Source organism: Melospiza georgiana, chromosome 27 (assembly GCF_028018845.1).
Source record: "Melospiza georgiana isolate bMelGeo1 chromosome 27, bMelGeo1.pri, whole genome shotgun sequence".
NCBI classification, from domain to species: domain Eukaryota; kingdom Metazoa; phylum Chordata; class Aves; order Passeriformes; family Passerellidae; genus Melospiza; species Melospiza georgiana.
Window position 1 is genome coordinate 6,674,477 of NC_080456.1, and position 235,219 is coordinate 6,909,695.

Below are 235,219 nucleotides of genomic sequence, written 5' to 3' on the forward strand. Positions count from 1 at the left end.
GGGGAGTCCTCCATGAGTGCGGGCTTTTGTTTGTCCTGTCAGAAGCAGTAACGTGTTCTCTGTGCACACACAGAGCACATAAATACATATAAATATCCTCTCCCCTGGAAAAGGGAGAGCAGAGGATTGTGCAGCTGGAAATGGGAGATGGAGAGATGCAATGAGGGCTGGAGCTGTTCACTGAGCCTCTGGGATTCGGGATGTGGCTTGCTCCCTCCACAAATGAACTTGAGCATCATGAGGGCACAGAAACTGCCTGCTTCCAGCGAGACTGGGGGTGCTGCTTGTGGTCCTGGATCACTTTTTGGTTCTGAACTCTAAAGCCATTCAGGGGCTCCTGGAAACCATCCTGTTAAAGGAAGGGAGTTCTAAGTGTTGATCTTATGCTCAGAAAAGCATGCAATGAGTGTTTAGCTCACCTGGAATTCTTATTAGTGTCTAAACTTGGATGTGATCCTACTGGAGAAGGAACTGGGTGGAGGTGCAGCCCTGTGCCCCACTCCTGAGGGGACTACCCAGCATGAAGGGTGTCTGGACAGGCTAACATCTCCTTCCCCAGTGCTGCATCCTTCCTGGGGAGAGTCAAAACCAAAGGGAGACAAGAAAAGCTGGATGAAACTGGAACACAATCCCTCACTAGAGTATCCCCTGTTTTGAGAGGCAGAACAAGCCCCCAGAAGTGCTTTGCCGAGGTCCTGGTGTAGATTCTGCTCTATTTAAAGGACTTTTTTCTGGGATGAACTTTACCGAACACACACGCAGCCTCCACAGCACCATAAAGTCGGGGCTGACATTTAATGCCTCGGCACATTTCTTCCCTTGTCCCGTGCAAGACATCAACTATGTCAGGTTAAGAGAAGAGAAAAAGAGGAAAAATAATTACACAGTAAATTAAACAAGGCCACCCCCTCCCACTTATTAGGGCTTCATAAGCTGCTACCTCTGGCTGGAGCTCTCTCGAATAAATACGTACCGAGGGTAACACTGAAAATAGGTCCTGTGCTGATGGTTGGGTCACAGCCTGCTAGAGGGAGACATTTTTATTTAATTACAAGCCCAGCAGCGTGTTGCTGGGGGGGAATACATAAACACAGCGCTCGAAGCCCGGCTGTAAAGTTTGTGCTCCTTCGCTGAGTCACTGTGGCTAAATTCCCCTTTGTGTGGGGGATTTAGGGGAGGAATGTGGGAAGGCTGGCCCAGGCTGCCGCCCTCCTGAATCACTGCTCAGCTCATCCTGCAGCCCTGGCAGGCTCAGGGCCCTAAGCCACTAATTAGCCTCATTGTCTTAGGGCTGCAGCATCCGTAACCTAGCACGGGGAGGGGGGAGGATGGAGGGACAAAGCTCCATGAGCTGCATCTCCTGGCACTTGCGTTCTGTGCGTCACAACCCACCTCCCAACAGCCCCAGAGGGATACTGATCCACTTCTTCCGTGGGATGGCATTGATTCCGTGATGCCCGTGTGCCAGCGAGGTTGGGACTTGGAGCAGTGCTCGTGAGCAGGAAGGGGTTTGTGCACAGAGCATTGGGTGCAGCGGCCTCGCTGGGAGCTGTGCATGTGAGCAGTGTCACACTGGGAGCTGTGGATGTGAGCAGAGTCACACTGGGAGCTGTGCATGTGTGCAGTGTCACACTGGGAGCCGTGGCTGGGAGCAGTGTCACACTGGGAGCTGTGCATGGGTGCAGTGTCACACTGGGAGCTGTGCATGTGTGCAGTGTCACACTGGGAGCCGTGGCTGGGAGCAGTGTCACACTGGGAGCTGTGGATGTGTGCAGTGTCACACTGGGAGCTGTGGATGTGTGCAGTGTCACACTGGGAGCTGTGCATGGGTGCAGTGTCACACTGGGAGCCGTGGCTGGGTGCAGTGTCACACTGGGAGCTGTGGATGAGCAGTGTCACACTGGGAGCTGTGGCTGGGTGCAGTGTCACACTGGGAGCTGTGCATGTGAGCAGTGTCACACTGGGAGCAGTGCATGTGTGCAGTGTCACACTGGGAGCTGTGGCTGGGTGCAGTGTCACACTGGGAGCTGTGCATGTGTGCAGTGTCACACTGGGAGCTGTGGATGTGAGCAGAGTCACACTGGGAGCCGTGGCTGGGAGCAGTGTCACACTGGGAGCAGTGCATGTGTGCAGTGTCACACTGGGAGCTGTGGCTGTGTGCAGTGTCACACTGGGAGCTGTGGCTGGGTGCAGTGTCACACTGGGAGCAGTGCATGTGTGCAGTGTCACACTGGGAGCTGTGGATGAGCAGTGTCACACTGGGAGCAGTGCATGTGTGCAGTGTCACACTGGGAGCCGTGGATGTGTGCAGTGTCACACTGGGAGCTGTGCATGTGTGCAGTGTCACACTGGGAGCTGTGGATGTGTGCAGTGTCACACTGGGAGCCGTGGCTGGGTGCAGTGTCACACTGGGAGCTGTGGATGTGTGCAGTGTCACACTGGGAGCTGTGCATGTGTGCAGTGTCACACTGGGAGCCGTGGCTGGGTGCAGTGTCACACTGGGAGCCGTGGCTGGGTGCAGTGTCACACTGGGAGCTGTGGATGTGTGCAGTGTCACACTGGGAGCTGTGCATGTGTGCAGTGTCACACTGGGAGCCGTGGCTGGGTGCAGTGTCACACTGGGAGCCGTGGCTGGGTGCAGTGTCACACTGGGAGCTGTGGATGTGTGCAGTGTCACACTGGGAGCTGTGCATGTGTGCAGTGTCACACTGGGAGCCGTGGCTGGGTGCAGTGTCACACTGGGAGCCATGGCTGGGTGCAGTGTCACACTGGGAGCTGTGCATGTGTGCAGTGTCACACTGGGAGCTGTGCATGTGTGCAGAGTCACACTGGCTGCCCGCTCACGTGGCAGTGACACGCTGATCCTCGTCGCTGCTGCCGTGCCTCTGTCGCGTGCTCGAGCGTGCCCGGGTGGCATCCCACATCAGCAGGGCCAGGAGGCTGACAGGCGTGTGGGGAAGGGCAGACAGGGTTTCTGCAGTGTGACAGCCCACACATGTCCAGTCAGCTCTGTCTGACCTCTCAGGCTATGTAGTTCTCCTTTCCCACAAGAGCAGGCAGCTCCTGTGCAGCTCCATTGGGCTGGCTACAGCTGACTCCAAAATAACTCACTTTGGGATCAAGTCAGTGTGGAGAGCCCCTATCCCACCACCCCAGGCCACAGCCCCCCATCCAGTTGTGTCCTCGGCGTGGCTCTCAGGTTCCCCTTGTGCAGCAGGCAGGGCACAATGAGGGGCCTGTTCCTGGCCCCTCCACTCCCCGGGCTGCCACAACGCACGCGGGTCCGGTGTCCGCGCTCGGACGGAGCCTGGTGCTCATCGGTGGGGTTCAGGGGAAGCTTAATGCACCGTGGCTGCACACTGAGCAGCTTTCGCGGGGCTTCCGCCCTCCCCCTTGCAAACAGCTTTCTGCATTTAGGCTTTTTTTTTAAATAAAGTCTAACACGTTTAATCATCTTTTCATAAGCTGTCAGCTTGCCGCGCGCCAAAGCAGAGCAGCGCGCTCTGCCCCGGCTCCCGGCAAAGCAAATGTGCCTGGAGAAATCCTGCTCCTGGGAGCGTGCACACAGGGCTCAGGAGCTGTGAACTCTCCTCTGGGTCTGGGGTGAGATCAACAATCAGTTTTTGCAAGTTATGGATTTTTCACTGAATTTGAAACAGATCTTATTTTGCACTGCATCTTTGCTTCAGTGTTTCGTAATTCAGCTCTGCATCAGCAGCGCTGGAAAACTCAATATACTGGAAAACTCCAAATACATCAAAAGCAGAACACAGCTAGTCCTAGGAAAACATGGGAATGTGCCTGTCCCCCACCCTGTAGGTTGCCTGCAGGAGCAGGGGGAACAGGGGGTGGGCACAGCTGAAGTCAGGGCCTAGAAAGCCAGAGAAGTCGGAGCTGTGTCCTTGCGTGCCTGTCTGGGGGGGAATGGGGAGATTATGTGCCTAACAGCACTGAAGGAGTGTGTGTGATGGAAAAGGGCAGTTGCCTGCAGAGAGTGGAAGAAGCTGCTGGTTTGGGCGTAATGGAGAGGAGCTGTTCCTCTTCCCTTTCCATTCATACAGGGGTGGATGATGCTGGGGCACCTTCTGGCTGAAGTTGTCTTCCAGGATGTTTTTTGTGGACTAAGCATCCTGAAAAAGGAATTTCCTTTCTTACTGTAATTGTGGAGACTGCTTGGTTTTACTCTCCGTGCACTAGCTGCCTCTTGGAGAAGCATCCCAAGGCTGTCCTTGCCATCATCCCTTGAAATGCAGGCTGCTGCATTGCCCAGTCCATGTCTTCCCACAGAGCTGGCACTGCTGGCCAGGATATTCCCACTGGGGAAGCAAACATTCACATCTCCCTGTCCAAGTACCTGATAAGGTTGAGGGCTAGAAGTGGATCTGAATGGATCCCTCATTTTCCTGGGGAGGATGCCCATGCTTCACCTGGTCCTCCTCACACAGAAAGCCCTTCCTGAGGAACCAGCGGCTCAGGGGTTTAATGCTGGAGGTTAATAATAATCACACCAGGCAGCACATCATTGCACCGTATCTGGTTGAGAGATTTACAAGTGAAACTCGTGGCGGAGGAAGAAATTGCCTCAATCACTCGGAGTAATGGCACATGGAGAGGCACTTGGGCGTGACTGCTACTTAACACGGAGCCCAGCTTGGCTTCATTTAGCTGCTGGTGCCTTTCTAATAAACACGTTACACTACAAGGTGGGGATTAAGATCAGAAAAGTAAATATATTAGAAACTGATGGGGAGAGATGGGAGGGAAATGGAAGGTACCGGGAGGAGTGACAAGGGATTGACTCCCATGCCAGGACATGGGGAAATGACCCTGAAGGCCATGGCTGTAGCTTTCCAAGCATCTCTGTGGGCCTCACCTGTGGCCTGCAGGTGCTGGGCAGCCCCACGGCCGGGGTATGTGGGGTGTCCCTGCTCAGGGCCACCAAGCTGGTCCCTGCCTTCAGCAAACGGTGGCTGTGGGAAGTTGATGTCTTAAACAATTCAGTAGCTTTTACTATATGTATTAGAGGAGCAACAAAAAGTGCAACGCACCAGTTGACAGGAAGGACTGGGGGGCTAATTTTCAGGATGCTGCCTGGGAATTTAGCCGTGGGATTTCCATTATTGCTAATGGGACTCATGCAGCTTAATTTCATGTGAGCTACACTAAAAACATACCTCTAACTGCCTGCAAAATTTCAGTCTTGAAATCAAGCCTTTTAAAAGTTAGAGAAGGGTAAACAAACACCTGAAACCACAGTGCCTCACTATTTCCCCCTTTCAGCTGTTTGGATTTTAAAGTCTGGAAGAGGGAGGAACTCAAGCAGTTTGAGACAATTAAAAACCCCCATCCTGCAGGCACGCTGGCTGCCTGTGCGGTGCATCCCTGCTCTCTGCCAATTACAGCAGCAGAGTTATAACCCCCGAAAAAATAGGAGTAAGCTGATGCCTTACCCTTAACTATAGTACGGCAAGCACGGCGTTATCACACGCGTCTAATAACCCGCGCAGCGCCGCCGTGCACCGCGAGGCCTCCGTTATTAGGCTGTTCTCGTTAAATGACTGCTATCATCTGGTCCCAAAGTACATTAAATCCCATTATAATTATAAACACACTTCCCCATAACGTTCTCCTTAGATTACATTTGCGCTGCTTTACCCCAAGGGTATCTTTGTACTAATGCCGTCCGCGTTTGTTGTTTTAGCTGAAGACACCGGGCCCTGCGCTGGCTGTGTTGTGCCACGGGTGCGGCAGGGAGGGAGGGAAGGAGGGCGAGCTGTGCGGCTGCCACCCTGCCCCGAGGGTTACAGCGGTCTCCGGGTGCGCTGAGCGTGGGCACCGCCGAGGAGCTGAGCACGTCCTCGCTCGAGGATGCTCAGGGCACGCAGAGCTCGCTCGGCGCGCGGCCCGCTGCTCGCGCCGCTGCCTGGCGCTGCTGTCGGTGTCACGGTGCGGCCGGCGGCTCCCCGTGGGTTTCGCTCCCTTCCCGAAGGCGACAGAGCCCCATGGCCCGTCCTGGGGAGCGGGCACCCGCCACATCCCCACATACGAGCGGTGCCGTCACGGCGTCACTATTTTATCGCGGGGGGGTGGGGGGGAAGAGAAACCAGGTTCGTCGGGGCGACAACGTGCTGGGTGTCACATCATGTCACGAGCTGCCGGTCGGAACCCGCCACCGGACCCCAAAGTGGGCTCCGAGGTTGGTTTTTGCCGTCCCCACCCCCGGGGCCGGGGGTCCGCCCAGGCGCGGCCGGGGGGCGGCTTTGTCTGGCGCGGGCGCGGCGGTGGCGCAGCCGTCGGGGCGGTGGGCGCAGCCCGTCGGGGCGCGCAGCCCCGCTCGCCGCGGGCCCGGTGCCGCTCCCCGGTGCCGCTCCCCGGTGCCGCCGGGCTTCCGGGTGCCGGGCTCCCCGGTGCCGCCGCCTCCGGCTCCTCCATGTTTGTTGTCGGCAGCCGAGCTGTCCAGCCGCTCGCTGCCCGCAAGGTGCGGGGCTGCGCGGGGCGGGGCGGGCCCGGGCGGGGGCGCCCGCACTCAGCGCGGCGCGGGCGGGGGGCGCGGGCGGAGGGCGGGGGGCGGTGGGTGGGGGCGGCCTGACGCGGGCGCGGGGCGGCCCGTGGGCCGGCGCCGCCGTGATTTGCTGCGCGGCGCGGCGAGCGGCGGCGGCGGCGATGAGAGCGGGCAGTGCGAACTGCCGGAGCAGCCGCCGGCCGCCGTGAGTGCGGGCGAGGGGGGGCGGCACCGGGACCCCCGCGCCCCCCGCCCCGGCTCCGCCGCTTCGCCGCGCACCTGATGGGGCCGCGCTGCCGGCGGGACGGGGCGGCCGGGGCTGGAGCCGGGCGGCGGCGGGGGATGCGCACCTTCCTCTCCCTTCCCTCCCTCGCCTTCCCCGGCCGGCGGTAACGGGAACGCGGCTCCGGCAGCTGCGGATCCGCCGAGCAGCGTGGAAACTTTTGGGCGAGTCGCTGCCGGGCTCCGGGCTAACTTCCCTCTCCCTCTCCCTCCCCGCTCACTTCTCCCCACTCCCTTCTACTCCCCGCTCCCTTCTCCTCTCCTTTCTCCCCCCGGCTTTCCTCTCTCCCCCTCCTTTTTTCTCTTTTTTCCCCTTTTCTCTCTCTTTCGTCTCTTCCCTCCCCACTCCCCCTTTCCCGCTCCACTCTTCTCCTCTCCCCCTCCGCCTTTTGTTTTCGCAGATAGTCGGCACACAAAGCTGGTCCCAGATTTGAGCGACGGCGAGACACCCTGATGTGTGAGCCTGGGGCGCGCCATGGATCTGACTAAGATGGGGCTGATCCAGCTGCAGAACCCCTGCCACCCCACCGGGCTGCTGCACAAAGCCAACCAGATGCGCCTGGCGGGGACGCTGTGCGACGTGGTCATCATGGTGGACAGCCAGGAGTTCCACGCGCACCGGACCGTGCTGGCCTGCACCAGCAAGATGTTCGAGATCCTCTTCCACCGCAACAGCCAGCACTACACCCTGGACTTCCTCTCGCCAAAGACGTTCCAGCAGATCCTGGAGTACGCGTACACTGCCACCCTACAAGCCAAGGTCGAGGACCTGGATGACCTGCTCTATGCTGCCGAGATCCTGGAAATTGAGTACCTGGAGGAGCAGTGCCTGAAGATCCTGGAGACTATACAGGCCTCCGAGGACAATGACACCGAGGTCGCCATGGCTGATGGAGGCGCCGCCGCCACCACTGAGGAGGAGGAGGAGAAGAAGTCGAGGTACATCAAGGGCCTCTTCATCTCCAAGCCCACTGGTGAGGAGGGTGGCTATGCTGGCATGGCCAGCCAGAGTCTCCTGGCAGCCACAGTGGAGCAGAGCCCCTCTGCCTCCGCATCCTACTGCTCCCTCTCTTCCATGAGCCCCACCAAGGCGGCGGTGGACAGCTTGATGACCATCGGGCAGTCACTGCTGCAGAGCGCCCTGCCACCCAGTGCCCCCGAGGACTCTCGCTCTGCCACCGCCCGCCGCCCCGCTGGCCTCGCCGAAGTCAAGACTGAAGCAATGCAGGTGGATGAGGCCTCCAGCCACGACAGCCCCCGGACCGCCGAGCCCGGTGCCTCCAGTGGGGAGAAGCCTGACGAGAAGGGCAAGGAAGGGCCTGGCACCCCGACCCGCAGCAGTGTCATCACCAGTGCCCGTGAACTGCACTACACCCGCGAGGAGGGCGCCGAGCCACCCCCCGAGCCTGGCCAGGGGCTGCCGCTGGGGCCGGAGCCGTGCGCCGCTGCCCCGGGAGAGAAGCCCTTGGGCATCTACTCGCTGCTGCCGAACCACAAGACTGAGCCGGTGCTCGGCGTGCCGCCCACTGCGGCGTCCGCCCTGCACGTGCAGCCGGCCCTGGCTGTCTCCATGGACTTCAGCGCCTATGGTGGGCTGCTGCCCCAGGGCTTCATCCAGCGGGAGCTGTTCAGCAAGCTGGGGGAGCTGGCAGCTGGCATGAAGACAGAGAGCAGAGCCCTGGGTGAGCAGTGCAGCGTGTGTGGGGCAGAGCTGCCGGACAACGAGACCCTCGAGCAGCACAGGTGAGTGCGAGGCCGTGCCGTGGCATGCTGCACCGGGCAGCCGGGATCTGCCAGAGGGTTTTGGTTTCTGGCTTAGTGTCAAACGTGCTGGTGCAAAGTTTCCATCATGTACCCCATAACCAGTTTGTGAAGTAGCATTCTCAGAGGGATGGCTGTTGCAGCTCCCCCGGGTCTGTTACCATGCCAGAAGGTTCCTTCCAGTGAGTGCTGGCTGGGGACGGCCCGGATGAGCTGAGGCCATCGGTGTTTCCTGCGAGCATAAACACCACCAGTTTCCCTGGCTGGCATCAACCAAGCAGCTCACAGTTGCTGCCCTTTGAGTTTAGGGATCTGCGTGTGGAGAGAAGCAGTGGGGACAGGCAGCGCTCGCCCACTCTGCTGAGAGCTGTCCCCCCTGTGCCAGTGCCGGGGCACGCCAGCACGGGCAGCGGTGGCAACATGTGGTGATTTGCCAGCCCGGGGGGTTTGTGCCGCTCAGCTTTCCGGTTTATGAAACATTTACACTTCGCAGAAAGTGGCGCGGGGGTCAGGCTGGGTAACGCCGGGGCGAGCGCAGAGGGCTCGGGCTGCCGCAGAGCCGCGGGTCTGTCCCTGCGGGGAAGGTGAAGGGCTGAACCTCCAATGGCTGCAGAAGCGGCTTCGGGCTGCCCTGCCCGGGGTGGGGGTCCGTGCTCACTCCCAGCCCCGCACCCGGGCTTGCTGCGGGCTGCGAGCGGGTGGTGGTTCCTGACACGTGAGCTCAGTGCTCCGCTGTTTACTGCCTCTGCTCGCGGTACAGGGACCGGGGCTTGTTCCCTCATTTGGCTGGGGAAGGGAGCCGCGTTAATTGCCACACCAAAATCGGCGTCACCAGTCAGATCCCATGGCTCTGAACGTGCCGCTCTGGCCACCGCCGTGGCTGCAGCCCCGCGACAGGACAGCAGCGTCCCGCCTAGGGAAGACATCACCGGCGCGCTGCCGTAGCATCTCCCTGCCTCCCCTGGCTGCGCAGCCTGTCAGGTTTTAATGAATCAACAGGTTAATTAGTCCTGATGCGCACAGGGCTCGGGGCCGGTGTCCGTGCCGGCACGTGCCTCCGGCGGGGCAGCCGGTGCCGCTCGCCGCCCGCCAGCGGGTCGGGATAGCGGCTGCCGGAGCGGCGGCTCCCGGTGCGCTCCGCCCGGCGCGCTCCGGGTGCGGGAGCCGGGCTGCGGGGCCGGGATCCTCCGCCCTGCGCGGCCCCGCGGGCGCCGCCGGCATCGCCCCTCGCTCTGCCGCAGGGACCCCTCGGGGCTGCTCGGCTCCGTGCGGGGGCACGGCCGCTCTCGGCTTTGTTCCCCCTCCGGCGAGCGGGAGAGCCGGGCTGGCGCTGGTTACGTCCCCGAAGCCGCCTCGGCCGTGCGGTGATGCAGACCGAACGTCACCGGGAGAGCTGCAGTGAGGGCTCAGGGAGAATTTTAACGTGCCTTTCTGCCACGGTCTCAAGGCTCTCCCTTTCCCCCTCCAAGCCCAGAGCAGCGATTGCTGTGGCCGCGGTGGGGGCGATGCTGGGGCTGTCCAGAAGCTCCTGTGGCCAGCCGTGCATCCGTCCAGAGGGAGGGAGAGCTGCGCGGTCAGGTCCTTCCCCCGGGGTCGAGAGACGAGGGAGCGTGGCCCAGCTGTCCAGCGCGGCAGCCCCTATTTCACAGCGCCTTCCCGGGCTCAGCCTGCTTTGACAGCCGCGGCTGCAGCCGTAGCTGATTTCTCACTCGTTCATGATGTTAACGTGAGCCTGGGCACACGCCATGCTCCGCGGGGCTCGGGGTCTGCCTGGAGCATGCAGCTCAGCGCTGGCCCCAGCCAGTGGAGCCTTAAAGGCAGTTGCTGAAGCCAGCACCAAACTCTGTTTGTCTGTTCTTGCTTTCTGACCGATTACCTGGCGCTGGCAAACTTTGCAGGGTTAGCCAAATCCTTTGAGCCGTGTTTAAACTGATCTGTAAGACCGTCCGTGTTGAAAGGCATTGGGTAACAGTCCAATGAACTCACTCCCCGGCCCCCAAAGTCGAAATCCCAGGCGGTTTGTGTGTAGACAGGGTCTCATGTGGCTTTTTTATAGTGTTTGCTTTCTAATACGTTGTGAGAATTACCATTTGGGGAGGATTTGTGGGATCCTATTGTATTCATGGAGCTGTTAAACAGCATCTGCGCTGGGCTGGGATCTGCAGCTCTGCCGGAGCAGCTCTGGTGGCAGCTGCACCGTGCTGGCTGCGGGCTCCTCTTCTCTCCCTGCCTGGTGGTGAGGGGGCCGGGGGTCTGTGCCCTGTGCTGGGCTCTGGGCAGCATCTCCCCAGCGCTGGAGGGGCAGGATGTGCCGGGGGCAGCGCGCTGTCGCTCGCTGACTCTCGCTGACCTCCTTCTGCCGTGCTCTCGCTGCTGTGGTTTTGCTTTCCGACCCCGATGCGAGGCGGAGGTGCCCGATCAGAGCCGTTCCCAGCTGTGCCGAGCCGGGGGCCAGGACAGGGGGCAGGGGCGGGGGTACCTCTCTGTTCCATGGGCGTTTGGCTGCCAGTGTGACAGCTCCCACGTGCCAAGCCCCAGCAGGTGACACAGCCCGAAGCCACCCAGCGCCAGTGCCGCTCATTCTGCGTGCCGAGCCTGTTTGCAGAGCACAGGCAGCCCATGCATATGGCAGGGCTGTTTGTTTACACACACACATGCCTATAGAAGTGTAAACATATATGTTTATAGTCTTGGAGCCTTCTGAGTGTTGTTCCTGTCTTCATTGGGAATCACGTGCAGGAAAAAGGAGAGCAGAGGGTTGGGTTGGCCTCGGCGAGCACAGGGGGCCGCTGGCTCTGGGTGACAGACAGTGCCCGAGGGACAGTCATCTGCCCTGGCCCAGTGTGGTAACACAAATCCTTGGCCTCGTGGCAGCGTTGCCTGTGCCCTGTCATACCCAGGAGCACTGAGCTGTGACCTTTGGGGGGCCAAGTGGCCACAAGCCTGGGCACTGCCTCTGATCAGGGTTTTCGGGTCCCTGAACCCACTGGCTGCTGCATGATCCATTTTCTTTCTCCCTTACCGAGCTTATGATTTTGACTAATTGAGTGTAGATTGAGTCGTCGAGTCTTTAATTTTTTTTATAAAAGATTTCCTTCTGGGTTCAGCAAAGTTCAAACTTAATCTAATGTTAGTATTGATCGTCACTTCTAATTGCAGACAAAAAAGCCATAGTTCAGTGGCCCTTTTGGGGGCTGTTTTGTGACGGAATACCTCCAAGCTGTAAGGTGAGAGCTGTGCCAGCTGAGCCTGGCATAATTTGTCACCGGGAACTAAACACCTTAAAACTTTAAAAAAATGAAACCATGTCTTTTATAAAGTGATAGCGACTGGGAGGGCTGCCAGTGGGGATGTGATCCCATACGCTTCATTTATGGCACAGCAAGGGCCCCAAGCCAGCGGGGGAGTTCCCACCACGGCGATGCGGCTGCGGGCAGCACATCACTGCGAGAGGGAGATGCTGGGCTGGAGAGAAGAAGTGATGATGGTGATGGTGGGGCAATGCTCCTCGTGGGCTGACTCTGGGTGGAAGGTGCTTGCCCTCATGTCATGTGGGGAGCCTGTACCTTGGGGAAGGCTTCCATTCCAGCTGCCAGGTCTGTTCTGCATTGTGAGGTTCCATGGCTGAGCTGTCAGCTAAAGATGTGTGTGCTCCAATGGGGGGGTTAAGGGCAAGGGTGAGGAGGCTCGCTATACCCCAGTGGCTGCTGGCCAGCCACTGTACCTCAAACTCCAGATTTGTGCCCTCTTTTCCCATTGAAGGACAGAAAAGCAGTGGAACTGCCTGTCTGCTACCAGCAGCACCAGTGTTCAGGGCAGGGATCAATGCTCCCACAGTCTGAAATGCTCCTGCTTGGGAAAACTGCAGCTTCCCATGGGGATCCAGCCTTTGGCTCTTCCTCTGGCAGCCTCACCTCCCCTCTCTCCACCTGGATTAGCTGAGCGTTGTACTGCTAATGCCATTAGGCACGTTGGCACTGCTCGGCATGTCACAGTGAGAAACAGATGCAGTGTACCATTAAAGCAATAAACGTGATAAATCGGATCCCAAGTGCTTTGTGAGATGTTATTAGTGTTAATTTCAGTAGCCGAATACAGTAGTTGTTTTTTATTTCATTTTAAGCATTTGTCAATTTATGTTCCACTGCAATTTAACTTTCAAAAAAAGGAGGAAAAATGGAAAGCAAGCGGGGGAGGGAAGGAAAAGCCAGGGCAGCAGCCCCCCAAACTCTGCCCATGATTACTTCCAGAGTTGGAGGATGACCTGGCAGCTCTTGTTTCTCGCTGATGGGCCTTATTAGCGGCACCTGGCATCATAAGGGGCTAATGGAAACCAGCGTTGCCGGGGCCGGGCCGCGGCGCAGGGCAGCCGGGCGAGGAAGCTCTGATTAGCTTTATGGGCAGGGGGACGTGCCCCGCTCAGGAAATGAATGTTGCAGCTAAGGTCCACGGCGCTGACCCCGAGCGTGTAACCTGTGAGCGCCGGCCGAGACCCCGCGCAGGATGCTTGGGATTTCGGGGGCTCTCTGGTTCTTGTCATGGGCAGAGCGGGAATACAACGTGGTATGTTGCAGCCTTGAACTTTTGATTTATTCAGTGGGTGACTTAACCATTTCCATACTCAGCTCCGAGTGTGGAGGGAGAAAAGCTCCCTTTGGCTTCCGCATAATTCCATCCATTATTCTGCATCAGTTTAGTAATGCATGCACTGCATTTGAAAGCGAAGCTCTGAGGTTCCCATCACAAAACACCTATTTCTGTGTGTTTTTTGTTTGTTTGGTTCCCCCTGCCCGGTGAAACTCTGGTTTCTCCTGGCCATGATGCCTGGTGCTTCTGACACCTTGCAGAGGGACATGCAGGGGTGTGATGGGGTCATTGCCTGCTCTCTGCCTGGTGTGCAGCCCCTTCCCCAGCACCCCTCAGTTGCCAGGGACCAGGACCCCACTGGCTGCAGGGCTGGGACCCCAGTGCTTGAACCTGCCACACTGGGGACACTTGGGGGGCTTTTCCCCAGAGCTGGCTGTTGCTGCACAGCTCGATGAGATTTGCAGAGCATCCTCGTACCGTTGTTGGTTACAGTGCCTTTGCAGCATTGTACAGAGGGCCCCTCAGAGAGCCTGTGCTGGCTCAGGGGTGACTCTGCCCACCCTTTCTTCCTTTCCCTGTGGACCATAGGAGTGGTGCGGAGCAGCCTGGGCTGTTGGTGACGGAGCATTCCTGCAGCCTTCCCTGCTTCTGTGGGATGTTGGCTCTTTAGTTACACCAGTCTGTAAATCTGTTTTCCTTGGATAGAGTAAAATGATCTGCATTTTCCTTTTTGCCTGCAATTAGCAAGATTTTTCTTTTATTCCCCCCTTGCCCCCCTTGACAGCTTCAAGAGAGGCTTTAAATGAGTAATTACTAAATATTTCCCAGCAGCCAAACACGGGGCCATGGCATCTCCTGTTGCAAAAGTGAAAAATATTTCTGTTTGCAGTTAATTTTAGTGGCAGGCAGATCATGTTAACTGGGTGTAATTGCTTCCAGATATGGCAGAGGGTTTTGTGTGTTGGGATGAAGGGTCTGGTAAGTGCTCACTTCCTGTGTAAATTAGCCTATTCCATTCATTCCTCCTCACCCGGCAGTCCTGGCTTGTGTCACTCTGCCGGTGAGGGGTTCTTCTCCCTGGCCTGGCTCAGCACTTTATGGTGGGATCAGTCCTTTGCAGGGCATCGCTCCCTCCTTTGCTGCAAGGGCTCTGCAGCCAGCAACCCGCACAGAGCTTGGCGTGCACCCTGGCCCTGGCAGAGTTTGGTGGTGTGACAGGTACCAGCTGAAACAGGGAGGGTGGCACAAAGGGAATTTCAGACAGGATATCATATGAGCAACAGGGAAAGGTTCTTGCATCGTTTGGAATAAATGCAGACATGGCAGGGGAGTCTGTGTGTGGCCAGACACCTTTGTCACATCGGCCGATGAGTTTCCAGTGCAGTCGTGACATCTACTTTTGTTCCCAGTTGCTCAGAGCTGCTGTGGGGTGTTCAGGAGCATCACCTCTGTGTCTGTTTTGGACAATCTCTATCCGGGCTGAGGCGTGCCTGAAGCCCTTGGTTTCGGTGTGGAACGCGCTGGTTCGCGGTGGCAGCGCTCTGGGTAACTTCTGTGCGGACAGCAGAGCAGCAGGTACCTTTGGAAGAGCACCAGTGCTGTTGGACCACGTCACTCGCAAGAGGTCGATTCCTGTTTTTGGCAAGAGGTCACTGTGCATCTGAAGGAGGGAGCGTTGCCCTAGAATCGGGGTTGCGGGAGCGAGCCTTTGTGGCCCAGGCTTGCGTGCTGGCCAGGGGCCAGGGCCGCCCGGATCATTTTCGCTGTAGTGTTCTTAACTGATTTTAAGTAGATTATGGTTGGATACATGCCCTGCTGTGCTGGTTCAGGTTTCCATCGGCCTTGGTTGTCTCATTGCTGTTTTATTGGCAAGTTGTTTAGCAAACAAGCGGGCGATGCGCGATTGAGGAAAAGCCTCTCCACGTAGGCACATAGCGCAGAGCTCGGCTAGAGCCGGCCGGCCGCCATAAATCAGCGTTAAACGCCGTGCTTTGTTCGGGTGTCAGCGCAGAGATGGGCTCTTATCGGCGTGTATCAGCCGCGCTGATAACCCCGCGCTCGCTCAGCGGAGCGCTGCGTGCCCGCACCGCTGCTGGGCTGCGCGGCACCACGGTGCGCCCTGCTGCAGAGCATGCACCTCCACCCTGCTGCAGCTTGGGCCACAGCAAGGGCCTTGCTGTCACCTTGGTCACCTATGGAGAAGGGAAACAGCATAAAAACAAAGAGAAACTCAAGAAACCGCCGGCCCCAAGCACCAGGCCTTGTCCAGCGCCAGACTTGGGGACGTGTTTCATGGTGGGTTTGGCAGTGCCGGGGAATGGTTGGTTTCGGTGCTGTCAGACATCTTTCCCAACCTCTGTGATTCTCGAACACCGACCCTGCCAGAGTTCAAGGAGCAGTTGGACAATGCTCTCAGGCACATGGTGGGGTTTTGGGAATGTCCTGTGCTGTGCCAGTAGTTGGATGTTGATGATCCTTTTGAGCTCAGGCTATTCTGTGATGCTATGATTTCCACACCAGGTACTGCACCGTTACAACCCACATGTGGTTTTCCACTCCATCATAACTACTGAATGTGCTTTTATGCTCTTGCCACTGAGTCTGGGGATGGTGCTGGACTCCACATGCTTTGCCCTTGGTCACCTTCCCTCATTCTCATCTCGATGGAGTATTTATAGTAAATCATATTAGAAAGGAGTGCTAAGGAGGAAGCATGATTCATCCTGCTTGAAACCACCACTGACATAAATAAAGGCAAAGCACTTACTACGTGTTTTTTATTATGGTATTTAGGGACAGGTTGTACTAATTTTGGTGTGCACAGAGTAAACCCAGGAAGGCTATGACTCCAAGAAATCCAGTTTCACCACAGCACAGGCAGTGTTTTCAAAAAACTCAACCGAAACCCAGGCGGCCTTCTTGAAAGTGCACATGCATGGCAGCACAAGGGTTTTGGGGCAGCTCGTTGCCTTTCAGATTTCACTGGAGGTGTCTTTGGCTGTTCCGCTGGTTTCTCAGGGCTTTGCTGTCCTGCAGGAACAGAGATGTCTGTGAACTCAGGCATCACCTTTACCTGTGAGGGTGATAAGGCTCTGGCACAGCTTCCCAGAGAAGCTGTGGCTGCCTCATCCCTGGAAGTGTCCGAGGCCAGGCTGGACAGGGGTTGGAGCAACCTGGGATAGTGGAAGGTGTCCGTGCCCATGGCAGAGGGTTGAAATGGGATGAGCTTTAAGGTCCCCCCCAATCGAAGCCGTTCTGTTGCCACAGGTCTGGAATAGGATGTGCAAATAGTAGCAGAAAAGGCTCCCTGTTGGGGGGAGGCACAGAGAGGATGTGCAGGGGGTGCTCGGTGCAGAGAGACCCTGCCAGCGGCTCTCGGGCTGTGTGAGTCGGGCTGCCAGCCGCGGCACAGGCAGCGTGGTGACGGATCTTATCGGGGCCGGGCACGGCTGCGGTCACGGCCGGCTGCACGGCGCACGCGAGCGGCCCGTGCGTGGGAGAGATAAGGGCGAGCGTGTGTGCCCGCCTGGCGCTGCACCCACAGCATTGCGTGGCACCGAGCCCCTGGCAGAGCCTCACTGACCCTGCACCCACAGCACCGAGCCCCTGGCAGTGCCTCACTGACCCCGCACCCACAGCATCGCACGGCACCGAGCCCCTGGCAGCGCCCGCTGCTCAGCCCCGCTGCAGTGCCGCCGGCCCCACGGCACCAGGGAGGGTCCTGGGTGGTCGGGGCATGGCACAGAGCCGCCACCCCTCGCACTTGGGCCCCTTTCTGCGAAACGGCCCCGTGCTCAGAACCGAAACCCTCCGTGTCTCCCGCCCACCTCCCCCCCTACGGGGTGCTCTGCTGTTTGTACCAGGAACGAGGTGATTTCCTCTTCTCTTTCTTCCTTCCCCCTGTTCGTAGAAAAGATGCCAAGTGCCGAGCGCAGGGCAGGGCACTCCTGCGAGTAAGAGCAGTGACCAGAGGCGCTTGTCACACGTGAAGCCTCTTTGGGCAGCTCTGCCCACACTGCCCCTACCTTCTCTTACACAAGTTGTGTTGGTGGGAACCAGAATGTGCAATGAAACTGGCAGAAAACCTGCTTCCCTGTAGCAGGAATCATCCTAGGAGCATTTTAACTTGGGTGAAAACCTTCCCAGTGGAAGAAAAGTGAAAAGTAATTGATTTTGCTTTCCAGTTTCCTGTCTGCTCCTTGGGTGAGGGATGGGGAAATGCTATCCTGACTTTGCCATGCCTCCCCTAGCCTTTGAGTTCATCATCACCCTGACTGAAGGGCAGCATTTGGTTGGGTTTTTTGGGGGGAATTTGGGATTTGCATTTCTGGGGCTGTGGGGAAGATTGCATGTAGGGCAGGGCTGTAGGAAATGGGTGTTGTGGTGGGAACTGGGCCACTGGCAGCTCCCAGCCTGCAGGGCGCTGAGTCAGCAGTACCTGAGAGTGGGGCAGCACCCGGGCTGCCAGGGGATGCCCCCAGACCTGCCTGTGGGATTCCCCCAGCCCAACCCTGCCCAGGGTCTGGGGAGGGACACTGGCATCTCAGGATGCTGAGGCAAGCGCCTCTATTGATTTCTGGCTTCTCTGACCCTTTAGCTGGAGGCAGCTCTTCCCTCAGCGTTGAACCAAATGTAACTTAGAGTAGTGCAGCAATGTTTATCATCCTTGCCTTGCAGCAGTGAGCACTGTCAATGCATTATTTAGCAGGGTGGGCTCTGTGGCAGGCTGCCCTGGAGCGGGGGCCATGACCAGGCAGCACATGGGTGCTGGGGCCTCTCGTGGGTTGTGTGTTTAGGGTGCAGGCATCGCTGGGAGGAGAGCTTACACTGGACCTTGCACTGGCAGAGAGACCAGTGCAGCTCTGCCTGGCCAGAAGATGGGAAGGGAATGGCAGAAGAGGGGACCGTGGTGCTGGGGGGCTGAGTGAGGGGTCACAGAGATGGGCATCTCCTGAGGATGACACTCAGGATGCTTCTCACTTCTCCCATGGTGCCATTGCCACATGGTGGGGCACCAAAGGCTGGGCCAGTGGCACCGCTGGCAGCTGTGCCACATCCTCCTCTGGCTGGAGGTGGAGAACAGCTCACTCCCTCCTTAGCACCTTTGTTGCCAAGTGAACGAAGCGGCCGTGCACGGCGAGCTGCCTGCCAGCAATCCGTGTGTGTGTGTCGGGGAAGGGCCCTTCCATCGGCACCGGCACCGGCACCGCATGCGGCGCTGCGGCACGCAGCCACGGAGAGTGAGGTGCCAGAGCTGTGCTGCTCGTGGTCCTCCTGCTCTGGGGACTGTGTGCTCCGGGGACTCAGGGACCATGCACTCCAGGGACCCTGTGCTCCAGGGACCCGGGGACCCAGGCACTGTGTGTTCTGGTGACCGTGTGCCCTGGTGACCCTGTGCTCCAGGGACCCTGTGCTCTGGGGACCCTGTGCTCCAGGGACCCTGTGCTCTGGTGCCCATGTGCCCCAGGGACCCAGGGACTGTGTGCCCTGGTGACCCTGTGCTCCAGGGACTGTGTGCTCTGGTGCCCATGTGCCCCGGGGACTCAGGGACCCTGTGCTCTGGGGACCCAGGGACCCAGGCACTGTGTGTTCTGGTGACCGTGTGCTCTGGTGCCCATGTGCTCCAGGACCCAGGGACCGTGGCTCTGCTGCTCCCTGTGCCCCGGGCAGCCCAGCTCTGCCCCAGCAAAGTGCTGATTTACCGTGTGCCCGTGCCGGTCATCCTCCAGGTGCCACCGCTGTCACCTGTTGCACCAAGGGCTGCTGCTGAGGCAGCCCTTCTGCTCCGGTCTGCGGCGAGTGTATTTTCAATTACCTCTGGTCACCTCTCACACGGCGTCTGCCCTGGCTGTCTGGGTCAGACATGAGTTAGCTGCAAGTGTCACCGTGTTAAAGGGAATAACCGTGTCGCCTTGGAAGGGATGGTAACGATGGATGTTAATGCCTGTGGAACGACAGCCTGTGGCAGCACTCATTAAACAAGACTCCGTTTGGATTGCCAGATCCCTTTGATTCTTCCTGCATTATCTTCTGCCTCATCCTGGCTCTGCATCCCGGCATTGGGGTTTTATTATTTTATAGGAGCTGTAATGTTCAGGCTGTGCCATGTGGCAGTGGTCAGTGTGCTCTCCCCACCATCCTCCTCCTCCTCCTCAGGGTGCTCTTCAGCAGTGAACAGAGAACTATTTGTTTGCTGGAGCATGTGGGGGCTTCTGCCTCCAGATGTGTTTTGCAGCCAGAATATCCCATGTTTAGAGGTGTTTGTTGGAAAATCCATAATATTTGTATTAGCAAGTAATGGTTTTGTCATTTTCAGTGTCTGTTGCTGGTTATGTTTCCCTGTGTGTATAAACTTTGCCTTTTCCTTAGTAAATAATGCCAGGGAAATGAGGGTGAAAAGCATCATGACTGTGTGGGCACAGAGATGGGGCTGTCCCTGCCCTGCTGCCTGTCCCAGCCCAGCTCTGGAGTGGCCAGGCATTCCCAAAAGGACGTGCAGAGCAACCTGGACGCAGCCCCAGCTGCTGACACTTCCAGCACAGCACTGAGCTGCCCACGGGGAGGACCAGCTGGGGAGCAGGAATGGTGCTGAGCATCATTTTCACCTGACATATTATTGCTCTTGCCAGAGCAGATTTGAAATCTATTTAACTTTTCAGTGCCCTGTACCCCCTTAAACGTTTCCCCTTTAAACGTTTCCAGTGTGTTCTCGCTGATGGGTTACCTTTTCTTTCCCCTTGGGCTATAATTAGTGTCCTTTACACAAAATTGCCTTAGAATTGGATTTGAAGAAGATAAGAATCAAATTACCAGTATTTATCTTGAAAATTCCAAAAGTTCTACTGAGAGGTACTGTACAAGAAGGATTTTTAAAATATTGTGCCCTGAAAACACCAACCTCCCGTGGATCCCAGGATTCTCCTGAGGGTCACATCTGCAAAATACCTTGGGATGCAGAAGAGGGCAAGGAAGGAGACAGGATGGTTCTGTCCCCACCAAAGCCGTGCTGATGGGCTGGGGAGACAGGCAAAACACCTCCCCAGGCAGGTGGAGGTGCTGAGTCAGGGCAAGGATCTCCCCTCCCAGTGGGTGACTGGATGCAGGGTGGGAGCATTGTCTCAGGCTGGGCTTTGGTTTTGGCTGTCACATCTGGTCCTATCTAGGCTGGAGAGGAGAAGCCTTTGAAATGCCACCCCTCTCCCATTTTTCCAGGCTCCCACCTGGGGTCCCTCCCCACTCTGACAGGCAGCTCTCTGATGGTGAGGCAAGTTGAGCACCAGAAAGGGATGAAGGTAATTTTGGTGGGCTCTGTTTTGACAGAAATTAAGCATCTGAATTTAAACGAAGGAGATGGAGAGCCCAGGCAGCTAAGACTATATTTTCATAGTATAAGCAGTTGCAGAAGAAGATTAATGGCATCTGTGTAAACACTCCATCGCAGCAGCAAGGGGCTGGGTTTTTTTTAATGGTTAGAAAATACTAAGGGTGGCTGGAGGCAGGAGACGCCGTGCTTCCCTTCTGCTCACACCTTCCACCTCCCGGTCCATCCCACAGTAAATATTCCAGCCAGCCTCAGCCCTGCTCTCCCTTCTCGCAGTAAATTACATATTAAAGTAGCCTGGTAACTGAGCACCGGTTGCTGCGCGATAAGCTCGGGGAAATCGATATGTTTGCCATGTGCCTGCTTGTTTATGACACCTGCCTGCCGAGCAGTTGAGCAATGCTCCACGGGCCCGGGCTGCGCTCACGGGAGGGGCTGCAGCAGCACCAAAGCATTTTTTTGCTTCTCAAGTGAGAGATATTGCCCAGAGCTGCCTGGCAGCATCCTCAGGGGGTAAAATAACAGCAGCGATGGTCTTTGGTGATGCAGAGCACGGGGAGGCAGTAGGATCAGAGTGGGGGTCACAGCTTCATCCATTTTTGGGGCTTCTCCCAGCCCCTGCAAAGGTTTCTGCTCTGGTTCCATGTGCCACCTGCATGGGTGGGTGTGGGAGCAGAGCCCAGGCGTTTACACGCTCATTTTGTGCACCCGGCGCAGGGAGGCAGCTGCCCACACACAGAGCCTTGCGGGTGGGGTTGGCATCTCCCGAGCTCTGTGCCACGAGGCAGGGGCTGTGCATTCCCCAGAGTGACACACAGGACGCGTTGGCCGCATCCCAGTGCTCGGGATGTGCCCCAGCCCCTCGGTGTGCCAGCAGCCAGCCCAGCTCCGCTCACGGACAGGGATAGCCCTGGCTGAGAAAACTCTTCCCCTTCTCAGCCCAAGAGTTTGGGTGCTTTGCCCGGGCAAGGGTGGGTGCCTGCTCACGTGCACCAGTGGGGCTTTGGGGTGGGAGCAGGCATTTTTTCTGAAATCCCAACTCAGCAAGCTGCAGTAATTGACCTTTTGACCCAGATATGAAGTTGGAAGATAAAAGATACAGCTTGCAAGTTTTTTATAAAACTGTTGACCTCTCACAAGATTAACTCAGAGATAATAGTAATTATCAACAGTTTATGGTGGATCCAGTCGATGGTGAACATTACCTCCTGCCTAAAACTGAAGGTCGGTGTTTTACTGCAGCAGAGATAACTGCCACGGGTGTCCACACTGCCATCAGCCAGTAAAAATCCCTGTACAGAGGGAACCCCTGAGTGGAGCCTGTGGGTAAACTGACCCATGGGATGGGTCAGTGCAGTGCCCAGGCAGGGCTTGGGGATGCTGAATGCCTCAGGACAGAGCACACAGCCTCCCTGGCACTGTGCTGGCACACCAGGACAGCGGCTCCCGTGGCACACTTGGATCAGCAGAGTGGGCAAGGAGAGGCAGCACCCTGCTCCAGAGACACACGTCCTCTTCCCTAGCTTTTGATTGTGTGCTTTCACTTTTTATGTACAAGAGATTGTCCATTTAATTAACTCGAGAATGCAATTTCAAAACCACTAATGCTTTACACATGACAGCTTTTAAAACACAAGTAGTGTTCCAGTCCTGCGCCACACTCCCTCTGCCTCTTCTGGGTTGTTTTGGAGACAGACATTGCCTCCCAGCAGACCCTGATTCTTGAACAGGATTTGAACTGATTTGGGGTGTTTGATCCTGGCTTTGCCTTGTTGGTGTTCCTGGGCTGGCAGGAGCCTCCATAAGCAACAGCAGCTCTTCCCTCCATGTCCTTGTCTTTCCCTGGGTGTCACCTGTTAATCTCCAGCCATGAACTGTGAGCTGGAGCATCTTTTCTCTGGCACTGGTGAGCAGGCTTCATTTATGTACCTTAAGCCGTGGTTTATCTTTTTTACCTTTTTTTGGTAGAGCTGGTTTCTAATGGATGTGCTTCTGTGCACGCCCTCCCTTTTGACCCCTCACCTGAAACACCCTTCAGCTTTTCCAGGTTCTTTAGTTTTTACCAGGCATATTTAAATGGATGAGGTGTGGGGATGCTGCAGATGCTGCAGAGGCTGGCCAAGTGGATGCAGCATGGTCAGTCCAGACAGCCTATCCAAAATCTGCCCACCCTTGCTGGTGTGAGACCCCAGGGTGCCCTGTCTGTCTGCAGCCCCCACCCGGCACATGGATGGGCCCCAGAGCCAACCCTCTCACTGCTCCATCAAGGGGAGCTGCAGGTGGCTCTGAGGAAACCCCCGGTTTTCCCTCCCTCATGCCTTCCCCCAGCCTGGCACAGGGAAATCCAGTGGGAACCTGCAGGCAAGGCACTGCATTTGTTGTTAAAAACTTGCATGCACCATCCCCCCCCCCCCCCCTTTTTTTTCCTGCCTTTTTTTTGTAGCTTAGAAACCTCTCTTTGTGGCAGAAGGCTGGGAGGGTTTGAATGCCACATCCCGGCGTAGGAGGCTGACTGGGACCATACGGCTTTATCATTCATTAATTCCTGTGCTCATTCATCCCCCTATTTAAAGTTCTCTGTAAAGACGGGAGCTACAGATGGTCTTTTGGTACCCGCTTTAGCCGTCAGCCCTCAGCCCTGACAAAGGGGTACAGAGGGAGCAGCAGAGTGTACAAAATATTTCCAACCATTAGAAATCGAGGTCTCATTCACTGGCAGCTCCTGTTTTGAAAGGGAATTTATGCAAGAGCATCGTAACCCCTGAGCCAGGGCATGGCCAGGAGTGGGGCTGCTCTGAGGGGCATCATCAGCTGCTTTTGCCTGTGGTAATTTGGTGCCAGGTCACTGTTTCCAGCTTTATTTAGGAATGTATTACTGTTACGACACCAACATCACGCTCTGGGTGCGGGAGGCAATGGCCAGAGTGTGCCTGGCAGGGATGCTGTGCCTCAGGGGTGCCAGGGCAGCTCGTGCTGCCTGGTGGTGTGTCCTTGCTGTTTGCTGGCACAGCGGCCACCACGTTCCCAGCACATGGAGGGTTTATGTGTGGTGACAATGGTGTGCTGGGCTGGGGATGCACTGGGGCTGCAGTGCTGGCAGTAGTGACACCCGTGACACCTCTGCCTGCCCACGCCCCAGCCGCCACCCGTGTTTCAAGTCCCACAGGGGATGCTCAGGGCTCCCACTGTCCCCGTGGTTTTGCCCCCAGGAAAGGTTTGCATGAGGGCATAGGGCTGTGGGGATGCTGGCACACAAGAGGGTGGGAGTTGCACCCCTTGACAGAGGAGGAATTGCCAATATCGTAGATATTGTGGAGCTGCTGGGGCACACAGGGGACTGGCTGGCTGCTGCCAAGGGGCCTCCAGACCTGATCCTGGGCACAGCATTCACTGGCATGAGCCATCCTTTCTTCAGAAAAGTTGGGACCAAAAGTTTTCTCATGGAAAAACCAAATTCTGCGATCTCGTTTTTGCACATGCTGTGCTTAAATATTAACACCAATTGAGCAAATTGCCTTTTAACTGCCTTTATTTGCTTTCATTAACGGTATAATTTAAAAGCTCCCGAATTTGCATGGAACCTGTTGTGCATGTTGGGGAGGGGGTGAGGCTGCTCATAAATGAATTAATGGTGAGCAAGGCTCCTCGGGGAGGTCCCAGGGTGCCAGGATGGCTCAGCAACGCCCGGCCGCGGGACGCCGCGTACTTTTGGCCGGGGCCACGGGGAGTGGAGCGTGCTGTCAGTGCTGGCGTCCCGCTCACAGCTTGGCTCGCCAGGAAGGTATTTATTTATTTTTCATCAAAACATGTTGTACACTGAGCAAAACTAATTATGGAGAGCTGAGGCAGCGTCTTCCTGTCGGTGCACTGGCGCTGGACCCGGTGCAGGAGGGTGAAACTGCAGGGAAGGCTGCCCGTGCCGTGCCCCTGCTGCTGTCCCCGGTGCAGGGCCCTGCAGAGCCAGCAGCATCTGCCCACGCAGCTCTGCCATGGGGTGACAGCTCCAGCTCGTCCCTGGGCACAGATGTTGGCGTGGCTTTGGGAGCAGAGCCAGCCCGGACACGGTGGATGCAGCACAGCAGCCCCGCGTGCTGCACCGTGCGGTGCTGACAGCTCTGCTCCGGCTGTGCAAGCTCCTTTGACGCTTCCCATTTCCACAGTCTCTCCCAAAAATACGTGTTCTCCAAGGGGGATTGTGCAGTTGGATGGGCAGCAGTGGCCCCAGTCCCTGAGCTGCCGAGGTGCTTCCCTTGCTGCCACCTCCTCTTCCTTGGGGCTCCCCAAAACCCGGTGCAGTGCAGATTTGTTAATTTGCTGCCTTGACAAGGTGCATAATGTTCACTTCCCAACTTGTAATTGGAAATAATTAGTTCTTTGTCCTCCCTGGGAACTCCTGAGGAGGCGGCACAGACCTGGGCAAAGGCATGGTGCTGGCAGAGGACGGGAGGAGCCCAGTCTGGGGCTGGAGAAGCATCTGGGGAATGCAAGTGGAGCCCGGCATTTCCAGCCTGTCCCAGGGCATCTCTCCTGCCGGAGAAGGACTGTGTAACAGCCCAGCGTTACAGTTTCATTAATCAAAGACACTTCCAGTGCCCCCGTACAGCAACACGGCTGCTGCGCCTGTCCCTCACTGACAGCTCCCTAATTCATCTTCGCAGGGGAGGGGAGAGAAGATGCTGCTGCTCCCACTCGCACTGCCAGTGCTGAGGCCGTCGCCTGTTCTCCCTCCCAGACTTCTGAAACCCAGCCAGCCCAGCATGAGGAATGCTTTGGGAGACTCTCTGGGAGCCCGTGAGCACAGGGCAGGCAGTGTGCTCAGAGCAAAGGCGAGACCCGTGGCTGGGCTCCTGCATGCTTGGGGCTCTCCCATCCCCTCCCCAAGGCAGGTGTCTCTGCCCATCCCCAAAATACAGGCATAAAACCCCGGTGTGTGCCAAACAGTCACATCCCAGGAGCCCAAACCAGCCCTCCAGAAAGGCACGTGACAATGCACAGATCCAGGCGGTGGCAGGTTGGAATTGGGCATCCTTAATTCCAGCTACAAAAACACAGTGTTTTGGAGTTGCTAATAATAAGAAAGTGTTTTCATCAAAGCTTTATTCGTCTGTGTGCTGACATCTGGAGAGCCAAGATAGATATTTTCCTTAAGACTGTATTTCCAAGCCATGAGCTCTTCCCTGGCTGTTAATTAATCCTTTGTAGTTTAGCGACTGATGAAATCATGACTCTATGAAATTTTAATCCTTGCGCTGTATAGGCACAGCCGACATTATCAGAGGACCCCAGGTGTGTGCTTGAAATTAGTTTGTTGAATCTCTTGCATATTTGATTACCTTATAAAACTCCTCAGGATCTAGGCTGCTCATGGGAGCAGCAGCAGCAGCGTTTCCCTGTGGTCTGTGCCCGTTCCCTGGGCAGTTCCCAGGCGGGTGAGCCGGGGCAGGAACCAGGGGGGCACCAGGGAGGGGGCAGCAGCATCGTCAGCATCTCCACAGGGAGGTGAGGGGTGGGAGACACATGTCCCCCTCATGGAACAGAGCAGCCAAGCTGTGGATGGATTCCATCTGGCACCTGGGGGCTGTTCCTGCTCCCTCAAGAAGAGCTCAGTGCAGGGAAGCAGCTCCTGGCCCATCCCAGCTCATCCCTTAGGCAGCTCTGGGGCACCACCCTGTTCCTGATGCATGTCCAGCCTTAGCCCTGTGGTCAGGTCATCAAAGAGAGTGGAAATTAAAACAAAATTCCCTCTACCCTAAAATTCTCCCCCTCATTTAAATTTCTCTGTGCTCCAGCACCCCAATAGCATATCCACTTTCCCCTGTCTCTCTTCTTTTGGCTCTGTGGGGACTTTTGCCATTTCCTGGGGGCTTCAGGAGCTACAGGCTCCCCCTTCCCTGGGGAGCAGCAGGATGATGCTGCCTGGACCATCCCAGGACTGTTGTCTCTGGAAAGCATCAGATGCATGATGCTGAATCCTTTTCCTGTGTCACAGAATCCCAAAATGGTTTGGGTTGGCGGGGCCCTTAAAGCTCATCCAGCTCCAGCCCCCTGCCACGGACAGGGACATCTTCCACCAGCCCAGGCTGCTCAGAGCCAGGTGTCCCAAGCATGCTGAAGGTCGGCAGGAAGGCGTGGCCGAGGCCAGCACTTTGCTGGTGCTCCAATGGCACACGTGCTGCTACGGAAACCAGATGATGAATATATTTTTAAACTTGGAATCTGTGAACCGCTTATTATTTCTGAATTAGGAATCAAAACATCTGCATAATCACGCCGCTGCTGCGGCAGATGTACTCAGCGAGAAGGTCACTTTGCTGTTTTGTGGAGATCTTGTGTGACTCAAGAGCAGCAGCTCCACTGATGCCTCTGACACCCGTGTCACAGATCTCAGATGATTCCAGAGCAGCAGCTCCCGTGCTCTGCTCTGACACCCGTGTCACAGATCTCAGATGATTCCAGAGCAGCAGCTCCCGTGCTCTGCTCTGACACCCATGTCAGGCTGGCTCAGCCCGTGCCCAGCGCAGCCCGGGGCCGAGGCTGCCCAGCGCAGCTCCTCTCGAAGAGCTCAGCGCGTCACTGTCACCAGATGCCCCGAGAATGGGGACAATGGTTTTGGAGGGCCATCAGCGCCTGTTATTCCCAGCAGGGCCGATGCATCGCCACGCGTTAACCCCTTGGTGACGGTGGGGGATCGTGGAACTGTTCACATCAGCCTCCATCATCCCGGGGTGCAGCAGAGATGCGGGGCTGATCCCGGGGCTGGCAGAAGCTGCTGACACCCGGTGCCATCCCTCAGTGCACTTTGAGTGAATTGTGCAGTGGCTGCATTCTGAATCCCCTTCTGAAAGCTGCAGGTCTCAAACCTCTGGACCTGTGGCAGCATCTGTGCCCCCCTGTCCTGCTGTGATGGACAGGGGAAGATTCCCACTGCGGCTGCATCCAAGAGATGCAGCTGATGGTTTCCCATCCGTGCTGTCCCACCTCTGGCAAACCCATGGGCCCTCTTGCCTGGCGGTCTGGGACACACAAAGGGAATGTTCACATGGATAAAGCTCTCTCCTGGGGAGTTCTATTCAGTAACAAATATTGAACACAGATCTGAAACCAGGGCCTTGGAATACATTTTGAAAAAAATCTGTATGCTGCCCTTTTTGCTGTGGGCAGTTTGTCTTGTCTTTTCCCAACATGTGGAGCCGGCAGCATCGTTCCAGTGGGATACTGGAGCAGCGGGTGGGAGATGCTGCTGCACGTGCTTGGCCCAGGCCACCAGCAAATTTTGACAGTCGTTGCCCTTTGGCAGCATTTGCTCACATTTGTTGTGGACAGGCTCTAAAAAAGATTGGAATTGTATGTTGGGTGTTTGTGGCTGGTTCTTGTCAGGTAAGGCAGGATAGCAGGATCCTTTCCTTGGCTTTTTTCAAAGGGGAAGTGTTGGCATCATGTGGAATGATGTCACTCCACAGCATCTGGTTTGAACTCATAAATTAGCTCATGGTAAGTATAAATATTGTACAGGCAGGGAATTTCAGTGCTCTCTATTGATAGCTGTCCCCTCCCCCTGGTTGGTTGTTTGGGGTTTTTTATATTAAATCATTCAGAAATAGTAAAATCTTTATTTCCAGCTTCTGTAAGATTTATTTATTTGTTTGTTTATATTTAGCTGCAGTGGTGGTTTGAGGGCAGGTTTTTGGTTGGGTTTTTTTTCCTTCTTCTTAATTTATTAAAGTGAAAGGAAGGTCTCAGCTCCCTTCCCCCTTCCCTGTGCCCTTAATAGCTCTCCCTGCTATTTTAATCCTCTGGGCTGGGAGCTGAGGGCAGAGCGGTGACTGCAGGAGCCACCAGGACCAGGGCCCGATCCGGTATCATCACCGAGGGTTGTAAACAGCCACATCAGGGGCAAAATCGCCCTCTTGGCAGCTCAGGTGTGGTGCTGGTGTCGGAGGGTGGAGAATGTGGGTTCGCTGCCACTTGGTGCCCGCTGACCTTGGCTTCCTGCTCTGTCCCCACTGGAAATGAGATGTGGCACCACTGCCTTAATCTTGATAAAATAGATCAGGGATGAATCAATTTCATATCGATTTACCTGGGCAAGGGAGATGCCAGGGGAAAGGGGGTGGCAGGGAGGATTTTTGGGGCATGCAAAGTGGCGCTGGTCCCGTTTTGGCTGCCCAGTGTTCAGTGCCTCACGTCTGGCTGGTGGCTGCCCCTCGGGCAGGGCACCGCTGTGATGGCCCAGTGTAAATAAAATCAGAAGGCTCCCATAAAACTCCTTATTGCTGCAGCACAAAGTTAGAACCACTGGAGGTTTGTGCTCCCTGGCACTCGTGTGCAGCAATGAATATTTTATACGAAAGGAAATACTTAGTGTCTGAATCTTTTTATAGCTCTGACACTCCCATGGGTGTGAGTTGCCCGTCGCACCCACACCCTTTGCCAGCCCTGATGGGGCTGAGCCCCTGCGGTGTCCCCCAGCCCCACAGCATCCTCTGGTCCCACTGCCCACAGCATCTGCCAGCCCCACACCCCGCAGGAGCCCTGTCCCATGGCATGGCGTTCCTGGGAGATGCAGGGGAACAAACCAGGGAAATGCACAGGATGGATGGGGGAGATCAGTGGGCTGAGGATCTTGATCTGATGCTTGGGCACTGGGAGACGCAGCGAAACCACTGTGGAAGTCCCAAGTGTGGATTTCTGTAGGGACAGGACTCCGAGCACCGCACTCTCTCGTGTTTCTGCCTGGCTTTAGACTTGTCAGGACTCTGCTGTTTCTCTTGTGTCATGCAGCCTCCCGATTCCCCCACTGCGCTTCGTGTCCAGAACATGGATCAGGCAGGATCCATGGGCAGGGATGTGCAAGCCCTGCAGCCGTGGGTCTCCCGTGCCAGGCTGTTCCAGCCCCACGCTGCTCCAGGCTTTGTCTCGGGGCTCGCTGCTCCAACAGGTCCCGAGTGAGCCTCAGCTGCGCCGGTGCCTTTCCTCGGCAGCGAGGGGCTCTTGCCTTCCCTCGGTAGCCGGCCACCCTGCCAAGCTGTGCCCTGGCCCGGAGATGACAAAGCGCCCTTTAGTTAATTGCAGAACGGATCGCCTGGAGTTAAAAGTTCTGATTTATATGACTATGGCTCTAACTGCTCAATAACATGGGCCCGTAATCTACTTTCATTTCAAACAGAAGGGTGATTTATGGGGCAGCATGCCGCTTTAGCTCAGAAATGAGGTGTTCAACATATGCTCTGTTGACATAAATTTGGAATTTATCGCTCCTGTCAAAACTGCCTGTTGGACAAAGGTGCGCATTAAGGCAATAAATGGCTTGGAATAGTTTTCTGTCAAATTTCCTAACCATTGCATTCACTCTGTTTGAGGGGAAAAATACACACTTAAAAGTAATCAAACAGCCAAGAGCCATGTGTCTTTTTCAGCACAGAGGGAGGGGAGGGGAGGGGAGGGGATCTCCCCTGCTTCCCAAAAGGGGTGGTGGGGAGGGGCTGGGATGCAAGAGTTCCTCAAGTAAAGAGAGCAGAAGGCTGTTTTAGGCAGGGTTTTAGGCAGGCAGAGCAGAGATTCGCTTGTGTGGCAGTGGGACACTCGCAGTGGTCTTTAGGTGCCGGGACTGCGCCCGTGCCCATGCCCAGTGTGCTCCTCCAAACTCCTGCACCCTGCCAGGCCCTGCCAAGCCCCTGCATCCCCGAGCGCTGGTCAGCGGCGTTTGCCACCGAGCCCGGCCTTTTCACACAGAGCACCCTGTGGGGAAAACTCATAATTTTTACACCACGCAGTCTCGCTGGAGTCGCCGTGCCTTTGAAGTGCTTTTTGTGGGGCATTTACAGGCCTTTTTAATTACCGGCAGCTTGCGAGGGGCCAGCCTCTCGCCCGGCTTTTGTTTGCCGGGCTGGGCGGGGAGGGGGGATCGCTGGGCTTGCATTCCGCCTGGAGAGCCCCTCGCCAAAGCCTGGGCTGGGGCTCCTGGGCAGGGCTGGAGCCAGGCCTGGGGCTCTGTGCCACGGGCATCCCTGTTGCCCTGGGCATCCTCATCGCCCTGGGCCACCCTCTGTGCCAGAGCATCCTCGAGTGATACCTCATCACCTGGAGGCTTTGGCTGACTTTGTTTCCATGCACTTCAAGTGGGACATTGTGTAGGAATGAGAGGAACACCTTCTTTTTACAAAAAAGGCACTTTTCCCACTTGCCTCTGCTCTCCATCCAATGGGCACCTTCTTGGCTGATGTGCTTGTAGGGACCTTGCAGGAGAAAGAAGCACAGCTGCAGCCTCATGTCAGAATAATAAAACATGGTTTATCTTTTGGCACGGAGTTTGGGCAGCGCTGGCATGTATTTTAACGCCCTTCACTCCCCCGCCCCCTCTTTCTGGAGGCACAACTTCAGAAGCACATATTGATCTTTCCCCTCAGATCTTAACAGCCCGAGCAGCCGTAATACCTTGCTTACATCTGCCAGGTTTTTGTGCAGTTTTGCAACATCTCCTTAATCCGGCGAGCAGAAATAGAACGTTTCAATCATATTTCGCTACCGGGAAATGGAGCAGATAAAGCTCTTTAAGACCCTGTTGAAAGGGACCGTGCAAGATGGCGAGTGATAAGAACGTCCTAGAAGCAGGCGCTGAGCGGAAAACTTTTGTTGCCACAGAAATTTGTTGATAGAGATATTGCAAGTAAATTACTCTTTGAGCACCCCTGTGCCCCGTTGAAACAATGCAGAGAGGATGTGATTTGGGGATGTGGTAGTGCCCTGGGCAGCGGCAGGTGGATTTCCAGGGCACTGTGACACCAGTGGGGTTGGGGGTCTCCTCATTTCCTTATTTCCCCACTCTGTGCTGGGAAAATGGGAGAAGAGGTTGAGCCAGCCATAGGTTTGGGAGATGCAGAGGAAGGAAGCTTGTCCTTCTGTTTCTCTGTTTCTTGAGAACAACCCCAAACCTCCATGTTTTACTTGAACTAATTAACCAGTTAGACTGTAATTCAGGGAAAAGGTGTTCTGGCCTCAGAAGGGGCAGTGTGGACCCACAGCATGACATGGGTCTTCCTAACAAAGTGGTTTTAGCCCGGTGTTAAGTGCAGGAGCGAGCACAGCCCAAGCCAGGGAGTGTGACAGGCATGTCCCAAATTAAAAATGCAAAATGAGAAGGTTGTCACTTATTGAGCTGCTCGTTGGCAGCGGAGCCCTGTCAGGAGGCTGGTGTTTTATTTATTTTTGCAAGGCGGATAAATCCTTTGGATTGTAAACCTTCTTGGCCTGAATTCGTGCATGACTCCTAATCCTCTGCTATGACACAGTGAATTCAGGACAAGCCTGATTAATAATTACATTATACAGCAAAGTTGAGAGTTGAAACAGCTCCTGCTCCTTCCCTTTCCCCCTCTGCTCTGCAGCATTCACTCACTGCTGGACATCAGGGGTGATGTCCAACTCTTCCCAAGCTGGCGTTCAGTATCCTGCAGGGTGGGATGTGGGGCTGGCAGCCGGGGAACAAGCCCCTGAGCCCCATGGGGCAGGGCTGGTTTGGGGCTCTGGCTCTCTGCAGCAGCGAGGGGTGATCCTGTTGGAGTCAGAGCAGCAGCTGCTTTGCTCCAATAAAACTTACACCTCAGGGGAAGTGCAGCAGGAGCTCGCAGGCACATGGTCCTCGCAAGCCTGCACAGCTGGGGCTGAGCCCTCCCGCGAGAGGGGCCACATCCAGCCCTGGACAGGACCACTCCTGTTTTGTCTTTGGCAGCAAGGCAATAGAAATACTCTCGTCCTGCTGCAGCGCGATGATAGATGGTGGCTGCGAGCAGAGGTCAGCACACAGCTATGGGCTGTGTTACTCCTCAGCACACACAAATACTTCTCTGTTTACAGCATCCGATGTTGAAACTTTGCACGTGCTGCTGCCCCGAGTCCTCCCCGCCACAGCCACAGGTCTGAGCAGCTCAGGGTGACCGAGAGCAGCAGCCCATGCGATTGGGGCTCAGGGGCATTGATCAGCTGGCTATGCAGCACAGAGCCAGGTGGCTTTGCAGAGTCTGTCTGTCACCAGTGGAGGTGGGGAAATAAAGCACCAAGCCCCCATTCCACATGTTCTGGGCACTGTGTCCCTCCGTGCCCCCTTGGCAGCACAGGCTGTTGTGGGCACCGAGCCTCAGGGTGCTCCCCGGTGGGTGGTGGGGGCTGAGCAACGGTTGGTCCCAAAGGGGAGGGGAAATGGGTCTGGGGGGGATGCCAGGGGCAGCAGCAGTGTCTTGGGAAGGAGATGGGATTGGGTTGGTATTTTCAGGCTTGGGCAGTGCTCCTTTAATGCTGCCTCCTCTAAAGATCATTCCGCTTGGTCCAGAGCTTGGTCACCCAGAGGTGGAGCATCAATGTCTTCACAGCAAGGAACGGGCAATAATGCAGAGTCTGGCCACCGTGGCCGAGCCTGGCACCCGTTGCTGTGATCAGTGCCTGTGGGCAAGTGCCCTGGGCAGAAAGGCCCCTCCAGGCAGGATGTGGGGATGCTGAGCCCCCCGCGGGGTGGGAGGCACACTCGGCGTTGTGCAACGCTGCCGGGGCGTAGCTCGCTGTGTACCTGGGGCTGCCAGGAAACGGTGAGTGGCATGTTTCCTGTTTGCGAGCTGGTGGCTCTGTTTGTTGCTTGCGATTTGTGTCATGCCGAATTTGGATGGAAATTGGGATTTGGTTGGAAATACACACAAACAACCTCTTAAAGTGGTTGGGTTTTTTTTTTTGGAGTACAGTGCCTTTTTCAAAAGCACTCAGAGCATGGGGAAGGAGTTTGCCAACACAGATTTTGCCTTAACTCCAGATTTCAGATTTATCGAGTTTATTAAAAGGCTCCAACAATAGCAACAATGACAAACACTGGTGGGGAGAGGGTTGTCTCCTCAGTCCTGGGGAGTCACGTGGGATCCCCCCATCTGTGCCCTCCCTCTCAAGCCAGCTCTGACTCTGGGCAATGTGGGGGCTGCAGGAAGCATCAGGCAGTTTCTGGGTGTTGTTTTGGGTCACTCCCCCCCGTCCCAGGACTCACCCCTCTCTGTTCTCCCCTAGGAAGCTGCACAGTGGGATGAAGACGTACGGATGCGAGCTGTGCGGGAAGCGGTTCCTGGACAGCTTGCGGCTGCGAATGCACTTACTGGCTCACTCAGGTGGGTTGGGAGGGGCTGCTGGGCTGGGCTGGGCACGGGGGTTGCTCTGTCTGTCCCCCCAGGATGCTGTGGCTGCCCAGCTCACACGTCGCCTCTACAGCAGACACGTGCAGCGCCGGCTGCACCCTTCCCCGGGCAGCACGTTGCAAACTTGTTCTCCAGTGCCCAGTAATTTGATTTATTTAAATTTTCTTTTTTGGAGTTTGTTTTCAGTTCCTTAATTGTGGAAATATTTTCCAGACTAAGCAGCTTGGAATAACATACTCTACATGCCACGCAGCTACTCATGGTCAGCTCTGCTTGTAGCGTGAGCATTGTTTCCACCTCGGGCCCCCACCGCAGGTTCGTTAGCAAAACTGCAGAATTAGGCGTTCTCTGACTAATGAATCCAAGTAGCAGGTTCACAGGCTGCAGGGCCTTTAATTAAATAGATAGGGGAGGGCTGGAGCGCTGCACTGGAGGGAAGACTTGTGCTCTGCAAGTCCATGTCAGCTGATGTTCCCCTTGGGGTGCAGTCCTGGCAGAGCTGGGGGTCTGATGTGGGGACCTGGAGACAGCCAGGGACCCCTGGACCCCAACACCATCTGGAGTCCTTGTCCTCCTGCTCCAAGGACAGATCTCTGGGGGGTAGCAGGTACTGTAGTCACAGATCTGCTTGCACGTAGCTTGGCAGTGAAGCTGTATTCCATTTTAAATGCTGTTATACACTTTTATCTGTATATTATTTTATATTTTACCTGTTTTCATTTCTTTTTCCCCACTTCCTCTTTTTCCTGGGGTAGGGGGGCACTTCGTCTGGCCAGTTGCTGCTTTCTGATGTTTGGTCAATAGTCCTGACCCCATTCCCATCCCACTGATTTTTGGGCCAGGACCAGCTCCTCAGGGTGGCTGCAGACAGCAGCAGGTGGCTGGGGTGGTCTCTGGGATGCTGTTGCCCCTGAGTGCTGGAGTTCAGATGCTGTTCCCCCCCAGGCCCGGGGCTGAGGATGCTGCTCCCCCAGCAGTGGCACGCACGGCTTGTGTTTGTTATGGTCGCGCTGGCTCACAGCCTGTCCCTGGCAGGCAGCCAGCTTTGTGGGTACAGTATGTACAGTGAACGCTGAGCCAAGCTTGTCATCACACAGGATTAATTTTTTTTTTTTTTTTTTTTTTGTAAATCCGGCGAGGACTGGGGGGGTGGGGAGAGCTCTGCCTCGAGCTCGCAAACAGCCGCTGCAAATTCCAGCGCTGTTATTTATTAAAGCAGGAGACCTTTGCACCTCTTGCCTCGCCTCCCCCCGCCGCCAGCCCTGGACACGGGGAGGTTATGCTGGAGCAGTGCAGGGCTCGTGTTCAGCTCTGAAGGCAGCTTTGCCTCCACACCAGTGGACCCTGTGTTGAACTGGGAGTTTGCAGTGGGATGGCTTGTGTCCCCTGGCACCCTTCTCCAGCCGCAGTGCCAAAGGGCTTAAGGGGGTTAACATCTGCAGCTTCCCCATCCAGGTGTTGATGGGCTATGGTAAAGGTTCCTACTGAGGACCTGGCTGGGGAGCAGCCCTGGGGGCTGTGGTGCTCTGTGGCAGCCTGGGCTGAGCACACAGTGCTCTTGTGCCACAGCCTTGCAGGTGCAGGGTAAATACTTGGCCCCATGTTGACTCTCAGTATAAAGTGTAAATGTAAAGCCTTTAATGCCATGCAGAGTCTTTCCCTACCTGCTGCCCACACTGCTGGCAGACGAGCTCTCAGAGATCTCCAAGGCTGACAGGGAGAGTTGCCCTTCTCCCAGAAAAGCAAATTGTCAGCAAAGGTGAGGTGAGAGACCCAGCTTGTTGGTTCTGTGGTTCAGAGCACCACTGGTTTGACCAGGGAGACTGATCCCAGCACTGCTGCTCCCTCAGTTGCATCCTCGCCAGAGCTGATGCTCAGTGATGCTCATTCTCAGCCTGCGGTGCTGGTTACTCAGCACCTGCTGTGAGCTGGGTTTGTTCCCCAGGACAGGGAGGAGATGGGGTTTCTGTCTGTCCCCACCAGCAGAAATGGCTGCTGTGGAGATGGCTGTGCTGCCCTTCTCCACTCTGGGCTGGGAACAGTGGGAACAGCCGATAGTGTGCAGGGATGCTCATGGGCAGCATGGGGAACGTACAGGCAGCAGCCCTGCAGACCCCTGCCCTGTTGCCTCACACCCTCCCTCCCCACCCAAATACGCTCCTCCACCATCAGGAGAGGCAGAAGAAAGCCCCGAGGTCCTGTTGGGGGATGGACGAGCTGTCCAGGGAGCAGGGGCTACCGGGGGAGTGGGGTCCAACGTACTGGTAGGGATGGCACCTCAGACAGAAGGGGACGGCACATCCACATCCCACCCTTGCCTCTGTTTGCCAGTGGAAGGAGAGGGGGCTCATCCCGGGCCACCTATCCCCAGCGAGCATCGAGCATCGCCCCGTCCCCAGGCTGGTGGGCTGTGCGGGCTGTGCGGGCTGAGCGCGCTCCGGTCCCCTTGCCCCGGCAGGTGGGCTGTGCGGGCTGTGCGGGGCTGTGCGGGGCTGTGTGAGGAGCGGGGCAGTGCGGGGCTGTGTGAGGAGCGGGGCAGTGCAGGCTGTGCGGGCTGTGCGGGGCTGTGCGGGGCTGTGTGAGGAGCGGGGCAGTGCGGGGCTGTGTGAGGAGCGGGGCAGTGCAGGCTGTGCGGGGCTGTGCGGGCTGTGCGGGGCTGTGCGGGCTGTGCGGGGCTGTGCGGGGCTGTGTGAGGAGCGGGGCAGTGCGGGGACATGCGGGCTGTGCGGGCTGAGCGCGCTCTGGTCCCCTTGCCCCGGCAGGTGGGCTCTGTGGGCTGTGCGGGGCTGTGTGAGGAGCGGGGCAGTGCAGGCTGTGCGGGGCTGTGCGGGCTGTGCGGGGCTGTGCGGGGCTGTGTGAGGAGCGGGGCAGTGCGGGCTCTGCGGGGCTGTGCGGGCTGTGCGGGGCTGTGTGAGGAGCGGGGCAGTGCAGGCTGTGCGGTCTGTGCGGGGCTGTGTGAGGAGCGGGGCAGTGCGGGCTCTGCGGGGCTGTGCGGGCTGTGCGGGCTGTGCGGGGCTGTGTGAGGAGCGGGGCTGTGTGAGGAGCGGGGCAGTGCAGGCTGTGCGGGGCTCTGCGGGGCTGTGCGGGCTGTGCGGGCTGTGCGGGGCTGTGTGAGGAGCGGGGCTGTGTGAGGAGCGGGGCAGTGCAGGCTGTGCGGGGCTCTGCGGGGCTGTGCGGGCTGTGCGGGCTGTGCGGGGCTGTGTGAGGAGCGGGGCTGTGTGAGGAGCGGGGCAGTGCAGGCTGTGCGGGGCTCTGCGGGGCTGTGCGGGCTGTGCGGGCTGTGCGGGGCTGTGTGAGGAGCGGGGCTGTGTGAGGAGCGGGGCAGTGCAGGCTGTGCGGGGCTCTGCGGGGCTGTGCGGGCTGTGCGGGGCTGTGCGGGGCAGTGCAGGCTGTGCGGGGCAGTGCAGGCTGTGCGGGGCTGTGCGGGGCTGTGCGGGCTGCGCGGAGCTCTGCGGGCTGAGCGCGCTCCGGTCCCCGCGCCCCGGCGGGTGGGCTGTGCGGGGCAGTGCGGGCTGTGCGGGCTGTGCGGGGCTGTGCGGGGCAGTGCAGGCTGTGCGGGGCTGTGTGAGGAGCGGGGCTGTGCGGGCTGCGCGGAGCTCTGCGGGCTGAGCGCGCTCCGGTCCCCTTGCCCCGGCCGGTCCCGCGGCGCTCCCCGGGGACGCCTCCGCCCCCCCGGCCCGGCTGGCCGGCGTCCCGCGCTCGGTCCCGGGTGATGTCAGCGGCCTGCCGGCAGGTCTGGATGTTCTGCCAGCGTTCCCGCGTTTATGATCATCCGCAGATGTGCATCCAAGAACACACTGTACCCACAGCAGAAATTAATGCAGGCTTGACTGCCGGCCAAGCCGCGCACACGGGGGAGAGGAAGAAAGAAAACAAAAACTGTTTAATGCTGTTTATAAATTATACACTGGCTGATGAAAAATACATTTCTCTTAGCCCCTACCCCTCCCCTCCCCATCCTCTCTGCCTCAAGAGCCTGAACTGAGACCAGAAAATTATGGTTTGCTTTTTAGCTCCTGTTTTGGCCGGGTTCCTGGACCTGGCCGCTGGGTTGAAGCCAGCTTCTTGCTTCTCCCCGCCCTCACCTGATGAAATACGTTTATTTTTCACCCACCGTCTCTCACCGCTCCCTTGGTTTGGCTGCCCCTTGTTATTGACATTATTGACATTATTGACGTTATTGATGTTATTGAAGGTGGGGTGCAGAGCGCGGTGCCGGGACCCCTCACGCCCACTCAACGCATCCCGTGTCCATCCATCCCTCACGATGTCCATGGCCATCACTGCCCACCTGCTTTCTGCTGGAGGGGGGAAACTTCCCAAACTTCCCCCCAGGCGGTGGTGCTGGAGACCCCCCTCACTTGGGCCGGGAGGCAAAAGGGGCAGGAGCCCCCCCGTCCCTGCCCACCCCTCCCCGCACGCTCGCCAGCCATTTACGCCGCTTTTGTGTTGTTTTTAATACCGCTAATGTTTATCATTTGCCCAACAGGCTTGACAGATTTTGTTTCCTGTCGAGCGGCGGCGGTGGCGGAGCCCCCCCGGTTGCCAAGGAGCCGCCTCCCCGCACCGTCACGGGCTGATTTGGTATTCCGCGCGGCGCCCCGCCGCATTTCTGTATGCAAGACAAAGTGTTTTGATGGAGGACGATTGCAGGAGTGTCTGGAGGCTGTTTGGAGTTTTATGGGCTGTGCAGTACGCGCCGTGCTCGCTCGCCGTGCGGGGCTGCCAGGGATGGGGTCTGTAATTTTTTCCCTGTGGAGAGGATGCTGCTGGAAAGAGTGGCAATGGCAGGGGCAGCAGGAAAGGGGGTTGTGTAAAAACCTGCCAGTTTGGGATCCCAAGTCAATTATCATCATTAATAATTTTATTATTATTTTTTAAATGCAAATGCTCCCTGCTCCAGCAGTCCCTGTGAGGCGCAGGAGTTGGTGGCACTGCCTGGCCGAGCTTGGTGATGGTGTTGCTGCTGACCACCACCTTAGCCGGCCCCAAGCCCCTGCTCCATCCCTCCAGCTGCTTTCCCAAGGCTCCCCAGGGCAGCCCATGCTGCAGCATCCTTCTCAAACGAGTTTGTGGCACTCCAGCTCAAGGTCCCTCCCCACTCGGTGCTGCCCACACCTCACTTTTTCTGATATTAGTTATCACCTTTCCGTGGCACTCTGGGAAGCAGGAGCTGAGGCTGACTCTCCAGGCCTGCTCTGCAGCTCTGTCTTTTTTAAGCCCTTCTTGGATTTCTCTACAGTATTTTTTTAGCACAGAGATTTTCATGACTTGTCTCTTCCACTTGGGTGAAACAGGGGAGAAGGGAAATAACAATAATGATAATAATAATAATAATAATAATGGCAATAATAAAGATCCGAAAGCGGCTTGATGTGGGCAAAAGAAGAAAACAAGAGAATGGGATAGAGAACAGGCTAAATTTAAAATTGTAATTGGCTGACTTCCACAGGCTTGCGGGTGTTTTAATGACTCATAATAACTTCATTTAAAACCAGCTGAGCAGAAAATAGATTGGAGAGGAGCCTCAGGCCATTATGGATTTGTTTTTTTTTTTTTGACAAGCTCTGTTTTCGGCAGCCAGGAAGGCACTCGCAGAGGGCTCGGCTGCTGCGCTCCCCGAGTTGGTGGTCTGCCCAGCAGAGATTGTATAGAAGCTGGGCTGGCTCTCCTCTTTTTTTCCCTTTTTTTTTCACTGATTAAAAATAGATGCCTTGAGGTATTATTTTAGCATCACTGTGGTTTGGTGCTTTTTTCTTTGCACTTCTGATGTGGTAAACGGAACATAAATAAAATTGTTTTTGAAATTACTGAATTAATTAGGTAGTAAAGCAACGGCAGTGCATAAATTTTCTTGCCGATTTTTTTTTAATCCATATTTCCCCCCTCACATCTCCATCTTCTCACCAATTACAGCCTGTTAATAATATGCAATCCCAAATTTTTATTAATCGCTTCTGCTGAGGGAGGGGATGTCACATTCTACTGATGGGGCCATTGTGCCAAGCCAGCAGTGGGGAAGGCTGGATCCTCCCCCACCCCTCTCCTCACCAATTTCCCATCTTCCTCCTCCCTTAGCCATCTTCCTCCTCCTCCAGAGGTGCTAGCAGTCCCTCTTTTTCCTTTATTCCTTCTCTTTTCCTGAGCTAGAGCTCAGCATGCCTCTTCCATAGCCCCACGGAAGTTTCTCCTCCCCAGGAAAGTAAATGATGGGCATTGGGAGGGATTGTTGGGGTGATGGTGGATAACAAGATGAGCTCTGTCATCCAGCCCAGCGAGCTAGGCCTGGCTGGCTGGGAGGGAGCTGCAGCCCCTGCCCATGTCCTGGTCCATGGGGCACCCCACTCCCAAGAGTCACCGTGCAGCCCGGCAGCCTGCTCCCTCACATTTCTTGGAGGGGAAATTAAATAATAGAGGCTCAAAAAGAGCTCCAAGATGATGAAGTCCCGCCTGAGTTCTGTCCCCCCTTGTGGCTTTGGGGCCCTGCAGACCTGGGCAGCTCCAGCCTTGCTTGGGGGGCGCGTGGGGCGGCAGTGGCCGCGCAGGATGGAGCAGCAGCAGCTCCTCGCCCTTTATTAGGCAGGGGCTGTAAATTTGCTTGTGCGGATATAAATGTACGGCAGGGGGCTGGTGCCAGCAGCAGGGCTCGCGCCGAAACACGGCCGATACTTGGCAGCACGCGGAGTCCTGTCCCAGCCCATCGATAAGATCATCTGCAGATATCTGTGCGTTGTAGGCGATACGAGGCGCTGGCTAAATATACCCTGCCCAAACCTGCGCCGATGGTTTCTGTTTAAAGCAGGGAGAAAGGGGGGGGAGAAGAGAGCCGTGCCATGAGCTCCGCTTTCCAACGTGTCCTGCTCCCTTTCATAACAAACAGCAAGCCGTGGTGGTTTTTTTTCTGAGCCCTGTTATAATAAGCTCAGATGTTGGATGACATTTTCCCAGTGACTCACATAGTAAAATTAACCTTGAACTATTTACATATTCAATCGCCGCCCTCCTCCTCCTCCCCCTCCCCGCCGGCGTGTGTACATTACAGGAATTCTGGCTCCGTATCAGTTTTTTGTTTTGCTGATGAGAAAAGAAAAAAAAATTTAAAAAAGAGGAAAAAAAAAAAAACCAACCTCCCCCCGCCTGGAGTACACATCTACTTGAGGGAAAGAACACGCAGTCCTGGCCTTTGGAAATTGGCAGGCGGCGTGCTGTTCCCGCGCTGATAAGAGGTACTGTAAATAAAACTGTACGGCAGCGCCTGCTGTAAATGCCCCGCGTCTGTACTCATTGTTCTGACAGCTCCGGCTTTTTTTGGGTCCGCTGTTTTGGTACACACTGTGCTTCCTTATGTAAGCCAGTGCGCCCGGCTCCTCCCTGCTTTCGCCCTGTTTATTTTCGCCTCGCCAGGAATTTTTCCTCCCCCCATCCGCCCGCCCCCCAGCCAGATGCTGGCTGCCTTTGCCTCCCCGGGCTGTGCCTCCCCCGGCCCCTGTGGCCACGGCTTGCGGAGGGCGCTGGCGCGTCCCTGCTCCCGCTAATCCCGCGTGGAAACGGGGGCAGGCAAAGCAAGCCGTGTGTTGAGCAGGACCGTGCTCGTCTCAGCCCGCGGGTGCAGCGAGCCCCTCGAAGCGCGGAGTGCCCGGAGTGCCCGGAGGGGCACGGCCGGGAGGGCACAGCCACCCGAGGGGCACAGCCCGGAGGGCACAGCCACCCGAGGGGCACAGCCCGGAGGGGCACAGCCCGGGAGGGGCACAGCCACCCGAGGGGCACAGCCCGGGAGGGGCACAGCCCGGGAGGGGCACAGCCCGGGAGTGGCACAGCTCGGAGGGCACAGCCACCCGAGGGGCACAGCCCGGAGGGCACAGCCACCCGAGGGGCACAGCCCGGAGGGGCACAGCTCGGAGGGGCACGGCCCGGGAGGGCACAGCCCGGAGGGGCACAGTCCGGAGTGGCACAGCCCGGGAGGGGCACAGCCCGGAGGGGCACAGCCCAGAGGGGCACAGCCCGGGAGGGCACAGCCCGGAGGGGCACAGTCCGGGAGGGGCACAGCCCAGAGGGGCACAGCCCGGAGGGGCACAGCCCGCAGGGCACAGCCCGGAGGGGCACAGCCCAGAGGGGCACAGCCCGCAGGGCACAGCCCGGGAGGGGCACAGCCCAGAGGGGCACAGCCCGGAGTGGCACAGCCCGGGAGGGGCACAGCCCGGGAGGGGCACAGCCCGGAGGGCACAGCCCGGAGGGGCACAGTCCGGAGGGGCACAGCCCGGGAGTGGCACAGCTCGGAGGGCACAGCCACCCGAGGGGCACAGCCCGGAGGGCACAGCCACCCGAGGGGCACAGCCCGGAGGGGCACAGCTCGGAGGGGCACGGCCCGGGAGGGCACAGCCCGGAGGGGCACAGTCCGGAGTGGCACAGCCCGGGAGGGGCACAGCCCGGAGGGGCACAGCCCAGAGGGGCACAGCCCGGGAGGGCACAGCCCGGAGGGGCACAGTCCGGGAGGGGCACAGCCCAGAGGGGCACAGCCCGGAGGGGCACAGCCCGGAGGGGCACAGACCGGAGGGGCACAGCCCGAAGGGGCACAGCTCGGAGGGGCACAGCCCGAAGGGGCACAGCCCAGAGGGGCACAGCCCAGAGGGGCACAGCCCGAAGGGGCACAGCCCAGAGGGCCACAGCCCGAAGGGGCACAGCCCAGAGGGGCACAGCTCGGGAGGGGCACAGCCCGAAGGGGCACAGCCCGGGAGGGGCACGGCCCGCAGGGCACAGCTCGGAGGGGCACAGCCCGGAGGGGCACAGCCCGAAGGGGCACAGCCTAGAGTGGCACAGCCCGGAGGGGCACAGCCCGGAGGGGCGCGCACCAGCAGCCGCCCTGCCCGGGCAGAACCTGTTGCTGCCGCGGTTGTTGCATCCTCACGGATCGCGGGTCGCCACATCCTCGTGGATCGCGGCGCTGGGGCCGGCGGAGCTTCGAGTGGCGATGGAGAGCCGTGGAGAGCCATCGCCTTGGCAACTGCGGGCTGCGCGCTGCCCGCGCCGAGCGGCGGGCGGAGGGCGGCCCGGCTGCTGCCCTATCGATCCGGCCCCTCGCTTCTCCCCGTCCCGCACCGTCGGGGACACGCTCCGCACTCCCCCTCTCCCTGCGGTGCCTGGAGAGGGCACCCCCGGCAGCGCCCGCGCCCCAGTGCCCCACATCCCTGCTGGCGCGGTCCCCTGGCCGGTGGCAGGTGCGAGGGAGCCGCCCCGGAGCACCCCAAAGTTCGGGTGTGTTTGCCCCTTGGGAGCCGCCAGCGGCCCAGGTGCGCTCGGGTTGTTTTGAATGCAAACTTGACATCGCAGCGAGGGCGGCGGGGAACAACATATGCACAGTAAACAGGCAGACTGTCATATTGATTAACAGATGAGACCTCTATTATCGATCAGCTCTTGGCGAGAAAATTTATCACTTTTAATTTCACCGCTGCCAAATATTTCTGCCTGCGAGCCAGCCGTTACCGAGACAATTTAAAGGCAAAGGAATTCTCTTTTCCATGCATCTTGTGATACCTCTCTCCCTGTCGCCTTCTCTGCCCACCTTTCCCCAGACCCCACCCTGACTGTGGGATGGAGGGCTCGGTGGGGTAGGAAGGAGAGGGCAGAGGCAATGTGGACCCCTGAAAATGGGCAGCACAGCATTCTGCCAGGCAGTGCCCCCACCTTGAGTCCTGCTCTGGAACATTTAGCTCCTCACAACAGATGAATCAAACCTTGAAATGGGGCCGTGGCTTTGTCCCACAATGCTGTTGGATATGGTGTGTCATTAATCTGGTTTCGTCTAGAAGTTACTTATCTGCTGCTGGGCATCCTGGGTTTTTCCTTGCCCAAACCAGCAGCACATTGATTGTAATTTTCTAAGAATTGCCCCAAATCCCACATCTCTTTCCAATAGTCTGAGATGCCTCTGAGCTTCTTGCTCAGTTGTTGCATTCCAGCCACATCCCTCATCAGGTGCATCTTTGGGTACCAGCAACACCAGCCATGATGGGAAGGAACAGGAAACCAATTGCAATTGGATAAGTTGCAGTGCTAATGAAATGCATTGATATTGTAATGATTTTAAAAAATAATAATAATCTTTTCCTGGCAAGCAGCTCTGTATTTTGCTGTGATGTGCAAGGAACAGGAGCACAGGGCTGAATGAGGCACTGCTTTAGCTGGCTGCACAGGGGCCAATGAACACGAAACCCCTCCATGCACAGGAGTGTTAATGGCAGCAGCAGCGTGCAGGTGCACGCTCAGGGTGCGTCCTTTGTCCCTGGAGTAACCCTGCTGTCCCTCTCTCTCCCCAGCGGGTGCCAAGGCCCTGGTCTGCGATCAGTGTGGCGCCCAGTTCTCGAAGGAAGACGCCCTGGAGACGCACCGGCAGACGCACACCGGTACGTGGCCTCCCCTCCCACCTTCACTTAGGTGCAGGCTTTAACATTTGGGCTGCCTTTGTCACCCTTTGCCCAACAGAGAGCTGGACCTTCTGCAGTTCCTGCCTCTGTGCTGCCCAGGCAGCCCCAGCTCCTCTTACACTAAAGCACAGCCTAAGGCACCAGTTGGTGCAGTGCTGTTACAGCACTGCTCAGCATTAACATGGGAAACAATGACAGAACACATGAGGTCGTTTGTCCCCTTTGCAAGCAAAGCTTGTCCCTGTCCAAACACCTCCCAAAAGTTGGTTTCTGCCATGTTTCTGCTCTGGCACTTCCCAACCCTTCAGTGATGCCACCATCAGGAACACAAGGATCTCTTCAGCCTCTTGCAAAAGCTGCCGTGCTTGGGAAAGGTTTGCCTGGGGGAATTCACAGCTGGGCAGACCCAGGTGGAGCCCTTCACCCTCCAAATCCAGACTGGAGCAGGACAGAGCGCCTGCTCCTCCTGTGCTATATTGGGAGCAGTTTAGCTGAGCACAGGCTCATCTTTCAGTGCTGAAAGCCCTGATAGAAATGCCACTGGCAGTGAGTTTGTGCTCGGGGCTGGCACAGAGAACCCGCCCGACTTCACGCTGGGGGTGTGAGGACGGATGCAAAGTGCTGTGTCACCGGCTGTCACCCGGTCATGGAGCTGTGCTGGCCAAACTCCACTCCATAAATCTTAAAGTACTTGCCCTCCCTGTCCATGCCCTTACAGCTGGAGGCTGGGTTTGGCCATTCCAGGTCTGTTTTGAAGCCCTCTATGCGTAGGCTGAGGAGAAGTGCTGTGAAGGGGCAGCCAGCACAGTGAGGGACTGGCTGCATAGGGCTGAGCAACCCAAGCCCAGGCAGGGCGGTCAAAGTGGCCAAGTAAAAACCAAATTGCAGCTAGCTCCCCCTTTCCTTCTATTTCCCAGACCCATTGAGCATCATGGGCTGACAAGTGGGAGCCCAGCCATGGAGCTGAATGATGCCTGCACCCCAAACCATCCTGCAGATGCAGAGCAGTTTGGCTAACAACCCTGACATTCCTGTAGGGATTGAACCTGCTTGGCTGGTGAATCCTTGGGGCTGGATTGTGCCAAAGCTCAAAGAGCAATGGGCAACCAGAGCAGGGGGACACAGTGACCCAAGGGGAGCTTGTCATTATTGCCTCCAGCTGCTTTGAATGATGGTAACACAAAGCCAGGCTGTTGTACATGTGCTGCATCAAGCACTGCTCCTCTCCACAGCAGAAAACTAACACCCCACTTCCTGAGGCAAGGCAAAAAACAAGAATAAATTTAAAAAACAGTTCCTACTTGTAAGCACGGTGCTGGCAGGGCTGTGTGCAGCCCCACAGACACGGGGCCGAGACGCCCTCTCCGGGTGTGCACTGTCCTTGGCCCCCGTCCCGCTGCAATAGGAAAAGCAGCAACTGTTTTGGCTCATCTTCCAGAAGCACAGGCTTGGTGCTGGGGAAGAGAGCATGGAAAATTCCTTACCCTCCTCCTCAAATGTAGAGGAAAAAACAGAATGCCTTGGGATGGCAGCCTGAGTAGCCCCAGGCAGCGCCGCTGGGAGTCGGGATGTGCACACGAGCGGCGCTGGTGCTAACGGGCTTTGGGCTCGTGCCGGCGTTTATAAATATCAGAGGTGACTCGTCTCGAGTTTCCTCCCGTGTGCCAAGGCAGTTAGCGCACGGCAGCCGGTGTCAGTCAGCAGGACAGCACAGATTTACTCCTGACCCAGTTTCACGTGGGCATGAGCGACACCCACTATAGAGCATGTTTGCTTCAGCAAGTAGTTGGATTCTTGATTTGTGGGGTTGGCGTGCCCCCGGCCGCGCCACTAAGGATGGAGCAGGACCCTTCACTCTCCCCTGCCCACATTCCCGGGTGCATTTCTACATCCCATACTCTCATCCTCATATCCCTCGGATCCTCTGTCCTGAGACACCGGTAGCAGAAAAGAATTAATAAAACCAACATGTAACTGAAAATTGAAAAGCTCTATATCTCCCCCCCTTTTCTTCCCCCCTGTTTTTTTCTTTTGCTGGGATGTTGGTAGCGTTTTGATTTAATAGTTGGCCAAACACAAGGGTCTATTTTATTCAGAGTTTACAGGCCTCAGGGCTGTTATTCCTCCAAATTTAATAGCATTGAAATTGCAGGGTTGGCGATAATTTGCCTATCACTTTCTGCTCTCCCATTGATGTTTATTGTCAGCGGGATGGAATCTCAATCCGATTCACTTAGATAACATGTCTGTTAAACATTTAGATAATTGTGCCATCATTAACTTGTCACATTATTTTAGAGATTCAAAACAGTCGTGCAGTATAAGCGGAGGTACAAAGGGAGAAAGATCTGGCTCGTGAGAGCAGGAACCCGGGAGCAGAGGTGGCAGGATGCCCCCGCGCTGTCTCCCATGGCAAGCGTTGCTCAACGACCGCACGGGGATTTTTAAAAATTTTAAAATTATTTTTGCGTTTTATGCCAGTGCTCTCGGTGTTTTTCCATAGAAGAGCATCCCAGCAACCCCATAACTGTCTTGGGTTTGCCAAGGAATGCGTGGGAGCCCGGAGGAGGTGGAGGGGGCATTGCGCCGGAGCTGCACTGTCACACGGGCACGCACCACCCCTGTTCTTGGCAAATGTACATCGAGTCAAATTTATTACATATTTGTCTTATCTCCTCACATTTGCTTTGCTTTCTCTGTCTCAAAATGGTTCCAGCCCAAAACCTTGCAGTGATGCTGCAGATGTATGGCACACTGCTACTTCCAGTGTGGAAATGACAGATTTTGAGCAAGTGGAACATAACACGTGAGTTTGGTGATGGGAGCTATAAATCACACTGAAAAACAAATTCTGTTTGCCTCACACTCAGTGTGGCACCATGATTAATGGTCAGGCCAGGGCTTCACTGGGATGCTGGCATGACTCTGCCAGTGGCTGGGACTTGTCCCAGTGGCCACCAACAGCCATCTGCAATGTCCCTGCTCCAGCAGCAGATTTGGGAGATACTGTTTGTGGCTTGTCCTGCTGCATCCTCTTCCACAGTTGGATCAAAGCAATGGCACAAGCAGCCAGCACAAGCAGCTGGCACGCCTCCTTACCAAAACCAGCCTGACATCTTCCTGGGCTGCCTGTGACTTTCTGTTACTGTTTCACAGGACTCAGGAGGGTTTTCTGAGAGCAACCCAATGAGACTTTGGGGGGAAATACCTCTGGATCGTGCTTTTCTCCATAGCTAGAGATAACGCACTGTAGCATTAAGTATGCTTAGAGGTAATTATCCCCGTGCAGCCCCGGCGGGGGAGGATGTGCTGGCGATGCCATGTGCAGTGGACAGTCGATGCTTCGCACATTTTCTCTTGGTGCAAGAGTGGATTCTGGACGCTCAGGTGCCGGCCTCAGCTCACAGAGGGTCTGGGGGCAGTGGGTCCTAGGGCCGCAGCACAGAGCCCCTTTGTCTGACAGTAATGTCCTGTGACAGCACTTGAAATCTGAGTCCTGGCGCGCATTCCTGCAGCCGGGAATCTCCCTGCCTCCCAAACCACGGCTGCCTTTGCCACTTTGACAGCAAATGGCAGCAAGAGTTCCCTGTGCTCCTTGGTGCACACATGGGGAAATGTGAGGCCAGGCATCGTGCAAGCTGGTGGAGTCACCAAAAGCAGCGAGGAGGTGGGAGCGTGGCGGAGCCATGCAGCCACGATGGCATCGGGGCCAATGGTCTGCCTTTAATTTTCCTGTGCAAATACTATTTAAAGCACGATGAGAAAAGCCCTCTCACTAAGCTATGGAGAAGTCTTTCTTGTCCTTTAATTCTAGATGAAGGGGATTAGTGTGAACATATTTAACCTCTGACCCATGGACAAAAGCATTATCAAATTTAGTTGCCAAGTGGCTCCCCATTTAACCAAACCAGTGCGGTATCACTGCAAGATTTTTCCCTCCCTCCCTTGAAAGCTTTAACATCTATTGTTGCCCCGGAGCACCGGAGGGCCTTGGCTGCCTTCCTTTGCTGGCATACAGGGTGCTGGTCAGAGCCCCATAGGGGAGCACAGCATGACATGGTACTCACTGCTAGAACCCACGAAGGCTTCACAAAGCCAGCCTCCCAAAAAGAAAAGCCTTCTGTAAATGGGGCTGGTTTCTGCATGCCCAACTCAGTGCTGGCCATGTGCTGGCCTGTGGTGTCACAGAGGATGCTTGGCCATCTCTCCAGAGCACAGAGAGGGGTCTCTGTCCCCCTTTGCTCTGGAGCACAAGGGATCAGCTATGGCAAGCTTGAGGATGCTCGGCATTTCCATGCTGGGCTTTATAAAAGAGGGATGAAGCATGGTCTGAGAGGCGGCCGGGGTCTCCTGGTCCAGCAGAGGAATGCCGAGAGGGGCCTCCCGTCAGGAGCCGGTGTCCGTTTACAGTGCATCTCTCATAAACCCGGCGGCGGGGGCGAGGGCAGGGGGACCGGCCCTCCTGGTATGTGATTGATTATCTGGTATTTATGCCATTGAGGACTTTTCAGCGGCTCGGGGTCAGGGGGTCATCTCATGTGTCTTGCTGCAAATCCGCTTCCTTTTGTACAGTGCGGGCTGGGTGAGCAGACACACAAAAACAGCTTTTTCTTTTCCTTGGGAAAAAGGGGAGGGGGGCGGGCTGGTGTCAATGAATTTTTTTTTTCAGCCTTTCCTGAATAGTGTCCTTTTTAATTCCAAAGAACTTTTAATTAAAAGTAGCAGGAAAGTTCATCTCGACAAGGTTTAACTTACCTTAGCAGTTACTTTTGTCCCCCAGGATTCGCGTCTCCCCGCTGTACAAAAACCCCCAACAACTGGGGGCCCGGCCGTGCTCGGTGCCGCTCCACATCTCCCCGGCTTTGCCGATGGGGCCTTTTCATCTTTTCTCTTTTTTTTAATGATGGGGGTGCAGGAATAATAAGCAGATGCTGCGAGTCCCGGCTTTGTGCCTCACGGCAGCCGGTCGCTCCAGTGGCCAGGCTCTGCCAGGCAGCCGCCTCAGCACCAAAAAGGTCATTTTGCTGTTGGGGTGTGAGGCAGGGCTTCGTGGCAGCTCCGTGGGGCTGGAGGGTGCCAGAATGGTGCCACCTTGAGCAGGAGAGATGCACAAGTGGAATGGACTGGCAATGGGCAGGTGGTGCCCTCTGCCAGGTGGGATGATGGCAGTGGTGATGGTGATAGTGGTCTCCATGGAAAGACCCCTTGGTCTCCTCACCAAAACTCTTTTTTTGGGAGATGGAGCAGTTTCAGTTAAACAACAGTTAAGAAGTAGTGGGGGAGAGCTCAGGGTTTTCAGCAGAAAGTCAGATTGTTTTGTCAGCTGATTTCAGTCCAATTTCCAACTGGGAAGAGGAAATCTGGGAAGCTGGTGCCATGATGATGAGTATGTGTGACAGCTTCCATCTGACGCAGTGGCCAGAAATGCCACCATGATTTACCCCAGAGAAACTGGTTCTCAGGAAGGGCAGAGGTGTCCCAATGCACAGCTTCCTTGGGAATAGCAAGGTTGAATCTGGCATTCTCCAGAATGGTGTGAGCTTAGGGGAAAGCAGCACAAAAGGGAGGTGTTGCACATAGATGTTCAGATGCCAGGTTACTGCATTTGGCCAGGTGATGTGCTTTGCCAGGAAAGGGGGCAGTTTTCTGTCGGTGCCTTTAGGGCTGGAACAACTGAGTGATGGTTTTTGCCAAGGATGATCATGAGTCTACCTGAATGGGTTTAATATGTATTGATATATTTTGATAGATATTCAGTACAATAAAAAGGCTGTGGGGTTACCCCTTTGCTGGGAGGATGTGCCTCCAGCTTCAGCCAGAGGCTTTAGGGACTGCAAATGGCTTCAAACAACTGTTTGGCCTGAAAAAATGGAAATTGGGCAGGAGAGCAGAGCGCACCATAGGTGTGAAGTGTCCACAGTGCAATCCCAGGCTAGAAGCATTAAAAGCTCAGGAACTTCCCACCTCCCCCAGCCAGGAGGTGGAAATGCAATAAAAAGGATTGGCCCTTAAAAGCTCCCTCTGCCAGGCTTGCATAGCACTCAGGTTCTTCGGGAAGAAGAGGAAACACTGCTAAGACTCTCTCAGTGTGGGCTGGGGTGATGCTGAACACATCCCTTCCTTCCAAGCCTGGGGACCCCATTCAGGGAGTAGACCAGGGAGCAGAGGCAGCAGTTTCCAGTGCTGGAAGAAGGGGTTAGGCATGCAGCACTCCCGGGTGGCTTGTTCTGGGGACAGGGGTGTGTCTGGACCCGTGCTGTCCCCCAAGAGCATCGCGCTCAGGCCTGGGGCTGCCCGTATCCCTTGGGTTGCACTCCATGGTGCGCTCAGCACCCTGCCCTGGAGATGGGGACACGCTGCTGTCCCCCAGGGCAGCTGGTCCCACACCCTCCCAGAAGCACCTTTCCCGCTGACGGCCCCGTTTGGGCCCGCAGGCAGCGCCCGCGCGGGTCCAGCTGCCGCCGTGATTGACGCAAAGCCAGTCTATAAATAAAGTCTTTCTCTCCTCTCATAAAGACTTTGCGGTTTAGTTTGCTTTCAAGGTCAAGATCAGACCTTTCTAAATAAACACATATCAAAGGATCATTAGCGGAGCAGCACTGTTAAATTGAGATATTAACTTCTGTCAGCCGCGCGTTTCCTTTTTGTTCTGTAACTCGCGACTGCAGCGGGTTTTTATTATTTTGGCCCTAGGCAGTAGCATCTGGCTTCTGTAGAGACTGTAAAAATTAAAAAGCAACACAAATCATTGCGAGAGAAAAGCAGTAAATTCAATGATAAGAATTTAAAATTAAGATGTTTCGGCGCTATTATATTCTGCAAAACATGAAACGAATGAGTTGTGTGCCTGTTGCCATAAAGCCACCGCCGCTAATCGTCGCCGGGCTCCTTCCCTCCCCGCACGTGCCCCATAATGACTGTGCCTGAGCAATGGCAGCAAACACGGTGAGGGAAGGTGGTGATGATGGCAATGGGGACAGTGATGGAGATGGAGGGTGGTGGGGAGGGCACAAGTGGGCATGGGGGAGCAACGGGGCACCAAAAGGGAGGCGAGAGGGGGATGCTCTTGTCCCACCATGCTCAAAGGAAGAGAGAGGTCAAGCTACGAGGGTGTGACTAATGAGCCAGTTCACGAGGATACGGGACCACATTGTCCCCCAGGTCCAGATGGCCCCTGGAATAAATCACCCCCAGCAGGCATGAGCTGCCCATGCCAGAGCTGCAGCTCAGGGCCTGGCACGCATTGCCCAGGCTGCTGCGGGCACCAGCACCCCATACATCCTCCATGTGCATCCTGCCTGGGCTGTGGGGAGAGCAGGAGTGTGGCTGGGTGGGAAGCAGCCCTGTGCATCACTGCAGGAGCAAAAAATGAGGCATTTCTTTGGGGGGGGTTTGTTAATCCCCTGTGCTTGCAAGGTCAATGTTGTACGACTGCTCTGAAACGCCAGTTTTACTCAGTGTTTGTAAAAGGGTAAGCTGGCATGGAGGCAGCAGGCAGTGCCAGAAGCTTGGCCTGGCCTCCTGTTGCAGTGGAGTGTCCACATCCAGCCCAGGAGGAAAACCAGCAGGGGCAGGAGAGCAGGCGGCGTCAGCTGCTTTTTAAGAATTAATTTTCCATAGTCGGTTAAAGTTGGGAAGAAAGCTGTGCTATCTCTAAGTAAATAATAATAATCAAACAAATGCCCCCTTGGGAGAAGTTGCCTTCCATAAAGATGTTAATTAGCACAGAAGCTGAGCTGTGGAGTCCAGAGGCAGGCTTTGAAACTGGGATGATTTGGTGACTCTGGTACAAAATGCACACATTTCCTGTGTTTATCTTATGGGGGTTTTCCCCCCTTTCTCCAGTGAACCATGAAGGTTGTAGGGGCTGTTTGACTCAGCACAGTAATGAATGCCATCACCTCTCAGTAGCACTGGAGTGGGTGGCACCACACAACACGGCTCTGCACATCCCTACATCCAGGCTGGCATCTGCAGGTGTTGTGTCCTAGCAGCAGCATTCAGGGAGGGATCCTTTGCACCTGCCTGTGGGTGCACTTCGGTGCTGCCACCAAAAACACCACTTTGGGTTTCATAATCATCCTGAAAACAGAATCCGAAACTGGGCTGATTTTCTTACCCTGCACATGCATCCACCATCATCCTGGGGCAACATTCCCTGAGTCCTGCAGCCTCAGTGCTGGTGCTACCCAGGCTGAGTTGGCGCCTGCTTTTCAACTCAGTGACAGCAGGATGTGCACCGTGTTCCCAGGGTCCCTTGTGGAAAGCTGAGCTGGGCACCTTCAGCCTGTCCTTCAGGCCAGCTCTGCCTGAGCTTGGGTGCTGGAGCTGTGAGAGGATGCTCCAGGCAATGGGCCCCTTGCCAGCCCTGTTGCCTCTGCCAGCCTTCCTGTGGGCAGGGCTGAAAGGGAGGGCTCTGTGCCGCTCTCTGTCCCCTCAAGGGAGGGCTCTGTGCCACTCTCTGTCCCCTCAAGGGAGGGTTCTGTGCCACTCTCTGTCCCCTCAAGGGAGGGCTCTGTGCCGCTCTCTGTCCCCCTCAAGGGAGGGCTCTGTGCCGCTCTCTGTCCCCTCAAGGGAGGGCTCTGTGCCGCTCTCTGTCCCCTCAAGGGAGGGTTCTGTGCCGCTCTCTGTCCCCTCAAGGGAGGGCTCTGTGCCGCTCTCTGTCCCCTCAAGGGAGGGCTCTGTGCCGCTCTGTGGCCCCCACTGCCAGTGGCACCCTCCTCCCCAGTGCTGCTGTTCCTGCAGCTCCCCTGCAGCAGCAGCCAGCAGTGTTGGCTGGGAGGTAGAGGCTGGTAGAGAGCCTTTGACATGCTGACAAAAACCATCAGATGTCCCTGAAATCTCATCTCAGGAGTGCCAACAGCCTTTGGGCTCCTGCTTTGCGTGGCCAGGATGTTTCAGAGCCGCTCGCCTTTGTTGTAAGGACAGCAGCAGTGTCGGGTCACCTCTGGCACATGAACCGTGTGAGGCATGATGTTAAACATGAGCTGTGAAGGAGGGAGCCTTGTGGAAGACCCTGAATTATCAGGACCTGAGGTGAGGGTTTGGAGGTTTCAGGGTGTATGAGGCAGCAACAGGCTCTGTCAGCATCCTTAGACATGAGCATGCTCATGCCCGTGATGATGCTGGAGCCTTCCCAGTGTGCCCCTCCACAGCCTTTCATTCCGTGCTCCTGATTATTTCGGCAGTGGATGGATCTGCTCATTTTTCAAGTCTGATAACATGGGTCTGAGGGCAGGCAGGGAAAGATGGCAGCGTTATGAAGAGGACTCAGGGAGGCGCAGTTTGGTTTGCACATCTCCATGTTGGTGCCACGAGCCTGGGGACTGCCAGCCCCGTGCTGCCACCCTGCTGGGGCTCAGTGGGGATGATGGCTTCACCAGCACGGTGGCACCACTCCCTTTGTCCCTCCTGCCCTGCTGCCACAGCATCCCCGAGTCACCCCATTCCCAGGCACACAGCAGGTGTGGGCTTGGCACTGCTGCCAGGGGCTCTGGGGGGCCAGCACACGCACACGTGCTCCAGCATGGGGGGAAAAACTTGAAGTCAAATGTCTGAAAGTCAGATCCCTTTTTAGTATGAATTTGCTGTATCTCATTCTAAGCACTAATTCCAATTTAATTGCAAGTGGCCTGAAGCCTCTTCAATAGGAGTAACAAATGGTTTGATTTTGTAAACTTCATCAGACTGCATTTTAAATGCGACACACTAGCCCGGCTCGAATGCCAATGAAGCACTGAAGTAGCTCTCTGTTTACTAATTATCCGTTTTTACTTCAAGCCACGCTGGCTGGCTTGTCTGATTAAATCGGATTTGTGGGATAGAGAACAGCTAGCAGAGTTTTCTCTATAGTAAACGAGATTGAAACTATGGCCCGCCTGGCTGCACACTGTAAATTATATTTCCTTTTAAAGGGGACGTGTCGCCTTTCTCCTGCAGTGCACCTCCCGCATCCATAAACTCCACCAGGGCCCAGTGCGAGGCAGACCCACCCCGCCCTGCTCCCTGAGCCGTGCCACGCCGGTTTTCAGCCGGATTCCTGCTCCGCAGAGGCGGCGGTGGGGGCGGCGCTGCCGCATCCATCCCTCGCTGTGGCTCGGACGGACGGGGCGCGCTGTCACACGGCGCGTCCTGCTCGTCATCACGTCCCTGCCGGCTGCGCTGCTTTGGGACCGAGCTGCTGGAGAACAGGGATGTCCATCTCCGGCCTTGCAGCCGTAGGGTTTTCCCTCCCTCCATCAAGCATCCCCCACTAAAAATCAGTTTTGGGACCACCTTGTATTGAAAAAGACCCTGCGAGATGTGGCCAGCACACTTACCAGGAGAGCGTCTAACACCCAAATCACTCCAGCTTCCACCTCGGAACCCTGTGGCAGTGCTAACAGCTGCCCCACTAGCGGCTTTCAGCTGCTGGCACAGCACTGGCTCTGGCAGGGACACAGAAACTGGGGATGGTGGGCAAAGGTGGCAGCTGAACGCAGCGTGCGGGGCTGTGCCTAAACCTTCCCAGTTGCTAAGACTTCAATTCTGCGAGCTTGACCTACGCCGCCCCTTCCCTCGGTATCTATCTTTGTGCCCAGGGGCTTTTTATATTTTAATTTGCTTTTGAACGTCCTGCAAAATTAATGGCGTGCTCGGGGCCATTGTGCTGTGTACAGTAGAGGGAAGGGCCCTCGGCGCCCGCCGAGAGCCAGCGCGTTTCCCGGGGAATGAATTGCTCGCCCGCCTTCACCCCTTTTAATTGTTGACAGTAAAAAGCGTTTAAATGCTGCTTAATTTGTAATCATCTTCCTGCAAAAAGGGGAGAAACCATTAAAATGTCAGGGAAATGAATAAATCCGTCTCTCACTGATTTGGGGCGGCAGCATTTCTTTATCAGGGGTGATTTTTCTTCCAATGGCTGAGGGCTGGCTCGGGGCTTCTGTGGCCGGAGCCCAGGCATGCACTCACGACAGGACACAGGGCTGAGTCCTGTGGCACCCAGTGTGGCACCCGCTCAAGAGTTTTGCCGTTTTTCCCCACTTCCCACCCTTCCTCCAGAGGTGTGACATAGTTGGCATCTAGCCTAAAGAAAACCAAGCAGCCTGGAGGCCGGCAGTGGGACGGTACCCAGCAGTGGTGCCTGCCGCGCCCCTTGGCTGCTGGAGAAAGTCACCTGCGGAGCCTCAGGGCCGGGAACAAGCCCTGCGTGAGCCCCGTGTCCCACCGCGGGGCTCGGTGCTGGGATGCGGGGCCGCCTCCCAGTGCTCCACCTCTGCGCCCGGCCGGTGTCAGCCTTTGTGTCACGCAGATGCTCTGCTCTCAGAGCTCAACTGGAAACGTGCGCCTTCGCAGGCCATGCCAGTACACGCTGACCTCCCAGTCCGGGGTGTTTATTTACTGATACATTACTTGAAGAAGAAAAGGAAGAGGAGAAATCACCCTGGCCTTTTGCAGGTCTCAGGAAGCAGCACCTGGGGGTTGCCCGGCTCCAGCTCCAGCCCCGTCCCCCATGCGTGCACGAGGCAGCTCGTCCCCATCGCTCTGGCTGCTGGAGTCAGCCCATTTTTATTTTTTTTCAAGCGGGGGCCAATTAGTTTCACAAATGAGGGCCCTGCGGTGCCAGGGAGGATTTGTTACGGCCCCGCGCGCCGGCCCGGCGGCATTGTCCTGCCCTCCGCCCCCACGGGAGCCCATTGTCCCCGGCCCCAGCGGGGGCTGCTGGCGGCAGATTTATCGGGGCCGGCGTCCCGCCGGCCGGGGCCTCCGCTCCGCAGCTGGCCGCGGCGCTGGGGGCTCAGCCCCGGGGACCTTTGACCCGTCCTGCTGTCACTGCCGGGGCCGCCGAGGGCCGCGGGGCCACATACCTCTTGGGATTTGCTGCGCGCTGCCCGTTCGGGGCTGCCTGCCTTTTTTTTTTTTTTTTTTTTTTTTCCTTTTTTTTAAATTTTTTTTTTGTCTTGGGAGCGTTTTGTCCGCAGCTGCGTGGGGGGCACATGAGCCCACAACCCCCCGGGATAAATCCCTGCTGAGGGAGAAAGGCAGCTCCCATGCGGGGCCACCTCTCTTGCTGCTTTAATTCCCATTTCACTGGGGATTTTTTCAGATTTCAGAGCATTTTAGGGTAGCCCAGTGCAAGGCTGAGATTGAGCATCTTCCCAGGCAGCCTCTGCGTCCCCAGCAGGACAGAGCTGACCACGAGGTGCCACCACACCTGGGTGGGTGATGGCACGATGCCAGAGCAGGTGATGTGTGAAGCGGGATGCCCTCCGGGATGCCCGTTGCCCATGGCTCCCAGGCTGGAGGTGTGGGTCTGCCCAGGAGCATCCTTCCCTGTCCCCTGCCTGCGTGCCACTGACAGTGCTGCTGCCCATCGTGTCCCTGCCCCGTGGTGCTGTGGTCCTGGTGGTGTCCCTGGGGTTGGTTTTGGTAGCGTGGCAAGCAGCCCTCTGCCCCTGCTGTTCCTGAAGGCTGCACGGATTTGTTGGTTACCTTGAACATCTTGTGCTGCTAATGAATTGCTAATACAATTTTCTAGCTAATTTTATTTCCATAGTCCTCACATTTTAATGTCTCGAAAAACCGAGCATTTATTTGCTTAATCTTCCTGTGTAATACAATTTGCAGTGACTCACAGTTCTGAACAATCAGCTATGCATAAGCGAAAACAAACTGTTTAAGGCTAGAGGTCTGAGGTGTTTATGGACGGGGTACGAGCACCTGGGTTGGGGTTTTGTCCCTGTTGTGTTGCTGCAGCCAGGTTTGTACCCAAGAGTGGTGGTATGGAGCTTGGATCTGCCTTGGGGCTCGGGGCCAGATGCAGCACAAGGGGTGGGCACGTCCCCCTCTCACCTCCTGCCTTGCTCCCCAGGGCAGCTTCATGGGGCACTTCTTGGGGTCTCCTTTGCCCTGGGCACCACAAGGTCTGAGCTCAGCAGCTCTCAGAGGTGTGTGGGGATGCAGCGATCACCCAACAGCTGCCTTGTGTTTGGGCGTCCCTCGGCATCGCCAGGGCTCCCAGCTGCCTCCAGTGCAATGCGAGAACTTTTCCTCTTCAGCTCTTTCCCTCATTGGGCCAGTGTCAGCAGGGTCGGGGTGGCCAGGGACTCCCAACGGCGCCCAAAGCCCTGCAGCCCTTGGGGTCCCTTCTGCTGCCCGAGCATCCCTGCTGCCGCTGTGGGGGAGTGGGACCCCCCCACAGTGGGGCGGTGGGCCGGGGGTGCCAGGCGGTGCCTAAGCAGGGTCTCTCCTCTCGCACAGGTACAGACATGGCCGTTTTCTGCCTGCTGTGCGGCAAGCGGTTCCAGACGCAGAGCGCCCTGCAGCAGCACATGGAGGTGCACGCCGGGGTGCGCAGCTACATCTGCAGCGAGTGCAACCGCACCTTCCCCAGCCACACCGCGCTCAAGAGGCACCTGCGCTCCCACACAGGTACGGCAGGGGACTCGGGCTGGGCCAGCCGGGACACGCTCCTTCCCCGCGCCTGGAAAGAAAACAGGGGGAAGAGAGGTGGTTTGTGTTTAAAAAGTGTGGAGGTGCCTGAAGTGGCTTGGATTTGAAAAACAAAACAGAAAAAAAAAAAGCTGTGTGTAATAAGTTGATCTGGTCTGAGGTGGCACCCCCCTAAGAGTGACCTTCTTAGGGGGTGTGCGATCATATCCGCCTCATCAGCTTACTGCGGTAGATGCACATAATCAGCTGGTGCTCAGCCCTAATGGGATTAGGGCGACCTGCGCTACGTGTAGCTGGTGCTGCCGTGGCCCCACTGGGGCAGGGCTGGGCTGCAGGATTGCCGAGCGGGAGAGCCCGGCTTGGCCGCCTTACGCCGTGTCCTCAAAGCGCCCGCGCCGTGTCCTCAGCTCCTCCGACAGCATCCCCAGGCAGCTCCGTGGTCCTGGCCACATCGTCAGCGCCGTCATTTGGGGCCAGTCACAAAACACCCCTGAAAGAGCTGGCTCCTGGGGGATGAGCAGGACCGTGCAGGATCACAGTCAGTGCCACGGATCTTCACAGCTGCCTGGGTGAAGCGCTACTCACCCATCCTTTGCCCACACAAGTGCAAGGCTCATGTGCCCTCCTTGACACCACTGTTGTTGCTGACAGGGAACAAAATGTATCCTGAGGAGGGATGCTCCTTTTCTTTCTCTTGTCAGGCAGAGGCCATGCACACAATCTCCAAAAGGGACGTAAAGGTGGCTGCTGGGGGTTGTGCGGGTGGTGTCACAGAGAGTCGCTCTGTGCAGCCTGTGGCTGGCAGCTGCCAGACCCACACGTGGGCTAGGGGTCCCGATGTGGAAATGGGAATCCTGTGTCGATGATAAGCATGTTAATGCTGAGTGCTGGAGCTATTTATAGCCAGTAATCCGGTGACCTGGGCTGCGGGTCGGGCTGCGCGTGTCCCACCCCAACCTCTGCTGCTTTAGTAGCTCCCGGCTGTGAAAAAACACTGGGATCATCGGCGCTTTAGGAGCGTTTAATCATGCCGTGTGGTGCCGTCCTGCACAGCTGCAGGATGCTCCCTCTTGTCCCAGGGCCAGGGTGCTCCAGGGGCTCAGGCTCCCCTGAAAAGTGGGCGGATAGAAATGCTGGCTGCCTCTGACTGAAAAATCTGTCTTTGACTGTAGGATCAAAAGCCAAAGTGGCAGTTTGGAGCTGGGCATGGGAGGGGAAAGTCAACAACGGCCACAGGCACCGCCTGCCTTGCCTTTGGAGCGGGGGCTCTGAGCTGCATCCCGAGCATCCTCCTCCCCCCAGGTGGCCAGGCAGCAGCTGCAGGAGGGGCGAGGGGCCGCAGAGCTGGGCTGCGGCAAATGGGGAGAGAGTAAAATATCATTTTAAAGAGGAAGCGAAAGCACAGGCATGTGAGTATATAACGAGAAGGACAATTTATGCCCAGGCACGAGTGCAGTTTGACACGGGGATAATGAAAAAACGTAGGTCATTGTGGATGACTTAAGCCTTCACAGCTGAAGAAAATGTATGAAATGCGGGGAACATTACACGCTTGGCAGCTCCGCACATCTGCAGCAGGACAAGTGAAATACAGTTCGCCATTCTTTACCATAAACTGTGCTTGTAGGATATGCGGCACAGAGAAATTGTAATTACAGTGACAAGACAAATCAGTAATATTTAAATATTCATGAACAAAGTCTCGGACGATCAATCTATCTTTATTGTCCTTGCCTTCGCGGCTGTAATAAATAAGTAGCTGGAGCCCTCACCTTTCCTTCAAATCATTCTGCCTTCGGTGCCAAACCAGAGTTCATTTATCAGCCGCCTGGTCTAGAGTGTGGGAGATGCCCAGGGCTGGGTCTGTGCTGGTGCTGCTGGGTGAAAAACCTGGAAAATTGGTGGTGGGAGGGTTGCAGCACGCTCCAGTCTCTACCGTGCCTCAGACCCGAGCATCCTCTGTACAGGAGGGTCTGTGCACGGAGGGACCAGCACACTGCACTGGGGAGCCTGGGACGCTCTGTCCTCAGGATGGCTGCCCGGACTAAAAAGGCTTTGGAGCTGGTTTTGGTGTGGCACAGCAGCCACGGCAGCCCTGACCCCGGCGTGTGCTTGCAGGTGACCACCCCTACGAGTGCGAGTTCTGCGGCAGCTGCTTCCGGGACGAGAGCACGCTGAAGGGCCACAAGCGCATCCACACCGGGGAGAAGCCCTACGAGTGCAACGGCTGCGGCAAGAAGTTCAGCCTCAAGCACCAGCTGGAGACCCACTACCGAGTCCACACAGGTACCTGCTGGGGTGTCTGGCAAGGACAGACTGGTGGAAGGGCTGGCATGTGGACCAGGGTGGCAGCCAGGGATAACAAACCCACGATGCGCCGGCATGTCACTATTGTAAACAGGGATCAATAGTCACATTGGTTCTGCTGCTCATTCCGTGGTTATCAGCTGTGCCCACTGCGGCAGCATTGAGCTGGGCAGTTGGTTAGCACTGACACCCTGTATCCCACAGGTGAGAAGCCCTTCGAGTGCAAGCTGTGCCACCAGCGCTCCCGGGACTACTCGGCCATGATCAAACACCTTCGGACCCACAATGGCGCTTCCCCTTACCAGTGCACCATCTGCCTGGAGTACTGCCCCAGCCTCTCCGCCATGCAGAAGCACATGAAGGGCCACAAACCAGAGGAGATCCCCACTGACTGGCGGATAGAGAAGACCTATCTCTACCTCTGCTACGTCTAAGGGAGGAGGCAGAGGGGCAACAGGGCCAAGTGGCAGATGACTGGGCAAAAAAAAATCCCACCAAACCCACAGCATCCATGGCCTTGTTTGTTTTCAGTTCTCATTCGTTTCTTCTCGCCGGAAGGATCCTGCAGCTCATGCCGGACCAAGGGACACACCGGCCCCTTCTCCAGCCCCATCCACACTGCTGTCCCAGCTGCTCATGCGCCTGCTGCCCTTTCACCCTTGCTGCAGGGCAGATTTCACCCTTTGAACCCCCAGCCAGGCCCGCCGTCACCCTTGGCACTGGCCACCGGTGCTGCTGGGAAGACCATGTAGGAAAGAGGCGCTTCCCTGAAAGTGTGTGTACAGCTAGTGCTCTGGGAAGGCTTTCATTCCTGGTGTCCTGTCACTGCATAGACCCTGCCGTGGATGCCCTGCAGAGGCCCTGAGCTCCCATGTGGGCTTGGGCCCCATTCTGGCAGGTTCTCATGCTCCCAGGCTGCAGCATCGCAGGCAGGAGAGCACAGTGCCCTGTGAGCCACAAGTGCTTTGGCAGGAGTGTCCTGGGGGCATCCTGGCCAGAGGAGGGTGTTTGGGACACGGAGCCAGCTGGGAGCCAGGCTGCCTTGAGGTGTTGCCTGGTGTCCAGGTGGGCTCAGGGGCACAGGATGCTGCTGCTCTCCCCATGACCAAAGACGTCTCTATGCATTTCTCCCTCCTTCCCTGCCTTCCCAGGGCAAGGGTGAAGCCCCTCATGGGGAGATGCAGTTGGTTTGGTGATATGCAGTCAGTGCCAGTGGTGGAGCTGTTAGTGTGTGGCATCACTCTGAATGCAGGGATCCTCTTTTCTTCTGCTGATTTGGGGCACCTGGAAGGTGCCAAGTGTGGGGTTTTTTGCCCAGCCCTCAGCCACAGGAGCCCACAAGTAAGGGGTGCCCTGTGGCAGGCGGCTTTGCTCGCCGCTTTTTTTGCTTTTTGTTTGGGTTTTTTTGAACTTTCTTTTGGAATATTTCCGCATTTAGCACATTTTACTTGAAATTACCTCATTTTTTTGTGACCTCATGAGCTTTTATTGATTTGGGAGGGACAGGGGTTGGCATGGCTGGGGTGCACCAGCCACGTGCCCAGCATTGGTGGTGGAGAGGTGGTGGGGCACTGGTGTCCCTGCCAGACTCCTGTTGTGCATTATCCTTACCAAAACTGGTATTTTTTGCCTGGCCCCACGGGGCTGGGGGTGTTGGTTCTGAAGCTACCTCTTGTGTTTGTTTTTGTTGTGTTTCTCCTGCGCAGCCGCGGGCTTGGTGGTTCCATCCCACGGTTCTTTTTTTGTCATTTTGCTGCATTTGGGTGAAAAGGGGGGAAAAGGAGCTGGGGGTGGGGGTGGTGGGACAGTGTCTGGATAGTTTGGAGGGACACTGATGGCCCCTCTGTGTTTGGGGTGCCCTTCCCACCTCTCCTGATGCCAAGCAGGGATAGGGCTGTGGGAGCAGCGTCCTGCCTGGCGCCCCAGTCCGGCTTTGCACGTGCGTGTGCCCCTGCGCGTGGGACAGCTGCTGCTCTGCGCAGGGAGGGCACCGCTGCTGTACAATCCGGGATGTGACTGTGGAGAACGGCTCGTTTCATTGTTGTGCCTAAGAAAAAAACAGGAAAAATATTTAAAAAAAAAAGAAAACAGTTCTTTCACACAGAAAGTTGCTGCAATTTCTGGCGTGTGCATGGCAGGTCCCCGTGGTGTCCTGGCGCTGCCAGACACGGGTGCCATGGTGCCATGGAGCACGTGGCCAAGCTCACGTGGCGTTTTTTTTTGCTTTAACCTCCCCTTCCATCCCACCATCCCTCTCCCTCAGAGACACAGCCCCCACTGCAACAGTGTTGGGGTCAGCATTGGAGTGATGCTGCTGTATCCCGGGCGCACGTCCCCGCACCGTTGGCTGTGGCGCAGCCCCTGCCACCCCTCCATATATATATATGTAAGTATATATATGTGTATCATAGCAGTGAGGACCAAGCGCCGCACGGGGCCCCGTGGTCCCGGGCTCCCTCTCCCCTGGCTTGGTGTCAGTGTCGTGAGCGCCCGCCTGCCCGTCCCGTTGCTCTGTGTTTTCGCTCGTGGTTCGGGTCCGTCGCTGTCCTCGTTCCGTCTACCTCAGCACCTCTCTGAGCCCGGGCGCAGAAGGTGCCCAAGTTCCCCTTTGGTTTTCTCAGAGTATCTATCGGCTCCTATTTTTTGTACGACTTTTCCTGTCTCACCGTTTGCTCCCCTGCGGTTCTGCTTGCGAGTCCTCCTTCTGTCCTCTAGCCACAGTTGCCGTTAGCTAAAAGTTTCCTGAAAAATAAAAATAAAGAAAAAAAAACAAAAAAAACAGTTGTGGTGTCTCCTAGTTGCAGCTCTCCGCATCTGCCTTCGTCCTGTGTAGATTCAGATGCATTTCTTTGTAAGACTTCAGTGTTTCTGACAGAGGAAAAAAAAAAGACAAAAAAAAAAGAAGAATATACTGCTGCAGGTTTTTTTCTCTCCATGTGTCACTAAGTGAAGTTCGTGCCTTCTATAGCAAAGAGAATATTTTTTACATCCTACTAATGGTAGATTTTTTTGTAGTGAACATTTTTTGTATTTTTATTTATAAGTCTCATAAGGAAAATAGCAATGTTCAGTTGTATACCTTGAATCTGCAGTTAGAAAACAAAAGAACAACCAATAAAGTTAATTCCGTTGTCTCAGCCTGCTGTCTCCCATTCCTGTGCCCATCAAGAGGAGGAGGAGGAGGAGAAGGAATAGGAGGAGGTGGAGGAAGGATGCATCCCACCAGCTTGGGGTGAGCCATGGGGGTGCCCACAGTGGTGAGTTTGGGGGTGCCTGCTCTGAGGGGGAAATTGAGGAGGTGCTATCCCTAAACCAACCCCAGTGGGCCAGGGATCTCCCTGGAATGCCAGCGTCCCGTGGGCAGGGAGCATCCACAGCATGCTGCCTGTGCTGCTGCCTGCCCATGCGGCTCACCAGGGAGCAGAGCAAGTTTGCCTCAATGAAAGTGAACTCGTTCATTTAAACCTGCCTGCAGAGCCGTCCGGCCCCCCGCTGCGTTAATTATCCTGTAGTTCCCGACTGATTGCTGTACACTAAGCTTAAGCCCTCCTTTATTTATTTACTGACTACATTACCGGCAGCGCCTGCTCTCCTTTTGTGCCGTGGCAAACCGCGCAGCCCCGCACGCTGCCGCCGGCCCGAGCCAGTGCTGCCAGCTCCCCCCGGCCCTGCCTGTGCCCAACACTGCCGTCTACCTCATGATGCCATCAGACACTGCTGACAGCACAGCTGGAGCCACCAAGGGCAGAGCAGCGCTGAGTTTTCCCAGGGATGGGTGGCATGTGCCAGTGTCCTGCCCCAGCGTTTCCCAGCAGGTTTGAGGCGCCACGTGTCCATTCCAAGGCCCTGATGGTGTTCCTGCCTCCCCCAGTCCCCCCAGCACAGCCTCCCAGGAGGCCTTTGGGCAAGTGGTGGGGAACTTTGGTCCAGGTTAGGGCAAGCAGAGGCGGTCCTGCTGTGAGGAACCTGCGGGCTGCAGCGCCCCATGAGAAGGGAGGCAAAGCCCGGCCTGGCACAAAGGCGTTGTTACAACAACGGGGAAATCGCGGCAGGACCGGGCCTTTGTGTGCACACTCGCACAGCAGCTGGGAGCGATTATGCTGCAACAATGTTCTGTTCCATCAACATTATGTCCTCATTAAACCTTTATTAGGAGATTAGATTCAGATTTATTGATTTTTTTTTTTTTTTAAAGAGGAAAATCCAGGCTTCTCTCAGATGCCTGGAACTTTTTCCCACATGCAGCACTTCCCAAAGTAGCAAGAGGGCAAGGGGAGAATCAATCTTTCCTCCAGGACAGGCAGCCTCTCCTTCCAGGGAAAAGGGCTGCTTCTTGAGGGGGTTAGGTTGGGTGCATGATGGCTTCCTAGCACAGGGAGGACGAGGACCAAAACATTCAATGGGATACAGGGATACAGCAGCACAGATGAGCATCTTGCAGTGCAGCCTTGGGGGACATCAGGGTCATGGTGGGCAGGAGAGAGATGGCAAGGCTGGCTCAGGAGTCTTGCTGCCCAGTACCCTCGTCAAACACATGGGCTGGGTGGCATCGCACACCCGGGTCAATGGCCCCATTGGATTTGTCTGCTGGAGCGTTTGATGTTACACGAAGGCAGCTCATTCCAGAGGGTGTTAATTGCCCGCTGCACTGATCAGGTCTGTAGCACCATCGATCTCGGCAGGATCAATGGGCTGATTTAGTGTCTCACGAACTCTTTAACTGGACACCTCATCAATAGGCAGCCACTTACAGACCATCAGCGCATTAGTGCGGCCGGCGCTGGCAGGAGCCCGCTCCACCCGTCCTCAGCCCCCGTCACTCAGGGGTGAGTTTTCCTGCAGGTGATGGCTCTGAGATGGTGAGTGGGAGTCTTGCTCTGGGGCTGGTGGGTTTGAGGGCAGATGTAGGAGAGCCAGGTGGTGTCAACCCACCTGTCCCCCATCACCGGCATATGCAGGGATGCTCCTAGAACATGGGATGGGCCCTTGTGGTATCTGCGGCGCTTCTCGCCTTGTGTCTGTCCTTGCAGGGACAGATGGCAGCGAGAGCTGGGACCTGCTGCAGCTGTGATGGCAGTGCTGCCCCCGCATCTCGCCCCGTACCGCGTGCTCACGGAGCCAGTCCCGTTGCCATCCGGGTCTGGCCGCGGCCGGACGCGGGGTCTCTCCCACTTTGCTGAAACTGCTGAGCAAAAGCATGGGGGATCTGCTGGGCAGGCATGCCCGGGGGCCGGGGGTACGATATAAAGGCAGCAGCCGGGGTCAGGGGTAGGGCAGCCGAGGGCAGCGGGACCCCTGCGGCGGTGGGGATCCCCCAAAGCAGGGGGGACCCCACCCGATGCCGGGGACCCCGGTCGGGAGGCGGCGGGGCCGGGCGGCGGGGCCGCTGTCCGCGGTGCTGAAGCCGCGGCCGGGGCCGGGCCGGGCCGGAGGCGCTCCCGGGGCCGGCAGGGGAAGAGCGGAGAGAGGTTTGGGCAGGGTCATGGGGTCCTGGGGGCTCCTGCTCAGCTCCGCCTTCCCGCTGCGGAGCTGAGGGACGTGAGGGATGCGCCCGCCTGGGTCGACAGACACTGGCGAGTCCCAGAGCCAGGGAGAACCCACCAGAGTGAGGTCCCCCATCTCCCGCCCTGAGCAACGGGCGCTGCTCAGGCATCCCTCCACACCGACCAGAGGGTGCCCAGCGTGACGCTGTAGGCCAGGACGGCTGCCAGGTACACCCGGAACAGCAGCACATCCAGCACGTAGCCCACTTGCAGCCAGTCGCGGGCGAGGTCGCGGAACTCCTCCCGTTTCTCCAGGAGCTGGCGGATTGCCGTGGTCTCACGCAGGACCTCCTGCAGGGCTGCTGAGCCCTCGGGCCGGCCAGCAAAGGCCAGAGCAGGCCTCGTGGCCCCCCCTGCCCCGCGCTCCCGGGGGTCCTCACAGACATAGGGGGTCGGCTTGGCTGAGGGAGCAAGAGAAGCAAATGTGAAAAATCAGTTTAGACAGGGAACTGGGGGTTGTGAGGGTGAACAAGGCACCCAGTTCACCATACAAAGAATGTTTATGTAGGTGTAGATGGCCACAGAGCACCTAGACTCCTTCAGTTCCCACAGGCCCTCTCTGTGCCACCCTTACCTGTGCTGTCATTGTTCTCCACCTGCCTGGACGTGTCCAAGGTTTGCATCCTGCTTTGGCTGAATTTCTTCCTGTCCCGGATACAGAGCAGGATGGTGGCTCGTTCCAGCAGCAGGTGTTTCAGCCACTCAGGGACGTGGGGCTGCAGGTCTTGCTTGTGTACCAGGCACACAATCAGGATGGTCTCTGTCAGGCTGATGACGAGCAGTGCCATGCACACCACAAAGTAGATGCCTGCAGAGACACCAGTGAGGTGAGTGACCTGCAAAGGATCGTGCACAGAGCCAATCCTCCCTGCTGAAGTCTCAGGGCCCTGTGGTCTCTGCCCACGACTGCCGTGGCAGGTGGACAGGAGAAGCACCCTACCTATCAATGGGGTGCCGACGGCAGTGGCTGGCAACGTGTCGGATACAATAATGAGGAAAACCGAGTAGCCCAGCAGGAGAGTGATCTTGAAAGAGACCCTCTCCCCACTGTGGGGAGGTAGGTAGAAGCCCACAATGTCCATAAGCATCAGGAAGATGCTGGGGAGCAGCAGGCTGACGGTGTAGAAGAGGGGGCGTCTCCGGATCACTACCTGCAGGACAGAGACACAAAAGGCTGTGAAGGGTTGCAATGAGCCTTCAGCTGCTGTGGCTCTTTGCCAAGGAGAGCGAGGATGGTGGGGGGCACTAAGGTGAGCCAGAGGAAGGGCTCACTAGCAGGAGCCTCCCACCTGCAGGCAGGAGCTGCAGCACAGAGCAGAGACAGGGACAGGGCAGGTCCCTTCCCTCGTGCCACATCCCCGAGAAACGCGGTGGCCAAAGGCTCTTACATAGAACTTCATCTCAGCATAGCTGTCACTGCTCTTGACACTGAACTCCTGGAAGTGGCTGAGCACGTAGAGCAGCTCCCACTCGCCCTGGTTCATGAAGACACTCCGGTCGAACTTGACGAGCTCCGGCTGGCGCCACAGCGAGAGGTTGATATCGCGAACTGGGGGGCGGAGGAGAGGCGAGGACTGGGGGTACCCGCCCAGAGCGCGGGCAGCTGCCGGCCCTGCAGCCGCCTGCCCGCCCTGCGCGCTTCCCCGATCCGCTGGGGCCATCTAGAGGGACGAGCCGCCCTGCGCACGGAGCTCCGGAGCCCCCGCCCGCTCCCCGGGACCCGAGCCCGCGGCCGGCACTCACTGTGGTGCAGCCAGCTGGTGAAGGTGAGAGAGCAGTTCTGCACGTCGAAGGGGAAGTTGTAGATGTCCAGGCTGCAGGCTGTCATCACCTGGATGGGTTTGAGGTTCTGCACCTCCCCGTGATGGCTGACGTAAACGTAGGGAACGTGTGGGGACTTTCCAACATCCACGCTGAGGGACATGAAGGACAGAGATGTGGGCTGGAGAGCACTCTGGGCAGGGCTTCCTTCTGCCAAGTGGCAGCTCAGGGGGGAACTGCCCACGAGCCTCCTGTTCTGCTTTTTTGGTCATACCCTTGCAGGCATTTCTGCCTCACATCACCTCACCAGACTGCTGCCCTCTCCCAGCCCGAGAAGCCCCAGAGCCCTCAGGAGGCACTGGGAGCACCTTACATCCCCACGGAGTGGGAAGGACACCACACAGCTCCATGGGAAGGGCCAGCAGCTCTGCAGCTGCCCCGGCATTGTACTGTCTTCACAAAGCCTTTCTCCTGGTATCTGGATCTCACCCCCAGCACAGTGAGGGTAATTACCAATGGTTGTGGTTAGCCAGCATTGGAAATGGCCCAGCTGCAGAGCCAATCCCCATCTGCAGCTCCCGATGTGGGGAGGCTGCCAGCTCTGTGCCAGGAATACAAAGGACAGGATGGTACGTGCCCATGGTGGGTGAGGAGTTCCAGTCCCAGTGCACCTCCCTCGAGACCCTGGCTGCACTCACAACTCATTGATGAGGATGTCGGGCACCCAGATGCTCTCCACAGGGAGGGAGATCTGCGTCAGGTTGTCGAAGTGAGCTGGGTCCCACTTGAGGAACTCATCTGTCCAGTGCTGGGGACAATGGAGAGGGGACTTGGTGGGCGAGGTCCTGCTGCTCTGCCAGCACACAGACCCCAGGCTCGCACCAAGCAAGCTTCCCACCCACGGGAGGCAGGGAGGGAAGAATAATCCTTCAGCTTGCACAACACCCAACAGTACAAACCAGGGAGCATGAAAGCTGAGCCTCGGGGTTCATGTGCTACAGAGGTCTCGCCAGCCCCCAGGATGTTTCCCCTACTGCTCTCCTGCAGGACTGCACACTTCTCTCACAGGAAAACACGGGGGTTTGGGGGTGCTGGACTCCGAGGGGGCCAGCAGGGAAGGGGTGAGGTTTTGTGGCTCCTCACCTGCCTGTACCAGATATAGGTGGTCAGCACCTGGTCCTTCTCATCCTGTGAAGATGGGAACGGTGTCAGAACGGGGACTGACCCTCGGGAGGACGGGCAGAGCACGCTGGCAGGATGCTGCACGCCAGGTACCCTTCCCCTCCCTGCGCAATGGCAGCAGAGCACTCACCACGCTGAGGATGGCATAGACCATGAGGTCGATGGCCACGGTGGTGGTCGTTCGCCAGTCCCGCACAGGCCGGGTGCCCTTCTGGTAGTGCGCCAGGAGGTGGCGGGAGAGGCGGCGCAGGGCGGGCTCGGGGGGCTCCGGCGTCCCGGCCCCGGGCCGGGCACCTGCTGGGCAGAGGGACAAAGGGAGGGAGCGAGGGAGGGAGCGAGGGAGGGAGGGAGGCTGCTCCCCGGGGCGGCGGCTGCCGTCTCCCTGGGGTGTGCCATGGCCTGCGGGGTGCTGCCAGCTGCCTGCCCTCACTTACCCCTTGGGGTTTCCCACCCAACTGTAATAGAGCATCCTGATGGGAAACAAGCCTGGACAGCAGGAGCATCACCTAGTATGGTACTGACATGCTGTGCCGTGCAGGTTGTCAGCGCTGTGACCTTCCCCAGCCCCAGAGGGCACAGCTGCCAGCCCTCACCTCTCTGGACAAGTGCCAGGACAACGCCAGCAGGGAACCACGAGGGACACACTGCCCCGGGAAGGTTTCGTACCATTCCCTCCCTCCAGGGACATTTCTTTGCTCAGCAGGTGGAGACGGTGAAGGTTAGAGATGAAGCAGGATGCTAAATTCATTTATTAGGTATCTTGGTGTTTGCTTCCTGTGAAAACAGTCCCTTCACTGGTGCCAGCAGCATCAAGTGAGGGCAAATTGCCTTCAGCACCATGTCCTCACTGCCAGGTGCCTGGAACGCCACGGCTGGGCCAGGGCAGCAGTGCTGCACTTGTGTAGCCACAGCCCCAGAGTCCAATTCCAGCATAATGGAAGAGACTGATTGGAATAGATCTATGGGAACTTGGGGAAAGCTACTGGAAGGGAATTTTAATCTCTGTTTTAAGCTAAAAAAAAAAGAAAAAAAAAAAAAGAAAAAGCAAGAGCCTCAGGCCCTCTGACATTGCTCATGAATGGCAGTGCATGGTGCTCGCCCAGGCAGGCATGAACCAGCAGAGGCACTGAGATGGGGAGAGGCAGCAATTAGGGTGAGGGGAGGAAATGCAGCTGCTGCCATCACCACAGCTCGGGCCAAGTGACCTTCCCTGCTGCAGCTGGTGGCAGCTGGCTCGTGCTTGCACTCCTCCTTGCACCACCTTCTCCTCACATCCACACCATCCATATCTGCATCAGGATGCTCTGGCAGCAGGGAAATGGCTTTGCAGAGGGAGGACGGCTGGGTTCACCTCAGATGCTCTTTGCCTCTGCTGCACACACCATGCTGGTCTGCCCAGCCCAAATCTGTGCCAGGTTGTGCCAGCGACTCACCTGGTGAACCTGGCACGAACCTGGCACAGCCCTAACACATGGGGATCTATATGCACAGCCCTTCCTGCCTCCTGGCCAGCATTGCCAGGGTGAGCATATCACTGTCCCCGCTCCTTTTCTGCCACCTTAGATGTGTTAACAGTGGGAGAAGGCTTGGGAGTTGGGTGGCAGGAGCTACATGACCTATCCAGAGATTTGAGTCAATAGCCTGCCGAAAACTCAGCTGGGCTGGTGCAAAACAGCTCAAGGATTTTTTGTGCTATTTCCCAGGAACATTAGATGAGAAAATAATAATGGAATAACAAGAAAATCTGTTGGCTGTCAATTTTGCACTGCACGGAGCTGCAATTGCAAACTATAGGCACAGTATCGTGCCCAAAACCCAGCTCTAGGTTATGAGGCACTAAACATTATATTGGAGAAAGCCCTTCACCAGGCAGGGGGCTCAGGCAGCCTCTCTCGGGCAGTGGAGTGCAGGCAGGAGACCCCCACGTCCCTCTCTGTCCCCAGGGCTGGTTTTGGGCGCAGCTCCAGAGCACCTCAAGACCCCACAGAGCAGAGCTGGTGCTAAGGCTGCCCCACGTTGCCGCCAGTGTTACCCAGGCAGGAGGCACCTCCGGGCTCTGCAGCAGAGCTGCCCCATGCCCCAGCCTCCCCCAGCCATGCCGCCTGGCAGCAGCACGAAGGTTTCCCGGAGAGCAGTCCCCGCCTGTCCCTCAGCGCGGCTCGGCTGCTGGGCAGGTGCTGCCCCGTGCAGGAGCGCCCGGCCCCGCTCGGCCCCGGCCCTGCCCGCGCTCCCTCGCCTTACCTGGGCTCTGCAGGGTCGCGGCCAGCGGCAGCAGCGCCAGGAGCGCCCCGAGGCCCGCGGGCACCATGGCCCGGCCGGCGGCAGCCGAGCGCGGAGCGGAGCGGGAGGCGGGCGGCACTCGCGTGGCTTTCCCCGCAGCCGGGCTTTTGAGAACGCCCAATTAATCTCGCGATCAGCCTCTCCCGCTGCATCAAGTTTCAGGCTGGGAGGATAAAATGCTACAGGAGGATGCCAGTGGGGCCCACCCAGCCATCCCCCACCCCCGCCCAGCTCCAGAAGAGCTTCCCCGTCCTCTGCCCAGGCGCCTGCTTGTGGCAAGGCGGGTTTGGGGTACCAGCATCGTGTGCAGTGGGGGCACGATGGGGGAGAGGGCACTGCAGGTGCCAGGGCTGAGCCAGGAGATCCTCAGCGGTTGGAAAGATGGGGAAACCCTCTGGGAGGCAGGGGAGGGGACCCTGCCCTGGGATATGCCTCTGACACAGGGTGGGTTTCCACCAGCAGGGGAGAGGAGAGCTCTGGAGGTACCGGGCTCCCCTTCACACCTGCGGCAGGTGGGTCTGTGCCACCGACGGTGGCTCTGACAGCCACAGGTGGGGGCAGCGTGTGCAGCCAGCCCTTGGCACCCCTGCCTGGGGCAGGAGCTTTCCCCCAACCCCTCCAATCTGCTCCTACACTGGAGTCCGTTTCCACCACAGAAGTTTGCATTTGTTGTAAATTTCAGCAAAAAAGGTTCTTCCTACCGTTTTCAGTTTCCCAAAATATTTAACGCCTTGGGGCAAAAAAGACTGGAAGCAAAAGGCCTTGACTGGAGTCAAAAGGCCTTCGGTGTCCACCCATGCAGGGATGCCCTGCTCAGGCTACACATCCTTCCCTCCACAGCATCAGAGCCTTGGGCTGGGCAGTGTCCCTCTGCCTGGCAGGGGAGCCTCCCCTCCACCCTACGCCTCCATAATCTTCTGTATTCCTGTATGCCTACACTGTGCTTGTGTGTGCTGCGGGTGCCTATGCCCCCACAAAGCTGCCAGCTGCTGGAAATCCTGGGGAAGCAGTGGCCAGGGACCAAAGCCTGCGGCAGCGGCGTAGAGCAAATTGCATCAGATGCCGGCATGGAGTCACTTAAACGAGATAAGAATTAGTGCGGGGCCCTGATGAACTCCCCGTTGGCTGCCAACAGTGGTGTCAGGGAGAGAGCGAGAGCAGAGCTGGGGCTAATTTGATTTCTCGGCTCCGTTAGTAGCTGGCAAGTCACCTCCCAGGGAGCACCAGCAGCTCACAGCGCTCTCCCCTTATTGAATCTGGGTAATGAAAATCACGGGCAGCGCCACCACGGTGCTGGGGACCGTGCCCCGCTCTGCCCCCTCTCCTGCAGCTCCTGCTCTGCAGCCGGCAGGACGAGGCCAAGGGGGCGCGGACTGCTCCGGTGGAGCCTCTGCTGCAGCATCATTACCTCTGAATTTTCTCCCTCGGGTTTTACATCTTCATCTTAAAGAGATTTTAATGTAGTTCCTATCAGCCCTCCTGTTATTGCATATCTAATTAGTGTGATCTACTGTAGGCTCGTGTTACACACACGCAGGGGGCTCTTGCGGGACGTTCTGTGGGACGGCTGATATCAATCGGCAGCGCCCAGATCAGATTTACTTTCCAAAATAGCATAATGGGATTTTATTAGCCCTGTAATCTGCTGCATGGTAATTGCTTTTCTGGGAATCGAAGTGCTCACTGCCTGGGGCTTCCCACAGCTCAGCCCTGCGTCCCGTCCAGGCCCTGCTGCAGCCAGGCATGGCAGCATCCCTGCAGGCCCCACTGCAGCCAGGCATGGCAGCATCCCTGCAGGCCCTGCTGCAGCCAGGCATGGCAGCATCCCTGCAGGCCCCGCTGCAGCCAGGCATGGCAGCATCCCTGCAGGCCCTGCTGCAGCCAGGCATGGCAGCATCCCTGCAGCCAGGCATGGCAGCATCCCTGCAGGCCCCACTGCATCTGGGCATGGCAGCATCCCTGCAGGTTCTGCAGCAGCCAGGCATGGCAGCATCCCTGCAGGCCCCACTGCAGCCAGGCATGGCAGCATCCCTGCAGGCCCTGCTGCAGCCAGGCATGGCAGCATCCCTGCAGGCTCCCCTGCAGCCGGGCATGGCAGCATCCCTGCAGGCTCCCCTGCAGCCAGGCATGGCAGCATCCCTGCAGGCCCCACTGCAGCCAGGCATGGCAGCATCCCTGCAGGCTCCCCTGCAGCCGGGCATGGCAGCATCCCTGCAGGCCCCACTGCAGCCGGGCATGGCAGCATCCCTGCAGGCCCCGCTGCAGCCAGGCATGGCAGCATCCCTGCAGACAGGCATGGCAGCATCCCTGCAGGCCCCACTGCATCTGGGCATGGCAGCATCCCTGCAGGTTCTGCAGCAGCCAGGCATGGCAGCATCCCTGCACTGGATGGATTGGCACTCAGGCCTGTCTCCTGGAGCAGCCATGCTGGGAGCAGGTTTCCTGGCTGGGCAAGCAGGTATTTAGCCCAGCGCAGCAATCTCAGGGGCTGAGGGGAGCACAGGGACACAAGCACAAGATCCCCAACATGTGATGGCATAAGTGATGCTCTGCATTCCCTCCTCAGCCCAACCTGAGCTCGCCCCAAGTCCTGGGTGCCCAGCATTATGCACTACAGCCCCCTGGCAGCTCCCACCCCGTGCCACGGAACGTGCTGGGGGCTGTGCAGCCGTGGCAGGAGCGTGGCTGGGCTCTGCACAGGATGGGTGCTGTATTCAGGCTGGGGAGCACAGTGGGAGCAGGGAGGGAGGCCCCCATTGTGGTGCTTGCCGGCGCGGAGCGGGCGGGAGAGGGAAGCAGCTCTCCTCCAGGCTGCCAGCACTCGCCTTTCAGAGCGCGTTTGGAGCGTCACAAACAATAAAGCATCGGCAAGGAGCCCTGGCAGCACAGCTGCCGGATGGCCCCGGCCCCATCAGGCGCCCGAGGCCGCCCATTACGGCGGCTCCCGCTGCCCGAATTGCATGTCTGCTGTGATTTAACGCTGCACGGAGACACGAGATGAGCGCGGCCGGGCCCGCTGCAGCTCCGCTCCACGGGGCCCTGCTCCAGGCACAGGGCTCCTGCAGGAGGCCTGGGCTGGCCGGGAGCCCTGGTCACTGCAGAGGGACAGAGAGACGCCCAGGATCTCTGCTCTGGCACTCACCTTGCGCAGCCCCCAGACCCCAACACAGACCAAACGCTGTGAACAGCTGCTCAGTGTGGTGCCCTTGGCCAATTTAATTTCATTTAGGGACGCTGGTAGCTTTGTCCCATGGATGCAAACTGCTTGGCCCTTGAAGAAGCCAAAAATTGCCCATTCCAGCTATCAAGCCCATCTTCACCCAGTGAAGGGAGCCCAATGCTTTTAAATCCCCCAGAGAAGGGATGGGAGTGCATTCCTTTCAAGTCCTCTCTTTCATTAGACACCCTTGAGATGCTTGCAATATTCTGCCAGTTTCATTACCACTAAAGGCAGGCAATAATAAGAACATGACGGTATTTGGAGCCCATTGCTGTTAATGAAGGAGATCTGGCTGATGCTGAGTGGGACGGCAGCTATGCTCACAGGCTGAGCCCAATCTCGGGGCACGGAAGGAGAGGACATGTCTGCAGCTTGCTCTGTCTGACAGTGTACAATCTCCCCTAGTAAATTATCTTGGATGTAACAGTGCTGTGACTGCACTTAACGCTGCAAACAAATTGTTCTACACCCTAGTTAATTATCACAGCATTAATCAGGCTGCTAAACATTAAACACAGCCTGGACAAACCTGGAGCTAAAAATACGGGTCTGAGTTTATCTTTGTGACAGAGAAATTCAGAATTTTTATGGTTAATAGCTTTTTTAAGGTAGGAAAATCTTGGAGACCCTTACCTAAGCAACGAAGTTTGGGTATAGCACCATTCCCTCTGCAGTGCGTGAGGGTCCCAGAGTGAAAATCACAGTGTCCAGCACTACCTCCCTATCTCTCACTATTAATAGCCTGGCAAGCTCCCAAAATGAGTGGAATTTCTTACTCTGTTGCATTCAAGGATCACTGGTTATCTTGTTTATACTTTGCACATCAGGGAAATTGGCAAACACCAGCTTCCACAGTTTCACCTTATCTACACTGATACCTCCTCCCTCCCGAATTCCTCATCTGGAGCACCTGTGAGAACCAGGAAACCCAGACAATCTCAGAACAGGCCACGCTGAGGTCCCACACCTCTCCCAGAACAAAAGGCAAGAGATGGTCTGTGACTGCCCAAGACAAATCCACTGTGGGAGATGCCCGCCCAGCTGGGAAAGGGCATTTTCAGGGGAGAATGGGCAACCAGGGTATGGCAGTGCCACTGTCTGACCCTACTATCCCCCTTCCTCGTGCAGTGCCACAGCTCTGCTGGAAATGCCAATGCCATCAGTGTCGCTGGAGCTTCGGAGCCCGATGGGGATTGCGACTGACACATTGCTGATGATGCAGGAGGAGTTTTTCACCAGTTTCCCCAAGAGAGCTGAGCCCCGCTGGCTCCCCAGGTGGAGCCAAGCTGCCCAGGTGCCTGAGCCACATCTCATCAGCTGCACTGCTGACGGCGTGGGGTCTGCACACACACACCTGGATCCCGCACAGCCCCGGGGCCCTTGCTGGGGCATCTCCATTTCAGCACCCTTGTATTAAGAGAAAGGTAGAACCCAGGCTGTGTCCAGAACACAGACCCTTTTGGCTCAGCAAATCTGAGAAACGCCTATTTCCTGCTGCTCACCCAAGCCCAAAAAAGCATGGGTTTGGCTGGAGCAAAAAGCAGGTGCCGGGTCCTCGTTGTTTTGAGCCTTTTCCTGGCGGTTTTCCCCCAGGGTGCATCCACCCTTGGAGCATCCCAGTCCATCCTCCTCCAGCCCCTGCTCGCAGCCTCCCACCGGGCAGCACCGGCAGACACCTGCAGGACCTCAGCAGGGGAGGAGCGTTTATTACTGTTGTGATTTAAGGAAAATAATTCACTTTTATCAGTATGGAGGGGCGCGGCCAGGGCAGAGCGCCGGCTGGGCCGGTGTTCCCGGCTGCTGGGGTGGGGGCACGGGGGAGAACGGGCTCGGGGCGATGATCGGCGGCTTCTCGGGGGGGAACACGGGCGGACACACGGGCGGACACACGGCCAGGCACACGGACACACAGACGGGCACGGGCGGGGGCATGGGCGGACACACGGGCGGTCACGGGCGGACACACGGACACACGGACGGGCGGAGGCGGGGGCACAGGCGGGGTCACGGGCGGACACACAGACGGGCATGGGCGGACACCTGGGCGGACACACGGACACACAGACGGGCACGGGCGGATACACGGGCGGACACAGGGACCCACAGACGGACACACGGACGGGCACGGGCGGATACACGGGCGGACACACGGACACACGGACGAACACACGGACACACAGACGGACACACAGACGGGCACGGACGGGGGCACGGACGGACACACAGACGGGCACGGGCGGGGGCACGGACGGACACACGGACACACAGACGGACAGACGGGCACGGGCGGGGGCACGGACGGACACACAGACGGACACACGGACGGACACACAGACGGGGGCACGGACGGAGATATAGACGGACACACAGACGGGCACGGGCGGATACAGGGACCCACAGACGGACACACAGACGGGCACGGGCGGCCGCGGCCCCGGCCCCGGCGGGCGGCGCGGCCGGAACCGGAGCGGCCGCGCGTGCGCTGTGCGGACGGCGCCGCTGCCGGCGGCCCCATGACGGCCGAGCTGCGGGCCCGGGGCGGCGGCGGCGGCGAGGTGAGGCGGCGGGGCGAGCCCGCGGGGCGGGCGGGGTGCCGGGGGCGCTGGGGCGGGGGAACGGCGGGCCGAGCCCCAGGAGGGCGGCGGGCGGCGCCCCCCGCGCGGGCCGGGGCTGCCGCTGGACCGAGCCTCGCAGCGCGGCGGCCCCGCTGCGCCCCGAGCCCGCGGCCCGCGGCCGCTCGGGGCCGGCCCGCAGCGCTTCCCCGCTCTGCGCGCTCCCGGAGCCCGCCCCGTCGGGTTTCGTTGGGAATAACGGGCTCCGCGCGGCGCCGCGCGATGCGCCGGTACCACGGGAAAGGGCTCGGGCGGGCGCTCAGACACCCTCCGCTCTGCGGGGAGCAGGAACGCGTGTGCCCTCCCCGCCGCCGAGCAGCACCTCCTGGGGCAAGGCAGCGAAAACTGTTGCTCCAAGCTTGAGGGCTCTGCGTAAATCGGCTCTGAAGGGACCCGGACCCGGACGCGAGGCTGTGTCAGTGCTCGGGGGACTGAAGCCCGGACCATCCCGAATTGACACAGGGCTCTGCACTGTCCTGTAGCATCTCGGTGCTCTTAGGACCCAAGAGATGCGTTTCAGAGAGGTCAGAGTTACGGGGTGCGATGGGATGGGGGTGTCAGCCCTTTGGTTGTGCGTTAGGAGTGGCATCAGTGCAGCAGCCGTGCCCGGGTCTGGCGGGGACAGGGACCGGACCGTGCCCTCTGTGTGCATCTTGCACACGTTAATGCAGTCCGGGGTTGCTGCCTGCAGCTTCTTGTTGTGGCGGATATTGGTTTGTGAAAGCCTTGGCCGGGAACGTGGGCTTTGTTCCTGCTGCCGCCTGTGGGTTTCCAGCCCTCTCCGTATCCATTCTCCCCCACGATGAAAGTGTGTGAGGAGCAGAGGCTGAAGGCCAAGGCTCTGGGTGCTGCTTCTGTGCTGCAGCCTTCCTCCTCCTTGTGGGTGCTTATTTCTGGAACCCCCTTGAACTCTTGCACTGCATTTGCTCCTTTCCCTTTTCACAGTTTCTCATCAAAACAAACTTCTGAGGGCGGTGAGTCACCTCAGAGCAGGAAAATGGCAAAACCTTTCTATTCCATCATTCTTGGCTGACCTTGTAATTTTATCTGTAGTACCCTCCTTCCTCTCAGCCTCTTGGTTTTGTACTCATCTCTTGTTGCTGTAATTTAATACTAATAGGATTTGGGTTTGGGTTGTTATTTTTCCAGCAGGTAGGGCTTTGGTTCAGTTTGGGTTTGCAAGTGCAGGGTGTGTTAGCAGTGGCAGCACACTGGTGTTAATTACCAGCTACAGAGCTTGTTTTGTAGCCCCATGGCGTGTAACCTCAGAAAGCAATAACCAGACTAGTTATGGCAACAAAACCACGCACAATCCCCAAAATCTTAACAAATTGGTTGCACAAAGAGTGGTTCCTGGTGGCTTCTGTGGGCTGCCCCAGGCTGCCATAACCCTCTCAAAAGTGGTACAGGATAAGCTCTCTGCTGTTAGCACAAACCTTTCCTCAAAGGCTGAATAAAAGCACACAAAAATCATTGAAAAATTAAATGGTAACGTAGAGCAGAGGATCAGTAATTGGCTTTTATGCTTACAGCAGCCTTTGTGACTTCTCTCTCTGTGTGCTGGAGCAGAAAAACCACAGAAAATCATGCCCTGTCCTGCCTCAGGTTTCATTATTATAATGCAGTGTATTAGCAAGGGTGTTTGTGGGGTTTTTTCTTCACTGGAAAAATCTGCCCTGCGGCGCAAGGTGGGGTCAGCCGACATGCACGGCACGCGCTAAGGCAGCAAAATTAGCAACATGATTTAAGTGGTTTGCCTTTGTGGGAGTATGCCTGCCCCCAGCCTCACAGCCTTGGCTCCTCATCAGGCAGCTCCTCCTGGGGCTTCTGAGACGTTCCAGGCTGTCTTGGCTTTTCTCAGGATAAAGAGCACATGGAGTTGAGGGGGGTTGCACACACATGTGTGCTCTTTCTTGTAGAAGTTGAGCAAAAGTAGTGTTTTAAAAGGGACAGAGAATTGCCACCAGAATAGGAGTTTTTTGTTTGAATAGCTAACACAGGTGTGTGCTGTCTTTGTGTGTGGAGTATCATCCATGACCAGTATGGGTGGGGGGCTCAAATAGTAGTTGACTCATTACTCACTGGGTGGAACTTGTGTTCCAGTGGCCTGGAAGCATCTTAATTTTTTTTCAATGGTGAGAGTAAGTAGAAACTGGAGTTCATTTGCCTGCAACTTTGCTGGTTAAAATTAATTAAAAGTGTGATCTTAAGGAACTGGGATTGATCAGGCTGTGCTGACTGCAGGATCCTCTACAGCCTCTGTAAATCAGGATACAGACCCAGCAGTTGTTCCTGCTGTAATGTTTTTGCCATACCACATGCAATGCCAGCGTTATGGAGCTGCATCTCAGTTGTCACCCAGAGTGAGCCTTTGGCAGCAGCATCAGCTGAACTGCAGCCATGGGCAGGGCTGGTGGGACCCCAGTGCTGGGAGGCTCCTTGTGGAGAGGTGCCTCTCCTAGTAGTCATTGACTGAGGTTATTTGTGCTTGCCATGTGCAGTGACCACCCTGTGGTTAGCCTAGGCTGCAAAGACTTTGTAAGTCTGGTAAAGAGAGGTTCTGTAATCATTTGTTTTAAGTGGCCGAACCAACCATACCATGGGGCCTTGAGCAGCAAGTGTCTCCCCAAACCTCAAGTGCTGTATGTGGAGTGGGAAGGAGGAGCATGACAGGCTCCTGGGCCCTTGCTCTGACACCTTATTGTCAGTAAGAAGTGACATGCACAAATGGCATGTGCCACCACACTGAAAATAGCTCCTGACCGTGCCCTGGGAGCAGGCGGCCGCCTTATATGTCCTGCTGCACATGCCACTGCCTCGGGGGCAGGGAGCCCCTTCCCTCCACAGGTGCACACATCCCACAGCGAGGGGGGCCTGGCCCCCGGGCCTGCCCGCGTTCTCCTGAGGATACGGGGGCTTGCATGTCAGTCTGTGAATTCAGCAGGGAAAACCCCGAGTGCGATGTTCAAGCTGATGTTGCTGTTTGCATTAAGCAAGTGTGACTGGGCTTGAGTGTCAGTGTCTCAGCAGAAAGGAAGGAAAGAAGCAGTGCTCTGCTGGGCCCTCAGCAAGCCTTGCAGAAACAGCTTGATGTCCATCCTGGTCACCTTTTCACATAAGCTGACTTTATTTCTTGCACATAGGATTGCCAGGTGCTCCTAAATCAGATGAAAGAGATCACAGGAATTCAGGATTCAGCATTCCTGCTTGCTGCTCTAAAGGTTGGTGTATATTGCCATCGTTTTGGGGAAAGAGAGCTCTGATTTTGTCGATTTTGTCCAAGAAGTCAGGCAAGTTGGGGCTCCCGCCCAACATAGCACACAGGTGTTTGCTGGTGTGTTTGTCAGCTGATGATGGGCTGGTCCTTGTTGGAATGGTCCATGTGTAGCTTGTGAGAGTGATAAAGGATCAGCCTGGGTGTGTGAGAGGCAAAGGGTAAATGCTTTGCTGTTCTTCTCCTCACTGGTGCTTTGCTTTCCCCTCTCATTCTGCCAGGCTGCTGATGGAGATCTCATGGAAGCAGTCACCTTCCTGACAGAGGACCCTGCTCCAGAGCCGGTGCAGAGCCCAGCTGCTGCAGAACCATCCGCCTGGGAAGGGAGTGTGGTGGGCAAACAGCTCCCACAGGGTAAGCCTCACCTCTGCTCACTCCTGCAGCTTCATGTGTGAGCTCAAAGGGGAAATATCCATCCTCCCTGCTTCTGCCAGCAGCACATCCCTCCAGCTTCTGTTCTGGTGCATATTTTGCCAGTACTGATCGCTTAGTAGTGTTTTAATAATGTTTGGAGGTGACACATCACAGTTAAAAAGCTGATGATCCTGTCTCTCTATTTCAAGAGCTCTGAACTGTTTCCTTAAGCTCTGAATTTAGCTGTAAGGAAATCTGGGTAGTGCACAGCTGCATGCTTTGCCCTGTTCTCCTCATCCAGCTCACTCAGTGGCTCCTAGGCTGCCTGGCATGATCTGAACAGGGATTTCTGTTTAAAACCTGAACTAGGAAATTTTGCTTGTATTGGTTGAAGAGCCATGTTTGTGAAGTATGATGTTTTCTAGAATTTTCTCTTAAAGAGAATGTTTGCTGCTGTTGGTGGAAAACTGATCAGAATGCTGCCTCTACTTCTAGATGTTGGTGCTGCACCTGCCCCTCACAACCAAGACAGCCTCCGCACAGCCAACACTGTCAGACCACTGGAATCACCCAAAGCCTCAGCTGCAGAAAGGGATGCAGCTGAAAGGTCAGTGGAGCTGTAAGACCCCCACTTTGGCTTTCCAGATATCAGTGGGTTCTGAGACTGCTAACTGGAGAACTAGCATAGATCACCTGCCAGGTGGACACCTACTGGCTGGAGGGGAGCTTGATTGCTGTAGCTTTTACCGCACAGTGTTTCTCTCTTGTGACAGACCACAGGATGCCCATTCTGCTGAAAACAAAAACCGCTCCAAAAGGAAACGCTGCGAAGTCTGGGGAGAGAGCCCCAAGCAGAGTGACTGGAGAAGAGCGGGTGACTGGCCTGTTGGAATGAAAAACATAGGAAATACGTGTTGGTTTAGTGCTGTTATACAGGTAATCAGCAAAAAAAGTTCTCTGATCTCAAACTTGCTATGGCCTTGGAGTCAGAGTGTTTCTCAGTTAGAAGTAAACATGCAGCAGTTCTGTGGGGGAGTCATCGTATGCAGATGAGTGAACGTGACCCTGCTCAAACACAGAAACTTCTGTGTTTATGTGATGTGCCTGTGCAGAAAGAGCCAAAGAGCAGTTAAATAGGCTTTACTTAAAAATAGCTACAGATACAGAGAATCTGTGTGTCTGTATGCAGGGAGTTGTGCAGTGATGGCCAGGTGCCTGCTGAAATGATAGAAGCTTGCCTGGCAAAGTGAACTGGTAATTTAATTTTACTGCAGTTATTGTTGGCTCGATAACACATGGTGTATCATATTTCAGTTAATGGAATACACTGGCATAGATGCTTGGACAAATAAACAACTAGGCAGCATATATTATTAGTAATGATCTGAAGAAGAGACAATAGTAAGTGGAACTGAGCAGATTTGTCTCTCCTAACCATTTCACATCAGCAGAGAGATGTTAATCATTTGTCTTGAGCTCTGAGAGGAAGTAAGAAAGCTGCAAATGGGTTCTTCTCACTATGGCTTCTTCTTGGATGCTTTTCTGAGCCTGCCTGTGCAGAATAGAATGATTTTCCTGAAAAGTTTATATCTGTCCTAGAAATGGCAGGATGAGATTTCGCCCTTTGGGTGGGTGCAAACATGCTGATGATCTCAAAGGTCTGTTCCAGCCCAGTTAATTCCATTATTCTGATTCTGTGCTGGTCCAGCAAAGGGCTGCTCACACTGTAAACATGCATCCAGTAACATGGGACCATTGGGAATGTGAAGTTACAAAAGAAACCTGTCAAGTCAGAGTGAAAACAGGGCATCAGATTGCAGTGAGTCCAGTCCTTGCAGATGCTGACCGAGCTTTACGTCTCCTCTCCTTTCAGTCTCTGTTCCAGTTGCCAGATTTCCGGAGGCTGGTCCTTGGCTACTCCCTCCCACAGAATGTGCTTGAGAGTTGTCGTAGTCACACTGTAAGTTTTGATTCAGTAACACTGTCAAGTTTCCCTCTTTTGTGGTGTAGCATTCTGCTCTTTCTCTAACCAGATTTAATTTGGGGCTATCTGAGACCTGTGGCTTTAAAATCATGTGGCTGTGTTTAAGATAAATTTAGGAAATTCTCAAAGACAGAATCAGGATAGGAAAAAAAAGGGCTGCTTCTTGTATCGCTGTTCTATAGAGTCTTTAACTGCTGTGTGGGGAGATGTTTTTCCTATAAAACTTCTTTGGCCGTTCCAGATGACTCATTGGTTTGCATACATAGTAGAAGAAGTGGTATTTGAGCCAGTGTGCAGCTGGTTGTGTACCTTTTACTATATGTGCCTGTGGTGTTCAGTAGTGCTGTGTTTTAAGATAATGCTTTTTAGAGCTGCAGGATGGCTTTGACTTTTCTTCTTTTTGCAATGCAGGGAAAAAGAAATATTGCATTCATGCAAGAACTTCAGTGTCTGTTTGCATTAATGCTGGGGACATGGCGTAAGTTTGTAGACCCTTCTGCAGCACTGGAACTCTTGAGGGACGTGTTTAGATCAGCTGAACAACCACAGGTAAAACCATGTTGAAAATCCTTTAGCTCTCTTCAAACCAGCAGTCACAGCCACGGCACCCCCATTTTGCCTCACCCTGCTGGTGCTTTCAGAGGCCTTTTCCCATGTTTGTCAGCCGACAAGCAGCTGTCCCTGTGTCATTAGAGCAGAATGTACATGCGTGCTAATTACCCAGCCAGCGTAGCATGGCACTACCCAGCGCCATCTGCGTAGTCAGGGAGCGATCACGATAATTTCCTCTGATCTAGTGTTCAGATAAGCAGAGTTCATTATCAGTCTAAATCAGCCCAGCACTTGAGTCTTTCGTAGCTCAGCTGAGTGGGGGCGGCTGTACCAGTCAGGTTGTGTCAGTGCTCAGCAGACTGGGGGAACACCTTCTGGTGGGTGTCACGACTGACTCTCCACTCTCATCTCTCTTGCAGCAAGACGTGAGTGAGTTTACACACAAACTACTGGACTGGCTGGAGGATGCATTCCAGCTCACTGTGAATGTCACGTGAGTGTTCTCGGGAGCTTGATCTAAGGAGGTTTTTAATAAGTTGGAGGACTTTATGTGAAAATTTTGAGCAAATGAGTGTTCTTTGTTTCCTGTGGATGAGGCTTACTCAGCTTGAAACGTTATGTCTGCATCTCCTGTTTGTGAGTGTGGGACTTCACTCAGTGCCAGTATGGCCTGCAGAGTAAATGAGCTTTTGAGGGAGCTCAGCAGCCCTGGTGAACAGAAAAGCTCTGGTAGTTTGAAACTTCCTTTCAGAAGCTGTCATCTTAACATTTTCCCCCCCTCTTGCCAGTGTAAGTGTTATCATTGCTTTGGAACATGAAAATTAATGAGAAGCATCCTCTTTATTTAGTGCTTGGATCGAAAAATGTTCTTTTGCCTGTAGGCCCCCAGACAGGCTTAGATTACGACTTGGGGTTCTTTTGTAATCTCCAGCTGCAAATGAAAGTGTGCTTTTGCTCTCTGAAACAGGAGCCTTGGGGACAAATCCGAAAACCCAATGGTGCAGCTCTTCTACGGGACTTTCCTGACGGAGGGTGTCCATGAGGGTGAGTTAAGGGCTTGGTAGATTGAACTTTTTAACTCCTTTGAGTGTTTTGGAGTTAACCAGAATTTTTGTTCTCTTGAGTTAGCTCATGGTTTCTGTATGGTTTCCATCATCCAGGCAACACTTTTTCCAAGATTGAGACCTTTGGTCAGTATCCCCTTCAGGTAAATGGTTACCGGAACTTGAATGAGTGCTTGGAAGGAGCCATGGTGGAGGGAGAGATGGATGAGGCAACAGCATCTCAGTCAGTGAAGTATGGACAGGAGGTTAGTTTGACCTTTTTTGTCGAGCCTTTGGTTGCCTGCTGCAGAAAAGTGCAGCACACACAGTGCAGGGCTACTCTGATAACTTTGAATGGCAACTGTGAGTGTTCTCTAAGAATTGAATACAAAACATTTTCTGGATACCTGGAATCTCATGTAAATGTCTGTTAGTGTTAGGTGTTCAGACACTTAGTGTAGTTAGACACGAAGTCTTTGCTGATTTATAAAGATGTGACGTTCTATGTAACCAGTTCAGAGAGTTTATTTTAAATTGCAAAGGTCAATGTCTGCCTCTGAGTCAAGTCTCTCTCTTTCTGTTGAAGCCTACCTGTACCTGAGTAGGGGGAGACCTACTGCCTCCATATTTTCGGAGGGTAAAAGTACAGTGCTTAACTCCATGGTATGCCATTTGGAATTTGTCTCTTTCTCCCTATTATATTGTGTACGGTTTGGGGTTTTTCTTCTTGGTTTCACTCTTATTTTCTGACTGTGATGATTTCATTTCTTTTTTTTTTTTTTTTAATCTCACTAATCACAAACCAATCATAAAAAACTTAGTTGCAGCAAGGTGAAGAAGCACCATTGCATTCAGCCTCCTGTGTGTGTAGGTGCAGCAAAAGTTAGCTTGGAGAGAGGCTGGGAAACAACATTGGCAAAGGTATCTGGTGTAGGCAGGGCAGGGAAGAGTATTTCAGTTCTATGAGAATGTCTGGAAATTGTGTTGCTGTGGTTTAGTCTAGCAAAGGAGAAACAAAGTCTTGAGCAGGGGAGCTCTGTTCTGACCCCGGACTTCAGTGTTTGTCCTGGGTTTTCCTGGTTTCTGCCTGAAGCAGTTCAGGTGCATTTACAGGGGATGTGGGTGTAGCTGGTGCTGGCTGGCGCTGGAGACAAAGGCACCTTGGAGCTCACCAGGCAGGTTCGTTTCAATCCAAGCTTTTTTAGTTCCTCAAAATTCTTTCCCAAAATTAAGGGAAATTTGACCCATCATGGAGCTGTTTTAATTCTTCTGTCTGCACAGATAGGAGGAAAGGGCTCTGCCTTAATTTCTGAGAAGCCTTACTGGGGAAATTGTGCATCTTAGTTTCACTCCCTAGGATGTGGTGGCATGACAGGGGACATAGGGAATAATGATTTTGTCTCTTGAGCACCTAGGCAAGTGTGCTGAAAGTCAAAGCAGCAGGGGAGTTAACAGAAACTTCTCCCAGACTATGGCAGCATAAATCATTCCTCCTTTGTGGTTATGGGCTGCTGCTTAGAAAGCTCTGGTGTGGGGCAGTTTTGTTGCTGCAGCACATCTGACACGAATTCCACAAAGGACAAGGAGCTTAGTGTGCCCATCCTGAATCCAGAGGGGAGCATGAAGTGGGTGGTGCCAAGCTAAAATAGGTAAAGGAAGTATCTGGCAGTGGATGCTGGAAGTTGTTGTGAATCCAGGAAGAGCAAGAGGAAGTGTAAATTCAACTGATAATTTTTCTTTCAGCATAACTCTTTGAAGTAGTGTGTGAAGCTGCAGAAAGTAGTTGGGGGTCTTCTCTGACTCCCCTAAATCAAGTAGTTTGCAAGTAGACTGAGAGAGAATAAGGATTCTGGTGCTGCAGGAGGACTCCTGGTTTGTTCATCGCTGCATGTGATCTTCCTCAGAAAAGAACTCTCTTGGGGGCTCCTAGATGATGTGCAGATTGTGTGTAGCCTCAACTAATTTGTAAAATTCAGTGCTGGACTTAATAATCTGTCAAGCTGGATGCATTAGGCAATGACAAGTAATCTTGAGAGCAATTATGAGGCTTTTTCACAGTAAAAATGTAAAATGGAAGCATAAATTACTAACTTGTAAAATTTGGCTTTCTGACTAGTCACTCTGCAAACAAAACCTAATTCTGTGCTTAAAGACAGAGACTTTTAAATCAGTCTGAAATCATATAGGATCAGTCTGAAATGTGCCATTAGCAGTCATCTTAAAACATTTCCCTCTGGGGGCATTTCTGCTTTTGTTACAGCGCTGGTTTACAAAACTCCCACCAGTTCTGACCTTTGAACTCTCCCGATTTGAGTTCAATCAGTCACTAGGACAGCCAGAGAAAATTCACACCAAGCTAGAGTTTCCCCAGACTATGTATATGGACAGGTGAGTTGGCCTGTTGCATGGTATGTTTAAAGCTGTTGCTTTGCTATAAATAAAGAAATTAAAAAGGTTGTTTGGGTGAGCAAGAAAAGATTCTAAAATATTTATGGAAGATGGTGGATGTTAGAAGTAAACGAATCTCACCTGGCAAACGGGGCTCTGTATTTCTGTTTAGGTACCTCTACTGCAATAAAGATCTTATTCAGATGAAAAGAGAGGAAATTAAGAGATTGAAGGAGAAAATGGTGACTCTGCAGCAGAAACTGGAAAGGTGAGTAGTCAGCTGGTTTTATTTTTATGCCCTCTGGAAGAGTGCAAATGTTTAATTTTAAATGAGCTTTCCAATAGTAGAGGAGCTTGTAGGGGAAGCAGAAACAGCAACGTGCTTGTTCTGAAACATGTGGGAGAAGGAAGAGTATTTTCAAAAACAAACCTGTCTCTTCAATTGTTTCTAAATTTTACTGGCACTGTTATAGGAATAAATTCTTTCAAGAGCAGAGTTGACACTTTCAGCTGCACTGGCAATGTAGGTGAGGAAGCCCAGTAGCACATTACAGAAAAAGTTGTTCTTCTCTTGTCCCATGAGGTTTAAACCTATCTCATTCCTTCCTTCATACAACACCTTGCATTTTCCCCTAGGTACATGGAATATGGCTCTGGCCCAGCCCGCTTTCCGCTGCCAGACATGCTGCAGTATGTGCTCGAGTTCATTGCCACAAAGCCAGCTGGGGCTGTTTGCCCTGCTCAGAGCTCTCAAACAACTCCCCTGCACTCCCAGGCCAAGCCTAATGTTTTGGATGTGCTTTCACAGCCAAACAGGTCAGTAAACAGAAATTAAAAGGATGCACAGGAGGATGCTTCACCTCCCAACTAAATGGTCCTGGGTGGCTTTCCAAAAGTGTGTTATTTATCTGGGCGCTGGTGAACACAATACTGTAGTGTGCAAATGCTCGTGCAAGTAGTGGGTCACTGCTTTGCTGGTCATTTGGTTCTGTTGGTGTAAATAAAACACTGCATCTTGTTCTGTTCTTTCTCCTTGTCCAAGAGCATCCCTATATTCCTTGCCTAAGCAGCAGTTAAGAACTAAATTATGTGCTCTTTTGGGTTAGGCTACTCATTTTTTTTTTTGCTTCATTGACCAGTAAATTACAGCAATATTAGATTATTATAACCCAGGCTAGCATGGTTGGTTTAACACTCTAAATTAAGCTGAGTACACACGCACGTTTTCTTAGTAGCAATGGAAGGAATTTTTAGCATTGCTCATTGTGGATCTGTGCTTAGAGAGTTCCCTAAGAATTTGCCTTAGTATTCTTCCTGTATTTGAGTTTGGACTGTGGAGGCTGAAGCACATTTCAGTGTACTTGTTCTCTCTACATTTTATACTGCTCTGGAAAGGAAATCCTGCTCCAGCTCTAGAGTAATTTTTGTTTGGTTTATTTTGTATTCTTTTCCGAAACAAGAAAAACTAGAGAAAGATTAAAAAACCTGCCCACTACTCTTGGATTTTGCTCCACAGCATACAAGAAAGGACTGATGCTAGGACTGAAGATGAAGCTTTCTTTGTGGCCAATTCTTCACCACAGCAGAGCTCCAGTATGGATCTCCAGCCTCCTGTTTCACCTGCAGAGCTGTCTGAGCGTCCAGCTCCTCACGTGGTCTCCAGGGAAGAGCTGAACCTGGTTCAGACGTGTCTGCAGCGATGGAGGAACGAGATCGAGCAGGACGTGCAAGGTTGGCCCCAAACGCATTTGTAGGGATTTTCCTCCTCAGTGCCCACCTGGTTTCTCCCCTGTAGCTTTGCTGGATACAGCCTGAACTACAAATAATTTTGTCCCTGTTTGAGCTCTGGTGTTGAGTCTATCTGATATTCTCTGCATGGCCTCAAATTCTTTGAAGTGAAAGGAGCTAGCATAGCCTGATGAGTAGTCATTAATTTTTATGCATTTCTCTCATGGTTGATGTTCTTGGCAGATCTGAAGGAATCTATTGCCAGAATCAACCTGTCCATCGAACAGATGTACTGTGACCCTCTCCTCCAGCAGGTAGGAAATGCAGCTTCAGTATGTAAATATTAACCTAGTATTCCTGATCCTCATTTTTGTTAGTAGACATTGGTTTAAATTGCCCCTTCCACTGTATTTTTAAATTTCCAGTGATGAAGCAGAGAAAGATTTAGTTACGAAAATCTTGTTTCTTCTTTCCTTAAAAGTCAGTTTTCACCCAGTAATAAATTTATCAAATTGCTCGACTCTTGTGCCATGCTGCACCTACAAACATTCCCAGTGTTGGTGTGGAGAGGTCAGGCAGAATCAGTCCCTGGCTGCGCCCCTGAGCGATGTCCTTGTCACTTTGCAGGTTCCCTATCGCTTGCATGCAGTCCTGGTCCATGAGGGGCAGGCAAATGCAGGGCACTACTGGGCCTTCATCTATGACCAGCCCCGTAAAAGATGGCTCAAGTACAATGACATCTCAGTGACAGAGTCGTCGTGGGAAGAGCTGGAGCGAGAGTCGTTTGGAGGCTTGAGGAATGCCAGTGCCTACTGCCTGATGTACATCAGTGACCAGGTGTCCCCTGTTGGTGCAGGTACACGGCCACAACTGCTGGTTAATGACATGTGTGTGCTGCTGTGTCTCTCTGGCCTGCATGATCATTATGTTCCTCAGCTCCTTCAGCACAGCTATCTTTTGACAAAGCACAAAACTTCACCTCGGATAGGATTAAATAATCTGCTTCATGCTCGATTCATTTCTAAATACCTGGTAGGACTGAAAACTGCCAGGAGAAGCATCCATTTGAGATTGGAAACAGCACCTCACGCGTGAATCATGTGTGTACAGGCTAACACTGCCCCTTTGCCACATTTAACATGCATCTAGTGCTTGTCTTCTTCATTTTGACTTTTTGTAGTGTTTACATGGCAGCATTTGTTTCCTCAGGGCATGTAAAACACCACCACTTTCTGTCCCATTTTTATCACACTTCCTGGCTCATTTGCTTGGTCTTTGATGATTACACATAATCTAAATGGGCTCTTTTTTGTGCAGCCTTTCCCCGAGAGGTATTGGTACCTGAGTGGCTCAGACTTAGTGTGTTTGCCATGCCAGTGCTTTGTGGAGAAATTGCTGTGCACGTGGCTCTAGACATGGCAAACAGCTGTACAAGGACACAATAATTTCACGCGTGGCTCATTTTGATATAATAAATGGAAAGAAACAATGGAGAGCTGACATTCTGTTCATTGCTAAATGTGGCTGATGAGGATCTGGAGGTTGTTCTTTGTTTTCTTATGACAGTTCTGAAACAAACACATTTTTTTTCTCCTATTTAATGCATTTTTTTGTTGTTTTTTAAAGCATTTTGCAAAGGGTGCATAAAAATATCTGCTGTAGAAAGTTGCCATTTGCTTTTGATAAATTTTAGGACTTGTCTGAAGCTGATGCTGCTTGGGTTTTGTGCTGTTTTACAAGTGAATACTGAAGTACACCTAAAAAGCACTAAGAAATATCAGTGTGATACTCGTGCTATAGAACCCATGCAGCCCTTACCTTACCTGCTGTACAGTGATGAAGGTGTGTCATCTCTGGCTGAGCTGTGAACTTTCCAGCTGTTGGCAGTTCAGTGCTGTTCCCTGTGCACCTGGAGCCCTTGGACCAGGATGTGTCTGACCTGCATCAGCAGATGCTGGTTCTGGAATTGCTCTGTGTAAATGCTGTCCAGTAGTAGAACAAAACAGGGGTTTGTTTTAGATAACTCTGTAGATTTGTCTTTATTTTTGCACCTTTGCTTCTGGATCACCTTAAATTACAGAGCCAGTAGAAAATTTGGCTTCTTTCCCCTTTTATCCCTCAGCCAATTTCCTGTGCTGCCCATGATGTTGTGCGTGTGCTTAGTCCCTAAGGGTGGTGCCCTGCCACAGTGTGTTTCCTTATGCCAGTCTTGCATTTCCTCCAGATGAGGGTGAGGGCCCAGAGGCTAGACAGCTCCAGAAGGAAGTGGAAGCTTTGTCCCCAGAACTGAGACACTACATCCAGGAGGACAACTGGCGCCTGGAGCAGGAGGCAGAGGAGTGGGATGAGGAGCAATCTTGTAAGATTCCTCAGATGGAGCCTTCACCTACTTCTGAATTGCAGGACCTCTCTTCTGAGTCAGGACCAGGTAATCTCGCTCTGAATTTGCAGACAGTGTCAGAACCAGGAACAGCCAGCTGGTCACTAGTACCACTGTGTTGAAGCCTTGCACAAATGTGTCAGAATGCAGGAGCAGGTGCGAAAGAGGCAGCAAAGGCAGCTGCTGGAGGCTCTGCCCTGACAGTACAAAAGGCTGTTCTGCTGGTTTTGCATGTGCATCCTTCCAAGCCTGTCCCCAGAAATGCAGTTTCCCATTCACTTACTCATCATGGGCTAATATCAGTTCATTTCCAGCTTTTTTTGTTTTTTCACAAATACGGAGTGGACAAGTGCTGTTCTCTGGAGTAGGAACCCCTGATGCCGTGTGCCATTCCCGCTGGAACGGGGTACGCACACACTCGCCTCAAGTGCCTTCACCTCGGGCAGGAAGGCAGCAGCTGTGTAAAACTGCACGGACAAGCTGCAAAGCATTTTTGAACATGAGAGAAAAAAAAACCTTGTAGCTCTTGCTGACTAGTACCACACATCTGTCCTGACAGAGCAGTCCCCAGTGTGTGAGCCGAGCGTGCACTCCCTGTCCTCGGAACATGCCAGGATTGCCAAGGAGCAGACTGCCAAGGCCATTGCCAACACTGCTGATGCCTACGAGAAGAACGGCGTCGAGGCAGCTCTGTGCGAGGTAGGAGCTCAGCCTTGGCCCAAGAACCTCCCCCTTCTTGTCTCCAGATTATTCTTCTTGATAGACCTTTGCTTTTCCCATTTCTGTGAAGTTCTGTAGCTGCGCCATGTTTAGCTCAGTCCCCTTTGGCTTTCCTGTTTTTGGCTTTGGATTTTCTTACTCACTCTCTTCTTTTTCTTCTTGGCCACAGCGCAAGGAGGTAGAGCCACTGAAGGCCCATCCAGAAGAAATATCCCCCACAGTTCAGGCAGAGCAGCCCCGGGACACTCAGGAAGCAGAGGCTGCTGCCCAAACTAGCTCACAGGTCTCTGAAGTGGAAATCCCCAGTGTGGGGAAGATTCCCGTTAGATCCGATGCAGATGGATATAATGAGGAGGTACAGATCCCGGTGCAGGGATTAATAAATTACTGGTGCTCGTTAGCCTCTAGCTTTGTAGTTAGCTGGCTTTGAGCTGCCCTAAGGGTGGGTGTCATAGTGTCTGTCATAGGAGTAACACCCTGTACAAAGTCAGTTTTCCTACTGTGGAAGGGAAGGGGGACCACATCATTCCATAATTCCATTTTTAAATGTCATCAGAAAAGGAGCTCCATAAGAGTACTCAGTTTGTCAATCTGCATGTTGGTCATAATTCCTCTTTTTGGCACAACTGTATCAAAATCGATCCTACCCGTGTTAATTTCTTTACAAGTCTCTCTGCTGTCTTCAGTTACTATTTTGTCCCCAGTCAAAGACTTTAATCCCAATAGCATAATTTACATACCCTGCCCACTGATTTTTTTTGGGGTCTGACTTTAACCACTCTCATACATGCTCAAGCAGTGTTTTGAAGTTCTCTCACTTGCATGAGTTGGATTTCACACAAACACTGGGGCTGTCACTCCTTGAGTAGGTTTGAGATGTTCTGGAGTGATCTTGGCTCAAGGAACTGCTGCACCACAGGTTCTGCATTTATTTTACATGTCTTAGGAAGATTGAGTTGGGACATGGTGGGGACATGGCCAGCCTGCTTTACCTTCTCACTAGTTGAATTTAAAAATTCAAGGGTGTGGAGTGACCAGCCTTGAGATCTTTAAATGCCTAAAAAAAGCCCAGCATGTAAAGTGCATGTGATGGATAGAGTCAGTAGCATGCAAGTAACTCACAGCCCCAGTTATCACACCCTGTACTCATACAATTTCCTTTAAATCTTACTTTTGAAAGTTTCTTCCATTCTTCACTGTGCTGTCTGTTCTTTCCCTGTCTGTTACTGTTTTCCTTGTTCCTGTTTGTGTCTGTTCTCCTGCTTTTGTGGTAGGTGATGCTGAGTCCAGCCATGCAAGGTGTCATCCTGGCTATTGCAAAAGCCCGCCAGACCTTTGATCGTGACGGGTCTGAAGCAGGGCTTGTTAAGGTATTGATTTGTTTGCTAAATCAAATAGTATGGATATCTGTTTTCCCAGAATAGAGTATGTGCCATATTGACAGGTCAGGAATGTAAAGGGAACGATTTGTGCACTTTTTCTTCTGGTTAATGGCCTTTGCCCTGCATTTTAGTTCCTGCGCTCTTACAGTGATGAGATATCCACGGGTTCAAAACAATTTTTAGAGCTTGCAAGGGAACACCCTCCTGCCAAGACAAACAGAAACTTTTTTCTGCTTATTTTAGTACTGTAAAATTTGGTTTTTTCCTCCTGAACATACTTGCTTACTTGTGACCTCTGCTGTCAAAGATGTCAAGAAATGTCTGTGTGAACAGAGGTTTGAAAGCATAACCACTGGTGAATGCTGAAGCTGGTGTTAGATTTTACAGGCAGGTAAATTTAACTAAAAATACCAGATGGACAGAATCATCCATGCTGTTAATCTATGGCATTATAAATCACAAGATACTCTTGCACCTCAGCAGGTAGAAGTGTGTCCCAGTCGATTTTGGCAGCCTGGGCACTTGTCAGAGGGTTGCCAAATGGGTCTAAGGCAGCTGTACCCTCTCTCAAAGGCATTTACACACCCTGGCACTTTTGGAAGCTCACACTTTACACGTGGGACTTGCCTGGCTGTGGGGGCCATTGGTTTAGAGCTGAGGTGTTGGTGGGCTTCTTTGAGCACTGGGATATCACCAGCAGAGGAGGCTCGGTGTCACCACCAGAGTCCTTCCAAGCAGGACCGGTTTGAGCTGCTGTGGCATTCCCACGGGCACACGGGTGGATCTGTCAGTACCTGTGTTCTGTTGGCAGGCATTCCACGAGGAGTACTCCCGGCTGTACCTGCTTTCCAAAGAGACCCCGACCCCCCAGAACGACGCCCGCTTGCAGCACGTGCTCATCTACTTCCTGCAGAACAACGCTCCGCAGCAGGTGGTGGAACGGACCCTCCTCGAGCAGTTTGCAGACAAGAACCTCAGCTACGATGAACGGTGAGTGCTCAGGGTTCCAGGGAGGGCTTTTCCCACCTGGATGTGCAAAGGCCACTGTTGTGATTTTTCTCCTTTCTGCTCACATGGAGCAGGTCCATCAGCATCATGAAGGTGGCACGGGCAAAGCTGAGCGAAATCGGTCCTGACGATGTTGACATGGAGGAGTACAAGGTAAGGGACCAGAGAGCTGTCTGATCCTTCAAGCTGTCGTAGCTGGCTCTGTTCAAACTGGGAAATGAGGAGCACGGCATGGAGCTGCATGGCCAGCACAGTGGCCACTTGGCAGAGGGTGTCTGCAGGAAGCTGCTGTGGGAGAAGGAATACAACGGAAATCTGAGCTTGGAGGAGTGTCTGCAGTTGGCTAAATTCATATGTGTCACTGATGAGAGACATTTAAACACTTAAAAGGGTAGAACTGAACCCCAGACTGCATGTGGGTGTTCCAGCTGAGGCTGATGCTCTGTTTCCTCCTCTCCTCACAGAGATGGCACGAGGACTACAGCCTTTTCCGCAAGGTGTCCATTTACCTGCTGACGGGGTTGGAACTCTACCAGAATAGAAAGTAAGTTCCTCTAATTGTGTTTGGACAAGATAAGTTGTAGCTAAAAGTAAAGGCCACTGTGACAAAAATTTTTCTTTCTGAGCCACAATGGCCTGTGTTTGAGGCCAGTGGGAGATTTTTTGACCTGCTAATAGGTCTTCTTGAATCCACAATCGAGCTTGGTTAACAGTTTAAAAAATATGAGGGTGAGCTGCTGGCTGGCTGCCTGACAGTTCTGAGAGTTTCCCCTAGGATTTCCCTTTGGGAAGTAGAGCTTTATATTCTGTTTTCCGGAAATGAATTTGCAGGAATGATTGCCATCACTTTGGGATTTTTCACCTTGGACTCCTGTATTAAAAGGAAAGTGCCTTTAGATGGATTTACACTTTGTGCAAACACATAGTTTGGAGCTCTCAAAGGGCCTTGGTTTCCTCCTTACCATTCTAGAACCTGTATTTTCCTTCAATGGTGTAGGCTTTCAGAAATTATTCCTGGATGGAAACAGAACTGAACTCCAAGGTGGTTCACAGTGACAAGCCACCAAATTCAGGTGGGCAAATTGACATGAGACATGACAAGAGCAGTTTAGAATTACCCCAAATTGACCTAATCCCTGTCAGCAGTTCTGTTTTCTCATCTGTAGCTTGAAGTGTGCGAGGGACTGAAATACACAGCCTTCTGCCCTTCTTGGAGTGTCCTCTCATAGTGCAGTTCCTGGAGCAGTACAGAAAACAAACACAGAAACAAGCACATTGCACATAAACTTGGTTTTAAGGGGCTCTGCCCAGAACTTGTTTGGCATTCTGGGCAAAAAGGAGCAGGAATGGCTTGACATGGGGCATCTGTTCTTTTGTGCTTTGGCAAGGAAATACAGCTTTTCCCATCGAGCCTGAATCTTCCAGCCAGGCCCAGCAGGAAAGGTTTCCTGAGCTGAGCCCAGGGAAAGGCTGCAGTCACGGCCCTGGCAGAGCCCAAAGCCTGCAGAGCTGACCCTCTTCTTGCAGGTACCAAGAGTCACTCACCTACCTGGTCTACGCCTACCAAAGCAACACCAAACTGCTGCTGAAGGGAACCAACCGCGGCGTGAGCGAGTCGCTGATCGCCTTGTACCGGAGGAAATGTCTCCTGGTTTGTATCCAGGAGCTCAGCACTCACTTCGGAGAGGAGGGGAGGGAGCAGCCGGGGCACCATGGCAGCCAAGACCAGTGTAACTGTTATGTCTATTGATGTGACTCTGCCCCTTGCTGAGTGCTAGCAGCAATATGGAAAGCTAATAATGATCATGATTCAATTAAAGAACATGCCACATAGGTTTCAGGGAATCTAGGCAAAGGCAGATCTGGTTCTTGCCATCTTCAAACCAGAACTGTAAATAAGCTGTGCTCTCTGTATACAGATACAGCAAATTGCCTGCATGTGTATGCATATATATGTTTTCAAGTCTGTTTTCTATGGTGTGTTTCCCATGCCTGAAAGTGGCTGTTCCACCAGCCCCTGGTGTTGTTTGTTAGTCCTTATTCTCTGCATGGCTGCCAGTGCAGGGCCCAAGCTGGGCCTTTCCTGGATGCTTATCCATGGTCCATGCTTGTTCTTTACAAGTCTGTCCCCAATTCTCCTTCCACCCCCAGAAGCTGAACGAGGTGGCAGCTTCTCTTTTTGTCAGCTGTGAAGAAGCTCATGTGTCAGAGGGTGTGAGCATCCTGAATGAGCTGATCATCCCCTGCATGCATCTCATGAACAACTTTGAGATCTCCAAAGAGGACCTGGATGCCATCGAGGTCATGAGGAACCGCTGGTGCTCCTATTTGGGACGAGAAGACATGGACGGTAGGACATGGCTGCTGTTCATGGGCAGGCAGTATCTGGATCTGAACTGAGAAGGAATTAAAGACCATCTAAAATTAAATACTCAGTGTCTGCACTGCAGCCCATCAAGGCCCTTCTAATTGTGGGAGGAGAAATGCATTTGAATGACCCATTAAATCCTGTTACAGAAGAAATTAGTCTTTTGCACTAAAGCTGCAGAAGTGTACCTCATCCCTAAAATGGGACAGCTGATGTCCCAAGAATGGCTTAGAGTTCCCTTGAGGGGCTTGGGTCTTCTGTCAGGGCTTCTGCCTGACTGGAGGTACCCAGGAATGGCAGGTGAATGCAGACATGCTTTGTGGCATGGCATGCTCCTCTTCAGGAGGGAGGAGCAGGTGTTATCAGAGACCAAGGTTATGGAAGATGGAATGGGGGAGCAGATTTGGGGCATCTCTGCCTTCTGAAGAGGAGTTTGTCATTGTAGAGCTAAATGTTGGTTCTGGGCAGCTGTTCTTGTTCTGTGTTTTCTTCTGGAGTCAGCCTCTGTGACTTGTGACTCCCCTCAGGTCATTTCTCGTCAGACAAATTGGTCCTGACTTGCCTTGACATGTGTGTGAAGGTCTGGGGAGTCCCTGCAGAGTTCTTATCGCTAACAGGGGGTAAACTTGATGAAAGAAAATTATGCAAAACCACAGAGGTTTATTCTCAAAATAATGTTGTAAAAATTAATATTGGATACATTTATCCCAGTTGCTGGGCTGGATGTGACAGCCTTTGCTTACAGAGAAGGTTTCAAAGAACCAGAAGCTGCTCACCCCTCCCATGTCACGTGGGCTGGCTCAGGTGTTGCCTGCTCACTCCTCTTCCCCCGTGGGGGCCGTGGTGTGTCATTGGGGCCGTGGTGTGTCGTGGGGGCCGTGGTGTATCATAGGGGCTGTGGTGTGTCGTGCACCCCAGGGGCCTCAGGCCTGCCCTGGGAGTGGATGGTGCCAGCTCAGCACGGGCTGAACTGGCCTGTCTGGGGGGTACAGGATGTGGAGGCTCCATTGCCCTCAGTTGCACAGTCAATATTTGGGTGTCACCCTGAAGCACGCAGTGGTTCTTCACTGACAGCCGGGACAGGAGCACCTTTCCGGGGAACGCTCCGTGTCTCGTGTCTCAGTGGGACACGGCCTGTGCTCAGGCAGCCAGGTGGCAGTGGAGCCTCCCTCACAGAGCCCTGGGAGGCAGGCAGGGCTGCCCGTGCGGGGCCTCCTCTGCCTCAGCAGCCACTGCTGGTCCCTGGTGATGGGCTGGGCGGCTCTCAGCGCAGGGAGAGGAACCTGCAAAAGGCACCACAGCTCCTTATCCCGGCGCTGGAGCCCTCTGCCATTGCTGCCACTGACTGTGTCCTCCTTTCCCCTTGACAGCAAAGCTGCAGATGAAGCTGGGTGAGCTGCTGCCCCGGCTCCTGGATGGCTCCACCGAGGTCATTGTGCTGAAGGAGCCCCCGAAGATCCGGCCCAACTCCCCCTACGACCTGTGCAGCCGCTTTGCGGCCGTCATGGAGTCCATCCACGGCGCCTCGGCCGTGGCCGTGCAGTAGCCGCGGGCGGGCACGCCGGGGCTGCAGCGGGAGCAGAGGGGCCCTTGGGATTCCAAGCTGTGTTCTTTGTAAATACGAGCGGATAAAAAGCAGTATTGCACTTGTGAGGCAGAACGTAAGGCGGTAACACGAAGGACCTGGACCACTGTTACAGTGCGAGGCGCAGCAGCGCCGTGGGGCCCAGCCGGGCTCCAGAGGCTCCTCTGTCCTGGCAGCCCTCGAGCTGCAGCCCCTGGGCAGCTGGGGCTGCGCTCTCGGGCACCTCCACAGCTCCCTGAACGGCCACTGCCTGCGTGTTCCAGTCCAGCCACACTCCTGCTCACAGGAGCCCGGGCTGAGTGAGGAGGAGGCAGCAAGGAGCAGTGGCTCGTGCTCTGCAGCGTGGGCAGTCATGCACGCAGCTCTGTGTGGTGGTCAAGTCAAGCAGGCTTTTGCCTTTTGTATTCCAGCTGGCACGAGAAACCACGCAGGAGCCTTCCTTGAAGAGACAGGCAAATCCTGGCAGTGAGGAGCCAGGACGGGGCTGTGGGTTTGTGCCTGGCAGGAGCTGACTGGCTCAGGGCAGTCACATCACCCCAAAGGATATTCCCCTTGTGGCCGGAAAGCAAACTTCCTTCTCCCCTCGGGTGGTGGGTCAGGGCTGGATTACTGTCAATGGCAACTTGAGGGCTCAGATCAGCCCCTTGTGTTGGTGGTGGGCGTTTGTGTTGACTTTGTTAACAGAGTGCCCTGTTGGCATTTCCTTTTGCGGTCACCCTGTGCTTGCATTGGAGCTGCAGCAGTTGTAAGCCAAAAGTTCTGAGTCAGTGGAGGGGGATCCTGTTTTTTGGAACTATGCAGAGTTTTCTAACAGTGCAATAAAAGCATTTGTTCTATGTTAGAATGAAAAAGCTCCTTCCATGTCTTTATTCCACTCTAGGGTTCTGCCTGAAGGTTCCCTCTGTACAAAATGTGTTGTCATTAGCAGAGCTGCCTTAAAGGTGGTTCCACCATCCTGTCAGGGGGTGTTTCCGCAGTATTTAGGAATAAAATGCTCATGTGGGAGAATCTTGCACTCTCCTGGTGACTTCATGATGAAGTAGAGCTGCTTTTATCCACAGGTCGTCTGGCTGCCAGTGTCCCAGCAGTGACCCGTGCCTCCTCAGGGACCAGGGTGCTGCAGTGCCAGTGCTGCTCTTGCAGCTTGTTCCCCTCATTGTTGTGACAGAGCAGTGGGATGAGGCCTTCAGCTTACTGCTCAGGGTGCTTGGCCTTCAGTGAATGGAAAGGTGGAGCTCTTGAACAGAGTCCCCAGGCCATCACCCACCCAGAGGCATGCTACCTCCTCCCAGGCAACACTTGGCATTGCCAGGCAGCTTTTGTGCACTTGCAGGCAGTAGGATGTGGTTTGGGAAGAGGAGAGCCTGTTTGTTCTGACTCGTGAAACAGTGGCTTTGCCCTGTTCTTTGTGTTGCTGCCAGAAGCTGAAATGCCCAGCCCATGCCCACAGCCTGTTTTAAGGAACCAACAAAGAGTGTCAGGAGTGGTGCTGGGGACGTCATGGTATTTGGTCTGAGCTGGACAGGAGGAGCGTTCCCAGGCTGAAAACCTTTGCTCACTGTCCTGTTCTCCCATTTCTCAAGGGAGTTAGAGCCAAAACAGCCTCCGTGCTCCCTGGGTTGGTCAGCCCTCCTAGGGAGCTGGCAGGGGGTGCAGCTCCTTGGGAGGTGATGGCCAGGAACAGTGCCCCTCAGTTCGACCTTGTTTGATTCTCTTTCAGAAGGACTGAGCACCTGCCTCTTCCACTTCACTCTCAGCAGCACTAGCTCTGTCCCCAGTCCTGCAGCACCAGAACTGCCTGTGATCATCACTGTTCCCTTTCCTTGCCCATCTGCTCCTTCCTCTCCTCCAGCTGAGCAAAGTGCAGGTTTCAAAATGGGACTTAGAGCGAGTGGACTTTGCTTTCCCCAGGGCTGGGCCTGCCTTGAGATGGGTCACGCGCCCACGGCTCTGAGCTGCAGGGATTAAACCAGCGGTGAACTCCGTGTCCAACCAGTGCCGTAGCAGCGGCCGGCCCCTGTCAGGACTCCGGGTGCTAATCCAGCCTGATGGTCCATGCTCTTGCTCACAGAGGTGTGTAATCAGCCTTGATTTTTACAGCTGAATCAGGAAAATGTGGAAGGAACAGTTCAGACCAGCAAAAACCCTTTCTTGCCTCTTGTGCACAGGTAAAAGATGCGGTCAAGGAACTTTTGACACAAAGGTCTGTGGCTTATCTGCTTTATCATCTTAGCCATGAGAAGATGAGGCTCCCTCAGGGCACACGGTCACTGCCATCCCACCTTTGCAGCAGGAGTAGAACTTGGTGCTGCCTTGTCTCATTTTCCTCCTTCCCCCTTGTTTTCTATTTTTCTCTCTTTTCCTCCAATCTTTTCTGGACCAACCAAACCATAGCTGCAGCAGCAGGGCTGCCCATTGCTGCTCCCACCCTGCATCCCACCTCTCCAAGGTACAGCTGCACGTTCAGAGCACAGACACACTGCCAACGGACATGATAATTTATTGCAAATATTTCAGAGCAACACAGACATGCAAGGAAAGAGCTGCTGCACTGGGGCACAGCATTAGCCACATCAGACTTGGCTATGGGGGCCTCGCCAGAGATGCCAACAGTGTCACCCATCAGTGATGGTACCACGGTGTCACCAACAGTACAAAGCGCTGCCTGCTGCTTGTTGCCTTCCCATTCTTGCTTGGTGAGTGCTGCAGGGAAATCTGCTGCTCCTTAACGGAGAAAAGGTGAAGCAGACGCACAGAGGAAGGAGAGAAACCTGCAGAGCTGCCGTAGCAATTAGCAAATCATCCCGTGAAACAAGCAGGAGCCCTCCCTGCCAGGGGAAGAGCCCACGAGGTGCACAGGGCACAGCACCTGAGGCCCTAGATGACCAAGTCTGCGTTTTTGGGGTGCAGGTGGTGGCCCCTGGGCAGCCCTGGTGCCGCGGGGCCCTGGCGGCCGGCGGGGGCCAGCGGCGTGTCGGTGCTCGGGGCGCGGGCGCTGCAGGCAAGGAGCAGTCCTCCAGCGGCCAGGAAGGCTCCAGCGAACCAGCCCAGGAAGGTGGCCTCCCCAAACTCCCACCTGGGCACGATGTCGGGGACGGTCTCGTCCCAGAAGTCGAGGACGGTGTTGTAGGCGACCCAGGAGACCGGCACCAGGGTGGTGATCCCTGCCAGGCCCAGCGTCGCTCCCCCGCCAAGCAGGAGCCGCCGCTTTCGCCCGGGTTTGTCCTCGCAGGTTCTCCAGCCCTCCAGCCCCAGGGCAGCCAGGAGGCAGCCCAGCAGCCCCAGCCCGTTGGAGAGGCACATCAGGAGGCGAGAGATGCGCAGCTCGGGGGGCAGCGCCAGGAAGGAGCCGTGGGCTTGGCATTCAACCACCCCCTCCTCCTGGGTGATGCAGACCTGCCAGAGCCCCATGTTCCAGACCTCCATCTCGTTCAGGTCCAGGTTCAGGTTCTTCCAGAGCGGCACGAAGGTGGTGACGCAGGAGCTGATCCACCCGAGGAGAGCCAGCAGCATCCCCCCGCCCTGCGCCTTTGCCCCCCAGCCCCCGGCCATGCCGTCGCCGCCCCGCTAAGCTGCGGGCCCGGATCAGCCGCCCCGAGCGGCGGCCGCGGGCATTAACGCTTGTGGAGCGGCGTCCGCCCGGCCGCCGGCCGCGTCTGCCGCCCGGGGGGGCGAATTCAAGCCTGTTCCTCCAACGCCGGGGTGTGGCCACGGTCGTTTTTCAGCTGCTGTTGGTTTTTCCATGCTAAAAGGAGAGCCCGGCTCAGCAGGAAAAGCCGGGCGCATCCCCGCGGTAACTCCGGGCTGGGTCCCGCCGCTGCCTCGCCGTGCCCAAGAGGGTTAAGCCAAAGCACGCAAATCCTCCGAGCCTTGGCCACCCCGGAGCGAGAGCCTTGGCAGGGACAGCGATTCTCGGCTGCAGCAGTTCCAGCCTCGGTGGGACACGGCTGGCACCGTAGCACAAGATGCAAGGCAGCAGACAGGTAGAAAAGCATCGGGCTTTTCTCAGGAGTCGGTGGCCCTGATCCTCATTAGGTCGTTAATTAAATATGCAAAGGAGCCTTTGAGGGCTGCGTTGAGAATGGGGATGTTCAAGGGAAGGCGCAGGTTTCAGATGGGCCCTTCTCACAGGTGGGCATTGATCGCCCTGTCCTGCACCCAGCAGATGAGACTCGTGGTGTTGTGATGTCCTGATAGGAGACACCCTGATGCAAGCACACAGCTGGGGAAAGCCCATGGACATCAGCTTGGTCCGGTGGAAGGTGTTCCTGTGGCAGGGGGCTGGAGCTGGACTGATCTTTAAGACCCTCCCCAACCCAAACCGTCCTGGGATTCTATGAAAAGGACGAAAAGAAGCATCAGGAAAATCCCAAGTTTGTGCTGGCACTCGGCCCCCATCCTCCCCCACGTGCACGGCCTCCGCGGGGTCCAGCTTGCAGATTCATCTTCCCTGGGAGATTAGCGACTAATCTCCCCTTCATCCGCCGTCTTTCTTATCTGTATCGGGAGCCAGACGGGAAATTACTGAGTCCTGCTGGTCGCGGGGTCCAGCCCTGGTGAGTGCCGGGAGGGTCTGTGCAGGGGGCTCCCACAAGGAGGGGGCGAGAGAGCGCGGACCACGTTCAGCAGAGAAGCGCAGACCAGGCAGGAGAGAGGGGACGTTTTCCAGCCCTTGCTGACCATCCCGCTCCTCAGAGCAGACAGGGAGCATCATCCCGAGGGCAAGAGCAGGGAAATCCGCTGGGAAACCCCTCCTGCTCCTTCCCCCAGGCATTGGGGCACCTGCTCCTTCCGATTAAATCGTCTCAAGGTAATTGTGCCTGTCATTGAGACAGATTAACGGGTGACCTTCTGCCGCTGGAGCGGGATTGGCGGCCGCCGCCGAGCTCCCAGTCCTTCTTTCCCTCCCTCCGGCCGCGGTGGCACGGCCGGGCAGAGGATTCCCGTCCGCAGCCGGGGGGAAGATGCCCGGCGGTGGCCGGGGCGCAGCGGGAGCCACGAGCCGAGAGCGACGCGCGCCGGGCCGGCAGCCGCTCTGCCTGGACATGAGGTGGGTGTCTCCCGGGGGCCGGCGGGTTGCTCCGGACACTGGCATCCTCCGCCGCCGCGCTGGGGAGCGCTGGGGCCGCTGCTCTGCAGTGGCAGGGGATGCTCGAGGGAGGCAGAGCGCCGTCGCTCCCACCCCATCCCCACCGCTACCCCCGCAGGCCGCTGCGCTCCGGGTTGCGTTTCCAGGCCATGAGCTCCCATCGCGTCTCCCCATGGGCACCGGCTGGGCTCAGCCTGTCCCGAGGAGCCCGGCCGTGGGATCTGCCTCTCTCGCACCTTCCTCCGCACCTAGGGACCATCCATTTCTGCCCGAAGCTTCTCAGAGAACCCGCAGCTCCCGCCACGGCCTGGAACAACCGTGGGACAGTGCCTTAGGCGCTCACCCGGAGCTCGCCGGCTGCCGGGGCTGCTTCCCACCGGAGACGAGGGCCTCCTTCCCCGGCCTTGCAATGCAATTATGGCCCTTAATGGGCTTAGCCATCTGGAGCCAGCCCGCAGGCACCCCGGCACAGCTCCGGAGTTGGGACAAGCGTTGCTGGGCGAGGGGGGCTCCCCCAGACCCTGGCCCCGGGGGATGCGGAGCGGGCCGGAGCCCCACGCTGCTCTCCCGTCCGAAGTAACTCCCGCTTGTCTCCCCCCGGCAGGACCCCGCGCCCAGCCCGGGGCTGAGCCGCCGCCATGGTGCTGCCCTACGCCCGCAACGGCGGCGGCGGCGGCGGCTGGCTGCCCCCCGAGGAGCCCCGCGGCCGCAGCAACTCCATCCCCCCGGCGCAGACCCCCACGGCCAAGCACATGCTGGCCTACCTGCCCCGGCCGCCCGCCGACACCAGCCGCTACGGCACCTTCCCGCAGAAGGTACGGCCCGCCCCGGGCTCCGGGGCACCCTCGGCACGCGGGGCCGCCGGGCGCTCGCGGCTCCTGTCGGAGGCGATTGCTCACCGACGGGCTCCTTTCCCCCCCGCAGCCCGATCTGCCCGCCGCGCCCGGGGCTCCGCTGGAGGACGGCGGGCAGAACGCCGCCGCCGCTGCCAAGAGGGGACCCGCGATGCCAAACTACCCGTCCGCACCCCGTCACGGCGGCTTCGTCCCCGGGGAGCCGTCGCTGCCGCCGAGCCGCGGCAGCCTGAGCGCCCAGCAGCACCGCGGCCGCCCGTCCTGGTGCCCGCCGCCCGCCCCGCAAGAGGCGGCTGCCCGCTTCTACCCGCTGCACGCCCTGAGCGCGGCCAACATCCCCAACTCGTCCCGCGGCAGGACCTCCGCCCGCAGCTCCGCCGCTCCCACCCCGGAGGGGCTGCAGGGCCGGCGCTGCAAGCTGCTGGAGGAGGACGGCCCCGCGGCCCAGGCCGGCCGGCGGCAGCGGCAGCGCTACGTGACCAAAGTGGGCAAGTGCCAGGTGAATCTGGGCAACATCCAGGACAAGAAGAGGTTCCTCTCGGACATCTTCACCACCATCGTAGACCTCAAGTACCGCTGGTTCCTCTTCGTCTTCATGATGTGCTACGTCGTCACCTGGGTGGTCTTTGGCTTCATCTACTTCCTGGATGCCTGGGTGCGCGGCGACGTGTGGCACCGGGGCGATCCCGAGTGGCAGGCGTGCATCGAGAACGTGGACGGCTTCGTCTCCGCCCTGCTGCTCTCGGTGGAGAGCCAGCGCACCATCGGCTACGGCACGCGCATGGTGACGGCCAACTGCGCCGAGGGCGTCATCCTGCTCATCGCCCAGTCCATCGTGGGCTCCATGATCGACGCCATGATGGTCGGCTGCATGTTCGTCAAGATCTCCCGGCCCAAGAAGCGCGCCCAGACCCTCATCTTCAGCAAGAACTGCGTCATCTCCCTCCGGGACGAGAAGCTCTGCCTGATGTTTCGCGTGGGGGACCTGCGGGAAAGCCACATGGTGGATGCCAAGATCCGGGCAAAGCTGATCAAGTCCCGCCAGACGGCCGAGGGGGAGTTCATCCCCCTGGAGCAGTCGGAGCTCAACCTGGGCTATGACACGGGGGAGGACCGTCTGTTCCTGGTGGAGCCCCAGATCATCTGTCACGTCATCAACCGCCACAGCCCTTTCTGGGACATGTCAGCCGAGTCGCTGCGCCGGGACCAGTTTGAAATCATCATCATCCTCGAGGGCATCGTGGAAGCCACAGGCAAGTGGTCTGGGGGAGTAAGGGGGGAGAGGGGGGCTCCCCTGGGCTCCTGGGGATGCCAGGCAAACCCAGGCCCAGGAGTGACATCTGAGCAAGAGAGGCTCGGGGTGCTGTGTGTCTCCAGCGGGCCGTGGGTGAGGCAGGGCTGGAAGCCCCTCGCCCTGCAGGCTCAGGGGGCTCATTGTGGCACCCGGCACAGCACAGCCATGTTCTCCATTGCTGCAGGAATGACGTGCCAAGCCCGCACCTCCTACACGGAGGACGAGATCCTCTGGGGATACCGCTTCGAGCCTTGCATGTCCCTGGAGAAAGGCGCCTTCCAGGTGGACTACAGCCGCTTTGAGATGACCTTTGAGGTGCAGACGCCAGCGGCCAGCGCCAAGGAGCTGCAGGAGCTGCGGGAGCTGGAGCAGCAGGAGCACTCCACGCTCAGCCTGTACTGGGACCAGCTGGTGCAGCCGTGCGCGCTGCCGGGGCCCGGCGAGGACGCGCTGCTGGGGACGGCTGTCCCTGCCAGCACAGCCCAGGGCGGCCGGGACGAGCCAGCGCGGCGGGACTGCCCTGCCTGAGCCCCCCGGGCCCGGTGCCCCACACCAACAGTGCCATAGCCCACCCTGCTCTGGGGGGCTGAACGCCCCCCACTCCCCCAGCTGCAGCCACAGCATTCTTTCATTCTTTTTGTTAAGTTGTTCTTTTGTAACGAGGAATACGAGGCAGCGGGTGAGTAAAGGCTGTTCATGACAAAACCACCGACCGTCAGCCGCGTTTGTTCTGGGGGGGCCCTCGGGGTCCGGGCAAAGAAGAGGCAGAGCCTAGAGCCCCCCAGTGCCATGGGCTCAGTCCTGCACCATCTCATGGACCCTGACACAGCCCCCCGGCACCCCATGCTGCCCCCAGTCCCTGTCTGAAAGGGTGCCCCGGGATCCCCCAGCAGGGAAGCATTGCAGCGGGCTGGTGCTGAGAGAGGCTGGACACGGTGTAGTAGAATAAAATTAATATTGTTACAGGAATGACACCACTGGAGTCACCTGCAGCACCTGGCAGGCCAGTGCCTGGGCCTGAGCCAGGGGCCTGGACTGAAAAGAAATCAATGAAATCTGTGTATGCAGGGTCTGGCTGGGCTGAGGAGCCTCCCTGCAGTCCCCAGACAGCTTTTCCTCAGGGGGTTGCAGAATAACCCCTTGGATTTAACCCCTTTTGTCCACCTTTGCCTCTCCTCTATCTACCTACCTTTGTATCTCCCCACAGAGTCTTGGGCAGGGTATTTTCTGACCTCACCTCAAATCTGTCCTGCCCAGAAGGGTGTGAGGGGAGGGATGGGGCAGATGGAGCAAGCTCAGCCCGGCACAAAAAGGATGCATAGGGATGTAATATAAACATGTACATCAGTGTCCCTACCCCACACCCCCTACAGCCCCAAACCCCTGACAAACATAAAACTCCCTGCACAAGAAACAGTTAAAAAAAAAAAGGCCGCAAACAAGTGTTTGTAGGTGCAAAGTTAATAAGGGTCAATATGCATGTTGATCCAATATAAAACTGTGATTTTCCTATTAAGCAGTTGATTTACATGTCATTAATATTCAAATACAGGCCACTGGGTAAATAACAAACACAAACTGGGTTATCACACACACGGTCGCGTTTCACAGCATGGGACAGGCTGACCGGCTTCATGTCCCTGTTCCTGTCACATTCCCATTCCTGTCCTGTTCCCACTCCCTTTATTCCCGTTCCCATTATTCCCATTATTCCCGTTATCCCCGTTATTCCCATTATTACCATTATTCCCATTCCCATTATTCCCGTCCCCATTCCCATTATCCCCGTTCCCATTATTCCCATTATCCCCGTTATTCCTATTATTCCCGTTCCCATTTTTCCCATTCCCATTATTCCCATTCCCATTATCCCCGTTATCCCCATTATCCCCATTATTCCCATTATTCACACTATTCCCACTATTCCCATTCCCGTTCCCGTCCCCGCGGGGCCGCAGGTGTCGTTCCCCGTCCCGGCCGCCAGGAGTCGCTGCCGCCTCTCCCGCCCGAGCTCCCTAAGCCCCGCCCCTCCCGTGCTTCACTTCCGGCGCGGCGCGGTGACGTCGATCGTTGTGCGACGCGGTGACGCGCAGAGCTCTCCGGCGGCGGCCGAGGTGGGAGCGGAGCGGGAGCGGGGCCGGGGTGGCACCGGAGCGGGAGCGGGTTGGGAGCGGAGCCCCCGCACCGAGCGGGGCGAGCCCGCCGCGCCCGCGGGGGAGCGGGCCCGGGCCCTGACGGCGGCCCTCCCCGCAGCCTTGCCCCGGCTCACCCGTATGGCGCGGCCCTGAGGGGAGATGACCGACCAGGAGAACAACAACAGCATCTCCAGCAACCCCTTCGCCGCCCTCTTCGGCTCCGTCGCTGCCGCCAAGCACTTCGCCGCCATCCAGAAGCAGCAGCAGCTGCGGCAGCTGACAGGTGCGGAGGTCGAGGCTGGGGCAGGGGCTGGGCGCGGGGAGGGGGCGAGGCGGTCCGCTCGGACACGGCTGGCCCCCGAGACGCTGAGGGCTCTGTCGTGCAGGCGAGGAGACGTCCATCAGCCAGGATGACTCCGACAACAGTGTTTCCGAGAGCCTGGACGACTGCGACTACTCTGTGGCCGAGATCAGCCGCTCGTTCCGCTCGCAGCGAGAGCTCTGCGAGCAGCTCAACATCAACCACATGATCCAGAGGATCTTCCTCATCACACTGGACAACAGTGAGCCCGGGTTTGGCGGGGTGTGGTACAGGCTGGGGCAGATCTGACGTGGGAGAGGACAGCTGGGAGGGGACAGTGCCAGGTGCTGGGGACAGTCCTGCCTGCAGGTGGAACAGAACAGGTCCCTCTGCCCTTCCCAGGTGACCCCAGCATGAAGAGTGGGAATGGGATCCCAGCACGCTGTGTGTACCTGGAGGAGATGGCCGCAGACCTGGATGACCAGGACTGGCTGGACATGGACAATGTGGAGCAGGTAGGGACTGCCTGGGGCCACCTGCAGGCTTTGGCCTCTGGATTGAGTTTGTTTCCTTAGAAAGTACATATGATATCCCACATCCTTTTCCAAAACCTGGCACCAAGCTGCCACTTATTGTTTTGCTGGAAAAGCCCATGAGATTTCTGGGATGTGAGACTGAGAAAAGTGTAGAATTTGGGGAATCCAGCCCTTCCTCCTGGAAGCTGCAGGAGTTCGCTGCCCTGTAGGTCTGTGTGGGTAGGAAAGGGAAGAAAAACCAGAGAACTCAGTCAACAGTGTCCACACACACTCATCTTCATTTGCAGCTGTATCAGTCATTCCTGCGGAGGATTTCAGTGGAAATGGTTTCTGGAGGGGTACTGTTGTTCCATGAGGGGCTGGAGGGTTTGCTCAGGCCAGAAGCAGCTGAGGGTTCTCACTGCAGTTACTTAATGAGGGACAGGGAGAGCTGTTCCCAGCAGGAGCCCGTTAGGCTGTGTGGCGTGGAGCTTCCTCCTCTGGAGGGGTCAGCTCTGCGCTGGGCTGTGTCACTGTGCCCTGTCCCTGCCGGTGCCCAGGCCCTGTTCACCCGCCTGCTGCTGCCGGAGCCCGGGAGCCACCTGATCCACATGACCTGTGCCAGCAGCCAGAACCTGTCGGCCGACCGCGACGCCGGGGAGAGGCACATCCTGCGCTACCTCTACGCCTGCTTCCGCAGGGCCCGCGAGGAGGTGGGCCAGGCTCTCTGCACCCCGCTCTGCCGCGCCCCGCTGGAGCTGCCGTGCCCCAGCTGGAGCTGCCTTGTTGTCCCTGTCAGATCACCAAGGTCCCCGAGAACCTGCTGCCCTTCGCCGTGCGCTGCCGCAACCTGACGGTGTCCAACACGCGCACCGTGCTCCTCACCCCCGAGATCTACGTCAACCAGAACGTGTACGAGCAGCTGGTGGACCTGCTGCTGGAGACGCTGAGGGGGGCACGTAAGTGCAGCCGGGCTGGGGCACGGTGCTCGCTGTGCCACTGCCTCGGTGCTGCGAGGCTGCCCTGCAGCATCCAGGGCTTGGGTGAAGCTTTGGCTCCCCTTGCTGCCAAAAGGGGGGTTGTGTTTGGGTCGGTTTGGCTGTTGGAGCACTGTGAGTAACAGCCTTGTATCTCCTGCCAGAGTTTGAAGACATGACCGAGTTCCTCGAGGAGGTCATAGAGGCCTTAACTATGGACGAGGAGGTGCGCACATTTGGGGAGGTGATGGTTCCCGTGTTTGACATTCTGCTGGGGAGAATCAAGGAGCTGGACCTCTGCCAGATCCTGCTCTACACATACCTCGATGTGCTCCTGTACTTCACAAAGCAGAAGGACATAGCCAAGGTGGGTACTCTGGCTTAGGCAGGAGCTTTTTGCAGGGGCACATGAGCAAGACCTGATCTGCAGAGATCAAACCAGCAGTGTGGTGTAACAACACCCAGTGTGGCTAGTCATACCTCTCCTCTCCCTTCTCATAGCCTGCCACAAACCCATTAGTATGTTAGGGTTTTTTGCTGTGATTTTGGACAACTGTCAGCATGTCCTGATGTGTTCCCCAGGTTTTTGCAGGCTACATACAGCCCAAGGATCCCAGCAATGGACAGATGTACCAGAAGACTTTGCTTGGTGCCATTCTAAATATCTCCTGCTTGTTGAAGACCCCTGGCGTGGTGGAGAACCATGGCTACTTTCTGAATCCATCCCGATCCAGCCCACAGGAGATTAAAGTGCAGGAATCCAACATCCATCAGGTGGGAGAAGCAGGGCAGTTCTGCTTCCTGTGGTGTTAGTGGCCTCTCATTGCCTGAGGGTTCAAAACATGGTATCAGGGCTTGAGTTCCACTGTTGGTTCAGGAATAGCCTGCCTTGCAACTAGGCGTGTCCCAAAACTGCTTTGAATTCTCCAGCTGGAGCATGGAAACAGTTTTGCCAGCTGCCTTGGGTCATTATAACCCAGGTCTTTGTGCCTTATCAAAGTTGCCTGAGCTTTTGGAAAAAGGGTGGCTGATACTGGCAGAGCAGACATCAGTAACTTGAGGTGCTACCTAGAGATCATCTACCTCAGGTGTTGCAATCACCAGGGAGTAGTTTTCAGTGCCTGTCCTGTAATTAAAACACTAATTGATTCACCAGTTGAGAAAGTGATAGGCAATGTTCTCTCTCATTATGCAAGTAATTTTCTTCCTTAGAGAAATACCTAGGAATTCATTCCTAGGAATGTTCCAGTAGGTCATGAGTAAAACACGAGGATGCTGGATATAAATACAGGAGTGAACTGGGGTGCAGAGGTCATCCCTGGGGGGAACTTTCCCACTCAGGGGTTCTTTCAGGCTGTCAAAAATAGGCAAAGAATTTTGGATTTACTCCATATGAGAACAAATTGTCTCAGCTGTGCTTTTGCCTAATTGTTGTTTTGTGCCAGCCCCAGGATCTGACCTGCTTGTAACACCTGTGTGTGATGGGTGATTCATGGGGTGTCCCGAGGAGCAGGAAAGGGTCTGATAGCAGTGGTATCACAGAGGCAAAAGAACCACCCCCAAGGACTCATTCAGTTGTGTTCTGTTTCCTCTAACAGTTCATGGCCCAGTTCCATGAGAAGATCTACCAGATGCTGAAGAACCTGTTGCAGCTGTCACCGGAGACAAAGCACAGGATCCTGTCCTGGCTGGGGAACTGCCTCCATGCGAATGCGGGCCGCACCAAAATTTGGGCTAACCAGATGCCAGAGATTTTCTTCCAGATGTACGCCTCAGATGCCTTCTTCCTCAACCTGGGGGCTGCCCTCCTGAAGCTGTGCCAGCCCTTCTGCAAACCCCGATCTCCAAAGCTGCTAACCTTCAACCCTACCTACTGTGCCCTGAAGGAGCTGAACGAAGAGGAGAGGAAGAGCAAGAACGTACACATGAAAGGTACACCTAAGCTTTGGGGATGGGAAAGCGGATCTCCTCAATCTCCACTTTACCCACTAATGCCTTCTCAGTAAACCATTAGGGTTAGGGGAGAGTTAGAATTGTGACTAGAGAGGAGCAAGAAGAGAGCTGAGTGCAAATACAATGCTGCCAGTTATCACCAGGAGCCCTTTTGTGTCCACAGAAGGGACCCTCTCAACCCTCTCCTCACCAGCACTGCTGGGTAGGACCTGATGCAGAGATGCTTTTCCTTACAGGTTTGGAAAAAGAAACATGTTTGATCCCTGCTCTGAGCGAGCAAGAGCCGCAGTTTGCGAACAGCTACAACCTGGTGACGGAAAACCTGGTGCTCACGCAGTATACCCTGCACTTGGGGTTTCACAGGTACTTGTTTCAGTTCCCCTGGGGCTGTTTTCCACCCATGTGCAGCTCTGCACATTTCAGTAAATACTGTGAACACAGGGTGGCCAGCTGAGCTGCTGCTTCAACTTCAGCCTGACTGACTGCAGGAAGAAATTTTACTCTCATTTTTGCTAATCAGGATACACTCAGGCTTTAAACAATCATTGTGGGTTTTGATTCTCAAACCCCCTTGGCCTTTCTGCAAGTGCTTTATCTTAATAAAGGAGTCTTGCAGGCTCCCTGTTACTTGTAGACACCAACAGCCAAGTGCTGTTATTTATAGGTTGCTCCATTCCCCCTCTCCTTGGGGCAGGAGCCTCATCCAGGTGGCAGAGCACCTGTCCACTGGGAATGTATGTGAAACAGCAATGTGAGGTAGCTGTCAGCTTCCAGGAGAGGATTTTCTGGACACTAAAAGACTCTGTTTTGCACGACTTCCCTCTGCAAATCGTTGCCTAGATACTGTGAGGTCATGGCTGATCCAAGCAGAGTCCCCTTCTGGTTTATTCTCTAAATATAGACATTGACAAAAAAGTTATTATGCAAGTGGCTTGTTGCTGGGAAACTGAAGTGTCACCTTGCAAGCATCTCTGGGCCGTGTTGGATCCCTGACCTCAGTGACCCAAGGGAGCTCTGCCATGTCCCCAGGCGACTCTGCAGGTGCCATGGTCCCTCAGAGGGTCTCGTACCCTCCCAGGTCCTGCCAAGCCTTTTCTCAAGGCTTCCCATTGCAGAGCCCCAGACAGGGTACCCACAGGAAATTATCTGAATCCACCAGCTTCTGCATTGGTGAGGCAGGATGTCTGTCTTTCTGTCTGTCTCCTGAGCCCCTCTTTGCCTCCTTTCCCGGGCAGGTTGCACGACCAGATGGTAAAGATAAACCAAAGCCTTCACCGCCTGCAAGTGGCGTGGCGAGAAGCTCAGCAGAGCTCCAGCCCCGCTGCTGACAGCCTCAGGGAGCAGTTTGAGCGCCTGATGACCATCTACCTGTCCACCAAGACGGCCATGACGGAACCGCAGATGCTGCAGAACTGCCTGAACCTGCAGGTGTCCATGGCAGTGCTGCTGGTGCAGCTGGCAGTGGGGAACCAGGGCAGCGAGCCGCTGGAGCTGAGCTTCCCGCTGCCGCAGGTGGAGCACAGCGCGCTGGCCTACGTGCCAGGTGAGGCCACGGGTGCTGCTCTGTGCCAGCACCTGCATGCATCAGCACTGCAAGAGCTGCCTGAGCAAGTGCTCCCCTGTCCAGGGCAGGACACGGTGCCACCACCGACATTGTGCAGAATATTCTCTCTGAAAAGGATCTCTCTTAGAGAAATTTGGGGCTGTTTGAGGGGCCATACTTAGGGTGGTGAAGCTGCTGACCTTTTAGAAGACTTACTCATTTGCAAGTGACAAGTTCTACGTTGATTTAGTGTTTTCTCTATATGTAAACTTTTTTCTGGGGCCTGCTTCAGGATTCTTCCCTTGGGGGTTGTGTAGAAGTGTGTCATCAGCAGATGCTGGATTTACCCCAGAAGCGACCTGACTTGTGGGAGGGAAGAGGGGAAGCGAGTCCCACATGTTACTCATGCCATCAGGCTGGGCATCCTTCTCCATGGCAGGTTCTAATACAGCTTTTTAATTACCAGTAGTTAATCAGCATCAGGGTGGTGAGGGGAGAGGGGATGGGAGGCTGGAAAAGGGCAAGGTGAGCTGCCTGGGGAGGAGCTCAGCTACAATCTCTGTTTGCAGAGTTCTTTGCCGATAATTTGGGCGACTTCTTCATTTTCCTGCGGCGTTTTGCTGATGACATCTTGGAGACTTCTGCTGATTCCCTGGAGCACGTCCTTCACTTTGTTACTGTTTTCATGGGTGATGTGGAGAGGTAGGTGCAGCCCTGGGTCCTTGTTGCAGAACTCCCAGGGTGACCAAGCAAGTAGAAATTGCAGAGCTGTCTTGAGGCTTGGTTTGTGCAGCTGCAAGCAGGTTGATCTTTTTGAAACAGCTGAAATATGCCTGCAAGAGGCACAAAGGGAATACAGGCCTGCCTAGAGACCACTGGCTTCATGCAAGGTTCAAATGGGATTTAGTGCTTAAATATATGTGTTCCCACACTCTCCCTTTGCCTGAGATTCCACTGTGGCATGGTGTCTATGCAAGTGACTGCTGACCCAGGGCTGGCTTTACTGATGGTTTGCAGCAGTCTGGCACTCAAGCATGGATGAACACAGATCCTGGAGTGATTCCTGAGCAGCTCCATTCTGCACCATGGACATGTCATCCTGGATTTGCTTTGTTTTGACTTGCAGGATGAAAAATCCTCACCTGCGAGCCAAGCTGGCTGAAGTGTTGGAGGCTGTGATGCCTCACATGGATCAGGCTCAGAGCCCGCTCGTCTCGAGCGTGTTCCATCGCAAGCGAGTGTTCTGCTCCTACCAACACGCCGCCCACCTGGCTGAGGCACTCATCAAAGTCTTTGTGGATATCGAGTTCACGGGTAAGCGCAGAATGGGAAGAGTTGTGTTCCCTGTGTAGCACCTGTGGGGGACTGTCCACTTGAAAGGTTCTTTGGCTTGTGCCCAGGTGACCCACACCAGTTTGAACAGAAGTTCAACTACCGCCGTCCCATGTATCCCATCCTGAGGTACATGTGGGACACCGATTCCTACCGGGACAGCATAAAGGTGAGGCGAGAGGTGCATGCCTGAGTGTGCCATGTGGGTGTGCAGCTCACCTGGGGGGTCACATGGGGGGCTCCACGTCCTGCCATCGGGGCTGGGCTGCAGAATTTGCTATTTCCTTTCTTTGCAGGCTCTGGCTGATTATGCCTCAGAGAACCTGGAGGCAATGAATCCCCCTCTCTTCTTGCGCTTCCTTAACCTGCTCATGAACGATGCCATTTTCCTGTTGGATGAAGCCATACAGGTAGGGCTGAGTTCACATTCCATCACTGTCAGGTAAACAAGGTCTCACTTCCTTGGTGCAATACTGACCTCCAGAACAGGGCCAGCTTGCCTGGCTCTGCCTGGTGAGTCTCTGCAGTAAGTAGTGTGCAGGAAACAATCCCAAGACGGAGTGGCTGGTGCCCTGGAAGAAGAGGTGAAGGCAGGAGGAAGGGTCTGGGGCCCTGTCCGTGGGTTACCCTTCCTTCCGTTGGGTTCAGGAGGCAGCTCAGAACCAAGAGGAGCAAAAGAGCTTTTTCAGATCCAACAGGAAGCACAGGGAAATCTGCCTGTTCGTAATCTGGATACACTCAGGCTTTAAACAATCACTGTGGGTTTTGATTCTCAAATCTCCTTGGTCTTTCTGCAAGTGTTTTATCCTAATAAAGGCCTTTTGTCTCCAGGCAGTTTTCCTTTGGGATTGCAAGGGAATTTCAGGTGCTCTCATGTCCCTGGTGTGTGTCAAATGTGTCTCCACTCCTTTCAGAGCTGCTGTTGCTGCTAGAAAGGGCTATTTTGGGGAGCTATTACCTGCTAGAGAGCTGATTGCTGGAAGGCCAGCAGATAAGATGGGTGATATGGATGTTGCCTGACTGGTTTTGAGTGTTTCTGGACCTCCTTGCTGTCGCCACCCACGCAAACAGTGCATGTGTTCTGTCCTGCAGTACCTCAGCAAGATCAAAGTTCAGCAGATTGAGAAGGACCGAGGCGAATGGGACAGCCTGTCCCCCGAGGCTCGTCGCGAGAAGGAGTCCAGCCTGCAGATGTTTGGTCAGCTGGCCCGTTTCCACAACATCATGTCCAATGAAACCATTGGCACTCTGGCTTTCCTGACTTCAGGTAGGGGAAATGGTCCCTCCTGCCTGCCAGGGTGTGAGCAGGCAGGAACTTGGTTTCAGTGTGGTCAGATGAGGATGGAATGGCTGAGAATCTGCAAGCTGTTGTTTTGGTTTCCAGAAATCAAGTCCCTGTTTGTGCATCCTTTCCTTGCCGAGCGCATCATCTCCATGCTCAACTACTTCCTGCAACATCTGGTTGGGCCTAAAATGGGAGCTTTGAAGGTGAAAGATTTCAGTGAGTTTGACTTCAAGCCACAGCAGCTCGTGTCTGACATCTGCACCATCTACCTAAACCTTGGGTAGGTGACAAGGGGAGTGAGCTTGTCAGGAGCCATGCAGGAGCCATCTTGGTGATACTGGGGGAGAAATGCTTAGTTACACTCGAGCTTTTCTTTAGCTTTGAGTTCTTTCCTATGGGAATGTGGCTGCAGTGGGGCCTGTTTTGCAGCCATGATAAATGGGGATTCTTAAACCTTTCTCTCATGTAACCTGGTGCAGGGATGAAGAAAACTTCTGTGCCACAGTCCCCAAGGACGGCCGCTCCTACTCACCGACACTCTTTGCCCAGACCGTGCGGGTTCTGAAGAAGATTAATAAGCCTGGAAACATGATAGTGTCTTTTAGTAACCTGGCTGAGAGGATCAAGGTGAGCACTGGAGGGAATTCAGCATACAAAAAGAGATAGAGCTGGTTCCCTGTGTCCTTTTTGCTCCGTGTGTTGCTGCATCTTTGCTGTGGAGCTGGATTTCTGGGAGTGGAGCTTTGTGCAAGGTCCAGCTGGGGCAGCTGGGAGGGTTCCCTGCCTGCACAGACCTGTGAATGCTCCCTGGTTTTTAAAGGGTGGGGAGGCGGAATCCCTCAGAGCCACGTGTGCTCCCTAGTCTCTTGCAGACCGGCAGCAGCAGGAAGAGGAGACATATGCAGATGCCTGTGATGAATTCCTGGATCCAATCATGAGCACTCTGATGTCAGACCCCGTGATCCTGCCCTCCTCCCGTGTCACTGTGGACCGATCGACCATAGCCCGACACCTCCTCAGGTGTGCAGCACAGCCCTCTCGCCTTTTGGGAATCTGTTTCACATATCCAGGGACTCTTCCTGGCCTCTCTCTTTTTTTTTTCTTTTTTTTTTTTTTATCTCTAGCACCAGGAATGTCCAAGTAATCTCCTTGATCTTTTCTGTTTCAGTGATCAGACAGATCCTTTCAATCGGAGTCCCCTAACTATGGACCAGATCAGACCAAACACAGAGCTAAAAGAGAAGATACAGAGATGGCTTGCAGAGAGGAAAAAGCAGAAGGAGGAGGAGCTGGAGGACACTCTGAACTAAAAGACAGGCTCTCATCTCTAAACCTCCTGTCATGGGCAAGATCACAGCCATGCAGGGGTAGCGGCTGGAGCTACCACCCTAATGACGACCACATTTAGTGCATTGCCACCACCTTTGGAGTCTCTCCTCAGACCTTCCCTGCCAGCCCTTGTTCTCTCTTTTCCTTTCAAGACTCTCTCTTTAATACTACAACTTCCCACTGCACTACAGCTTTGAGCCTCAGCCACGGGAGAAGAACACAGCCTCCTCATGATGTGGTGCCCTGGCTCTCTATTACCTGCTCTTTGTGTTGGCCGTGTTCTTTTCCAGCAACACCAAAAGCCTCCCTCTGTTCTGTGTTTAAACTGTAACCATCTCTCACTTGGTGAAAATGAGGGGGTGTTTTTCTGACTTTTATGTGCCAGGGGTGTAGCAGGGTTTACTTCCCCGGTGAGTTTTGGGAATGGCGGGCGTTGGAAATTAAACACAGAGATCATCTTACAGCTGGTGCTGGAGGTGTGGCGCTGCCGGGAGCTCTGAAAAGCCTGTTTGGGTTGGTGCGGGCACCGGCGCGCTTCCGCCCTGCGTGGGTCTCGAACCCGCGGATCCTGCGCTTCCCCGCCCCGCCCCGCCCCGCGCACGTGACCCGGGGTCCTCGCGGCGGGCTGCCCTCGGCGATCGCCGGTGCGGTGAGCGGCGGTGACATTGAGCGCGCCGCAGCGATGGCCAAGGCCGCGCAGGGGCTGGTGCAGCGGCTGGTGCAGCGCGGGCCCGAGCTGGTCGGCGGTGAGGGGCGGCGAAGGGCACGGGGAGGGAGCGGGACTGCCGTGGGGCGGGCTGAGGCGAGGGGAGCGACAGCGGGCCGGGGGGAGCGCAGGGGAGGGGAGGGGAGGGGAGGGGGCGCGGGGCTGAGGGCAGCGGGACCGGGCCCGGGCAGGCCTCGCGGGCTCCCGTCGCTGGGAAAACACCGTCCGCTCGCTCCCCTTCCCGCAGCCGCCGTCAAGTACTCGAAGCCGCGCTTGGCCACATTCTGGTACTACGCCAAGGTGGAGCTGGCCCCGCCGACCCCCGCCGAGATTCCGCGGGCCATCGACAGCATGAAGGACTTGGTCAGGGCCTTCCAGAGCGGCCGCCTGGCGCAGCTCACTGTCAAGGTACCGGCGGGGCGGGTTGCGGCACTGCCGGGACGCAGCTCCAGCGGGAGCCTCCTACCCACCCGGGACATGCTCTGCTCCTGCCTGGGGAAGAGTAGGAACTGTTCTCAACGGCATATGAAGCTCATGGAATTCAGGGGCTCAGAGTTTAAAGTGTTTTGTTTTATTTGCTTTAATTCTTCCCTGTCTGGACCAGGCTGTGATTGCTCCCCTCTGCTCCCAGGGAAGGGAGAATCCAGCCTTCTGGATCATGTGTTGGCCTTGAAATTAGTGTGTTTCCCGTGTGTGGGCTAAGAAATGATCCTTGAAAGGGCTATAAAAAGTCAAAATCAATAGCTGACAGTGTGCTTAATGCTGTACAACATTTCTGTGATGGGACGTGTTGAGGGGTACCCTCTGTTCCGCTTCTGGGTTTTCACCTTGAGAACTGCTGGAGGGCATGGATGTGGGGTGGGAGTGAGGGAGGAGCTGTTGTGGGAGTGTGGGATCTGAGCAGTGGCTTTTTCCTTTCAGGACGCAGTGAGGAACGGCCTGGTGGCCACGGAGGTGCTGATGTGGTTTTACATCGGAGAGATCATCGGCAAGCGCGGCCTCATCGGCTACAACGTGTGAGCACTCACCTCAGCAGTGCCAGCAGTGCTGGTCTGTAATGGGGGCTGCAACAATAAAACTAGGAGCTGATCGAGCTGTTGTCATCCTTGTCTGGTACTCTGACAGGTGCCAGCCTGTCCTGGGGGCAACGCTGGCAGGGATGGCTCCTCAAGGGGGGTCTAAGGGCCAGGCCTAAGGGTGCCAGAGTGCTTCAGTGACATCACTTGGTCACCAGAGCTCTCTTTGCTCTGGGACACTCACAGTGTCCCAGCTGTGGCTCCAGGGGAGGTCTGAGAGCCCCAAATCAAACAGAGGCTGGAAAGGGGAAATATTCCATTTGTTCCTGAATGCAGTTCCCATCAGCTACTGGGACCCAAAAGCAAATTCCAGTACTTTTTCCATTATCAAAAGCAATTTCCATGGCTTATTCCATAGGGAACGTAGCCCTTCAGGTTTGGTATCTGACTGGTGCAGTGGAAGCCTGTGTAAGTAAGCAGAGCCTTTTTACTTACATGTGTTACCTCAGCTACCACCAGCCAAAGGTTGAGCTGTCTGGGGTTCTACCACCTTGCTCATTGTCAGCCAGCTCTTGCAGGGTTTTCTACAAAACCTGGTGAGTACCCTGTGCTCTGACATGTTCAGAAAATAATTTGTAGGTGTTTTCTGGGACTAGCAGCCTGTTTTTACTGTCTTAGAAGATGGTTTTAGTCATTATTGCTCCTCGTTGATACAGTTGTTGTCCTGCTGCTCCTTTGCTTCTGTGGGCGTTGTGCTGTGCACACGGTGACCTGCAGGCCCCCAGCCCTCAGTGACCCTGATGTCTTGGGGTGACTGTGCATGTCACTTGCTCTCTCTGCAGCAGAACTGCCCTTCTCAGCAGCTCATCCCAGCACAAGGCCTTGTGTGCTTCTGACAGGGAGTGCAGCTGAGCTCACACACTCCAGATGTGGTAAGCAGTTTGTGGTAAGGTTGTTCGTGGCATGGATGGAGACTTTTTCTTCTGTCTTGTTAAAAAGAAGGCTTCCTGCCTCAGCAGCTCTGGGTCACAGCTGGTCACAGGTCACTTCCATGCCACAGATGGGAAAACTGAGGCTTAGTGAACTCTTCGTCTTCTGTGGGGGAGTCTGCAACAGGAGCATTGACTGGACCTGTGCTTCCAGCCCCCTGCCCAGCCTGTGTCCTGTGCTTGCATCTCCCACGAGTCTGGCCAGGACACCATTCCTGCCTCGCACAGCCTTCCTCCTGGTGCTGCAGAGTTTTGTGATTGCTCAGCCCAAGCAAACCTGACCAGCGCTGCAGCCAATGCTCTGGCTGAGCAGGGGTGAATGATGGCCCCCAAAACTGCTCCTCCCCACAAGCTTTTTGCTCCTGTCATCACAAACTCTTCACCCAGCACGTAGAGACCAGCGAGAGCAATGGACCAGGCCCTGGTATGAGATTCTGCAGGATATGTTCCTCAAGGACATCACATATGGGATGTCATGTGTGAGCTTGACTGGAAGGAGGATTCTGAACCTAAGAGAACCCCACTGAGGGCAAGGCTGTCTGATCTGGCTCCAAGAGCTGCCTCTCATCTCTGACTTGTTCTTGTCTGCATGTGCCCCTCCCAGAGCAGGCTCAGTGGGCATTCAGGGGGCTGCAGCTCACACCAGGCCTGGCCTGGCAAAAGCTTCAGTGGGCGGATGGGATCAAGCTGCACTAGTAAAGCTTGGGAGAGCTCAAAGATGCTCCTGTCCCTGGAGACGACAAAACCATCTAATTTTAGTTCTCCTCCCGGGAAGTCCTCGGGAGCAGTATGCCCCCAGCCCCGCTGCCACAGCAGAACCCCAGGCACAAGCAGCATCTGTGACCCCAAAGGGCTCCCGCAGCTTGTTCGTCCTCCCAAACACCACAAGTGTCTGGCTGCCTCTCGGGGACAAACAGCCTCCCGCCGCCCCTCCCTCCTCCCCTGCCCTCGGCTGATGAACTTCGGAGGAAAATGGGTATTTTGTGTCCCCAGGCAGAGGGATTTACATCTTATCCGTGTGTTTGCAGTGCTGCTCTCATGGAATACAGTGAGCACTTGTTGGATGTTAACCCTGCTCTCGCTGTGCCGTACACGACGGGGTTGCCAGCCCGGTGCTGTCGCCGCCACCTCCCTCCCGGGGGTGGCACCCAGCGGGACGCGGCACCGGCAGGGCGCGGGGCCGCAGGCAGGACACAGCCGGGGCCGGGAGGGCAGGGCTGTGGCCCGCCCTCGGTACCACAGCTCGGGGCCGCGGTGCCCCCGCAGGGACCAGCTCGTCCCGGGCCGAGCACCGGAGGGTCTCGGCGGGGACTGCGGGCTGTGCCGTGCCCGGCCGGGGCCGCGCCCCGCATCCGTCCCGGCGCTATGCGGGGGGCGGCAGCGCCGCCTATGCTGTATGCGCGGTCCGGGGCGCGGGGCTCCCGCTCCCGCCCGGCATCGCCGCCGGGGTTATGAGGGCTGCCAGCGGCCCGTGTATGCGGCAGGCAGGTTCCGGGGCCGGCTCGCCAGCAGCCCTGCGCCTGTATGGCGCTGCGAGCGATGAGGGGCCGCGGCGGCCCGAGGCTGCACTATCCAGGGCGGGGGGCTACACTGGGGCTCAGGCCTGGGGCCCTGCATATCGCCCAGCGTTATCCCGGGCTAGCACTGATCGAGCATGGCTTATTCATGTGCCGGGGCGGCGGGATGGCGGAACCCCACAACCTGCATGGCACCCGTTGTTATGCAGCGCCTCCACGGGCCGGCGAAGCGCTATGCAGGGCGCGGGGTGCGGCCCGGCCCCGCTCTCTGGCTCGTCGCCTCTCAGTAAAGATGGCGCACAGCGGTCGGTGGCGCTTCCCCGCCCGGCCCGGCAGCGGCGGCTGGGGCCGCCGGGGCCCGGGGGGGTCCCGCCTACGGGTGCCGGCCGTGCATAGCCTGCGGCCCGCCGAACCTGCGGCGGCGCCGGCGGCGGCGGGCGAGGGCGAGCGCGGCGGCCCGTGCTCCGGCGGGGCGGCGGGAAGCGGCGGAGGCGGGGCAGCGCCGGGCCCCGGCGGCCCCGCGGCCGCGGCCGGTCCCGGCTTCGACGCGGCGCTCCAGGTCTCAGCCACCATCGGCATCAACCTCCGGCGGTTCCGAGCGGCCTGCGGCACCGAGGCGGGCAGCGGAGAGGTGAGAGGGGCGGCGGGGCGGGGGCGGGGGGGCGCGGCGGGCGGGCGGGTCCCGGGCGCAGCATCCCCGACGCCCCGGCGGCGGCGGCCCGAACACACCCGGGCGCACCCAGCCAGCCCCGGCCGCACAGCCCGCCCGTCTCCGGACACACCTCCCGCGCCCCGCACAAAGGGCGCGCCCGGCGGGGGGGGCCCTGGGGGGGCGGGTGGCGGGACCAGGCGGGCGGGACCCGGTGCCGGTCCGTGTCCGGCCGCCCTCGCGGTCCCTCCCCGCGCACGCGACTTGCCGCCGGTGCGTCCTCCCTGCCGCCGCCTCCATTATCCGGCTCCCGCCGCTCCCGCGCCCGCGGCGGGGCGGGATGCGGTGCGCACAGCCCGCTGCCGGCAGCGAGGTAGGATGGATGGGCCGGGGCCGCCCGGTGCGCCCGGCGCCGAGGATGCTCGGCGGGGTGACGCGTCCTTCCCCGGGCGCGGGGGCTCCGGGGGGCTCCAGGGGGCTGGGCTGCCGGCCCCTCCTGCGGGCCCGGCGGTGGGTGTCGCGCACCGGCCCTCCCCCTTCTCCTCCTCGTCTTCCTCCTCTTTCTCACTCTCGCCGTTGGGGATGCCCCAGGCGGAGCTTGGGGCGGCGGGCCCGTTGCGAGAGGCCGTTCCCCGGTACTAGGAGAGCTGGTGCTCCTTCTTTTCTTCTTTTTTTTTCTTTTTTTTTTGAGTTGCTGTTCTTCCTCCCTTCATTTTTTTTTAAGCCTTTCTAAGGCAGCCGGAGTGGGCGTGCGACAACAACCCACCTATTGACAGAACAGGGAAGACATGATGGGGGTGTGTTACTACGAGCTGCAGCGTTGCTTTCCCCCAGTTGTTTTGCATCGCTCCTTAGCGGCATCCTTGCGCCGGCAAGAGAATTCCCCAGGTCTTTTGTACCAGGAGGGATTTCTTATAGATTTTTGAAAGGCCAGCTTCGTCTCCTCTTCTCCAGGCAGGTTGCCAGCTGTAGGGTAGGTGAATGTATCTTTGCATTTTGTCTGTATAAAGACCAGTTGGTTTCCTTTCCCATGACTGGCCGTAGCAGAGGTCATTAAAACATACATGAAAATACAGTTTTCTTGTGTCTTTCTGGCCTGGTTTTGGCATTTTCTGTTGGGTGCCATGAAGTGGAGCTCTTGGCTCGTGGCTGAGCTGGAGGAGTTCCTTGCCTGTAGAGTGGCAGTTCCCACGGGCTGCAGTGCTGGAGGAGCTGGGCTGTGTTTGCAGGAGCAGAGCTGAGCGTGGGGACACTCCTGCTCTCACCTGTGCAGACTTTGGGGTGTGAGTCACACTGCTCTCATTAACACCATCATCTCAGGGGCTGCACTTTGGGATACTTCTCTTTTTTGTTGTTTGCAGTAGACATGGCTTGATGGAATTCCTGGCGTGCCCTGGGAAGCAGTTAATATCTCACCAGTGCTAGTTCAGGGAGAGAAATGACTTGAGATCTGGCTAACCAACCTGACCACAGAGTTAATAATCCAGGAGGTTTTTCATGTGGGGGGAGGCAAGTTGCTTTGTTTCTTTTCCTTTTCTTTATTTTTTTTTTTTTCTAAGATGACATTGGGCTGTGGTTTGTTTAATTCCAGTTGTATTCAAGTATATTTTTGCATCTCAAAAAAGCCCTAAAACATCTTTGAGACATCTTTTTGAGTTTAGCCTTTAGGGTATTTTTGCTTTAAAGTAAAATAGCTTGAATGCATTGTAGGTGTGGCAGCTGATTAATACGGGGTCTCCTGGATTTTAAGAATTCTACCTATTACATCACTTTTCTACTTAGCTGCTAATAGCTTTTCTCTAATAGCATTGCATACAGTAGAAAGTAATGATAAACATTGATTTGTGGCTTGGTGTTTGTAGGCTCAGTTTAGTCTGTCCCTCATGAGCCAGGCAGGGGCAGACCCCAGGTGTTTCCACTCTCTCTGGATTTACAGCATGCTGGTACTCTTGGGCATACTTAGAGGAGATCCTCACAAACGTTCAGGTTGGGTTAACTCACCCACTTGGTTCCTTTCCTTTGGTGATGCTCAAGAAACACAACATTTTTGCCTCAAAGGACACAGTTCTCCTGGCTGGTGAGTTGTGCACTTGTCTTAGTCCTAGTGAAGATTACAGTCCCCGGAGGCTGCTTTTTTCTGTCCTGCAGTACAGATTCTCTGGGGAGGGGTGAGGCTGTGAAGAGGGCTCTGGCACATGGGGGCTGCCTGTGGCCTCTGCGGAGCAGAGGGCAGCTGTGTGCAGTTTCTGGGAACTGTGGGGCAGCTGCTCTGCGGGAGGTGCTCTTCTGGAAGGGGGCTTGCAGAAGACCCCCTCATATTAGGGCTCACCATGGCCTCAGTCACTGCTTGGGGCTCTTACTGTTCTTTTCCACGAGGTTGAGGGTCCTTCCTGAGCCAAGCCAGGTACAGTATTCAACTGAGTGGCCATTATTCCTCATCAGGAGGAAACTCTGAGCACTTGTTTTGAGGAGCCAGTGGCAATCAGAGGAAGAAGTTGTGTTACCTCTTTATTTACAACTTCTGCTCCGCATGCTTAATTTTTTTCTACCTCATTCTTGTCTGCACTAGTGTAGATACCTGTTGAAATTGGGTATTACCACCAAGTTAGATGCAGGAGTAATGTTGTCCAGAACAAGTATTCGACTCAGTCTTTCCCTTGTCTCCTTGACAGTTTCGTAGTATGTAGCAAACTGTGTTTCTCATTTAAAAGGTACCTGAATTATGGGGTGTCAGGGCATTCTCCTCAGATTCAGGTCACTTTGTACAAAGCCTTGTCTTCTGCTGCAGCTCAGTCTTGCACTGAGTTATCTTGAAACCAGCTCACATTAAAGGAGCCACATTCTGATACTTCATTTTAACACCAGAAGAATTGCTGGGGGACTTTTTGCGCAGTGAAGCTGTAACTGGTTGAACAGTAGCATTTGTACTGGGTGCTAACCTTTCAGCTTGGTGTGAGTGGCACTATAGGAGCAAGAAAAAGATGATTGCATTTTCTTTGTTCATTATGTCAATATTTGGTATAAAAGAAGCATAAAAGTAGTTGTTAAATATCTGCTCTGCCTGTCAGTTTAGAGCTTCCTGCCCATGTGTGAAGGGGATTGAAGCTTTGGGACATAAAAGTTCAGTGCTCCAAACCCTCAGAGGAGCAGTTTTGGGAAGTTTGTTAGGAATTTGGGAAACTTTTCAAATGAAAGGTGATGTGGCTCGTCCCACTGGCACCAGCAGTGGGCAGGTAAGGCAATTTCAGAACAGCAGCTGTGCACTGGTGAGTTTGTTCCAGGGGCTTTTGGACATTGTGCTTCCTTCAGCTGGAAAGCTCGTGGGACAGACCTGCAACAGTGCTTCTGTATTGGCCCCCGAGTGCTGAACTGCAGGTTTCACAGCACCATGTTGCAGGAAGCAGGTAACTCCTCAAGTTAGTGGTTCATCACTTCTCAGGGATGCCACAAAATTCCCAGAGCAGGGTTAGCTGTTTCCCCCAAGCTGAGCTACTGAGCATAGTTTGACTTTAGGAATGTCTGTTTAGGAACGAAAGATGAGTTTACCACCACAAAAGATTTTTTTAATGCATCCATACAGCAATTGTGGAGCTTTTCTCTCACCATCTGAAAGCTTGATCTTTGTAGGTAGTGTTTTGACTAGCTCTCTTCCTTGGAAGTGGTATTATTGAAAGCTTGTTGTGACCAGAATGAGAGTGTTTCAGGTGTTCTAATAAGCATTCCTCTGTATTCAGATTGGAAAGCATAAATCGGAATTTCTTATCCAGGTTGGAACCAGGACTGGCAAAATAGATCTGTATTCTCAGTAACACGTTTGTGATAGACCCACCCTGAGCCTCAGCCCCATAAAGAGCAATATATTCTTTCTAATTCTGAAAAACCTGGACTCTGGAAGCTGCAGCCCTAATCACCATTGTGTTGCCATGGGTGATACCTGCAGCAGTGTAGTTTGGGGGTTGTCGTGGAGGTGACCAGGCCAAGAGCTGCTGTGGGATCTCAAGACGTTCCCTGTAGGTCAGTGCTGCTCCCAGGTGAAGCCCCAGCAAAGTCTGTGCATCACTCCTGGTCAAAGCTTTAGCTGAATGGAACAGTGGAAGGACAAATGTCCCCTCATCTGACTTGGTGCATAAGGATCACTCCAAGTGCTCAGCTGTTTATTATTGGAGTTGCATCACAAGTAGTGGCTTGGGAAGCATCTCCCTGAACTCCCAGCAGACTCTGCTCTGCTCCAGCACCCAGTGTTTGTCTCAGGGTTGCTACCTGCCAACCTCCAAGGGTGTTTACTCTGCTGAAAGCAGGGGAGTCTGGTAGATGTTGTGCTGCAGTCACTAAGCAGGCATCTGAATGAGCTTCTAAAAATAGCTTATCCCTTTCCAAGAAAGTGAGGTGCTGTCTAACTTGGGCCAGACCCAGTGTGGGGAATAGGAAGGACAGCATTGGTCAGGTGACTCTATTGTAAAATAAACTTTTTCAGATGATGGTTGGAGTGGCTGCATTGCTGGTCTACAGGCCCTTGCAACTTCACAGACCCATAGTGGTATGGTTTACACTGATATTCCTCAGACAGAGATCAGAACATCAGTTAGTGCCTGCAGGATAGTTTCTCCTTTGAAGGTGGATTTTCCTGTGAGATCTTTAACTGGAAATGTTTTGAAAAGTAATATTGCTCAAGAGCATTGTGACAGACATTTGCTTGCAACTTCTCTGTTCTTTAGTAGCTGGGTTACTTCAGGAAAAGCTATTCTTTATCTGTGCACAACTCTGAAGTTGAACCCAGCTGGGATAGTGCAATGTTTGAATGGGAAATGTATGTGCTGCCCACAGAGAGATCATACCATGTGTGTGCTTGGTTAGTCTTCATGTCTGGCATGAGGCAAGCCTTCCCTCTCATCCTTTAATTTATAATCCTGAGTGGCCTTTTTTGCATTGCATTATTCTCTTTCAGGTAAATGAGGCCATGTTCAAAATCTTCATGGTTTTTAATCACTCTCATCTGTCATGACATTTCTGAAAAACCGAAGGGAGGCTGTTTCTGCCTAGTTTGCCTCAAAGCTGCATTTTGGCATGTGATGGCCAGCTGTACCGTTTAGCCTGGCAAGTGCTGAGTGATACTTAGTGGCTTTCTTCATCATCTCTGACAGGTCGCAGGGCTGCCTTCCCAGCTAGTGATAGTGACCATTCTGAGGTCACCAATACACCCAGGAATGCCACTGAACACACAAGCACAAGTAACATATTGATCATACTACTTGTGGTTGTAAATGAAGCAGAAGTGATTGTTTTGTGGAAGGAGCCGTTTTGCTGTAGATGCTTCTGGTGACTGGTTGGTAAGAAATGGAAAAAATTATCATTCCCAGGCTATTGGGCCAAAGCCAGTATTAATGTTGGAAACAGTACTTTATCTTACATTGGCAAAGCAAGATAACAGAGCTCAGTTTGAAAATAATGCAAGTTGTAATCATGGATTGACAGGTGATTGTCACATATATGGCAAATACTGATTTAGTAGCCAGAGATAAAATAATAATGACTTTAGGACTCAGAATAACAAAATGAAGAGAAGATGTGTAGCAGCCACAGGAACTTGGAGGCCAGTGCAAGTCAGGAAATCGCACAGGTTGAGCAGCTGATCCCTCAACGTTTCTAAACCTGACTGTTCTTAGGTATTTGTTATTTCTCAGTGCCTTGTCTGGGTTTCAGGCCACATGTGTCTCTGCTGGCAGCTTCTCCCTCTGTCAGGGCTGGGGACCCCTTCCCTTCCCTGCCCTGCTCACGCGGGCAGGGCTGCAGCGCCCAGCGATGTTTACGTGCTGCTGTAGCCCACGTGCTCTGGAGCGGAGGCAGGCCTGTCGCTGCTCTGCTGGCAGTGCTGCGGGACTGAAGTTGAGTTTCTCCCTTTCTGGGAATGGCCTTCAGGGGTGCTCTGTGATGCAAGGTGTCTCAGGCAGAAGCAGTGTCTTCCGGCATAATGTAATTTATTTTATGCTACTTTATCATTGCTTTTGCTGGATTTCTTGTCATCTCTGCTGCAAGTTGTATTTCCTTTTTAGCAATTCTTTGTTAAAGGAGCAAATGCCAGTATCTTTTTTGGGTAAGGAGAATCCTCTAGAATCCTTTTGTGCTTCATTCACAGTGGAGTTCATTTCAACATTAATATCCATATCCTCAAACTTCTTTCTGCTCTCTCATTGCAGGATGAACAGTTTTTAGGTTTTGGTTCAGATGAAGAAGTCAAAGTACAAAGTCCCACAAGGTCCCCCACAGGTAAGTTCAAGTTGCAGGATTGGGTGTTGACTTTCTGTTTTCTTTTGTGATGATTTTGCTGTGCCTCTCCTGTTTGTTCATCAAATCTCATCCAGCATAAAAGCCACACCAGTCTTTAGATTCAATGCAGTTAGGTTTGGATTCTCTATGTCCGATCTGTAAAGGAGCAGGGAAAGTTTGAGTAAAGGAGTTATACTGATGAAACCAGTACTTGAAACCTCAAGTCAGTGTTCTAGAGAGGCAGCTATTTAAAGAATAAGGGTCTGAACTGGTTTGACTATTTTAGTATTCTTCAGTAGACTCCTTTCTGCCTGTGTTGTCAATAAATGCTCTCACCAGAGCGCTTTGCTCTTCCACCATAATCATCTGCTCAGCTTGGCTTCAACAGCAAACTGTGGTGGAGCGCCTTGCTAGTGCAAGGGAAGATCCAGAACTGAAATAGCTGGACTTGGTGAGAGTGCAGTGAAATGCATTGGTCAAGGTGGGTAATCAAGTCTTGTGCTTGATGGCTCCAAGTCAGTGCTGAGTATTAACTATGTCTCAAAGCTAAAACCAGTTTTTAGTAAATTTTCTTGTATCAGCCTTGTGTAGGTTGTTCTTGCTCTCTTGACCTCTCCCTTAGCAGTGCAGATGGATGGCACTTGAAAGGAAGGATTTTTTTGTCTTTCAGCTGGCTGTGAGCTGCTTTAAAAAAATGTATAAAAATTCATGTGTTTAAAAGGTACCATGTGCCCTTGAGAATTACTGCTCCCTCCCAGCATGAAGTTGGTGCTGGACTTGTGCAATATATAATTGTTGGGAAAAGGCTAGCTTGCATTTTTAAACAAGTTATCTGCATGGTATTTTATGTGGGAAAAGACATTTGTTGGGAAGGTATTCTCTACATGTAGTGCCAAAACTATTTTTATTTGTTGATTTTATTAAATGTTTTGGCAACGTATGGGCAGCGTGAATGATAATGAGTAAACACTTGTTTGACCTGAGTAATGCTCATCCCACACTTGGAGAAATTTAATATGTTCCCTGCATTCTCTGTTTCCCTCTCAGTTAAATCTAGTCCACGGAAACCTCGCGGGAGGCCCCGGAGCAGTTCTGACCGAAGTTCAGCTGTACTGTCAGACTCTTCATCAGTGTGTTCCCCTTCAAGCAAGTCTGAAACCACATCCATGGAGAAAGTAAAGAAGAAGGAGTCGAAGAGTGGGGAAAAAAGACGAGGAAGACCTCCAGCACTTACAAGTGTGAAGTTCAAATTGTCACAGGAAAAGGACACATCGGACATTCAGAAGGGCAGCAAAGAAGAAAAAGAGAGTCTGAAAAAAATCAAAAGATCACCATCCACTACATTTCAGCAAGCAACTAAAATCAAGAAATTAAGAACTAGTAAGCTTTCCCCACTGAAATCTAAATTTAAGCCTGGGGCAAAACTTCAGATTGGGAGGAAGAGCGTTCAGATCGTGCGCAGGAGAGGCAGGCCACCATCCTCTGAACGTTTAAAGACTTCCTCAACTTTGGTCATGAACTCACAGCTGGAGAAGCCCCAGAGGATTCGCAAAGAAAAGGATGGCACACCGCCTCTCACAAAGGAGGAGAAGGCTGCTGTCAGACAGAGTCCACGCAGGATTAAGCCTGTCAGGATTATACCTTCCACCAAAAGGACGGATGCTGCGATTGCTAAGCAACTCTTGCAGAGGGCTAAAAAGGGAGCACAAAAAAAGATTGAGAAAGAAGCAGCCAAATTGCAGGGCAGGATGGGGAGAACACAGCTCAAAAATATTCGACAGTTTATCATGCCAGTTGTGAGTGCAATCTCATCACGGATTATCAAAACACCCAAACGGTTTATTGAGGATGAAGACTACGATCCTCCTATTAAAATATCCAGACTAGAATCCACACCAAACAGCAGGTTCAGCACTACATCTTGTGGCTCCAGTGAAAAGTCCAGTGCCGCTTCTCAACATTCATCTCAGATGTCTTCAGATTCCTCACGGTCCAGCAGCCCCAGCGTGGATACATCTACAGACTCCCAGGCTTCTGAGGAGATGCAGATGCTTTCTGAGGAGCGAAGCAATACTCCAGAAGTTCACACTCCCCTGCCTGTTTCTCAGTCCCCTGAAAATGATAATGGTGATAGGAGAAATAGAAGGTTTTCGATAACAGAAAGAAGTTTTGGCCAGAGGACTGCAAAAAAGCTGTCAGCCTTACCAAGCATGCCACAGCAGCAGTCCTCCTCCTCTCCTCCTCCCCCTTTGCTCACTCCCCCCCCACCACTGCAGCCTGCTTCAAGCATCTCAGACCATACCCCTTGGCTTATGCCTCCAACCATACCGTTAGCCTCACCCTTTCTTCCTGCTTCTGCTGCACCGATGCAAGAGAAACGAAAGTCAATTCTGCGAGAGCCAACATTTAGGTGGACCTCCCTGAAACATTCCAGGTCAGAGCCACAGTACTTCTCATCAGCAAAATATGCCAAAGAGGGTCTTATTCGCAAACCGATATTTGATAACTTCAGACCCCCGCCGCTAACACCGGAGGACGTTGGCTTTGCATCTGGCTTCTCAACGCCAGGTGCGACAGCTCCCACGCGTCTCTTTTCACTTCACTCTGGAGCCAGGTTTGATATGCACAAGAGAAGTCCTCTGCTGCGAGCACCACGATTCACACCAAGTGAGGCCCACTCCCGCATCTTCGAGTCTGTGACCTTGCCCTCGTCAGTCGGCCGTGCCACCACAGGCACCTCTGCCACAGGCACGTCCTCTCGGCGGCGCAAGAGGAAAGCGTTCAGCCCCATCCGATCAGAACCCAGATCTCCTTCACACTCCATGAGGACGAGGAGCGGAAGGCTTAGTACCTCTGACCTGACAACTCTCACTCCACAGTCTTCTGTCTCTTCCTCTTTAACTAGTATTTCAGTTAGTTCTCTTGCCACTAGTGCCTTAAATTCAACTTTTACTTTTCCCTCCCATTCCTTATCACAGTCTGGGGAATCAGCAGAAAGAAGCCAGAGACCAAGGAAGCAGACGAATGCTCCAGCAGAGCCTTTCCCATCTGGTAGTCCTGCTCCTCTCTTCCCCTGGTTCACATCAAGTCCCCAGACAGAGAGAGGTAAAAACAAGGACAGGGCAGCAGAAGAGCTCTCCAAAGATAAAGATGCTGACAAAGCCCTGGAGAAGGACAAGAGCAGAGAGAAAGACAGAGAGAGAGAAAAGGAGAACAAACGGGAGTCAAAGAAAGAGAAAAGGAGAAAAGGGTCAGAAGTACAGAATAGCACTGCTTTGTTTCCTGTAGGTAAAATGCCCAAAGAAAAAGTCAGCGAAGACGCTGCAGCATCATCATCTGCCAAAAAAACTGCCGGGCGGAAGAAGTCTACAGCAGCAGATCCCACGGCAGAGGTTTCCACTGCTGCTCTGGTAGATACAACAGCTGTCAAAACCAAAACATCCAAGAAAGGTAGAGGGGGGCTGGACAAATCAGACCTGGATCTCAGCCCCACTGTGCCATCTTTGGAGAAGGAAAAAGCTCTCCGTCTTTCTGCTCCTTCATCAAGCGCTGTTAAACATTCTGCTTCCTCCATCAGTTCTATGTTGGCTCAAGCAGACAAACTGCCAATGACTGACAAGAGGGTAGCTAGTCTTCTGAAAAAGGCAAAAGCCCAGCTGTACAAGATTGAGAAGAGCAAGTCCCTCAAACAAGCAGATCAGCCAAAAGCACAGGTACTCCTTTTTCCAAGTTGAGTTTTTTGCTAGAGTGCATCTTACTTTGAACTTGTCCTGAAAGTCACAAATAGCTTTTGTATACTGAGCGTGAAGAATTAATGTGCCAAGCTAAGCAGCTGTTAGTGCAACAGATGGCAAACGACCCAAAACCAAGAAGCCCTGGGCAGAAGCTGAGGGGAAGAGGGATCTGCTGCATAGTCAGCTCAGAGGGGAGCTGCATGCATTTTGGAGACCAGTACAGCATAACTGCTTACTGGGTTTCTCTGAACAACTATAAGTAAAGCCATCATCTAGAGTAGTACTCACTCTGAAAAGTGCAGTTCCAGCAAAATGCAGTGTCTGTCTTTGCCTTGAGGTTACTTGGGGGCCCTTCTCAAGTATAAAGTTGGCTTCTGAAGGAAAGTTATTTCTTGATCTTTCTGGTTTTTAACTTTATACAGTGATCTCTCACTTGTAGGAGGGAGGAAGATCCATTGGAATTTTTCATCCGATTTGGGGAACTGCTTCCTACCACTTTGCTCTTTTCCCTCTTCCCCACCCCAAAACCACCCTTTTCTGCAGCCCTCTTTACCTGCCAGAAAGGGAGATGAGATATGTTTTCAGGAAATACTTTTTATTTAAACTTTTACTTTTTGTAACAGCACTAGTGTTGAAAATCGCTAGTACGTATTTCAAGTAGAGAAGCCTCCAGCTGTTTATTTCTGAAATGAAGATGCCCATGCATCTGTGTGACTGGCCTGGTGTAGCAGAAGCCCAGATTCTCACAGTTGCTTATTTGGGATTGTTATTTCAGTGGGAGACATTCCAGAATCTTACTAAAACATGGAAAATTGAAATGCTCAATTTGTTTAGTATCTCAGTAAACCCCTTACCTGAAACATCAGCAGCTGCAAAGCTCTCAAGCAGCCTCATCTACTATTTGCTTCTGTTGGATCAATCAGCACCAAATGCTGCTCCAATTCCAGTGGACTCTGATTTTTTTAATGTCAGTTCCTTGATAATGTGGCTTCATGAGCAAGTTGGCTTTCCAGTAGTGGATGGAGACTTACCTTGGAATTCCAGTTGAGTCACAACTCTTGTTCTCTTGCATTTATTCTTTCTTGGATAACTGAGGCTTAGAAGGCCAAGTCTGTTTTTGTCCTGATTATTACAATCTGCAAGCTAAGATATAATTTGCTTAGAAGTCTCTGTGCATGTTTCTCAGTCTCATTTTGGTAACTTTCTTAGGAATACTGTCTGCTCTCATGTTCTGAAATCTAGGGGCAAGAGAGTGATTCATCAGAAACGTCAGTCCGAGGACCACGAATCAAACACGTTTGCAGGAGAGCAGCTGTCGCACTGGGCCGCAAGCGCGCGGTGTTTCCTGATGACATGCCCACTCTGAGTGCCTTACCATGGGAAGAGCGGGAGAAGATACTGTCTTCCATGGGGAATGATGGTGAGTTAGGATTTCTGGTTTTCATCTGCAGGCCCATACAAAGTCAGCTTCTGGTGATTGCTTTAAATGAGGACTTCAAGTGATTAACAAGGGAAAGTATGTTAAAGAGCTCTGGGCTCTCTATTACAGTGCCACTCAAACAGGGTTAATCCTTTAAGCTGTTGGGAATTGTGTTAAATATGTGTGTTTTGCACCAAACCTGTGTTCTGCCAAGGGGCGTGTGTGCATATACATGTGTATGCGCACAATCTCATGTGGCTTTGCAGATGAACTTAGGCTTCATGGGCTAAATTAGATACTCCTGAATGATTCTTTGACATCAGAAAATTCACATTAGAAATGTTCTTTTGGTAGATAAGTCATCGATAGCTGGCTCAGAAGAGGCTGAACCTGTTGCTCCACCCATCAAGCCCATTAAGCCGGTCACCAGAAACAAGGCCCAGCAAGAGCCTCCGGTGAAGAAGGGCCGGCGCTCCAGGCGCTGCGGGCAGTGTTCAGGCTGCCAGGTTCCAGAGGACTGTGGGGTCTGCACTAACTGTCTAGACAAACCCAAGTTTGGTGGGCGCAATATAAAGAAGCAGTGCTGCAAGTAAGTGTGTCTGAGAAGCTGTTGAGCTAATCCCTGCTCTGAGTGGGATAAGTGTACCCACGATCTGGGCCAGGAACCGCAGATTTGCACTGTGTCATGGGCTTGGACTGAGCTTGACCTGGTCTGAAGCTTGATCAAAGGAAGGGACTGTAAACAGTTTGAGAGTCGAGACCACAATTCAAGGTGCAGTAGTTATGAGCTTTCTCTGGAGTTCACTTCTAGTTTATTCTGCTCAGTTTGATGAGAGTGGCAGAGTACTGGGGATTGTTTGGTGTAAGATCTGTGGGTTTTGTTAGGCAGTACAGGATTTTGCAAGGAAGGCAATATGCACATAAATATTTATCTCTTATTCTCCTAGGCTGCATTCATGAAGAGCTTGTGTTTTCAAGCTGATGTTTATTTAGCTTATGTACACTTTGTATATCAAACGATTAGGGTTAGGGTCTCTGGATCCTAACCATGGATCACAGGTGTGTCTGGATATTATTAAGAAATACCACTCCTCCATGATTTCTTCTGTCATTTTTTATACATATCACTTAGACTGAACCTTTTTCTTTTTTAATTGCGGTATTAAATTGATTTTACCAGACTAGATAAACTGTTTGAAAAGGCAGCTGCTAAAGTGGCACCAGTAGATTGTTGTGGTATAAGAGCTATTTATAAGCTTTGCTGTGAGAATTGCTGTGTGAGAACACTCTGCAGACTGGAAGGAATTTTGCTCTCAGCAGCTTTGCCCAGGCTTTGGGCTGGGTTTCAGAGCCATGGGCCCTGCTATAGGAATGGAGGCAGAAACAAAGCCTGGCCCAGTCTACAGAAGACATTTTATGCCAAGAATAGGACAAATAGGAAATAAAATTAAATAAAGTTAGCAAAAATCTTGGTCCTCTAATCCAGTCCCATGCTAAGAGTACTTGGTTTTGTCTGAACAAAAGTAGTGTATGTATTGATAATGTTCTTTTCAGTTTTTGATGTTGAGTGTTTACAGACTTAATGTCTCTAAATGTCTGCCCTCTTGATGTCTGCATCTTTGTTCTGATTTCATGACATGTTCTTTCTTTTTAGAATGAGGAAATGTCAGAATCTACAGTGGATGCCTTCAAAAGCTTATCTCCAGAAGCAAGCTAAAGGTAGGCTAAAAGACTTGCCTTGAGTATAGTACAAGACAAAATTTTTTCTTTTCAGAGGTTTTGCTCTCTGTGCTGTTTTAGCTACACTGAGTTTATAAAGGTTATTCTGCTGGGGGCCAACCTGCCTGCACTGTTGGTGGCAAGTGCATGGGGCAGGAGAGATGTGAGTACTGACAGACATTGCACATGCCTGTGTCTTTCAGCCGGGTGCTGGGTGGACTGGCCGGGTGCTGACTGGACTGGTTTGTTTCCTTCCTTTTGCTTCCTTTTCCTTCCTCACAAAATCTGCTCTCAGCTCTGAATCTGTATTACTGCAGGAGGATGTTGCTTATTGCTGTTGCAAAATAGGGGCCCTAGGTGTGAGAGAACATAGACTGAAGTACAAACCAAGTTTATTTTTTGAGTACAGTTTTTTCTTTGGTATGAGAGAGTGACAAAGTTCTGAATCAAAGTGTCTGTATCCTTGTTTCAAGAGAGCAGCAAATCATTTGAAGTCACACTATTTTGTTTGTGTTGCTTTATCTGTGCTTCTTTTTCTTAGCTGCAAAAAAGAAAGAGAAGAAATCCAAGACAAATGAGAAGAAAGAAAGCCATTCTGGAAAAAACCAGTTGGACTCTGGACAGAAACAAACTCCTCAGGCTGTTGTACCAAGAGAAGACAATTCTGGGAAGAAGAGCAGTGAGCCTGCCCGTAAGCCTGTTGAGGAAAAGCATGAGGATGGGAATTCCTCCGTTCCTGTGTCAGAGCCCAAACAGGTCCCTGTGTCTGGTACCAGAAAGACTGGAAAGCAGATGTCCCAGCCAGTCCAGCTCCCTCCTCCTCAGCCACCAAGCTCAGGACCTTTGAAAAAAGAAGCACCTAAACCTAGCACTTCTGAGCCCAAGAAAAAGCAGACTCCCCAGCCAGAAATAGGTAAATGGGACTATTTATCCTCAATACGTTTGAGTCATGTTAAGTAACAATACTGCTAAAAGCTGGTGCATTTTAAACCCAATGAATGCTTTATGGTGTGTTGAAATCTCAGCAGATTATTTTGGAAATTTTGCTTAGAACTGGCTTCCTTTTTCTTGAGTCACAGTGTATGTTAGGGCAGGGAGAAAGATGGCTATCCTGGTTGGGACTCTTGAGTTGTATAGTCATGGCAGTCTTGAGGTGTATTTTCAGAATTGTTAAGTCTGTCAACTTCCCATTCTGAATGTGAAACCAGGAGGATGTAATCTTTTATACAAAAGTATAGTATGCTATTGTATGTAGTGCAGAGCAGTGTGAGCAGTCAGCAGCCAGGCAGCTCTGGGATTTCTGTGGCTTTGCACTCACAATGCTCCAGACTGTGTGCAAAGCAAACTCTTCTTCTAGTCTTGCCTCAAAGAAACTGCTCATAGCTGGGGAGGTGCAGCCACAGAAGAGGGTGGAAAAGTTCTAGTCTAAAACTCATCACACATTACCCAGCTGATTTTTTTCCCTTTTCTTCTCTACAGGTGGCTGTTAGTTACTTGAAATACTCATAATTTTTCCCCCCCTTCCTAGGCACAGAACAAAGCAAACAGAAAAAAATTGCTCCCCGTCCAACTTTCCCTGTGAAACAGAAACCAAAAGAAAAGGTGAATACTGTTTTTTGTACAGTCAGTAAAATCTCAAGCACATGGAACTTCTGTCTGGAAAGTAGAACCATATTGCTTAAGCCTTTGCAGATTTTTTATTTGGTTCTTAAACATGTTAGGCTTTCCCTTGTGGCAGTATGTGGATAGCAAAAACCATGGCCTATGCCTAAGATTCAGTTTAGATGTTACTTTGGTATCTAAGATTTGTGTGTTGGAGGGTGGAGGCTAGCTTTTCCCTAAAAAATGCAACTACTTTAGTCTCAGAAATAGCTCAATCATGGAAAAAAAAAGAATTGTCCTAAGTAAACCTGAGGGAGAAGTGAGTAGAGCCTGTTTATACCCAGACTTGTCCCACTGCATCCAAACACCAACCCATGCTTTGGTGAAAGAACAATGTGATGGTAAAGCACATGGAATTAGGAGTGTACTTGCGTATGGAATGCTCTTAGGGAATCGTTTGTAGAATGGTCACTTCCCTGCAGCTTTGTAATACTTGCTAATTTTGTGCTGGTTTGGGGGTTTGTCTGTAAATTATTTATGGTATTGGATGTAACTGCTGATTAAGTTCTAACATCCAGAGTTGGGATTAATGCAGGCTCCTTTGCTTGACCAGGAAAAGCCCCCTCCTCTAAGCAAGCCAGAGAGCAGCACACTGAACTTGCTCAGCACTCTGACTAACGGCAGCAGTTCCAAGCAAAAGCCACCTACAGATGGAGTCCACAGAATCCGAGTGGATTTCAAGGTAGAGGACAAAATGTTTTAAGTATTTGAATGTCCGCTGGCTTTCAGACACTGGAACTAGAGTCCCCTGAAAGTGCTGGCAATAACTGCTGAGTTTGTGTGTCTGGTACCTTTCGAAGGGAACCGCCAAAATAGGAGCCTCATGATAAGTCACTTGGTTGATCTTTAAAAGCTTGTTATGCCTTTTTTTTCTTATAATTAGAGTACTGGATGAAGAGACACTTAAAGCTTTAAAACCTTAACTGTCTATGTGTGAGGATGAGCAAGAATTTGAGGTTTATGAAGAATGATTCCATTAAGATGGAACTTTAAAACCTTACCACAACTTGAGCCAACAAGATTTGGGGAAAATGTTAGTAACTTGTAATTCACAACGTTTGGGGTATATCTGGGGTTTTAAAATGATAATTCATGTACATTTTTGAACAGTGTTGAAATAATAATAAAATATTTTCCTAATAATTTTTCAGTTCATCTCTAAGTGTTGATACTGGAGATCATAGTGGGATCTCATAAGTGTTTTATACAAATATGGAGCTTTAATAAAGTATAATTCTTCTGAAATTTCACTTCTAGTAATACTTGTGCAATTGTGAAAAGCCTCGTCCTGTTCCTTAGGTTTGCTTTCCCTAGAAGGAAGGCTCTAGCATGCCACTGAGTGCTCTCGGCATGAACAGCGCCGAGGTGTGACTCTCCAGAATACACTGTAAAGTAGACTGAGGTAGACATTGAAACTATTCCAGTTTGAGGCATCTTAATCACAGGCCCTGAACTGAACAGTGGCGGGAGCATTTTGTAGTGATGTTGTGTTGCCTTGTTCTGCATGGTGATGTGTCCTTTTGTACTTTCAGGAGGACTGTGAAGTGGAGAATGTTTGGGAGATGGGTGGGTTAGGCATCGTCACCTCGGTACCTATTACTCCCAGGGTGGTGTGTTTTCTCTGTGCCAGCAGTGGACATGTGGAGGTAAAGCATTGTGTTCTGCTGTTGATGACTTAATTACAGCACTGTATTGTTACAAAAATAAATAAATAAAAATTATAATGACCTTAACCCAGAAGAATTCAAAATAATACCGGTAAATCTGTCTTTGCTAGAATTTGTCCCAAGATAATAAAGTGCAAGGTATTTAAAATCAGTTTGGGAACTCACATCTGATATAAAGCAAGAGTTTTGGTCTCTTTTAACCTGAAATAAAAAAGACTGCCCAATGGTACTGACAGGTTTTAGACAGCCTTGACTTTTCCAGGTGTGTCCATACCTGCCAAGAGGTGTAAGCTGTTACAGAAACATAACTGGAAAGGTTCTGATGCTGCCTAAAGAGCTGGATTGAGATATGTTAAATGCATTTCCAGGTTTAGCTAGGTGCCTTCTTGGCATCTTCAGACCAGCTAACCTGGGTGCTATTGCTCTAGGAGAGCCTGGGTTCTGATGAGTGGGCAGGGGAAGAGCGGGTTAAGTTCTGGATGTGGACATCAGTGCACTTGAGGTCCACGAAGGCCCTGTGGGCCATGGAGCCATCCCCTTCTTAGTCAGGAGTCCCCAGGGGACAAACAATTCCCATGTCCCCTGTGAGCCTGCAGTGTCTGTGCTCTGAGGATGGTTGTTTTTCTGATATGACCACTCTTGTACAGGATACAGAGAAACTAGAAGAGCTTTGTAATGGTGAAGTAGGCTGAACAGAGGGAGAGAGACTCTCTTTGCTCTGCATGTCCCTGCTTCATGCACCAAGTGTGTCTTCTGGTGTATCTGGCTTGTAGTACAGGGAGGAAGTGAGGGAAGGAGATCCTGAAGAGCCTTTATCAATGCTCAAGGCACTTAGTTAACAGGTACCAGACTCGTGGTGGCTGTGAGGTGTCCAGTTGCTATTTAGGTTACCTGAAATACAGAGTTTCCCTCCTAAAATCTTGTTCTGTCAGTTGTAAAGCAGAATTCAAAATAGTTCAGAGCACAAGCGGGCTGGTTTGGGAACTTGGAGCAGTTTCTGCTTTGCTAAAACCTGCCTCTCCCCCCTTGCAGTTTGTATATTGCCAGGTCTGCTGTGAGCCCTTCCACAAGTTCTGCTTGGAGGAGAGCGAGCGGCCCCAGGAGGATCAGCTGGAGAACTGGTGCTGCCGTCGCTGCAAGTTCTGCCACGTCTGTGGGAGACAGCACCAGGCCACCAAGGTACCCCAAAACCACTGGGAGACCTAGCAGCACCCCCAGGGCTCCTCTGGATCCGGAGGTTGGCCAGCAAGCATGTGCCAGGAGCAGAGTCTTTGTGCGCTGGGGAGGAGGCCTCTTGAGTTGCTCCATTGCAGCTTCCTTCTCATGACCTGAATGGGGGATCTAGTAAAAAATGAAAAAGTCCAGAATTTTGCATCCCTTTGCAGGGTGTCTGTACCAATGCTTTTCTCCCTTATTCCTGTAGCAGTTGCTGGAGTGTAACAAGTGCCGAAACAGCTATCACCCTGAGTGCCTGGGCCCAAACTACCCAACAAAACCCACCAAGAAAAAGAAAGTTTGGGTGAGGGATTTTGATTTATTTTTTGGATAATTCATTTGTTGACTGATAGTAGTGCCATGGAGCAGAGCTCTGCAGGTGATTTGCTCTGATGCAGTTCCTCATCTCTTCAAGGCAAGGTGCCTATTGCCTCAGAAGGTACATTTGGAAATACTGAGGCGGCTGGTTGATAAGATGTTCTGAGAAAGCAGAATTGTTAGAGAGATTACCCCTTTTTTCAGTTGTAGTAAGTCGTAAGATCACAGTAAGTTTTTTGGTCATAGACCCATAACATGGAAGAAGGTCTTTTAAATGGAAGTGTTGGTTAACAAATCTGTTGATACCACTATTGAGAGACAATTTGGATTAATTTGCTAATTTGTGTCTTTCAAGCTTTTGTTCTAAGTGCCTGTAGTTGCCTGTAGTGTATTTGCTAAGACTTTGGGTACGTGTTTCCTTCTGCAATGTACAGAGTTTAAAAAGTGTTAAAATAGGACTGTATATTTTAGATCAGAAGAAATGCCACAACTACGTCTTCTTTTAGGGAAGGGAAAGTTGATATTTTCTTTAGTGCAAATATGGAGGACAAAAAAACTATATTGTGATTTAGTTTAGTGTTTTTTCTTGTTGTATTATCACCATCTTACCACAGAGGAAATGAGCTCAGTTCTCTTCAGTGAAAGTTTCAGCATTTAAAATTCCTTGTCCTGTTGGGTAACATCTCTGCACTCATGAAATAATAAAAATTATGAAATGTGTGGAAAGCACAGAAACTGCTGGATAAAAGCAAGTAATTCTTGCCAAATTAATTCTTTTTCCAGATATGTACCAAATGTGTTCGCTGCAAGAGCTGTGGATCAACAACACCGGGCAAAGGATGGGATGCACAGTGGTCTCATGACTTCTCCCTGTGTCATGATTGTGCCAAACTCTTTGCTAAAGGTACATATAGTGTGATTTTTTACAGCAGGAGCTTCCTCAGCTGCTTGGGTTTGAATCAGCCACTGTGAGTGGGCAGGGGGCTGGCTAGGCACCTGAGCTTGGCATGGTCCAGGCAGCAATGCAGGCTGGTCGTGGTTGAGCCTGAAAGTGCACGTAACAGTTCAGACTTCCATAAGATCCCATTTTGTTTGCAGGAAACTTTTGTCCTCTCTGTGACAAATGCTACGATGATGATGACTACGAGAGCAAGATGATGCAGTGTGGGAAATGTGACCGCTGGGTCCACTCCAAATGTGAAAACCTTACTGGTAAGGAAATGCTTGTCCCCTCAGTACTGAAGAACATGAGGCAGTGATTAGACCAAAGCAATCAAGTCTTGGACCTTTCTATTAGAGGGTTACTTTAATACACTCGCCTCTTGTGACCTACATGAAAAATGCCTGTGGAGTAACAACAGATGAACCAGTGCTAATACTAATGACATCCTGAAAGCACAGGATCCTCAAAGGCAGTGTCCCTCAATTAGCTGTACAAGGGACTTTTGTTACATGAAAAGTCTCAGGCAGTAGGTGCAGGGCAGGGATTTTTTCCTGTATCTTTCAATAAAGCAATTCAGGTGGTTATCCTGTCTTCTTTTGTCTCCAGATGAAATGTATGAGATACTCTCCAACTTGCCCGAGAGCGTGGCATACACCTGCATTAACTGTACAGAGCAGCATCCTGCAGAGTGGCGTCTGGCACTGGAAAAGGAGCTGCAGATTTCCTTGAAGCAGGTTTTAACAGCCCTGTTGAATTCCAGAACCACCAGCCACTTACTGCGGTATCGACAGGTAAGCTGGAGCCTCTGCCCTGTTACTCTGGTATTCAGCTGAGTTGTTGAGGTGTTGCTGTGCTTCATACTGCAGAATTGTCTGCATCATACTTGGAACAGTATGTGCTGTGATTTAGTTATATTTTTTCTTTCTTTTGTTGATTCCTTTGGAAGCAGAGAAGTGGGTATCTGTGATACGACTTTGAAGCTGAAAGAAAAATAGGGTGAAGTTCTTCAAGGAATAGGAGGATTTAGCTCTGTGATGATGAAGGTGCTTTTTGGACAAAAGAACAGGATCTTTGTCTTGAAATATGCACTCAGAAATAAGATTTCTGAGCAATGAGTTTGATCCTTTTGGTTGATGGTTCTGTCCTGCTATGCACCTTACAGGTCTCAGCAGAAAGCTGGTTAAGAGCTTTTCTTTGTTGCCCCTACATTTTGGACAGAAATTCAGAACTCAGGCCTCCTTTCTTTCACATTAGCAAGAGTCTTTGGATCAATAAATGGGCTTGGGAGGGTATAATCAGGAGCAGCTACAATTCGATAGTTAACATCCCTCTGTCTCCTTGCTGGTGTTCATAGGCAGCAAAACCACCTGATTTAAATCCTGAGACAGAGGAGAGTATCCCATCCAGAAGCTCTCCTGAGGGTCCCGATCCTCCTGTCCTAACAGAAGTCAGTAAACAGGAGGAGCAGCAACCTCTGGATCTGGAAGGAGTGAAAAGAAAAATGGATCAAGGAAGTTACATTTCTGTGGTATGTCAAAGTTGTCATGTTCCGCTCTATTACTAGACACTCTGAATTGCTTTATCACATATGGTGTTCATAACTGAGCACCTTAAGCCTTTACTTTAGGAACAAGGAAGCAGGTTATTGTGCTGCTAAAAATAGTTCTGGCTGGCACCAGTTTATATTGGTAATGTAAAGTAATTGACGCTTTTGTGGGGCTCTCTGTAGCCAGCAGTGGTACTTGGTCAGATCCCAGTTTGCTGTTAGTCAGACATTTATGTAGATAAGTGTTCAGGTCATCCTGAACATGAAAATTCTGACTGAAGGTCTTGCCAAATTGCCCTGATGCAGTTGGTTAGCTGGAAGCTAAGGATTCATGGGCGGAGGAGTGATCTCTTCCAGAGTCATTTACAAAAAATGCTAGTCTTGACCAAATAAATTCTCTTTGCACAGACCAGCCTTTTCCTTTTTTTTCCCTAGAGAATTTGTAATCTTGAGGAGCACTGTATATTGCAAAGTGCTTGGCGAATCTTGTGGTGCCAGATTTTGACCAAATCCTCGTGAGACAGCTAGTTTAGCGGATTTAAAACCAGTCAGCTGAAGTGAACGGCTGTAGGTGTAGCAGCTGTGCCAGCCAGTTTACAAATTTAGAGATCTTCTTGCTTTTTCACAGCCAAATTCCCTTTCTGCTTTTGAGTTGATGCTCTGGTTCAATCTTACAGTCATCTGAATGTTCACTTGAACATTGTTTTAAAAAATTAGTGGGTGGTATAGCTGTGCAAAAGACAATCCTGTTAATGTGAAGTTTTGTGGATTTCTTACAGTTGGATTTTAGTGATGACATCGTGAAGATCATTCAAGCAGCCATTAATGCCGATGGCGGTCAGCCAGAGATTAAGAAAGCCAACAGCATGGTCAAGTCCTTCTTTATTCGGGTGAGCTGGCCTGCAGTTACTGTGAAAAAATCTGCTTGGTATCCTACCCCTGCTTGTTGATGTTGGAGTCTAAAGGGCCACCACATTTAGCCTTGCTTGGGTGTTTCCAGGAATAAAATAATACATTGTCAGAGTTGTTAATGTTAATGAAATGTTACTAGTTGTGCATTTACAGTACATCTTGGCTGAACATCTTTGAAGTTTTTGGTATGTTGTCTAACTTTTCTAATGGGATGTTTTTTCCTTTAGCAAATGGAGCGTGTTTTTCCATGGTTCAGTGTAAAAAAGTCCAGATTTTGGGAGCCAAATAAAGTAACAAGCAAGTAAGTAATTGTTCTGTATCCAACTGCGGCGCCCTGCCGTTTGCCAGCTGGCCAAGCAAAACGTATTGAAAGAGCCTGTTTGCAGGGTTGGAATTTCTGGTTTTCCTTTCTTTTCCTTTTTTTTTTTCCTAAGAAGTTACGCAGTAATCCCATTCCCATGTTTTGTACACACTTCTTTAATTTAAGCAGAGTAACCAAAATTCTTAATTAGAACTAGGTGTACTGTGTGTTGGCTTGTCAGTCCTGACCTTCCTTCCCTCTCCTGCTCACAGCCCCATTTGGGGTAGCCCTCCTGCATCTGTTACAAAAGAAGCAGACAGCCACATCACATACCTTAAAATGTGACTGGTGGGGGACATACGTGGGTTGTAGGTGATTAACGGAGCTGTTGCTGGGGGGTGGATGTCAGCTGGGCAGGGCGTAGCCAGGTGTGACACTGACCCCTTGCTCATCTCAGCAGTGGTATGTTGCCGAATGCAGTGCTGCCCCCGTCGCTCGACCATAATTATGCTCAGTGGCAGGAGCGTGAAGAGAACAACCGCACTGAACAGCCCCCTCTGATGAAGAAAATCATTCCAGCTCCAAAACTCAGAGGGCCTGGAGAGCCAGATTCACCAACTCCTCTACATCCTCCTACACCCCCCATCTCTGGTAAGAGAACTGATGTCAGGACTGTCAATCTCGAACCCAGAAATGCAGCTGTCTTGGAGACCTCTGTGACCTGAAATCATTCAGAGGCAGTAACATATGAGATGTTTCTGAGCCGAGCTTGGACCCAAGAATGCTTTTGTACCCACCTCTTTTCCCCCGAGAATGAAGGTTGTGCAGAGGCTGACATGTCCTTTGGTTTCCAGGCTGCTATTGGAAACTCTTCTACTGTGTTCACATACTGACAATCTGTCCAGATGAATTTTTGCTGCTCTGAATTTCAATATTGTTCTCTCTTTTAACTCTTAAGGCTCTGACAGAAGCAGAGAGGATAGTCCTGAACTGAACCCACCTCCAGATGTGGAAGACAACAGGCAGTGTGCATTGTGCCTGAAATACGGTGATGATAGTGCTAACGTGAGTATCTGCCCCATTCCCCTTTCTGGAGGAGTTCTGGATGGGTTTTGTGCGATGTTGTGTCCCCAGGAACATCTGAAGAGAGCATTTCCTTCTGTTCTTTAGGATGCTGGACGTCTTCTCTATATTGGCCAAAATGAATGGACACATGTGAACTGTGCTTTGTGGTCAGCAGAAGTGTTTGAAGATGATGATGGTTCTCTGAAAAATGTGCACATGGCTGTTATCCGGGGAAAGCAGCTGGTGGGTACAAGCAAAGAACACTTTATTAAACTTCATGCTGATTTGGAATCCAGGATGGGAGTGCAGCTAAAAGATGGCTTGTGTGCATTTGTTCTTCTCTGTCCTTTCCTTGCAATATTTTTTAACACTATATGGAGTAGAACTGACTGAAGATATTTGGAAAGTTATTTATCCTTGCTCAGTTCAGAAATATTATGGAGACCAAGTGAAGCTTACAAATGTGAGGACTCGATATGAAGCACAAGCAGGAAGGTCTGGGAAAGGCCTGGAAGAACTAGTCCACAAATGAAAAAGTTGTTCCATGTGAGGAATAATTCTTCCTCTCATCTCCTCCTCCATGTCTCTCGCTTGTCTGTGTGAGTCACTGTAGTGAAATGGAGCAGCAATGAAGCGGGAGATCAAGCATTACTCTAAACTTCTGTCTGTGCCAAAAAACCCCAACTGACAACAGCAATGGTGGTCTGATTTTAGAAGAGATTAATTTTTTGTTTTCTTTCTTTTTTGCTTCTGCAGAGGTGTGAGTTCTGCCAGAAGTCAGGCGCCACGGTAGGCTGCTGCCTCACTTCCTGCACCAGTAACTATCATTTCATGTGCTCACGAGTCAAGAACTGTGTCTTTCTGGATGATAAGAAAGTTTATTGCCAGAGGCATCGCGACTTGATCAAAGGAGAGGTAAGATTCTTCTTTCACTCTGCCTCGCTCTCTGAAGGTGGGGTTAGCCTGTAACTATGAGCACTTTTTAGAAGTTTATGTTGAATGTGTTTCTTGCTAACAAGGACTGGACCGCATTGCTCTTAAAAAGAAGCCAGTAATACAAGTGGCCTGGGGAAGTTTGGCAAGTTTGGTGCTGTGTGGTAGTTCAAAAACCAAAAGACCAAAATAAGGTTCAAGTAGGACAAACTATATAGCATGCGTGTGGTGGTTCCTTTAATTAACAAGTAGTTTTGTTGGTTCTTGTTCCAGGTGGTTCCTGAGAATGGGTTTGAAGTTCTTAGGAGAGTTTTTGTGGACTTTGAAGGGATCAGTTTGAGAAGAAAATTTCTTAGTGGCTTGGAACCAGAGAACATCCACATGATGATTGGTATGATCTAGTCTTTGGATGCTTGATCCACCTTTGGTGCTGGAATCAGGTTCACAGATATGTTCCTCTCTCTGCTCAGGTTCAATGACAATAGACTGCTTAGGAATTCTGAATGACCTCTCAGACTGTGAAGATAAGTTGTTTCCCATCGGCTATCAGTGAGTATAAGCTGTTTCAAGACTCAGTGTCTTCCAGTATATTTCATGTCAAGCAAGCACTGAGGTAACATATGGGAAAATTGTCTGTAGTTTTTCCTACACTGTTGAGGAATCTCTGATTAAGGGTGTGCAATGTGTTCTGCCAGGAGGGCTTTGGCCAATGTAGTTTCGAGAAATGGAGAATTTAAAGCAGAAATAAGATTTACTGAGCTGTTGAGTAAATTGATTTGTTTGAATTATCTTCCAGGTGCTCCAGGGTGTACTGGAGCACAACAGATGCCAGGAAGCGCTGTGTGTATACCTGCAAGATCATGGAGTGCCGACCTCCAGTCGTGGAACCTGACATCAACAGCACTGTAGAGCATGATGATAATAGAACAATTGCCCATAGCCCAGTTCCCCTTACAGGTAATCTTTTAAGGACTTCATAGAAGTATATTCTCTGTATGGTTTTGCCATAGTGCATCTCTTAAACCAAATCTCTTAAATTTGGGCTAGAATCCAATTCAGGCTTCCATGTTACAGCATCTCAAGACTTTAAGCTCCTGGATATACTGCTTTGAAAACTTGAGCCAAACAAACACTGCTGCAGGGATGGATTCTAGTCTACAACTCAGGGAATCTTCTACTGATCTAAAACTTCAGACTGCGTTTGGTCTGTGATATGGGGTTTCTTCAATACAATGTTGAAGAGTTATATTGTGGTTCTGTGTTTCCAAATTACTTACTTGTATCCAGGGTAAAGCTGTGAAAGGTTTTTAAAATGTTTCTAGTCGTTGTCATTGTTAACATAGAATCTTAAACTCTATAAATATATAGTGGAATTTCATGTGTAAGATGAGCAATTGCTACAAATATTTGAAAGTGTTCTTACAAGAAGAAAGCAGACATTATCTGATGTCAGATCTTTGACTTTGTGTTTATTTAACAAATACCCTGATTCTCCAAGTGGAACGTGATAGTAATATATACTTTATCAGATCGTAGTTTTTAGGGCTCAGTGATGGCTTATACTGTTGTTTCCCTTTTGTACAACAACAGAAATTCTACCGAAAGACACCCGAAATACACCTGAAATTGTAAACCCACCGTCACCAGATCGTCCCTTGCATTCTCAGACCTCTAGTTCCTGTTACTATCCAGTGGTCTCAAAGGGTCCCAGGATCAGGGTGCCGAGTTACCCCTCCGCACAGAGGTCTCCTGGATCGCGGCCGTTACCCTCTGCAGGTATTTCTGCTGCTGCTGATTTTGATTGAGGTTTATTGTGGTAATATTTTCGGTTTAGTTCCTGTCTTTCTTGGCTTCTTTCAGAATGAGGTGTTCAGTTTACTGTTTCTAGAGAAAGCAGTGAAATGGCAATAGGTTGAGGAGGGGAAGTTCTAACAATTCACAGTAGAGATGGCCTGCAGAGAAATGTACAACTAAAACAAACATTCCGTTGGGATGAAGAAGAGGCAGGATTTGCACCATATAGTAGTAGTGAGCCCAAAACATTGTAGTACCAGTTAGGGACTTAATATCTCAGTATTTTTCCAGAGAGAGTCAGAAATCTGGTGTTGTAATTCAGCAGTTTCTGACTAGCGTTTTCTTCAAACTGATGTTGAAAATTCACATCTGAAGTTGAGATACCAAACCCTAAAATACAAGCTTGCTGAATTCTGGTTGAAGGTATCAGGTTTTTAACATCTATCTAAAGTATAAACACTGTGTGTTGGTGTTGTTTGTGAAAAGGTTTTGCTGGGCTTTAATTTCTAGTGTTTTTTCTGAAGGAATTGGATGTGCATTCATTGTGAAGATTTAAGATCACCTGACAGTCTCTCTTGCCTTTGTTTCTTAGGAAGTCCTACCCCAGTAACCCATGAAATAGTGACAGTGGGAGATCCTTTGCTGTCCTCAGGACTGAAGAGCATTGGTTCTCGGAGACACAGCACCTCCTCTCTGTCACAGCAACAATCAAAACTCCGGATGATTTCCCCTACACGAGCTGGGAACACTTACTCCAGGCACAGTGTGTCTTCAGTTTCCAGCACGGGGGCCTCTTCAGAATATGAACCTACTGTCAAAAGTAGTGACCGCTTTGTGGGGTCAGTAAGCACAGGCCCTCCAAGTGCTCCAGTTCAAAGTTGCTCTACCAGTTCAGGCTCCCAGAAAACAGTGGCTACAACTGGAAATAAAACTTACCAGCTGGATGCATCTCAGTCTACAGAAGGGAAACATTCCAGCAGTTCAGATTTAGTAGCCAAAGGTGCACCTTCTAAGGGAGAGAAAATCAAAGCCTCAAAGGACCCAGATTATTTGTCTCATACTTTTGTTTCTGGAGGAAGCGCCAAAGTGTCTACTCAGCCAACCAGTTCATCAGCCATGGAAATGAATAAAATAGGAACCTTTCAAGAGTGTTCAGGATCATTTTCTTCCAAAGAAGCAATACCATTTCCACCTTTGCATCAGAGGGGCCCAAGGAAAGACAGAGATCAGCACATGGAACCTTTACAGCCAGAGAAAACAACTGCGGTTGATGAGATGGATGCAAAAACCTTGAAGGCTGCTGGAGTAAACAATAGATCTCCTGCAGCAAGTGAGCAGGTAGTTACTGCCCCCAGAGATAAACGTCACAAAGGCAAAAAGTTAATGAAAGACAGTTTTAAAGAAAAGCATTCCCTGAAATCTCTTACAGAGACAAGTCAGGCAGTCGGCAGTGATGAACTGAAAGCAGACTTTGGCAATCAGGGTTTGGCAACTGAACAAGTTAGTCAGAGGTTATGTAATAATATTCCTGCTGAAAAAGTTGGTGATAAGTCTCCATCTTCACAAGGGCCATCTAAAGGGACTGCAGTGCAGGCTGAAGCAGCCCCTAAGGAATCACAGGCACCCAGGAAACGCACTGTTAAAGTTACTCTGACTCCTCTCAAAATGGAAAGTGAAAACCAGTCTAAAAATGCACAGCAGGAAAGTGATGCTGAAACTCAGTCTGCAGGGGCAGACCTGGCTGCTTTGGCAGAGCCATCCTCAGCTTCAGAAAGCCCAGAAGAGAACCCTGTAATTCAGGGAAGTCCAAATGAACCACCAACACAGGAATCTCAGAATAACACATATGAAAATTTGGCCATTCAAGATAACAGCTTGATGCTCCAGGATGGTGCTAAGGCTCAAGAAGAAGGCTCATACAAGCGGAGGTATCCAAGGAGAAGTGCTCGGGCCAGATCCAATATGTTCTTTGGATTGACTCCTCTGTATGGTGTGAGGTCCTATGGAGAGGAAGACATTCCCTTCTACAGTAACTCAACGGGCAAGAAGCGAGGGAAGCGGTCGGCAGAAGGACAGGTGGATGGAGCAGATGATTTGAGCACATCAGATGAGGACGACTTATACTACTACAATTTCACAAGGACTGTGGTTTCCTCAAACACAGAGGAGAGGCTCGCATCCCATAGCTTATTCAGGGAGGAGGAGCAGTGTGATCTTCCAAAAATCTCACAGCTCGACGGTGTGGATGATGGAACTGAAAGTGATACAAGTGTCACAGCAACAACCAGAAAAGTCAGCCAAGTAACTAAAAGGAGTGGCAAAGAGAATGGGACAGAGAACTTAAAGCTGGACAGAACTGAAGAAGCTGGTGAGAAAGTCACCAAGAGCTCCACCGTCCACAAGACCGACCCCAAGATTGATAACTGCCACCCTGTGAGCAGGGTTAAAGCTCAGGGTCAGGACTCTCTGGAAGTGCAGCTGAGCTCGTTGGAAACGGGCCGCAGGGCTCATGCAAGCACACCTGCTGACAAGAATTTACTGGACACTTTCAACACAGAACTTCTGAAATCCGACTCTGACAATAACAACAGTGATGACTGTGGGAACATACTCCCTTCTGACATCATGGACTTTGTGCTGAAGAACACACCATCTATGCAGGCCTTGGGAGAAAGTCCGGAGTCCTCGTCATCTGAACTCCTGACACTTGGAGAAGGTTTAGGTCTTGACAGCAACCGTGGCAAGGATATGGGTTTGTTTGAGGTGTTCTCCCAGCAGCTACCCACCGCCGAACCAGTGGACAGCAGTGTCTCTTCCTCCATTTCTGCAGAGGAGCAATTTGAATTGCCACTGGAGCTTCCTTCTGATCTCTCTGTTCTGACCACTCGCAGCCCTACGGTGCCCAGCCAAAATCACAACAGGCTTGCCGTCATTTCAGAGTCTTCACTTCCCTCCTCGGGAGAGAGGTCAATGCTTGCCTTGCCTTCCACAGAGTCTGGGGAGAAGAGAGTGACAGTCACAGAAAAACCTGCCTCAGGAGAAGGTGACACAGCTCTCCTGAGTCCAGGGGTAGACCCAAGCCCTGAAGGACACATGACTCCTGATCACTTCATCCAGGGTCACATAGATGCAGAGCACATAGCCAGCCCAGCCTGCGGCCCTGTCGAGCAAGGACATGGCAGCAACCAAGATTTAACAAGAAACAGCGGGACTCCGGGGATCCAGGTGCCGGTATCACCCACTGTTCCCCTCCAGAGCCAGAAGTATGTGCCAAACTCCACTGACAGTCCTGGGCCCTCGCAAATCTCCAACGCTGCGGTGCAGACAACTCCACCCCACCTCAAGCCAGCGGCAGAAAAACTTCTGGTAGTTAATCAAAACATGCAGCCCCTGTACGTCCTCCAAACTCTTCCCAATGGTGTCACCCAAAAGATACAGTTAACACCTTCTGTTAGTTCTGCACAGAGTGTGATGGAAAGCAACACTTCAGTGCTGGGGCCCATGGGGAGTGGGCTCACGCTGACCACAGGATTGAATCCGAGCTTGCCTCCGTCTCAGTCATTATTCCCTCCCACGAGCAAGGGTATACTGCCCATGTCCCATCACCAGCATATACATCCCTTCTCCCCGCCTGCTCAAACAGGCTTCCCACCAAACATCAGCAGTCCTTCACCAGGTCTTCTAATTGGGGTGCAGCCACCCCCTGATCCTCAGCTCTTAGTGTCTGAAGCTAGTCAGAGGACAGACCTTGGTACTGCTGCTTCTACACCAGCTGCTGCCCTGGGCAAGAAACGGCCCATATCTCGTCTGCAGTCACGGAAGAACAAGAAGTTGGCTCCTTCTGGAACCCCTTCTGCTATAGCTCCTTCTGATATGGTCTCCAACATGACCTTAATTAATTTTGCTCCTTCCCAGATTTCTAACCACCCCCTGGACTTGGGAACCATTGCAAATTCAACATCCCATAGAACCGTTCCCAATATTATCAAAAGGTCAAAGTCTGGGGTCATGTATTTTGAGCAAACATCTTTGCTCCCACAAGGTGGGACCACTACTACTGCAGTCAGCACATCTCCCAGCATTATTGGTGCAGATGCCAGTCACCTCCCAGCAGGGCCTGTATCAGGCCTAACGTCGAGTTCCTCAGTGCTGAACGTTGTATCCATGCAGGCCACAGCAGCCCCTAGTACTGGTGGGTCAGTTCCTGGTCACGTTTTGGGACAAAGTTCAGTAACATTAACAAGCCCTGGATTATTGGGGGACCTTGGTTCAATAAGCAACCTCCTGATCAAAGCTAGTCAGCAAAGCCTTGGTCTTCAGGAGCAGCATATGACTTTACCACCAAGTTCTGGGATGTTTTCGCAACTGGGAGCATCTCAGACTCCGTCTACAGCAGCCATGACAGCTGCATCAAGCATTTGTGTTCTACCCTCAGCACAGACAATGGGCATGACAGTCGCTCCGTCGACTGCTGACCCAGAAGGCTCCTACCAGCTTCAGCACATGTCACAGCTTTTAGCCAGCAAAACCGGGGTTGCATCCTCCCAGCTGGACCTTAGCACAGTTCCAGCAACCACGCAGTTGTCAAGCTTTCCACAGCTGGTCGATGTTCCAAACAATACCGGACTCGAACAAAGCAAGGCTTCCTCATCAGTGATGCATGCCAGCTCAGCGTCTCCAGGGGGCTCCCCATCACCTGGGCAGCAGTCTGCAAGTAGCTCTGTGCTGGGTGCCACAAAAATGAAGCCAAAAGTCAAACGAATCCAGCCATTATTAGACAAAGGGAATGGAAAGAAGCACAAAACCTCTCACGCATGGGCTGGATCTTCTGAAGCTCATGTTCCCGAAAAAGGGGCTGTTGCTGTACCCCCGGTCTCGGTTACAGGGTAAGAGGAGAGTTTGATTTTGCTCATCCCTGAGGTTTTGTAACAGTATGAGAGAATCTTGCACTAGTTTCTCCAGCAAGTTGTGCAAGTCAAGGCAAATTGTGAAGTGCAACTTTTGATTCTGATGTGGAGCTGGAAGCGTGATCTGGTTCTCTGTATCTTACAAGCTGTTGTTGTTAGTTTTGTAATTCTGCAGAACTGCCAAATCTGTGTTGGCAACTCCCAATGGATACATTCCTGCTTTCCAGTCTCATTTATGGCACACATGGGTTGGCAGATACATTGAATGTTCCCAAATCTTTTTCTTCCAGGACTCCTGCTGTGAAGGCAGATGCGCAGGATGCAGCCAGTGTAGATCAGCCATTGCAGAAGCCACATGGGCAGTCTGCAGGGTAAGGGTTGAACAGACCTTTCTGTGTGGTTCTGCTCGCTGGAGCTGAAGGACATTTGTTTGGAGAATGCAGGAAGTCTGGCATTCCTAGTTAAAATGCCTGGGGAGCTTTCAGTGGGGAATGTACAGTCACAATTTGATGCAATATGGAATCATTTTGCATTAAGCTGCGTGTAGTTCTGGGAAGCTCAGTGCCTGCTGAGGAGATGCTCATTCAGCGGTGTCTGATTGTGTGTTGGCCTGCACCTTAATCCTGAGTGGGGCTGACACCAAGAGCGGGTCACAGGCTGTGTGGAATTAGGCTGCTGCCCACAGACTGACACAGGCTGCAAGCAGAAATGCTACTGAGTAGAATCTTTTTGTTTGTTCATTTCCAACTGCATTGATGTCAGAACATTTGATCTGGAAAAAGATTCTTGCATCTGTCTAAGACTGCTGCTCAGGGTTGTTGAGGAAATGAGGCAGGTTGTTAGCTGGTTTTCTCCATGTTCTCCTCCTTCTCTCCCAAGGCAACCAGCTGTTGTCCCAGAACCTCAAGCAACACAGAACTCAATAAATGAGCAAGAAAATGCAGGTATGTCACTTCTTCAAAAACACCTAGTCTCAGAATTCTTCAGGACTGGGAAAGTGGTGTTTGAAGATCTGATTTTTGTGTTTGTCATTCTGTCAGGAAAAGGGTCAGAGCTATTAGTTTGTGTTACCCTTGCTATAAGGGGAGGAAAGGTTTGTTTGCTATTTGTAGATCTTGGACAAATAGTTTTGTCTCTGTTTTTAGTTTGTGAGAATTTCAGCACTTGAGATTTCACACTCTTACTGCAACACTCTAGAATTTTTTTCTTGGCTGGATTTGCTGGTGAAAAGGCAAGTCAGTAAGTTATTTTCAATCGTGGAACACCAGGTGTAAAAACCATTCTTTCCAATTCCCATCTTCATGCTGGCTTCTGTCTTTTCTAGGCTCAAAAGCTCTCGAGGAAGAAGAGGGCACTTTCAGCTCCCCTCTTATGTTTTGGCTTCAGCAAGAACAAAAGAGAAAAGAGTGTCTTGGTGAGAAGAAGCCAAAAAAAGGTTTGGTTTTTGAGATCTCTAGTGATGATGGTTTTCAGATCTGCGCAGAAAGCATTGAAGGTGAGAACTGCACAGTGTTGGTTTTAGCTGTCCTTACTAGAAGTAAAATTATTACTTCTGAGCACCTTTTATTTGCTTTATTTATAGATTTAAAAAAAGAGAAAGAGAAATCTCTTGGTTTACAGCCCTAGAACAATCCTAGTTCCTGATAATGTCTGGATTTTATTATTTATTTTGCAATATAATATATTCAGTGACCTATTATATATATCACTGACCCATTTTGTTTTATCAATTGACCAATGATGTTGAACTGTAGTTTGTCAAGAAACAGGCAGTGTGGATCACACAGTGAAGTGTTGGGTGTCCAGACTTTTCCTCCAGACCAATTGCTGAACACCCTGCCTTATGCCAATATCAATTTGCAAGAGAATGAAAGCAATTAGATCCAAGGATCTTAATTTATGGCCTGTGGAAAGTTGGAAACTTCATATTCTCCAATTAGTTTATTTAAATATGAGTATCCCAGTGCTTGGATACTCTGTGACCATTTGTCATCTGTGTGTGTGCTGCAGATGCCTGGAAGTCTCTGACTGACAAGGTGCAAGAGGCCCGTTCAAACGCCCGCCTGAAGCAGCTGTCCTTTGCAGGTAACAGCCTGTGCTGAACATAGGAGAGCAAACAGATCTTTCTCTGAGGGTCTTAGACTCTCAATAGTTCCAGTTAACCTGCTGCAGGCTTTATGGAGGGTAATTTCTTCCCAACGGAAGGGTTAGAAACTCTCACATAGAATGCAATAGCTAATACAGTGCTGCTGTGACAGCTGTGTAGTGTCCCAGCTCTTTGTGACAAGCTGCTGTATCTTCCTGCTCCAACTCTGCAGTGATAATTAGTTTTTGTTGTGCTCTACTTCTTGTTCCAGGTGTGAACGGTTTGAGGATGTTGGGGATTATCCATGATACTGTTGTGTTCCTGATAGAGCAACTGTATGGAGCAAAGCACTGCCACAACTACAAGTTCAGATTTCACAAGCCAGAGGAGGCTAATGAACCTCCTTTGAACCCACATGGCTCTGCTCGAGCTGAAGTCCACCTGAGGCAAGTGTGAGCCTTGTCAGTATTGGGGTTAACGGCCCTTTGGCTCCATAACTTATGCTGTGGCAGGGCAGGAGCAACAGACCTCTGCAGCACTAAAGCTCTCACATAAATGTTAAAAACTGGCACATGAAAATCAACCATTCAGCATCTTTGAATTCTGCACATTTTCCTGTGCCACTTTGTGGCCCCTTTGGTTTAACAAAGCTTTCCTGGCTGAGGCTGTTACTGGAGGTTCTCAGAACCTGCTGTGTCTGCCCTGATGCACTGGGCTTTAAGGGAGGGCAGAGTAGGGGAGGTGTGACACAGTAAACATGTCAGACTGTTGTGGCAACCACGTTTATTTTCAGTCAGTAAAACAAACTCCCTTTGGTCTCTTTAAATTGCAGGAAATCTGCATTTGATATGTTTAATTTCTTGGCGTCTAAACACCGACAGCCACCAGAATACAACCCAAATGACGAGGAAGAAGAAGAAGTGCAGCTGAAATCAGCTCGGTATGCAGCAGGGCTTAAAGGTTCTAAGGGGAAAATAGTATTGGGATGTTAAAATGAGCAGATCACACTTCGTTAAGGGTTGTGTGCTTTGAGGGGTATTTAAACACTGAAAGCTGTCAAGCACTGCCAGATATAGAGGTAACTTCTGCAGTAACAAAAGAAGTGACAGCTGAAGGTGACCACCAGACTGGTCTGCCTTCAAATGCTTCTTTTCCTTACCAATGAAAACAATCTGATGAGAATTTGAGGAGGAAAGAAAGGAAATTATCTTTTAGATATATATATATGAAAACACTGCATTTATTTTGATTGTATTATCTGAAGGCTGCAGTGTCTAAATTGTACAGTGTATAAATTACTCCACCTTGGAAGGTGCCCCAGATAATACATGGCACAGAGTCTCATATACAGGTCATCACTTAGCTGTGCCTCTTTGTTCCAGGAGGGCAACCAGTATGGATCTGCCAATGCCCATGCGCTTCCGGCACTTGAAGAAGACCTCCAAGGAGGCAGTTGGTGTCTACAGGTACGTTTTTGCTCTGGTAACATTGTCCATAGGATAGGGGAAGGTGGAAACTGGAAACCTGCTGTGAAGCCAGACTGCAAAACTGAGGGGAAAAGAAGGCTTGAGATTTTTTTCCCTCTTCCTTCTCTCTGCCCAAGTTTTGTATTTGAAAAGAAATCCTCAGCACAGACCACTTGCTCCTTGCTGGCTTTACCTTGGCAATAGCTCAGATGTAGGCAGAGTGACCTGGTTGTGGTCTTGTTAGGGTTCCCTTAGAGAAGGCTTAACAGTACAACAGTGGTCCTTGTCACAGCCTGGTTTTTGCAGCCTTTGCAATCTGATGTTCTTGAGCTTTGCTTGTCTCATTTGAAGTAATTTGCTTTTCTTACTGCATTTTAGGTCTCCTATCCACGGCCGGGGTCTGTTCTGCAAAAGGAACATCGATGCAGGTGAGATGGTGATCGAATATTCAGGCAATGTCATTCGCTCCATCCTCACTGACAAACGAGAGAAATACTACGACAGTAAGGTGAGTTTTGGGCTTTTGTAGATGTTCTTAAAGAGTTTGGGAGAGCTAAAAAGTGGCTGTGAAGGTAGGACAGGCCTATATAAAAATTCTGTTTGGGACATCCCAAATTGTGTTTACTGATTTCTTGGGTTATTTTCATTCTAGCTGGAGCTTAAGAGGCTGGAGCTTTAGAGGCACTTCTCTTTCCCTTCTGTGGTCTGGGATTAGTCGCAATGAATGTGGGGATGAAATGATTCAGGCAGGAGTGTGTCAGGCCCAGTGGATGGTGGCTGCAGACGCTCCCTCAGAGCTGGGCTGTCTGCTGGGGCGGCTGTGCTGGGCTGCCCTGCCTGCGCTAATGCTCCCCTGTCCTCCCTGCACAGGGCATCGGGTGCTACATGTTCCGCATTGATGACTCCGAGGTGGTGGATGCCACCATGCACGGGAACGCAGCCCGCTTCATCAACCACTCCTGCGAGCCCAACTGCTACTCCCGGGTCATCAACATCGATGGCCAGAAACACATTGTCATCTTTGCCATGCGCAAAATCTACCGAGGGGAAGAGCTCACTTATGACTATAAGTTCCCCATTGAAGACGCCAGCAACAAACTGCCCTGTAACTGCGGTGCCAAGAAGTGCAGGAAGTTTTTAAACTAGAACTTCCATCAGCTGCAAGTGAGCCCTGCAGGGCCTGGGGTGAACCAAAGCTTGGAGTGAGCCCCTTCCCGGCCACTGGGATGGGACAGAGAGGCCAGAAGCAGGAGTGAAGATGGACTGGGCTCAGGGACCTGAGACTGGCGGCTGTGTTTGTCCGAGTCCACATCTTCATGTCTCGCATGTGCACACTCACCCTTGTGAGAGACATGGGCGGCTGGAGAAGATCAGCATGGTTATGTTTTTGCTATTCTCATTTCCCCCCGCCCCCATATTTGTTTCTCAGCATGGGGCTAATGAGTGAGAGAGGAGAGGGGAGGTCCCCCCAGGCCCAGGCACAGGGCAGCAGTCATGGGTCGTGTCCCTCTCCGTCTCCTGGCCAGAGCTCTCCTTCCTAGGGCTGAGTCAGTGGTTGGGTAGTGCAGTATTTGAGCTTGCCTCCTGGGGAGAAGGTCTGCGCCTTGCCAGCGGCCCCCAGGGACTGCATGTCTGCAAAACACTATGTGTGAGTGGGAGTAGGTGTGCGGGGGGCTGGCTTGGCTGCTCCTGAGGAGAGCAGGAAAGAGCAGCCCACAACTAGACACAAGAAGAGTTTGGCTGACATATTGCTCTGAAATCCCTGCCTGAGAGCAGGGGAACTCCTGGTGTTCTTTGGCAAGGAGGGCTTGTGCCAACAGTTGGGGCACTGTCAATCTTTGCTAGCAAAGGCTCCAGTTCACCAGCACTCCCTCTGGGCCATGTGGGAGGGAGGTAGTCCTCTGGGTCCTGTCTCCAGCATCTGGGTTCCTCCTCTGTCCAGCGAGCTCCTGGCACAGCCAGCCAGCAGTGTCTCGAGGAACCAAGGTCTCTGGAGAGAGGAGGGAGTGCGAGCCAGCCCGGCCTTGGCCGCACACCGCTGTGGAGCAGGAGCTGGGAAGGACTGGTGTGAAGGCACCCGCTCTGCTCTGCCCTGCCACAGTGTCCCAGGCCTTTGGGGGCAGGCAGGAGAGTGGCCCTGCAGCCTGTCATGGTCAGTCGTCTGGGTGTAGTCACGTTGTGTTCCCCAGAAAACACAGAAGGACACCAAAACGGAGCCAAAGTTCTCTGCAAAGGCAAGGCCAAGTGCCAGCTGGCCTCACCCGCAGCATCCCGAAACGCATAGGAAACGCAGGAGGCATTGGCACAGGGGACGAGGAACCAGGCCAGCTCTGAGCAGGTTGAGGGACACCACTGTCCTGGTTGGAGCAGTGTGAGTCCTCCTCCCTGTGGGATCTGCCCTGTGCCTCAGAGCAAAACCAGAGAGAGACAAATGAGAGACCCAAGCCTGACAGTGAAAACATTGGATTCTGCTCTGTTCTGTTTACAGTTTAGTATTTAAGGTTTTATATATGTAAATATATTTTGTATATTTTTCTATGAGAAGCACTTCATAGGGGAAAGCACTTATGACGAGGCTTTTTACAGTGGTATTATCCTAATTTAAGAGAATCTCTTTTTAATGATTTTTTTATTTTCATAGGATGGTTCTAGGAAATACCTGGCTGGACACAGTCTGAGCCTTTCTCCAGTGGGGGGGTTGCTTTAGTTTTGTTTTCTACTCTTGTTCTGCCTTTTTGACTTTAGTAACTGTCTCCGGGAGGGTTGACTGGACCTTAAACTGTATTTGCCCATAAGGACGGGGCAGGAGGGAGAGCTGCCCAGCATGGTATGCGTTTTGCTCTGTGGGAGGACAGTGTGTGACTCGGGCAGATAGTTTGATTCTGCCTTGCCCGTGCTGGTATCCTGCAAGGGTTTAAAAAAGAAAAGCAAGACAGGATGAGACGTGACACTCAATACCTCTTTGCTGGGAGGCCAGTCTGAGACACACACCTCCTGCCACAGTCTGTCCTTCAAAGGCAGATGGGTTTTTCTGCGCAGAAGGGAAAGCAGAAAGCGCCCGAGCTTTCCTGGTGGTTAGGTTGCAGTTGTTACAGGAGCCACTCTTCCTGGAGCTGATGTATCCGAGGGCTGCTCTGAACCGGCACTGGCAGTCGGTGGGGAAGGGACGGGGAGTGCCTGCTGACTCCCCAGGTCTCTCAGAGGGGCATCCCCCATCCACTCCTCGCTGGTCTTGAGACTTCTTCCTCTGCCCTGAGAAGGAACAGCAGCGCTCGGAGGTTCAGAACCTGCCGATTTCCTTTTGTTATTGCACTGTGTGAGGATAATTTGTTGGTAACTGTTGAAAGCAAAGTCACATTGAGGCTGCATTTGTTACTGAGATGATTTGATGCACTGACAGTTTGGGAACGCACATACTTTGAGGAGCCCAGAGAGTGCCCACCCGGGGGATCTGGGCCCCGTGGCCCGGAGCACAGCTGCTCTTGGCCCTTTTCCTTCCGTTTCTGACGCGGGGCGGGGGCATAGCCCTCGCCATGGCCAAGCCCCTGATTTATCCCAGAGCTCAGCTACGCTTTCTCACCCCGCGCTCCCCGATCTCCTGGCTGCAGGAGGAGGTTCCCCGGGAAGCGCTGCCCGGAGCCGCCGCCGTGGGGAGGGTGGGAAGGAGAGCGGAGGGGAGCGCTGTGCCTCAGGGGCCCGCAGAGCCGAGCGCCAGCCCCTCCTCGCCGGGCCAGCCCAGGCAGCGGCGCCCGCCTTGCTGCTATTCCCTGTGGCCAGTGGAACTGTCTGTCCCCGGGCGCACCGGGACAGCCGAGCCTGCCTGCCGCGCCCGGGCTGCCCAGGAGCACCCCGCTCCCCCTGTATGAATGTATATTTTATAAGGACTGACGCAGATCATGGTATCTGAAAATACTAAAAAAGGAACCTTAGGGCGTTTTGGGGTTTTTTTTGTACAAACCGACATGTTTTTTTTTTTAAGGAGAAGCGGGTCATTGCAAAGGGCTGGGTATCTTTTTTTTTTCTGGTTTTCTTTCATTTCAAAGCAATACCAAGTTCTTCAGCAGGACGGTCTGTGCAGAATCATGCCATTCACCCATACACTGGTCCACTCTCAACACTTGCAAATTTTTTTATAACTATAAATACAATATATATAGGAACTAATATAGTAATGCACCGTGTAATGAAGCCTAGTTCAGTATCGGTTCATGGCTTTTAATTCTCTTTAACACTATAGATAAGGATTGTGTTACAGTTGCTCACAGCTCCAGGAAAGCCTTGCTGCTCACTCCCCGCTGGCAGCCAGGGCCACAAGCTGGGAGCGGGTGGTTTGGCTTTTCCTGGCCCTTCTTGTTACAGTCAGTACTTGTACAACTTGGTTTCTTCCTTTCCTTCCTCTCGTTTTGGTTATGAATGTTGGGGTACCACCTACATATAGGGAAAAATGTGCTCTGTGCTTTCCTGGTATCTTTTTAACAAGGTACAGTAGCTTCGTCTATCGGCCGAGAACTATACTTGTGGTGTTTCTTTTATTGAACTTACAGTCTCTTTAGTAACTACGGATAGGTGAATAATTGTTTCAAAAAACAAAAAAAAAAAAAAAAGGAAAAAAAAAAAGCTCTGCAAAGGCAAGGTTATGTTCTAGAAATACATTTCTTGACAACTTATCATGTATAACAAAAGTTTTTTTTCTTGTGTTCTTCCAATCTACTGGTTGTTTGTTTTTTTGGTTTTTTTGGCTTTGGTTTTTTGGGTTTTTTTAAAAAAAAGAGGAAACGTGTCTAAAGTACATCAGTGTTAACTCCCTGCCACAGGGAAGAAGGAAATACTTTAATAGTTTAAAAAAATGCTGAAAGCTCTGCAAAAGACTGAATGTAAAAATAAAAAGTGTACATAGTTGTAAAAAAAAAAAAAGGAGTTTTTAAACATGTTTATTTTCTATGCACTTTTTTTTATTTAAGTGATAGTTTAATTAATAAACATGTCAAGTTTATTGCTGCAGAGGGCTCTCTCCATTTCTTCTTGAGAACTGAGAAGCTGCTGCTTCTCCAGGACGCTCACGAGGGCTGGGAGCCCCTGGCCAGCGCCAAGGGCTGCCCAGGGTGTTCCGTGCGGAGCCCTCGGCCCCGGCTGTGCCCCCGACCTTGGCCGGGCGGTGGGGCCCCAGCCCAGGCTGCCATAGGACGAGGCAGGGTGAACATTAACTGGGCTGCGGCAGCCACAGTGACACAGCAGCATGGCCACAGCCAACGACAGGGCCGTCCTGCAGACCATCTTCAACCCCAGCACCCCTTTTGGGGATATCCCAGGGTTGGATGAGGAGGAGGAGGATGTCCAGGACGAGGGTGAGTGATGCTGCATCAGGTTCTCCCTGGAATTGCCAGCAGGGTCCCCACAGGGCAAGCAGGTGGGCAGGGAAGGAGGCTCTGCAGGCTGGGAGCAGAGCCTGCTTGAGGATGGACATCGGCACCCTGTCCTGTGTCTGTTCCCTCCTGGACAGGGAGTGCAGGGTGGCAGTGGGACGGGGCCCCGTGCGTCGTCCCGGTGCCTCCACTTCCCAGTTACGGTCTCCCGTTTGCACTGCAACAGTGGAAGCTTTTCCGTTGGAGCTGCTGGATCAAGTGCGGGAGCTGGAGCTGCAGGGCGTTTCTGCGGCTGAGTCAGGAGACATCAGCACGGCCCTGGAGCGGTTCAGCGAGGCCATTCGCCTGCTGCCCGAGCGCGCCTCGGGCTACAACAACCGGGCCCAGGCGCTGCGTTTGCGCGGAGACGTGGCAGGTGAGCAGCGCAGGTGAGCAGCGCAGGTGCGGGCGGTCTCCTGGAAGCCCCAGCCCCTACCGACGCCTGCCCTCGTTGCCAGGTGCCCTGCAGGACCTGGACGCTGCCATACGGCTGAGCCGCGGCCGCGGCCGCGCCGCCTGCCAGAGCTTCGTGCAGCGCGGCCTCATCCACCGGCTGCAGGCGCGGGACGAGGACGCCCGGCGGGACTTGGAGCGCGCAGCGCGCCTGGGCAGCGCCTTCGCCCGACAGCAGCTCGTGCTCCTCAACCCCTACTCTGCGCTCTGCAACCAAATGCTCTGCGAGATGCTCGGTCGGCTGCGCAACCCCGATGGGGCCGGGAGCGACTGAGACGGGCAGGAGATGGGCTGGGTAGGGCCGTGCTCCTGAGCTGGCCCAGGCAGACACGCCCAGAAAAGGTCCGCCTCAGGTGCCAGAGCTCCTGTGCCTCCCTCTGGCTAACAGCCAGCGACGGGAAAGCACCAAAGCACCTTGCTGTATGTGTCTCGCTGTGCTCAACCCCGAATAAAGCTCCCTCTGTTCCCAGCACCTGGGCTCTGCTCGTGGCATTGCAGGAGGCATTGTGGTGCGATTCCCAAGCGTGCACAGCCCCGGTGAGATGGGTGCCGCGGCGGGCGCGAGTCTGGGCCCTCTTCCTTGCAGGGGGGAGATGGGAATCGCGGGGACGCGCACATCCCGTCCCGGCCGGGCGGCCCCGAGCCCGCGGCTGCGCGCGGCGATCGCGCTCGGGGAGGCGGCGACGGGGCCCGGCCGGAGGGACGAGCGCTCGCAGCCGCGCCGGGCCCGCCCCTGCGCCGCATGCACTGCCCTGCCCGCCGGGCCCGGGCGCAGAGCCGCACTGCAGACCGGGCTGCACACGGCAGCAGCAATGCTGCAGGTAAGGTGCGCCTGGGCCACATCCTCCGACCCTGCTGTGTGCTGGAACACCACGTCCCTGCTCTAGCTGCGTCTCCTAGCGCTGAGCACGGCTGATATAACATGGGGTGTGCCAGCGGCTGGCCGGGGGCTGCCCTTGCCCTCCTGCTGCTACCGCTGCTCAGCCTCCTGGCGCTCTGCTTGGCAGGTGAGGCTCTGGTGGGGTGCGGTGCATGACGCCCAGAGCAGGACCCCTGCCACAGCTCTGATGCGGGGGGGCTCTCTGGCAGCACTGGAGGAACTGGACCCCGCCACTGAGAGGCAGCCGCGAACAGTGTGCACCCTGCAGGAGGGGGAGAGTCGTATCTTCACCTGCTGGGTGCCCCGGCCAGCCCCCGGTGCCACGCTGGCCTGGTACCTCAACGGTCAGAAACAGGAAGTGAACCTCTCGACTGCAGACACTGCCAGCATCCTCACCTTCACTGGCCAGCGCTCCGACCACCAGCTCAACTGCTCCCTGACCATCCCGACCTCCAGTGAGAGCTACAACACCTCCATCCTTCTCAATGTGCAGTGTAAGGTCCGCGGTGCCGGCCTGCTCCAGACTGGGATGTGGGAAGGGTGTGTGGGGCTCCCATCCAGCCTGGGCAGGACCATAACCTGCATCCACCACAGCCATAGCAGGGCAGCATCTTGTCAGTCCTGTGCAAACGAGGTAGACAAATGCTCCTGGACCCAGGCGAGACAAATCCTGCTCCCAGCTGTGTTGTCCCCATCCCTCCTCCCCATCTCACTGCCTGTTTTTTACCCAGATAAGCCAGAGATCCTCCAGGAAGGTGCCCACTACCAGCAGGTTGAGGGCACTGGCCTTCTCCTGGTGCTCTTTGTGCTGGTGCAAGCCAACCCACCTGCCAGCATCACCTGGATGGACAAGCATGGGCATGTGATGGCTAACACCTCCAAGTTTCTCCTGGGTGCCACAAGCTACCCAGGGCTGGCCAACCACTCACTCCACATCCATCTTAACTGCACAGCTGGAAACCTCTCCATCAGTGCAGCCAACAGTGTGGGCATCACCACTGCCTCCCTCCTGCCTGCAGGTAACTGTTGAGGGGTGGGCATGGTGCAATGGCCCTGTGGAAGGGTGCTGATGGCTCTGCACTGCCAGTGCAGGTCTGCTGGATGCCCGTGTGGAGCTGCCTGTCCTGGGAGTTGCCATTGGAGCAGCCCTGGCCCTATCTGCCCTGCTCAGCCTGGGCTCCTGTGCTGCCTGCCTGGCATGTCGCTTGCCCGAGCTTATGCGAGGTCCGGGGCAAGCAGGACGCAGCCCACGCAGCCAGGGCTCCCAGTGCAGCAGCTCTGAGCCCCCGCAGCCCCAGGGCATGCGTCTGCCCCGCCAGACACAGTCCCTGCCACCCAACCTGCGCCTCGGTGACCTTGCACAGGAAGAGGGAGGTAAAACCCTGATGTGCCAGTGCAGCACGTGTGGGGCTGCGGGTCTTGTCTGGGTGAGGGATAGATGTCCTGGCTCTTATTCCTTTGCTTCCCTGCAGCTTCCCCCAAGGATGCAGGAGCCAGTGCTAGGGGAGAAGAAAGTGCCCTGCTAGGACTGGAAAACTCCCTGGTCCGCAGCAAGCTTGGTAAGGGAGCAGGTGGGCAAGCAGCCCTAAAAATGTGTTGTGAGACATGGAGCTCCGTGGCTGCCTCAACAGGCAATGAGTTCTTTGTCCTGCAGGTTTTATCCAGCTCCCAGTGTCTGGGCGCATCTACAAAGTGCCCAGCATGAGCAGTGATGAGATCTGGCTGTGAGCTGCAGCGTGGTGCCCGTGAGCCAGGGCTGTGCCAGAGCTGAGCAGCTGAGGGTGCCAGGAAGGCCGTGGTGGAAGTGGCAGCTGACCAACCCCAGCTCTGTGCTGTGCAAGGCTTGGGAGCTGTGCCGTCAGCCAAGGCATGGTTAAATGTAGTCCCTGAACTTTACTGATATTCTGTTATAATCAAAATGCATCAAAACTGTTTATAGCCAGGCTCCAGCACTGCGATTCCTCTCGGGGTAAAGCCAAGCACCAGCTTTGCTTTAGCAGGTTTGTGACTCCCTGCATGACCCTCTTTGCCCCTGTCCCTGCTGCTGTGGCAGACGGGTGGGAGGTGAGTGGAGCAGGGGCTGAGGAGAGCCCAACAGCAATAAACTGAATTCAAGCATCTCTGTGGTGCCATACAGGTTATTTCTGCTTGACAGGAGCTAAGGGACTCTTCTCAATAGGAAAGGGGGTTCAATAATAAGGAGCAGAGGAGATTCAAGGTCTCCAGGTCAGAGCTTGCAACACCCTGAGCAGATCTGAGCGTTGTGTTTGAATGTGGAATTTATTCCTGTTTGCTCCAGCCCATATAGTGTGTGCTGAAGGAGCCTCTGCTCTGCAGCACCTGTGGCAGAGAGAGCTTGACCCTGGGAAAGGCTGGTTTAATGCTGAACTCCTTGGGAACAAGTCAAAAATGGAGCCATTAGGCAGCTTCTGCAACAAATATGGTGAGTCAAGCTCTACTCCCTAACACAGAGCAGCCCAGCAATGTCTCTGAGATCAGAGAGGCTTCTGATTTGCTGTGTGGTATCCCCCAACCTGCTCTGGGTACACCTCAGTGTCCAGTGGCAGACAGTGATCCAAGAGATGAGGCTTTAATGTGCAGCATCAATTAAAGCTCAACACCTCTGCCTCCGCTGCTTGTGAGGGTGGGTTGGATGGTGGGCTCCTGCCCTTCTGCCCATCAGCCAGGGGCTTGAAGTGCTGCAGGGAAAGAACATGCTCATGCAAAGATTTGACTCCTATTGCTCAGAGCACCCTGAGGTGTGCTCAGCCGCCAGCCCAAGGAGATGCACTCAGGCCTGTGCTGGCCTTTGAACAACATGGCACCTCAGCCCAGAGCACAGCCCAGCTCCCTGCGTCAGGCAGAGGCACCAGGGAGAGAGAGCATCAGCTGGGAACGTGTTCTCTGGGGCCCACCAGCCCTCTGCACACCCCACTGCCATCACAAAGCCAGATGTGAAGGGCCCAGCTGTGCAGTGCTGCTCGCTGGGTGGAGCTGCGTACCTGCGAGTTCTTGAACTCCAAGAAGAGGGAGAAGAGGACGTGCAGAGGGTGGATCCGGCTCTTGTACACGGGGATGTCCAGAATGGCTGTGGGCGAGATCAGAGCGTGTGAGGGCACCTGATCTGCACTGCCCCACACAGAGCATTGTCAGGAGGGGCTGAACTCCCACTGCCCCCACCACTGGGGCTCCACGCACCACAGACTGCAGCCCCCTGCAGTGCAAGAGCCCACCTCCCACTGAAGCAGGCGAAATAATCCCGAGTGCTCGGGGCTGAGCCTGCAGCTAAAGCTCCCTGGCTTTCAGTGAGAGTGCCAGGCCAGCGCCACATTGTGTCCGCAGCACAGCCTCCCCAGCTCACCGCAGATCATGTCGATGTACTCGGCAAGGTCACAGCTCATCTCCGCGCTCGGAAGACCCACCTGCAACAGACAGGGCTGTCAGATCTGCTCCGACTGCTCGAGCCTGGGAGCAAACAGAGGCCACTGGGGCAGCAGCTGGGAACTCCCCTGCTGGGCTGCTCCCCAGCTTCTGCCCAGGGCGGAGCCGTGAGGAGGAACAAGCCCAAGAGGCTGGGCTGTGGGATGGAGCAGGCACCCAGCTTTAATGGGAGATGGTTTCTAAGACCAAGCACTGAGCTAACCACTGGTCACCCAGACCATATACCTTTCCCAGGAGCTCCTCGAATTCTGGTGACCATTCTTGCATCAGGGTCTCGATGTCAGGCATTGGCCTGCCAGGGAAGATTAGAACATCAACTTCAGCATCAAACACAACCTTCCACTGCTAGCTACTCCGTCAGGAGTAATCCAGTAACTCACCTGGAGTAATGGACTGTGGCAGGAGGCTTGCAGCGATGCAGTTCACTAATACTTTCAATCCAGCTCTCAATGGCTTTAGGGTTATTTTCTGCATTCTCCAAACTCTTCACTTTTATTTGCTGCTAAAAACACAAATATAAACCTGGAAGTGTTTAATGGTGTTTTAGGGCTTTTTGGGAGAGCTGCATTCACTTCTGGTGAACCAGGCCTTCTCTCTTTCCCAGCTGCACTTTACCAACGGATTTCTGCAAGCAAAATGCCAACTAAAACTGGGTATGAACAAGCAAAAGGAAATAAAGCATCACCTGAAGTGAACAGAGCCAGAGTTCATATCAAGACTTGGCTGAAGCAAGGCTCAAATCCATTGCAGTTTAAAACTATGGATTAAAGCAAAAGGTCTGGTTTTGCTGCTTTTAAAGTAAACTTCTCAGCTGTAAGAGTAAAATGCCATGGTTTTACTGCAGGAAATGTGACCTGCAGTAAGTGTGACCTCCCTCTCCCTGACTCACCGTGATGTTGTGCTGCTTGGAGTTCTCTGTCAGCCAAAGGGAGAGCACGGTGGGGTCTGACTGCTTGGTTGAGGGCTCATCCAGGACCAGCAGGCCAAGGTTGTCAGACTTGCCATCAGGACGAGGAACCTGCAGGAAAACAGAGCCCTGTTCTCTGGGGATCCAGGGCAGGTGCCTTCCTACGGACTCTCTCAGATGTGCATTCTATGTAGGGTGCTGCCTGAAAAGCACACGGTGTTGGAGAAGGAAAGCCCAGGCTTTCTCCCAAGTTACCCAAGTGCTGTTTGGGAGGTGACCAAACCACCAGTGTAGTTTTCCAGGTCTCTGCTCATCACATCTGACAGAGCAGGGGCAGACCAGAGCCCAGGCTGCACTGCTTGGCTGCCTGCCTGCTCTGAGCCTGCATTCTGTTTCGGTTCATGGAGCAGGACAGAGAGGGGAACCTGAAGAGACTGTACCTTTAGGAATGCATCGATGTCTCCAACAGCAGGAATAAAGTCTGGAATAAAAGGCTGCAGCTTGTGCTCAATCTCTATTGTTTTGGGAGTGTACCTGGAAAAAAACACCACCACAGCATAGGTGACTAGAGACTGTACTGCAATAATTGACATAAAGGAGAGCCAAGAGCAGGCTAAAACCCTTCCACTCACCTCTTGATGTATTCAAAGAGATCTTTGATTTCAGAGGACACCTGCAGGTAGTCAAAATCTGCTGGATTGAAGTCACTAAAAGAAGGAAGAGAGTAGAGGGAGAAGATTAGCATCTCCTGGGCACAGCAAACAAGCCCGGGACAGGTTCGCCAGCTGGAGGAACCACCATCCTGAAGCATCGGGGAGGAGGAGGCAGGAGCTGCCTGTCCCGATGTCACGACTCTGCTCACGCTCGTGGGATCTGGGGAAACCGGAGGAGCTGACAGGGCCCGAAAGGCACCCACCAGCCTCAGCCCGTGGCCAGGAACGCCGCTCACCCCTCCAGCGTGGCCCCGTGCTCCTCCGAGTCCTCCTCCGAGTCGCTCTCCGAGGAATCTTCCTCCGAGTCCTCATCGTCCTCGTCGTCATCCTCGCTGAAGGTGGCTGGGCCGGGGAAGTGTGCGGCTGCCTCCTCCTGGACGAGAGCCGGGTCTCACGGGATATCACCGAGCCCCCGGGGCCGTGCCCCCGCCCGCTGCGCTCGTACCTTCCCTCCGCTGCCCCGGCCGCCGCTCCCGGCCGCTCCGACCGGCACCCCGGGCCGACGGGAGTCCCGCAGGCGGCCCGCGGTCCCCGCCAGCGGCGAGCGGGCTCCGGGATCGGCCTCAGGCAGCTCCAGGCTCTCGTCGTACGGCTGGTTCTCCACCGGGCGGGGCTGCGCCGAGAGCCGAACTCAGCGGCGGCGAGGCCCGGGACGGCCCGGCGCCCGCACCCACTGTGCGCTGCCACGCCGCGTCCCGTGCCCCACCTCCGCCCGTGTCCCGTTGTGTCCCCCGTGTCCCCCCGTGTCCCCCGTGTCCCATCTCAGCCCGTTGTGTCCCGCCGTGTCCCCCGTGCCCCACCTCCGCCCGCCTCGATTCCCGCCGCGCCGCCGCCGCCGCCGTCGCCATGGCGACTCCGCCCGCCGCGCCCGTAGCGCCCACTCGGCCCGGCCGCGCGCGCCCCCTGGCGGCCGGGAGGAGCCAGCGCCCCGCCCCGCCTCGCCCCGCCCCGCCTCGCCCCGCCCCGCCGTGACGGTACTTCCGGGTGCGGACGTGGCGCGGCGCCGCCATCTTGCGGGGCCGCCCGGGAACCGGAGTGAGCGGAGGGCCCGAGCGCGGATCCCGCCGCCGCTGCCGCTGCTATGGTAAGGAAAGGGCCTGTCCGCCGCGGGCAGCGCGGGGCTCGGGACAGTCCCCGGGGCAGTCCCGGCGCTCGCCCAGCCGCCCGGCCTGTGCGCAGGCCGGCGCTGGTGCGCGCGGCCTGGTGGGACGGAGAGCGGCGCTGCCGGGTCGGGCCGGGGCCCTTGGGGGCGGCGGGGACGCGGCACTTTTTCTCTGGCGACTTGGAGCTACGGTGCCTCGTGAGCACGGCCTCACGCCTGCTGTAATTGGCGTTCGGGCTGTAAGGTGTAACCGGGCCGGTGGTGTCCGCCCGCTCCCCCGTGGCACCCTGTGTCTCAGGGCCGGTCCAGCTCCTTTTGTCCGTCACGGCGGTGTTTGGGTTAGTACAGACCCGCACACAGCTCCGGCAGAGCTGAACTGTGCCCGAGGCGCGGCAGGGATCAGCGCTGCCATGTTTGAGGATTTCGGATACTTTCTGTCAGTAACAGCAGTTGCGGATTTAAAAGATCCGAAGCGCGGAACAGAATTATCCTGACAAAAGGAATTAACATCTGTGAGAGAGAAATAAAGGGAGGAAGTCTGGGCAGACTGGGAGATGGAGAAAGTGCAGCTGGTGAGTGCCTTGCTGCCCTGTCGGTGTGATAACGCCTGCGAGCTGCCTGGGAGTCAAACCGGGGCTTGGTGAGCCTGGCTCTGCCGTGCCTGTGGCGCTGGGAGATGTTACACCTCACAGCGGTCCTGTGTGTAGTGTAAGCTGGGACAGCCTGAGGGAAAAGTCGATAATCCGGAGCCTCCCCTAACGCTCCCAGGGACTGTACACCTCGGTCTGTGTGAAATCAGGAATGATCGTTTGCCTGACAGAAGCAGGGAGAGCTCTCAGGATTGTTTTGGGACAGAATGTGGATCGGAGAGAGTGAGCAAAAGCAGGATGTCTCTGCTCTTGACATAGTTCATTTCCTGGTCACAGAGGAAGACACAGGATCTTGTCTAAGGAAGGGTGTGCAGGTGAAGTGTGCTGGTCAGAGATGCTTTCCGTGGGCACGGGCGGGGCCCTGCTGACGCGCTGCTCTCCTCCAGGTGCTGTTGGCAGCCGCTGTGTGCACGAAGGCAGGGAAGGCCATCGTGTCCCGGCAGTTCGTGGAGATGACTCGCACCCGCATCGAGGGGCTGCTGGCGGCGTTCCCAAAGCTGATGAACACAGGGAAGCAGCACACATTTGTGGAGACAGAGAGCGTGCGGTACGTGTACCAGCCCATGGAGAAGCTCTACATGGTGCTGATTACCACCAAAAACAGCAACATCCTAGAAGACCTGGAAACACTCCGACTCTTCTCCAGAGTGGTAAGCACTCCTCGCCCTGTGATGTAGCCCAGAATGGTGCTCTTGTGAGGGATCTGTTTCTGAGCTGGTGCAGGGGCACTGTGTTCCTCCACTTGGTGGGTCTGTGTTCCAGAGCCTCCCTTTCTAACTGGACAGAAAGCTCTGAACTTTTGATGGTAGTTTTAAACTCCACATTAAAAAAATCATCAGTTTTACTTCACTGGTGAGACCAAAGGGCAGACTGTAATTTAGAATTAAATATTCTTTGTACAGTGTGTGGTTGTTACAAGTGCAGTGCTGCTATGCAGGGATCCTGAAGCAGCAAGTTTATGTCTTCACACAGCCAAAGGATTTTCAGGAAATTCACTGGTCCCAGCATGCAGGAACCTTTGGGTTCCTTTGAGTTAGTGTTATGAGGAAGCTGAGAGGTTTTATATGGATTTTGATGTAGAAGAACTAATAGCATCAAAGCTTCATCTTGTTTATTGACAACGTAATGGTAGGAAGAGCAGTGTAAAGTTGTGCTGGGCTTGGGTCTGGCACAGTTGAGACCCCCTGGGATGGTAGAAAGAAAGTGTTTACATGGTACTGTTTGTGAGTACTCCTTTAAAATGTTCTCGCCTTCTAGATCCCTGAATATTGCCGAGCTCTGGAAGAGAATGAGATCTCAGAACACTGCTTCGACCTAATCTTTGCCTTTGATGAAATTGTTGCCCTGGGCTACCGTGAGAACGTAAATCTAGCACAAATTCGGACCTTCACTGAGATGGATTCACATGAGGAAAAGGTGTTTCGGGCAGTCAGAGAGGTGAGCAGGGACACCTGCATTCCTGACACAGGGTGCCCTATCTGCGAAGTACCACTTCTGCTATACAGAGTGTTGTTCCACTTTGGAGGGGCCGTGCAATTAATTAGCGTTTCTGAGGGCTAAATGCTCATGTGTTGTTTCTTTTTTCTTGGCCAGGGGTTTTTGGGCAACTGCACTTAGCTCCTGGGCAGGGCTGATGTTGCAAAGCTGCATCGGGATCTTCTCTTTTCCTCCAGACGCAGGAACGCGAGGCGAAAGCCGAGATGCGCCGTAAAGCGAAGGAGCTGCAGCAGGCCAGGAGGGATGCAGAGAGACACGGCAAGAAGGCACCAGGCTTCGGGGGCTTTGGCAGCTCGGCTGTGTCTGGGGGCGTGACAGCAATGATCACAGAGACCATCATCGAGACCGAGAAGCCCAAAGTGGCACCAGCTCCAGCCAGGTAGGGGGGAATGCAGGTGGCAGATATGGGAGTCAGTGTTGGCTCAAGCCACGTGCCCAGAGGGTCTAAGGTGAGTTCCTCATCTGTGTAAGTATTGAGGACCATACGTACCACAGTAGCACCCCATAGTCTCTTTGGATTCTTGGATGAACAATGGGCTTTCATTTTGTGTGAGAAAAAGAGGTCCCAGCTCCTGGTAATGCATGGAAGTATATCTGAATCTAAATTATAACTAAGCACCCTGCACATAAAATGGTCAGTTCCATGCATATTCTCCCCCAGAAAGGCTGCCAAGTTAAATGGTATGTTGTTGGGATGGTCAAGTTACAGCATTCGAAGGTAACTGGGAAGGGGGAACCCATTGCTGTCTGCTGACTTGGAGATTATTACATGTTTTATTTAGGCCTTCAGGTCCCAGTAAAGCCTTGAAACTCGGCGCTAAAGGGAAGGAGGTGGACAACTTCGTGGACAAGCTGAAATCAGAAGGAGAAAATATCATGACTTCTGTAGGCAAGCGCTCTGCAGAAGCAGCCAAAGTTCTCACTTCTCCCATTAACATGGAGAGGTGAGTGCTGCCCTTGCTTTGGAAGCAGTCTCCTCACAGCTCTCCCTCTGCATGTGGCGTTGGGAGAGAGCAGCTTCTTTGCTCTTCTTAGGCTTTTTCCTGTATTTTCTTACCTTGTAATTATAACCGTTGGGCAAAATCTGGGAAAGCATATCAGCAAAAAAAAAGCAGATAGTTTGGTTAGGCATCCTCTTGACTAAAATGGGCGCTCCATCCATTGTTGAGCTGGGGTTGGGGATTTTCCTGTGCTTTTTTCCCTGCACTATTTTCACTGTTTCCCAGCCTTGTTACTGCTCAGGATGGAAGTGTTCACAGATCATTTTACTCACAGCGATTAAAAACCTTTTAATGCCCTGAGCTGTGCACTCAGCTGTGGCCTGTCAGAGGGGATTTGAGTGACCAGCTTGTCAAGATGCTGCATCACTGCTATTTAACTAGGCTCCCATCCCTTGCAGACCCATATGCATGGATCCTCCTGCCTCTGAGTTCACTGTCAGAGCAGTATTAGCCCCCACTGTACCAGCCATGCTGTTGTTTGGGAGTCCCTGTTCAGTACAGCCCATCCTTACTGAGCAGTGATCTCTGTTGTCTGGGGGATACCAAGAGTGTAGGACTTGAGCTTTTTCCTCTGCCTGTCTAGCGTGCACATGAAAATAGAGGAGAAGATCTCCTTGACTTGTGGCCGTGACGGAGGGTTGCAGAACATGGAGCTTCATGGCATGATCATGCTGCACATCTCTGATGAAAAGTTTGCACGGATTCGCCTTCATGTAGAAAATGAAGACAAGAGGGGAGTACAGCTACAGGTAAAGCCTAATTGGAGTCCCATGCTGTTGAACATGTTTTTGCTGCTTTCCAGGGGAAAAATAATGGAAATACTCAAGTATCTTGCTGTCCTGTGTTCTCATCTAAGCCTTCTCAGCAAATATATTGGAAATGGGAGTAGTCAGTGCAAGTATTAGCAGAAGTGCAGGGCCAATCATGTTCAAGGGATTGAAGTTCGCTGGAGAAATGCAGTCTTGGTCACTGTCTTGCCCTCAGAGCCTTATCTGCCCAGCAGTGCACCTTGGCATGCCAGGTGACCTCATGTGGACTTTGCAGCAGCCTGGTGTGTTGCTCAGTGCCTGTGCCAGTGGGGAATTAATTTATTCTCTTGGAAGTTGTTTCTTTCTGAGGTTGCTTGTCCTGTCACTGCTGTGCCTGGGACGCTTGAGGGCAGTCAGCAGTTGTAGCTCAGAAGGTTCTTGGGAGATTGGTCCTTCCCTTTCTCCCTCCTCATGTGACCCTAGGGATCCCTGGAGGAGGTGCTGCTTTGGCGCACTCTGGCTCGCTCCTCATTGGGGACTTGTCTGTACATTGTCTGTCTGCAAGTCCACTTCCTTCCAGTGCATCCATGAGTGGGCTGCTCACAGCACTGCCACAGGTGGTGCTTCAGGTGGAAGATGAGACCAAGCCCTTTGCTGACTCCTGTCTTTCTAGTACAACTTGAACGGGAACTTGCAAAAATCCTCTGCTTCTAAAAAGCTGCTCACACTTGAGGTTGTGAAGAGAGTGTTTAAATGGAGTTTGGCCACTGACATATATGTGCATTAAGGTTGCTGAGGGGAGACAGTAGTGTTATGGTGTCAGGCTGTTTTTCCTAAGCACATTAGATTGAATTTTCTTGAAATGTCTGCTGTAATCATTCAGGATGGTCTTTGACTTATAGTTGTTCTGTAGACACCAGCCTGCATGACTTGAGTATCTGCTGCAGGTGCTTGTAAGAAAGACAGTGGTGGGGATCCTTCTTGTCAGATTAGCATTTTCTGGAAGGATCCCAGGTTGATAAGCAGTTGTGCTTCAGATGGGCTTCTGAGCCAGCAGAAAACCTGATGTGTGTTTTGTCAAAGCTAACACTGGAATGTGTAGCCCTCTCTGGTAGAACCTGCATTACCTATTGTTCTGTCCCTGGGCTTAGACCTATAGTCTGGGCATGTGTTCCTCTTGCAGACTCACCCAAACGTGGACAAGAAGCTCTTCACCACAGAGTCACAGATCGGTTTGAAGAACCCAGAGAAGTCATTCCCTATTAACAGCGATGTGGGCGTGCTGAAGTGGAGGTTGCAGACCACAGAAGAGTCCTTCATTCCATTGACAAGTGAGTGCAAGTCTGGGGGCTTGGGCAGAAGAAGCTGATGATTGTCCATGAGCTGCTGGTAGCCACCTTGCAGCAGCTGGGCTGCCTGGAGCCTGGCATGTTGTAAGACCTTGGAGATACTATGTGTATCTGTTGGATAGTGCCTGTCCTTGTGTGTTTGCTGTAACACCTCAATGAAAATAGAGACCTTTTCTTAAAGTCAGCTTGAGGGTGACTTCACTGGGCATTTTGAAGTGCATCATCTTGTGAAAGCCTATTCCACATGAAAGGCTTGCATGGTTCACCTACTGTCTCTGTTTCCTCAGTTAACTGCTGGCCATCAGAGAGTGGGAACAGTTGTGATGTTAACATAGAATATGAGTTGCAAGAGGAGAGCCTAGAGCTGAATGATGTGATCATCACCATCCCCCTGCCGTAAGTCATGCTCCTTATCACACAGCACTAATGAGTCCCATCACCTCCTTTCCCTCTCTGTTTTGTGGATCTGGCCAAGCCAGTGTGTGCTAGAGGCATTTCCTTCGCTCTGTGCAGGGAAGTTATTGTCACTTCTCATTGCCTGGTGTAGGTCTGGTGTTGGTGCCCCAGTGATTGGGGAGATTGATGGAGAGTATCGCCACGACAGCCGGAGAAACCTCCTTGAGTGGTGCCTGCCAGTGATAGATGCCAAAAACAAGAGTGGTAGCCTGGAGTTCAGCATAGCAGGGCAGCCAAATGACTTCTTCCCGGTGCAGGTCTCCTTCATCTCCAAAAAGAACTATTGCAACATACAGGTATGGTCGCTGCTTGTGCTCCACAGGTGGGAAGTCACCCGTGCCTCGGTCCCTGGCTGGCTGACACTGGTCGTGCTGCAGGGGCACCATGCTGTCCCACTGGCCATGGCTAAAGGGTTGGCTTTAACCTGCTGCTGAGACTGCTGGATTTGGGAGTCCCAGCAGACAGCACTGGCAGCTGACACTTCATGGAGTTTGCCTGAAGTTCCAGTTGTTTCTTCAAGTCTCTGAGTAGTCATTAATTCCCATCAGACTTTGTTGGAAAATCCATCAGCCTTGTAGCCAAAACACTGCTTAGCATACAGCTGTCTGTCTCCACTGAAGTCTAGCCAGTGGCTGCCACTTCGCTCTTCAGCAGAGACACAGTTACCACAGAAAATCACTCCCCTCTTTCAGGGATCCTGGGAACAAAGGCCTTTGTTTCAGGGCTGAGCTGTGGTTTGAGGGCAGCAGGTCGGCTGTACTTACCATGGTGTTGGGAAGCATGGCATCGCTGCAGTAAGGGAGTGATGTTCAGTGCTGAGCTAATGTTGCCTCTTGTCTCCACAGGTTACCAAAGTGACCCAGGTAGACGGGAACAGCCCTGTAAGGTTTTCTACTGAAACCACCTTCCTGGTGGACAAGTACGAAATCCTGTAATGCCAGACGTGGTGATGCACAATGGAGGAAATTTTTAAATTAAAAAAAAACGAGGCCGACGTTTATTCTGAATGTTGGGAACGCCACAGCCCCCTCTGCTAAGATGCGTGGCTCTGTCTGCCATCTACAGTGTTCCGGGGTCACAGACATTTTTTGCAGAGAAGTGACGTGCTCATGGGGGAAAAGGCCACAAATTTCTTTGGCAGATTTTTACCGACTGGCAAAAAAGCAAGATCTCCACAAAGAGCCTGACTTTGACATGCTCCCCCCCACCCCGAGATGCTCGGAGCTCAGCCCAGAGCCAACCAGACATCACTCTCTCCTGAAGCATCACATGCTGTTCCGTTGTTGGTGCTGCCATTTTCATTTCTCCTTGGCCTCTGGTTCTCATGTGTGGGGCCACCTGCAGGTCCTGACCCTTCCATCCGGTGGAAGCTGAGCAAGCGACCTTGGCCTCAGAGGTGGGGGGGCTCATAGCAGGGGTGGGGAAGAGGGACCCGGGGGTTCAGTCCTTTTGCCCCACAGTTACTGCTGTTCCTCCAGCTCTGCTGTGTGGCAGTGGCCCAGCTCTAGGTGGTCTGGTTCCTGCTGCTGCAGCGGGGAGAGCATCCAAATGGGACTGTGTCCTTACTGTCTTCCACAGCTGTTCTCAGCCAGGCTTTGGAGGAAGTTTAGTTAGGTTAGAGCCAGCTGTATATCCTTTGCAAGGCCGTTTTGGTGTCTGGGGAGGCTGAGGGCTTTGTCTGCCTGGGTGAAAGGAGCTGTGGAGCCTGGTTGACTTACTTGGCCTGCATATCAGGACCTGTCTCAAGTCAGTGTTGGTTCAGCACTGGCAGGTGTGGGAGAAGGAAATGATGATTTCCAGGTAATGCGAGGGCTGATCCGAGCCATTTCTCCTACTGCTGCCTCATGAGCGTATTTGCTTCATCTCAGAGACCTGTACTCCCCTCAGCTCATCTCACCTGCATGGCTGGGGCCTGTCACAAGTGTCACCTGCCCTTGGGCACACCTCACCTCTGCAGCCAGAGGGCCCGAGTGCAGGTGGAAGGCAAGGGCCCTGAAAGTGCGTGTACTGTGCTCTGTGAGAGACAGCCAGCCTGTCACGGGCCCCTGGGGTCCTCTGCCAAAGAAGTTTGTGGTCTCTCCTCTGCTGGCAGCACCCGAGAGGAAATCAACCCTGGTCCTGTCCTGAGAGGGCAAGCTCTCTCCCCTAGCAAAGTAGGCAATGAATCCCATTAACCCAGTCCTGTTCCAGAGCTGCTTTGTCTGTATGATTTTTAAAATGGAGTCTAAGTTAGTTCAAGCATCCAAGGAGCTTTTTTTTTTCTCCTTACATTCATTGGAGGGTGATATTTAAACCGAGCCGAGGTCCCCACTTTTTGTAACCCTGTATGATCCTGGCCTAGGGAATAGAGCACATTCCAGTGTACACAGAGAATTCTGAGTCTTTAATCAAATAAAGTACTGTTGAAGGAGTTGGCTGGGGGTCGTGCGGTCCTTGCGGAGCCGGGGCCGGTCTGGCCGTGCGGGGGCGGGACGCGCCGCCGCCGCTTGGGGCGGGGACCGGCCGGGCCGGCGGAGCTGCACGGCGGAGCGGCGGCGGAGCGCGGGCAGGGCTGTCCCAGCCGGGGAGCGAAGGTGAGCGGAGCTGGCGGGGGTGGGACACACTCAGTTTGTGCCCCAGTGCCCGCTGCCCTTGGGAACCTGTGGGGCTGGGGCCAGCGTGTCCTGTAACGTGCGAGGCTTCCCTGGTGCTTCAGAGGCAGCTTTGGGATGCGGTGCGGGCAGGAGAAAGCTCGGCTGCCTTGGCCCGTGTTGGGGCTCCCTGCTCGCTGGGGTGCCTTAGAAGGGGTGCAAGGAAGGAGCTGCAGACAGGGAAGTAGGAAAAACACGGTCAGCCATAAAACCAATCATTGCACAATGTTTTGGTGGTGTGTGGATGGGCTGGGAGTTGGTTCCGGATCCAGTGGTCCACGTCAGCGGTGAGTTTGCTGCTGTGGGAGCCCTGAGAGCAGCTTGGTGTTGGAAGGCAGCCAGACAAGGTTCTCCTATGCCCAAATCCTGCTGCAGCTCATGGGCAGTCACAGGGGGAGATGGTGTTTGGCCCAGGGCTGCTGCTGCTGCTGCCTCTGACACCTCTCGGGGAGCCTGGGAACAGTGCTGCTCTGGCTGGATCCTTCCTGCTCCATGGCTGGCCTTGTTTACTCCAGCTTCCTGCCACACTCCTGCCACAGCCCCTTCAGCTCTGTCAGAAAGCCAGAGGAATCTGGCAGTCCCAGAAGGCCCAGCTGCTGTGCTGAAGGGCCACTGTCTCTCCCAGCCCTCTCTGAGCACTAGGCAAGGGCTGCAGGGGCAGGTCCCCTGGCCGAGCACCACAGGCAGTAGCAAGGCAGGGTACTTCTTGAGAACTCCTTGTACATTTGGGTTTGCTGTGTGGTGCCATGTGTTGGTACAAGTGGGAGGATGGATTGTAGGAGAATAGAGATAGTGCTTGAAGGTAATCTCACTCCTGGGGAGTAGCAGCTGTACTAATTTACCAAAGAGTAGGAACAGCCCTGCCCTTAATAGGGCACAGCTGTGTCCAATAAGGATGGGTGTTATAAAAGACCGGGTTAGGAGAGCTGGAGTTTGTTGGCTGTGCTGTGAGGAAGAAGGGTCAGGCGGTCATGCAGAAGAAAGAAAAAAAGGAGTCAGTGTTGCAAGAAGCTGCCGTGGGAACTCACAGAGAGAAGGCATCTAAGTTTTACTGTAAGATAACAAACTAACGGTGACAGTCACTTTCCATCCACCGTGGATTGGTGCCAAGCACCCACGCCAACGGTGTGGTGGCCCGTACAGGGATTGATCCCGACAGGTACATGCAGGGCACCATGCAGGTGGATGGAACCACAGTATTGCACAGCAAGGGATCCTTGCTGGCAACCAGAAGGAGGAAAGTGATCAATGCCTGCTTTGGAAAGGTGAGGTTCACCCCACCCCTTTACCAGCTAACAAAGGGCTGGGTGATGGGTTCATGCCAGGGGTTGGATTCAAGACCCATCAGACCCATCCTGTGTCATGGTCCCCAAGACGTTGTCAGTGGGAGTTGCAGATGTTCCTTGCTGAGCTGAACCTCTGGCCTGCAGGTGAGAAACTGTCATTTTGATACGAGAGCATTTGGAGGAGCAGCTCTCCATTGTGCAGTCTTGTGAGGGGTCTGGAGCTCGTGTCTGTGCTGAAATGTCTGGAGGCACGTGCTGATGGTGGGGTCAGGTCTTGAGCTGCAGCAGTGGTTGGGTCTGTGTATGCCTCAGCAGCCCTTGGAGCTGGCTGCGTAGGCAGGGCTGCACACCCTCCCCAAGCTGAGCACATGGTGGGCATCCACCAGTCTGTGCAGGCCTGAGCACATGGTGGGCATCCACCTGTCTGTGCAGCCTTGAGCACATGGTGGGCATCCACCTGTCTGTGCAGACCTGAGGCGTGATGCCGGCAGGGCTGGGGCTGGAGCACAGCTGTGCTGCAGTGGGGCAGGAGCACTCCTGTGGAGCGATGAAATCAGCGGGTGTGGCCAGGATTCCTCAGCTCCCGGCGGAGCTGTCTGGTGGCTGATTTATGGTGGTGTTATTGCCAGGACCATGGCGTTGTCCCAGCAACCGCAGTGCAGCCCCCACTGTCCCTCGCCTGGGTGGGATGGGGCTGGCTGGGTCTCCCCCACTCAGTTGTCAGCCCCAGACCGGGAGACAGAGGCCAGGAACAGGCTCCTCATTCGCCTCTGGCTTCGCGCAGGAGACAGGCTCCCCTTCCCAGCGGAAGGGCCGGTTGTTTACTAGGGCAGAGGGTGTGGGAAGGGGTGAGCGCACCCTGAGTGCCTTAGCAGATGGGGAGCAAGCAGGCAGCCAAGTTGGCTGGAGGCTGCGATGCTCTGCTGTGAGCACCCTTAGCTCGGCCACTCAGGCTTCCTCCGTGACTCATCCAGCCACCCACAAGTGGGGATGAGAGGCCGTGCAAGGGGATGCCACGCGCCTGTCTCTGCCATGCTGTTGCTTCATCCCAGCATGGCTGGTACTGCATGGCGTGGCCTGCCAATCTGTGCTCCTGTGAGCACAGTCTGAATGTCCCTGCCCTGGCCGTGGCACACAGTGCAGCTCTGGGGCCAGCTGGTACCTGCTGTGGGGTGAGTCAGGATGTGCTGTGCCCAGCTCGGGTCTGGGTCTGGGCAGGTCAGGCAGGAGTGGACCCCCCGAGCACCCCTGTCCTCGTGGCTTGGGGCAGGCAAGCAGACTGCAGCCCCTGGGGCAACAGGATGCAGGCGGGGAGCACGCTGGGGCAGCGTGTCTGTGTGCAGCCGGCTGTGCATCGGTGAGGCTGGGCATCCTCCCAGGTGAGGCTTTTGGCCGTGCCAGGTGAAGAAAGGGGCTTTTGTCTTCCAGGAGGCCGGGGCTGAGTAGGCAGCCCTGCGCGGGGTGCGCGAGGGCCGTGGGCTGTTCGGCGGTAACCGAGCCCGACCCCTTGGCATTTGCTGCCTCCACCGCTTCCCACGGCGGGAACAAGCGGCGCGTTCTGCAGGCGGCGGCGGGAGAAGAAAGGCCGCCTTGTCCGTGCGAGCAGTGGGGCGCCGGCTGGGGCGGCCGCGCTCCCGCCCCGCATTCCTGCAGCGGAGCGGCTGCAGAGGGGCTGCATCCCCGGCAGCACGGGCTGGGCTGACGCGGGCGTTCCCTGCGTGCTGACGAGACAGGTGAGGGGCTCTGTTGGAGGGCAGTGTTGCGGGACTGGGGGCGTTGGGAAGCGATGGGATGCCAGAGTCACCCTCCAGCTCATGGGCAGGCAGGGCTGCTTGTGGAGTGGGGGGAGTTGGGTGGAGAGTTTGGGCAGCAGGCAGCAGAATCGGAGACGATCTCCCAGGTGGCCGGAATGGGGGTCCTTCACGGTTCTCACCAGGTCTAACCAGTACAACCATGCTGGGAAGGAGTTAACACCGGCACAAGATCCCACCCTGGCCCCGCTCCCTTCCTCTGCAGCAGCCTGGCCCCTCCTGGCTTTTCCCCTTCCTGAACATTGTGACGGGACCTAGGTGTCAGTGAGGGGCAGGGGCTCGGCAGGCCCGCGGGGTCTCCAGATGCTGGGAAGCGCGGCACCGCAGTGCCTGGGGAACATGGGCACCCTGCCGCGGAGGGTCCCGCACGGCGCCAGGACCAGGCGGCAGGTAAGGGAGAGCAGGGATCCTGCCTCGGCAGCCGGCGAGCAATTGGGAACTGCCCTGGGGGTCCCTTATCTCTAGGCCCCCCTTCCCCTAGCTGAGCTGTCCCCATCCCACATGGTGTGGCTGTAGTCCCCACGGAGCCCTTGCTGTGGGGCCAGTCCTGCTGTTGCGGGAGGCGCACGGGTTTCATCCAGGTCCTGCATCCCACGCCTGGCGTTTTCCAGCGTTTCATTTTTTCCAGAGTGTGTAATAGCCGTTCGCTCGCCCCCGCAGCTGAGCCCGGTGCTGGCCGAGCGGGGGGGACCCTGCGGGGCTGGCTGGACGGGCGGCGATGCTGGCAAGAGCCGAGCCCGGGGCTCCTCCTGGCGGCCCCGGCCCCGGCGTCTCCTAACGGGGATGGAGCGCTATCCCGTCTGCGCTGCCCGGGAAGGGTTAAGCCCAGTCAGCTAGTCCAGGGCGGAAGGGAGGGACGTAGGGAGCAGCAGACGGTAAATTTAGATCCTCGGAGCGTCCCGACATGGCGTGAGTGCCGGGTGACGGAAATTGTTCCTCCTCGAGTTGCCTCCCACTCACGCAGAGAATGTGTGGCAGCATGGCCGTTCCATGGGTGGTGGCCCTGCCTGCTGGCCACATGGGCAAGGGTATAAAACACTCAGCATACGCACTATGAGCTGCTGCTGGACTGTGGGAGCAGAGACATGTGCCTGGGCACTGGTGGCATGGACAGGGTGCCCAGGTGTGCCATGCACGGCAGGCAGGTGTTGCTGGGGACAGCCAGAACCTGTGCTTGCTTGTGTGTGCTTTTCCAATGACAGCCATTGGGGTCTGGCTGCCCACAGCTCTTGGCATTTAAAGCATGCCTTTCCAACACCATGCCCCCAAAACTGAGTGCATTTGTAGTTTTCCTTCCTGGACTGTGTCTTGTCCTGATGCCTGGCTCATACATGAGTCTCCCCAGGTGGATGGGGATGTGTGCCTAGGTAGGATACGTGCCTTGGCAGGCAGGGATGCTCACTGGCTTCAGGCAGCTGCTGACATGATGAAGACAGGAGCTCAGGATGGCAAATGCTGGTTTGGAGTGGGTAGGGTTTGTGCTCAGACTGCTGTCCAGGATGTGCAGGAAAAATACATCAAGGCCATGCCCAGTGTGGTCACTTGTTCTGCCATTCTGTTTCTTCTGGCAGCCCGTGTCCGGTACCATCCAACGCCTCCAGGAAGGCACCATGGAGGCACCGGGCAGGACCCCCGCCAGCCCAACCTGCAGAGTCCAGACTGTCATCCAGGTGAGCACACAGCATCAGGACCTCTGCTCTGTGGGACCAGGGGAATCTGACTGGGATTCCTCTGCAGCCAGCCCCACCACTGGCGCTGCCCTCCAGCCTCTCCCCAGTCTCAGCCAATCCTATTACGGGATCCTCAGCAAAGCCCATTGAGCTAAGCGGCTGGCAGTTGGGATCCTCTTAGATGCTGCCCAAGCCCCATGGATCTCCAGCTCCTCTCAGTTTGCCTCCGCTTCCCGGGATAGGTAGCACAGGCAGGAGAGCACTACTTTCCTGTGTCTTGCCGCTGGACAGTCCTGCTGGCATGTGTCTGGCATTGATCCTGGCTATGTGGCTGTTTCGGAGCAGCTCAGCCAGGTGGGCAGTGCAGGGGACTGGGCTGCAGCTGCAAGAGTGGTGAGCATCCCTCCTTCTCCTACAGAACAGTCCCCTGGACCTGATTGACACGGGCAAGGGGCTGAAAGTGCAGACAGAGAAGCCACATTTGGTGAGCCTGGGCAGCGGTCGGCTCAGCACTGCCGTCACGCTCCTGCCGCTGGAGGAAGGTGAGTGCTGGGGGGTCTCTGCGGGCACGCTGGTGACAGAGACACTGAGATACCGACTCTGCTGGCAGGGAGGACCACCATTGGCACGGCTGGGACCGACATCGTCCTGCAGGGCGCCGGGCTGGCGCCCCAGCACTGCTACATCGAGAACGTGCGAGGGACACTCACCCTGCACCCCTGTGGCAACGCCTGTGCCATCGACAGCGTGCCGCTGCAGCGGCCCACGCACCTCACCCAAGGTAAGAGCTGTGCTCACCAGAGCCTTTGCCTGTGGAACTGTGCAGTTGAGTATTGGGGTATTTGAGGAGCCATCCTGTAACTGCATATCCCAGCTAGCATCCTTCTGGTCTCTATGCTCTGCGGTGGGAACCTGCCCGTTTCTGGCAGAGTTTGGGAGCTGGCTTTGCTGCGTGTGTCAAGTGAGGTGGGAAGGGAGAGACCCGGGTGGGCTTTGGAGAACAGCGGAGTTGCTGAGCCAACTTTGGGAAGGGAGATGACAGAGGAAAACAGTTCGGGTGTCCTCCCGGATGGCTGCCGGGACACGGCTGGCCTGCCTGCGTGGCTACAGGGCTCGGAGCCGGCCGGCCCCCAGGGCCGCTCCAGGGAGCGCGGACAAAGCCGCAGGCCCTTCCCACGCGCTCCCCGCCCCTGCCCGGCTCCCGAGCCGCTTCCCGGGGAGGACCCTCGGGCGGGGCGGGCGAGGCCCGGCCCCCCGCCCCGCCCCGGGGGCGGCGCGGCGCTGCCCGGGCGGTGGCGGCGGTGGCGGTGTCGAGGTGAGTGCGGAGCTGCGGCCGCGCGTGTCCGCGCCGGGCGGGGCTCGCTCCCGTTGCTCGGGGCCACGGAGCCGGAGCGCCCCGCGGGCGGTGCCGCCGCGCTCCCCGCGCCTGCCCCCGTGGCCCCGGGAAGGGGGGACCCGCCGGCGTGGGCGCTGCCCCGCGGGGACAATGGGAGCCACGTGGCCGCGGGGAGGGCTCCGGCGCGACGCCCGCGGGGCGCTGGGGTCTCGCCGGTGCCGCAGCAGGCGGCGAGGGCCGTGGCAGGCTGCGAGGTGCGGGCAGGGCTCAGCCGAGCCGCCCATCCTCCTGTCCCCGGGGGCAGGCAGGGACATGACAGAGCAGGGACAGCATCTGTGCAGGGCCCCAGCGGAATGGACTGCGGGGCTGTCAGGCCGACGCTCGTGGTGCAGTTTGGTGTTTACTCGCTTTGCCGGGGCGACCTGTGGCTCCGCTGATGCCGGCACGAGGGGAAGGAAGGCGCAGGGCAGTGATGCATCTCTCCGGGACAGCCTGGGCGTCGGCGCTGCTCCCTGGCGGGCGGGATGCCCTCGTGGGGCCGGGGCGAGCAGGACTCGGTCCCGCCCTGGCGCACAGACAGGGGATCCAGGCTCCCGGACGGGGACAGCAGTTACTCTGTAGTGCCTCTCGCTCTTCTTGCTGAGAGCTGGGCTGACGGGTGCTCCAAAGAACACGTCCCCTCCGGCAAGGGATTTTCAGCAGCGGCTGTTGGTATGGAGCGAGCCTCTCCCAGAGCCCTGGCAGGCGCTTCAAAGTGGGGTGTGTCGGCGGCAGCCCGCCTCCTCGCCGCCTGATGCTCCCCGCTGCCAGCACATGCCTCCCCAGCACCGCGGGCAGCAGGTGAACCGCGGCGGGCGCCCGCGGCTGCACTCCCCTTCCCTTCCTCAGGTGCCTTCCTCCTCGGGGCTGCTCGGCAGCCTTGCCCCAAGAGGGCTGCTGCTTCTTTGGGCCGAGAAGAGGCTCTTTGCAAGCAGGGACAGGAGCTGTCTTGTCTGCAGCTGGCAGCCACGCAAGCCCTGGAGTGCCGCCAGCTCCCCCGCGGCCCCCGGCGGGACCCCAGCTGTGCCTGCCCTGGGATGCGCTGCCGGCAGCTGCTGCGCTGACCTGGATTTCAGCCTCCCCTAAGCCTCTGCTGCCAGCGGGAGCCCGCTCCCTTCCCGAGGGCGCATCTTGGGGCGAGCAATGCCCCACTGCCTCCCTGCGCTCTCTGGAACCGCTCTGATATTGCCGGCTAGCAGCTGAGCCCTCTCTCCTCTCTCCCAAGGGTGCACCATCTGCCTGGGCCAGGCCACCTTCCTCCGCTTCAACCACCCTGCTGAGGCCAAGTGGATTAAGAGCATGATCCCCGCGGGGGGCAGGAACCCATCGGCTCTCTATGGGCTACCAGCAAGTAGGTGACCCCCCTCCCTTGTCCCTGGTGGGGCGGGGCAGATGCTGAAGTGCTCCCTGACCCATCAGCCTTCCGAGTGCCCAGTGCTCTCCCTGGGCACAGCCCTGTCCTGTTGCACTCAGGCTCACACCCGGCTGTGATGTGCCATCCCTCAGCTCAGCACGGTATGACAGCTGCACTGGTATTTGTTAATGATTAATATCCCCTCAAAGAGGTTGACTGTGGGGGCACTGAGGCATGGCTTTCACTTCTGCCCAGCCTGGCCGTGGCAGAGCCATCGCCCGTCGGAGCCCCCCCATTGCTTGGAGGCGGGTGTTTATGTGCTGGGGCTGTGAAGGCCATTCTTCTGGCTGCTGCCCTTCATCTCATGAGCTTATCTTGCTGTGTCTGCCTGTCCGTGGAGCAGTGGGCCAGGAGCCAGTACTGTGCCTGGTTCCTGGAGATGTCCAAATCTCCAGCACTGATCCCTGGGCTGGTAGCCCTTATCCCTGCCCCAACCAGCACGCCCTGGCACAGGGAGAGGAGCTTGGCTGCCTTCCCGTGCCACGTGTGTGTTGGGAAGGCAGCATGCCCGCAGCTGGGGATGGGAGGAGGGGCTCAGGGAGGTGCTGTGGCCGAGGAGCATCATGCAAGCGTGCAGCATCCCGTGTGGGCCCTGCGTGCCCACTCTCTGCCACGCAGGACGGGGTGGGATCACACTGGCAGGGCTGTGGCACGTCTTCCCAGGATGAAGGCAGTGCCAGCTGCCGTGGGGAGCCGCTGGGTGCCAGGGAGTGACGCAGCCCGGGTGGCACGCTGTCCTGGCTGGGCTCCACGCTGCTGCCATTCGCTGGCGCCCTGAGTGACAGGCACATCGGTGCTGCGCAGGGAGCGGGGGCAGCCCAGGCAGGGGCACCCTGGCTGGGCTGTGGGGCAGGCTGCGGGCGACCTGGTGGTGGGTCTGGACGTGCTGCAGCTCAGCAGCCTTTGGCTATTGCATCTCTGGCCCCTTGCTGGGAAGCCAGAGTGTGCAGTGGGCACGTGGTGGGTGCCAGTGGGGGCTGAGGGCAGCTGCTCTCCAGGGAGTGGAGCAGGGAGCTTCGACGCAGGGAGGGTGGCTGTCCTCTCAGGTTTCTGTCTCCTGGGTGATGGGACTAGCAGGATTCCAGCCTCCTCCCTGTCCCGGCTGGAGTGGGAAGGGGGACAGCAGAGAGGGGCTGCTACCCAGCTCTGACTCTGCAAGGTGTAAGAATGATGCCAGGCTGCCCCATAGGACCCGACCCAGGCAGGGGCTGCGGTGGAGTCACACCACTCTGATGCCTTCTCCTTTGTTTCCCTGCAGAATCCGAGGCCCTGGTGAATGGTGGTCACCAGCTGTCAGAGCGTGGGTGTCACAGCCACAGCTCCCTTGTCAGCTCCATTGAGAAGGACCTGCAGGACATCATGGACTCACTGGTGCTGGAGGAATCCACAACCCCTGGCATCCAGAAGCCGCCTGCCTGCGGCCGATCCCCCCTCTCCCCTGTGGTGAACGGGGGTGGCCGCTGCCTCCTGTGCCCCCCGCCCAGCCCTGGGGCTGCCTCAGGGGGCTCCAGCTATGAGAACTTCTCTCCCCTCTCCTCCCCAGCCAGCAGCAGTAGCTACACCAGCCCCTCACTCAGCAGCCAAGAGCAAGGCCCGGCCGTGCCGCCCCCTCTCCCACTGCGCTCCTCCAGCTACAACCATTCTGTCCAGCCCCCCGCTCTGCCTGCTGGCGGTTCTGGTGAGCCCTGGCCAGCTGAGAGGCTCGGGGACCACCGCGGGGGCAGCCCCCGGCTGACGCCCAGGGCGGCGCCGCGGCCGCGGGTGGCCCTGCAGGAGCGGCCCCCCAGTCCCTTCCGGGAGCCACGGGACGCTCTGGCCCCCGGCCGGCAGCCCGCCAGCAGGGCAGCCCCAGAGGCCCGCCTGCAGCCCCCCGAAAGCCCACGGGTTGCCCGGAGGAACCTCGAGAGCATGCGGGAGCTGCCTCCCCTGAGTCCTTCCTTGTCACGCCGGGCTGCCAGCCCCCGGCTGGCCCCTGACGCCCCCTCCCCGCAGCCCCGGCTGGGCAGGGACGTGCCTGGCAGTCCCCGTGCCAGGCGCAAGGGCCCGGAGGAGTCGAAAGGTGCTGGGGGTCCTTCACCCCCGCTGCTGGCAGAGAACCCCACTCGCCGTCCCAGTTTCAGTACTTGCCTGAGCCCCGCGTATGGGCTGGGCTCCCCGGTTGTGCCCTCGCCCCGGCAGAGCCCCCGCGCCCCCAGGAAGCCTTTGGGGGACCCACGGCTGCCAGCGGGCTCACGGGAGCGCAAGAACAGCATCACTGAGATCAGTGACAACGAGGATGAACTGCTGGAGTACCATCGGCGGCAGCGGCAGGAGCGGGTTCGGGAGCAGGAGATGGAGCGCCTGGTGAGCCTTGGGGCTGGAGGGGACACATTTGACTGTGGGACACCCTCTTAGCAAATAGCTGTTGTTGTTTGCTGCTCTGAAACCTGGCCTTTGCCTCTTGGGGATTTGCCACAGCTGCCAGGCTGCCGGCTCATCCAGGGGGATTATGGCCAGGAGCAGCCATCGGTGCTCAGTAGCTCTCTGGGAATACAAAGCCCCCGGCTTACAGCAGCCTGTGGAAGCTGGTGGGGCTGGCATGGTCCCAGGGCTATTGGCCAAAATGGTGGTGCCCCTTGCAAAACTTTCCACATCTGGTCCACCCCTGCCAGGGCCCATCTGCTGGTGGTGGTGCCATGGCTCTGTGGATGTTGCGTCTATATTTAGGGCTGATGGAGTTTTTATGGGACTGGCATCTGCCTGGATGAGGTTTGCCGTGTCTGTGGCAGTCCTGCAGGCCGGGCTGAGCCGCCAGGGCTGTGTTTGCTCATCCCTGACTCACGCCTGGCGCAGGCAGCCTGAGTCACTGCCTGGAAATAGCGGCGGCGCTCGGCAGCCGGCTCTGCTGCCTGTCATTAGTCTGTCTCCAGCTCCAGCACATCGCGTGCCTGCCTCTGCTGTGGGGTCGAGCTGGCTGCATTGTGCTTTGTGATGCTGTCTGCCCACCCCACCGTGCGGGGCCGTATTCTGGTGGCCACCATTGGCACGGGGCTCTGTCTGCTCCTGCCACAGCGCGTGCTGGATGGGGACCGTCCTTTCTTACAGGAGCGGCAGCGCCTGGAGACCATCCTGAACCTCTGTGCTGAGTACACCAAGACAGACGGCACTGAGCCCGGTGACACACACAGGCTCCTGGCTGGTGACACGGATGCTGGCCAGTGGGTGCCCAGGGGTGCCATGGCTCTGGGCCACGCTGTCGAAGAGCTGCAGCAGAGGGAGAGCGTGGAGAGATCAGATGAGGAGAACCTGAAGGAGGAGTGCAGCAGCACGGAGAGTACCCACCACGAGGTAAGGGGACATCTGTGCCATTCTGTTCCATGCCATGCTGCACTGTGCCATGCCAATCAGCCCCTTCCACAGCACGAGAAGCTGACAGGACCCCGGGCCAAGGAGGCACAGCGGCTGGAGGAGGAGCGTGCCGGTGTCCTCGGACGCCTGGAGCAGCTGAAGGGTCGTGTCAAGGAGCTGGAGCAGCAGCTGCAGGAGACATCACGAGAGGTGAGAGCTCAGGGGACACTGCTGGGTCCCCTGCTGCTTGCTGCCCTCACCAGTCAGCACTAAACCCTAAGGGTATGAGCTAGATCCAGCAGGAGCAGCAGTCCTGACGCTGCTTTGTCCGTGCAGGCAGAGATGGAGCGGGCGCTGCTGCAGGGTGAGCGGGAGTCGGAGGTGCTGCGGCTGCGGCAGGAGCAGGAGGCAGCGCAGCAGCTGCAGGAGAAGCTCTCCAGCCTGGACGCCAGCATCCGCAAGGAGCGCGACAAGGTGGGCCCAGTCACAGGTTCCCACTGTCACCAGCTGTGCCATACCCTCCCTGGCACTCACAGCCCGTGCTGCAATGCCTCATGCTGCAGCCTTTCCCTGCGGACACGTTCTCCAGACCCTGGGCTCCACAGAGGCTTTGGAGAGCAGCCCCTGTGGTTTGCATTGTGGGGGGATCTGTCTGTCTGTCTGTCTGTCTGCCTGGGCTTGGTCAAACAACCCTGCTGGAGGAGAGCACAGCCAATGTTCAGGAAGCATTTCAGCTGCTGCCTGTTGCTCTGGCAGGGAGACTGGTGTGAGGCTTTCCAGATGGCTGCTGCCTGCGGTGGGCAGTGCCGGAGCAGAGGCCTTGGCTCTCCCCATTACGTGTCCTCGCTGGGGAACTGTGTCTTGCAGCAAGTCACCTCACTCTGCTGCACCTTCATGAGTGATGGCAGCTGTTGCTGTAGTGTTTGGCTTGCTGGCGGTGGTTGGAAAACCACTGCAGTGTTAATCTTGGTGGGTTTAGGAGGGGGTCCTGGCCCCCTTTGCCCGATGTTGCCTGTAGTGCAGTTACTGCCTGAAGGCAGTGCCATGGGTGCCTGTGTGGGATGTTTGTCCCAGCTGCTGGTTGCTGGCTGTCCCACAGCCTTGCAGGCAGTGTGGCATGGCCTTGTTGACAGGAAAGCTGCTGGGATCCAGTCCCTGCTGCCGGAGGCCGTTGTCCTGTGCAGCCTATGCCAAGGTCCCACCAGCAGCTCTGTGCCACCCTCATGTGGCATCAGTGTCCCTTGGGGTCTGGCCTGCCCCGTGGCTGTGGGTGCCAGAGCTGTTGGGATGCCTGTGGCCTGGCAGAGTGGCCATTGGTGCCTCCCAGTGATGCTCCTACAGCATTTGGGGGGTTTTGTTCTGGTTTTGGTCTTCCAGCCCTTTGTAGGTATCTTCTGTAGCCAGGGACAGCCTCATGCAGAGCCAGGAGAGGAGCACAGGGGAAGCCCTCTCCCAGCCTCTCTGCTGACCTAACCACCCACTTTCCTAACCCATCTGCACTGCTCACACTAACAGTGCCTGCTCTGAACTCTGCCATCACCTCTGACATCTCTGCACATCTAGAGCCCCCAGGCAATTCACCGTTCCTCTGCTGGGGCATCTGCCTGTACCAGCCTTGCCTCCCTGCCAGCATGTCCCTTCGTAGCCCTTTTCATGATGTCCCATCTCTGTGTGGAGCACAGGGTTCCTTGCAGCAAGCATTTCTCAATGCCAAGCCCCCATACGGTGCTGCCAACCCTGTGGGTGGTTCCCCTATGCCAGTCCCATGCTGCTGGCCACATTTTACTGCTCCTGTGGCCAGGCCCCTCATCCCAGCCCAGGAGTCATTGTCTGCTCTGCTGCTGGCTCATCATAGCCTCAGCATCTCTTGCTGGACCACAGCCTTCTTTTTTCACTGCTGCCCTCTCCTTCTAATGGATGAGGGTGGTCATCACCTTCTCTTCCTGCATTCAGGACCTGCAGTCCCTAACTGGTAGCAGTTAACAAAGCCAGTTAGTGGTTATTGTGATGCAGCTGTATGCAGGATTGGGATGACCTGAACCATACTATCAGCGTTGATCTTTTTGCTGCCTCCAGGTTTGTTCTTGGAAACACAAAGCTGAGGTCAGGGGCTGGCTGTAACTCCTCTAACACTGCTCAGCCAGTTCCTGTGTCTCTTGATCTCTGGATCCCCCTGCAGCTGCCATGCTGTTCCTTCTCCTGAGCCCCCTCTGTCTCCAGCTGAGCTCCTCTCTAACTCACAGCTTCTGCATGGCGCCCATTTGAGAAGTGTGTCTTCTTTTTTTTTTTTTTCCTTTTTCTTTTCCTTTTTTTTTTTTTTTTTTTTTTTGTTTTGTCTTGTTCTCCCCTAATTCAGGAAAGGGCAAAGGTTGATGCTGAAAGGAAGGCGCTAGAGCAACTCCAGGCGCTTTACCATGAGTCGAAGAGCCACCTTGCTAAGTGCCCCGAGTCAATGCGGGAGCAATTGCAGGAGCAGATGCGAAGGGTCAGTGTCTCCCCCCACCCCTCCCGGACCATGGCCCACCTCCCTCCGCTCCAGCTTAGGCCAGCTCTTCCCTGCCAGCCGGGCTGCACTGGGAGCGTCGCGCCCGGGCTGGAGGCGGCTGGCGCCGGGCACCACCGTCCTGGTAAGCTTGCCCCTCGCCCGGGGCGCGGGACAGCTCGGCAGAGCTCCTCGGGACGGGCAGGGCGCCGGCACGGACCCTGCCCTGCAAGGAGGGCAGGCTGGGGAGCCTTGGGGGCTGCTGCATCCTCATCTGGCTGCCTCCAGCTGTATCCTGAGAACGTTCATTCACACAGTCATGTTGATACGTGTTACTGCTATTCCTCAGCATTTTTCCTATTACCTGGTATTTTCTGGAAGTGGTTGACTTTCCCCAGCTCATGGCTAGTGCCTGCTCAGATAAACCCACATTGCCACAGCCTGCTCCGGCCAGGCACGCACATTCTGGATGAGGGTCTGGTGTAGAGTGGGCAGGGGGGTGCTGGAGCATCGTCTGCGTGTGGGAGCCCTCAGGAGCCAGCACATCAGGGCTGTGTCACTGGCTGCCCGTCTCGTGGAGCAGGGTGAAACACATCCCCGTGGGGTGCATGGCACACTGGCTGCCAGGGTGGCACTGGCAGGCCTGAGCTGAGTGCTGCCACGTGCTGTCGGTGCATGAAGGCTGGAAGGACACACGGGAGTTTGTCCAGCATGGTGCTTGTCTGTTGGGGCTTTGCCACCTTCAGGCTTGGTGTTGCTGTTGCTGGTTATGCTGGTGTTTTGTTACCTGTCAGGGCACGGCTTTAGCCCATGTGCGCTTCAGCAGGGGCAGCTGGTCTCCGAGGGCTGGCAAAGCCCCTGGCTGTGGCAGGCTCATCTCATGGGGCTGACTGCTCTGTGCTGGCCAGTTCTGGGTGCCTCCATTGCCTTCGTCTGTCTGCAGACACTCCTGTCAGAATCTCTTGTGTTTCTGATGCCCAGCAGAGGGCAAAACTGCCTGCCTGCCACACCAGGCACAGGGGACAGGCTTGGCCACCAGCTCGTGTTCCTGGCCAACACCAGTAGGATGTGGAGGCACGGCAGGAGGCTTTGCTGCGGGAGACGGGCCTGCAGGACGCCATCCAGTGAGTGTGATCCACTCACAGTGCTCTCGTGTGTTCAAAGGAGGCAGAGGCACTGGAGACGGAGGCCAAGCTGTTTGAGGACCTGGAGTTCCAGCAGCTGGAGCGAGAGAGCCACCTGGAAGAGGAGCGGGAGGCGCGAGGGCAGCAGCTGCTGCAGAGCCGGGCCGAGTGCCACCGCAGCATCGCCCGCAGGAAGGTGGGCATGGCAGGGGGAGCTCCGTGGGGCTGTGCCCCTGGGCCAGGCTGCATCCCAGGGCTCCCAGCAGCCAGCTCATCTCTGCTGCCACTCCCCAGGAGCGGGTGGCTGCCCTGGATGCCCAGGCTGCCCAGATCCGGCTGCAGAGCGCGCAGGAGGCCGAGCGCCTGGCCAGGGAGCGCAGCAGCGTCCTGCAGCTCCTGCACAAGGTAAGGCCCTGACTGTAATGCAGCTCCTGCACAAGGTAATGGCCTGACTGTGTGCTCCTGGGGGGGCTCGAGGCAGGGGACCAGATCCTGCCAGCTCTTGACAGGTGGCTGGCAGGCAGCGAGAGCTGCCATGGGGTGCCAGTAGCCATCAGCTGCCTCTGACCTGTTACCCCCTGTGCAGGAGAAGGAGAAGCTCGTGTCTCTGGAGAGGCGATACCAGCTTGTCACAGGTGGCAGGAGCTTCCCAAAAATGTCCTCAGCTCTTCGAGAGGTAAGTTGGTAGAGAGGAGGCTGTGGTCCTTAGAGCTGCTCTCTCTCCTAAGCTGCAGCCATCGGTGAGAATGAGCCTTGTGCACCACCAGCTTTGCTCTGCAGCAGTTCCCAAGTACCTTCTGACCAGAGCCAGGTGCTTCCACCTGCTCAGAGTCTCTCCATGGGCTGCAGAGGTTGTGGGGGAGGAAAGGGAAATGCAACAGAGCAGCCCATGGGACAGGATTGCTTAGGGTCCCATTGCTGCTGGAGAGCAAGTGTGGGGATGTCTTGGTGCTGGTCCAGGGGACTTTTAGGTGGGAGTGACTTGCCCCATTACCTTGCTCATGGCTCAGAATGGGGAGCCACAACCATGATGCCCTCAGGGGCTGTGGTACTGCCTGACCTGCTGGTAAGAGGCACAAGATGGCAGAGTCCCCTCGTGCCTGCCCGCAGTGGGACTCCTGCTGCTGCCGCTTTGCTGTCTCTGCCCACCTTGCCTACGTGACCTTTACCCTTCAACAGGAGACCCTCCACATCTCAGAACCTTATGAGCTGTTGGAGGGACCTAAGCCCCTGAGCCCCCTGCCAGCAGCAGCTGCCTCCTTAGCTTCTCCTGCCACCTACTCCTACCCCAAGGCACAAGAGGTAACTAACTAGAGGGACTAGCTGCATGTGCTTGCTCACTTACCCCTCCTTGGCTGAGACCCCTTTTGTGGCCTAATGTCACCCCCAGGCAGCAGGGCAGCCCCACAGCAGCATGGCTGGAGCATTTGTCATACAGATGTCTGGCAGTTGTGCTCATTAACATTCAGTCCCTGATTCCAGGCACTCTCCTGAGCCTGCTGGGCATCCCAGTTCCTGCCACTGCCCCCTAATTTAATCCTGGTGCAGTGGTTTCCCCCTTGCTCACTGCTTGCCATCTGGCTGGGCACCTCCTGACAGCATCCTATAGGGTCGTGCTAGCATGGCTTTCCCAAAATAAGAGCAAGTCCCTAGCTTTAGCATGTTTGATTCATAAAGGATGAGGAAGTGGGTTTTAAGCTGGCTCAGCACAGCTCGAGGTGCCTCCCCCAGTGGTGCTGCACTAGGGAGGACTTGTGGCCCGTGGAGGACCCTGAGGCATCCCTGCCCCTTGTAGGCACTCAGGAAAGCTGCACTGGAGGCTGGAGCAAGATGGGTGCCAGCACACCCAGCCCAGCTCGAGCACCCCAAGGTGCTGCACACCGGGGACACCGTGGGCAGCAGGGCAGGGCTGGGGAGGCAGGGTTGGGGCAGGAATGCACAGGGAGGTTTGCTCCCACTATGCAGTCAGTGCCGTGATGCTAGCACATGGGTCTAACTCTTCTCCTTCTCCCTTGCCATGGATTTCTAGGAGTACATGAGGCTGTCTGACGTTTTCAGGTTCTGCAGTAATGCACATGGCCCCAGCCTGGACACTAAAGCTTCTGCTGCTGCCCCTGCTGCCGCTCAGAGCTCTTTCTTGCTTGCTGTAGCTCCCACAGCCAACGAGGTACCTGCCCCAGAGCATGCTCGGGTTTGCTCCCTCGGGTTGCCTGCAGGCAGGGAGGCAGCTGCAGCCCCCGTGAGCCCTGGGGCCTGGAGCCACATCTCTCTGGTGTCAGCACGCTTGTCTGGCTGGGCTGCGTGGGGAGCAGAGGCTCCAGCTGCCCGGTCTCCTTGTGGGGTGCTCTTCTCGCCCGCTCTGGATGCAGTGGCAGGGCAGGAGCAGCGTGGGTGCCCAGCAGTGGGAGGGGCAGCCCTGTGTTGGCTGGCTGCAGCCCTGGCCGCTTGTCTCGAGCGAGGAGGATGCAGAGCAGGCCTGACCCCGTGCCCAGCAGCAGGGTGGCTGCTGCACCGACTGCTTTTCCTCCCAGGACAATGAACCTTCCTGTGGGGGTTGGAGCTGCCTGCTCGTTCCTCTGTGCCTGCTTGCCCCAGCTCTTAACCTGGTTCAATCTGCTTCTCTCTGCCCAGTATGTGACTGTAGAGCAGCTCTCGGGTATCCTGGGCAGCCTCCACACCCCTGCTGCTTCCCTGCTGGGCTGTACCCCTCCGGCTCCTTCATCCTCAGGCTGTGCTCCTCCTCTTCCTCCTCTTCCATCTCTCCCTTCTCCCTTCGTCTCTGCAGAGGTTGGTGCCCTGTTTCCCTCCCTTTGGCCCCTTGTACTCTCCCTGGGAGGTGATGAAGATGCATGGGAAGGGGTGAGCTGCAGATGGAGCTGAGCAGCAGCTCAGGCTCTTGACACTCCACACACCCTTGGCTGTCCTGCCTGCTGCTCCACTGTCCCCAGGGCAGGGGGTCTTTGTGCTTGATCAGTTCTCACATTCTCTTGAACAGCAAACAGCTCCTACAGCTGCTGGGACTTAGCCACGGAGTGCACAGGATCCCCAGGGGTCTGCATGTTAAGTTCTGGGGCAGTGGTGCAGGCATAGGCAGGAATGCTTCAACCTCTTCTCTGTGCATCTGTCCCTCTTGCTGCATTTGTCCTTCATCCTTTCTCACGCAGCCTCTCTCTCCAGATGGAGCAGCAGCTGTTGGGAGGCCCTGTGTGTCTCCCGGCTCTTGATTTAGAGAAGTGGTACCAGGAGGTTATGGCTGGCTTTGAGACCTCCTCTTCCTCTGTCTCTCCTTCTTCTTCCCCTCCTCCACTTCCAGCTAAAGCTCACTCCTCTCACAAGGCTCTGCAGGTAATCCTGGCTCTCTGCTGCCGAGGCTCAGGCTTTGGGGCCGCTGGTTGTGGCCAAAGTGGGGCAGTGCGGGGACGTTCCTGTGGACCCTGTACCCTGAGTGCTGCTGGGGCTCTGGCTGCCACTGCAGGCAAAGGGTAGGCAGTCTCTGCCTCCTCTTGGGCTGCATCCCTTTGCCAGGATGGCACTGACACAGAGCAGGATCTGGGGAGCCATCTGTCCAGGAGGACTTTTGCAGTTCCCCCACGTCTCTGTCCTGCTGTGTCTCTGCGCTCAGGTCTATCGTGCAAAAGCAGAGGCTGGTGCTGGTGTCCTCACCCCTCGGATGAAGAGCGGGACCCCTTCGTCCTCGCAGCTCAACCTCTCCGTGCTGGAGCGCAGCCCCTCTCCCAAGGTATGGCTGCCAGGGGACCCAGGCACCCTGGCCACGGCTCCCGCCTGCCTGTGCCAGCCCCCGTGCCCATCCTCGCAGCTGACCACCCCCTGTCCTGCCCAGGGCCCCCCCAGCCCGGCGGGCAGCCTGTCCCGCAACCTGGTGGCCACGCTGCAGGACATCGAGACCAAGCGCCAGCTGGCCCTGCAGCAGAAGGGTGAGCTCTGGCTCTGTGTCCTGGCTCTGGGGGGTGGTGGGACCTCGGGAGACGCTCTCCCTGCTGCCACTTGGGCAATGGAGAAGGGAGCCTGGCCGAGGGAGGCGACAGCAGCAATGCTCCAGCAGGATGCGATGCCTCTCTCACAGTCTCTTGCTTTTCCCCCCTCTCTTTCCTCCTGACCCCTCCACCTGACGGCCCATCTCCAGCCAAGCTGCTCCCGGCAGAGCCCTTGCAGCCAGGCAATCTACCAGGTAGAGATGTGGGGTGACTCGGACTGCCTAGAGCAGCCCAGAGGCAGCAGCATGACTGTTTGCTGGCACCTTCTGCCATACATAAGAGTGGCATGACCAGTCCAGGGTGCCAGGTGCATCTCAACATCTGCTAAGAGATAAGCCTGTGCTTCCCTATCCTGCAAATGCTTTGCCCTGCTTGTTCCTTACCAGCCCTGGCGCATGTGTCCCCTGCTGCTGCCCAGACAGGTTGCAGTGCTTGCCAGAGAGTTGTGACCGCAGCTCCCCCTACCATGCCTTCGTGGTTCCAGCTGTGCCTGTAGTGTCTTCTGCCTGTGCCACCCCCTTTGCCCATGCTGTGGCTCTGAATGTGGCACTTTTAACTGGGTGTTGTCATCTTGCTGCGGCACAGGTCGGCAGGTGATCGAGGAGCAGAAACGGCGGCTGGCAGAGCTGAAGCAGAAAGCGGCTGCCGAGGCACAGTCCCAGTGGGAAGCCCTGCATGGGCAGCCCCCCTTCCCCACTGCCTTCCCCCGGCTTGTGCACCACTCCATCCTCCACCACAGCCGTCCCCACGGTGCCGGACCCCGGGCTGAGGAGCTGGACCACGCCTATGACACACTCAGCCTGGAGAGCTCAGACAGCATGGACACCAGCATCTCCATCGGCAACAACTCCGCGTGTTCGCCTGACAATATCTCCAGGTAATCCTGGGGCCAGCTCCTATGGCCAGAGGACAGCTCGCTCTGCTGGTGTGCTGCTGGCTCAAGGTCCTTCCTGCTGGGGCAGCAGCTGTGGCTGTTTTGCAGTGCTAGCGGGATGGAGACAGGGAGGATTGAGGAGATGGAGAAGATGCTGAAGGAGGCACACGAGGAGAAGTCGCGGTTGATGGAGTCCCGGGTGAGTGGGGGCACCAGCGCCGCGGCTGGGTGGCAAGCAGGACTCCGGTGCTGGGGCTGAGTGCCTGTGCGTGCTGGCAGGAGCGGGAGATGGAGCTGCGGCAGCAGGCGCTGGAGGACGAGCGCTGGCGGCGGGAGCAGCTGGAACGCCGGCTGCAGGACGAGACCGCGCGGCGGCAGAAGCTGGTGGAGAAGGAGGTCAAGCTGCGGGAGAAGCACTTCTCACAGGTGTGAGGCAGGCTGCCATGCCCCTCTCTCAGCCTGGACAGTGAGGCACGCCCAGCTTGCTGCCGCTGTCCCAGCTCGCAGCGGAGGGACGTGGCTCTTGTCACTGTCGGTGGCCTTTGCAGGGTTGTGTTGCTTTTCCAGGCTCGTCCCCTGACACGGTACCTCCCCATCCGCAAGGAGGATTTCAACCTGCGGCTGCACATCGAGTCCTCGGGCCACAACGTTGACACCTGCTACCACATCATCCTGACAGAGAAGATGTGCAAGGGCTACCTGGTCAAGATGGGCGGGAAGATCAAATCTTGGAAGAAGCGCTGGTTTGTCTTTGACCGCATGAAGCGCACCCTCTCCTACTACGTGGGTGAGTCCCGATGCCACCTTGTGCCCCCTCCCCATGCCATCACCCACAGTCCACAACAGTTCCCTCTCTTGGGCAGATAAACATGAGACAAAGCTGAAGGGTGTTATCTACTTCCAAGCCATTGAAGAGGTTTACTATGACCACCTCCGCAGTGCAGCCAAGGTGAGAGCTGGGCACTGCCCCTGCTGCGCTGTCTGCTGGCAGCCCCTGTGGGTGTCCCCATTCTCCTGCCCTCTGTCACGCTGGTTGGGGGTGGCAGGGCAGTGCGTGCCAGGGGTGCTCCTGGAATGGTCTGTGGCCCCTGATGGTGCCAGCCTCAGGGCACCAAGGGCAGGACCCCAGTGCCGGGCCTTGTGGGGGACCAGGGGGGGATTGCTGCTGCTCAGAGGGGAACAGAGTGCTGATTTCATCCTCCCCTGCAGAGCCCAAACCCTGCGCTCACTTTCTGTGTCAAGACCCACGACCGACTCTACTACATGGTGGCACCATCAGCCGAGGCCATGCGCATCTGGATGGACGTCATTGTCACCGGGGCAGAGGGCTATACCCAGTTCATGAACTGAGGGCGGTGCTGTGTGTCCCAGATCCACCAGCTGCATGGACTTGTGAGCCTCCCAAGCAGCAAGGAGCTCCTGAGGGACCGTGGTCCCTGCTACGTCTCCTGCCAAGGGCTGTGCACACCGGCTTCACGGGCCTGCGTTGGGCACAGCTGGGTGGTCCTGAGTGTTGCCTGTCCAGGCAAGGGAATAAGGTTTTTTTTATGCTGACTTTCTAGAAACAAACTTTATTGGAACAATATCAAAGTGCTGAAATGTAAAAAGCTGCCAAAGAGCTGCTGGGACCTGAGCCCTCTGCCTTGGGGAGATGCTGGTTTTGAGGCTGATGCTGATTGTTGCTGCCACAGTGTTCCAGGGAAGGAGATGGTGAGGGCCCCCCAGCCCCGTGCGGCCAGGATGTCCCACTGTGTAGACTCAGACCCCTTTTGTAAACCTTTTATAATTTCGGAGCGTTGTCCCCCTGTGCTGGGGCCGGATGGGGGTTGTGGCGCTGACTGCTCAGTCTTAAAGCATTTGTGAACCAGGCTCTCCTTTCTGCACGGGCTCTGAACTGGCAGTACGGTACAGACGGACCGGGGTCTGCCCCGGGGCTGGGGAGCTCTGGGCTGGGCTGGGAGGGAGCTGAAGGGCACGGCATCGAGCACCAGAGATTGCGGGCACCGCGGCAAGGGCCCGGAGCCACCAGCGGGGAGCGGCCGGAACATCGGCACGGGGCCAGGCCAATGGAAGGGGCGGAGCTCGAAAGAGGAAGGGGTCCGGGGCCGCACCGGGCCCGCCTGGGTCCACGCGAGCCGTGCCCAGCCCGAGCCGAACCCGAGCCATGCCGAACTTGGCCAAGCCGAGCTGAACGAGGGCGGGACCTGGGCGGAGCATGGGGGCGTGGTTCACAGGGGGCGTGGCTCGGCGGCGGCCTGCCCGCGAGGCGCCTCTTGGCCGCCAGGGGGCGCGCGCGGTGTAGGCGGCTCGCACGTGGCTCGGCTGCCGTGAGGCGCGCGCAAGCGCACGCGCGGTGCCTGCACGCGCGCCGCTCAGGCGGCCCCCGCAGCCCCGCCCCCCTGCTCTCGGCCAATGGGGCCGCGGCTCCCGTTCGTGACGGCTTCCGGCTTCCCCCGACGTGGCCCAATGGGCGTGCGCGCGCTGTGCGATTGGCGCGCGGGGCCGGCCCTGGCAGCCGCGCCAATGGGCGCGTGCCGCGTGCCGGCGGGGGCGGGGCCAGACGGCGGGGCCGCCGCGGCGGGGCTGCTCCGCGCGCCGGGCCGAGCCGAGCCGAGTGCAGCCGAGCGGTGCCCTCAGAGCATGGCGCGGTTTCCCGGCCGGGCGCTGCCCTGGCTGCTTCTCTTCAGCTTCCTGCCCGCTGCAGGTACGTGCGCGACGGTGCGGGAGGCGGCAGCTCCCCGGGCGCTCCCTGCTGGGCCGCGACGCCGACGGTGTGGGGCCGGCGGGGAGGAGCGGCCGGTGCGTGGGTGCCTCCCCAGCACCCTGTCCGGGCCCCTGCCTGTCTCGGCCGCCCACGCCGGGAGCAGGTTCTCACCGAGGGTTTGTCTCCAGAGCCGGTGGCGGTGATGTCGGTGGACGTGGGCAGTGAGTCGATGAAGATCGCCATCGTGAAGCCTGGAGTGCCCATGGAGATCGTCCTGAACAAGTGAGCGGCCACGGGAGGGTCCCGGGGGCATCCGGCCTGTGCTGCAGCCCCCCGCCAGCGCCGGGAGCGGACGGCGGGGGAGGCTGGCCGGGACAAGCCGTCCCTGTTCCTCTCTAGCCGGAGGAAGGCTCCCATTCTCCCACGCAGGCTTGTGACTCGGTCTTGGCCCGGGTGGGGGCTACGGGGCATTCTCCAGGGCACTTTGTTAACTCACCTTTAAGGTGTTCGGGTGCGCTTTGGGTACCTTTCCAGCGGGTGCTGAAAGCCCACGTGGTTAAGAACACATTGTGTTGCCAACCCAAAAGGGCACCCAGTCCCCTGATCCTTAGTTCCCCTAAGGGAGCCCAGAGCCAGGTTTGTTTTGCTGCAGCTGTTCAAAGCCCGCACTTGTAACACAGGTAAATCTCTTGCATTCAGCTGCTGCTGTAGCCCATCCTCAAGCCACTGAGTGAATAATCTGCAGGTGAGAGAGGGCATATGATTAGGAACATCTTCGGTTTCTGGGAGCCTGGAGATAACAAGGATGTTTCTTACCCACCTTCCTGAAATTCAGCAGTGCTAGACTAGATAGAATAAGGGAACTGTCTTGCCTTGCTTATGGGTGGAGGAAAGCAAAAATAGTCTCATCAAAAGCACTGAAGTGGTGGTGGGGGGGGGGGCTTGTCTAGTAGCCCCTCACCTGAGCAGAGGCTGGCCCCCCTCTCCAAACACTTTCCCTTAGTCCTTCTGGAATGGGAACAACATCTGTCTTCACTGGAGACTGGAATGTTCACGTTTTCCACTGGTTTATTCCTCCTTCTCTGTTCTCAGGGAGTCACGAAGGAAAACACCTGTGGCTGTTTCATTGAAGGAGAATGAGCGTCTCTTTGGTGATGGTGCGCTGGGGATGGTAAGAGTTCCTGTTTGCAGAATACATGTATCCCACATTGTCACAAACGTCTGAGACAGTGTTTTATCGCTGTCCTGCGTGCCCCATCTCCTTGATGTGTTACTGGCTCTGTGTAGGGCTGTGTGCTCCTACTCCCACAGCAGGAGTTGTTCCCCACGTAGTCTGGGAGGGATTGCTTTGACGGCAGCGTAACTGAAGGGATGCAAGTGGGTGATGTGTTTTTTCCTGCAGTCCATAAGGACGCCCAAGGTGGCGTTCCGATACTTCCAGGATCTGCTGGGTAAGCGGATCGATAATCCCCACGTGGCGCTGTACCAGTCCCGCTTCCCGGAGCACGAGCTGGTGAAGGATGAGACCAGACAGACTGTTATCTTCAAGTTGTCCCCGTAAGTGGCTGCTTTTAGGTTCTTTGTGGGATGGATGTCAGCTACCAGGCTTCTGCAGCTTGCTGTTGATGCCATCGTTTTCTTTCCCATTGCAGAACGATATGGTATTCTCCCGAGGAGATGCTGGGGATGGTCCTGAACTATTCACGTGGTCTGGCTGAGGAATTTGCAGGTTGGAAGGGTTTAGCTTTTTCTTGTCTATGTGCGTATGAGTTCGCGCACTATAGGATTTGAGGAGAGACCAAAAGCATTCAGAAACCCAAGGTTTTTGGAAACAGGATATTGGTTCTCTCCAGCTGTACGCTGTAAGCAAGACTTAGAAGCTATCCAGTTATTATTTGTTTTTAATATGATGCAAGTTTGAGATCATGGATCTCTATTTAACACCTAGTCTTGCAATGAAGGAGCCTTACAGGCAATCTCTGGAGAAAAGTGTTTTCTTTATCATGTGTATGATCAGAGTGGAGGCACATGGAATGTGGCTGCTGGGGAGGGTGGAAATGGTTCTGTGAAGGCTGTGCTGTAGTTTTTCTGGATGGAAACTTGCTGTTGGAGCTGAACTAAAAGAGCAGAAATGGCCCTTTGCTGTGAGGCTTGCTAACAGAGAGGATGCTGTCGTGTGTATTTCATGCTGTGTTGCTAATGAAATACCATAGTAATGAAAAGTGGATAAATTACTAGGAGTTTTGTCATGTGGTCAGTGACGCTCCAGCCAGTCCAAAGATTTTTTACTGGAGGGTGAATATGATGCAGTGGCAGTGTAAGGCTCCATGAAGATAGTATTTGTTGGAATGGAAGGCTGCCCAGAGCATTTGAGAGTATCCTGACACATGAAAGAGCAGCCAGTAGACTTGTGGCTTTGTGTGAATATGCCAGGTCTGCTTGGTTTCAGCAGGATACAGAGATTCATCCCTAGGGATCCTGGCTACTGCTGCAGGGTTGCATTCTTTGTGGGTCTTTGCCTCGGGTCCTCTGGGTTTGCTGCTGTCACTCCATCTCAACAAGTCTTTGCATGTGGCTACACTGATGCGGAATTCCCTGCAACTGTTTCAGAGCAGCCCATCAAAGATGCAGTGATCACAGTTCCTGCCTACTTCAACCAAGCCGAGAGGAGAGCGGTTCTGCACGCCGCCCGCATGGCTGACCTCAAGGTGCTGCAGCTGATCAACGACAACACGGCTGTAGCGCTGAACTATGGGGTTTTTAGGAGGAAAGACATCAATGCCACGGCACAGGTAGGCGCATTTGAGGGATGCGTAGAGTCCTGCCAAGTTGCCTGCATGCAGGGGAGAAAGTGCTTCAGAAGAAATCCAAAGAACTTGAAGTAGACTCTGCTGATCAAGCAATCTCCTCTGTTTTCATGTGGCTTGTCAATAAGACAAAGAGATTAAACACTGTGTGCATGTATGGGGAAGGCTGAAAGCTGCTGGAGTGAGGACAGGTCTTGGAAGTTCCCATTTTGTAAACCTGGTCCTTGCCCATCAGCTGGGGAAAATAACAGCAGCAACTACTTGAGGTATTGGAACACTGACTCAGAAGTACTTGATTTACCTGAGGCTGAAGAAAGAGCAAAACTTTGGGTTTTGGACTGTGAAATAGATTAGAAGTTTTCTTGTCTCCTTCTGTCAAACATAACCCTGAACATCACCCGTGTTTGGTCAAAAATGGTATAAAGTAGTCCAGGGAGTAGGTAGTTGCGGCCTGTATCACACTGAAAGCTTCTTTACTTATTTGCGGGGGGATGCCCAGGTGTTTCTGCTTCACTGTCCCGACTTTTCTTTCCAGAATATCATGTTTTACGACATGGGAGCAGGAAGCACTGTTTGTACTATTGTTACTTATCAGACAGTGAAAACTAAGGACTCGGGAACCCAACCTCAACTGCAGATCCAAGGCATTGGGTAAGAATTCCACACAAGTTGCACAAATCCCACAGGTCTCAGAAAAGAAACCATTTGTTTCACAATCTTCATCATGTAGAATTTTGCAGTGAAGCTTCAGTACAGTAATTTGGATGGCTGACGGGGAGCAAGAAGGCTTAAGTTGGGAATAATTTTGGTATTGCTGTCTTTTACAGAAGGTAGCTGAGAACTTCCAGGAGCGTAGGAGGGGACCAGCATACTTAGTTTGTTTTAAGCTTTCCTTTGTTAGCCTCAAACCACGTAAACCTATTCCATTGCATGTAATCTTTTAAGTCTATCAGTTGGAAAAGAGGAGTATGCTTCTAGAGAGGAATGAAAATACAGTGGACTCAATGCCTTGCCAAATAAGGAGGATGGTGCTGTGCATACCCAGCCCAGCAATTTTAATTCCAAAGCATTTATATTGCTGTTTTCAAGATACCTGAGACCCGATACAGTTGTCCATTGGTTTCTTGGCTGTTTTACATGCTTGGCAATAAGGCATTTACCTAAAATATAATGAAATTTGCTGTTGAAAGGCTGTTGTGGTGGTGAATCTCTTATTTCCATCTTTCTTTCATTATAACGTGTTATTTTGGGGACAACCTTTGTTGTTTCACAGTCATGACAGCTGATAATACTGCACCTATTTTTGACCACTTGCTGCTCTGCATATTTGTGAAATAATACATGAAATTTGTTTGTGTTTCAGTTTGGTTCCGGTTTTTACACCTCTGTTCATTCTTTTGCTCAGGTTTGACCGTACTCTTGGAGGTTTAGAAATGGAGCTTCGTCTCCGGGACTACTTGGCAAAGCTCTTTAATGAGCAGCACCCTTCCAAAGATGTCCAGAAAAATCCTCGGGCCATGGCCAAGCTGCTGAAGGAGGCCAACCGATTGAAAACTGTGCTGAGTGCCAATGCCGACCACATGGCACAGGTCTGACCTTCTCCTGGGCGTTCCTGCGTTTTTTGGGCTGAGTGTGGGGTGGTTGAGGACTGGTGTAAGGGAACGCTGTCCCTCTGCAGCGCAGGTCTGCTGAGGAGCATCGCTCCCGGTGGTCCCTCTCAGCTTGTGCCCGCTTGGTAGCACCGGTGATTGAGTGGATTGAAGAAGAGTTATTCGTGTCAAGTATGTTAAATAAACTTTCACTGAGAGAAGCTGTCTGTTACACCCATGTTCCATCCTCTCATCACCTTAGCAATGGTAGGGTTCAGATGAGTGTGGTTAGGTCTGTTGTGTGTTACAAAAACCAGAACTTTTTGCACACTGGACAAAGATTTTGCGTAGAAAAAGCTCCACAATTAATTTCATTCTGACTGGTTTTTTGGGTTTTTTTTCTGGACAGATCGAGGGACTACTGGATGACATAGACTTCAAAGCCAAAGTCTCAAGACAAGAATTTGAGGATTTGTGTTCTGACTTGTTCAAGCGTGTCCCAGGACCTGTGCAGCAGGCTCTGAGTAGCGCAGAGATGAACATGGTGGGTTTAAGAGAATGCATTACCAAACCTGAAGCTAGTGTGTGTGGAGCTACTGCCACATCATGATTGAGGCATCAGTGGTTGTGTTAGCAGGACTGTTTGGAGATAGATGCCTGCTATTGTGACAGTGATTTTGGTGCTACAGAGAGTTTGCCTGCTGCAGTGTCAAGCAGGAGTGTCACACTTGCCCTGCTCTATCCACCAGAAATTAGGGACTTGGAGGAGGGGCTTCTTAATCTTAAAGCATTTTACTCCTCCATTTGAAATAATGATGTTTTCTCTTTTTGTCTTGGATACTGGTTCTGGTCTCACTCCTGAAGTTTTAACTGAATGAGTCTGGATACAGAATTATGGATGTCTGGGCTTCTCCTTTGCACACTCCCTAAATTGAGCTCTCTTGTGGGCTGCAGTTGAACCAAACCTGAGGCAGTCCTTTGGAGAGAGTCACTGTGGGTTAAATGCTCACTTTGTAGGATGCCACAGCTCTTGAGCAGCTTTGGGCTCTGATGTTCAATGCAAGACACTGAGTTACCTCTTAAAGGCTGGATTTCTGTCTGTTCAGATCCAGCCAGCTCTTGGTGTCACTGTCTCCTGTGGCACTGAGCTAGTTTGTGTAATTTTGAATCAAGTCCCATGTTTCAGGTGGCTTGAAGCCACAGTCAGGTTGTCACTGTTGCACAGACCTGACCCCAGGTGCCTGGTTGTTGGCACGGCTGATGTCTGTCTGAGATCTGTTGGGTGCCGGCCTGCACGGGGACAGCAGGGTCTAGTGTGGGTGTTCTCTAAGAACCATGTCAGCACGTGGTGACTGGGGCAGGAGCGTAAGGAAGCCCTGGACTTAGCTTTCCAAAATTGCTTTCTTAAGACAAGGTGACTGTTTCCAATCCCTAGGATGGAATTGACCAGGTGATTCTAGTTGGAGGTGCCACACGGGTCCCCAAAGTGCAGGAGGTTTTGCTGAAAGCTGTGGGCAAGTGAGTATGTGAGGCCCCCTTCTAGTCTGTCTCCCATTGACAAGCTGCTGTTTATGTAGAGGCTGCAAACTTCATATGTGTTGCTTTTTGTTTCATAGAGAAGAGCTGGGCAAGAATATCAATGCTGATGAGGCTGCTGCTATGGGTGCAGTCTACCAGGCAGCTGCTCTAAGCAAAGCCTTTAAGGTGAAGCCCTTCATTGTTCGGGATGCTGCTGTATTTCCTATCCAGGTAACCTTTGGTTTTCCTTCTCTTTTGCAAGCTATGATGGGGCTGTGATGGGAGAAGCAATCCAGGCTGGAACCTCATGGCTTCCTTTGAGTATGGAAGCTCTGGAGATATTTCTGCTAATCTAATAACAAAAGCAGAAGGAAGTCTTCTTTATAATAGAAATGCAGTATCCAAGGAGCCAGGCATATGCAAACACCAGTTGAGGAATATTTGCCTGCCCCCAGCCTTGAGGCTGAGCAGCCGAACACTGCTGATGTAAGATGCCACAGTTTGCAGTTGCTGAATCTTAATTTCTGTTTGTCATGCAGGTGGAGTTTACTCGTGAAGTTGAGGAGGATGATAAATCCAGGAGTTTAAAGCATAACAAGAGGATTTTGTTCCAGCGCATGGCGCCCTATCCCCAGCGCAAAGTGATCACTTTTAACCGCTACACAGATGACTTTGAGTTCTATGTCAACTACGGAGATCTGACATTCCTGAGCCAGGATGACCTGCGGTGAGTTGGGCCCAGCACCCAGGCCAGCAGCTCTGTGGCAATGCAACTTGCCTGGCTGGAAATGTATTGCCAGTGCGTGGGACTGGCACTGGCGCATCTGTTCTCTGAGCTGCGTGTCCTTTAGCCCTGCCAGTTCCTGCTTTTTGCAGTTGCCCATCGCCACCAGCCTGAATGAGAGCAGCGATTGGCTGTTCTGCAGCACTGTTATCCTGAGTTGTCTCTCTGCTTTTGTCTCTGTGCCATCAGAGTTTTTGGTTCTCTCAATCTCACTACTGTGAGGCTAAAGGGAGTTGGGGACAGTTTCAAGAAGCACTCAGACTATGAATCCAAAGGCATCAAAGCACACTTCAACATGGATGAGAGCGGTGTACTGAGTCTTGACCGGGTAAGCACCACCATTGGGATGGTTGTCAGCTGATGTATTTTCAGTTTTATCCCTCTCTCTGGTCCCTGCTTAAAACTAATCCCGAGCTTCTATTTCCAAGGTGGAATCAGTGTTTGAGAGCCTGGTGGAAGACAAGCTGGAGGAGGAGTCAACACTGACAAGTAAATGTGGAACTTTGATATTCATACTGACTGTTTTGTTACCTGTAGTGGCTGAGATAACTACAAGTGTTGTGTTTCTTTGGGGTGTGGAAGTTACACAGTCTGACTGTATGTGTGGCTGTCTGTGCACACAAGGACACGGAGGGAGGTTGCAGAAGTGTGAGTCTGGAGTGTGTGAAGCTCACCTACACCACCAAGGGAGCCCTGGTGATCGTTGCGGTTGTGAGGAGAAGGACTGAGAGCTGAAGATTACTTTCCTCCTCTGGATATGTAACTTTCTTAATTTTCTGTCTCCCATCATCAGAACTTGGAAACACTATCTCAAGCCTGTTTGGGGGTGGTGGCCCTACACCAGAGACCGGAGAGAACCTGACAGACTCAGTTCAGGTGAGCCCCAGGGTGACTGCTACTGAAAGGAAGCCCTTTTGTCTTGCTGTGGCAGTTCTGTAGAATTACCTGTTCTGTGAAACACTGCATGGAATTTCTGCATTTAAAACATACATTTTGTTTTCCCTTTACTTGTTTGTGATGACCAGGAAGAGGAAGAGAGCCTAGCAGAAACAGGTAAAGAAGAGCATGGGGAGAAACAAGACCAGAAAAGCCATACTGTAGATGCTGATGAAGAGCATGGACAAGAGAAACAGCAGACTTCAGATCAAGAAGAAACTGCCTCTCCGAAAGTAGAGTCAGAGAGAAAGGAAGAAGGCGAGAAATTAGAGCCTCAGGTGAGCATCGGATTGAAGGAATGGGGTGGGTTTAGTATGCAAGAAATGTAATTTCCTCAGTGGAATTCTCCCTCCTCTGAAGTGCCCTGCCTTTGAAAAAAATTGCAGAATCTGAAAATCTGTTCTCTGGCTTGAGAATGTACTTTGTGTTACAGGATCCCAAAGAAAACAGAGAAACTGCAAAAGAGGAAGACCCGTCCAAAAGTTCCAGTGACAGCACAGCTACCAAATCAGAGGAGGAGAAAATCAAAGCACCCAAGAAGCAGAAGCTTGTCCATGAGATCACAATGGAGCTGGATGTAAATGATGTGCCTGACCTGGAGGAAGATGAACTGAAGAGCTCGATGAAAAAGTAGGTTTGAAATGGCTCTGCTAAGTTAGAACTCTAGATGAAGGAAGGGAATTGCTTTGGGATGGTGATGGCTTACACAGGGCACTGCTGACCTCAGAAGCTGGTGTGTGTGATGTGCTGCTCAACAAAGGGCACTTGCTAACTTTTGATTTTTGTTCTCTTTGCATGTTAGACTCCAAGAGCTGACAATCAGAGATCTAGAGAAACAGGAAAGAGAAAAATCAGCCAACAGCTTGGAGTCATTCATCTTTGAGACCCAGGTAAGAGAGGGATATAATGAAATGAGAATTCCAGGAGAGCAGTAGAAGTGTTTTGCACAGCTTTTGGCTGATCTGAGTGCAGGGGAGTTGTTTGAGCTGGGGGAAACTGATTTGAAGAGCCCAGGTTTTGTCTTTCGCTCACTTTTCCTAATGCTATTAGGCTTCCCAGGCCCATGTTTCCTCAATACAAAATGAAGTTTCCCTTCAGCATGTCTAAAACATTGAACAATTGCCCCCAGAGTGTAAAGAAGCTACAACTTCTCAGGAACTGTTGTGTAGAAGAAACAATTAGTGTGAAGTGTATGTGAAATAATGACTGTTGCAGTGTTACCATCATGGAATGTGGGTGTGTCTATACCTGGTGTGTTTCATTGTGCTCCTGGCAATGCTAGGAGCAGAGCTCAGATTTGGGAGGGTGCAGGCAGCGCCCCACCTCAATCACAAGTGAGTGCTCTTGTTTTATGGTTCCAGGCTCAGTGGTGTTTGACCATTGCTTGCTGTTTTTTTAGGACAAGCTTTACCAAGAGGAGTATCAGTTTGTTTCGACAGAGGAGCAGAGAGAAGAAATTTCCAAAAAGCTTAGTGAGGCTTCCAGTTGGATGGAGGAGGAGGGCTATGCAGCTGCAACAAAGGTAGTACTGTGTGCAGTCAGGACACCAGTCAGCTGTCACTGACATGGAAGTGACCACAGAGACTGACAGAGCCTTTCTAATCTGGTTCTTGAGAGTTTCTTGGTTCCTCAGAGCATTATGCACAGAACAAAATAAGAAGTTATCCTAGCCATTGATGCTTCTACAAGAGCTTCAGCAGGAGCCTGTTGACTGACAGCTTTGTCATGTGGCTCTTTTTACTGCACTGAAATGGTTTATTTGATAGAGTGAAAAACAAATGAAGTTAAAACTTCTGAAGTTGCCAGTGTTATACAGTGGTGAAATTAACTGTCTCATTTCTCCTCTCCCCCATTTTCAGGAGCTGAAAGACAAGCTTTCAGAGCTGAAAAAGCTTTGTAGGAACCTTTTCTTCCGTGTTGAGGAACGGAGAAAGTGGCCAGAACGCCTGGCTGCTCTGGAAAGTCTGCTCAATCACTCCACCATCTTTCTCAGGTAAGGACAGGCTTTTGGGAAGGAATGTCATGCAACTGGTTATGTAGGAGGTGCCATCAGAATGAGACCAGAGTGAATGTCAAAGTCAGTGGCAGTTCCTGAGAAAAGGTGAGCAGAACCCTGCTCCCCGGTGTCCTGTTCTGCAGGACCTGTGAACAGCCCCTTGTCCAAAATGGGGGCAAGAAGGGTCCAGTATGGTTGTTGTGATGTTTTTGTATTACTGAAGCTGTAAACACTGAGTTGCCAAAGTGCAGTCTGCTTGGCTTAACTAAAATAAGCTTTCTTTTCTACAAGGGGAGCCCGAATGATTCCAGAGTCTGACCAGATATTCACAGAAGTGGAACTGAGTACACTGGAAAAAGCCATCAATGAAACCACGGTACTGAAGGATGGAGTGATGCTGGAGGAGGGTGGGGGGTGGCAGTTTGCCTCATGGCCTATACTTTCACTCAGGATCGTGGAGTAGAATGTGCACATTTTGTTTTTGTGCCACCAGCAAACCTTTTGTGTGTTTCAGTGTTTCCTAATGTCCAGCCTGACCCCATTGTGTCTGGGGGGAATGGTGGTTCCTGTGTTGCATCATCTCCAGGGTGGGGGTGGAGCCCAGTGATCTGATTGCACTCGGTTTTTAAAGGCAGGCACTGGGTTTTGTTTCTCTTTTTCCTGTGTCTGGGTAAACTGAGAGGTTGGTGGAAATGTAGCACAGAGGAGAGCTGTCCTGAGTAAAGCAGAATAGCCTGGGGCAGTGACTTTGAGATACTGTGATATACAGCAGTTCCTGGAACCCAGAAGCATTCCAAAAGCCCCTCTTCCCTCGCATCCCACAGATCTGGAAAAATGAGACACTGGCTGAACAGAACAAGCTTACTCCTACTGAGAAACCTGTGCTGCTCTCTAAAGATATAGAGTTCAAGATAGCAGCCCTCGACAGGGAAGTGCAGTATCTCCTGAATAAAGCCAAGTTTGCAAAACCCAAACCCAAAAGGGAGAAGAATGCCACAAAAACTGATCCAGGCAAGAATACTACAGCAGCCCCTGAGACTGAGAATACTATCCCTCCCACGGAGGGGAAACAAGAAGGTAAGTAGCAGGCTTGGAGCATGTATGTCACTCCCTATTATAATTACCATATGTAATACGTGGTGTTTCTCTTGATTGATCGGGAGTTAAAGAAGGGAGGACAGTAGTTAACTGTGAGATTAGGTGAGTTTCCTCTCAGTTTTCAAAGACGGCTGGGAAAATCTATGTATTGCAGTGTCCTTCACGCCCCACCATTTGTTTGGGTTTTTTGTGAAGAAACAGAAATTATTTATTAATTTCCCAGGATAGTCAGTACCTGTCTTGCTGGCTTGTTGACTTCTAGGAAAGATTAGCCATTGACTGCACTTCAGTGTACTGAGCTGAATACTCAAAGTCCTGTCCTAGATCAGTGAGTAGAATGAATTGTTGATGAGAAAGGTTCGTGGCCTAGATGGACCCCAGGGAAAAAAAAAATCTCTTGGGGCATTAGGACTTAGTTTCTTGAACTTTCTAAGATCCTCAGGTCTCAAGTGCCCTGGTCCTTTCAAATCTGGGTGCTGTTTGTCAGCATTCCTGCTGGTTCCTCTCAAGGGATCCTGCTCACAGTCACAGCTCCAAAGGTCATCTGCCTGTGCAACCAGTCAGTCTCCAGGGCTTCTGAGGACATAAAGCTTGGCACTCAGAGGGGAATACAGAGCAGTGTTGTGATGCTTCTCTTGAGAGCTGTAGAGTGATCTGCTGGGAGAGTGAGCTGTAACAGTCCTGCTGAGGCACCACAGCTGGCTGGTTTAACCTCGCCTTTGCTCACCTCATCTCTTTGCACCTTGTTTCCTGTGTGTTCTCCCTTGACTTCTGTTTCTTTCTGCTTTAAACATAGACAAACCAGAGGATATTGATCCAGCCAAGGAACCTCCTACAGCTGAGAAAGCAGCAATAGATGATAAGCCTGGATCAGACTCGGGTGGGTAAATGTTTGCTAACAATCTGGAAATTGGGAGCTTCGAGTGCAAGGTGTCTGGGGGCTCCTTTGCAGATTTTTAGCTGTAAGAGGTAATATGATGGTAGAACCCCTGACTGCTCATCCATTGTTCATTCAGAGTGGAATTCTTATGCACCAGTGCTGCTTTGTGCCCCTGTCCCTGCAGTTTGCAGCCAGTCCCATGGCTGTGAGACAGGCTCTGCTTAGAGCTGCTGTGCCTCTCCTGCTGCCAGGGCAGGGCTGTGAACGGGGCCAGAGGGTTCATGGCTTCAGCCCCGTGGAGATGAGTAACAACCCCCAAAACCTCTTACCGTGGACTGCAAGTTTTGTGGCAAATTTTGCAAATGTCAGAGACTCTCAGTACTGCTTTGCATGCTGTGAAAACGACTGCAGTGTTGAAACTGAGTTTGCTTCATTACACAGGGTCCAAAAAAGAGAAGGCAGAAGCTGGAAGAGAAAGCAGGAAAAACGATGAATTGTAACACCCTGAAGTCCTTCAAGTGTCAGCATCTATTTATTTCATAGTTACTTTCTTGTTTTTCTTATGGACCTGGTTAGTCATGATGTAAATGGAACACAATGGCAACACAATGGGATAGAGATGTAAATTTATTTTTTTGTTCTTTCTGCGGATTTTGCCTCTACTAACTTAGTGAATTGGTTTTTGTTTTTCTTCTATTATGTGGGGCAGACTGCCCACCAAGAATTGTCTTTGTTTCAGTACAGAAGTCACCAAAGTGACTTTCCTGTGGGGAGAAAACAGTGCAGAAACATCTTAAGGTGTAGGAAGTAACCTGAAACATAAGCTCTGTGCCCCACCTCTTGTGAAGATGATTGCAGAAGGATATAGACCTGAAGTGCTGTTGTCTATGAGACTCTGACTTAGACCAAATGTGTGATCACAGCTGGTGGGAGGTGTATTAGTACTTGGATTCATGGTAAGGTGGAACAAGATTGGGAAGGCAGATGATCTGTGCTTTGAGATATGGCTGTGTCTGTTTTCAATAGGCTGTTTTTTAAAACTGTCTGTGCTCTCTAGCAGAGTCCAAGAACCATGATGCGAGACTTTTCAAAAAGATTCTGTTCATAGTTTTTAAAGTTCAGAAAAGGCAACACTGAATGCAGAGGAGAGGGAAAGATGGGCCGTGTTGGCACATCCTGTAGTCAGTCACAAGGACAGCGATACGGCTCAAACAACCAAACCTGAAAAGTCTAACGGCAACTGCCTTCCTTCCTCGGTATTTTGTGCACTTGGACCGATTTAATCGTGTGACTGTCCCTGTCCCTGGCCGTGACCTCCTGCCTCCTCAGACCGTCCCTGCTGCTGCCACACACGCGAGCGGGGTCCGACGGCTGCGAATGTGCATCTGACATTGTTCTCCATTCGGGCTCTTCAGCCGAAAATAAAAGCGACCCGTCCAGCGGGGCTGTGCGGAGCGGTGCCGTGTGTGCCGGGAGCGGGGCGGGCCGGGAGCGGGGCGGGACTTCCGCGGGCCGGGCCGGGGCGGGGCGGCTCCGCCCGTCCGTCTGCCCGTCCGTCCGTCCGTCCGTGCGAGCGGGGCGCTCCGGGCCGGTGCGGCAGCGATGGCGGCCGGCGGGTACGGGCGCTACCGGGCTGCGATCTTCGCGGCCATGTTCGTGGGCTACACGCTCTATTACTTCAACCGCAAAACCTTCTCGTTCGTCATGCCCGCCGTCATGGCCGAGGTGCCGCTGGGGAAGGACGACCTGGGTGAGTGAGGGTCCGGGCCCCTCGGCCCCGCCGGCCCGGGGTGGCCGTTCCGCGGGCTGAGGCGCCCCTGGGCTCTGCCCGCCGCAGGTCTCATCACCAGCAGCCAGTCGGCAGCCTACGCCATCAGCAAGTTCATCAGCGGCGTCCTCTCGGACCAGATGAGCGCCCGCTGGCTCTTCTCCTCCGGCCTCCTCATGGTGGGCTTGGTCAACGTGGTCTTTTCCTGGAGCTCCACCGTCATGGCCTTCGCCGGGCTCTGGTTCCTCAACGGCCTGGCCCAGGGGCTGGGCTGGCCGCCCTGCGGCAAGATCCTGCGCAAGGTGGGTGCCGAGAGCCGCGGGGAGCGCCGCTGCCCTCCTGACCTGCCCTGGCCTCGGGGCCGCGCACACCTCGCTGGCCCGCGATCCACAGGGACTTGCAGCTTTCCTCACTCCCTTCCAGCCAAGGAGGGCCAGAGCACTATCTGCGTTCTGCTGCCTGTGGAACAAGTTTCCGTGCACGGGGTTCTGCTTATCCTAGCAAAGATTCACTCTGTAGCCCTCGCCCCTATGTGCCTTGAGTGTAGCTCAGTTTGGTAACATCTCCTGGTAGCAGGGTTCTGCCCCGTTGAGGCAGACTCTGTTGAAATCAGGTATTTTAGGCGTGGACACACCGGACTGCTTCACTCTGCTGCTGCGGCTCAGGGGACAGTGAGCACAGTTCCATCTGCACGCTTGGGCAACTTGGGAATTCCAAATCACAGGTGGTTTGGGTAGAAAACTGGGTAAAATGGAGGAATAGTGTGAGATGAGTCTCTAAGCTGTGTGTACTTGGGGTTTGTGACAATCTGAAAGGACCAGATGGATTTCTCCCAAGGACAGAAGGAAAGGAGTTTGGTTAGCTTTATGCTGATCCCTCACGGAAAATGTAAGATCCAGGAATGAATGTACTGCAAGTACTCGTGGGGCAGGGTGGGGAAGAAATGAACAACTTTGTTGCTCTTCTGTGAGGCACCTAGCCTCCCCTAACTGATGAGAGGGCTGTGCAGGGCAGTTGAATGCACAGAAAGGAAGGGCCCAAATAACAGAAATATCAGCTGTGGTGTTTTCTGAAGATGTTCATGAATGTAGATCTCAGACATTTTCCTGCTGACAAGAACCACCCAAGTGGTTCTGGCTCTGGGTGCTCCTTGCAGTACGGAGCCCATCATGTCTGATACTTAATGCAGCAGAGTCCTAAGGTTACCCTGTGACTCTCTGTGTATCCATCCAAGTTCCTGAGCCAGCAGAGCTCTCCAGGAGGACGCTGTTCTAGCAAGTGAGTACACAAAACCATGTGCTCTTAAACTTGCCTCTCCTGCCCCGCGTCTCAGTTTCATGTTCTGTAAATGGAAATAACTTTGAGCTGGCTCACAGTGTGGACACCTGTCAAGCTCTTTGGGCTGACACTTGAGTAACGTTTGGAGTCCGTGCATGACTAAAGTAGCGAGGTGGGGTGTTCCCTCCACCTGCTTTTGGAGTTCTGTGTCTGAATTGCCCCCGCCCCACATCATGGGCTTCAGGGGAGGGTTTTCAGGTGTGCTGTCACTCTCTTACACCTCATGCTGTTTTTCTTGTTGCACAGTGGTTTGAGCCTTCCCAGTTTGGGACTTGGTGGGCAATCCTGTCTACAAGCATGAACTTGGCTGGAGGCTTGGGCCCCATTCTCGCTGCTCTTGTGTCTATGAACTACGATTGGCGCAAGACTTTGTCCTTCTCTGGCTTCACCTGCATGGTTGTCTCTTTTGTTTGCCTTGTCCTGATTAAAAACGAGCCGGCAGATGTTGGGCTGCCCAACATTGAGCAAGGAGCCAAGAAGGGGAAGAAAGGTGAGCATGTGGCTTCGATGCAGGCAGGCAGCTGCAGCAGAAGATGCAGTGCCTTCTGTCTGTGTTCTGGTACAGATGTGTCACTCTCAGCATACCAACACCTCCATCCTCCCCAGTTTCTGAAGTCACATTTTGGCAGGCGTGTGGTAATGGGCTGATTTTGGCTGCTTTATTCTAGTAATGAAGGTACAAATTGTGTAAAGGAAGGCCCACTGTGATCTTGTGGGAAGGGGCTGGTGTAGGGATTCCTGACACTGGCAGAGCAGGGGAAAAGCCTGCTGTTAGCCCTCTGTTAGTCTTGCTCCCTAGCCTGCCAGCAGACACCTGTGTGCTGCTGAGCTGCTCAGGGCTGGCTCTCCCCATATAAGTCCTGTCTTCCTGCTACCAGCATCCCTATTTCCTTGGAGCCTTGTGTGCTCAGCCTGCAGGTGCAATTTTGGTGAGGTGGTGGAGAGAAAAGCTGCAGCAGCAGGGAGTGCTTCCTTGGGCCTGCCCTCTGCTCCTCCGCTTTGGCAGCGGGCAGGCAGCTCTCCCCTCACCCCACCTTGGGCTCTCTTGACCCCTGGCTCTCGGTGGACTCTGCTCAGTGTTTCTGTCCCAGCCCAGGACAGTTAGTAAATGTTTGTTCAGACCACTGAGTGTGGTGCTTCTCTGGAAGCAGAACATGTAGATGGGAATTGCAACACAGGTTTTCAGTAGGATTTTAAAGGCCAGTGGAAACTCAGCCCATGTTCCATGCTGCCTGTGCTGCCAGACTGGACCTCTTTGCATAAGAAAAGAATATTGTTTCCCCGGAGCATTCTCTGGGGAGAGCAAGTTTGTTGGTGTTCTTGGAAGACTGATGCAAAAATCAAGGTAGCATCTGAAAGCATCTTTGTTTGGGTCTATGCAGTGCCTTTCACAGGCATGGCTAAAAAACACTCCCAAAGAATCTAGAGGTAATTTTCCAAAAACCTTTGTGGGTGGTTTACTGGCAACTGAAATACAGAAAATTACTGGGAGTAGTGTTTTGATTATTCTTTTCAAATCTTTAATGAATGTGGGATAAAATGACAGAAGAGATTTTGAAATCACCAGAACAAGGGGGAGGTAGAGCCATTCACCACCGTTCAGCAGCTGTGAATAGCTCCCTGTGTGGGGATGTTCTCATGCCTTGCTCCCGCCTGTAGAACTGTCTGCTGGGCTGCAGGTTGGTGTGGTTTGGGCTCTGGTAACACTCCTCCCGACCTTCCTACAGGTTCCTCCAGTGACAACAGCACCTTGACAGAGCTGCTGCTCTCCCCATACCTCTGGGTGCTCTCAACAGGCTACCTGGTCGTTTTTGGAGTGAAAACGTGCTGTACTGATTGGGGACAGCTCTTCCTGATCCAGGAGAGGGGACAGTCCATGCTTGTAGGTGAGATGCAGAACTGCGTTATTAAGCTCTGGGGCTGCAATGTGGGAGGTGTTGCCAGAGTTTGCCTGGGTGGAGGCCCTTGCTTAGCTACACACAGGTTTTGGGCACTCAGTAACTGAATGATGGAGTTAGTGCATGCACCAGGCACCCCAGTGCCAGGGCGTTCCTGGGACTGGCAGACAGGCATTCCTGAACAGGGATGAGCCAGATGAGCCAGCTGCTCACGTGCTCTGTGAGCTTGCAGCCCGCAGCACCAAATCTGATGGGCTGTTCTTTGCTTCGTCTGTGTTCTAGGCAGTTCCTACATGAGTGCCTTGGAGATTGGGGGCCTGGTGGGAAGCATTGCTGCTGGATACCTCTCCGATAGAGCAGTAGCAAAAGTAAGTCATGTGCACCCTTGGGCATGCTGGGCAGGGAACACAGTGGCTGTCTGAGCTGCTTCACTGAGGCACTCAGGCAGGGTGCTGTCCCTGGGAGCGCAGCGGAGAAACCAGCCCATACTCAGTTCTGTCATGTGCACGGGCACAGCTGTCAAACACTCCAGAAGGTGCTAGGAAGTAGGTCTGCTGATGTTAGGGGTTGCAATATGCCTGTCAGATTCGAGGTGTTTAATCTGTTTAATTTGTTTGCTTTACTGTGGTCTCCAGATTTTAGTGTGGAAGGGCAGTTTGCTGATAATTGTCTTCTGGCTGAAAAAAACCCCACATTAAAATCCAGTGTTAGGATCTGGAGCCAGATTCAGGGTGGAAGGGGTTGATAACTGAAGTATGGTTTATCACTAAGAGCTTTTGTTTAGCACAGTTTGACTGCGTGCAGCCCTTAAACCATTAACAAGGTGTGCCAGCAGATGTGCTGTTGATGTGCGTCCGTGTTTCTGATGGGGCTGTGGATGTTGTGGTCACTGCAGGTGCAAAAGGAAGTCGCTGCAGTTTCTGCCTGTTCACTTTCCTGCCTTGCTTGTGTCCCAGGTGGGGCTGTCCAGCTACGGGAACCCCCGGCACGGGCTGCTGCTGTCCATGATGGCTGGCATGTGCGTGTCCATGTTCCTCTTCCGCATCACGGTCACGGGCGACTCTCCCAAGGTAAGCGGCTGGCCGTCCATAGGGGTAGCCCTGGGAGGGGCAGGTTTGATGACAGAAACCAGGACTATTTTCTTCACCATTCCCAAGGGTTTCTTTTTCGTTGCACTTGTGAGAAGCGCTGGCTTGGCCTGGCTTGGGGTGCTCCTGCTGTCCTGTTGTTGCAGGCAGTCTGCCTTCCAGACTTTGCATGAGACCTGACTTGCATCTGCCCTTATGATTGCTAAATAAATAAAACTTCTTTTCTCCTTTCATTTTTTTCTTCTTCAGGAAAACCACTTCTGGACTGTAGCCTTGCAACCTCTAGCTGATCTTACAGGCCTAAAAGAACATGAGGTTTCTGCTTGCATTTTTTCTCCCTCTGCCTTTTTCTTCTTTCCCTGGTCTGCCTTACTCCTATCCTGAGAGGTTGGTTAGCACTTCAGAACTTAAAACCAGGGCATTGAGAAGAGATTACTGTAAGTTTGGTAAAAGAAACATTTTCTAATAATAATTTGAGTACACTAACTGACTTTAAAAAGTCTAACTATGTAACTTTTAAGTTTTATAAAGAAAGTTCTGAGGACCTCTGTTCATCAGGTAAAATATAGCCTGCTAAGTGGTCTTGTGGGTGAGATCTGAAAGAATGATTCTGCTCTGGCACATACATTCTTATTCAGTTTCTGGCAAGTGTTTTCCTAACTCCTTTCTGTTTCACATCTGGAAAATATGATGGCACTTAACTTCCTACCGGGCTTTTTGAAATGGTGTTTGCAATTCTAAAAGCATGCTGTAATGTGGAGGTGTTATTTACCCTTTGTTGAGCAAACAAGAGACTGACAATTTTGGGCCAGATAGGTTTCTTAGAGCAGAAACTACCACTGAAGTTCAAATTGTTGAGATTTTTTTGTGGTGAGGTGTTTTTTTTTTTGGTTTCTTGGTCATTTTCTTTGGTTTCTTTGGTTTCATTGAGGTCATCAGAAAGAGATGTCTCACAAATAAACATGCTCTGATCAGTCCCATGCATCTAAACTGAGAAAAGCTTTCAGTTGGTAGCTCCAGGCTTGTTTATGAAAGCAACGTGATCCACAGTTCTTTCCTGTGGTTTCTTGGGCTCATTGCCCTCTTCTGTTCAATGTTCTGTTTCTTGCAAATCAGCACAGGCTGTGGTGTGGGGGCAGAACTGTGGGAGGGAGGAGAGCTTGCATTGGCCGGTAAGATGGAGTGGTGGGGATGCAGCTGGGCTTTATGGATGTGGGGACTCTACAGGCTTGAGCTCTCCTGGCTGCAGGCTGGGGAGCTGGTGTCAGCCTGAAAATGTCAAAACTCCCTGGTACTGAGTATAGAATCAGAATTATCAACAGTTGCTAACTGACGGTGGTGAGATTTACAGATCCTGTTTGTGATTTTGACAGCTGTGGATTCTGACTCTGGGAGCTGTGTTTGGGTTCTCCTCGTATGGCCCGATTGCCCTGTTTGGGGTCATAGCAAATGAAAGTGCCCCTGCCAACCTGTGTGGCACCTCCCATGCCATTGTGGCCCTCATGGCCAATGGTAAGTAATACCCATTTCCCCAAAAACAAACAAAACCCATGCACATTCTTGATGAAGCATGGTCTAGGCCCAGGTGCCAAGCTGCTGCTGGCCATGGGAAGGCACCTAAGGAGAGAGAGATAATGGAGGTGGAAGCCTCAGGGATGCTTTCCTGCTGTGCCTGACAGGTTTTGTGTTGGGCTTTAAGTTCAAACCAGGCCTAAGGGGAACTGTTATATATGCAAAAGCAGGTGTTGATAGATAATATGGGAGCACACAAGTGTTGTTGACTTTCTGTTTGTTTTTCGTTGCAGTTGGGGGTTTCCTGGCTGGACTGCCTTTCAGTACAATTGCCAAGCACTACAGCTGGGCCACAGCGTTCTGGGTAGCTGAGGTCACCTGCATGGCTAGCACAGTGGCTTTCTTCCTCCTGCGAAACATCCGCACCAAGATGGGCCGGATTTCCAGGAAGGCTGACTGAGGAGGAGCTGCTCGGTGGAAGGATGTTCCCACGCTGACGTGAATGATGCTCGTTTTTGTTTGACTGGCCTAGGAGCGAGTTTACCTATTGCTGCAACCTAGATAAAAATGTCTCAACTTCTCATCCAGTGTCAGGTGCCAGAGGGCACAAGGTTCCTGCTACTGATCACTTTTTCCCTCAAGATGTGATAATTCACCTAGTTTACATTTGCAATGATTTTACTGTACCTCTTCCTCACAGCACTGTTAGTGAAGCAAGCGGGCTCTGCAGCCCAAGCTTCCCCACTAGAAGTGGTCTGAAATGACTGGCTTCAGGTGCACTTACCTCTAGTTTTGTCGTTATTGTCTCAGCCATTAACGGAGACACCAATCAGTTCAGCCTCGCTGCTCAGGCCCTGAACCCAGCCGTGCTGCCTGTGTCCGTCCCGTGCAGCTGCCCCGGGCTGTGCCAGGCCACCTGAGCACGAGCCCTGTGTGTGCTCAGCCGCGTGGCAGCCGGGCACGGCGAGGGCTGCAGCCCCACCAGGGGTTGGTTCCAGGAGTGAGCAGCAGGACAAGCCGGGGCAGGGCTCTTCACAGCAGTTAGGAACAGGCGCGTTTCCAGGGAATTCGTGGTGTCTGGAGCAGCTCCTTCTAAGTGAACTGATCCTGCTGGTGCATTCTGTGTGCAGTGTTAATGATTGGCAAGGCAGGCAGCTGCTGCCAAGGCAGCTCACAGCCAGTGCTCTGCAAATCAGCCAGCAGAACTATCCCAGCAGCAGGAATTGCAACAGCAGCCACCACCAACCCACAATTTCGGCAGCTGGGTTTCTTGATAACCCACATTTCTAGCATTGACTTGTATTTTTCCAGTACAAGGTGTGAAGACTGGGATAGTTTTGGTCAAGAGCTGTGTCTCTCATGGCTGCAGGCAGGGGCTCTGAGTCAGCCTTAGCAGAGCCATCACTGACAGCCTTAGCAGTCAGGCCCAGCACCCTGCAGTAAGTACACTCAGGTATTTAATCAGGAATTTGTTGAATATTCTTGTTTTTCCCCAAAAGGATTTACTGTCTTAGGATCCTGAAAGAGGCACGTTCAACTCGTAAAGAACCTGCATGCAGGTACTTTGCTGAGTACCTTGCTTGCAAGAGTAGTTAGCTAGCCTTAATTAAGTAAATGGAAGTGAATTACATTTTGTACTTAATTACATGATTTTCTTCTATATCTGAAATAAAAATGGAGCAGTGTCACAAGGGCCCTGGTTGTCTTATGGAGAGTGGTGCAAGCAAAACCACCCAAATCCACGTATCCTCTTGAGGTGCCAATGTCCCCACCAACAGAAAGCAAACAGCCATTTGTCTCATTAGTAAACACTTATTACTTCTATACAGAAACCCTCTGCAAGACCGTAAGTTCGAGCTATGCAGGAAAAATACCTATGTACATTCATGACAGGAAAGAAAAGTACTGACTGTGGGAAAGCCACAGACCTGCACCTTCTCCTTCAGCCAAGTGCAGCAGAGCTGCAACAGCAAAGTAAGGCCCTGTGGCCCAATGTAAACAGTGCTAAGGAATCTCTTTAAGGTAAGTTTTGCAACAAAGGGGATCAACTGGTATTTTGGGAGATACTGAAGCATGTTTTGGGGATGTGCAGTCTCTGCTGTGGAGAGGGGAGCTTTGTGAGAGACCAGCCAGGGAAGAGAGAGGCCCCGCTCTTCAGACGAATGAATCTCTGCAACAGGCAAGGCTTTCTCTATGATCCAGGTCCGAAGGGTCCAGCCTTCTCTGCCACCTCCAGAGCAAGCTTCAAGTTCTGATCAAACAACTCGCACCTGAAATAGTCAGAAAAGCAAAAGGGATGACTTCTACCTATGGAAGTGAGTTAACAAAGCTAACAAAAGATCTCCACATCCTTGGCTCTGCATCCTTCAAGGAGAAATTCAGAAATTATGACACAGCAACATGACTACTGTCAAGGTCCGACTTGGTCCTTAGTTAAGGTTAAAACTTCTTATATAGGCCCAAACATATGGTAAGACAGCAGGGCTTGTGCCAAGGGAGAGCACCTCCCATTGCCCCAGCAGAGCCAGCACTGGAAAGAGCTCAGGGCTGCGTCCTCTCTCGGCAGCAGTGTGCTGTAGCTTCCTTCCCCTTCCTTCAGGCAGTTTTGCTACTTAGGAGTGCATTTGCTACTGTATAGGCAGAAAACAATGAGGGGTTGCAGCCACGTTACTAAAAATGGGCTTTTCCTTACCTTATTGGCATCTCCAGGGAGTAGAAAGGATTCTTCAGAGCGAAGTCTGAGTAAATCTCATAGATTTTGCGGAGAAGAGCGTCTATCCCTGTCTGCCTTGGGTCAGCAAGAACCATGAATTTGATCCCTGGAGCCATAATGCCAGGGGCATGAGGAAGGCCAAGCACAGACAGCCCTGACGAGCAGAGCAGTGCCGGCGCTTGGGCCCCCCGGTACCTGTCAGTGTCTGGAAGCAGTGCAGCTTGAAGGTGTCGGTCTCCAGCATCTCGATCCCGGAGCTCCCAACCTCGGGTGACAGCTGCGAGCCGATGGCGAACAGCCTGCGGGGACAGGCCCTCAGCGCCCCTCACCGCCCTGCCCGTGCCCCCCGGCCGTCACGGCCCCCCGACTCACGAGTGGAACATGGAGGCCAGCATCAGCTTCTCGTTGGAGGAGAGCCGGTGGCGGCCGAAGCGGATGGACACCGGGTAGTTGGCGGGGTTGCTCAGGAACTCCAGCACGTCCTTCCCGTCTGCCGTGAAGCGACCGTTCACCTCGGCGCCGTTGATGGCGAGCACGGCGTGACCCACTGCGGGGACAGCGCGGCGGCGTCAGGCAGGCAGTCCGTCGGTCAGACGGTCAGTCTGTCCGTCCGTCAATAAGCCCGGCCCCGCCCGGCGCTTCCCACCCGCCGCACCGCGGATGCCGTCCCGCTGCCCGAAGGCAACGACGACGCGCTCGTCGTGCAGGCGCAGGACGAGATCGAGCGGAAAGCTGAACGTCTTCTCGGTGTCGGAGCGGGGCGCGTAGTGGTCCAGCTGGTAGATGAGGCCGCCGGCCTTGTTGACCACGTAGACGCTGAAGATCGCCATGGCGCCGCGCCCCGCCCGCCCGCGGCAGCGCCGCCGCCCCGGCAGTGACGCACGGCCCCGGGCCCGCCCCGGCAGTGACGCAGCGGACCCGGGCCCGCCCCCGCCCCACGCCGGGCCCTTCCTTTCTCGCCGACATCTTGCGGAGCAGCTGCGGCCGCATCATGGTGAGCGGGCCCGGGCCGGGGGGCGGGCGGCGGGCCGGGCCGGGCCGCCCGAGAGGCGCTGGCGGCTCTGTGAGCGCGGCGGGAAGCCCTGCGAGGTGCCCGGGGGGCCGACCCCGCGCCTCGCCGCTCACCCCCCATCCTTCTCACCCTCTCGCAGCCGCCCAAAGACGATAAGAAGAAGAAAGACGCGGGCAAGTCCGCCAAGAAGGACAAGGACCCGGTCAACAAGTCCGGCGGCAAAGCCAAGAAGAAGGTGGGAGCCGGCGGGCCGGAGGGCTCCGCGCGCGATCCCGGGCCTGGCGCGTGTGGCGCGGCCGGGCCCCAGGGCGGGGGCAGGCGGGGCCGGTATCCTGTTGCTAAAGGAGCCAGCTCTTCGTCTGCCAGCAAGTTGTACATAATAGTGTTAAACCTGAGTAACAAGGGGCTTTGGTCCTCTTAGTTTTAGATACTACAGGTAATAGCCGTAGCACGCTCATTTACGGAGGCAATTTTGTGCATCTCACTAGGGCTTTAGTTTGGGATGTGATTCGGAAACGTTCGATGCTGCAGTTCTTTCATCATCGTTTAGTTCCATCTTCTGTTCTTGCTTATAAGATTGCTTAAGGGGGGTGTTGTTTTTTCTCTCTTTTCAAGTAGAAGTGGTCCAAGGGGAAAGTGAGAGACAAGTTGAACAATCTTGTCCTGTTTGACAAGGCCACTTATGACAAACTGTGCAAAGAAGTGCCCAACTACAAGCTCATCACACCTGCAGTTGTCTCAGAAAGGCTGAAGATTCGAGGCTCCCTGGCTCGGGCTGCCCTCCAGGAGCTCCTCAGCAAAGGTGAGCACTCGAAAATAAAAAAACGGAAAGCTGCTTGAATTGACTGTTTGGTTTTCCTTGCTTGCCCAGCAGCTTTCCTGCAGCATCTGAACTGCCCCATGCGTAAATTGTTTTTGGAGAGCGACTGCCTTAACTTGCGTTTCAGAAGTGCTCCAAAGTATGGAGCAGCAGTTTGTTACATACAGGCATTGCTGTACTAAGAAGAATGTTGCCAAAAGAATGGGCTGTGATGTAACTGCAGCCAGATGGCAACAAAAGACTTGTATAAGCTGCTACCCCCTGTTATTTTCTCTTGTACATTGCCCTGCCTCTCTAGGAGGGATCCTTGACATCCCTGGCATCCATCAGTACATGCACGCTGATGTAATTTTGTTTTTCCATAGGGTTGATCAAACTGGTGTCCAAGCACCGAGCCCAGGTGATTTACACCCGGAACACGAAAGGTGGAGACGCGCCTGCTGCAGGGGAGGACGCGTAGGGAGGTGAGCTGGGTGCTGAGCTGTGCAGTGTGTAATGGGCAGCTTCCACATGCCTGTTGTGGGCTGTTCTTCCAGAGAGTATTTTGCTCACATCCTAAGCAACTTCCTGGGGGAACATTACTGGAAACATCAGCTTTCCAGAATTAAATTATAAGGAGATTTCTGATTTTGTCCCTGTGCTCATTGAATGGGGAAAGTATCTGTTCCCCTCGCTGTGGGCTGCAGGGCAAATGGGCACCTGTCCTCCCTGCTCCCACATGGCACCATGGCCAAGTGCTCCTGCTGGGATAAAACTGTCAGACTGTCTGCTTTGTGCTAGCCTGCTTTTACCTGGATGTCTGACTGGGGACTTCTTGCTTTGCAGGTTCTTCAGTGACTTCGTCATCAATGTGTCATATGTAGATGCACACAATAAAATTATTGGTTATAATTTTTCTTGATTTTTCAACAGTGTGTATGTTTCCTTACTTATAGTGATCCATTACTTATAGTGGATTTTGGTTGAGGTTATGGCTCTTGTCCTGTAGCAGCCAGTTTTTGTCTTTGTTAGTATCACTAATGTGTTGCTGAAAGGGAAGCGTGAAACTTCTACATCACCTACAGCAGCCAGTGATGTTAGACAATGTAAAGGATAAATGTTAAAATGAAGAATAGCAATATAAGTTTGAATGAAATTATCAAACACCTAGTATTAGTTGCCTGCAGGGTGGGCCTTGCATTTGAAATGAGTTTCAGTTGGTCTACAAACAAAGAGGCATTTTAAAAAAAAAGTTTATTTCTCCAAAAATTTTTCCTTTAGCAGGATGTGCCATTTCAGCATAGGCCACTGGCATCACTTGCTGTACAGAGTAGGCTTTCTGACAGGGAAGATATGGCATCCACAGGAGCCTGTCCTTGCTAGCAGGACTTGACTTTGTGTGGCTTTAGATGTGATGCTTAGATGAACATTCTATGCCCGTACAGGGCAGTCAGCAACAAAACTGCAGCTACCTACAGTCAGCCTTTCTACAGCAGAGCTGGGTGTCTGGTGTTCCTCATCTGATCACCTTTTTTTCTTCTTTTCCCCTGATTCAGTTCTAAACTGGTGCCTGAAAGAGAGCACAGAAGTCAGACTGCAGTAGCCTTTAGACAGAGATAATGAACACGTCTTGAAAAAGTAAGAAAGCGCTGTGTGTAGTGTTCTAGCATGGAAGCTCCCTCAATGTTTTTGTTACCTCAGTGAGTGGTAGCTCCAGCTAGCTGACAGAGAGTTCTGGCACATTAAAAGGTGCCAGTGGGACAGTAAGTGGGCCAAAAGGTGAGCCAAACAAAACAAGGCAGATGCCTTCATGTGTGCAGCCTTTACAGTCATGAGCACACGTCCTTGCAGGCCATGGTGCTGCTCCAGGACAAGAATGATACTCTGCCTGGATTAAGCACAGTGTGGTGCAACTCTGCTTAATGTCTAGTTGTGCTTGGTGCTACCTCAGAGCCTGCTCCATGAATAGCTTGCATGTACAGCAGCCCCACACTGCCCCTGGCACCCATCTGTGCTGTGCTGAAGCTCACCGGGACTGCCACCTCCTGCCATGATTCCACACGCGCCCAAAGGAAGGCAGCCAGCTGTCACTTGTCTGAGAGGTATGGTCAAAGTTGGCACCAACACGTTCCACTGGGAGCTTTTTCAGCTTCTGCTTCTCCTCTGAAAAAGAAAAATAAATTGTAGACTGGTTTAGGTTGGAAGGGAGCTTAAGGATCACATTGCTGCAACCCCCTGTAGCATGGATGGGGATGCTTTCCCCTAGACCAGGTTGCCCAAAAGCCCAAATACTTTGTTCAGCAGAAGTTTTTCAAATTGCATTTGGTTCTCTAGCATGTTAAAGTGACTCTAAGGTTAACTAGAAGATGTGCAAGCTGCTCACTGTGTTTGAGAAATTCCTCATAGGAAGGTCCAATTTGTTTACTTCCATCTTCTTCCTCTGTTAGCCACGGAGGTTTTGCTCCTAGAAGTCACAGGGAATATTTACTTAGCCACTGAAGTTACCCTAAACTGTGACAGAATAAAAGGATCCCCTCCTTCCCCCATCTGCTGCTCATGCTACCAAGCAAGTGACCAAGTGACCTCTGGGTGTTCTGAGAAAAAAGAGCTGGCCATGGCAGATCACACCCCAAATCATACACTCCCCACAACAGCAGCATCAACAGTTTTTACTGTGCTGATGTTTTCTTCTCTAGTATGTCAAATATTGCCAAGAGTGGCTATGGCTACCTCCTGGTAATGCTGCAACTGCTTCAAAACTGGAGTTATCCCTGTGATGTTTGCAAGCCATGAGGTGGCAGCCTGGTGAGTCATGATGCAGGTGCACTTACCTGTGTGGACATTTCCTTTCCCTTCTGTTTCCTGTTAACAGGAACATAAAATGCTTATGAGAATCTTGTGTTTAGGAGTATCTCTGAGCAGAAGAGCATTGCCTTCATTCCTTTCCAGAATCAAGTTCTATTAGAAAAAGGCAGAGGAATGCTCATCTCTTTTAAAGAGTTTTTTTTTTTTCCCCACAGTATATTGAAGAATGTTTGCTTAATGAAAGTTAAACCTGGGTAACTGAAACTAGACTAGCTGCTCACCCACATCCACAAAAGTGTTTCTTTTTGTGATGGAGACCACCCCTTGTTCTGCTTTGTGACATGTGCTGTAGGTGACTTGCAGTTAAATCGAAGTCACATTCACTAGCCAGTCACCCCTACCTGGTGGCCAATGAAGGTCAGAACCTTGCTTGATTCCATCCAGGCTAAATCAGGTCCTGTCTGCATTCTGCTCGGGCCAGGCTCTTCTGCACCACAAGGGCTATCCCTGAAATAAGAGGCCAGCTTTTGCTGTAGTGCGTACAAAAACTTGCAAAAGCTTTGCAAGACCCCGGTAATGACAGTGTCAAACTCTTAATGCTTTGAAGACACACATGCATCAGTCACTGCTGAAGAAAGTGGTGCTCACCGTTCAGGTCCTGCGGGGAGCCTGCAGACAGAAGGTCCTGCACAGAATTCTGGCTCTGGTTGAAGCTGAGTGTAATTCAGGAAAAAAGGACAATATTTCTGGTACTGAGCACAGCCCCCACCCAGCCGCCCCCAGCCCCTCCCCGGAGCCGGTGGTGCGCGGTGCAGCGCCCGCTCCCCGCCGGGGTGCAGCCAGGGCAGGATACAGCTCACCGACCTGCAGCGCGGCTCGCACCGTCTCTCGCTGCCGGCGCTCGGCCTCCCGGATGTCAGCCGCCATCTGCGGGGACACAGCGGTGAGGCGGGGCCAGCGGGGGCCGGGGCCGCTGCGGGGAGGTGACCGAGCCTACCTGGAGGATGCGCTCCTCCTCCCGCCGCTGGTGCTCGGCCAGCGCCTGCTCCAGAGCCTGCGCGAAGCGCTCGTACTCCTCGGCCGGCACCAGGCACCGCTCCCGCAGCGCCGCCTCCGCCCGGTTCTCCCGCCAGAACCGCGCCGTCTCCCGGCGGTGCTCGGGCCTGCGGGACACCGGGACACCGTCAGTACCGCCCGCACCGGCCAGGCGCCACAAGAGCCCGGCATGCGGCATTATCGGCCTGCCCCATTCCTGCCCACGCACCCGGCCAGGTGCCGCAGCAGCCCGGCGTGCAGCAGCGCCAGCCCGCCGCGCCGCCCGTGCCGCTGCACGCCGCGCCCGCAGCACGGGCACCACACGCGCCCATCGTGCTCCGCCGGGTCGTAGCGCCGCACGGCCGCGGCCCCATCGGCCACGGCCGCCGCCGCCCGCGCCGCCGCCGTCGCTTCCTGCAGCTGGGCCAGCGCCTCGCGCAGCCGCCGGCGATGCCCCGTGCTGTACCGGTGCCGGCGGCCCGTGAAGGCGCTGCGGCGGCACAGCCCGCAGTAGTGCACGGCCATGGCGCCCGCCCCGCGCCGCGCAGGCGCGGGGAGGGACACGGCCCGGCCCCGCCCCGCCGCCGGCCCCGCCCCGCCGCCGGCCCCGCCCCGCCGCCGGCCCCGCCCCGCCGCTCCCGGTGCCCCGGGGCTCGCCCGCGGCACCGCACGGGCCCGTATCCAGAGAAGGGCAGCCAAGCTGGGCATGGTGTGACCGTGTGTCTCATGAGGAGTGGCTGGCGGAGCTGGGGCTGTTTAGCCTGGGGAAAAGGAGGCTCAGGGGTTATTGCTCTCTACAGCTGCCTGAAAGGAGGCTGGAGCCACGTGCGGGTCGGTCTCTTCTCCTATGCAATCACGGAGAAGACAAGGAGACACAGTCTTAAGGTGTACCAGGGGAGGTTTAGGCTGGACATTAGGAAGAATTTATTCAGAAAAAGAGTGATTAGACACGGAAATGGGCTGCCCAGGGAGGTGGTGGAGTCCATCCCTGGAGGTGCTCAAGGAAAGACAGGACATGGCACTCAGCACCATGGTCTAGTTGGCAAGGTAATCTTTGGTCCTAGGTTGGACTCAGTGATCTCAGAGGTCTTTTCCAGCCTAATTGATGCTGTGACTGCTACAGTGACTTAGATGATATTAACTACACACCCTGCCCTGCACAGTGCAAAACTGGGAGAGAGAAATTTGCAGCTGTTAATTGGGCCGTAACAACTGCTTGGGCACTGGTGCTGCTGCCTCAGTCATTATCCGTGTTAAGCTGCAGGTGTGCTATTGCTGAGCAATGGGACACTGCTGAGGGCTCTGTGGCTAGTGTAGCCTCTCTTGTTTGTCTCACTAGGTTGGTTTCATTAGAACGGTTTCTTGTCTGGTCGGGTGACCTGTCCCTGCTATTTGGGTTCATCTCGTATTCCCAGTGTCCTGATGACTGGCTACTGGCTTGGTTTGTGTCATGGACAGATGTTTGCAATACAAACATCCTGCTCACCCACTCACCATGACTCTTCTGCACACACAGAGGGGAGATGGGCAATGGGGATGGAAACAGAGCAGCTACAAACCAAAATCATCACATCCTTGGCTTAGTACCAGCAGGAATTAGATTTCAGACTCTACATATGTAGAGCATTTTGTAGGAGGATGGAGGTTATGCTTGTAGGGGAGGAGTGCATCAGGGAGTTGTTGCTCGTTTGAGCAAGGAGACAGAAAGAGGCTGCTTTTGGCAATTGCTGGAAAAGATTGTGCCATAATGTTAGTGCCATTGTGTTGGGAGAATCTCAGCATAAGGGTGAATTCTGTGACCCTTGCATCAAAGGTTTGGCTTTGAGTTATTTGAGGTTTTTTTTTCTGTAGGATGAAAGAAAAGGTAAAGGTGCTTTTTCCCACAGCAGGTTTGCTCTGCTGGGCTTGGGGCCAAATGTTCCTGCACTTTTGCTGTGACTATTCTCACCCTTTGTGTCTTTTGAGGTGAGATGCTGAAAAATAAGTCAAACACCAGACCAAGCTTTTCTTGAAAAGAAAATCTTCTCAGAGAATCTGGAATGCTCAGTTTTGCCTCTTCAATAGTGTGGGAGTTTGTATTGTATCAAGGTTTGCTTAGTTCTTGTTAGGCAATCCACAAATATCAATCAGTGCAATTTTGCTTTTGCTAGATGCAAAAGACTACAGCCACCCACGGTTTTTCCACCTTGTGTGACAAAGTTCAGGCATTGGCTGAAACTTTGTTGTCCCTTTCAGGATCCTCAGGTACAAGCAGGACCTGCTTGGTTGGCTGCTTTCCTCAAAAACTCTCTGCATGCCCCAGTCAAAGCCCTTTTCCCTTCCTGAGACTGGAATTTGGTATTTAACCTTGGGATGTGCTGCAAACAAGCTGGCTATTATAGTTTAATAATTTACCACATATCACTTGACCTGTCACACCACAAAGCTGCTTTTGCCTTCCTTGCTGGAGTGAAACCCTCACACAGCTGTGCATGATCAGCTGAGGCACAGAAACACCCCAAGCCTATGATAATCCACGTGCACCTTCACACAGACACTTCACCTAACTTTGGTACCTCAGAAATTAACTCCCTCAAGAGTTCTAGGCTGAATAAAGTTACTCTAATAATCTCAGAGCAGTGTGAGTATTTCGGTGGGGTCCTGCAATAGAAAGTCCTTGCTTGCAGATGAAGTCTCTTGACTTGCTTGTTTTTCAGCCAGGGATGACTTTGAAAGACACGTGGGGCAACGTGTGAGGCACCGGTGTAAATAAAAGACAGGAATATTTGGGTGATGGACTTGTCCACGGGCAGACACAGTTCTCTGTGCTGCCCTGAGGAGAGCAGGCTGGCAATCACCGGAACCTGTGGCTCGGCCACCAGAGGCCGTGTGAGCTGGCAATTTGCAGGGAGTGACTGAATTCACCTCACCTGTAGCTTGTTTGGAAACGGTACCCCGGAGTTCGGTGCAGGCTCTGGAGCAAAAGTTAATTACAGAGCGTTAAAGGAGATAAGAAGCAGCTGCAGAACTTTCAGGGCTGGTAGCATAAATAGGCTGCAGCTGCTCAGTTTTCTTTCTCCCATCTTTCCCTGGGTTTCTGCATCCTCAGAGAATTCTGTCCTGGTATTTGGAAGTGGTAAGTAATACTAGGGAAGGGGAGGGATCAGATATAATGTAATATGATACAGTGCTCCACCAAGAGAAGCCCTAAACAGTTGTACTTAGACCATTCCTAAAACAAAAAAAAAGATGTGAAAAGGCTTTGTGAGTATTTCCTGCCTCTGCTGCAGTGATGAAAGCATTCCCCCATTTGGTAATGTTTACTTCTTACTGGTAGAGATTGGAGGTGCTATCATAACACACACAGGTAAAGAAGGAAATGAATCCTCTGGTCTGCCTGGTCTGTTCAATGAAGCTAGCAAGACTGGAAACAGAAATGTTGGTTTTCCAGCTTAAAGCCTAAAAGTGTTTTAAAGTCTAAATATGTTTGTAACCACAGACTTTTCCCTGAAGTACTGGAAAAGGCTAAAAGGCCTTAATTTTACCTTTGGCTATCCAGTTACTGAATCCTAATCCTCCTGTTCTGAATGCTGTGTATTCTGCATGAAAGCATGTAACCCCTGGGGGCTGCCCTGCACCCCTGCATTCCCACAGAGAGAGATCTTGATCAGACCTATAGATCCAATGTGGGGCAAATTGAATGTAAATCTGCTGATCTGCCAGTTCCTTATGGTTTATCTTGGAGCTCATGCTTCTGGCATCATTTTTTTGCCCCTCTCTAGCTTCATAATGTGGCACAGAAGGTAGAAGAGAACTTACTGAGAGATGCAGAAGGCCAAAGTACTCAGCATTGCTGTCTGCATAGTGAAGGAAGCTGGAAACACAGGGGTGACAAGCTGGACGTGCCTTGGCTCAGGACATCTGGATTCTTCAAAGCTAGCTCTCTTCAGGTGAGTGTTACCTGCACAGAAGCCAATTGATGAGATAGTTTAACTGAAAGTAGGCCTTGCCTACTCCTGCACACTTGCAACCACAGTTACTGCAGGGGAAGTTTTGTAAAGCTGCAGGTTGGGATCAAGGGCAGCTCTTGTTTTTTGCTGATTCCCACCTTCTGGCACTTCAGAAAAACATTTCAGATTTGAGTCTTAACTGTGAGTGTGCTCAGTTGTTTCTCAGGGTGTCTGACTTCTGTGTGTGCATGTAAGGTGTAGGTATACGCCTTCAGCCATGGCTTCATGTGAATGTGCTTTTTGGGGTCTTCTCAGCAAGCCAGAGACTGTATTTGCTTCTGTTTTTGAAAAATGCTGTGTGACGCTCCCCTGAAGATAGGGCAGCTCTATACCTTGGCTTCCAGTTCAGAGTTGTTACAGGAGTCTGGCATCCCTCAGCCCCTGAAAGCTTTGAATTTGTACAGAGTGACATCTACTTGTCTGTGGCAGCAGGAGAGTACCAAGGGTATCCTGTCTTGTTTGGGCTTTGCCCAGCCAATGGCATTTGTTTTGAAGCAAGCTCAGTGGATGTGGTGGGGATGCTTAAGGATACTGGTCATGCCAAGCAACGGTGGGGTTTATATAATTTCCCCCCTCGTAGATTAAAATATTAATTTCCAATTAAGCGGTCCGTTTTCCCCTGTTCCTAGTACAGACTGTACAGTAGATGCCTGGCTTACCCTCACACCAGTGCTCTGTTGGCACTGCTTCAGTTCCTCGTGCTGCAGTAAATAGCTGATGCTGTCTAACACAGACAGAGCTCCCAGGATTTGCTGGGCTGGGTTAGGAACCCTGACCCCTCCTTCTGTTAAAGGGAGGCAGCAGGGCAAGCTCAGTGATGGGGAACGTGAGGCAGAGAGGAGGCTGAGTGGTGAGAGATCCCTGGCACAGGACCTGGCGCTGTGTCAGGGTGCCCAGTCATTCCTGCCAAGGACTGAAGTGTCTTTGATGGTGCCATAGCTGGATGCTGCTGTCATTGTAGCTGTTCACAGCCTCCTCAGGATGCGAGAACGCCACAGATGTACTTGATGAGCATCACAGCCCGTTTTATTAGCTGTATTCTCTTCTCTCTGAATGGATGCACTATTTTCTGGTGGGGAAAAGGTGGCCTCTTACCCTCCATGTCTTCAAATTCTGTGAAGTTGCAGTAAAAGAGCTGAACTCGTATCTGCCCCTCCTCCCTGATTTTTAAAACCACTTCAAAGGTGAGCTGGCAGAGGACTGAAGCGACCGGTTCCGCCAGGCTCGTTTCTGCTCACCTTTCCTGCCGCTCCCCCGTGGAACAAAGCACATCATTTCCCTTTGATTTCCCACTTTGAAAGCCAGAGGGGACAGAGTCTGAAATGGCCCACAAGTTTTTTAGTGTCGCCTCTCTGTACCTTCCTGAAGCACTGGGTGGATCAGGACAGGACTCCGGGAAGGAGACCTGTGGCTAAATTGGCCAGTGGATGCTCCACCCTCCTGGGTGTTGCCAGGTTTGTGGTAGGGTGAGGTGACGGGGGAAGGAGCCGCAGTGTCTGGGTTTGGTGCCTTTGACTGATGCACGCAGGGCTCCGCAGTCCGGCCTGGCTGCGGCCACCAGCAGCACGTGCATCCCATCCCGGCACAGCTCCTGCCCAGGGACAGAGGGACAGAGGGCCCTGCCCTGCTCTCCATCTCCTTGCCAAGGAGAGGTGGCACCTGGCAGAGTGGAGTGCATACAGCCAGTCTCCTGCCAGGCAAGCAGCAGAAAAGCAGTGAGTTTGGCAAGCACAGGCTGCTTGCCCTCTCTGAAAGGGATTGTGTCACAAGTGTGAGGCTGGAGGAGAGGAGAGGAAAGCAGGGCTTGTTTTGGCGATGCGAGTTTCTTTTCTTCCTTCCGTGCCATCACAACTGGAGAGATTTGCAAAGCTTTAACACATAGGGCTGTCATTTGTGAGCAGGCAGTGATGCAGCCCATCCCTGGCCTGGTGCAGACTATGTGATACTGAATCTCAGTGTCCCAGAGCTCTCAGCAAAATACAAACAGAGCTTGTCTCTGCTCAGCTTACAAGACGACAGGATGGTGCCCTGCAGCAGTGCAGCTGGACAGCACATGCACGGTGTTTGGTGCAGTGCACAATGATGGCTGTGATGCTCAGAACAGTGGCATGCTGACTCAGTGCAGGGAGGATAGTGGGATAATAAAGCAGTAGGAATAGGTCATGTTGAAGGAAGTACCAGATGATAGTCTTGAGTAAAGGTTAATTAATCTGACCTCTGTTTATTCTGGTGAAGATCTCCATGCTTTGTAGTCACTTTTGTATGTATTGTGAAGCTGCAAAATCTAGAGGAAACCTCCTTTGCCTGCTGGTTCAGGGCCAGGCTGGATGCCTGTATAAGGCTGCTTTTGGACAGTATTGAAAATGCAAATATATTTTTGTGTGTGTTTGGTTTTGTGTGTTTCCCTCTCGGACCCCAGGTGCAAGAATTGATGCTGGAATCATACTCAGCTGCTTACAACAGGATGTTGTAACCCACATGTTGAGGCTTAAACCTCTGTGTAAGACCACTTTCTGTGATTCAGCCCTGCTCATCCTGCTAGTTAAGTGTCACTGAGAGGAGAACCATATCATTGAAGGTTTAGTCTGATAAAAACCATTCTCTTAACACTGCTGCTTGAAACAGGGATATTGTATCTTTAAGGCACCCCCTTCTCATTCCCCTAATACCTCTAGGCCTCTGAATGATTCTGGAGGAGAGGATCAGTGCAGGAGTTTAAGGCATCTTTCCCTGCCCTGCTGCACTGCTCACTTGCTGCTCTGAAGGCTGTGCTTTGCTGTTTCTATGGAAACCATTAGTTGCTAAGCAACTGGAGCATCATCTGTGGTGAGCCCTCGCATCTAATTATCCCATCACAGTGGCTGAGAGGGGCTGAGGGGGGGATTAACTCCTCTACCATGGCAGATCCATTGACAACACTTTAGTCACATTTAAAGGGACATTGTCTCCCTTCTGCCACACTTATGAGGAGGAATAAGGTTTTCTGCAAGCAGCAGACACACTGTCTGTGCTCATGGCATGCTTGGAGCTTCCATGCCCTTGCATGGAGCTCTGCAGAGAGCTCTTCTTTCTGTTGAAGTTATGCATGATGCACTTAGCTGTACATTTGGATTGTGCAGACTTTGCCTTGTGGACTGTATCTGGGCCATACTTATAGTCATTAGTGTATTTTTTTTGTGTGTGTTGTGGTCACCTTGATGCTGCCTTCACTGTCTCTGTCCCCAGACCCTGATGTCATGTCTGCTCTGTGAGTTATTGCTAATTCTTCAGAGCTCAGCAATGGAAGAGGTGGGCAGCTCTCTGTCTTCTGTCGGTCTGCAAACATTGCATAGTTTGGTATTCACTTTTGTATTACCTTACTGTTAGCTTCTGGGAGTGATAGAGATTGTCATCAAGGAGCACTGAAAGCCTGAGGGGTGAAGTAACAACTTCAGAAAATCTCATTTTCCAGATCTCTGTGAGTGGACAAAGCCAGCAGCAGCCTGGTGAATTTTTCACATTCAGATAAAATAGTAAATCTGAGAGCTGATTTTAATTCTGAGTTTGCAAACACAAGGTTGATGTAGTGTACAGCTGAGTCTCCTCACTGTGACAGATTGCATCTGAATGAGGTTCCCAGATGTGTGAGGAGAATGGTTTGAGTTACATTCACTGAGTTTAGGGAAAACCTGACTGCACCAGGTCCATGCTTGGATGCTTCTTCTTGCCTGCTGCCATCAAGACTGATAGGGACTGGTTCCTCCTCAGTTTTCACCTTCTGCCAGAAAATGGATGCTCTGTGATTTACTGAGGTGACTGCTGTTCTAGTGGCTGAATCAATGAGAGCTGGGAGGTCTATTAGAAAGTTTTCCTGTTTTTTTACTGCCTAGATCTGCAAGCCAGCTGAGAGTTACTGCAAAGCTCCCTAGCAGTGTTTGCTGTGCTTTGTATGGGAAGGGAGGATACAGCTTCAGCAGGAGGGTGGCCCATTGCTACTTCTGAAAACAAGAGAATCCCTGAAACCTCCCCAAACTTACTTCTCTGTGTCCACCCTTGAATTGTAATGTCTTTCAGTGCAGCCAGAGCCTTCAGGCACTGTCTGGCCCTGGCAATGTGTGGTGCCAACACCTTAGTGCTGCTTCCCCATGGAAACCTCCTTTGCCTGCTGGTTCAGGGCCAGGCTGGATGCCTGTATAAAGCTGCCTTTGTGACAGTACTGAAAATGCAAATATATCTGTGTGAGTGTGGTTTTGTGTGTTTCCCTCTCAGACCCCAGGTGCACTTGTGGGAAGTGGGGTGGGAATGAGTAGAGGGGCTGTGAGTGTAGGTGAGGGTGATGCACCTGTTTACAAGAGGGCACTGCAGAATTTGAATGCATCTGTGAGGAAAGAAGGTAGTGGTCCATGGTGCATGATGCTATTTAAGAGAGAAGAGGATAATTTTGCTTCTTTGCAAAAGTGAGAAAGAAGGTTGTCTGCATCTAGAACTTTAGGGAACTGTTCAAAATGGAGTTTGCCATGTGCTGGGACTCACAGGGATCAGGAGAAGCAAGTATGCAAGCCTCTGACTCACACATGATGTCCTAGAGTCAGAAGGAGTAATCTAGAAGCCGCTTGAGCCATGTGCTGCATCTTAATGAGGAAGGCAGCCCTCAGAAAATTGCTGCAGCTGAGCTCCTGCTGCCTAGCTTTGCTACCCGCGTGGCTATTTTCCTGCAAAGACCAAAAAGCCCCGTGCTGTCGGATTGCCCCTGAGGACTTGTGCAGAGCAGCACAGTCCTGCCTCCTGATGCCGCCCATGCTAGGTGGGGCGCTCCCTTTGCACCCATGGGTTTCTTGGTGGAGAGCAGCAGCAGCACCCCTCTATTTGAGCAGAGCATGGCATCAGGGAGAATCAGGGCAAAATGTGAGAAAGTGCCAAGCATGATGAATTTCATTTGCAAAATTGCCCATGCCTCTCCTAGTGGATGAATACGCTGCTGGAGCAGCACATGTAAATACACAGTGCCATTGCATAGTAGCCGGGACAAAGCAATTAAAGTGAGGCAAGGAAATTTGGAAGATAAAAAGCCACTGTTAAAGTTGGAGTTTGGACAGAACACTGAGTTGAGCGGGGAGACTCTTGGAAAATGTTGAGGGGTTTGTAATTGCTTGTTTGAGAATGGTGCCTGAAGTATTGAAGTTTCTTCCAGGTGGCTGGCTGGGTGAAATGTTTCCTGGCTATCGGGTGGCCAGCAGTGTTTGTAGTTTGCTCCCTGATCTAGAAGTGAAACTGGGGAATGTTTTGCTCTGTCTCTGGGCTGTACTGCATCCTTGTTCTTCCTTTTCACTCTTGTGCCCTCTCTTTTGTTTTTCATTTCCTTTTGGCATCTTGGGGCTTAAAGCATTTCCAAGAAGAATTGACGTTAGGAGAGCAGCCACTGAGGAGGCTTGCCAAATGCTCTACATTGGCTGACAGCTCTTCTCAAAACCAGATGGTTACTAATTAAAGGGAGTCAAGTGGGAAGGCTGCATTGGCCTTTCTATTTCCTTTTCCTTCCTTTGATTAACAGAGTTTGTGATCTTGGAGAAAGATGGTTCTCCTGTCTTTCCTGGGAAGTCCTCTCCCAGTGCTTGCTAATGTGTGGTGATGCCAGTGCTATCTGCAGGGTGCAGGACCTTTCTGAGGTTCTTTCAGGCTGACTGTGTGCTCTAAGGTAGCTGCCATGGGCGGTAGGACACAAATGCAGCTGTAAAAAGAAAACACAAACTGGGAGAGGAAAATTAAACATTGGGAAGAGCTCTTCTTGGAGATCTTCTGTGG

General features: G+C 53.9%; 19 protein-coding genes across 29 annotated transcripts; 14 read left to right on the top strand and 5 right to left on the bottom strand.

The window, feature by feature from the left end:
- Positions 1-6,413: 6,413 nt before the first annotated feature.
- ZBTB16 (zinc finger and BTB domain containing 16) lies at positions 6,414-62,907 on the top strand. Of its 3 annotated transcripts, none has more exons than XM_058041348.1 (7): positions 6,414-6,478; positions 7,190-8,527; positions 33,495-33,592; positions 43,936-44,022; positions 57,283-57,453; positions 59,593-59,760; positions 59,986-62,907. In XM_058041348.1, the coding sequence occupies exons 2-7, from the start codon at positions 7,260-7,262 to the stop codon at positions 60,213-60,215; spliced, it is 2,022 nt and encodes a 673-aa protein (XP_057897331.1). In that variant the 5' UTR covers positions 6,414-6,478; positions 7,190-7,259; the 3' UTR covers positions 60,216-62,907. The 3 variants fall into 3 exon arrangements, with proteins under 3 accessions (XP_057897331.1, XP_057897330.1, XP_057897329.1); XM_058041347.1 differs by lacking the exon at positions 6,414-6,478 and adding an exon at positions 6,623-6,707 and having other exon boundaries at positions 7,186-8,527; XM_058041346.1 differs by lacking the exon at positions 6,414-6,478 and adding an exon at positions 6,642-6,707.
- A 1,014-nt stretch (positions 62,908-63,921) lies between these two features.
- Positions 63,922-68,558, bottom strand: LOC131093850 (5-hydroxytryptamine receptor 3A-like). The gene is made up of 8 exons (XM_058041197.1): positions 68,398-68,558; positions 68,229-68,273; positions 67,784-67,893; positions 67,068-67,237; positions 66,713-66,873; positions 66,265-66,475; positions 65,899-66,132; positions 63,922-65,725 (listed from the first exon to the last, which is right to left on the bottom strand). Exons 1-8 carry the CDS (start codon positions 68,419-68,421, stop codon positions 65,427-65,429), a joined length of 1,254 nt encoding a protein of 417 aa, XP_057897180.1. The 5' UTR covers positions 68,422-68,558; the 3' UTR covers positions 63,922-65,426.
- Positions 68,559-75,795: 7,237 nt separating this feature from the next.
- On the top strand, positions 75,796-76,125 carry LOC131093818 (period circadian protein-like). The gene has a single exon (XM_058041148.1). The coding sequence runs from the start codon at positions 75,796-75,798 to the stop codon at positions 76,123-76,125; it is 330 nt and encodes a 109-aa protein (XP_057897131.1).
- Positions 76,126-76,264: 139 nt separating this feature from the next.
- USP28 (ubiquitin specific peptidase 28) lies at positions 76,265-98,020 on the top strand. Of its 3 annotated transcripts, XM_058041171.1 has the most exons (26): positions 76,265-76,317; positions 79,521-79,600; positions 79,875-80,007; positions 80,503-80,614; positions 80,781-80,943; positions 81,881-81,967; positions 82,403-82,540; positions 82,963-83,036; positions 83,511-83,587; positions 83,704-83,852; positions 85,847-85,974; positions 86,147-86,242; positions 86,611-86,790; positions 87,491-87,705; positions 87,946-88,016; positions 88,330-88,558; positions 89,927-90,130; positions 90,642-90,781; positions 90,972-91,157; positions 92,077-92,172; positions 92,996-93,174; positions 93,267-93,345; positions 93,657-93,736; positions 94,720-94,843; positions 95,344-95,542; positions 96,931-98,020. In XM_058041171.1, exons 1-26 carry the CDS (start codon positions 76,281-76,283, stop codon positions 97,104-97,106), a joined length of 3,432 nt encoding a protein of 1,143 aa, XP_057897154.1. In that variant the 5' UTR covers positions 76,265-76,280; the 3' UTR covers positions 97,107-98,020. The 3 variants fall into 3 exon arrangements, with proteins under 3 accessions (XP_057897154.1, XP_057897155.1, XP_057897156.1); XM_058041172.1 differs by lacking the exons at positions 90,972-91,157; positions 92,077-92,172 and having other exon boundaries at positions 76,268-76,322; positions 79,523-79,600; XM_058041173.1 differs by lacking the exons at positions 76,265-76,317; positions 79,521-79,600; positions 79,875-80,007; ... (5 more) ...; positions 83,511-83,587; positions 83,704-83,852 and adding an exon at positions 83,878-84,249.
- A 1,649-nt stretch (positions 98,021-99,669) lies between these two features.
- On the bottom strand, positions 99,670-100,697 carry CLDN25 (claudin 25). Its single transcript, XM_058041299.1, has one exon. It carries the CDS (start codon positions 100,695-100,697, stop codon positions 100,023-100,025), a length of 675 nt encoding a protein of 224 aa, XP_057897282.1. The 3' UTR covers positions 99,670-100,022.
- A 2,175-nt stretch (positions 100,698-102,872) lies between these two features.
- Positions 102,873-104,910, top strand: LOC131093943 (G protein-activated inward rectifier potassium channel 4-like). Its single transcript, XM_058041360.1, has 3 exons — positions 102,873-103,049; positions 103,159-104,341; positions 104,567-104,910. Exons 1-3 carry the CDS (start codon positions 102,873-102,875, stop codon positions 104,908-104,910), a joined length of 1,704 nt encoding a protein of 567 aa, XP_057897343.1.
- Positions 104,911-106,436: 1,526 nt separating this feature from the next.
- On the top strand, positions 106,437-116,213 carry UBE4A (ubiquitination factor E4A). Its single transcript, XM_058041359.1, has 20 exons — positions 106,437-106,496; positions 106,636-106,800; positions 106,904-107,080; positions 107,221-107,333; positions 107,894-108,046; positions 108,133-108,292; positions 108,475-108,677; positions 108,893-109,084; positions 109,909-110,242; positions 110,500-110,626; positions 111,499-111,806; positions 112,376-112,508; positions 112,933-113,120; positions 113,207-113,307; positions 113,435-113,548; positions 114,231-114,405; positions 114,523-114,703; positions 114,903-115,050; positions 115,286-115,443; positions 115,592-116,213. The coding sequence occupies exons 2-20, from the start codon at positions 106,677-106,679 to the stop codon at positions 115,731-115,733; spliced, it is 3,231 nt and encodes a 1,076-aa protein (XP_057897342.1). The 5' UTR covers positions 106,437-106,496; positions 106,636-106,676; the 3' UTR covers positions 115,734-116,213.
- Positions 116,214-116,369: 156 nt separating this feature from the next.
- ATP5MG (ATP synthase membrane subunit g) lies at positions 116,370-117,551 on the top strand. The gene is made up of 3 exons (XM_058041214.1): positions 116,370-116,498; positions 116,706-116,866; positions 117,380-117,551. Exons 1-3 carry the CDS (start codon positions 116,435-116,437, stop codon positions 117,476-117,478), a joined length of 324 nt encoding a protein of 107 aa, XP_057897197.1. The 5' UTR covers positions 116,370-116,434; the 3' UTR covers positions 117,479-117,551.
- A 2,721-nt stretch (positions 117,552-120,272) lies between these two features.
- KMT2A (lysine methyltransferase 2A) lies at positions 120,273-159,415 on the top strand. 2 transcript variants are annotated; one of them, XM_058041416.1, is made up of 36 exons: positions 120,273-120,611; positions 126,824-126,893; positions 127,941-130,606; positions 131,870-132,047; positions 132,402-132,636; positions 133,702-133,766; positions 134,308-134,679; positions 135,295-135,368; positions 135,982-136,110; positions 136,961-137,074; positions 138,128-138,274; positions 138,519-138,614; positions 139,412-139,532; positions 139,727-139,840; positions 140,178-140,362; positions 140,926-141,099; positions 141,897-142,007; positions 142,257-142,330; positions 142,788-142,981; positions 143,289-143,395; positions 143,501-143,638; positions 144,152-144,310; positions 144,602-144,719; positions 144,799-144,877; positions 145,125-145,285; positions 145,919-146,104; positions 146,715-151,008; positions 151,320-151,400; positions 151,909-151,973; positions 152,354-152,524; positions 153,040-153,114; positions 153,387-153,561; positions 153,948-154,055; positions 154,498-154,581; positions 154,960-155,089; positions 155,452-159,415. In XM_058041416.1, exons 1-36 carry the CDS (start codon positions 120,273-120,275, stop codon positions 155,725-155,727), a joined length of 11,865 nt encoding a protein of 3,954 aa, XP_057897399.1. In that variant the 3' UTR covers positions 155,728-159,415. The 2 variants fall into 2 exon arrangements, with proteins under 2 accessions (XP_057897399.1, XP_057897400.1); XM_058041417.1 differs by having other exon boundaries at positions 120,566-120,611; positions 142,791-142,981.
- Positions 159,416-159,673: 258 nt separating this feature from the next.
- TTC36 (tetratricopeptide repeat domain 36) lies at positions 159,674-160,906 on the top strand. Of its 3 annotated transcripts, none has more exons than XM_058041423.1 (3): positions 159,674-159,926; positions 160,171-160,359; positions 160,442-160,906. In XM_058041423.1, exons 1-3 carry the CDS (start codon positions 159,818-159,820, stop codon positions 160,708-160,710), a joined length of 567 nt encoding a protein of 188 aa, XP_057897406.1. In that variant the 5' UTR covers positions 159,674-159,817; the 3' UTR covers positions 160,711-160,906. The 3 variants fall into 3 exon arrangements, with proteins under 3 accessions (XP_057897406.1, XP_057897407.1, XP_057897405.1); XM_058041424.1 differs by having other exon boundaries at positions 160,177-160,359; XM_058041422.1 differs by having other exon boundaries at positions 159,827-160,359.
- A 236-nt stretch (positions 160,907-161,142) lies between these two features.
- On the top strand, positions 161,143-163,431 carry TMEM25 (transmembrane protein 25). 3 transcript variants are annotated; one of them, XM_058041420.1, is made up of 6 exons: positions 161,143-161,257; positions 161,526-161,810; positions 162,048-162,335; positions 162,409-162,690; positions 162,789-162,875; positions 162,971-163,431. In XM_058041420.1, exons 1-6 carry the CDS (start codon positions 161,179-161,181, stop codon positions 163,042-163,044), a joined length of 1,095 nt encoding a protein of 364 aa, XP_057897403.1. In that variant the 5' UTR covers positions 161,143-161,178; the 3' UTR covers positions 163,045-163,431. The 3 variants fall into 3 exon arrangements, with proteins under 3 accessions (XP_057897403.1, XP_057897404.1, XP_057897402.1); XM_058041421.1 differs by having other exon boundaries at positions 161,173-161,443; positions 162,404-162,690; XM_058041419.1 differs by having other exon boundaries at positions 161,173-161,443.
- Positions 163,432-163,577: 146 nt separating this feature from the next.
- IFT46 (intraflagellar transport 46) lies at positions 163,578-167,387 on the bottom strand. The gene is made up of 11 exons (XM_058041149.1): positions 167,178-167,387; positions 166,823-166,990; positions 166,614-166,750; positions 166,297-166,371; positions 166,105-166,198; positions 165,647-165,775; positions 165,138-165,259; positions 164,983-165,049; positions 164,678-164,738; positions 164,319-164,404; positions 163,578-164,015 (listed from the first exon to the last, which is right to left on the bottom strand). Exons 1-11 carry the CDS (start codon positions 167,385-167,387, stop codon positions 163,920-163,922), a joined length of 1,245 nt encoding a protein of 414 aa, XP_057897132.1. The 3' UTR covers positions 163,578-163,919.
- ARCN1 (archain 1) lies at positions 167,370-175,591 on the top strand. The gene is made up of 10 exons (XM_058041371.1): positions 167,370-167,461; positions 168,516-168,779; positions 169,387-169,566; positions 169,803-170,005; positions 170,409-170,570; positions 171,211-171,376; positions 172,560-172,707; positions 173,013-173,121; positions 173,273-173,477; positions 174,027-175,591. The coding sequence occupies exons 1-10, from the start codon at positions 167,459-167,461 to the stop codon at positions 174,114-174,116; spliced, it is 1,530 nt and encodes a 509-aa protein (XP_057897354.1). The 5' UTR covers positions 167,370-167,458; the 3' UTR covers positions 174,117-175,591.
- A 2,139-nt stretch (positions 175,592-177,730) lies between these two features.
- Positions 177,731-196,958, top strand: PHLDB1 (pleckstrin homology like domain family B member 1). The gene is made up of 29 exons (XM_058041150.1): positions 177,731-177,780; positions 178,368-178,454; positions 178,662-178,830; positions 179,569-179,736; positions 180,480-180,578; positions 180,997-181,120; positions 181,189-181,359; positions 183,179-183,304; positions 184,626-185,710; positions 186,452-186,694; positions 186,767-186,904; positions 187,031-187,168; positions 189,051-189,179; positions 190,341-190,496; positions 190,595-190,705; positions 190,887-190,976; positions 191,480-191,602; positions 192,330-192,467; positions 192,932-193,087; positions 193,478-193,645; positions 193,923-194,039; positions 194,142-194,235; positions 194,445-194,489; positions 194,881-195,172; positions 195,278-195,368; positions 195,449-195,595; positions 195,737-195,956; positions 196,033-196,118; positions 196,379-196,958. The coding sequence occupies exons 1-29, from the start codon at positions 177,731-177,733 to the stop codon at positions 196,517-196,519; spliced, it is 4,902 nt and encodes a 1,633-aa protein (XP_057897133.1). The 3' UTR covers positions 196,520-196,958.
- Positions 196,959-197,752: 794 nt separating this feature from the next.
- HYOU1 (hypoxia up-regulated 1) lies at positions 197,753-210,935 on the top strand. The gene is made up of 24 exons (XM_058041328.1): positions 197,753-197,873; positions 198,062-198,155; positions 198,966-199,044; positions 199,276-199,430; positions 199,526-199,602; positions 200,484-200,665; positions 201,216-201,331; positions 202,086-202,269; positions 202,679-202,813; positions 203,705-203,787; positions 203,886-204,018; positions 204,327-204,514; positions 204,761-204,899; positions 205,000-205,060; positions 205,365-205,447; positions 205,597-205,785; positions 205,941-206,137; positions 206,310-206,397; positions 206,907-207,029; positions 207,367-207,500; positions 207,795-207,879; positions 208,328-208,580; positions 209,398-209,481; positions 209,923-210,935. The coding sequence occupies exons 1-24, from the start codon at positions 197,810-197,812 to the stop codon at positions 209,979-209,981; spliced, it is 2,985 nt and encodes a 994-aa protein (XP_057897311.1). The 5' UTR covers positions 197,753-197,809; the 3' UTR covers positions 209,982-210,935.
- A 95-nt stretch (positions 210,936-211,030) lies between these two features.
- Positions 211,031-218,776, top strand: SLC37A4 (solute carrier family 37 member 4). Of its 2 annotated transcripts, XM_058041217.1 has the most exons (9): positions 211,031-211,231; positions 211,319-211,551; positions 212,834-213,077; positions 214,315-214,473; positions 214,768-214,853; positions 215,442-215,555; positions 215,823-215,888; positions 216,947-217,085; positions 217,379-218,776. In XM_058041217.1, the coding sequence occupies exons 1-9, from the start codon at positions 211,084-211,086 to the stop codon at positions 217,543-217,545; spliced, it is 1,356 nt and encodes a 451-aa protein (XP_057897200.1). In that variant the 5' UTR covers positions 211,031-211,083; the 3' UTR covers positions 217,546-218,776. The 2 variants fall into 2 exon arrangements, with proteins under 2 accessions (XP_057897200.1, XP_057897201.1); XM_058041218.1 differs by lacking the exon at positions 215,823-215,888.
- Positions 218,777-218,877: 101 nt separating this feature from the next.
- Positions 218,878-220,658, bottom strand: TRAPPC4 (trafficking protein particle complex subunit 4). The gene is made up of 5 exons (XM_058041219.1): positions 220,454-220,658; positions 220,171-220,345; positions 219,994-220,097; positions 219,778-219,904; positions 218,878-219,355 (listed from the first exon to the last, which is right to left on the bottom strand). The coding sequence occupies exons 1-5, from the start codon at positions 220,626-220,628 to the stop codon at positions 219,277-219,279; spliced, it is 660 nt and encodes a 219-aa protein (XP_057897202.1). The 5' UTR covers positions 220,629-220,658; the 3' UTR covers positions 218,878-219,276.
- Positions 220,659-220,700: 42 nt separating this feature from the next.
- On the top strand, positions 220,701-222,526 carry RPS25 (ribosomal protein S25). The gene is made up of 5 exons (XM_058041199.1): positions 220,701-220,792; positions 220,950-221,045; positions 221,429-221,612; positions 221,996-222,094; positions 222,456-222,526. Exons 1-4 carry the CDS (start codon positions 220,790-220,792, stop codon positions 222,088-222,090), a joined length of 378 nt encoding a protein of 125 aa, XP_057897182.1. The 5' UTR covers positions 220,701-220,789; the 3' UTR covers positions 222,091-222,094; positions 222,456-222,526.
- Positions 222,527-222,858: 332 nt separating this feature from the next.
- On the bottom strand, positions 222,859-225,974 carry CENATAC (centrosomal AT-AC splicing factor). The gene is made up of 9 exons (XM_058041257.1): positions 225,679-225,974; positions 225,412-225,577; positions 225,279-225,341; positions 225,063-225,127; positions 224,816-224,921; positions 224,441-224,471; positions 223,993-224,073; positions 223,640-223,772; positions 222,859-223,179 (listed from the first exon to the last, which is right to left on the bottom strand). Exons 1-9 carry the CDS (start codon positions 225,972-225,974, stop codon positions 223,134-223,136), a joined length of 987 nt encoding a protein of 328 aa, XP_057897240.1. The 3' UTR covers positions 222,859-223,133.
- Between the last annotated feature and the right edge of the window lie 9,245 nt (positions 225,975-235,219).

Coding starts and splice junctions, on each gene's coding strand:
- LOC131093943 (XM_058041360.1), top strand. CDS start 102,873: ATGGTGCTGCCCTACGCCCGCAACGGCGGCGGCGGCGGCGGCTGGCTG. Junction 103,050..103,158: donor ACGGCACCTTCCCGCAGAAG/GTACGGCCCGCC, acceptor TCCCCCCCGCAG/CCCGATCTGCCCGCCGCGCC. Junction 104,342..104,566: donor GGGCATCGTGGAAGCCACAG/GCAAGTGGTCTG, acceptor CCATTGCTGCAG/GAATGACGTGCCAAGCCCGC.
- LOC131093850 (XM_058041197.1), bottom strand. CDS start 68,421: ATGGTCTATGCCATCCTCAGCGTG. Junction 66,874..67,067: donor CACCAGCTGGCTGCACCACA/GTGAGTGCCGGC, acceptor TCCGCCCCCCAG/TTCGCGATATCAACCTCTCG. Junction 66,133..66,264: donor CGTCGGCACCCCATTGATAG/GTAGGGTGCTTC, acceptor GTGTCTCTGCAG/GCATCTACTTTGTGGTGTGC.
- ARCN1 (XM_058041371.1), top strand. Junction 169,567..169,802: donor TGTTTCGGGCAGTCAGAGAG/GTGAGCAGGGAC, acceptor CTTTTCCTCCAG/ACGCAGGAACGCGAGGCGAA. Junction 171,377..172,559: donor AGAGGGGAGTACAGCTACAG/GTAAAGCCTAAT, acceptor TTCCTCTTGCAG/ACTCACCCAAACGTGGACAA.
- TTC36 (XM_058041422.1), top strand. CDS start 159,897: ATGAGGAGGAGGAGGATGTCCAGGACGAGGGTGAGTGATGCTGCATCA. Junction 160,360..160,441: donor TTTGCGCGGAGACGTGGCAG/GTGAGCAGCGCA, acceptor CCTCGTTGCCAG/GTGCCCTGCAGGACCTGGAC.
- SLC37A4 (XM_058041217.1), top strand. CDS start 211,084: ATGGCGGCCGGCGGGTACGGGCGCTACCGGGCTGCGATCTTCGCGGCC. Junction 214,474..214,767: donor GGGACAGTCCATGCTTGTAG/GTGAGATGCAGA, acceptor TCTGTGTTCTAG/GCAGTTCCTACATGAGTGCC. Junction 215,556..215,822: donor TCACGGGCGACTCTCCCAAG/GTAAGCGGCTGG, acceptor TTTCTTCTTCAG/GAAAACCACTTCTGGACTGT.
- UBE4A (XM_058041359.1), top strand. CDS start 106,677: ATGACCGACCAGGAGAACAACAACAGCATCTCCAGCAACCCCTTCGCC. Junction 113,549..114,230: donor TGTTGGATGAAGCCATACAG/GTAGGGCTGAGT, acceptor TCTGTCCTGCAG/TACCTCAGCAAGATCAAAGT. Junction 115,051..115,285: donor ACCTGGCTGAGAGGATCAAG/GTGAGCACTGGA, acceptor TGTGCTCCCTAG/TCTCTTGCAGACCGGCAGCA.
- LOC131093818 (XM_058041148.1), top strand. CDS start 75,796: ATGGGCGGACACCTGGGCGGACACACGGACACACAGACGGGCACGGGC.
- TMEM25 (XM_058041419.1), top strand. CDS start 161,359: ATGGGGTGTGCCAGCGGCTGGCCGGGGGCTGCCCTTGCCCTCCTGCTG. Junction 161,811..162,047: donor CATCCTTCTCAATGTGCAGT/GTAAGGTCCGCG, acceptor TTTTTTACCCAG/ATAAGCCAGAGATCCTCCAG. Junction 162,691..162,788: donor CCTTGCACAGGAAGAGGGAG/GTAAAACCCTGA, acceptor GCTTCCCTGCAG/CTTCCCCCAAGGATGCAGGA.
- CENATAC (XM_058041257.1), bottom strand. CDS start 225,974: ATGGCCGTGCACTACTGCGGGCTGTGCCGCCGCAGCGCCTTCACGGGC. Junction 224,074..224,440: donor GAAAGGAAATGTCCACACAG/GTAAGTGCACCT, acceptor TGTGACTTCTAG/GAGCAAAACCTCCGTGGCTA. Junction 223,180..223,639: donor GGCAGGAGGTGGCAGTCCCG/GTGAGCTTCAGC, acceptor GCTCTCTTTCAG/GCACCAGTTTAGAACTGAAT.
- IFT46 (XM_058041149.1), bottom strand. CDS start 167,387: ATGGCGGCGCCGCGCCACGTCCGCACCCGGAAGTACCGTCACGGCGGG. Junction 166,991..167,177: donor GGGAATCGAGGCGGGCGGAG/GTGGGGCACGGG, acceptor CTCTCGGCGCAG/CCCCGCCCGGTGGAGAACCA. Junction 164,405..164,677: donor GTACATCGACATGATCTGCG/GTGAGCTGGGGA, acceptor TCTCGCCCACAG/CCATTCTGGACATCCCCGTG.
- ATP5MG (XM_058041214.1), top strand. CDS start 116,435: ATGGCCAAGGCCGCGCAGGGGCTGGTGCAGCGGCTGGTGCAGCGCGGG. Junction 116,499..116,705: donor CGGGCCCGAGCTGGTCGGCG/GTGAGGGGCGGC, acceptor CCCTTCCCGCAG/CCGCCGTCAAGTACTCGAAG. Junction 116,867..117,379: donor TGGCGCAGCTCACTGTCAAG/GTACCGGCGGGG, acceptor TTTTCCTTTCAG/GACGCAGTGAGGAACGGCCT.
- USP28 (XM_058041171.1), top strand. CDS start 76,281: ATGACGGCCGAGCTGCGGGCCCGGGGCGGCGGCGGCG. Junction 85,975..86,146: donor CAGACTATGTATATGGACAG/GTGAGTTGGCCT, acceptor ATTTCTGTTTAG/GTACCTCTACTGCAATAAAG. Junction 86,791..87,490: donor GTGCTTTCACAGCCAAACAG/GTCAGTAAACAG, acceptor TTTGCTCCACAG/CATACAAGAAAGGACTGATG.
- PHLDB1 (XM_058041150.1), top strand. CDS start 177,731: ATGGCGTTGTCCCAGCAACCGCAGTGCAGCCCCCACTGTCCCTCGCCT. Junction 190,977..191,479: donor TGTCCTCAGCTCTTCGAGAG/GTAAGTTGGTAG, acceptor ACCCTTCAACAG/GAGACCCTCCACATCTCAGA. Junction 195,369..195,448: donor CGCGGTTGATGGAGTCCCGG/GTGAGTGGGGGC, acceptor GCGTGCTGGCAG/GAGCGGGAGATGGAGCTGCG.
- ZBTB16 (XM_058041348.1), top strand. CDS start 7,260: ATGGATCTGACTAAGATGGGGCTGATCCAGCTGCAGAACCCCTGCCAC. Junction 33,593..43,935: donor GCACTTACTGGCTCACTCAG/GTGGGTTGGGAG, acceptor CTCTCTCCCCAG/CGGGTGCCAAGGCCCTGGTC. Junction 57,454..59,592: donor GCACCTGCGCTCCCACACAG/GTACGGCAGGGG, acceptor GTGTGCTTGCAG/GTGACCACCCCTACGAGTGC.
- CLDN25 (XM_058041299.1), bottom strand. CDS start 100,697: ATGGCCGGGGGCTGGGGGGCAAAGGCGCAGGGCGGGGGGATGCTGCTG.
- TRAPPC4 (XM_058041219.1), bottom strand. CDS start 220,628: ATGGCGATCTTCAGCGTCTACGTGGTCAACAAGGCCGGCGGCCTCATC. Junction 219,905..219,993: donor CTGCTTCCAGACACTGACAG/GTACCGGGGGGC, acceptor TTATGGCTCCAG/GGATCAAATTCATGGTTCTT. Junction 219,356..219,777: donor TCCCTGGAGATGCCAATAAG/GTAAGGAAAAGC, acceptor TGACTATTTCAG/GTGCGAGTTGTTTGATCAGA.
- RPS25 (XM_058041199.1), top strand. Junction 221,046..221,428: donor GCGGCAAAGCCAAGAAGAAG/GTGGGAGCCGGC, acceptor CTTTTCAAGTAG/AAGTGGTCCAAGGGGAAAGT. Junction 221,613..221,995: donor CCAGGAGCTCCTCAGCAAAG/GTGAGCACTCGA, acceptor GTTTTTCCATAG/GGTTGATCAAACTGGTGTCC.
- KMT2A (XM_058041416.1), top strand. CDS start 120,273: ATGGCGCACAGCGGTCGGTGGCGCTTCCCCGCCCGGCCCGGCAGCGGC. Junction 132,637..133,701: donor ATAAAGAAGCAGTGCTGCAA/GTAAGTGTGTCT, acceptor CTTTCTTTTTAG/AATGAGGAAATGTCAGAATC. Junction 134,680..135,294: donor GACTCCCCAGCCAGAAATAG/GTAAATGGGACT, acceptor CCCCCTTCCTAG/GCACAGAACAAAGCAAACAG.
- HYOU1 (XM_058041328.1), top strand. CDS start 197,810: ATGGCGCGGTTTCCCGGCCGGGCGCTGCCCTGGCTGCTTCTCTTCAGC. Junction 199,431..199,525: donor GTTATCTTCAAGTTGTCCCC/GTAAGTGGCTGC, acceptor TTCCCATTGCAG/AACGATATGGTATTCTCCCG. Junction 204,515..204,760: donor CTGAGCCAGGATGACCTGCG/GTGAGTTGGGCC, acceptor CTGTGCCATCAG/AGTTTTTGGTTCTCTCAATC.